The following is a 211,531-nucleotide window of genomic DNA, read 5'->3' on the forward strand; positions in this document are numbered from 1 at the left end:
GAGTTGTATGTAGACAGTGAATTTCTGTCTCATCCTTGCCCTGTAGTCACTCAGTTTCCCTTCCCAGAGGAACTGTTAAATTTTTTCCAGAGATATTCCATGCATGTATAAACAGATCCATTTGCTTTACCCTGAAAAGAAGTCAAACAGTAGAATAAATAAACTGTGATATATTCATGTATTAGAACACTAAACAGCATATATAATATACATACAACATATAAGTATACATACCATTGATGAATCACATAGACATTATTTTCAGTAAAAAAAAAAAAATTTGCATAAGAATGTATACTGCATGATCTTATTTATATGAAGTGTGAGAATGGGCAAAATTTGTCCATGGTGATAGAAGTCAGGAGAGCGATTACCCTTAGGGAGGCTTCTAGGGTGCTAGAAATGTTCTCTATCCTATCTGACGGTGTACACAGGTAGGTGCCCTTGTAAAACTTCATTAAGCTTTCCACTTAAGATTAGTACACTTCACGGAACATATGTCATATTTCAATAAAAAGTAAAAATAAAAACAAACAGGAAAAAAAAATAATGACTCTAATGTACAGCCAGGATTGAAAACCACTGTTTTGTAGCCTCCAGCCTCAAAACAGCATTTAACAAATAGGTCACACTCTGCTTTGTTGGTGGTATCTACCTTGTACCTCTTATTTCTCTGAAATCCTTTCAATTGACCCCACTGAAACTTGCCTTCTCATGTATTAATCCCCACTGGCCTGGGGGTTAGTGGGAAGGAGTGAATTAAATGCTGTAAATATCCAACTACTTCTCTAAACTTCTATTTTGAATGATAAGAATTTCTTATACAGTGATACCACTGGAAGAGATAGCTGAAAACCAAAATTTATCTGGATATTTTCCTCTCCTGTGATTATTTTCTAAACTGCAATATGGATGATGAGTTTCCTTTTAAATATTGTACAGTGAAGAGGTTTCTTAGCATCACTGGCTGAAAGTGCAATTGATCTTAAAATATCTGTTCCTGCCTTCAAATTATGCTCACAGCTATCTGACTAGGATGCAAATTTCATTCATAGCATTACAGCCCCAGCTCCGGCACATCATTGATAAAGTGCTGTATTTCAGGAGGGAACCAGCATGGTGCTGTTGTTCCCTGCCCAAAGCTGGCCAAGGCTTTTCTCTCTGATGCCAGCATCTGACGTGAAAACAAATGGTCACATTTTACCTTCAGATTGAAGATGCCCTTCCAGTTCCTGGAATGAACAGAAATCCTGTTCAAGATCGGGATTATGAAATTCTTAAAACCTCCAATATTTAAGGTTGGAATCGTTTTTTCAAGTAGTGGGCTTATCACACACCCTAGAAAATACCCTTTCCTTATTTCAGCAATATTTATAGCAGCTATTCTGTTTAAAGCACTGTGGTCAGAATACAAAAGTAAACACATTATGGTATAGACTAGGCACGGGTTAAAACACAAAAAAAGTAGTTCAGACAAAGTGCCCCGAGGGTTCAGATGTGGCTGGATCACTTCAGATTAGGAGGAAATTACCAGAAGCCCCTCTTGCCAGTCTCTGTCTCACGGTACATCTAAACAAAGAGCAGTCAGAGGGCAAAAGTAGCTGAAAAGCCATGCAAGCCCTATTCAACCTCTTGAAAAATGTCAAAGAGAATACACGAGATTGACTAGAGTAAATCCCGTGTCCCCTCCATTTCTATTTCCCACACTCTCTGACTCTAAGAGCCAAGCAAGCGAAAGGACAGAGAGTGAGAGAGGCCGTGCCAACACTGTGCTAATTACTCTTGTCCTATAGCAGATGGCTTATGTCATCCTCTACCATGAGACTGACATTATTGCACCTCCTTCTCCTCTGCCCATCAAAACAATTAAAAAAAATACTAATAACCAGCACTTGGATGATACTAATGATATGGTTAGTCTCAGTATTTTATCTTCATTTAATTTTCACAACCACTCTGTGAGGTAGATGTAACTCATGTCCATTTTATGGATGAAGAAACCAAACCACAGAGGAGCCAAGTAGCTTGGCCAGATTCACACGGCTGGTACGTGGGAAAGGCAGACCCTGAATCCGGACTCTGAGTTCATGCTCTTCAACCTCTAGATTAATAATCTAGAGGTTGAAGGGCATGGTTCTTCTCCTTGAGAAAGTCTCCCATGACCACAGGAGCTCACGCTTACAATCCATATTCAGTTAGTCTCAAAGTATTTCTTTATGTTAATCTCTTGCCTTAAACCAAAGCAATCCCGAGCAGGAAGAACAAAGCTGGAGGCATCCTATGCCCCGGTTTCAAAACATACTACAAAGCTATAGTAATCAAAACAGTATGGTACAGGCATAACAGCAGATATTTAGACCCCTGAAACAGAATAGGGAGCACAGAAATAAATCCATGCATATACAGTTGACTGATTTTTGACAAAGGTGCCAAGAATACACAATTGGGAAAGGATGATCTCTTCAACAAATGGTGTTGGGAAAACTGGATATCCACATAGAGAAGAATGAAACTGTACCCTTATCTTACACCATATGCAAAAGTCAACTCAAAATGGATTAAAGACCTAAACACAAGACCTAAAACTACTAGGAGAAAACATAGGGAAAAATCTTCTTGACATTAGTCTGGCCAATTATTTTTTTGGATATTATCCCAAAAGCAAAAGCAACAAAAGCAAAAATAGACAAATAGGAGTGCATCAAACTAAAAAGCTTCTACACAGCAAAGGAAATAATCAACAGAATGAAGAGAAAAGCTACGAAACGGGAGAAAATATTTGCAAACTGTACCTGCTGAGGAGTTAATATCCAAAATATATAAGGAACTCAACTCAAAGCAAGAAAATAGATAACCTGATTTAAAAATGGTTAAACGACCTGGATAGACATTTCTCAAAAGAAGACATGCAAATGGACAACAGGTACATGAAAACTACTCAACATAGCTAATCAACAGGGATATGCAAATTAAAATTATGAGATATCACCTCACACATGTTAGGATAGCTATTATCAACAAGGCAAAAGATAAGTATTGAGGATGTTGAGAAAAGGGAACCTTTGCGCACTTTTGGTAGGAATGTAAATTTGTACAGCCATTATGGAAAACAGTATGGAGGTTCCTCAAAAAGTTAAAAATAGAACTGCCATAGATTTGGCAATTTCACTTCTGGGTATATATCCAAAGGAAATGAAATCAGTATTTTGAAGAGATATCTGCACTTCCATTTTATTGCAGCATTATTCAGTATGCCAAGATATGGGAACAACCTACGTAACTATCAATGGAAGAATGGATAAAGAAAATGTTGTGTGTGTATATATATATGCTCTAATGTTATTCAGCCTTTAAAAAGAAGGAACTTTTGTTATTTGTGACAACGTGGATGAACCTGGTGGACATTATGCTAAGTGAAATAGGCCAGACACAGAAAGACAAATACTGTATGATGTCACTTATATGTAGAATCTAAAGAAGTCAAACTCTTAGAAGCAGAGTAGAATGGTGGTTTCCAGGGACTGAGGGGTGGAGAAAATGGGAAAATGTTGGTCAAAGGATAGAAAGTTTCAGATATGCAGGATGAATGAGTTATAGAAAGCTAAGGTACAGCATCACGACTATAGTTAACAATAGTGTATTGTATACTGGAAATTTGCTGAGAGTAGATTTTAATCATTCTTACCAAAAAAAAAAAAAAAAAGTAACTATGAGGTGATGGATATGTCAATTAGCTTGATTGTAGTAAACATTTCGAAATGTATACATATGTCAAAACATCATGTTGTAGACCTTAAATACATACAAGTTTTCATTTGTTAATTATGTTTCTATAAAGCTGGAAAGAAATATGAGTAACATGAATATGTTACCATTCATGTGTGTGCATGCCATCTCCACTTCTACATTATAAGCTATTGAGGACAGCCTATGATTTCCAGGGCCAATTAGAAATCCAGTATTGTCAGAGTGCCTGACCAGAGTTATGGACTCAATAAACATCTAATTCTCTTTTCCTGTATCCCACCCCTCCCAGTGTCTAGCACAGTGCTATATCCATACTTGATGCTTCAAAAATATAGCTTGAAGACAAAAAGGACACAAAATAAATTTATTTCAGAATTTTAGGCCTAAGCTCTATATATGATTTTCATCTCTCAGACTACACTTTGCATATTTTGTGCTGTAAAACAAATAATAATGGCAGGAAGGCTTACTACAGAACTTTCAGATGAATTACGGCAGACTAATAGCAATCTTGTCCTGAAATAACATCTGAGCTAATGCGTTAGTATGATTACCCTCAGCCTCTGAGTGAATTTAAATCATTTTTTTCCCCTCCTCTCTCTCTCAGTAAGAGCAATGATTAACCCGTTTGCGAAAGAATGGGAATGGAAAAATAAGACTCACAGGCACAGAATATGACTGATGGTCAGAGAGAGGGGCTAGCAATGCCCACAGAGGTCTGCCCTGGGCTCCCAGTTCCTTCCCCTAGCTCTGTCCCACTCCCCTCGCCACATGGTCTGTGTGCTTTGGGCTCTGTGTTCTGTCATGTGTAGTGGGAGCTGCTGGATTTCCTGCCCAGGCTCTGATGCTATAAATCATGGCTACTCAGGGCTGAGTGTGCTGTGTGCCAAGATCGGAATTGCCAGCATCCCGAATCCTGCAGACAAACTTCCGCTGTAGGCTTCTCCTTTGGATCTGAAAAGTGCCCTTGTGAAAAACAAGGTATTTAAGTACTGGGGGTGTCCAAAGTTTGCTAGGATGAAGTTGAAGCACTATTAAACCAGGAAAGCTGAACTTTAGATGATTTTGAGGTTACTTTTTAGGGCATTAGATGTGTGATTCAGCTTTACAGACATAGGGGTTCTATCTTAGGGGAACACTTCCAGAAGCTGAGCAAGAAGCACATAGACGCCCTCTTCTGCCTAAAATACTCCTCACATAATCAACTAAGTCAAAGCATTTTGGTGCAAGGATGGTGCCTTAGGGATTGTATGTATCCCTTCCTCTAGCACCCTCTGCCCTGGAGCCTAAACCCCAGGCCCAGCCTGACCCCTTTGTGTTCTGCACCAACTAAGAAGAACTAGATCAACCAACTACTAGCAATAGATAACATTTATGAAGCACTTACCAAAGCCAGGCACTGTTCTAGCACTTTGTATTCACTCATTTAATTCTCACAACAGCCCTAAATGTAGGATTTATATCCACCCCCAACCCTACCTCCCAAATTTATGGTTGAACAAATTGAGGCACAGAGAGGTATGGTAACTTGCTCAAGCTCACAGAGTAGGTTGGTGGTAGAGTTGGGATTCAAACATAGGCAAGTCCAGCCCTGGGGCCCACTCCTGAAACACTGTAATGTGGCTGTGCTGAGAAGGAATATTGAGTAGAGGTGGGGAGGATAAGGGGAGGAGACATGTAGAAGGAATGAGACTGCACAGTGAAGTAAAGATAGCCACAGATTCTTTGCCACTCTTCCCTTCAGGAGATGGAGTCCATCTGGGCTGCCCCATGACTTGCTTTGACCAATAGAATGTAGCAGAAGTGACATTGTGTAGGATACAGGCCTAAGTTTGGAAAGGTCCAGTAGTTTCTGCCTTTCTCCAGTTGGAAGCCAGATATAAGGAAGTCCAGATTATCCTGTTGTAGAGGCCACATGGAGGAGCCTGGAGGATGAGACATCTCTTGGATGGGGACCACATGGAGGAGCCTGGAGGTGCCCTAGCTGACAGCTCACAGCACCTAGTCATGTGAGAGAGGCCTTAAGGAACTTCCAGTGCAACTTCGCTGCCAGCCAAATGGAATCATGTGAGTGAACACAAGTGATACCAACAGAAGAACCACACGGTCAACTCACAGAATGGTGAGAAATAAGAAATCATTGTTTTAAGGCACTAAGTTTTAGGTTTGTTACACAGCAATAGTTAGCTGATGCAGATGGTCGTTGAATTACTTGACCTTAAAGTTCCTTCTTCCCATGAAAATTTGTGAATTGGTAAAGTGAGATAGGCAAATGTGGCTGGAGCAGAGTGCCTATGTAGGAAGAGTATGGTTAGGACTAGATGAGGAATTTGAACTTTGCTGGTAGGTTCTGAAGATGGAAGTGAAAGGAGGTGACATGAGAAGGTCGTTTTTTAGGGAGACTAACATAGTGGCAGCATATAGAACAGACGTGTGAACGTATAGAACACATGTGAAAAAGAAGCAGCCAGGGGGATGGGATAGCTGAGCCAAAAATATGCAGTTAAAAATTACTGAGCACCAAGTCACCAAATGCAGAACCAATCATTCAGTTTTTAAAGCACAGATGTTTTCTGCTTTAACTACAGACTCTATCGACTTCATTTTTTCCAACTCTAAATGTTCTTGCTTTTAGAAATCCATGGGAAAATATATGGTATGAGATTGAGAACCTGGGTTTTGTTTAACAAAAACTTGGTTTGAAGCCTATTCTCTGCCACCTTCTAGCTATGTGACTATGTCTTAGCTTTCTCATATGTAAAATGGGCATAGTGATACTTGCCTCACTTGGGTATTACAGAGATAAGAAAAGATGATGTCTGATTTTGGTTAATAGCTAAAATGCCTACATAATGCAAAGACTCTGATGACTGTGTCTCTTTCACAGAACAGTCCCTGTTGGGAGTGTCAGGTGGGTGGGTGGCTCTTCCTATCTCCATGTAGGAACTCTTGGTAAGAGCCATCTTCAACACATGCCTTCCAAGGTTATTCTGGGCATGACCTTTCCAACCAGGAGGGAGGGGGATGAGTATGGAGGGGCACATCTAGGAAGTTGTATGGTGCCGGCCCAGAAGTGACACATGCTTCTACTCACATTCCATTGGCAAGAACACAGGCACGTGGCTACCCAGGCTACAAGGAGGGCTGGCAACTCCCATCTACAATTCTATTCAATGGAAGAGAGAGGGGAGAGAGAGCTGGGTACTAGTTAACATGACCGAGCTACCCAACCAGCCTTACAATATCTACCACCAGACTGCACCCAGGACAATTAAGTCAGCATCTTTTGGGGTGCAGCCTGGGCATCAGGATTTTTATATCTCCTCAAGTGACTCTAATGTGCAACAAAGTCTGAGAACCACTGGCTTAAGCCACCACTGCTCGGGCTTGCTATTACTTGCAGCCAAAAGCATTTCTAAATTACAGGTTCTCTGGGGCTATGCTTCTCATCTTTGTGTGTACGCTAGACTCACCTGGGGAGCTTTAAAAAATTTCAGTGTCCAGACTGTACTCCAGATCAATCACATCAGAATTTCTGGGAGCAGGACTCAGGCACCAGTAGTGTTTAAAGCTCTCCAGGTGATTTCAACATGCAGGAAAGTTTGAGGACCACCACACTCAGAAGAGGAAAATTATTGGAGATATATCTTTGCACACTTCTCTGTTCTCATGGTTTAAGACCACACTTCTCAAGCTTCCATGAGCATAGGAGTCACTTGGAGTCCTTGTTAAAATGCAGACTCTGGGACTTCTCTGGTGGTGCAGTGGTTAAGAATCCGCCTGACAATGCAGGGGACACGGGTTCGAGCCCTGGTCTGGGAAGATCCCACATGCCGCGGAGCAACCAAGCCTGTGTGCCACAACTACTGAGCCTGCGCTCTAGAGCCTGCGAGCCACAACTACTGAGCCCATGTGCCACAACTACTGAAGCCCGTGCGCCTATAGCCCGTGCTCTGCAACAAGAGATGCCACCAGCCCCCGCTCACCACAACTAGAGAAAGCCTGTGTGCAGCAACGAAGACCCAACACAGCCAAAAATAAAAAGATAAATAAATAAATAATTTTATTTTAAAAAAAAATGCAGACTCTAATTCAGCAGGTTGGAGGTGGGGCCTGAGATTCTGTGTTTCTAACAAACTCCCAGGCAAGGCTGACCTACTGGTTCATGGACCGCACTTCAAGTAGCAAGGGGTAAAGCAACCATACTGAGTTCTGCAACACTACGTTACAATTTAGTAGTTCCATGGGTAAAGATTTTTGATAATCTATACTGATATACTTTCTTGTTCTTTCCTTCAAGGGAACCATCTCCCCATAAAAACACAACGAACACTTCCATATCTTAAACTTGCTAGAGGGCTGTTTCAAATTATGCCATGAGACATCCCCCAAAGAGGAATATTTAATTGCTATCCTCTTTTTGAGAAAAAATGATTTGACATTTTGTCCAAGGAAGTTAGAAAACTGTGGGAAAAGAAAGTTCGTGTCATCATTTTTTATTTTAAAATAAAGTTTCTCACTTTAATAAATTTATGTCTTTAAAGAAATAAGAAAGCACAGACAATAACTTTTGGAAGAAAATGTAGGAATGCTTTCTTTAAAAGGACACAAAATAAGTACAAACCACAAAGGAAATGGGTAAGTTTGACTGAACTGGAACTAAAACTTCTGTGCATCAAAGCCCATTAAAACTGTAAAAACACAAGCCATGTCCATTTCCTCTTCTCCCATTCTTTCTTGAACTTTATTCAGGCTTCCCCTACTCCTATTCTTCCAAACCGACGCTTACCAATGTCTGATAACCTGCCCTTTGAGGAACCCACTGTTCAATGCTTGGGCCTCAGCTAACTTGATTTTACTATTCTCAAGAAATTTTGTTCACTTGATCTACAGAATACATATCTCATTCTTTTTTAAATTAGCTTTTTAAAAGAGATAAATTAGGAGTTTGGGATTAACATATATACACTACTATATATAAAATAGATAAACAACTAGGACCTACTGTATAGCACAGGGAACCATATTCAATATCTTGTAATAACCTCTAATGGAAAAGAATCTGAAAAAGAATATATATCTACTAATATATATATAACGTATATATATAAACGCTTAAAGGCTTATAAATAAAACCCTAAGGCCCATTGTCCCATTCTTCACCTCTCCTGATTCCTGTTTCTCAGTGGCAACCACTTTTAACTCTTTAGCTCTTTCTTCCAATATTTAAGTGAATAATATTCTTAAATTGCTATTGTTTGATTTATCAATTTTAAATTGATCTTAAATTAATATTACCTCCTGACTTCCCAGCAGAATAGAGTAGACGAAAACTTGGCTCATGCCCCCGTCTCCCCTACACCAAATGCACACGCACAAGCACGTACACACGTGCATTTTCAATTCCCTAATTAAATCTGATCGAGTATATCTGATAACTGTCAATTCCATTTTCCCCTATGGAAAACAGCTTTCTCCCTGAGATTTCCATCTTCTCCCTTCACTGTTATCTTAGGAACTTCCTCTGCTTCTCTCCTGTGATGAATCTCCTTTTCCTGGGTTTCCTATTGTCCTCTTTCGTGGTTAACTCCCTTGCAGATTGTCCAATAGCTTCCTGACAAAGGGTGGAAGACAGGCAAATCTTTGAGGATTTATCTATCCTCAAATTTGATGCATAAATTAGCTAGAGGGAGAATTCCAGTTTGAAAATCATTTTCCTGAGACATGTTCAGGTACTGGTCCCTTGTCTTTTACTTCAGAATACTACTCTTCCTTCTCTTCCTGCTTCACTGACTTTTCCTTTTTTTTTTTTTTTCCAGTTTCTCTTCTTCCTAATGACCTCTAGTGTTGGCCTATCTCAGGGCTGAGTTTCTAGACATCTTTTCCTCTTTACCTTCACCCACTGCTTAGCTGATCTCAATCAGTTCCAAGGTGTTCAATACTATCACTATGTTGATGACTTGCATTCACTTCATTCCAATATTCACAAAAGTCTCAACCCATTAAATCATCAGTTCAAGACCAAAATCTCATCTAAATTTTATCAGCTCAGAAGTCCTATATCTCATCATCTAAATCATCTAAAGGGACGGGAGAGACTCTGGGACGATCATTCCTGGCACAAAATTCCTCTCCATGTAGACTGGTGAAACTAGAAAAGTTAACTGCTTCCAAAATCCAGTGGTGGGACAGGCATAGGGTAGTGGTTATAGACATTTACTACAAAAGGGACAAAACAGAAGGTAGAAAGGAATCACATGTCCTAAGCAATAATAAAATCCAGGAAAGCACATTCCATTAGCTTTCAAGTCCTGGGAATAATCATCTGTGGCTCAGCTTGGGCCTGTGGCTCTGGCCCTGGGGCCAAGATTATTACACCAGCCTACCTAAACTAGCACTCCTAGTCCCTTTCTGTCTTACCCTGCCTTCTCTTCCTTGGTAATACTTGTAACCACCTGACATACATATTTATTTGTTTATTGTCTGTCTTCTTCCTCCCTGAACTACCGCTCTTTTTTTTTTTTAACATCTTTATTGGAGTATAATTGCTTTACAATAATGTGTTACTTTCTGCTGTATAACAAAGTGAATCAGCTATACATATGCATATATCCCCATATCTCCTCCCTCTTGCGTCTCCCTCCCACCCTCCCTATCCCACCCCTCTAGGTGGTCACAAAGCACCGAGCTGATCTCCCTGTGCTATGGGGCTGCTTCCCACTAGCTATCTATTTTACATTTGGTAGTGTATATCTGTCCATGCCACTCTCTCACTTTGTCCCAGCTTACTGTTCCCCCTCCCCAGGTCCTCAAGTCCATTCCCTACGACTGTGTCTTTATTCCTGCCCTGTCCCTAGGTTCATCAGAACCTTTTTTTTTTTTCTTTAGATTCCGTATATGTGTGTTACAGTGTTTGTTTTTCTCTTTCTGACTTACTTCACTCTGTATGACAGACTGTAGGTCTATCCACCTCACTACAAATAACTCAATTTCGTTTCTTTTTATGGCTGAGTAATATTCCATTGTATATATGTGCCACATCTTCTTTATCCATTCATCTGTCGATGGACACTTAGGTTGCTTCCCTGTCCTGGCTATTGTAAATAGTGCTGCAGTGAACATTATGGTACATGACTCCTTTTGAATTATGGTTTTCTCAGGGTATATGCCCAGTAGTGGGATTGCTGGGTTGTATGGTAGTTCTATTTTTAGTTTTTTAAGGAACCTCCATACTGTTCTCCATAGTGGCTGTACCAGTTCACATTCCCACCAACAGTGCAAGAGGGTTCCCTTTTCTCCACACCCTCTCCAGCATTTATTGTTTGTAGATTTTTTGATGATGGCCATTCTGACCGATGTGAGGTGATACCTCATTGTAGTTTTGATTTGGATTTCTCTAATGATTAGTGATGTTGAGCATCCCTTCATGTGTTTGTTGGCAATCTGTATTTCTTCTTTGGAGAAATGTCTATCAGAATGGGAGAAAATATTTGCAAACGAAGCAACTGACAAAGGATTAATCTCCAAAATATACAAGCAGTTCATGCTGCTCAATATCAAAAAAACAAACAACCCAATCCAAAAGTGGGCAGAAGACCTAAATGGACATTTCTGCAAAGAAGATGAACTACCACTCTTAAAACATAAGCTCATTGCAGGCTGTGTTTTGTTTGCTACTCTATATTCAGTACCTGTGATAGTATCTGGTATATAGTAGGTACTCAATAAAGGCTTGTTGAATGAATAAATACATGAAAGAATGAATGATGGAAAAGAAATAGGAGATGAAAATTAGCTTTCTCTAGAGAACTCTTTGGCAATATCCAGTAAGTTTGAAGATGTACATACCTTTCATCCAGCAATGCACCTCTTAGGAATATATGTTAGAGAAACTCTTACACAAATGCCTAAGAACATATGTACAAGAATTATTATTGCTACCTTATTTTATAATAGTGAGAAATTGGAATCAACTGAATATCCACGAATATACTTATTGAGTGCTATTTATGTACTAGGTACCATCCCAAATATTGGTAATATAGTGACTGATATATCAAAAGTGGTTGCTGAAAAGTTAAGTTTAGGAATTAAGATTATTGACACCTCAAGAAGCTTACATTCTAATGGGAAGAGAGAGACAGTAAGCAAATAAGTGTATAATGTGGCAGGTGAGGTTAATGCTGTGAAGAAAAATAAAGGGTCAGATTGTGACTTGGGGCATTTATGTGATGCTTTTTGAATCTAACTGGTTAGCCATTGTACAGGTAGGAGATTTTATTGGGGAACTTAATTTAAGTCCAAAGAAATTCTCAGTTTCATTCAACATTTTCATTGATTGATTTATATAGTATACTAAAATGTAACATCTGTGAAATCCCTGGGGCTACTATGAGTGTGTTTCTTCTAATCGTCCTATCTGAGCATCGAACCCTTACTAAGTGAGGAGCTCTCCTTAACTTAGAGTCACATTGAGGAACACAGTTAATGATTCTGGTAGAACTGACCCAAAAGGGACTTTACCAAAGACAAGCAGAGTCTTTAGTATAATATTTAAGGGGTAAATTTCAAACAAATACAAAAGTCAAAGTAATATTACGTTGAGTACCTGCATATCCTTCTAGTTTCAGTAATTGTAATATTTTGCCATATTTTCTCTCTCACTTTCTCTCTCAGCCTCCCCCGCCCCACCCCACATACAAACACACATATATTTGTTGTAGCACTTGAAGATAAGTGCAGACATCATGATACTTAATGTTAAATACTTCAGCAGCATCTCCTAAGACTAAGGACATTTTTCTACCTAACCAAAACACCGTGATCATGTCTGAGAAATTATTACTAATTCTCTTATATCTTCTAATATCCTGTTCATATTCAAATTCCCCAGTTGTCCCCAGGATGTCTTTTATATCCATTTAAAAAATTGTGATCAAATCTAAGTTCATGCATTACTATATTTGGTCACTTTTAAGAGTAATCCACCTTAAGTGCGTATTGCTAAGTAAAATAAATCAATCTGAAAAGGCTACATACTGTATGATTCCAACTCTATGACATTCTGGAAAAGGCAAAACAATGGAGACAGTAAAAAGATCAGTGGTTGCCATGGGTTTAGGGAGTGGATGGAAGGATGAATAGGTGGAGCACAGAGGATTTTGGGGGGCAGTGAAACTATTCTGTATGATTCTGTAATGGTGGATACATGATATTATACACTTGTCAAAACCCATAGAATGTACAACACAAATATGAAAATAGTAAACCCTAATGTAAACTATAGCCTTTAGTTAATAATAATGTATTAGTATGGGTTCATCAATTGTAACAAATATAAAATTAATGTAAGATGTTAATAATAGGAGAAATTACAGGGATTGGAAGAGGGTATATGGGAATTCTGTGCTTTCTGTTCAAAATTTCTGCAAACCTAAAACTTCTCTATGAAATAAAGTATACTAAATTAAAAAAAGAATACTTCTGGGCTTCCCTGGTGGCGCAGTGGTTGAGAATCTGCCTGCCAATGCAGGGGACACGGGTTCGAGCCCTGGTCTGGGAGGATCCCACATGCCGCGGAGCAACTGGGCCCGTGAGCCACAACTACTGAGCCTGCGCGTCTGGAGCCTGTGCTCCGCAACAAGAGAGGCCGCGATAGTGAGAGGCCCGCGCACCGCGATGAAGAGTGGCCCCCGCTTGTCACAACTAGAGAAAGCCCTCGCACAGAAACAAAGACCCAACACAGCCATAAATAAATAAATTAAAAAAAAAAAAAGAATACTTCTGCTCTTTTTATTACTTTGACTTTTTGAAGAATCTGAGACTATTAATTACCTTATAGAGTATATTCTGAATTTGTCTTATAGTTTGCTCATGATGTTATTAACTTCCCTTTCTCCTCAATTCCCTGTGATCTAGACAAAGCGAGGTCTCAAGGCTTGATTGGATTCAGGTTAAACATTTTTGACAAGAATACTTCAGAGATGTTGTGAACTTCGTGTTGCATCATATCAGGAGAACATGCTGTCAGATTGCCACACTCTTACTGATGTTAAGTTTGATTACTTGGCTAAGGTAAGATCTGCCAAATGTCTCCCTTGTTAAAGGAATATCTTTTTTCTTTGCAATAAATACTCTGTCTGTACAATGATATTATCTAGTCTCTCAGCAACCTTTCACCTGATAGTTTTATCATCCATTGATTGTTCTTGCTTTAATCAAATATTACATTAGGAGTTGCAAAATGGTTAGTTTTCTAACTATCATTATATCAACACTTCTTATCCAGTATGTCTTCTTTCCTTTTTTCCTCTATCATAGTCATTTAGTGTGTTGCCATTAGTTACACCCATTATTATTTTTGATACTCTCATTGTTCTAAATTTAGCCAGTGGGAGCCCTCTGAGCCAGTTCCTAGAACCTTCTGACACAATCCCATTAGTTTTTGAGCGTTTCCTTACTTTCTGAAACAACAATATGTCAAGGCTCACCTTGTACTTTTCCTGCCTTAGACATAGGCTCAGGCATTTCCCCCAAAGAACCTTAGTTCTTTTTACTGGAGAGTGATTTTTTGTTGTTTTCTGGTTATAAAAGCACTCCATGCTTATTGTAGAAAAATAAGAAAATGAAAGAAAGTATAAAAAAAGAAAATGAAAACCACATATTACTCTACCATTTAGAACTAACCACTCTTAACATTTGTTGTACTTATTTCTATGGTTTTTAAAATATGTATCTAAAGTGGATATTTTAAATTTAAATTATGGCTTGATACTGTATATTTTGTAGTGTACTTTTTTTTTTAATCAACTATATGCATGTCATTAGATAGTCTTCAAAATCATGATTTTAATCTTTTTGTAACAGAAACTATGTCTTAAAGTGTTTGAATCTTTCCCAGGGCATCACACCTACCTATGGTGATAAAACTAAAACTATTCCACGGCTGTTAAGCTGCATCGTAAAGCTTCACTGAGGAATTAGGGCATTAGTTGAGTATGAAAAAAGTAATAATGCCGTGAAATGAAGACATCCCTTGAAAACAGAAATTTCCAAAAGACAATATATTCATGTGAGTTTTTCTCTACTAGTTACTGTGAGTGGATAAATTTCCTTGAATCTAGGTACTTTTCATGTCTTTAAGACGACCACCTGATAAATGAAACACCAAGGGATCTATTTTAAGTGCCCCCAAATTGGAATCAATTTTTTAAAAATATGATTGACCAACAAATAAAAAGAGATGACTCTTCTTCTACTTATTCCTTGTTATATGATGGTGGGAATGTTATTTAATTGCTTTGTGACTTAGTTTTCTCATCTATAGATTAATAGTAGTTCCTCCTACACAGCACTATTGTGGCAATTAAGTAATAATTAAAGTGTTTAGCACAGGATCTGGCATATAGTAAGTGCTCAATAAATGCCAACTCTTAGAATTATCACTGCAAGCTAGAATGGTGAATCGGACTTGAGCTAACATCAATGGAAGAGCAGGATTTAGGCTGATGGTGGTGCGATTAAGGGACATTCTGGGAGCAAGACAAAATGCTAGCACAAAATTCGGAACACACAAGTTCTATTCAGCGAAGCTGCCGAGCTGTTGAGTATTGCTGTGTGAAGATTAAACAAGCTTGCTCTCATGATAGCACTGTAGTGCAGGGGAAGCAGTTACCTTCCGTCCCTCTTCTTTGTCATACACATATCTGTCATTTATATTGACTTGGGTCAAAGCATTAGAGGTATTTTTAATAGGGAAAGAGTTGAAAACTTGTCATTGGAAAGTGGACAAAATGTTAGCCAAACCCATGCTCATGTGGATTTCAATAGTGTCTAAAGAGATTTTTACAGCTTTGAAGTCTTCTCAGCGTCTACCTGATTCCAAGTTTCCTCTACTCTTATTTCCTCTTTCACATCTCATAAGGGTCTTAGAGTTACCCTAACAGGTGACCCCTGGTCACCCTAACAGGGTTATAAAGAAGTCAGGCGCATGCATAGACCACTTCTAGCTGCATGACCAGAGGAAAATTACTTAATCCTCTGGGTCCTAAATTTCCTCATCTTTAGAACAGGAATTACAACAATAATACTTACTATATAAGGTCATTGTAAGAATGAAATGCAATGCCATATATGTAGCACCTAATACCATGCCAGCAATTCAAGTATGTAGAATAAACAACAAATAGCAGTATTTATATTTCTGATCATATATTGAAGATTAAACACCCTCCCAGTTTCAGCTTTCAGATCCTCCCTCGCATTGCATTTTTTTGAATCAAATTTGTAAGTTAGAATCTCTGTCAGATACATTGCCTTAAGTGTGAGGTAATTATATATTAGGAGTCTCCTATGTCTACTCCCACTCTAGTTATCCATGCAATGTATTCATTAATTTCACAAACGTGTATTGAGCACTTTATTGTGCTTCACTGTGCTGGATCCTGGGCATCCACAGAAGGGGCACATATCTGAGAAAAGGAGAAAGTATTCAAGTCCCCCGTGACGATGTCAGGGTTGAAAGTGGGAATACATGTCTGGAAATGCTGCTTATTAAGCAAGTGTCAAATTAGAATAAGTGAAAGATTTAAGCCCTTTAAGAAGACACATCTTGCAGAGAGCCTCAAAGGCAAGGTGGGCATTTGATAGCTTTATCTGGGACCACAGTCTCCAGACTATCTCACCACGAGTGGGAGGGACATGGCTATGTCCCTGAAATGTTTCCAGTTCCTTTTGGAAGGGTTTGTCGGGGCAAAGGTGAGAGACTCATGCAGTCGTCTCTGAGAGCATGACAGAATTAGAGGCTAGAGTCACCATCGTGTGTTTAAATTCTGGGTCCCGAAGCAATAGCTCTAGCTCACAGCTTCTAAAAATGTCCTTGGCTTAAAGTTTTGGCTCAGGGGTTGAGGCATTATACTGCAGAATGTTTCTGGAATAATTCAGTGACCTCAGACAGGCTACTCCAAGTCTCCCTAAACCACCTGCATTGTTCGACTATATTTAGCAATGAACATTTAAACAAAGAGAAGACAATTTATTGGATTAACAGGTGGGGGAGAGGAGGATATAGAAATGGTACCACTCGCCTGGCCTCCCTCACTCATCCAATAAACACACAGTTTTGAGTGCCTTTTGTGTGCCAGGCACTGTGCGAGGTATATTAACCTGGCAGGTTTCAAGGCATTCCTCTCCTTGGGATGAAATGACTCCGAGATCCAGAATTAATTGTTAGTATTAATTGTACCAACCACAGATCATTCGCAGGGGTCCCCATGTTTATGGTCCCAGAGGGGACTGGGAGAGGATTGGGGGATCAGGGAAATACCACCTGCAGCAGTCCCAGCTCCTATGAGGATCGAATCACTGTTCTCTCTTCCTCAAGTCTCAACAGAAGTGAGCACGTTATTTCTCATTGGCTCATTGTTCCCTAAAGCCCCACCAGTGAGAAGATAATCTATGATTATTGGCTCAATTTCTCTACCTTCGTTAGGGACACAAGTTTAATAAATCCGAGCATACTTCTGGCTAGGTCAGGTTGACCAGGATAAAATTAACATTTGCTTCAGGATACATTTTGATCTAAACCATTCTCTGTATCTAAACCTTTAAGATGGAAGAATAGCATCATATTCAACATTGGAAAAATGCTAAATACACAGGCTGATGCATTATCTACCTTTTCTTTTTCTTTTTTTTTTTTTTTAATTTATTTATTTTTGGCTGCGTTGGGTCTTTCTTGCTGCATGCGGGCTTTCTCTAGTTGTGACAAGCAGGGGCCACTCTTCATTGCAGTGCGCAGGCTTCTCATTGCGGTGGCTTCTCTTGTTGCAGAGCACAGGCTCTAGGCGCATGGGCTTCAGTAGTTGTGGCGCTTGGGCTCAGCAGTTGTGTCTCATGGGCTAAGAGCGCAGGCTCAATAGTTGTGGTGCACAGGCTTAGTTGCTCCACGGCATGTGGGATCTTCCCGGACCAGGGCTCGAACCCGTGTCCCCTGCATTGGCAGGCGAATTCTTAACCACTACGCCACCAGGGAAGTCCTATCTACCTTTTCTTATAAAAAACTTGCGTTAGATAATCACAAACAGAACTTTAAAAAGTACCCTCATTATCTGTAAAGGTGCTTTCAGGAGTAAGTAACAAAACCCCCAATTCAAACTGCATTAAAGAATAAAGAATTACACTGTGGCAGCACAGGAAGTGCAAGGGTCAGGCAGCCTTCAAGGCCGGTTGATTCAGCAGAGCAGCAATGTCTGTGAGGATCCAGGTTATTTTTGTCTCTTCACTCACCATCTTCTGTGTTGGCATCATCCTCAGGGGAGAGGCAAGGTGATTACAACAGTTCAGGTACAAAACCTGGACATAGCAATAGCAATATTCGCAAGAAGGAGAGAGAGACAGATCTTCTTGCTGCTGTATCATGGGAGCCTTTCCCCAGAAGCCCCAACAGATTTCAGCCCCCATGTCTCATTGGCTCCTTAACTCAACACTGGCAAGGGAAATGGGATTACACTTGGCCAACGAATGCCACCCCTGGAACTGGAGATGGAATCAGCATCACCTGGGGCGCCTAGCTGTGTGGAGGAAGGATGGATATCTGAACAAAGTTGGGGGTCTCTGAGTGAGAAAGTGGGAGAATGGATGCTGGGTAAGTTACATTTAGTTTCAGGAAACAGAAAACCTAACTTACAAGGGACTTAGGCCCAAAAATTATTTTTCTCTCATAACTTAAAGGACTGCATTTAGCTGGCTGCTGGCATTGATTCAGCAGCTTGGTGATGTCATGGATAGAAACTGGGTGATGCTCTTGACCTTTTCCTCCCCCATGTTTGTAATTTTTTGGCCCCAAGATGGCCACTCAAGTTCCATACATCAAGTCTGGATGCGATACAGGGAGAAAGTGGGAAAGGGTATGGGGTGTAAGAAGTACTGTGTCCTGGAATTTATGAAAAAGTAGATTTAATCACCCTGTCTTACAAGGGTCTACAATTTACACACGGAGACAAAACACACCTTAGGAACCACAACACAATGTCAGTACCAAGAGAAGGATGCAAACAGCTCTTCAGGAGAAACTGAATGGGCATCAGGGCTGCCTGCCCCACCCCCGACATCTGGTTGCCCCCGCCCACCGTGTCGCAGTCCTGATGTGTTACTGGCCTTGCTTCAGCTCCAGGCAAGCTTCCAGAAATCATGGCCTGCACACCTGAAGTGAGCAGATCTCTGTCTACTTGTCCTTTAAATGGACACTGCTTTTTCTATTGGGAAGACAGATAAATGTATCGGAGGCTCTTGGATGACAATATTGTCCTGGCAGGGGTCCAGGGTGGCTGGGAAGAGAGAGCATTTAATGGGTCTGGCAGCAGAGCAGTCGAGGTGTGGCTGAATGTAGCAGGGGACGAGGACCTCTTTGGCGATGACATTATCTGAGCTTGGGTGGGCTCTCAGCTCAAGTTTCAGATGGCCAGGCACCTCTTGCTGGCAGCCATCCAGTTGACAGATTACATTCTGAAACGATGAGGTAAGTTTGGAAGAAGGTTAAGAAAAGCAGTTATTCTTTAGTCAGTCACTTGGGTGTTGCCTGTCTCCCCATAACATCTTAAATTTGGGAAGCACAGGGAATCTATGTCTTGCTTGCCTTTATGCCATTACCCTAACCTCTGGCACATGTGGGCTTCCTCTTGCCTTTAGGAGCACACTCCAGGATCTTACAATGGCCTGATGTCACCACTACCCCCTCACCCTCCCCAAATTTCATCTTCTTCCCCATCTCCAGCCTCTCTTCCTGCCTTGCTTCCCCTTCATACACAGATTGGATAGAGGTTCTGACTCCTGAAGTGGCCCTTCAGGTCTTATTCTCCAGCCCTTTCCACAGCACCCAGCACTATGAACTCCAGCTGTCTCTCCCTTGGCTTCTGGAACTCACTCACTCCTGGGTTTGGTTCCTTGAGCGATTCTTCTCAGGCGACTCTTTAAATGTCTGTTTCCCTCCAAGCCCTGTCCAGGGCTCTCTGCTTTATTTCTTACTCTCCATGTCCTGCCTGGGTCCTTACAACTACAACCTCTGCTTCTGTCTCCAGCCCAGCTCTCTCTCCCAAACTCCACATATTATTATATAACTCCACCAGCCCAGCCCACAGGTACACTGAACTCAACGGGGCCAAGACTGGGGACAAACTCCAAATGGGATTCCTCTCTTTCTAAAGAACACCAGCATCTATAAGCCAGAAACCTGCAAGTCATCCTAGAATCCTCTGGGTATACATCTTATGTGACAGTCACCATTATTAATATGTTGCCATCTGAATATGTGACATACTTAACCCTTTCTTCAAACCTTCCGTCACAGTGTGTCATTGTTTGGTACCCCTCATGTGAAAGATGCCCTGCTGCCTCTTCCCCTCTAAGCCAGCCTGAATGAGTTGCCCTGCCTCTGGGACCCAACAGCACCAATAGCCCTCAGCCCCTTCTTCTACTGTAGAACTTATGAATAAATATTTTAATCATGTGTTTCCTTCTTCCTCGCCTATACTAGGCTGTGATTTCCTCCAGGATGACTCTGTCATTACAGTTTTGAAATCTCCAACAAACAGCATGCATAGGGCCTGGCACACAGTAGTTACAAAATCAGTGTTTGTTGCATGAATTAGTCAACAAAAGGCCGACAAAACTATAGTATAGTTTTATACTATAAAAGTTCATTGATACATTTTGGTCCACATAGAAAAGAAGAGAAAAAAGCCACTGACAGTCCAATCACCCAACTGACCTATAGTCACATTTGGGTATATTTTCTTATCTTTACTTCTATGGGTAAGATTTATTTTTACCTAAGTATAATCATACTGCACTTGTAATTTTGAATCCTGCTTTTCTACTACAAATATATATTTTTCATATTGTTAAATATTTTTTCCAGCTTTATTGAGATATAATTGACATATGACATTGTGTAAATTTAAGGTATACAACATGATGATTTAATATACATATGTATTGTGAAACGATTACCATGATAATAGTTAACACCTCTGTCCCCTTATAATTATCTTTTTGTGTGTGTGGTGAGAATATTTAAGATGCTCTTAGCAACTTCCAAGTGTACAATACAGTATTATTAACTAAAGTCACTTCCAAGTGTACAATACAGTATTATTAACTAAAGTCACTTCCAAGTGTACAATACAGTATTATTAACTAAAGTCTTTGTACATTATATCCCCAGAACTTACTCATCTTCTAACTGTAAGTTTGTACCCTTTGACCAACATCTCACCACTTCCCCTACTCCCCCAGCCCCTGGCAATCACCATTCTACTTTGTTTTTATGAGTTTGGCTCTTTCAGATTCTACATATAGATGAGAGCATAACGGTATTTGTCTTTCTCTGTCTGACTTATTTCACTATAATGCCCTCAAGATCCATCTATGTTGTTGCAAATGGCAGGATTTTTCTTTTTTATGGCTGAATAATATTCCATTATATATATATAGCATATTGTTTACTCTTTAATTTTATTAATAATTTTACTTATATATAGATTTTGCTGTCTATGTAGTCAATCCACTATTTTCCTTTATGATTTCTTCAACTGATTACAACCTTAGAAAGGGCTTTCCTATCCATAATTCAGACAAATATTTAGCCATCTTTCCTTCTAGGATTTTTATGTTTTGATGGACTGTTATGTCTAATGCTTTTATCCACTTAAATTTATTTTGGCATGTCATGTAAAATAAAGGTCTAACTTGATCTTTTTCTCCTCAGAGTTAAGCAGTTGGGTAAGCATAATTTTTAATAAGATTATATTTTGCATTGTATTGCATTTCAGGACAAGATGGCTAAAAGGAAGTCTGGATAATGTTTCTGATCAAATAAACCTCATCATGTAATTTGGAACATGAGTTAAGTGTATGACATTCCAGGAGGTAGGGGCAGGGTAGGGCCAAGTATGAGTTAGGTCTTGGAAACAAGGAAGACTCCCATTTCTGGGGGTATCTTTTAGACTGGTGCATGTGCAAATAGAAAAAGCAGGAATATGCTTATGGACCCCTTAACCCCAGGAGCATTCACATGCACAAAGGATTGGTTTAGTAATGCCTAGGTATGATGTTGCCACTTCCATTTCTATAGAAGTCTATGAATACAATAAGATGGGAGGAAGAGAAAGCAGATGGAGAAGGTATTATTTTTAATTTGCATCACTTCATACAAACCTCAGTCCTGACCCTGTGTTAAACAATGACTCATATCTCCACAAGTTGCCAAATATTTTAAAGACCATAGGAACACTATATAAGCTGAATGCAAATTGGTCTGCAGAAACCTAGGCTGCCGTCATTAATGTGTACAATTCATATATTTATTCAAAAGTCAGGGTGACTTTCCAATAAGAAAGGAATCACTCATGAAGCCATTTCCTCCACCACAGTGTGGATCAAGAGGGTCAGTACACATGATGGTGGTATGCCTTCAGTTTATAGATCCGGGTTTTGGTTAGAAACTCAAGTTCAGCACCTAGCACCAAGGGCCTCTGGTTGGTTTAGTAGGGCAAGGTAAGCTAATGTGCCCATGCACGGTAGTGGGAAATTTGGCTTGTGCCCCTTTTTGTCATCATAACAGAAAGACTTTATAATATCTACATTGTCATTTTGCAGAACTGAGTGCATCAGCAAAAAAGAGGGAGAGAGAAAGAAAATTTTGCAGCTGCACACACACACACACACACACACACACACACACACACATTTGGCTCAGCTTTACTGATGAGATCTTGGCTTAGAAATGAAACAATTTTGTCATTCACACAATTTAAAAGCAGACCCCAAACCATCATTAAATAAGCAGTTGTCACAGAAGCACAACAACTCCTTAAGTTACCCAGCCACAGCCTATATACCAGCTAGCCAGATTTTTCTCTAAAAAGGTGGTCAAATGTTCAAGTTGGAGCAAGGAAGGAGTGCAACTTCCTTGTCTTACATTTTGAGGTTTTCAACTTGGTTTTACAGTATTCTCTTTATCATTTACTAATTGTTAACTAATAACTATTTCTTAGCTCTCTTTCCCAGCCAGCTTCCAAATTCTTTGAGTGCAGAGGCTGCACTTTATTGTGTGGCTCACCAGTGTCTCGTGCATGAAGGATGCTCAGGGAATGTGGAAGATGGTCCTGGTGCTTCACCTACACCTTTTGGTACAATCCCAGACAAGAAAATACCTCTGGTACATCTAGCTCATGTTGTTTGATGGCCTTTAAGTGTGAACAAGACAAGCTTTAACCATAGTTAATATATGATGATGGCAAAAATAACTGGCGTCTGGCAAAAAATGAGTTAGCTACCTTATTATTCAAGAATGATGATCCAAGTTGTGGATTGTCTGGGCCTCTGGCTCTCCTCTCCTTTGTAAGGGGAAGTGAGGACAGAGGAATGAAGACTTTTCAGTCTGGGTGTAGATGCCAGTTGCTCATATCAGTCTGGTCAAACGCAGCTCCTGGAAGCCTTTTCTCTGTGTGTAGTAAATGACAATCAGGGGTTGGGGGAAGGGGTGATTGTTTCTTATACCATATTTGAAAGTCTTTACTCATGTTTTATTTCTAGGAATTAAAAATAAAAATTTGGTTCACTGGTAATTTAAAGAATTATATATTGTTAACTGTTTTGAAAGTTAGCTTTATCAAGGTATAATTAAAATAATCTAGTTTTTGAGCATGTCCATCACCTTAGAAAGTTTCCTCATGCCCATTTACAGGCATCACAGCTCCCAACTCTAGCCCTAGGCCACCACAGAGCTGTTTCTGTTTCTATAAATTTGCCTTTTCTAAACACTTCCTATAAATGGAATCAGACATACAATGTACAGTCTTCTGTGTCTGGCCTCTATCACTTAGAATAATGTTTTCGAGGTTCATCCATGTGGTAGCATGAATCAGTAGTTCTTTCATTTTAATTGTTGAATATTATTCCATTTTATGGATTTACCATATTTTGTTCATGAATATTTACCATAGTCACCAGTTGATGGATTTTTTAAGTTTCCAGTTTGGGTGGTTATGAATAATGCTCCTATGAACATTCCCATCTGTGTCTTTATGTGGACACATGTTTTCATTTCTCTTGTAAAGATTCCCAGGAGTGGATTGCTAGATTGTATGGCAAGTTTATGTTTAGCTTTTTAAGGAACTGCCAAACTGTTTTCCAAAGTGGCTGTATCATTTTACGTTCCAACCAGCAATGCATAAAAGTTTCAATTTCTCCACATCCATACTAACACATGGTATTGTCTGTCTTTTTGATTCTAGTCATTCTAGTGGGTTTGTAATTGTATCTCTTTCTGGCTTAAATTTGCATTACCCTTGTGACCAGTGAAGTTGAACATCTTTTCATGTTCTGATTTCCATTCATTCATCTTCTTTGATAAAATGTCTATTTAAATCTTTTGCCCATTAAAGAAATTGGATTATGTTCTTATCATTGAATTATAAGAGTTCTTTACATATTCTGGTTACAAGTCCTTTACAGATCTATGATTTGTAAATATTTTTTCCCAGTCCATAGCCTATCTTTTCATTTTCTAAATGGTGTCTTTTGAAGCACAAAAGTATTTAATTTTGATAAGGTCTAATTTAGCAATTTTTTTCTTTAAGTATCATACTTTTGACGTCAACCATTTTTATATTATGTTAAAATTAAAATTTTTGTATAAATATATTTAACATTATATTCAAAATATGTAATTTTATGTAAATATAATGTTTAACATTATTTTAAATATATGTTAAGAGGGAAATTAGTACCAAAGATTTCTCTGTTATCCCTCCTGACCTGCTTTGTATTTAGAATAGAAGCAACAACAGTACTCTGTTATAAATTAGTGTCAAGGTTTTTCAAAGCCACAATGAGAGATATTCACTGTTTATCACCCAGCCCTGGATCCCCAATCTGTCACCTGGGCCACAGTACCAATGCAAGAACACTTCCTAAACCCAGCTTGACTTAACTATAATAGTTGAGCAAACAAAACATACACTCTTCTGTTGCCTTGTGGATTTCCTGGACTGTGCTTCCTGTGTGTGTTTTTGTCATTTTGCTTCATTTTCTGCCCCCTGCCTCTGCCGGAGTTGTCACCATGTGAATTGGTTTCCCAAAGGCTTGCTGGGTTTGTTTCTTCCTTGTGCTAACAGGAGCTATGTGCCTGCCTTTTGTTGAGCGTTAAATACATGCTGGAAGCAAAAGTATCATTAATATAATGCTTTATGCTTCTGAGGCAGCTTTCTCATTAGTGTCTAGCATACTGAGCAAAGAAGTTAAGTTACAGAAATAAAGAGAAGTGTGGTATTGACAGTGCAAGCAGAGTCCCCTTTTCACATGGCAAGGCAGGAGGAAAAAAAGAAAAATAAAGAATTCTGAATACCAAATTCAAAACCCTTTACAGGAGGCATCTGGAAGAATTTACTCCTCGTCCTGAGTCAGCCATTAGTGGGCAGCAAGAGCTGATGAATGGGAGCTGGGATTGTGTATGAGAGAGCAGCAAAGAAAAGGGGGAGAGTCGGAGCCTGGAGAGAGTAAGAGGTGAAGCAGAGGGTCCAGAGCCAGCAGAGGAGGGGATGGTTGAAGGTGTATGGAAAGAACACCTTGTTAATCATGCTAAATGCCAGCAAAATGTGGCGATTTGTGTGGGAGGGTGGAGGCATTGACCTTGAACTGGAGTAGGAATGCATCATCCTCCGAGATGAAGGGATAAAAAGAAAATGGCTACAGATAAATGTGTCATTTGGGTGGAGTATACAATGGAAAGAGAGTGTGCCTGATGAAAGCAATTTTACTTGATGAAGTAGGAGATGAAGTCATCTGAAGCGTTCAAGTAGGGGCATTAGCACGTGAAATTTTGGGATTATCAGGTGAGGGAGATGGAGACTAGAGAGAACCAAGGTTAAGTTAAAAGATCAATGAATGAGGACAGTTAGGATAAGCCAGAGAACGAGAGGGCTATGTGGTTTTCTCCAGCCACACATGATGGCTGGTATTTAGGAGGAGCAGGAAAGTGGACTGACACACGTTTGAGGTTCCTTGGGGGGAGAAGGCTGACACAAGGATACAGAGGGAATATCCAGGTGGGAAGTATAGTTTGGATGATTAACCATATCTTCCAGGATGGGTAGGAGTGGTAGGGAGGCTAGAAGATGTTGATACCAGTGATTTCCAAACTTATCTGTACCTAGACTCACCTGAGGATCTCTTAGAAACTCCACAGCCCAAGCCACATTCCAGGTGAATTACACCACAATCCTGGGGCGTGGGATGCAAGCACAGACATCCATACTTTTTGAAGCTCCCCGAGGTAATTCTAACATGAAGATAATTTGGGAACCACTGGGCATATACGTTAGGACAGTGGTTCTCAAAGCGTGGTCCCCAAACCAGCAGCAGCAGCATCACCCTGGTACTTGTTAGAGATGCAGATTCCTAAGCCCTACCCCATACCCACCGAATCAGAAAATCTGGGGTTGGAGTTCAGCAGGCGGCGGCTTAACAAGTCTTCCAGGTGATTCTGATGCTTGTTAAAACTTAACAAATGCTGAATTAGCAGAAAAGGAAGGAATCTTGGTCTTGGTTGTCTCTTGAAGAGCAGGCATAGTGAGGGAGCGTGAAGGTCTGGTATCCTTTGATGTTAAACATTTCCAGACCATAGCTAGCTCAGCTCTGAGACTTGAAAAGTTCAAGGAACTAAACACTACTCTGTTGGATGGTCATCCACAGATAGATTTAAACACCTCAGAATTATGTCAGGATTTGGCATGGTGAGAAAACTTATGATCTACAACACACGTCTAGATCTTCACTGTTTATAGAGGATAGAAAATGGTAACCTCAAGTGGCATAAGCTTTGATGGGGTTTACGCAGGATGGAAAAGCAGCACCAGAGAGGCAGGTGAATCCTGACCCCAACCCCTGCCTCCTGTCTCAGGGTGTGTGGGAGAAACGGCAGCCTCCATTGGAGATGGAAGCAAGGAAATGCGCACCTTTGGGAGAAGGTAGGCTTCAATTGATGATGGTGGAAGAACGCTGTAGAGAAGAAAATATTGAAACACTTATTGTCTGAAATGGTGGCTTCAGAGGGCATGATGGAAACGGGTGAAGGGTTTGGAGAGAGGGACTGAGGGGGGAGGAGCAGAAGGGAGCATAAAGCTGCCAAAGGGAAATACAAGCTTGATGTTTGGGCATAAAAGGCTGGGGAGGAGGGCAGGTACCACTTGCCTTTGGGGCAGTGGCCATGGATCATTGGTATAAGCGTACTTGGGAGAAATGACTGGCTTTCTCAACATGAATTATTTGGTGCCTTTGTGGTTGATGGCCCCAGGCAGTCCTATCCCCATCTCTCGGGGAGCTCAGTCACCTCGTGGTGAAAGCCGCAGCCTTTCACAAGGCTGCTTTGTGTCAGGCGGAGCAGCCATAGGCCTCGGGAAGCCTCCTCAAGGTGGATGGGGGTAGAGGGGCCTGGTATGGGATGAGCTCTTTCACCTGGGCAACTTTCCCCCTCCCCAGAGCTCCGGATGTTCACCCCAGCAGGATGTGCCTGCCTGAAAATGGTTCCAGAGCCCAATTGTTATCATAAAGGAAAGCAGGACCAGGAGAACCTTGAAAACTTTTAGATAGTACTTATCCTGGCTCTGACTGATAAGTGAGGCAGGAGGAGAAAAGGAGGAAGGAATCAATCAAGGAGATGTTAACAAAAGCAGAAGAAAACAGGTCCTTTTTGCTGGGCTAAGTAGTTTGGCTTATGATTTCTGTGTGACTCACAGCCACACTGGGGATTCTGGAATGAATTATATCCAGGTATGAATCAGGCATCGTAACGGCCACAAGATGTAGCTTAGTTTACAGATCACTACAATTGCTTGGGCTGGTCCAAGGCTAAATTGTGAAGCTGGCGTAATTTGTTTCTGATTGTACTCCATTTGGGGGCCTTTTTTCCTTCTCTGGAAATCCTTCGCCCCAGATTTTTCTCTCCCTGTAGTCCTGTGCTCACCCTTCAGGAACATCCCCAGGGGCTCAGGGCTAGGGACAGCGTGGAGGTTCAGCCTCCTCCTTCTACCTAATGTTTTGTTTTGTTTTTTAAATTAATTAATTTATTTATTTTTGGCTGTGTTGGGTCTTCGTTTCTGTGTGAGGGCTTTCTCTGGTTGCGGCGAGTGGGGGCCACTCTTCATCGCGGTGCGCGGGCCTCTCACTATCGCGGCCTCTCCCGTTGCGGAGCACAGGCTCCAGAGGCGCAGGCTCAGTAGTTGTGGCTCACGGGCCTAGTCGCTCTGCCGCATGTGGGATCTTCCCAGACCAGGGCTCGAACCCGTGTCCCCTGCATTGGCAGGCAGATTCTCAACCACTGCGCCACCAGGGAAGCCCCTACCTAATGTTTTGATGGGCAGTCATTACAGACCCTCCCTCCCCAGAGACTCATAGCCCACTGTTGTGCTCCCCAAATATCCCTGTCTGGTTCTTGGGAATATCACAGTCCCCAGGCAATTCATTGGACACAGGACTAATACTCAAAATATGTAACGACTCACAGGGCAAAGGCACTGATTGATGAGTTGGAATAGACACCAGCTGTAAATACCTCAGTAAAGCAGCAAGGTACATGCTGGCCCCGGAGCTGCATCCTGCCCGCCCAGCCTCTCAGCCCTGCAGTGGCCTTGGCCTCTCCCGCCTCAGCTGTCCATCCCGTGTGTATATCCTGAGCTGGTCATTACCATCAACAATGACCCCTTCTCCTCTCTGACTCAATCATCCTCTGCCAACCTTTCAGCTTATCTCCCCTAATCCGAAAACAATTTAACTCCAGCAGCCCTTTGACACACCTACAAGCTGTTGATCCAACCATTGTTTCTCTATCCCTCCAACCCTCTAGTCCTCCCTCCCTCTTATCTAGCTCAGATTCCATAGCTCGTCATGGTTATTACTCCCTCACACTCTCATCCCCCTTGCCTCTCTCTTACTCCAGTGTACGGATGGGGCATCCTAGTTAAATCCAGCTCGTCACATGCTGCACACTCATGTTTGCATAGCCGCTGTTTCCTACCATCTTAAAAACAAAACCCTACCCTGATCCCACACCACCTTCTAGCCGCTGACCCATTCCTCTCCTCTCCTTTATAGTAAAATCCCTTGAAAGAGCTGTCTATCTTCACTGTCTCCAATCTCTCCTCCCATTCTCTGTTAAACTCACACCTCTCAGGATTTCCCCTCCACCATTCCAACAACTCTGCTCTCGTCAGGACCACCAGAGACATCCACTGTAAAATCCAGCGGTCAGTTCTCAGTGTTCATCTTACTGGATGGATAGGTAGCATTTCATAGCTGATCACTCCCTTCTTCTTGAAGCATTTTCTTCTTTTGACTTCCAGGATTTCACACTTTCCTGGTTTCCCTCCTCTGTCATGAGCCATTCCTTCTGAGTCCTTTGCTGGTTCTTTTTCATCTTACTGACTTCTAAATAGTGAGATACTTCAGGGCTCAGTGGTTGGATCTCTTCTCTTCTCCATCTACGCTCACTCCCTAACTGAGCTCATCTCTTCTCATGGCCTTAAATACCACTTTTGCCTCGATGATTTCCAATTTTATATTTCTAGCAAAGACCTCTCACCTGTATTCCACTCTCATATGCCAACTGCCTATTGGAAATCTCCACTTGATAGATAATAGGCATCTCATATTTAACATGTTCATAATGGAACTCCTGTTTTTACCTTCCAGTGGTTCCTCCTACAGATCTTCCAGCTCAGTAAATAGCAACTCTATCCTTCCAGTTACTCAAGACAGAAATCATAGAGCCATCTCTATGTCTTCCTTTCACTTTCAGACCCTACGTCTAATCCATCAGCAAACTTCAATATATATTTAGAAGCTAACCACTTCTCATCACTCCAGTTACTTCTACTATGGTACAAGCTGACAATGTTTCTTACCTGAATTATTGCAATAGCTTCTTAATTGGTTTCCCTGCTTTCATTTTTGCCCCTCCTCCAGTTGTTTCAATACAGCAGTGATTCTTTTCAAACATTAGATGGCAAAGCTCCCTTCTAAAAAACTTCCCCAAAGTATCCATTTCATTAAAAGCAAAAACTAAAAATTTTAATGCTGACAAGGCTCCACAACACCATCTGTTCCTCTGCCCCTTTTCTCCTCTGACCCGTGTCTTACTACTCTCCCCTATGTTCATGCCACGCGGTGACCTCCTTGCTAGTCCTCAAATGTGCCAGGCATGTTCTAGCCTCAAGGCCTTTGCACTTGCTATTTCCTCTGCCTGGAATGCTCTTCCTCTGCTTTGCTAGTTCCCCAACTCCAAAAATTGTTTCACTCCAGCAGTTTTAATGTCACATTCCCAGGAACCACTGTACTTAATATCTCAACTTACCCCCTCATCCTCTTTTCTGGCACTTCCCATCCCTCTTTGCTTTGAAATTTTTTTCCCCAGCACCTAATCACCATCCAACATACTGTATTTATTTCTTTATTTATTGCATGTGTTCCCCAATATAATACAATCTCCATGAGGAAAGGATAGGAATTGTTACCTGTTTAGATTGCTATGTTGTTCTTAGAACAGTCTCTAACACATATTATGTGCCTAAGAAATATTCTCTGAGTGAATGGATGAATATGGATGATAAGGACATCAAGGGCAGCCTTGATCGATAAAACATAGATTATCAGTATCAGAAACCACAATCCACAGGGAGAAGTATTGCAGTAAAAAGGTTCACAAAAGAGTAATATGTTGCATGAACAAATAATCCTAAGAGAAGGAAAGGAGAAACTAATTTCCTTCTAGCAGTCAGATACTACCTGGTGCTTTTTCCTTCTCACCTCATGGTCTGTAGGGAGGTGGACTTCAAACATTACCCTAAACTCAGATTTAACAAAATCTGGAGAAGCCTTAATATAATCGAATTACCTCATGGCCAAAGCCAACATAGTGCTACATACATAAGAAATCACAATCTAACATCCAAAAAGTAATTAATTTTTTTCTTCCAGTTTTGTTGAGATATAATTGACATACAACACTGTGTAAGGTGTACAGCACAATGGTTTGACATATGTGTACATTGCAAAATGATCACCACAATAAGATCAGTTAACATCCATCACCTCATATAGTTACAAAAAATTTTTTTTTCTTTGTGATGAGAACTTTTAGAATCTACTCTCTTAGTAACTTTCTAATATACCATACAGTGGTGTTAACTAGTCAGCATGTTGTACATTACATCCCCAGTATTTATTTATCTTTTTTTAAAATTAATTAATTAATTTATTTATATTATTTTTGGCTGTGTTGGGTGTTTGGTGCTGTGTGCGGGGTTTCTCTAGTTGCAGAGAGCCGGGGCTACTCTTTGTTGCGGTGCACGGGCTTCTCATTGTCGTGGCTTCCCTTGTTGCGGAGCACGGACTCTAGGCACGCAGGCTTCAGTAGCTGTGGCACGTGGGCTCAGTAGTTGTGGCTTGTGGGCTCTAGAGCGCAGGCTCAGTAGTTGTGGCACATGGGCTTAGCTGCTCCGCAGCATGTGGGATCTTCCCAGGCCAGGGCTCGAACCCGTGTCCCTTGCATTGGCAGGCAGATTCCTAACCACTGCGCCACCAGGGAAGCCCCTATTTATCTTATTACTGGCAGTTTGTCCTTTTTAACCACCTTCATACAATTCACCCTCCCCCCACCCCGCTTCTGGTAACCACAAATCTGTTCTCCATGTCTATGAGTTTGTTTTTTCTTAAGATTCCACGTATAAGTGAGATCATACAGTATTTGTCTTTCTCTGACATTTTACTTAGCATAATGTCCTCAAGATCTATTCATGTTGTACAAATGGCAAGATTTCCTTTTTCTGTGTGTGTGTGTGTGTGTGTGTGTATACACTGCATTTTCCTTATCCATTGATGGACACTTTGGTTGTTTCCATGTCTTGGCTATTATAAATAATGCTGCCATGAACTCAGGGGTGCAGATATCTCTTTGACATAGTGATTTAATTTCCTTTGGATATATACCCAGAAGTGGGATTGCTGGATCATATAATAGTTCTATTTTTAATTTTTTGAGGAACCTCCTTACTGTTTTCCATAATGGCTGCACCAATTTACATTTCCACCAACAGTGTACAAAAGCTCCCTTTCTCCACACCCTCAACACTTACTTTTGTCTTGCTGATAATAACCATCCTAACAGGTGTGCCGTAATAGCTCATTGTGGTTTTGATTTGCATTTCCCCGATGACAGTGATGTTCGGCACTGTTTCATGTACCTGTTGGCCATTTGAATATCTTCTTTGGAAAAAATCTATTCAGATTCTTTGTTTTTAAAATTGGATTGTTTGGTGTTTTGCTATGGAGTTGTATGAGTTTTTTAAAATATATTTTGGATATTAACCCCTTATCAGATATATGATTGCAAATATTTTCTCCCTTTCCATAGGTTGCCTTTTCATTTTGTTGATCATTTCTTTGGCTGTGCAGAAGCTTTTTAATTTGATGTAGTTCCACTTGTTTATTTTTTATTTGTTGCTTGTGATTAGGTGGCAAATTTAAAAATCATTGCTAAGACCAATGTGAAGGAGCTTACCCCCTATGTTTTCTTCCAGGAGTTTTATGGTTTCAGGTCTTATATTTAAGTTTTTAATATATTTTGAGTTAATTTTTGTGAATGGTGTAAGACAGGGGTCTAGTTTCATCCTTTTAAATGTGAGTGTCCAATTTTCAAGCACCATTTATTTATTTATTTTTTAACATCTTTATTGGAGTATAATTGCTTTACAATGGTGTGTTAGTTTCTGCTTTATAACAAAGTGAATCAGTTATACATATACATATGTTCCCATATCTCTTCCCTCTTGCATCTCTCTCCCTCCCACCCTCCCTATCCCACCCCTCTAGGTGGTCACAAAACACAGAGCTGATCTCCCTGTGCTATGCGGTTGCTTCCCACTAGCTATCTATTTTACGTTTGGTAGTGTATATATGTCCATGCCACTCTCTCACTTTGTCACATCTTACCCTTCCCCCTCCCCATATCCTCAAGTCCATTCTCTAGTAGGTCTGTGTCTTTATTCCCGTCTTGCCACTAGGTTCTTCATGACCTTTTTTTTTTTTCCCCTTAGATTCCATATATATGTGTTAGCATACTGTATTTGTTTTTCTCTTTCTGACTTACTTCACTCTGTATGACAGACTCTAACTCCATCCACCTCACTACAAATAACTCCATTTCGTTTCTTTTTATGGCTGAGTAATATTCCATTGTCCATCCACTGATGGACACTTAGGTTGCTTCCATGTCCTGGCTATTGTAATCAAGCACCATTTATTGAAGAGACTGCCTTTTCTTCACTGAGTATTCTTCATTCCCTTATCAAATATTAGGTGACCATTTAAGCATGGGTTTATTTCTGGGCTCTTGATTTTGTTCCATTGGTCTATGTATCTGGCTTTATGCTGGTACCATACTGTTTTGGTTACTATAGCTTTGTAATATAGTTTGAAATCAAGACGTGTGATGCCTCCAGCTTTGTTCCTCTTCCTGAGGCTTGCTTTGGCTATTTGGGGTCTTCTGTGGTTCTATATGAATTGTAGAACTGTTTCTCCAAAAAGTAATTTAAATCTTTTACTGAAGTCTCACAAAGAGATACCAAAGTGGAATACATTACACAACAGGTGGCATAATTCCTAAAGATTCTCTTCACTGTCAAAAGTATTATTTTCAAATTTAAATAAAAACACAATTCTTATAAAAATACATAGTGATTGTGGGTCAAAGTTTTTATTTTAACTCATTAAAATGATGATGAAGCCAGTTCAAGGATGATAAGAGAATATAATGTATATATAGTTAGTGAAAGCAAAAACGAATGTAAGAATAAGACTGTTAGTTAGATACAAAACTAATTTATTTACCATAGGGCAATAAACCATTATCTTTCAGGTTCTCTTTTCTACTTTCAGAAATAATTTGCATTTCTACAGGTCAAAAATTATTCTCTACAGGTGCCTTAGTCAGCTCAGGCTGCCGTAACAATATACCATAGACTAGGTAGCTTAAACAACAGAAGTTTATTCTCTCACAGTTCTGGAGTCCAAGCTCACCATGTCAGCATGGTTAGTTTCCGGTGTGAGATCTCTCTTCCTGGCCTGAGGATGCCCACTTTCTCCTTACGCCCTCACATGGCAGAGAGAGAGAAAGTGAACTCTCTGGTGTCTCTTCTTATAAAGACACTAATCCCATAATGAGGGCCCCACCCTCATGACCTCATCTAAATATAATAACCTCCCAAATGTTCCATCTCCAAATACGATCATATTGGAGGTTAGAGCTTCAACATATGAATTGGTGGGGTGGGGGGCGGGTGGTGAAGACAATTCATTCTGTAGCAGTAGGCAAAAATATTTGCCTTAGCAGTTTTCTGCAAAGTTTAAAGGCTACCCTTACAAAATTGTAAAATGTTCTAATAAATAATTGGAATTAGTAAGTCAAACAACTTTCCAGCCTTCTGAATTCAGATGACCCTTAGGAAGGCTTATTAGACAGGATCCTGGTATGACAAGGAAGGCATTTGCCTTTCAAGGTTTGGGAAATTTTTCTTAACATCACTCATTTACTTCTCTGTAGACCCACTCAAAGTTCAGATTTATGAGTTCTGAAGCTTACACAGTTTGAGGGGGGAGGGATGCTCTGTATGTAGAAGAATATAAAATGGGCATGTAAGTACAGTACTTGGGTCCCAGGGACTTAGGATGAGCCTTTGCTAATGAAAACTTCATGGAAAATCCATGTCTGGCGCTCTTCATAGCAATTTTCACAATTTCTCTCTAAATCTCTCTTTTCCTCTCCCTATCCCTGAAAATCATCATCTTTCACTGCTGCTTCTTTCCCCACTCAAAACTCTTCTCCAGCTCTTCTTGGCCCATGAATTTCTTCTAATGTCTTTCTAATATAAATCATTTTAACCTCTCCAGGTGTCTTCTAATTCTTGATACCTACTATCTCTATAGCAAGAGGCAGGAAGAGTCCTTAGAATCAAGAGTAGGGTAAGATTGTGAACATAAATACAGTAAGGTTTACTCCCTCAAAACCTACTTTTTAGGGAAAGGCCGCTGCTTCTTTCCACTACGGTGGAGATGACTGAGGAAGCTGAATGTGTACCTCCCTCAGGAATTTTTAGCAATAGTCGGGACGCCTTAAATCAAAAAAATGAAAACCATTATTTGTGGAATTTCAGGCAGAGGGGACAAGGTCTGTGATATTTGAGGGGCATAAAGAATGGCAATACTGATTTTTAGAAAAGCTCCCAGGAACACACATTCTACAGAATATCACTCACCTGTCACCATAACCAGTTCATCACAGCATTCTTCCTGCGTGCCCTCTGCTGGGATGATGAATGAAATTGCCATCACATCAGTACTGCCACTACTTCCCCGCCATTGTTTCCCTTTTTAATAATGATATTGGTGGCCGTGTGGGTAGTATGGGATACACTGTTTCAGTGGCTTACAGTAGCTGGCTTGAGTCCCACTCAACATGAGTGTCAGAATGCCTTTAAGACCCCCTCATCATGCAATACCAACTGAGTTAGAAACATGGCCTTGTTCTCTGGACTATTATTGGAAGAGATAAAAACAATTTTCAGATACAAAGATCTGTAGAATGCTGACTTCATTCAGAAAGTGTATTAAATAAATAACACACTGAGGCTTTTGGAGAAGGTAGAAGAAAGGTGTTTTAAGGGCTGACAGGAGAAAGGAAAGCAGGAATTACATCAGAGGATTCTTGTCTTTCTATTAGCTGGAAGGATGCAAATATGTACTTTTCTATATATAGAAAATCCCCCAGAGCCTGCCTGGCATCAGCATATAGATTTTGCACAACAGTGCAGGAGTGCCAGCAATGCAATGGTCTCCATCCCTGGGCTTGCCTGGCTTCTGCCTGCCCTGGGCTCCCTGCTGAGGTCACAGCCATGTGGAAGCCAGGCCTTCCCTGGTGACTGACAACAGAGCTTGTCAACCAGCTGGGTGACAAGAGTAAATTGCTGGGGAAAAGTGGCAGATGAAAGCCTGGCTTGGTGCTAATGTGACTCCCTCCAGAGGGTAGCAAGTCAGAAGAAAGCCTTCCCTGCCTTGTGCAGAAGGCTTTGTGCTCGTGTGCTGTGTAGATGCCAGTGCCGCTGGGTGGTGCATAAGGAAAAACACATGCTGCTCAACACTGATGTTGCTAAAGCCACTTTAATTTTCTGGGAGCATCCTTTTCATGGGAAAGAAGAAAAGCATAAGGGATGTCACCTAAGTGGGTTCTGGGAACACAACTAGGGCTGTAATGAATGCAGTTATTGGGTACATGGCCTGAAGTGTCCATTAATAGAATGCAAATGTTCTGGAAATAGATTTTCTTTTTCATTCCCTTTAGGGCATTCCATTTATTTCTGCTATGTCCAAAGAGAACCATTTTCCTGTATGCTCTGAGTATACAACCCTTTTATACAACTCTTTATTATATGCCTGGTTTAAAGATACCCTAAATGCCCATCCTGCTACTGTATATAAGCAGGGAAGGATACATTCCATGCTAAAAAGAGCTGGGAACTCTGATGGTCGGCAGGGTCTTCACCAAAGTAGTGGAATGCAAATTAACAGAAGGTCAACTCTGTAGAAGTTGTAGGCTTTCGCTCCTGGAATTATTAGCAAGACTCAGCTTTTTTTTTTTTTTTAATGCCCTCTCTGAGGAAGGAGCAAAAGAGACAAGAGAAAGCTTCTGGGCTAACCTGATGTTTATTAATGGCCCTGGGGCTCAGTTGAGGGGAAGAGTTAAGGCCGAGATTCAGTAATTACTTATGGGAAGCAGGAAGGAACACTGAACTAATATATCAGATAAGAGTTGTAAAGCCCCAGAAAATATGAAGTAAAGACTAGGCATTCAGGTTTTTTATTCTCTCCAAACCTAACTTCTGACCTCATTTCTTTTATCTTGAGAAGGAGGAAAATTACTTTTATATTCAGACCTCCGTATCTCCTGGCTCTCTTTATGTGTAATATTTCAGAGGGCCAGGGCTATATAGGTAAATGAGAGGGGTTTTTATGCTGTACTCTTCCCTGCCCACAGCTGTGGAGCGTCACCCACCACTGGTTTGAGATAGGAAGATTCAGGCATATCAACCCAGTCATCTTCCCCGGGCTCCATGCTTCCCTGCAAACACTTAAACAGAGGTACCTAAACAAAAACATTTTGGAGAATGGGCTGGGGTGGGGGGAACATTTTCGGGCAAACAAATAGGATCATCCACTCCTGCTCCTTACCTGCAACTTCCCAATAAGGGAAAGACCCAAATTTATGACGCTCCCAAAGTGTCTTCCTTTCAGAATTCGAAATAAATGTAAACACTTACCAAAGTAGAAAATCTTAGCTAGAATGCTGTATTTTTCTTTTTCCTACCACTTTGTAACTATTAGTCTTGCTGCTGATGGGTGCTTAAAGGAAGAATTAGTGTCCAGCCTTGAAATTTTCAGGATGAGATGCTGGACCGGGAAAATCATGTTAAAATAAATTTGATAGGTAAGTCGCCCAGGAACTTGGAAGGCTGTGCTGAGTCTGAGAGCATGCCACGTTGTTTTCAGCTTAACCTGACTCCAGACTTTCTTTATCTTTTATTATTTTATCATTAAGAGACTTCAAGTTCCTGTACTGTGTGTTGGCATCTTTCCACCAGTCATGTCCCCTATGACACCTATAAATGTGCCACGCAAAATCTGCCTTCAACACGAAGTCTGCCTTTAACAATAAGTCTACCTTCAACACTAAGTCTACCTTCATCAGTAGCTCCTTGAGCCTGTTCAGCGGCCCCTCCTTACTGGACACAGTCTCGGTTCCCCACTCTGGATGCAGCCCCTGGAGCTGCCCAGTTCCCAATCTCTTGAGGGACTTCTCCCCTCCGTGGATGCCCCTCTTCTGTCCTCCCCCTTCCACTTGTGTCCCAATCTCTTGAAACACTCTCTACATCTTTAGTTCCGCTCCTCAGCCTTGTTCCTGGGTTATCACATATTCCGTGCGTTTTCCTGGATAGAGCTGAACAGAGCTTTGGATCGAGTGAGTAGATGCAGAGAGAAGAAAGCCATGTTAGCCCTTCTGCCCCAGGTCAAGCATCCAGGAGAACAGTCTGATTTTTCACACCACTATAAATGACTGCCTTTTAGCAAAACTCCTATGCTTATAGCTAGAAGTGAGACCTCCCTTTCTTCTATAGAAGTTACATTATATAAACAAGTCCCTGAGGATTTTCCCATGTTACAGTATTTGGAGCCCCGAGACCAGGTTCAGTCACACACGTGTATAACTCCTAGAACATATCACCTCCCGCCGCAGCAAATGTAGATTAATTGGAGCCCTCATGTATCATTTTGTTTCCCCTAGAGGTCACAGACAGACTGGGAGGAGGGATCACAAATGTATAATATGAAACCAGTTTAAGAAGTAAGAAGATGGGTGGTTCTCTAGAGCAGTGGTCCCCAACCTTTTTGGCACCAGGGACCGGTTTTGTGGAAGACAATTTTTCCACAGACCGGGGATGGTTTCGGGATGATTCAAGCACATTACCTTTATTGTGCACTTTATTTCTATTATTATTACATTGTAATATATAATGAAAATAATTATACAACTCATTATAATGCAGAATGAGTGGGAGCCCTGAGCTTGTTGTCACTTGCCACTCACTGATAGGGCTTTGATGTGAGTCTGCAAGCAATTGATTTATTATGGTCTCTGTGCAGTCAAACCTCTCTGCTAATGATAATCTGTATTTACAGCCACTCCCCAGCGCTAGCATCACCGCCTCAGCTCCACCTCAGATCATCAGGCATTAGATTCTCATGAGGAGTGCACAACCTAGGTCCCTCACATGCGCAGTTCACAGTAGGGTTCACACTCCTATGAGAATCTAATGTCACTGCTGATCTGACAGGACGCGGAGCTCAGGCGGTAATGCGAGCGATGGGAGCGGCTGTAAATATGGATGAAGCTTCGCTCGCTCACCCGCCGCTCACCTCCTGCTGTGCGGCCCGGTTCCTAACAGGCCATAGACCGGTACCGGTCCGTGGCCCAGGGGTTGGGGACCCCTGCTTTAGAGGGTCACCACTGGTGGGCAAATCGACCAAACTCTACAAAATCGGAGATTTGCCATGGGACACAGTATGAGATGGGGGAAGCTCAAGAGAAAAGGAGGGAAGGACCAGGACAGCACCACAGGAGCCAAAATTGTAATTAAGTAGTGGTTCTTAAATGCCAGCGCATGAATCAGCTGCGGCAGGCCCCTCTCCAGATGGACTAAACTGGAATCAGTGGCAGTGGGCCCAGGAATCTATACTTTAAACTATTTCCCCAGGGAATTCTGACATTTGCCCAGGTCTGGGAACCCCATGTTAAGAGGCTCCACCAGGAAGGAGCCCCTCAAAGTTCTATACTAATTCATATAATTCTCACAAGTTTCCTATAAGGAAGGCACTATTATTAGCCCTATTTTACAGATGAGAACACTGAGGCACAGCTCAGTGGAGCCTGGATTTGAACCTGGGTATCTGGCTTCAGAGACCATGATAATATTTCAACGGAACTATTCAAAGGAAATACAAGGAGCAAGCAAAACATTAAGGCCCATGGAAGAAAAATAATAGGAAGAAGTGAGAGGCAAATGAGAAAATCATTCTATAGGAATAAGGAAATGATTGTGAAAAACAGACACACCTTCCAGCATGCAGAGCTAGGGACAAATTTGGTGAAATGCTTTTCTTCAGGGCAGTACAAGGACAACAGTGGTCTCAGTGACAGCCCCCAGATCATTCAAATTCTGTCATGAAAAAAAGAGATTATTTCTAGTAGACTATACATGAAATAGTGACAAATATATTTAAGAATGATGTTGAACATGAATTAACTCTTCACACATAGCACCCAGAAGGTCCCATCAAGGGAAACATGCTGATTTCTGAACATCCTGCTTAAGGAAGTTTTTATTCCACTGTATGTTATTTTCCCATTGCCTAAAAGCCCTCCTTTTTTGTCTAATCTATGATGTCATGCTTATTTGCCCTCTTCTGACCTAAACAGTAATGAAATTGAGGTCCTTGTAAAAAAAAAAAAAACTCTCCTCTTCAGAGCCAGGACACTAAAAGCTTATTAGGATATGAGACAGTTGTCTTGATAATATCTAGTCTAGACATAGGGGCTCACGAAAGAAGATACAATTACAGTTTTTAGTCTGGAGTTGAAGTCTTCAGGTTTTCTAAAAATCTGATTTTAATATGCGTTATTTTTGTAGAGATGGTAAGAGAGCAAACATCTTGCTCAGTCTTCACCAGAGCAGTTAATTGTGTTTCTTCTCTCTACATCCTCTAACGCTGTCAGAGTCAGTAACTGACCCTGTGATTGGCGGGCAGGTTTTTTTCTGGCAGCAACCCCTGGGGCACTGTGCACCTAAACAAAATGCTGAGAAGCCGGCCTCTCACCATCCCAGCACAGGAGTGGCGTTTCCTGAGTTCCCACCAGAAGAGTCATGGACCTGTTCAGGGTCCAAAATTAATTTAACAAGATGGCAGTTTGGCCTGTGTTGCCAGAGGGATGGCCCACGTGTGACCCTTTTTCACAGAGCACAGGTATTTGCCAGAATTGAAGACAGAAAAAAAAAGTCCTCTTCCTCTGGAGATCTCTGCTGCTAATCTTGGTGCCACTGAAGTAGCAAACTGAGATGTTACAGTAAAAGGCCCACCCATGTTATTATAAAGCAGAAGAGACCAACAACCCAAGTAAGTTATAATTAGCTGAACTATATCAGGTGCTGCTAATCAACACAATTCTTACCGCCAATCATAGGGAAGGTCTTCAGGGCAAAGAGAGAGAAGAGATGTTGCTTTTATATTAACGCAAACAAATAATTGTTGAATGGATAGATGAAGGCACATCCATCTACTCTGGTTGTTTACCCCTGAGAGTACTTGAGATTTCTCCTCACCTCCTCTTTCTTGCCCTTCTCTCCCTCTTATCTCCTCCCAGACGTTACTAGACACTTGACCATTTAGTGCTATGGAAACCACTCAAACGTGTTGTGTGTCTACTCTGCTCTAGCCTTCCACACTACCCCTTTTCAAAGCCTGCCCCGCATTGTCACAGGATGGTTTTACCAAAATTCTAACCTGATCATATCAGTCCTCTGACCAGACTCTTCTATGCTTCCTCCTTTTCCCAGAGTGGTTGAAATGTCATGGGTGTACTTCCCAAACCGACCCCAGCTCACTGCTGCAATCCACAGTGGGCTGCACCAGCACACCCCGGCCCTCTGCTCCCAGATACCAAACCCTCATGGCTCGGTCCCACCCTCACGCCTCTGAACAGGCGGGTACCTCAGCCTGAAAAGTCCCCTTTCTCTTACTCAGCCCTCAGCACCGTCTCCATTGCTCCATCTGTTTTAAAGACTCTCCTGGAAACCCAGGCAAAATAAATCCGACTCCTCCCTACGCTTCCTCTTCTCGGGTTCCCCCATCAGTGTTCCAACAGTGTTTACAAGGCTGTCCCAGCTACTCAACCAGTCTGAAGACACTCAAGTTGGTGAGGTACAAACATGGATCTGTTTTATCTTTCAGATGGCTTCTACCTACTTTGTTGCAGCTGGCTCTCCTTTCCTCTGGGCAGCAAGCTCCTTTAATGATACTTCATTCTATCCTATAATCCTTCAGTCACTTCTCCATCTCCCCTGGGCAGGCTGGACCAGGGCAGGGAACGCATCTGGTCTCTGACACAGTCCCCCTTTTACGTAAAGTATCAGAGTGAGGGGAAGCAGGAAAAGGTTCCCTTTGTCACTTAGCTTCAGTGGTGAGTTTGCAGGCAACTCCGTTGTTTCTCACAGCTGGTGGGTGGGAATCATTGTATAAAGAGTCAGTGTGGTCAGATGGAAGCCCAAAAATCCCACTGAAGAGGACTGAGTCCCCAGAAGGTACCCTAAGCATTGGCAGTTCCTTCCCAGGTGAATCAACAGCAACTTCCAGCTGACCCCGCTGTCCCCCCATCCCCTCTCCACTCCCCACCCCTAGAGGTATCACTCACGTCCCTCTGATGTCCATTCCTCTTTGTCTTTTGACACAGATTTGCTGAAACAATTGGGAGCTCTTGTGGGCTTTATTGTTAGAGAATTTCACCTCTTAGACCTATGGAAGCTACAATAAAATCTTGAAAAGGAAAATATGTGCTCTTGTGCTCAAGTTTAAAGTAAATATTCTGAAGGTCAGCTAATTTATTGTAGATCCTTTTTCAATTCTTTTTTTTCCTTTTTCTTTCTCTTTGCTCTCTTAGGGATCTGGCTACAGGCTACATTAGATAATCATATGGAGACAATTACTTTTTTAAATCTTGTAATTTTAAATCCTAAAAATCCGTATATCTTTAAATTACAATTAGAGAAATTAGGCCCAGCATTTCTCAAAGTATGCTCTGAAGAACCCAGAGATGTTCTGTGAAGACATGGCTCAGTGGTCAGATACATTTGGGAAACATCATATTCTCTAGAGCCCCCTCCTATTCTATTCTATATTCTATATTCTATTTATTTTCTCCAGAGTCACCATCAATATTGGCAAATCAAAAGCTCTGAGAAGTTCTGCAATAAATGAACCTGTTTAACATTATTGAACCTAAGATTTTGCAAAATTATTTGTGCTCTGAATTTCCTGCCCCAACTTTTTAACCTGTGTGACACCTATTGACCCAGTTTGGAACATACTGGCTTTTGTGATGAGGCAGAGTTGAATGCCAGAAAGAGTATTAAGAAATGGCAGTTGCCGGGCCTGGATCTGTCTGCTTTGTACCCCGGAGCCCCCTCGGTGTTACTTCTCTGGCATCTGTAAAACATGGCATGCTTCAGCTCATTGCAGCTCTAACCTTCCAAAAGATAGGCATTCAGAAATGATTTCATGCTTTTTTATGACTAAAAATAGAAAAAAAAAAAATGATTTCAATGATTCAGCTGCCGAAAACTAATACTAAAGCACCAGTAGCTCTCTGTGTGTGTTCAGCAAACCCATGAAAATTCTGCCTGATTAAGTTTTAAAAACCTTTATATGAAGCATTTGTCAAAAGCAGAAAAAAAATTTTTTTAAAAAAGAACAATAGATTAATTTTTAAACCATTTGAATCTAAGATATGATAAAAGTCAAGGAAATAAGTTATCAACAATTTTAGTTTTGTAAACAATTTTAGTTTTTGTATAAAATATATTTTATGTGTTTTTTAATATGCTAGTGCTCTTTATAGATATTAGTAAACACAGATAACACCCAGGCTATGAAAACCATAGAAATCTGGATTAATCAATTTTTGGAATGTGGTGTTATCAGCGTGTTACAAATTTAAAAAAAGAGAGAGAGAAAAAATAACTGTATTTTGTATTTCTCCAAAGTTATTAGATAGAAATAAAAATTAATCCAGCAAATATTATAAATTAGAGCATTTAGAATCTTAATTTTAAAATTATGAAACTATACAAATAAGAGTAGTTCTAAAAAATGTCCATGAAACCTGTTTTTTCTGTTTTGTTTTCAATCTAACTTAATTCTTCCACCCCAGTTAAATATTTCAGATTTCCTCGCAGTGGGATTCAGACTGATTACTGAAGGGTTCTAGCACCTGAGAATGGCATCTGTCTTCCTGTCACCGTGCCAACTCCTTGTGCGACAAATGAGGGATTTCCCCTTTTTTTTTTCCGGTCTTCCCTCCAATGAGGGAGAGACATGGCTCCTACCTCAGGAAGAGCACCATTTCTCATTACAATTGGTTCCTTTCCTCTACTTTGTGTGAGAGAAAGGCTTGAGATGAAATCCTTTGTCTTTTTAGATATGATTTTTGTTTTCTCACTATTCTTACTGACGTCTTTGTGTGGTGCAGTGGCTGGGATCCCATTGCATTTACATGGCAACCAGGAAATCAGTCATTCACAGTTGCCATGGTAACCAGAGGGGGGCAGGGAGCAGAAGTGCATTTGATCACAGTCGGCTGTGTCCCTTCCTGGAAGCCTACAGAATTTTTAGACAGAGGTCATTATGAACACAACAACAAAAAAATACTTTTTGGCATCAAGACAGCTGTGTCCTGGCATCACAAAACATCCTGTATAGGAGGGTGTGGGTGAGCGTGAGGCAGACATCACAAGTAGGCCAAGGACGTTGCCTTCTCCCCTCAGAGCTCAGGGTGCTGACCTGGTCTCCTAGTAAGTCTGTAGAGGGAGGTCTGTGAGCACCAGCTCCACACCGAATTGCCCAAGCTTCTCTTTAAAGCTTCAGGTCTGCAAAGTAAAAGCAGGTAACCAATGTTGTGCAGGACAGTGAGTATCTCGGTGTGGGTGGGAAACACAGCTCTGCTTTTATGGTAAAAGGAGCCCCAAACTGAGGAAGTGGGGCAGGAGGTGCTGTCCCAAGAAAAACGGAAGTGTCTGTTAAGTCGTTTCCTGCCACATCTGCTTCTGGAGCTGAAGGTCGTCATATTTCAAATTTTTAAAAAAAGTCATGTGAGGTTAACCAATAAGATTATCTTTTACAAGCATGATAATTAGAATCCTTAATCGATAGGCAGATTATGTTTTATAATAGACAACAGGGGCCCTGGAGTCCAGGAACAGACTTGGTTCCTATATTTATCTAGTCTGATCTTTGGGAGCCAGAAATGACCTATAACCAATCACATTTATAACTAAAGTTGAGAATGCACTACTTGATCTTAAAAGTCTTCTAAGGGCAATATCCTAATAGGCCAGGAGATAAGAATGTTACTCTATGAATGTAGATCCTTTTCTTTGCAAAGTGAGGAAAAAATCTCTCGTCTTCCTTTTTTTTTTAACAGCAGAATGTTACTGTTTTCCTCTTTTGAAGATGAAATGAGCAAACTCTTGATTTCCACCCCTCCTTCCTCCAAATTGCCCCTCCCCCACTACACACACACACACTCACACACACACACTCACACACACACTCACACTCTCACACTCACTCTCCCTTGTGTTCATCTCAATAAATAGCTCCAGCCTTCATCATTCACTTTAGAGTCTTCCTTACTCTTCCTTCTCCTACATTCAATTTAGCAGCAAATTCTTACAGGTCTGGTTTCAAAATATATCCTGAATTCAATCTCTTCTCACAACCTTTATTCATCATACCCAAGCCTTCTTATCTTTGTAAATTCTAAAAGAGTCTCCTGACTGGTCTCTGAGTTTCTATTATATCTACCTACATCCTGGTCTCATAATGCAAGTCAGATCATGCCACGCCCTTGTTCAGACCACTCCCCACCCACCCACAGCTGTACCTAACACTCAGAACACAACCGTGACCCACAGAATGCTGCCTGACATGGCCCATGACTGCCTCTCCCCTTCACTTTCCTGTTCATGCATTCTACTCTACCCATGCTGACCTCCTTGATGTTCTTTGAATACATCAAGCATTCCCTCATCCCAGGGTCTTTGCACTTGTGGGAATGTTCTTCCTGACATCACTTCCTTCAAGTCTCCAAATGTTGGCTCCTACAAGGAGGTCTTTGTATCAGCCCGAGTCTTGGTTGGAAATAGAAGACACACATTTCTTACAAGAATGAAGGGACTTGTTACAGAGGTGTGTGCACGGTTAAGGAAACCAACAGCAAGATTTGATGCCACGTCTAGGCTTGAAGGGGCAAAAGGAAGAAATAGCGTTGCAGGAGCGTTAAGAAAGCTGCAGTCCTGGAGACCCATGGGGCTGCCCAGAGGGAACTGTGGTGACTGCGGGGAGGAAACCAGGGCCAGAGCAGAAGGTGTAGGAATAAACACACTGACCTCACTTTTGGTGTGTTGGCCAAACACAGCTGGAAACCCGGGTCCAAGGCAGTTGAGTACTGTACACGTTCTCTATTGTTGCCTCACAAATTACCCCAAAACACAGCGGCTTGAAACAATAAACATTTATTATCTCTTACAGTTTCTGTGGGTCAGGAATTCGGAAGCAGCTTATCTTGATGTTTCCGGCCCCAGGTCTCACATGAGATAGCAGTCAAGATGTCAGTTTTTTGAAGGGGTGGAAGATTCATTTCCAAGGTGGCTCACTTAACATGGTTGGCAAGCTGTTGCTGGTTTTTGGTAGGAGGCCTAAAATCCTGCCCCCAGGTGGGCCTCCACAGGGCTACGTGAGTGTCCATACAACATGGTACCCGGCTTCCCCCCAGAGTGAGTGATCCAAGAGCCCAGGTGGAAGCTATGGGGCCTTTTATGAAACAGCCTTGGAAATCACACACTGTCACCTCGGCTGCATTCTATTAGTCATATAGATCCATCTAGGGGATGAGACCACACAAGCTGTGAATAGCAGGAGGCAAGAATAATTGGAGACCATCTTGGAGATACCATCAGGCCCAGAGCAAACCAAAGAGGGTGGAGAATTAATTGAAAAGAGTGGGCAAAAGGTGGAAATCAGGGAGTAACCAGTAGCCTTCCTGACCATCCTACTTAAAATATTGTATGCCACTCTGTTCCCCTTTATTTTTCTTCTCAAGACTTAATGCTACTTGACATAACAAGTATCTATTTGTTAACTATTTTATTTTTGATTCCCCTACCATCATATAAACTCCTTCAGATAAGAGACTTCAACTATTTTGTTTTCTGCTGGCACCTAATAGCTTCCAATAAATAATGGTGTAGCTGAATGTATAAATTATACCCAATTTTAGATAAAAAGTAAATGCTTTTAAAAGACCAATTCCAGTGACATCCCCACTTTTTTAAACTGAAAGTTTATTTTGCCCGCAAAAGAATACTACTACTCAGTGAGTTAGAATTTGCCTCTGGGAGTTTTACAAGCAACAGAGTTGCCTCTTGGTCTTTTCTTCCTCTTCATCTGGTGGTGGTGGTATTTTTCCCTTCATTTTAAGGTCAAGTTCTCATTTTTATCCTCTTAAAATAAAAGTAAGTTACATTGCCTCTTGTTTATTTGGCTCTCGGTTGAGTTCTGTTTTCAGAGGTCTTATTTATTTTTTATAAATTTATTTATTTAATTTATTTGGCTACGTTGGGTCTTTGTCGCTGTGCGTGGGCTTTCTCTAGTTGCGGTGAGCGAGGACTGCTCTTTGCTGCAGTGCACAGGCTTCTCACTACGGTGGCCTCTCTTGTTGCGGAGCATGGGCTCTAGGCATGCGGGCTTCAGTAGTTGTGGCACGCGGGCTCAGTAGTTGTGGCTCGCGGGTTGTAGAGCGCAGGCTCAGTAGTTGTGGCGCACGGGCTTAGTTGCTCCGCGGCATCTGGCATCTTCCCGGACCAGGGCTCAAACCCATGTCCCCTGCATTGGCAGGCGGATTCTTAACCACTGCACCACCAGGGAAGTCCCCAGAAGTCTTATTTAACAAAATGGCTCTCATGAGAAAAAGGAACCCTTCCCTCTTTATCTTCCCCCTTATTTCCCCTCTTCTGTTTTTTCCTAAAACATGCCAAGGGCACCTGTGGGGACTTCTGTGGCACCTGTGAGGCTAAAGAGATTGCTGACCTCTGGCTACTGAGGGTCAGAAGAGAACAGATTGCAAGCAGAGAACATTGCTCCTGGGCCCCACGTAGAGCCCACGTTCACCATGTTCTCCCCATTGACTGACCATGAGAACAAGAAGGCAGCCCCAGGAACATCTGTACCCAAATCTAGAGTGGCTGGAGGATGCCTTTTCTCCTCCAGCAGCCCTAGAGGGTGCGTCATTAACACCTTTCCAGATACGAAGTGGGAGAAACTGATCCCTTATGTTATGAAGCAGCTTCCCTCGGAGTGGAGGAGACAAGCTGGTTGTCAAAGTAGTGAGACGACATGACTTGATGCCACGTGTGCATACCTGTCATTCCACACAACATCTGCACAGAAGCGTTCATTGTAACTGCTTTTGGTAATGTGGTACACCTACACCATCCGTACCAGAACCAGCAGCTTTTATCTTTTGTTAATACTAACCTAATCCTGGCCGTCAGCTCAGTTGGTTAGAGTGTGGTGCTACTTCATAACCCTCATCATTTACATGTATTATAAATGTGAGTAATGAGTAATTCTTGTAAAGTTCATTCATTCATTTAACAAAGATTTAGTGAGTGCTTACTATGTATCAGGCACCATCAAGACCCTGGCTAATCAAGGTAAGCACACAGCTATCTTCCCAGAAATTTAGGGGTAGACAGGTGTTTTTATTTTCCCATCTGATGATTGTTGTAACTGGCGGGTCTTTGAAGAATTTCCCTAGACTATTATTCCAGAATAAAATGGGAGTCTGTCTTACTAACGATTAAGCAAATCCAGTCATTCTGAACACTTTAGTTTCTTCCTTGAAATCTTATTTTTCTCTAGTGGTGTCCTCTCAGTTATGGGCAAGTACAACTTTTTTCCCTCTTGACTGCATTATTTGAGGTTATTGCTGCCACCTTCTTCAGGTATAAAACCATTGATGTATGTAATCCTTACGTACGGATTCAGGTCATGTAGTTTCCCATGCTTATATCAGAGCACCAAGTGTTTTTAAAGGGATTTTTTTTTAAGTCATATTTATGCTGTCAGTTTTCAGCTAGTATAACTCTACTTTCTAGATGCAAAAATTTGGTGGTGGGGAGTTAGGAGGAACGTCTGTAAATATTTAATAGCAAACAAATGGCTTGGCTGTGGTCTGGGTGAATTTCAGTATTTTGAGCTGGGAAAGAATCAGTGACAATCACTGGTCTTGAGCAAGTAACCTACTCTTTTCATTTGAAAACAAAGCCATTAATGACAATGTATAACTAATGACAGACTTGCTTCCTAACGTGATACTGTAGGATGTAATTTTTTTTAATTATAAATAAATCTACAGCTGTTTGGCTTATAATCTTCCTCCTAAAATTAATCTCTGTACCTCACTTGAAATGCTTTTGGCTTTATTCATATATGCAACAAATATGTATTGCACACCTACTATATGCTGTGCACTGCACACTGTACCAGAGATACAGCATTGAGTAGGACATGACCTATCTGTTTTAGAATTCCACAGGTGGTAGAGGATGGAGAAAGGGAAACACACAAGGACAATACAGTGTGATAAGAGCTATAATCAGGATAAGCAATAGGTGATTTGTGGAGGAGCGGGGGTAACAACTAACCCAGCTATTTCCTTTTAGAAAACTGTACAAGTAAAAGTAGTAATTTGCTAAGAAATCTTATTTATTGACTACGTTTGCCAAATCAGTCATTTGAGATTTTCACATTTACTATACACCAGCAAATCTTCTCTGCTGAAATTACCCTGTGTAATCATACAAGTAATACTTAAAGAATGTTGAATAACTTCTTACAAAAGTAACTTGAATCATTTTTGTAACATTTCATGGGAAGTTATAGCAAATGTTTCACATTACTGAAAATGCACTTTCCAAGTTTACAGATTGTGAGGAGAGCCATCAACTGACAAACCTTCACAAGAGCTTTCTAAATATACTGGGCCTTCATTACCACCTAAGTAAATAACAGAGTTTGCCTCTCGGTTTAGTATTCTTACTTGGTTGGCATTTCAGGGTCTTTCCTGTTTCAGCATCAATAGCACATTTTCCTTCTCTTCTCATTTTCTGATTCCTAAAACATTTTGGGTCATATTTTAAGCAGTCTTGGTGGTTTGTTTGCTCCTTCTCTTAAAATTTTGTAAAATGTATGCTCTTGTATCTTCAAAGTGGTCAGTAGTACTCATAACTTTCTTCCACGGGACCTAATGGTTTAGATTCCCCTAAAGTTAACAAACATGTACTGAGCACACACAGCATACAGAGACCAGAGACACAGCCCTGCCCACATCCCAGCACTCAGTCTAGCTAGACTCCAGAGGACTTGGGAGTAGAGACAGATTCACCACCCAACACTCAACATCACAATTCCCTCCCCAGCTCCTATGGTTCTGTTTCTGAAATTCTATCACAGGAAAATCCAAAGCAAGAAACTTAAGACTTAACGAGAAAACTAGAGCTGGGGAGATCAAGGTCATAAGCAAACGTACGAATATTCTTTACAGTAGAGAAATCACCAAAGACATGATGACAGAAGGTCCCCAAACATCTTTTATTGCCCAGCCTTTTGCCACCTTATTTACCATCAAAATAGATCATCCTTTCTGGCACCGTATTTGGCAGAGAAAATCAAATCTTGCCTTTCTGCCTTGTCTGCAAATTACTGGAGTTATTACCATATAGCTTTTCTTTCAAGACACTTCAAAATGATTTACTCCTGTGATGTTAATCTCACTGATTCGCATCCTTTAATTCTGACATTCTTTTCCAAGGATTGTTTTTCCCAGGCTTTGCTTGTGTACAGTGTTCTCTAACCTCTGCCAAACTTCATTGCTGACTCCCTCTTCTTGATCTTGTTGCTTGTTTCCTGTTGTCCCTGCTTTTCTGTATGCATCTTCGGAGACTTTTTAGAGGGGACAAGTTGTATTTTGCAGAATTGCTCTTTGTTTTTATGGTAAGAATGCATTTGGTTTAAACTCTTTCATTACCCTAGTGGACAGTCCAGCCCTACCTTCCACTGGTGGAGGGTTTGAAACATTTTCTGGGAAGCCCAGAACTTCAGACATGAAGCAGGCAGTGTCCACTCAGGGAGTGTCTGGCCTTTGTCCCTACTTAAGCTGGCCAAACCCTCCCTGTGCACAGCTGTTTGGATCCACAGCCAGGCCTCTATGGCTCTTTCTTGCCTGTCTCCAGCTCTGATTTGACTGCCTTCCCCAGCTCCTGTGTGCGTCCTTTCTGTGTCCCTCCATACCCGGTGTCTCTTCGGCAAGACCTCCCGCTTCATGATTAGCCCTCCTCCAGCACCCCTTGGCTTCCATCTACCCTTTGTCTCTGAGCCCACACCCTCCCTCCTTCCCTTCCCATCAACTCTTGTATTTGTTAGGAAAGCAAATTTCTTGAACTCACTGATCGTTGGCAACCTCTCCAGGGCTTTATGTATGTAGTACAATCATATATACACTTGGGTTAACAACCCAAATGAGTTCAATCGTGGTGACAATACAGGCAATGTGAGGGAATAATCTGGGGAACTTCACACTATCCAGTTAGCCCCCTAGTTAGCCCTGCCCAGGGCAAAGGGAAAGGAGAACTCATGCTTCTCTGGAGGAAGAGGTGGCTGTGGCTTGGCAAACCCCTTGTCCTATTAACTTTTGTGCTGGGCTATGCAGCAGAGACTGACATTTCCCATTTGTGAGGGTCAGCGGCGCTCTCTCTCTCTCTCTCTCTCTCTCTCTCTCTCTCTCTCTCTCTCTCTCTCAAGAAAGATTAGTTCTACCCACCCTGACCCCTGACTCTCTTTAAACCAAATATGATTCAGTCTCCTTGGCTCCCTAACAGCTGGGGGTAGGCTCAGATGTCTCGGGGGGAGGGAATGATCGTGCTGACACAGAGATCAGATCATGACTATGCCTCTTTTTCAAAAGAAGTCTTTAGAGAGACTTCCATTCCTTTTAGTTGATCCAAGAAATGCCTGCAATTCTGGATTTTCTGTGATAAGATAACAGCTCAATGATTCATTTATTTATTCCTTTTTTTTAAATTTTAAATACGCTGAGAGGCTTTTCTTTTTCTTTTTTTTTTTTTTTAATTTATTTATTTTTGGCTGTGCTGGGTCTTTGTTTCTGTGCGAGGGCTTTCTCCAGTTGTGGCGAGCGGGGGCCACTCTTCATCGCGGTGCGCGGGCCCCTCACCATCGCGGCCTCTCTTGTTGCGGAGCACAGGCTCCAGACGCGCAGGCTCAGTAGCCGCGGCTCACGGGCCCAGCCCCTCCGCGGCACGCGGGATCCTCCCAGACCAGGGCTCGAACCCGCGTCCTCTGCACTGACGGGCAGACTCTCAAACACTGCGCCACCGGGGAAGCCCCCTTTTTTTTAAAATTTATTAAATTTATTTTATTTTTGGCTGCGTTGGGTCTTTGTTACTGCACAGGCTTTCTCTAGTTGCGGTGAGCGGGGGCTGCTCTTCGTTGCGTTGCGCGGGCTTTTCATTGCTGCGGCTTCTCTTGTTGCAGAGCACGGGCTCTAGGCATGTGGGCTTCAGTAGTTGTGGCACGTGGGCTTCAGTAGTCGTGGCACGCGGGCTCTAGAGCACAGGCTCAGTAGTTGTGGCACACAGGCTCAGTAGTTGTGGCTTGCAGGCTCTAGAGCGCAGCCTCGGTAGTTGTGGCGCATGGGCTTAGTTGCTCCGTGGCATGTGGGATCTTCCTGGACCAGGGCTCGAACCCATGTCCCCTGCATTGGCAGGTGGATTCTTAACCACTGTGCCACCAGGAAAGCCTCCATTTATTTATTCTTGATGACTATTTGGCATAACAATTAAGCAAGCCATTAAATGTATCATTCATGCATATGAGTGGACAGGATTTATTAATATACGAATTCACCTTCTTATTCTCATTTCACCATTCCTTCTCCAGCGCAGCCCACACATGCCCTCAAGGAGCTGCAGTGCTGGTTGGTTGCTGGCTCCTTCCGGAGACAATAGAATAAGGAAGGGGAGAGAGAGACCCATACTCCATACTGAGACGTGGGCGGAAAAGCAGGGAGGGCTTAGCCAGAGAAGGCAAGTCAATCAAAACAGTAAAGAAATAGCTGAGCAAAGCAAGGGGGGAGGACAGAGGGAGGAACAGTATTTAACAAGATTAGAGGAAGAGTCTGGGGATTTGGCATGAGAGGCTCTGGGACAGCTGTGAGGTGGCAAAAACCCGAGAATTCAGGAGGGAATGTGAAAAGGGTTTCTGCCTTATTAATTAGTCTCTGGCTTATAAATTAGTTTCTGGCTTATAAATTAATCTCTGGCTTATAAATTAGTGTCCTTTAAGTCTCCTTGCATCTGGAAATGCAAGTAAAGAATAGCTTTCTTTCCTTTTTTTTTTTTCTGTTTCTTTTAAAAATTTATTTTCTAAATAACTTTTTGTTGCCAGACTGTGCTTCTTTATAAGCAATTCAGTGCAGAAATGAAACCAGGAGTTGCCCCAGGATTGTTTAGGGTTACCTAGAGAACAAATATTCAGAATTTGGTATATATGTACCATGGCTTTCTGCAGATGATTTGAAAAAAAATAGAGGGATCATTGTTCCTTACCCCATGACCAACTTCCCATATCAGAAACTTCCTTTTTTTCCCTTCCCCAGGCACCCAAAGGAAGACAACAGCAGTTTTGGAATTTCTTTCAATGATGCTTTTTCATACACAAACTTCTGTTAAGCGCCTGCTATGTGACGAGTAAAGATGAATGGAACCTGGCCCTAGCCTTAAGGGCTGATACTGATGAGTGAGGTGGACATATTAACAACTTGTTGAAACACTGCAGTTAGTGCCTCTATGGAGACAGAGGCAAGGCACTGTGCACTCACGGGGCAAGGAAGACCCGCCTCTGTTTGCATGGTCAGGGGAGGTTTTTGAGAGAAGCTGAGTCTGAAGGGATAAGTGGGGGTCACCAGCAGAAAAATGGAGGAAAGAATAAGGGCGTTTCTGGCAAAAGGAAGAGCATATGCCAAGATGCAGAGGAGAAAAGAGCATGGCCCCAGGAGAAACCATGAAGGTGGATGTAGAACGGGTGGATGTAGGGTTGCAACAGGTTAGCTAAGAAGTTTAGAATGTAGGTGGATGGTGTTACAGAAGGCCTTGTATGCCATGCAAAGGAATTAAGACTTGTATCCTGCAAGCAATGAGGAAGGGAGATTCTGAAAAATTATAGCAGGGCAGTGACTTGCTCACCTCTTCATTTTAGAGATGGACTTCTAGTGGGCATGGCTTAGAAGAGAGACTGAGGTAGGAGGACAAAGTAGAAAGTATTACAGTCATCTAGGGAAAACCAAAGTATTGTTGGAATAAGACCATGGCCACAGTAATAGAGAGGAAGAGTTTGGTGGAAGAGAGAATTTCATGGCGGGTATGAAGGATGAGGAATCAGACATGGGGTAACAAAGACAGATGATTCTGATATCATTCTTATATTCCTGCTCTAGGCAACTGGTTTGTTGTATTCCTCACTCAATAAAATGGAGAATACAGAAAGGAGAACAAACTTTGGATAAGTCAATATGTATAATTTGGGGACTGTTGATATCAAAGAACTCCAAGGAACATCCAGCTAGAATGCTCAATAATGCAGGAGAGATAACAGACCAAAATCATGGCCTCCCTACTACCATCGACCTCCTCTGCCAGGTAGATGTAAGAAGTACAGGTATCAATGCCTACAAACAGGGCCACTGGTGACTGTTGAAGCATTTTACAGGCTTCTGTTTTATGTATAGGCTCATGTTTAGTTACTGATGGCATGAGTGGTTCATGGTGAGATGTAATTATATCTCCTAAGAAATGGACACTTAAAAAAAAAAAAGAACTGGACACTTTGTAGTCTCAGTATGCACACTTACCATGCTTGCCTTAAGAGCTCTGAACTGGATTAATCTTCTCTCTTGGCCAATCTACACATCCACGTTTTTCTTTTCTCTCCAGAAAAAGAAGCTATTAGAATCAGTTGAAAGCAATGAGGTTAATGACAAGAAGAGAAAGATCTTACAATCTAGCTTTTAGCTTTGAAGAGAGGTTGGTTGACACTTCCCAGCAATGGGCAGGTTAACCTACTGAGAGTTTTGTAAGGGCCAGAGATGGAAGAACAGATCAGAAGGCAGCAGGCCAAATTCCTAGAGATTTTAGTGTCTGAAAGAGATTTCCCTATGTAGACATAAAGATAAGTACCAGACACTCTCTGGTGGTTGAGGGAGAGAGAAGGGAGCGAGAGAGGATTTAAACAACAGAAAGGACCTGTTTGAATCCAGAGTTCATGCCAGAATCTGCCACTAGTTTAAAATTAACCAAAGATTTGTTTCCAAAATCTTTCCAACCATTCATAATTGTGCTTCTCATTTTTCTTAGACTTGATATCATATATATTTAAATTTTCATTTAAAAGCTTCCAGTAACCTTTGGCACCAAGATTCCTGATTTGGATTTAATCCATGTCTGATCTTCATTGGGTTGTAGGAGGTTGTGGGAATGTTATCCAATCCTCTTTCACGACTACCATTCTATTTACTGGTGGTTCAAAAGTAGTTCCTCATTTTAAATCTTGAATCAATCCACTTTGTAATTTTTGGATGTTAGTGAGTTAACATCAGGGTCCTTTTTTTTTTTAATTTATTTTATTTATTTTTGTCTGTGTTGGGTCTTCTTTGCTGCGCGTTGGCTTTCTCTAGTTGTGGCGAGCGAGGGCTGCTCTTGGTTATGGTGCACGGGCTTCTCATTGCGATGGCTTCTCTCGTTGCGGAGCACGGGCTCTAGGCGCGCGGGCTTCAGTAGTTGTGGCACGCGGGCTCAGTAGATGTGGCTCGTGGGCTCTAGAGCACAGACTCAGTAGTTGTGGCTCACGGGCTTAGTTGCTCCGCGGCATGTGGGATCTTCCCGGACCAGGGCTCGAACCCGTGTCCCCTGCATTGGCAGGCGGATTCTTAACCACTGCGCCACCAGGGAAGCCCACAGGGTCCTTTTTGATAAAAGATTTCTAGGAAGAAATAAGCAAACTCTGTTTATGGAACATCAAATCGAAACAAAGAGTATCCTGGGGATTGTCTCAGAACATTTCATAGAAATTAAATTCTGTACCTTCCAGGCTAATGTGATGTAGTCCTCAAGGTGGGTTAGGAAGGCTCACCTGGTGACTTTCCTGATGATAGAGTTATCCTGCATCCGCCCTAGATTTCCAACATTTCTTGTTAGTTTACTTGCTGGAGGGGTAGGGCAAGGCTGGATTAAAAAATAGAGCTGGAAATTAACTGTTGCCCAGGAAGATTAGCTTTCCAGGCACTGATTCTTGAGGAGAGGTTTCTTAATGGTGTTTGCCTGGTCACTAGAAGGATTCCCCCGAGCCCCACCCTTAGCCTGGGTTTAATCTGTAGCTTCTCCAAAGCACCCTGTGTTCATAGTGGGGAAGAATGACTCACAGGCTGAATAAATTCAGAGTCCCAAGAGCATTGAGGTTTAGTGGTGAATATCCTACTGTGGGGAATCGGGAAACCAAGTACTGGTCCTGGTTTGGCTGCTGACTGCCAAAGTCACTCACCGTCTCTGAGCGTCCACGTCCTCTAAAAATAATGGGAGCTGATATGTATTGAACGAATCCCATGTTTCAGGAATGATTATTATCCTTTTGTGCACCATTTCATTTAATCCTCAGATTTCTGCTATGGGCTATGACTATAATCACCTCCATTTTGCAGATGAGGAAATCGAGGCATGTAGAAGTTAATTTGCCCAAGTTCATAAATCAGTAATGACCGCTTGGACTCAAATACTGGTGGGCAGATTGGCCTGCAGTCTCTACCCTTATTCCTAACACTGCACCACCTCCTAAAGTGAAGGGAAAAGACAAGAGGATGACGAGGGTTCTTTTAGCCCTGCTAGTGTGGGGTGGAGGGGAAGAGGGCTCTGTTTCTGGGGTGAGAAGATCCAGTGTCCAGGTCTACCTTGTTCCTCCCCACCCCTGAGAACCTTTCAGGGAATATGTCTTCACTATTAGGCCACGGGTAGCATTGCAGGACTTGGTTTAGCTCCTATGCCCCACAAGAATACTTATCAGGGCCATTCTTTTCCGAGCACGTGGGTTAAGCGAGATCTCAGCGGTAGTGGAACCTTGGAGAAATGAAGCATCGGGAATGTTGGCCACAGAGAAAAATGCTGCAGCAAGAAGCTGCAAGCTCCCAGCTCGCTGCCTTGATAGGGACCACAGTAAATCAGGAGGTGCCATGGAGGCTGGTGCTGGATCGCAGGGGCAGAACCTGGCCAGGGGCTGTGGATCCCCCCACCCCCCCCAAAACAACAGCAGCAGCAGCAACAACAGACCAAGTTCAGGCTGAGAAAGCAGACTCTGTGCGGAAGGGGGCCGAGAGAATTGAGGGAATAAGGGGAAGGAAGGAACAGACGGCCCCAAAGGGTCTTGGAACAAAGGGGAAAAGGGGATTGTAGTCACATTGGTGTCGGTAGCCCAGGAGAAGAGGAAAGGGCTCCCGTGAGCCCTGAAATGGAAGGAGAGGGAAAGAAGTAAGCAGCTCACAGCTAGCAAGAGGAGGAAGTGGGAGATGCGCTGCTTCCTGTAGAAAGACCGATGACTGAAGACAAAGCTGGGTGGGGACTAGTCCCTGGGCTGCAGGAGCCGCTGCTACACATACACACAGCGGCTGCCGCGCCGTGGGCAGCTCCTACTACTGCGGGGCTGGGCTGGGCTGGGCTGGGCTGGGCTGGGCGGGCTGCGCCGGAGCTCGCCTGCACACAGCGGCTCGGAGGGAGGAGGAAAGCCACTCGTCTCAGACCAGCCTCGGGAGCCAAGGTAAAGGAAACACTTTTTGTGTTGCTCCTCGCTAAGTGAGAAAAATGACCCTCGCCTGCGGTTGTAAGGGCAGATTTCGAAGGGAAGAAAGACACATTGTTCCGGGGATGGGGGGAAATGGTCAGGATGGGTTGTGTTAGCAGGGCTTTTGAGAAGGACCAAATTCGTGACACCTTGATTTGAAAAAAATAATCCTCATTAGTGCTTAGCTTCGGTGACTCATCAGGAAAACACGCTAAATGTTAAGAAGCTGTTTGCATAGTTCTCTTGGGAGGAAGGCAGAGCCCAGTTGAAATCAATTGGGGCTGTGAAGCTGTGGGCTGATCATCTGAACGTTGCAGTCTTGTTTGAGGGGTGTAAAATGTTAATTGCATTATCTTTCTTACACATTGCACTGGGGTAGCTTCTATCTTGCAGCATAACGACTGTGATTTGGCTTTTTGTTTGTTTGTTTGTTTTGGGGGTTAAATCCTTTTGTACTCAGAATTTGCTAACAAAGGCTGGAATTGCATATGCGAGGGGCAGTATTTACCATTAAAAAAAAAAAAGGTGTCTTCCTCCCTCTGCTCTGTGCAGCTGCTTTCAGGATAACCTCAGAAACAGCTATCATTTACCAGTGGGTCTTATCCTAAAGTTGCATTCTTTCCCAAAAGAGTGTGGCGGGTTTAACTTGTCTAGAATCGGATACCAGTGTATATATGGATTTTATGTTTATATAGATTTTATTCATCTATAGGTCAAGGTGCATATTAGCCTCAGTGACGGACAACATGTAAAAGTGTTGCCAGGTTGTTTCCTTACCTGCATATGCTGTGGATGGACGAAATAGTGAAATCAGAACTTGATTTTTATTCTTTGATTTCCTTGAGCAGTGGGTCCTCTTATTAGAGTCTATGGCCATGGCTTGTTCATATTTGTGAATGATACATACAAGTGCAGTAAATAGGTCTAATGGATTAAAAATGAGATTGTGAGATTTCTTTGGCAGGATATGTAGGAGGGTTTAATATCCTAGCATAGCCTGATTTAAAAAATTAAGCTGTGTCTCCAACAGAAAATGCGGTTAAGCAATAAGTGATCGTTGATAAAAGGTTTTGTCTTGCATTTTTACAATGAAAGGAGATAATTTTCAAAAGAAAGAACTGCTTATAGCGGAGTAAAAATAATAAAAAGGTCATATTTAGACACTCATTCTTAAAGTGTAGGTTTTAAACACTAAATATGCCATGGAAAGTGTATATGCTTCCTCATTTATCATTATTCTCAATTGTGAAGAGCTCTAGTTTTTGTTTTTTTTTTTAATGTCACCTTATGAAATTGATTTGGCTTCTCAAAATTTGTGGAGTAGCAGCGCATTTTCAGAGATAAGAATCTTTAGGTACTAAAGAAAAAAAACGTCAAATTTTCTGAGCATACTTATGAAACTAAACCTGTGTGATGACTAAGAGGTGAAATAGTGCTGGTGTTGAAACCATGGAGCTCCCCTGGCAAATCCATTGAATTTAATCAAACCTGTGGGCAAAACAAGTCACGCCACATATTCCATGGTTCCAGTTCCCGTATGTCTCCTAGACATACGGGAACTGGAACGATATGTAAAGATCATCTTCCCAGAGGGGAGATCTAGGGTGCATCCTGGATCCCGAATGCCCCTAACTGGAGCTCTGTGATCAAGCTGCCTGTTATTAAATGAAATGGAAAGTTGGGAGTCCAGGCTGTATGAATGAGGATGGGGCTCACGCTCTGGCACTTACTCAGCTACGGGCTGGATTCACTAGATAATGCCAACACCCTGCTTTGTGTGAGGATGTGTAGACAATCTGCTTTACTCCTCACTGTGTGTTTCACAAAAGAGTCAGAAAATGAAACCTTGGCTCATAGGCACAGGGGAGTCCAGAGGCCCCCTGCTCTCTTTCAGAAAACATCGAACAAGAGATGCCTATTTTCTGCACAGCCCCAAACATTCCCTTAATTATTAAATTCCAGCTTGAAGCACAACATGAATGAATAATGGCAGATCAGTAACTACGATGGCAGGAGGTTTAGGAAGAAGATGAAAAAGCTCATGTCCTGTAAAATGGGACTATTTCCTCTTCTTCTGGCCAGATGGAATATTAAAAGACATACTACTTTTGTCCAGAGTGTTCGGAGGCTTTTGAGGGAGTCAACCAACACTGAAATTTTAATTGTGTGTGTGTGTGGTTTTTTTTCTGCCATATGGCCAACGGCAGAGTGGAAACACGACTCCTGGTTGGTCCTGGGCCTCATGGTGGGCTCGTAGTGAATGCATTTGGTTGACTGACTTTTTTAGCCTACTTCAGAAGGCAGGCTCAACTTTTAAGTATAAAAGCTCTATAGTCAAAGCACAAAGCCTCTTCAAAGACAACTGTGGGTAGCAGAAAACAGCATGGTGGAGTGAAAAGAATGCAGACTTCGAGAGTCAGGCAGATCTGCCTTTGAATCCTACCACTGGTTCTTGCTGGTACGTTATGAACCTTGCTTTCTTCACTGTAAAGAAGGGTTAATAGTATATAATCAGGGTATTTGTTGTTGTTTGTTTGTTTGTTGTGTTTTATTTGGTTTTTGCTTTTGTGTTTGATTTGTGAGTGCCTGCCTGGTACATAGTAGTTACTCAGATGTCACTTTTTCTTCTGCATCAGGAAAAGTTAGCATATTCTTGATCTTTGCCACTATCTCAAAGATTCAGGAGACATTTTTTTTTAATTGTAGTGAAATATATATAACATAAAATTTCCCATTTTAACTATTTGTAAGTGTGCCATTCTGTGGCATTAAGTATATTGACATTGTTGTGCAACTGTCACTACCATCCATCCCCAGAGCTTTTTCATCTTCTCAAACTGAAAATCTGTTCCCATTAAACAGGAACTCCCCATTTCCTCCTCCCCCCAAGCCCCTGGCACCACCATTCTACCTTCTGTCTATGACTACTCTAGGTACCTCATGTAAGTGGAATCATACAGTATTTGTCCTTTTGTGACTCGCTTATTTCACTTGCCAAAATGTCTTCAAGGTTAATCCATGTTACGGCATATGTTGGAATTTCCTTCCTTTTTTAGGCTGAATAATATTCCATTGTATATACATACTATAGTTTTTTATCCATTAATCTGTTGATGGACACTTGGGTCGCTTCCACGTTTTAGCTATTGTGAATAGATCATGGGTGTACAAATATCCCTGCTTTCACTTCTTTTGGGTTACCCAGAAGTTTAATTGCTGTATTAAATGGTAACTGTGTTTAATTTTTTGAAGAATGGCCATACTGTTTTCCATAGCCGCTACACCATTTTATATTCCCACAGCAGTACACGAGGGTCCCAATTTCTCCACATCCTCACCAACATTTGTTATTTCCTGGGGTTTTTTGTTTGTTTTTGACAGTAACTATCCCAGTGGGTGTGAATTGGTATCTCTTTGTGGTTTCAATTTGCATTTCCCTGAGGATTAGTGATGTTGAATGTCTTTTCACGTGCCTGTTGGCCGATTTGTATGTCTCCTTTAGAGAAATGTCTATTCAAGTCCTCTACCCATTTTTTAATTGGATTGTTTTCGAGGAGACGTTTTGAAATGGCGGCATCTCTTAACATAGTGTGTCAGAAAGATCATGATTATAATATTTGTATTCAGTCTCTTGCATACACCAGTATTATCCCTGCCCAAGTGAAATACATCTCTCAAAAGTAACTTTTAAACGCAAAAGGAGAAAGAAAATCTGCATAGATCCTGATAATTAGTGGTATTAAGAACCTGATAGTGTAAGTCAAACCCTAATTGTAGACCAGTGATCCTGCTGGTCAGGTGCAAGCCAGGCCCCCAGGAGGGGGCCATCACTTCAGTGTCTTTCTAGTCTCTACTCATTAGCTGCAGGGGAAAAAGTGCCCAATAGGTAGCAAGTTCAGAAAAAGGGAGGAGAAACTACACACTAAATTGTTCTCAAACTCTTTATAATGGAGAGGATTAACCTTGGAAAGGGGCTATAGTAGTTAAACAACAACAATAGATTCTGAGAGAAGTTTCTACTAATGCAATGTGATTCTAATCTAAATTTCACTTTTGAAAATAAGAATCCTGTGTTTCATTTTCCACCACAGATTTCACTTTCCATTCCAAAACCAGTGAGGCAGGGTATGGATGGGGCTGAAGCGGTCTGGGCAGAAAGATTAGGGAAGACTCTGTTGAACAGCAGTGATACCTGAGGTTTATGGTGTGGGTGCAGATGTTGACCTTGAATGGTTTGAAGAGCTCCTGAAAGACTGTATGTTAATTTTTTTGTAATGCACTCTGTGTGTGTACTAGGAGGTTGGATAATGACCTCCAACTTTTTAAAGTTTGCAAATCTGTTGATTCTGTGGTTACTGGGAGGACCCATGATTGGCTTTACCAGACCCAGGTGGGAGAGGGGAATTACAGAGCTGGGTTAAGACTTTGTCCCAGCCTATGACATCATAGAATTGCAGAGCTAAAAATGACCTGGGATAAAAACCTAGCCTGTATCAACCCCTCCATGACTGATAATAAAATAGGCCCAGAATTTGTTACCTTTCTAGAGCTGCACAGTTGACTAATACCTCACCTCCCAATTCAATTTCCATTTTACTTCCCTCCACAGTAGGGCAAATGGATAGAGAAAGTCATTATACTTTGTCACTTTAAAAATTGTTTGGAAGACCATATTCTTTTGTTTAAAAAGAAGAGGGTAATGTTTAAAGTTAATATGCTATGTTTCTGTGTTCAAATTTGTACAAATGTAAAGATGCCAATGTGGAATTGAGATTCAGATTTTCAGGTAAAAGCGTTAGGGATATATGTGGTTCCTTAAAACTCTTATGTTAAAGAAAATCAATTATATTTAATGGGAGTCGATGTTCAGACAATGTTCAGAATCTCTAGAGGACTTCCTTAAACATTAGAAAAGAGGGAGCTCAATTCTCAAACTCTAGAAATAACATGTTTCTTAGAAGTGAAGATATAAGACAGGGTCAGCCCTTTTATCTCTTGTTAAACAGTCAAGCTCTTAATGGAAAGACTTAGTAAAACCAGTCACTTGACACTTCCTCCCTATTTCTTTGGCCTTCCCTTGTCCCCCTGCCAGTCTGGTTGTCAGGGTCAGACCTTCCCATGATCTTCTGCCCCAGGCACCCGGCAGTAGAGCTGAAGGAGAAGTTCTGGAAACTGGAGTGATGGGCTCTACTCCAGATTCCTTGCAACATCAGCAGGGCCATTGCTGTTCTTAGGAAATCCTTTTTTGTTTATTTTAATTTCACTTTTTACTATACCCTCTTCATTTTCAATGAAAACCATTAAACCCAAGCCCCCACTCCCTTTATTCATTACAGGTGACCTCACCTCCTGTTATTTGGAGAAGGTATATATTATGGAATTCCTCGACCTCATTCTTTACCACCTCACAATTTCTCATGTCTTCATTCATTTTCTTCTCCTCCCTTCCTAGGTCAAATTAGCACAGCTTTTCTTTCAAGCCTGGACTTGGACTCTTATTTCCTTTTACTTTCTAGGGGACTATGTTCTGACAATAATTCTATCTCCTTCTTACACATTTGATTTCTTCTTTTTATTGGCCCTTTCCTCTTTGCCTGCAAACATGCTTAGTTTACACATATAAATTTAAACAAACCGGTTGCCAACAAAGCTTCCCCTTGACTTTGGTAACCTCTACTAACTTTGTTTTCTTCCTACCTGTAGCGGAGGAAAAATAGTTTTCCCTCCACCTTTCTCAGTTCTGAGAAGCCTGTAACAAAAGACAGATTGATAAGAGAAAAACAAATGGACATTTATTAACTTGTATACCTCATGTGTACATGGGAGATACCAGGGAAAAATGAGGAGCTCTCAGAAGAGGTTTAGAACTCAGGCTTAACTACCATCTTGAGCTAAAGACAAAATTGAGAAGGAGGAGTGGAGGAGGGCAGTTATGGGGAGGCGGCCAGGAAAAGTGTGGTAAATAAGAGTAAGATTTGATATACATATTTAAGTTGATTCCACTCCTTCTTTTCCTGGAACAGAGAGGGAGGCACCCTTACAAATCGAGATTTCCTTTATAATGTAAATTTCCCTTACAAAAATGTAACTTCTAGTATGTTTTCATAATTTCTCCAGTGTCTCCTGTTTCCCACGATAATCTGCCTGAAATAATCCTTATGCCAAAGAGGCATATTTTGGAGTGGCATATTCTGCCACCCTTCATGCCTCTCTGAAGGCTCCCAACTTCTCCATTAACTCCAAGTTCTGCTCCCCAAAATACGAGTGTTCTCAAGATTTGATTCTTCTGCCACTAAATTTCTCCCTCTTCCTTTATCAAACCCTTTTCTATGATTTCTGTCATTGTCACTGGGGTGGGGGACAGTTCCAAATCTGATTCTCCATCCTGATCTCTCACCTACTCTAAACTTGCACATCGAGCACCCTGCAAACTTGCCAGAACATCCAACCCACTGAAACTCGGACTCCAAATCAGTGCTTGCCATTGCCTTTCCCCACTCAAAACCAGCTCCTCACCTGGTTCCACGACTATTAATGACACCCCATTCTCTCAGTCCCTCAATTAGGAAAACCCAATTTCATTATTATCCTCACCAAACAACCAAGTTGGAGTCAGTTGCTCAGACCTTTGCATTGTCATTGGAAACATATCTTGACACCATCTAATCTTTCCCATGTTGATAGCCAGTGTCTTCGTTCTAGCCCTCCTGACCTCCAGCTGGGCTGATTTGTTGTTTGTGTTCTTGCCTCTCCCTGGAAGAACTTTCCTGCTTCTCCTTCCACACTTCACCCCTATAGTCTTGCTTCTCTGCATAGCCAAATTCCATTCATCCTGTAAGGCTCAGTTCAAATGCTGTCTCTTCCATGAAGTCTTCCTTGGTTTCTTCCTTTCCCAATAAAAAGCAATCTTTACTTCCCCTGAAGTCTTTTGTTCTTTCATCACAGCAATTAGTGCATTCTCGTGTGTATAATGGCAATCTGCTTTTTTTTTTTCTTTTGCAAGCTCTTTGAGGACAGCAGCCACACCCAGTTTCATCTTTGTCTTCCTTACAGCACACAAATACAGCTTGGGTTTTTGTTTAATTTCAGTTGTATTGAAGTGTAATTGGCAAATAAAATTATAAGATATTTAAAGCGTTCATCATGGTGATTGGATATACATATATACTGTGAAAGGATTCCTCCCATCTAGTTAATTAACACATACATCACCTCACATATATTTGTGGGATTTTTGTTTTTGCTTTTTTTGTTTGTTTGTTTGTTTTTGGTGAGAACATTTGGGTTCACAAATGCAGTTTGTTTATCATTCGTTTAATGAACTTTCTTGTGTCACTTATTTTTTTATGCAGAGTGGACTAGATATTCTAGGAGCTCATAAACTACTGGGAAAACAGACAAATACTGACAGAATTACAATACAGTCAGTCTGTCCACAAGTCTTAATGGAATGTCTGCAATGTGCCATGTGTCCTTCGAGGGGCCAGGGACACTTGGATGAACAAAACAGGCCAGTTCTTTGTTTTCTTGGAAATTACATTCTATTGGGAGAGACCTGGAAAACACATAAACCAGTGGTTTACAGATCTAGCTGCACATTAGAAATCACTGAGAGGTACTTTGAAAAAACACCTATGGCCCAGCCTCAACCCAGACTAATTAGATCAGAATCAGCCAGGATTGGACCCCATTGAGAGAAACAAATTACAATACAAGAAAATATCAGATAGTGATAAGTGCTGAGGTGGATTAAAATAGAAACAGATTGAATGATAGAGATTGTGTGTATGATGGTATGGTCATGGGTATTTTACCTTTGTTGGGTAATCCCTGAAGGCCTCTCTGAGATGATATTCACAACTCATGTGCCTTCCCTATTAGTAGTGAGGCAGACAGAGCTGCTGTGATTGGCTAATTCAAGTGTCCTGTGAGGCCATGGCGGAGCCCTGCGTCTCTGAAGAACATGGTCACCAGACTCCAGAAAAAAGGTCTAGCTCTATTAGCAAGGAAGAAGGGGTGAATGGTTATCGGGTGTTCAACAGAGTCTGCCACTATTATTGTTTCCATCCTATACATGAAGATATCAAGGCCCAAAAGGTTAAAAAAAACTATCAAGATCATACAACTTTGAGCTGAACAGTGTTTCCATGCATTCTCCTTTCAGAAAGACAAACATACACATATACACACAAATGAAAAGCTTGCCTTAGTTGATGGTGATGATCTAGGTAGACTGGAGAAAGAGTCCTGGAAAAAAATACAAAATGGCTCCTGTGAGACGAAGCAAAGAATCACCTTCTAAACAAATGATTCCAGAAGAAATTACATCAGGTCCTAGTAAGTAATAAGAATGGCATTTAATTTAGACAACTAGCCCTGCATTTCTGCATTGTAAAATACATATATATATAATTAAATTGAGTCTTCCTGACTCGTCATTTAAATCAATTTGATCTAAATAAAATCCACCCTGGGCCAAGAAATGAGCAAGAGAGGCCAAGGGTTCTGTGTATGATGTCTATCAGACTTAAAGGAAAACACTGTTTTCTCTAGAGAGGTATGCATTTTGTTGATTACAGCACATGTAAGAGAAGCAAGAATACTCTCTGAAATTTCTGATTATGAGTTATTTTGAAAATAGTTTTCCACTTTCCAACTGCAGAGGCAACATGCAGTTCTATTATTGTTGCATTGTCTTCATGGTTCCTACTTTTCATTCTGATATTTCATTTCAGAGACTACGTTTGTGAGGCAGCAGTAATGAAAAAAGGAAATTGCAGTGAAGCTGCCGTCATTACAGTGTTTTGACTGCTTGCCTCTAGGTGTATTTCTGTGCATTCTCATCGTAACAGATTAAGTGTTAATGGTAGGAATACCTTCTCTGTAATGAATGATCGAATGCTTCCTACTCTTACATTTGCATTTTTAAACAGGAAAGTAAAAGTTCATTTCTAAGCTTTGCCAACAGAGCTGTGTTTAAGAAGGGTATTTATCTGATCTGCACAGAACCATATGAGAAAAATTGTGAAAAAATTTACACAGAAAAAAAAATTAACAGTCATTTTAGTCTTTCTTTGGAGAATTGAATGGATCCTTTGCCATTATTTTTTAAACTTCATGAATGATGGTTGTGTTTAGAGAACATTACTGTATATAAGCATTAAAGTAATTTCGCTAACAGTTTTATTTTTTTTTTTCCATTGGGGGAAAAGAAAACTTGATATCAAACAGTCCCAAAATTTTCTTTTAATTAAACTAATAAAAAACTTAAGTTAAAAAAGAGTGAAAATTTCTAAACAAAAAAAAATTTGATTTTTTTATTATGTTTTAAAATAATCTGAAAATACTACAGTATAGAAAAATAATATTCTAAGGCTTAATACACAGGAGAGCATAGTAGTTAAAGAACATTGGTTTGGAATCAGAATGTCCTGGACAAGTTGCTTGAACTATCTGTGCCTCTGTTTCCTTATCTATAGATTGGGACATAATGACAATACCTACTTCACAAAATTGTCAGGGGAAAATTATATAATGTATGTAAAATGTTTATTTAACATAGTGCCTGACATATAGTAACTAACTATTCAGAATTGTAGCTATTATTAGTATAATTATTATTGTTACCACAAAGATGGAGTAGAGTATCTTTAGCTCTAGCCATGGGGTTCTTAGCCAGTTTTAGCAGAAATGATTATGGCCCAACATGAACCACAGGTGCTCAGAACTTGGAGTAAGGAATCACCTGAGGAAGCCTGCTTCCTAAGCATAGTCAGACGTCAGTGTTCTGACTTAGTTAAGTGCCAGTCTCAGGCTTGCACTATTTGTTCACCAATGCATGTGCTTAGGCATAAATATTTCTGGTTTTCCTTCCCAACTCATGATAGGCTTACAGGTCTCCGTCTGCTTTAGTTAGATGTAGCCATGTGTCTTGCATTGACCAGTGAAGTGAAAGCAGAAGTGATGTTTGTCACCTCTAGGAGGAAGCTTATAATGACCAGAATGTGAGCGCATTCCTTGGCAACTGACAGTGGTGAAAACACAGGAACAGTGGCTGAGCTCTTAAGCCTGGGTCTTAGAATAAAGACACACAGAGATGGTCTATCCACTGACCTGCAATGGACACATAATGAGAGTGAAAAATGAGTTTTTCTGTCTTAAAAGATTTGGGGGTTGTTTGTTTCCACAATATAACCTTAGCCTATCCTGACTAATAGGCTCTGGTTATCCCTTCAAACTCTAGAGAAAAAAATATTATTGGTAACAATACATAAAATATGTAGCAATTTGGAGTTAGTCATTTTTAAAAAAAATTTTTTTATTTTATTTATTTTTTTTATACATCAGATTCTTATTAGTCATCAATTTTATATACATCAGTTTATACATGTCAATCCCAATCGCGCAATTCATCACACCACCACCCCCACGCCCCCACCACTTTCCCCCCTTGGTATCCATATGTTTGTTCTCTACATCTGTGTCTCAATTTCCACCCTGCAAACCGGTTCATCTGTACCATTTTTCTAGGTTCCACATACATGCGTCACTATACGATATTTGTTTTTCTCTTTCTGACTTACTTCACTCTGTATGACAGTCTCTAGATCCATCCACATCTCAACAAATGACTCAATTTCATTCCTTTTTATGGCTGAGTAATATTCCATTGTATATATGTACCACATCTTCTTTATCCATTCATCTGTCGATGGGCATTTAGGTTGCTTCCATGACCTGGCTATTGTAAATAGTGCTGCAATGAACATTGGGGTGCATGTGTCTTTTTGAATTACGGTTTTCTCTGGGTATATGCCCAGTAGTGGGATGGCTGGATCATATGGTAATTCTATTTTTAGTTTTTTAAGGAACCTCCATATTGTTCTCCATAGTGGCTGTATCAATTTACATTCCCACCAACAGTGCAAGAGGGTTCCCTTTTCTCCACACCCTCTCCAGCATTTGTTGTTTGTAGATTTTCTGATGATGCCCATTCTGACTGGTGTGAGGTGATACCTCATAGTAGTTTTGATGTGCATTTCTCTAATAATTAGTGATGTTGTGCAGCTTTTCATGTGCTTCTTGGCCATCTGTATGTCTTCTTTGGAGAAATGTCTATTTAGGTCTTCTGCCCATTTTTGGATTGGGTTGTTTGTTTTTTTAATATTGAGCTGCATGAGCTGTTTACATATTTTGGAGATTAATCCTTTGTCCGTTGATTTGTTTGCAAATATTTTCTCCCATTCTGAGGGTTGTCTTTTCGTCTTGCTTATGGTTTCCTTTGCTGTGTAAAAGCTTTGAAGTTTCATTAGGTCCCATTTGTTTATTTTTGTTTTTATTTCCATTACTCTAGGAGGTCTAGAGTAGGTCTCTAATCCATTTTGAGTTTATTTTTGTGTATGGTGTTAGGGAGTGTTCTAATTTCATTCTTTTACATGTAGCTGTCCAGTTTTCCCAGCACCACTTATTGAAGAGACTGTCTTTTCTCCATTGTATATCCTTGCCTCCTTTGTCATAGATTAGTTGACCATAGGTGCATGGGATATCTCTGGGCTTTCTATCTTGTTCCATTGATCTACGTTTCTGTTTTTGTGCCAGTACCATATTGTCTTGATTACTGTAGCTTTGTAGTATAGTCTGAAGTCAGGGAGCCTGATTCCTCCAGCTACATTTTTTTCCCTTAAGACTGCTTTGGCTATTCGGGGTCTTTTGTGTCTCCATACAAATTTTAAGATTTTTTTGTTCTAGTTCTGTAAAAAATGCCATTGGTAATTTCATAGGGATTGCATTGAATCTGTAGATTGCTTTGGGTAGTATAGTCATTTTTGCAATATTGATTCTTCCAATCCAAAAACATGGTATATCTCTCCATCTGTTAGTATTATCTTTAATTTATTTCATCAGTGTCTTATAGTTTTCTGCATAGGTCTTTTGTCTCCCTAGGTAGGTTTATTCCTAGGTATTTTATTCTTTTTGTTGCAATGGTAAATGGGAGTGTTTCCATAATTTCTCTTTCAGATTTTTCATCATTGGTGTATAGGAATGCAAGAGATTTCTGTGCATTAATTTTGTATCCTGCTACTTTACCAAATTCATTGATTAGCTCTAGTAGTTTTCTGGTGGCATCTTTAGGATTCTCTATGTATAGTATCATGTCATCTGCAAACAGTGACAGTTTTACTTCTTCTTTTCCAATTTGTATTCCTTTTATTTCTTTTTCTTCTCTGATTGCTGTGGCTAGGACTTCCAAAACTATGTTGAATAATATTGGTGAGAGTGGACATCTTGTCTTGTTCCTGATCTTAGAGGAAATGCTTTCAGTTTTTCACCATTGAGAATGATGTTTGCTGTGGGTTTGTCATATATGGCCTTTATTATGTTGAGGGAGGTTTCCTCTATGCCCACTTTCTGGAGAGTTTTTATCATAAACGGGTGTTGAATTTTGTCAAAAGCTTTTTCTGCATCTATTGAGATGATCATATGGTTTTTATCCTTCAATTTGTTAATATGGCATATCACATTGATTGATTTGCATATATTGAAGAATCCTTGCATCCCTGGGATAAATCCCACTTGATTGTGGTATATGATCCTTTTAATGTGTTGTTGGATTCTGTTTGCTAATATTTTGTTGAGGATTTTTGCATCTATATTCATCAGTGATATTGGTCTGTAATTTTCTTTTTTTGTAGTATCTTTGGTTTTGATATCAGGGTGATGGTGGCCTCATAGAATGTGTTTGGGAGTGTTCCTTCCTCCGCAATTTTTTGGAAGAGTTTGAGAGGGATGGGTGTTAACTCTTCTCTAAATGTTTGATAGAATTCACCTGTGAAGCCATCTGGTCCTGGACTTTTGTTTGTTGGAAGATTTTTAATCACAGTCTCAATTTCATTACTTGTGATTGGTCTGTTCCTATTTTCTATTTCTTCCTGGTTCAGTCTTGGAAGGTTATACCTTTCTAAGAATTTGTCCATTTCTCCCAGGTTGTCCATTTTATTGGCATACAGTTGCTTGTAGTAGTCTCTTAAGATGCTTTGTATTTCTGCAGTGTCTGTTGTAACTTCTCCTTTTTCATTTCTAATTTTATTGATTTGAGTCCTCTCCCTCTTTTTTTTGATGAGTCTGGCTAATGGTTTTTCAATTTTGTTTATCTTCTCAAAGAACCAGCTTTTAGTTTTATTGATCTTTGCTATTGTTTTCTTTGTTTCTATTTCATTTATTTCTTCTTTGATCTTTATGATTTCTTTCCTTCTGGTAACTTTGTGTTTTGTTTGTTCTTCTTTCTGTAGTTCCTTTAGGTGTAAGGTTAGATTGTTTATTTGAGATTTTTCTTGTTTCCTGAGGTAGGCTTGTATACCAGTTTCCTCTTAGAACTGCTTTTGCTGCATCCCATAGGTTTTGGATCATCCTGTTTTCATTGTCATTTGTCTCTAGGTATTTTTTGATTTCCTCTTTGATTTCTTCAGTGATCTCTTGGTTGTTTAGTAATGTATTGTTTAGCCTCCATGTGTTTGTGTTTTTTACGTTTTTTTTCCCTGTAATTGATTTCTAATCTCATAGCGTTGTGGTCAGAAAAGATGCTTGATATGATTTCAATTTTCTTAAATTTACTAAGGCTTGATTTGTGAACCAAGATGTGATCTATCCTGGAGAATGTTCCATGCGCACTTGAGAAGAAAGTGTAATCTGCTGTTTTTGGATGGAATGTCCTATATGAATTAAATCTATCCAGTCTATAGTGTCATCTAAAGCTTCTGTTTCCTTATTTATTTTCATTTTGGATGATCTGTCCGTTGGTGTAAGTGAGGTGTTAAAGTCCCCCACTATTATTGTGTTACTGTCAATTTCCTGTTTTATAGGTGTTAGCAGTTGCCGTACGTATTGAGGTGCTCCTAAGTTGGGTGCATATATATTTATAATTATTATATCTTCTTCTTGGATTGATCCCTTTATCTTTATGTAGTGTCCTTCCTTGTCTCTTGTCACATTCTTTATTTTAAAGTCTATTTTATCTGATATGAGTATAGCTACTCCAGCTTTCTTTTGATTTCCATTTGCATGGAATATCTTTTTCCATCCCCTCACTTTCAGTCTGTATGTGTCCCTAGGTCTGAAGTGGGTCTCTTGTAGACAGCATATACATGGGTCTTGTTTTTGTATCCATTCAGGAAGCCTGGTTCTTTTGGTTGGAGCATTTAATCCATTCATGTTTAAGGTAATTATCGATATGTATGTTCCTATGACCATTTTCTTAATTGTTTTGGGTTTGTTTTTGTAGGTCCTTTTCTTCTCTTGTGTTTCCCACTTAGAGAAGTTCCTTTAGCATTTGTTGTAGAGCTGGTTTTATGGTCCTGAATTCTCTTAGTTTTTGCTTGTCTGTAAAGCTTTTGATTTCTCCATCGAATCTGAATGAGATCCTTGCCAGGTAGAGTAATCTTGGTTGTACATTCTTCATTTTCATCACTTTAAGTACATCATGCCACTCCCTTCTGGCTTGTAGAGTTTCTGCTGAGAAATCAGCTGTTAACCTTATGGGAGTTCCCTTGTATATTATTTGTTGTTTTTCCCTTGCTGCTTTCAATTATTTTTCTTTGTCTTTAATTTTTGCCAGTTTGATTACTATGTGTCTCGATGTGTTTCTCCTTGGGTTTATCCTGTATGGGACTCTCTGCGCTTCCTGGACTTGAGTGGCTACTTCCCATGTTAGGGAAGTTTTTGATTATAATCTCTTCAAATATTTTCTCTGGTCCTTTCCCTCTCCTTTCTCCTTCTGGGACCCCTATAATACGAATGTTGTTGCGTTTAATGTTGTCCCAGAGGTCTCTTAGGCTGTCTTCATTTCTTTTCATTCTTTTTTCTTTGTTCTGTTCCGCAGCAGTGAATTCCACCATTCTGTCTTCCAGGTCACTTATCCGTTCTTCTGCCTCAGTTATTCTGCTATTGATTCCTTCTAGTGTAGTTTTCATTGCAGTTATTGTATTGTTCATCTCTGTTTGTTTGTTCTTTAATTCTTCTAGGTCTTTGTTAAACATTTCTTGCATCTTCTCAATCTTTGCCTCCATTCTTTTTCCAAGGTCCTGGATCATCTTCACTATCATTATTCTGAATTCTTTTTCTGGAAGGTTGCCTATCTCCACTTCATTTAGTTGTTTTTCTGGGGTTTTATCTTGTTCCTTCATCTGGTACATAGCCCTCTGCCTTTTCATCTTGTCTATCTTTCTGTGAATGTGGTTTTTGTTCCACAGGCTGCAGGATTGTAGTTCTTCTTGCTTCTGCTGTCTGCCCTCAGCCCTGCTAGTGTTGGAGGGTCTCCTGCAGAGGCGGGGGGTGGCTGTGTCTCACCGTGAGGACAGGGACACTGGCAGCAGAAGTTCTGGGAAGTACTCCTTGGCATGAGCCCTCCCAGAGTCCTGGAGATAGTCATTTTTAATGAATTTTGTATGTGTGTGTGTCTGCTTATCATATGTTGTACCATAAGTAAACATCAGGGTACTAAGCATTTTAATTTATATAGATTTATATAAAATTTTTCATTTAAATTTCTTTTAAAATTGGGTTTATTTCCGTTTCATACAGAGGAAAATCAATATACCAAAATTACCAACATCTATTTTTTTTGGAGAGAGCTACCCATGATGCCCAAGTCAGGACTCTCAGTTCTAGGCCTGATGTGATCATTGGATCATGGTCCCTCTCACTAAAAGCTCATCCAGAATGGTGCCTTGTGACACAAAGGATCTTCTGAGAGAAGATGAGGGACTAAGCCATGCCCATGACCTTTGTCTCCAGTATGAAAATAGTCTTCCCTAAGTCCTATTACAATGTTCAGTTATAAACAGTGGTGCTTAGTACATAGAGGGTCTTAAATAATACATATTGATAAATAGATGGAAGTAGTCCACAGTTCTTCCCAATGTCTGGACTCTTTCATGTTTGCTTTTTAAAAATAAATCTCTTTATTTTAGATCTTAGTTTAAAAACATCTCGGCATTAAGACTTACATTTACCCTAGAATCAAGTTATATTGTTACGATCAGGCAGTGTTAAGGAAAAGAAAATGCATTTCTAATTAAAAAAAGGACTTACATTTATTCTTTTAAAACACTTTACATGTGATCGCCCATGTATGCACCGATGTAGGCTATTTTATTTGATAATTTTTACTGCTGATTTTATTTCACCTGATAATTTCATTTGGGTCCCTAAAACTACCTTATGAACTACCTTAATTATTTAAATTAGAAACAGATTAATTTTCTCCAGTGTACAAACTCAAATTAATTTCATTATTAACCCGAGTTTTAAATTGATTAATCTTGGAGTGTTTAAGGAACCAAGTGGGGTTTTTTCATCCTTAAGGAGATGGGCATATTGATTTGATGACTCTCTCGCCGTCACACCAGTTGTGCTACGAAGAGCAAGACATTTGCAAGAAAACTTTGGATAGATTTTATAAACCAGCCAGAAACCTGTGTGTCTGGGGCTTCTGGGGGAACAATCTGTGAGTCATTTTAAAAACAAACACACTCATAATCACGGTGCATGGTGTTACCATGGTAATTAGGCCTGTGGAGTTGGGTTGCTTATGTTCTTGTAAAGGGAAGAGGGGGAGAGAAACTGAGAATTCAGAGCGTTGACTATCAGCTTCAATTTGACTATCACAAGAGAGAGTGTAGGGTTTCTTGAGAACGTACTGGCACAGTTGTCCTGAGAGGGACGTGAAGAAACTCTGGCATCCTCCCTTTGTTACTGAATATAAGTTAGCCGTTTTAGTGTTGGGTGTTGTGATTCACAGGGGAGAAAAGGGCCATTTGGCATTCTCTCAAGAAGAAGGGGGGAAAATTGGTCCTTTATCTGCTGTATAATTACATATAAGTCTCTCAGATCTACCCGGTAAGTGTCTGGTGTGCAGGTGCACAGGGCTTTAGTGAGCCTCTAAAAGGTGCCAAAATGACACTGGCATAATATTATTACAGATTTAAACGCTCCTCAGTGCATTATTCTAATACAGTTAGAGACGGGTTTTAGTGAGGCCATTGTTTCAGATCTGATCCCCAAGTAGACCAGGCCCCTTTTCTCTATTTTATGGAGTAGATATGACTCCTTTATCTTAGACAGTCATCTTATAATATAGGCCCCTGGGTCACAGAGGAGACCAAGGAGGTTATGTGAGCTCTGCCAAATCTTTCATCACTCCAGGGGAAAGTAAAATCAACATGCGTGCTTCTTTTTCCCCCCATTTATTTTTATTTATTTTTTTTAATTTATTTTATTATTTTTTAAAATTAATTAATTTATTTATTTTTGGGTGTGTTGGGTCTTCGTTTCTGTGAGAGGGCTTTCCCTAGTTGCGGCGAGCGGGGGCCACTCTTCATCGCTGTGCGCGGGCCTCTCACTATCGCGGCCTCTCTTGATGCGGAGCACAGGCTCCAGACGCGCAGGCTCAGCAGCTGTGGCTCATGGGCTTAGTTGCTCCGCGGCATGTGGGATCCTCCCAGACCAGGGCTCGAACCCGTGTCCCCTGCATTGGCAGGCAGACTCCCAACCACTGTGCCACCAGGGAAGCCCTCCCCCATTTATTTATTTATTTATTTTTTGGCTGCGTTAGGTCTTCGTTGCTGCGCGCGGGCTTTCTCTAGTTGCGGTGAACGGGGGCTACTCTTCATTGCTGTGTGCAGGCCTCTCATTGCGGTGGCTTCTCTTGTGGTGGAGCATGGGCTTCAGTAGTTGTGGTGCGTGGGCTCAGCAGTTGTGGCTCGTGGGCTCTAGAGCACAGGCTCAGTAGCGTACGGGCTACTGTGGCATAGTGGCGTAGTAGCATACGGGCTTAGTTGCTCCACAGCATGTGGGATCTTCCTGGACCAGGGCTCAAACCTGTGTCCCCTGCATTGGCAGGCAGATTCTTAACCACTGTGCCACCAGGGAAATCCCAGCATACATGCTTTTTTGATGGACAGTCAACAAAGTGGGATTACTGAGGAGTGATTCATTATGATTCTGTACGGAGAACAAACAACACCCTTAAATTAAAGGTATGAGTTAGTGCACCTCCAAAACTGGTTTTTAAGAATGATTTAAGATTTACTTTAAGAAGCCTAGGTATCCTCTTAAATGGATAAGTATAATACATTGACTAGAGGTTTTTTTTAGAGTATTCCTCATGCAGATTTTATTTCTACAACTTTTCCTTATTAAAACTATTTTTCAAAAGCCTTGAAATAAAGTGCCGTGGAGTTTGATTAAAGGGTCATGCAAATGCAGGGAGTTTGTGGGTGATTTTGCCCTGGCATATGGTGTAAAAACTATTCCTCAAAACTGTGGATTTCATTTTTCCTCTCATATGTGGGAAGAAGGCACATGTTACCCAAACTTCATTCTATGCTGTCTTAATTTTTTAAAGATTAGTAAACAATGCTTAACTTAAACTTTTTTTCTGATGGTGAAAGTAATTCATGGTGATCATTGAAAATTTGGAAAATACTTAAAGTGTAAAAAAAAAATTAAGACTGACCCCTTCCATTAATTAGGTTTTTGGTTGAACCACATATAACAGAGACCTGATTTCACAGTGGCTTACAGAAGTTAGAAGTTATTTCTCTCTCACATAACAATCCAGAGGTGTGTGGTCCAGGGCTGGTAAGGTAACTCGCCTCCACAAGATCATCCAGGTATCCAGCCTCCTTCTATCATACTGTTACATCATTCCAAGTATATTTTCCTTGCCTTATGGTCTAAAGTGGCTTCCTACCATAAAGACCTCACTATAACCAGTAGGAAGGGAGAAAGTTGGAAAGGGGAGGGCATGACCCAGAAGTTGCACCCATCACTGCTGCAGCAATCCCCTTGACCTTTGTCACATGGCCACACACCTAGCAACAAGGGAGGCTGGGAAAAGCAGTTATTCTTGACATGTATGTGCCTAGCTTAGATTCTATCACAAGCATGGAAGAAGAGGAAAGCAGATACTGGGGCATATCTAGCAATTTCTGGTACTTCCATTTTCTATACAAAAGGGATAATACACTGTTAACATTTTGACATACCTTCTTCCAATCTTTTTTCTAGAAAAATATGTATCAGAAAGATATGTATAATATTTACTAGAAAATATTGTATGTGATATATTAGAATATTAAATATGAAAAATATGAAAATGCATTAGAAAAATGCATATATATAATATATAGATATTAGAAAATTAGCTGAGGTCATACTCTATATATAATTTTGTATTCTCTTTTCACATAACTTTATTCCGTGTGTATTTTTCCTCATCATTTAAATTTTTTGTATTTATTGTTTCCAAGTTCCATCGTGTGGAATTTTTCTGTTTTACTTAATAGGTTATGTTATTAATATTTAGGCTATTTCTAACACCTTGGTAATACTTCTTTGTCTATACTTTGCATTTTTTGGATCAAGTCAAGGAGTGACATCACCAAGACAATGGGTGAGAACATATTTGGGATCTTGATAAATATTGCCCAACTGCTTTCCAGAGAGATTGTGTTGATTTACGCTCTCCCAAGAATGTATGAGAGTGCTGGACTCAGAGCTCCCTTCAAGGCTTATTTTGCAAGTCCCACTAATCATTGTTATCCCTAGGGTTTATTCTCTGAAAATAGGTTGTTTTCTGCCCTTGGCTTGTTTTTGTTTCCTTTGCTGTCATTAATCATGAGATAATGGTTTTCTAATAATGTTGGCTCATTTAAAAACATATGGTCCCTTATAGTCATCTGGGAATATAATCAGTTGGGCTGAGATTTTAGCAAACGTGCCAGTCTTAAGCAATGGGAGATCTCTAGAGACACTGATGTTCATTTGGTCTCAGGGCCCAACGTGAATTTGATTTCCACTCTCAGTCATAATGCTCTAGATGCTAAGTAACTCTTAGTTCTGAGACACAGCAAAATATGAATGGTAAAGCATTCCCTGAGGCTTAGGCAGTTCCCTTTGAGCTGGCTGTTGGATATCTTTTCAGAAGTAAAGACAGGAACTTTCTTAGATATGAACCACACTTGCACTAGGCGGAATTGGGCCAACTCTGCTCAGCATCCTCAAATGTCATTAGTGGCTAAGGGTATAGGTGTTTCTACTTCTAAACAGCCTTCAGCTTTGGATGCTAATGATGTTTTTTAACCATTAACTTGTCCAATCTACCCTCTTAAAGGGTTAGATATACACAAATGGAGCCCCACCTCTGTCCCTAACACCTGGAGAAAGAGTGTATCTGGCACTTTGGTCCTGCTGGGAGCTAATCAAGTTAGGTCAGGAGGAAAGCTTGTTCTTATTCATCTCACCGGTACACAGTCTCTGTCACCAAGAACTGTGCTTGCCCTCGGTTCCCAAGCCGACTTGGTATTTTCATGTTTTCTTGCAGGTTAGGGAAGTTCACAAAGAAAGGGACTCCTATTTTCACAAATCTGTTTCTTCAAAGAAAAAGAGTTGACAAAATGTTTGTTTTTTGGCTCAGAAAGGTAAACCCGTGAGCCCCTCTGCCCTTTGAGCTATTCAGCCGTCACCACCAAACCCTATTTACGGAAACATTTATTTGCTTGTTCAGCTTTTATGTATCATGTTATTTCTCCTTTTTTTTTTAAAAAAAAAAACCAATACATTCTCCTCTGCTTTCTCAACAGCCAGATCTGCCAGTGAGCCTCAGGCTTTGGGAACTGAAGAGGTAAGAATTCTGAAATATTTTCTTCTAGGATCTTAAATCTAATCAGAACTTTAAGAGTTAAAGAAAAATCTTAAGCCTAGAGATGAAAGCATTTAACATGTGATGTTGTTTCAAAAAGAAACATTCATAGTCTTTAGCAATATTGACATGACTTTAGGATTTAAAGGATAAAACAATGGCTCTCCTTAATGATAGTTAAAAATCAGATTTCTCACTCAGATTTCACCCATTTTCTTCTAAAAACCTGAGTTTGGAAGTCTTTGAGGTCACTGCCTTAACAAAATGTGTCTCTATGGCACCGAACATGATTAATTGGTGGCAGCCATTGAGGATAGTGAAAGACAGATGTCAGAGTAGATTAGACCAGAGAAGTGTAAACCCTGTTCTTAACAGATTGGTTGTAGACATTATAAGGGCTTTTTCAGCAGCAACAACAGTCACAATAAAAGGTCAATTTAATACTGGTGGGGTTTCTTCTTGAAGAAACTGACTTGGCTTTTGAAACTGAGTAAAGCCATTTGAATCTAGCTGTAGACTTGAAAGGTCACCATATTGCTGAGACAGGTGATAATGTGTTTTCTCTCCCCAACCGAGATGCAGTTTCCTTTAGTCCTGATGTGGACTTCCCCCCATTTTATTTTACTTTATTTTATTTTATTTGTTTATTTATTTTTTGGCTGTGTTGGATCTTCGTTGCTGCGCATGAGCTTTCTCTAGTTGCGGCGAGCAGGGGCTACTCTTCATTGTGGTACGCGGGCTTCTCATTGTGGTGGCTTCTCTTGTTGTGGAGCACGGGCTCTAGGCACGTGGGCTTCAGTAGTTGTGGCACGAGGGCTCAGTAGTTGTGGTTCGCGGGTTCTAGAGCTCAGGCTCAGTGATTGTGGCGCATGGGCTTAGTTGCTCCACGGTGTGTGGGATCTTCCCAGACCAGGGCTCGAACCCATGTCCCCTGCATTGGCAGGCGGATTCTTAACCACTGCAACACCAGGGAAGTCCTTCCCCCCATTTTAATATTAACTTCATTCTGATAAATTTCAAGCATATACCAAATAGAGAGGATAATATAATGACCTTCTATATCCCTATCACTCAATTTTAACAATTATAACTCATGACCAGTATTGTTTCATTTATACCTCCACCCCTTCTCTTCTTTTCCCATTGGAGCGTTGGATTATATGATGATGGCTTGAATTTGGCTGTTGGATTTTTAATTGTTTATACAACTATTTAGTGGCTACAGCAAAATGCAAATAAAAAATAAAACCTGCTTTTAACCTAACTTACTTTGCAGAAGCTAGCCATTTAACCATGTACTCATTCAGCCAATATTTAGTATTTACTAGTATCAAAACCTTCTTAGGAGAAAAAGTAGAGAAAAACCAATGGAAGGGAGACCAGTAGACGTCTTGGATTTGCAAATGATGGGCTGGATACGGGAGAACTGATGAAATTGCTGATTGAAGATGAAGGAGAGGAGGATATTTAGAAAAACTCCCCAATTTCTCTTTTGGGAAATTCAGTGGGTGACGATAACTGGGCTACAGATACAGGAAGAGAGGAACAGACTCAAATCTGTAGAGTGGCCACATCCAGATGGATTTTTCCAATAGACTGCTCATGGATGGTACAGAGCAGTGATTCTCAGTCCTGGGTGCACATCAGAATCTCCAGGGAAGTGTTTGAAAGCACTGATATGTAAACCCTACCCAGACCACTTGAGTCAGAATCCCTTGGGGAGGGGTCTGAACCTCTGTGGTTTATAAGAGCTCCCCAGGTGATTACAATGTGTAGTCACAATTGAGAATCTCTGGTCTAGAGCTTAGTAGAAGGAAGGCCTGTGGGTGTGTGTGCTTTTAATGCCATGTATAGCTTTTGCGACCCCATAGTGAGGTTCTTTTGGAGTTAAGTACTTAATATCTTTCAGGTGAGGGCTAAGCCATCCCTACACTCTACCAAATATTATTAATAATGAAGGCTTTTAAAATAAGTTTTTCATGTTCTCTGTCTGATGTTGGTGTTGATTTCTTTCATACTAATCACTGTACTTAAATGTTTCAAATCAATCCAAGCAGAGTTTCTCAGTGCGGGTTGCTGACACGTTGAATGGGGCAATTCTTCCTTGTATTCTTTGGTATCCCTGTCCTTGGCTCACAAAAGGCCAGTGGCATCTTCCAGCCATCATGGTATCCAGAGTGCCCTAAGGAGACATTGAGAACTACTGTGTCATTACACACCTTTAAAGAGGTTGTTTGTCATTTTACTCTTACCTACAAGCATTTTTGTTTCATGCAAAATTACTGGTTTCAGTTATGCAAAGTAGTTCCTTATGTAAGTGGTCTCTGTGCTAAAAACACTAAAGAAAGAAACTAAACAAAATAGACATGTAGAAGGAAATATTGTTTTGCACTGTTGGAGGGATTTTGAGCATATTTGTTCTAGTACCAAATCTATTTTTTATGTCTGTACAGAGAAGCAGATTAAACACTAGGCAAGAAATGGTCAAATATTGAGATTTAAAGCAAAATACTGCTAAGGCATTATGCAAATTGAACAGCAGTGATGAAGGATGTATTCGTTTCTTGTTTGCTGCTGTAACAAATTGTAACAAACTTGGTGGATTAAAACAAATCCACCAAATACAGATATGTTATTTTACAGTTCTGCAAGTTAGGTTCTGTAGAGATCTCACTGGTCTAAACGCAAAGTATTGACAGAGCTGTGTTCCTTTCTGGAGGCTCTAGGGAAGAATTCTAGAGTCCCCTTTCCTCCATTTTCAAAGCCAACAGCCTTGCATCTCCGTATGTCTTTCCACCATATTCATTCCTCTGAACTGAGCCAGGAAATGTTCTTTGACTTTAAGGAGCCATGTGATAAGATTTGGCACGCCTAGATAATACAAGATACTCTCCCCATCCCAAGGTCCTTAATTTAATCATATCTTCAAAGTCCCTTTTTCCACATAAGTTTATATATTCACAGGTTCCAGGGATTAGGGCATGGACCTATTTGGGCGCTATTATTCTGCCTACTACAAAGTAAAAGAGATTAATTGTTCAGAAAGGTAGAAATGCCTCAGGTAGCAGAGAGAGGATTATCTTACATTTCATTGTATAGGGTTGAGAAGGTTTAGGGTTCCCAAGTTGATGAAGCAAGTTCTTGTCTTGACTCTGCAAAACCTGTTTGTAAATACAGGCACTGAAGGCTTTTAGTTTTCTTGGAGTATTTGGCATTGGATCAAGTGGACAGGTTGAAGTCCAATGTCTCCTTCCTTGGCCAGACTTTCTGGTACTATGGGTGTGGCCTCTGGAGAGCATGCTGCTTTTGGCATTTCTCCAACTCTGGAGAGTTTGCCTGCAGTGTGCAGGTTCCAAGGTCTTTGAATGGCACCAAAGAAATGTGAGATTTTTATTTTATGCTGTTATGTCTGCCTGTCACATTATGCTTTATTTATTAGGCTCTAACATGTGGAAGTTGGAGGGAAAAATAACATAATATTTTAGAACCTTACTGTAGTGGTATTTATTATAGCTAATTTCTAAGTATGGTTTAATTTCCACTATACATTAGGTAAGTCATCCCCACAAAGTAAGAAACCATTGCTCGCCTAGTGAATGAAATGGATCACTGGGTTATATTTTAAAAACCATCTCCAGGGTAGAATATAGCCAGAATTTTTTAAAAATTTATTTATATTTTATTATTTATTTTTGGCTGCGTCGGGTCTTCATTGCTGTGTGCGGGCTTTCTCTAGTTGCGGCGAGCAGGGGCTACTCTTCGTTGCGGTGCGCGGGCTTCTCATTGCGGTGGCTTCTCTTGTGGTGGAGCATGGGCTTTAGGCACACGGGCTTCAGTAGTTGTGGCTCACGGGCTTAGTTGCTCTGCGGCATGTGGGATCTTCCCAGACCAGGGCTTGAACCTGTGTCCCCTGCATTGGCAGGCAGGTTCTCAACCACTGTGCCACCAGGGAGGTCCCTAGCCAGAAATTTTTGATGGAGATTTTAAATGTTGCAGCTATTTTTGTAGCGAGTCCCCTTTTTATCCACTTCAAGACAGGTCAGCAATACAGATCTGAAGGCCAAACTTAGGGCTAGCTCTAGAGTAACAAAGCATCCTGATTTGTCCAAGACTGGGGGGTTACCTGGGACTTGGGAGCTTCAGTGCTAAAACTCCTGGAGTTCTGGGTAATTTGGGACAGTTGGGCGCCTAGATGTCTAAAAACAGCTCTAGTGGAAAGTGACTGTCATGCCGATGAATTGTGAAAATAGAAAATCTGATTGAATGAAATAATGACAGTAACCTCCAGGGTTTGGGCTGAGGATAAGGGTGACTCTAACTCTGGAAAAATCTGTATCCACATATACATGTTTGCCCGAAACCAACTCAGAAGAACCAGCAACATTTATAAAGTGTTATTAGATTCCATGGCCCACTCTTTTAATTCCCCAGTGTTACTGGCATCTCTGATGATCACAGCTTTAACAGCTTTCTTATTGAGGTGACCACAGAACCTCATTGAATCTTTTTCAGCATGTCAGCATGTATGGAAATTACAAGTTTGCCAAAGCAGCATGGTGCTCTCTTAGTTTGAATCCTGCCTCTTGTATAACAAAATTGAACTTTTCCCCCCCTAAGAGACAGCACAGAATGTTCAAGAATAGATAAGTATTAGGAAGACTATCTTGATGCCCAAGGGGAGGGGATTGGAGAGGATCATGTCTTGGAGTCTTATCCAGCTCTAAGAGGTTGGTGCTCTCTGACTCGCAGTGGTAGAGCATGAGCTACTTACCCTGATGTAAGTAAGTGGCTGCATCTGGGTGAAGATTCTTACTCAGCCCTTCCCCCATGCTTCCATAACGCTCTGCCCTGCCCTCACCCACAGCAAAGCCAGACTAGGAAAACAGGAATACAGAAGGAGCCTCATTTCTTACATTTCTGTGACCTTCATTTGGAGATTTTTATTCTCTAAGCCACTGGGACAAAGAGATTGTAAGTGTACTTGAAAGGGCAGTACCTTAGCTTCCCTAGAATAGGCTTTGACTTTTAGGAGCTGGCAATATATATATATATATATTTTTTTTAATGTTTGTTTACTATCTTCTAAACTGTTCTAGTTGGTAGGTACAAGGAATTCTCTTTCAATTCTTTTTTTTTCTTCTTCCAAAAAAAAGATTGAGTACTATCAGTCTTGGAGGTAAGATCTGGGTTTCTGATGAGGATAGGGCTTGGATAGATTGTGAGTTATTCTGATATTCTTGTCAATCCCTTTTTGGGGTTCCTTCCTTCTAGGACTCTCAATCCTGGTTTCATTTTGTTAAGACTAGCCTCCTTTCAGCTTTGAACCTCAGCTGTTTTTTTTTGTGAATCGAACAAGCTCCAGAAGAAATGAAAGGAGATGAAATCCTTTTGCTGTTGTTTAAACTCAGATTCTTTTACTCCTTTCCAAAGAGGAATTACAGAGTAAATGTAAATAGGAGATCCAAATGATCCAAGCTACTCTGGTGCAGGGTTTCTTTGGGGGTAATAGAAATGTCTTGGAACTAAATAGGGATGATGGCTACCTGACATCGTAAATGTACTAAATGCTGTTGAATTGTACACTTTAAAGTGGTTAATGATTAATTTCATGTTTTGTGAATTTTACCTCAAAAAAAAAATGTTGAACTTCAAGAGGAAAAAAAAAAAAGACTGTTTCTCCCTATCTTCAAATTCTGGAGGAAGTCTCATCCATTTTAATACACTCATGTTTTTAATTTCTAGACCAAAATTGTTGTTCATCCTGTCCCATTACTGGGAGAAGATATTTGGACTTAAAAGTGTCTGCCAGGCAGAACCAATCAGGAAATTTCATAGAGTTAAGACACTAGTTGTTAGTATTAAGATGCATAGTTTTTGTTACTGGATTATAAACTGGCCTATAATTTGCAAAGCTGATTGCAATAAAAAAATTTTTTTTAAGTTTAACAATTTAAAACACTGGACTTTTTTCCACCTCTCATGGGATAGAAGTTATGTCAACTAGGTTGGAAAGTTTTTTAATATCCTCTAGTAGCAGACTGCAATTGGGTATGACAAAACAGAAAGAGTCCAGTTGTGGTAACTTTAATGAAATGTGAGCATGGTAAAAAATTTCATATATAGAAATGTCTTTTATTAAAATATCTCCTTGGACATTCCCAAGGGCTACCACCTGATCAAAGTCTGACGGGCACTTATTTTAAGGGATGACTGCATAGGGTTTCACACATAATCTTTGGTTTAATGGTGAAACTTTAAGGTTTTTAATTACTTCCAGATTTAGAGACAACTTTTTTGGCCTTTTGCAGAGATGTAACTAGGCAACCAGTATAGCACTTAACTGGTGCACAGCATCCAAACTTCATAGCCATTGCATCATTTTTTAAATGCTGTTTAAATCTGTCTTTTAGCTTTGGCATATGCTGCCATATAATCTTTAATTTCTTAGAAAATATCGTGCAAAGCCCCAGCTGTAAGATAGAATGGTTCCTAGAACCCCAGCATGCTCTGTCTGATGTTAATCAATGTGCTTACAAGAACAGCGGTAATAGAGTCGAGAGGTAGCCAAATGTACTGTGTTTTATAATTGGACGTTAAGAAGGTAGGTTTCAGTTTTGGTGTGTGAAGGTGTAAGAGTTTGAAACCATATCCTCAGCAGGTGGTAATGAGCATTTCTCACAATGTGATTAATGGAAAATGTACATTCACAGAGATGAGAGGTGGCCTTTATTCTAGTGAAGTTGATTTTACTTTGCTGGATAGGTGGTAACTAGAAATACCTAGTTTGATTAATTAGCCAGAATGTATTGAAAGCTTTTTAAGTGTCAGACACTATTCTAGGTATATACTATATTCCTTTTCTGTGATAACTAAGCTTTTAATTTTTTAGTTAGTTTTTTTTAATTATGAAAGGAATGTATATGTGAGATTTTAAAAAATTCAAGTAGTAGACACAGGAATAAATGAGAAAGAGAAGTTTCTTTCCAAACATCAACTCCTAGCCCACTCCCTAGAGATAACCACTGTTAATAGTATCTTGTGTGCCCTCCAGAAATCTTCCATCTCCTGGTTAATCTGTATTGAAATGTGAGTATGATAAGTGCCATTAAACCGTCTGTTCGTAAATTTCTCTTCTGGACCAAATCTCTTCATTTTGAGACACCATTTGATGCTTTTTTTTGAAATGTGCTTTTTTAAAACTGAAAGAGTAAAAATGTCAGAACCAAAGTGATGCCAACAGAGGGCTGGTGGTAGGGAGGGTGACAACTGAAGACAGTTACTGTGAATTCTAGCCTCTGTAAGAGTTACATACAGAATGTAAGTAATAAACCTTAAGGTAGTTCTTCATCATTTTCAAAGTCATCTGGAGTACGTTATCTCCCTTTATCCTTTTGATGACCCTGTGACACAGAAATTGTTTACTTTATTTTACAAAGGAGGAAGCTGTGGTTCCCAGAGGTTAGGTAACTTGCCCATGAACACAGCTGACGAGTGACAGGATCGGGACAAGAATCAAGTCTTTTCCAAGTTTTAGCCTTGAACCAGACCACACTGGCAACCATGAGGAAGAGAGGGGCTCGGTAACACCATTGTGGTCCCTGTAGTGGGAGGCTGGAAGTGGAGGGGAGGCCTGCAGTCTGAAGATCCAGTTAGAAGTTATTCTGATTCTTCTCCTTGGGCAAGTTGTTTAATGTAGTCTGTATGCCCTCCTCACAGTTTCCTCACTGGCTATGTCTATTCCTGTTCTGTTTGTTTGGGTAGTACTGGCCAGAGGGATGGGGACTTGACTCAAGCTGGGGACGCCATAGTATTTCATCACCATACTACAGGAGTTGGTTTGAAGGGTGGGCATGCAACCCAGCAAGGGCCAATAGATTCTTTCTCTGGAATTTTCCAACTCAAGTGGAGGGAGGAGAGGTCGCATCCTTTCTAGTCTCAAGGTAGTAAGAATCATGTAAGGCCATGTTTCAGTCTGTTGAGAGAGTAAAGTCTGACGCACAAAGGGGGAACAAAAGAGAGAGAGAGACAGAGCAATAAAGGGAAGGAAAGAGATAGCCCAGTGAGAACTGGAGTCCATCAATCCAGTTGATGTGAGCTAATATATTCCCATTTTTTACCTAACCTAAGCCAAGTTGCTACTAAAGGAATCCTGTGTGATATCTTTGGGCCTTAGTTTCCTCATCTGTAAAATGAGGGTTTTAATGTTTTCCCTGAAGTACTGTATATCTGAACTACTGTAAAGATGAGTTGAGATTATGAATAGGAAAGTACTTTGTACATTGTAAAACGCTGTACAAATGCAAGATGGTATTATTCATTAATATGTTGCATTGAACTAGGAAAAGTTGAAAGAATGAAATTACCAATCATTTGGAAAATAGGAAGTGAGAGCTTTGTAAGAGCCATCTGGTATTGTGCCGAAGTAAATGAAAGCTGCCAGAGTTCCCAGATTTTCTTTGGGTATCCCCTTTCATATACTCTTAAGTTCTAATAGATACCCATCATAAATACCGGGATAGATCTTACCTCACTGGCTCAGGTTAATTCAATGAGTTCCTTTTTTCTACCTCCTGTCCTAATCTATGGTAAACATATACACAATAACACAAACCAAACAAAAATAAACACATCATATTAATATCTCAACATTTTAGCATTTTCACTTAAAAGAACTTTACAGATTTATAAATGACATTTTGGCATCATCAAAGAAAATCAACCTTAAAGTGGCTGTTCTATTTTTAGTACTTCATTTGGGAATGATATAGTTGAGGCGATTCTTGGGATGGGAGGTTAGTTATTTTGGGCTTAGATAGGATCAAAATCCATCTTTTACCTTAATGGACTTATATCTTTGATATATAAACTCTAAGTAACCAAAATCTACTTGAAATTACATCTTATGCATGACACAGGAAGCATCACTTCACTTCTACAGCATTTTTCACTATATATGATAATATCTCTCAGTGAGAGAAAACAGATGGCACAGAACAGAAATTTGTTCTCTTTCTTAGATTTGCCATTTAGGCAGTTTTTATTGTAGCAAACATATCTTTCTTCATATTTGATCATTAAAACCAAAAAAAAAAAGTGGTTTAAAGTCTCAATCTAAATAGAATATCATGTGCAAAAAGGTCAAAGTTACCACGGAAACATGATCTGTAAGCATAAAGAAACATGATATAACAACCTGAATGTCTTACATCTCTCACAGTTTAAAATCTGAGAAATATATCCACCACTTTCACTGTTCTTGCAAATCTAAACCTTTGCCTTACAAAATCACCGAGGCCGGAAGGTTGAATCAGTGCTGTTTGACCACCCCACTCCACATCTCACCTAGCCATTGTTTATCTTTGTCTGGGCTTGATATCAACCCCATGAATGTCAGTGTTTTTGTATAAATGGAGGACTTGGAATAAGTTCATTTTCTGGATAAGCATGCTCTTAACCCTCAGAAAATGTCAACTGTACTGAAAACAGTTGGCATCCTCAAATCAATTAATTTTAGGAGAGCTTAATAAAGAGAATATTTACAAGGACGTGAGCAGAGTATAGGGAAACTGCAAGGAGAGTGTACTTTTTCAGGGCTCCTTCACCACCCGTAGACAGGAAGGGATGAGGGCTGGGAGGAGAGAACCCTCCTGAGTGGAGCTGTGACCTCCAGGAAAGGGCTGTAGCCAGCTTATAATGACCCTGCAGGCAGGGATGTCAGGAAACAAATACCCTGAAATGCTTCTCCTCTTTCCTTCTATCTGCTTATGCTCCCCATTGACCATACCTAACTGGAAGACAACAAGGAAGCCTGCCTCTGAGTCTGTAGTTCAGTCTCCTAGGGTGTAGAGCCGGGTAGAACAGGATGGAGAATGGGTTTGGAGGGGCAAATGAAAGGTATCCGGCACAGTTAACCTTCATTGTGAAAGTCTTGCATGAAAGAAATAGTACCCCTTTCTCTCCCAAATCTAGCTGTCTTATCAAAAAAAAAAATTGTTTTAACCAATGTTCACTTTTTCATTAATTGTATTTAATCAAGTTCATGGTCCATATTCAAATGAACCCAAATGCGATTGGTAGCATTTGGAGAGCATTCCCTTGTTTGTGTGATGAAGCACGATCTGGAGGAGGTACAGAGGTGACGAAACCACCCTAGTGCTTGTCCTGCTCAGACTTAGATGGCAACCTCGACTTGAAGTTCAAGTTTAGGGGAAGGGGTGGTAAAAAGTAATTAGATACCTCAGAGCAACTCTGAATAGTCCACATTTGTGGGCCTCCCATAATCAAAGGAGTGACTGTTGTCCCAGAGAAGTGCATTGTCCACTTCTGGTGGGTTGAGTAGCCAGTTTTTGGTTTTGTCCAGCTTGCTTTTAATCTCAGACGAATTATTTTCACTCCTTTGATCTAGGGACCAGGATTACTTGCCTTGATCTAATCCAGATTAACTACTCTGATCCACTGAGAATGAATCAATCAACTGAATCGGATAAATCCCCATAATTAGAGAGGTATTTGTGGCAACATAAAATGATAGGCAAAAGAAAACAAACTTGGAATACCACCCTAAAGCATAAACTTCTGTGGACCAGAAAATTCCCTGACTTGGGAAATGCTGGGACTCAAGGATTCCAGAACAAAGAGTTGGGTCTATAACAGAAACAGTGAGAGGCAGTGTGGTGTAGTGAAAAGGGCATGGACTTTGAGATCTCAGCCTGGTACTGACTGTGACCATCTTGGCAAATTTCTGTGCTTTCTCAATCTCAAATTTCCTTGTGTGTAAAATGAGAGTAATTTAACTTGTTACAAAATTAATTGAAACCATATATGCAAAATAAAGGCAGTGTTTTCCACATATTCAAACACTTTTTTGGGGGAGGTATACTTACTTTTTAAAAAACAGAGTTTCTTTACAGCTCTATTGAGATATAATTGACATAAAATATAATGGACATACAATAAATGATATGTATATAAAGTTGATGAATATTGGCTGCATACATCCATGAAAGCATAGCCACAATCAAAATAATGAACAAACCCATCCAAAAGTTTCCTCATGCCCAATAACAATCTCTTCTTCCCCTTTCCCATCTTCAGGCAACCACTGATCTGCTTTCTGTCACTCTAGAAGAGTTTGCATGTTCTAGAGTTTTATGTAAATGCAGTTATATATTATGTATTCACTTTTTTTTTTAATTAATTAATTAATTAATTTATTTTTTGGTTGTGTTGGGTCTTCATTTCTGTGTGAGGGCTTTCTCTAGTTGTGGCAAGCGGGGGCCACTCTTCATCGCGGTGTGCGGGCCTCTCACCATCGTGGCCTCTCTTGTTGCGGAGCGCAGGCTCAGTAGTTGTGGCTCACGGGCCTAGTTGCTCTGCGGCATGTGGGATCTTCCCAGACCAGGGCTCGAACCCGTGTCCCCTGCATTAGCAGGCAGATTTTCAACCACTGCACCACCAGGGAAGCCCCCTATGTATTCACTTTTCTCTGGCCTCTTTTGCTCAGCAGAATTATATGGAGATGCATCCATGTTGTATGTATCAATATGTTATTCCTTTTATTACTGAGTAGTATTCTAGAATATTGGTATGCCACAATTTGTTTATCTGCTCACCTATTGAAGGAAATTACTCAATTATGTTTTAATTCTGTTTCCCTTCTTCTTCCCTCCCTAATAGTATAAGAAAAAAAATTTCTTATCCGTGTTATCACAGCTGATATTTCTAGTAACAATCTCTAGGAATAGCGTGGTTTACAAGAATGGGGTATAAATGCAGGTATCACAGTAATTGTCTCTTAGTCCAGGGCTTAGGTTGAGTTTCTGAGCTGAAGGCCAATTCCTTCTGCTTTCTAGACTTTCTTTTGTTCTTTATCATTAATTAGCAAGCCAAATGCCCATTGACTGACGAATGGATAAAATTATGGTATATCTATACAATGGAATATTATTTGCCATAAAAAGGAAGTACTGATTCAATACTACAATATAGATGAACCTTGAAAACATTATGCTAAGTGAAAGAAACCGGGCACAACAGGCTATGTGATATATGGTTCCATTTATTGAAATGTCCAGAACAGGAAAATCCATAGAAACAGAGAGTAGATTTATGGTTGCAGGAGCTGGGTGGAGTGGGGAGGGGAAAATGGGGAGTGACTGCTAAAAACTATGGATTTTCTTTTTGGGGTGATGAAAATGCTCTGGAATTCAATAATGGTGATGGATGCACAATTTTGAATTTTCTAAAAATCACTGAATTGTGTATACTTTAAAAGGGGAAAATTTTATGTGCATTATATTTCAATAAAGCTCATGTTTAAAAAAGCAATCTGTGCAACTTTGCTTAGGGAAAAGCATTCAAGAACAGCAATTAATTTAATTTCCCATTTTTCATTTGCTAAAGAGAAAACTTAGAGCTGTTTACCTCGTTGATTATGCTGCACCTGCATTTCCAGGTCATGAGCACAAAATGGAACTTTCTAGCATGAGGAAGTAAAAATGTCGCATCTGTAAATAAGTCATATTTGGGGAGGTAGTTTGGCATCATATTGTTTTGGTTTCCTTGAGACGATGAAGGGCCTGTAGCCACTTTGACTTTTTTGTCTTTTCCTTTCCTTTTAAAAATAACGTGCATTCAGATTGTCTAATCATCTTTCCTCTAGCCTTAGTTAACCAGATACAGGATATCCTGTCAGTAAAGCATCTTAGCTAAATCAGATTATTTACCAAACTCCTAACAACAGTAGACAGAACAGAGTGAGTAAAGTAGACGTCCAAGTATTCAAAATAATCCTTGGGAAAGGAAAGAAGCCAGTAGCTTAGAATTAGTAGTGATTCAATTAGAGGAACAACTTTGATTTCCAACAGCTGTGGAGGATGAGAGTAAGGACAGACTTCCTCCCTTTCTAATTGTCTTCCTTCACCTGGTGAAACACCGCCTTATATAGAAGGCTTTTAGCTGCTCCACTGCAGTGAATCAGGACCAACATTGTAATATCTGGAAACAGAGCTCCATCTGGTCTACTCCCAATAAATCAGTATTTCCTAGGTACTCAAGATTTGTAGCCGAGAAAAAGCATTTTTTCTCCCTGCTTTTGAAAATCTTACCAGCCAAGGTTTGAGTTTTGGTGTCATTTAGTTTAAATCATAAAGTGGATGAAAAGGATAACCCAGGGTGAAAGTAAAACCCATGTAACTCTACCCAGAAATGTTACCTTTGTTTTGTGCTGCAACTTAACAAATACAGTTTTCCCAAGGTGACTTGAAAAATTTTATGTCAGTGTGTGTGTTCATCTTGGATTTTTCTGTTATAGTCTCTCCGGCTTCTGGTACACTACAAAAAAATTGCATGGGAGAAATTTCCACTTTACCCTGGCCCTGGAAGAACATGGCTTCCAGGGTGGTTCCTTTGAGTATTACTCTAAAATATATCCATTCATTTATATATTAAGCACTTACAATGCAAAGCATACCTGCAAGATGGTTAAGTGACTTCTCCAGTACTAGGATAGGCTTTGTAGGCACGAGCAGGCATTGCCCTAGATTCTTCCTGTGTGTGCACACGTGTGCGTGAGTGAAACATACCATACATCCAAAGAATATATGCATGTATACACACATATACACATTAAAGACTGTTAGTAAAACAAACATACAGGGCTTCCCTGGTGGCGCAGTGCTTGAGAATCTGCCTGCCAATGCAGGGGACACGGGTTCGAGCCCTGGTCTGGGAAGATCCCACATGCCGCGGAGCGACTAGGCCCGTGAGCCACAGTTGCTGAGCCTGCGCGTCTGGAGCCTGTGCTCCGCAACAAGAGAGGCCACGATAGTGAGAGGCCCGCGCACAGCGATGAAGAGTGGCCCCCACTTGCCGCAACTAGAGAAAGCCCTCGCACAGCAACGAAGACCCAACACAGCCATAAATAAATAAATAATTTTAAAAAAAAAACAAACATACATACATTCCCTGTCTTTTTTCCCTGTAGCCTTATTGATGAGTACCACTTTTTTAAAATATTTATTTATTAATTTAAAAAAATTTTTTTAATTTTTGGCTGCGACGGGCCTTAGTTCAGGCACTCGGGATGTTCGTTGCAGCGCGCGGACTTCTCTCTAGTTGTGGCACGCTGGCTTTCTCTCTCTAGTAGAGGCGCACGGGCTTAGGTGCCCAGCAGCATGTGGAATCTTAGTTCCCCGACCAGGGATCGAACCTGCATCCCCTGCACTGGAAGGCAGGCGGATTCCTTACCACTGGACCACTGGACCACCGGGGAAGCCCCTTGATGAGTACCACTTTTAAAGACTCCTGTTTGCTTCTCCCAGACCCCTTCCTCCTTTCTGCCTCTTCCTAGAAAGCTGTCATCTGGACTTTTTATTTGTCATTTCCCTGCTTTTTCTTAAATTGTTTAGTGTCACCTCTTTTGGAAATGGAATCATACTTTATCATCTCTGGCTTAGATTTTTTACCCAACATTTTATTTTGAGATTATCTAGGTGGATGTGTACAGCTAAAGTTCACTCATTTTCACTGCTGTCTAGTATTAACTAGTACATCAGTATTCTTCTTCCTCTGTGTGAAATATACCATACTTTATCCATTCTACCCATTTGGAGCATTTGGGTTGCTTTGAGCCTTTTGCTCTCATGAAAATGCTGCACTCTGTACATGTGTCCTAGTCCTCATCCAGGAGTTTTTCTAGGACATATACTTTGGCATTCAGTTGCTAGGTCATAGAATATGCAATGCTCAACTTTATTAGGTAATGCCAAGTTGTTTGAAAGTGATGACATCAGTTTACTCTTCATTAACAGTGTAAAAGCGGTCCTCTTGCTCCAACTGTCAATACTGTCAATGTTCTCTGAATTTTTGTTTTTCCTAGTCTTACTGCAAATTCTGAAATTTGTTTTAGGTAACAAATAATCAGTTGGGTTTTTATTTTGAACCATCTTGTTGAAAGAGACAAGGAAATAAATTGGTTTGTGTTCACTACATTTGATAAAGTTAAATGGACCATTGCTATAGATTCTGCCCCTAGATATATTTTCAGGTAATAGCCAGCCTGAGAGTCTTGTTTCTTTTCTATTTTTTCTTTACATTTTTATTTATTAGATATGTTTAATTCGCAAAATTTTTAACAAGTAAAACAGTGCAAAGATGTATGAAGAAGTTGTTCATTTCTCCTTTCCTCCCTTACCACCCCCAGGCAGGTTACCAGTGTTAATGCTTGGGGTGTATCATTCTACATTTTTTTCATGCTCATAAATAGATAAAAATTTATGTTAGATTGTGATTTATGAGATTGCCATTTTATTAGATCAAAAAGAGTTGAATATCAGCAATTTTGTACAGTTCAATCACACATATCCTATCTTTGAGGATTTTTCAAATGTAAGCGTTCCCATGCAGCTATGTTTTCATGATAAATGTCACAGACATTCACCCAGCTCATAGGTGTGGCTCTAACTCACTCATGTTAATGATTGCATTGTGTTCACTCCACTGACCCCTGTGGAGAGAAATTAACATTATCTCCCTTGGTTGTGCTTGTGTTTCCCCTAACTAACCTCTCCTTATATACCAGTGCTTCACTCTGGTTGAATCCCAAAAGTGGGGAAGGGGAGGGGGCAAGGGGTTGAGTCAAAGGACACATGCATCTCAAATTTTAAAGTATGTTGCCAGATTCCTTTCCAAAAACGTACCAGTTCAGGCTTCCATTAGCAAGTGTGAGACTGCTTGTTTTCTATGTTGTAGTCATCATTGAGTGTTGTTACTCTACTGGGTGAAAAATGGTATATTCTATTTTCATTTATATTCCCTTGAATTTTGGTGAGGTTGAGCATATTTTCACATTTTATTGTTCTTTTGCATTTCTTTCTTTTTTCTTTTTTTTAATTAATTAATTAATTTATTTATTTTTGGCTGTGATGGGTCTTCGTTTCTGTGCGAGGGCTTTCTCTAGTTGCGGCGAGCGGGGGCCACTCTTCATCGCGGTGTGCGGGCCTCTCACTATCGCGGCCTCTCTTGTTGCGGACGGAGCACAGGCTCCAGACGCGCAGGCTCAGTAGTTGTGGCTCACGGGCCCAGTTGCTCTGTGGCATGTGGGATCTTCCCAGACCAGGGCTCGAATCTGTGTCTCCTGCATTGGCAGGCAGATTCTCAACCACTGCGCCACCAGGGAAGCCCTGCGTCTCTTCTGTGAATTGTTTTCATATCCTTTGCTCATGCCTCTTGAAGGTGATTTGACGCCTCAATTTGTAGGGAGCTCTTAGTTTGTTAGTGATAGTAATATTTTGTTTGTTCTACATGATGCAGTTATATATTTCCCAGTCTACTATTTGTCTTTGATTTTGTTTATATTCTCTTTTGCCATACAAAATTTTTTTTATATTGGGCTGGCCAAAAAGTTCATTCGGGTTTTTCCATAAGGTATGAACTTTTGGGCCAACCCAGTATTTAGTCACATATATCTATCTTTTCCTTTATGGTTTCTATCTTAGGAAGGCTTCATCTACCCAAGCCAGAATCCTTCTAACTCTTCTTCTAATACCTTGATTGATTTATTTTTAAAATACATATATTAAATTCATCTAGAATATATTTTGTATATGGTATGAGATATGAATGTAACTTTATGTTCTTTCAAATGTATAACCAGTTTGATGACACCATTTACTTTATCTATGAATTGAGATGCTGCCTTAGTCATATATTGTTCCACATATGCTTCTATCAATTTCTATGCCTTGTATTATATTTCCTGAGTCTATTTTCTATTCCTGTATCAATACCATACTATCTTGATTATAGTAGTTATAGTTTAGGTTTTAGTATATAGAAAAGCAACTGAGTCCCATTTTACTCTTCTTTTAAAATATTTCTTGGTGTTATATGGCATTTTTTCCCATATAAATTTTAGACTCATTTTGTTACAATCTAAAATCTCAGTGGAGATTCTGATTAAAACTGCATTAAAATTATATATTAATTTGGAAAGGATCAACTTTTTTTACATTCAGTTTTTTCCATCCAGGAAGTCTCTCTGTTCAAGTCTTGTTTTATATCTTTTAAAAACACTTTATAATGGTTTTCAAATAAATACTGAGCTTTCTTTTAAAATGTATTCCTCAGTATATAAGAGTTTTTGTTTTCTTTTGGAATTGGAAATTTGGTTAAATGGCTAGATAAAAGATAAATATAAATAGCTTTTCTTCTCTTAAGGGTGAAACTTGTTCTCAGGCTAAAATACAGAAGAGTCCCTAGGTCCCGTCCCCCGGGACAGATGTGATAAGCTGACTTAAAGACTGTTAAAGAAGAGCTTTGTGGGGCTTCCCTGGTGGTGCAGTGGTTAAGAGTCCGGCTGCCAATGCAGGGGACACGGGTTCGATCCCTGGCCCAGGAAGATCCCACATGCTGTGGAGCAACAAAGCCTGTGCACCACAACTACTGAGCCTGTGCTCTAGAGCCCACGAGCTACAGCTACTGAACCCGTGAGCCACAACTACTGAGCCCATGTGACACAACTACTGAAGCCCGCGCGCCTAGAGCCCGTGCTCTGCAACAAGAGAACCCATGACTATGGGAAGCCCGTGCACTGCAACGAAGAGTAGCCCCCGCTCGCTGCAGCTAGAGAAAGCCTGCACATAGCCACGAAGACCCAACACGGCCAAAAATAAAAAAGCTTTGTGCTACTTGACCTCATTCCAACTTTGCTAACGTGGGGCAGGCGAAGGCTGCGCTCTGAGCTTTGTGTCGTTAGGCATGTCATTTCTTCTCTTAGTTCTGGATTAGACATGACTTATTTAAAGGTGGGATCTTAGAAGAAACTAATTACTATATTTACATTTCAGTTTTCTCTGAAGCATAATTTTATCTGTTTGTACAGAGGCTTATTTGAAGATAAAACCTCAAGATATGAAATAGATGAGGAATATTACTTATTGGATAATGATTTATCATCCGTTTAAAAAATATCTACGGTACTCCGATATTTACTTTTAAAGACTAGAATTTACAAGTAGAAATATTTTTACCTCTTGGAATCCAATAGCCTAAGTAGCAGTGTAGACAGCCTTCTTCATATTAAACCCATTAAAATACCAATGAAAATGTCTCAGACAAACATCTTCAATAGCATAACCTCAATAATCAAAAAGCAAATCAAAGAAGAATTTTCAAAATAACCCAACTAAATTTTAAATGTTGCAATTCCAAAGAACAAAATTACAAAAGAACAATAAACTTTAAAATTGTCTGATACAGAACAGGCAAAAAGTCTCAGTCAGAGTTCAAAAAATATCTCAAATAGGGACTTCCCTGGTGGCACAGTGGTTAAGAATCCACCTGCCAATGCAGGGGACATGGGTTCGAGCCCTGGTCCGGGAAGATCCCACATGCTGCAGAGCAACTAAGCCCGTGCAACACAACTACTGAGCCTGCGCTCTAGAGCCTGCGAGGCACAACTACTGAAGCTCGCACGCCTAGAGCTCGTGCTCCGCAGCAAGAGAAGCCACCACAATGAGAAGCCCGCGCACTGCAATGAAGAGTAGCCCCCGCTCACCCCAACTAGAGAAAGCCCACGTGCAGCAACAAAGACCCAACACAGCCAAAAACAAATAAATAAGTAAATTAAAAAAAAAAAATTTGTAAAAGAAAAAAAGATGACTCAAATATACTCTAAATGATAAGAAAGAAGATATAAGGCCATGAAGCAAAAGCCATGCAGTGAAATTGCAATACCATAAATAAGGACATTTCTAGTAGTGAAGAGTTTACATTGATAACTGCTAAATAGTTAATTAGGGTAGTATGCTTATTAACTACTGAATGAAATCCAAAATTAGATGGCTTAAGTAAATGTGTATAAATAGTGGTGGATCAAAATGACTCATTTCTAGAAAATTGAGCATAGTATTTTAACTTAAAAATAATAGAGTAAGTACTTGAGCCAATAAAAGAAACAAATTTTGAAGAATCAACAATTTAAGGTAAAAGTGTTTTCAGAATTGATTAAAGACTTGGCCTATAAATGGAAATGAACACCCAGAGAAAGATATCAAGACATTTACTACTTATAACATCTTCAGTCTTTAGTGAGGAAGAAATTTTAAAACATCTGGAAAGAAAGTCCAGATAATACTCAAATAATGATTTCAGATGTAGCCACAATTGAGACCATGAACTCCCCAAGGAAATGAAACAACATCTGTAGCTCTTTTTAAGAAAAAAAAAAAATGATCCAGGCAAGATGTCATTCGTTTGGGAAAGCTTAAAGACAGATTTTCACATATCCCACCAACCCCAAATTGTCACTGACACTTTGGATCCAAAACAAGAACTTCTTCATATTGTGGCTGCCTTAACTCAAGATATGAGACTAAAAACATCAACTAGGAGGGGTCAATGCTTCTGACCATATCATCCTATTTCAGAATGGGATTGTGATCTAAAGTGTAAAAGGAGGAGAGGAAGGGAACTACTATTTAGGGAGCAACTGCTGTGTATCAAGTTCTTTACTATACATTGTTTCATTTAATCTTCAAAAATTCCTAGTGGTATGATCCCCTGGTTTCAGATGAAAAAACAGTCTCAGAGAAGTTAAGGAACTCGCTTTGGTAAATAATAGAGTTAAAATTTGAATTTATGTCTTTCTGAACCCCCAAGAAAAGTAGAAGTTTCAGAGTAACAGTCCAAAAACTAAGAATGAGATAAGATAGGGAAGAGCTGAAGCCAATAACTCATTTTTTTTTTTTACTCATATAAAAAAAGAAAAAGCCTAAGGATATGATGTTTATTATCATGGCTATAACTAGAAAACAACAGAAAAATGAATTTGATGATTGTCGTCATGGTTGTGTGTGTGTTGATTTAAGTGAAAATAGTTTTACTCAATGTTTTCTTCCAAACATATTTCAAAAGAAAGGAGAGAGGAGTATATATACAGTGTTTAATTAATACCAATGGCATGTATTAAACATAAATAAGAAAAAGCAAAAATAAGACGAAATAAGGAATGATAGATGATGGTCCAAATATAACAATCATAACAGATGTAAATTTAATTATGCCACATAAAACAGATGTACTTAAAACAAAAGGTCATATATTAAAATACAAGTCAGGACTATGATACATTAATTAAACAAATTATAAGGAAAGGGAGAGTAATAATATCTGAGAATATCACAACAAAATGGATAAAGGGGGAAACCGTTAGAAACAAACGGAACAAGCGAATAATGATAAAATGTACAAGTGGTGATATTAGAGCGAGGTTTCTCTTGGGGGGGCATCATTCCACGAGTGAAGGTTCACATCATAGGGTATATTCCAGGAGCTCTCAGGGCCAGGGAAAAGCTTTGGCCTTTTGAAATTTGGGAGTAAGTGTTGTATACCTCCTGGTTTACTAACACGGAGTAGAGTTGGACAATCCGGCCTTATCTGGAGTGGATATAGTTGAGTCAAACCATTCATTCACTTATAGTTAGGGAATGTGTAAGTTTCCTTGGCTTGATCGTCTTGGGGAGGAAAGAGACTTCCTGAGGTCATGCAGCTGATGGCTCCTATAGCTAACAAGAATGAGGATAGATGTGGCAGGGTTATGTCACTCACAACTCCAGGGGGAGTTGTGAGCATGAAGCTGTGATGTAAAAAGGATAATGTTAGAATTGAGAGGTATCAGTTGAGCAGGTTATACAGACGGAACCAAGTTTGCAATTGAATCAGAACTCTAGTGGTCACTTCAAGAAGGAGAGATGGATTGAGAAGTTTGATGAAAAATTTATTGGGTGGGGGAATCAGTGATCAAATTTGCTTTCCAGGGACAGAAGCCTGTCTGTAATATGGTCTGTATTTCCCTGAAGAGATTACCAAATAGTTTGGGGCCCTGCTCATCTTATCTGGTTTTGGGAGGGCAGGGAACTCCTTTGGTGAAAGGCTAGATGGATCTGACTGGGGCCAGGTAGACAACATGTCCTTGGCCCTGCCATGTTTGAGGCCAGGATCCCACAGGGTTATAACAGCTGCATGTCCTACAATGTATTGAAGGAATAATGTTTTAAAGGAAGACCATGGGAAATATCTGCATAATAGTAATAGTCTTTCCAAGTCCTGCCTTGAATGAGGTTGTTGGGAGGCAGGTCAGTATGAAAGGGGCTCAATCCTTTGACTGTGGATTTAACACTCTGAATGTTCTCTAGAAGGTTCTTGCTCTCAGGGTATTGTTTTCCATTTATTTTATTTTCCCTCCAAGGCCCTGGTTTCTCAAGTGAATTGTCTCTGAACTGTGGTTACCTATGTTAGAGACCACAGATTCTCGTTTATACATCTCAAATTCTGAAAAATTTGGAGTGGTATTATTCCAACCTTTGAGGCTAATATTATTGCTTACAAATGATTGTGAAATATTTAAATTATACAGGAAAGGACAGAGAATTTCTTTCTTTCTTAGTGGTTCTTTTGAATGACTTGCATGAACAATTTTAAGGGTAGAAAGAGCCCCTGCATTTAGGTTTTTCTGGATCTGATGTAGACGTGTGTTGGGGTAAGTATAGGAAGGAACACCACAGACCTGGCCAGGAATAAGGATTGTTCTCAGAGTTCTTTCCTTGCTTCCTCATTCCTGTTTAATAAAAGTGAAAAATACAAGAGAGTAACATGAAACAAAGCTGAAAAGATCACTCATTAAAAAAAGAAAGAGGGGACTACCCTGGCGGTCCAGTGGTTAGGACTCTGTGCTTCCACTGCAGGGGACATGGGTTCAATCCCTGGTCAGGGAACTAAGATCCCATATGCTGTGTGGCGTGGCCAAAAAACAAAGAAAGAAAGAAAGAAAAAACTGTGAAAATAATAGCTCTAACAAAAGCCCAATGGAACAAACAAAATAGCCACAAAGGACCAGGGAAAGTTCTTTGTATGAATTAAAAATAACAACAACCAAAAAATGGTAGGAGGTGCATTGAATACAAATGTTCATTTCATTGCAGAGTCCTTCAGCCCTGTAACTTTGCAGTCCCTGCCACCACAGGGAAGCACTTCCCAGACAAGTGTTGCTAGGGCCAAATCACTGTCCCTTGCTTTCTTTTCTTTTTATTTAAATTGAGATATAATTAATATATAACACACTAGTTTCACGTGTACAACATACAACATAATGATTCAATATGTGTATTTATTGCAAAATTGTCACCATGATAAGTCTAGTTTACATCCATCACCACACAGTTACAAATTTATTTTTCTTGGGATGAGAACTTTTAAGATCTACTCTTTAGCAATGTCAAATAGGGACTTCCCTGGTGGCGCAGGAATCTGCCTGCCAATGCAGGGGACACGGTTTCAAGCCCTGGTCCAGGAGGATCCCACATGCTGCGAAGCAACTAAGCCCGTGCGCCACAACGACTGAGCCTGCACTCTAGAGCCCACGAGCCACAACTACTGTGCCCACGTGCCACAACTACTGAAGCCCGCGCGCCTAGAGCCCGTGCTCCACAGCAAGAGAAGCCACCACAATAAGAAGCCCGGGCACCGCAACGAAGAGTAGCCCCTGCTCGCTGCAACTAGAGAAAGCCCGCGTGCAGCGGCAAAGACCCAATGCAGCCAAAAATGAATAAATAACTAAGTTAATTAATTTATTTATTTATAAAAAAAAGAAACTGTCAAATACACAATGCAGTATTGTTAACTGTAGTCACCATGCTATACATTACATCCCCAGGACTTATTTATCCTATAACTGGAAGTTTGTACCTTTTGACCATTTTCACCCATTTCACACAGCGTCCCCCCAACCCACTGCCTCTGGCAATCACCAGTCTGTTCCATCTATGAATTTGGTGGTGGTGGAGGGTTGTTTTGTTTTAAGATTCCACATATAAGCCAGAGCATATGGTATTTGTTATTTGTCTTCTCTGTCTGACTTGTTTCACTTATGCCCTTGGGGTCCATTCATGATGGCGTAAATAGCAAGATTTCCTTCTTCTTTATGGCTGAGTAATATTCCATTGTATACACGTGCTTGTGTGTGTGTGTGTGTATCACATTTTCTTTATCTCTTCATTGATGGTCATTTGGGTTGTTTGCACGTCTTTGCTATTGTAAGTAATGCTGCTATGACCATGGGGGTGCAGATATCTTTTCAAGTTGGTATTTTGTTTCCTTCAGGTAAATATCCACAGGTGGAATTGCTGGATCATATGTACTTCTCTTTTTAATTTTTTGAGGACCCTCCTCCTACCTTCTTTGGTAGTCCAGTATAACACTTAGACATTGTCAATTCTGCCTTCTAGGTTCTAGCCGCGATATCATGAGGATTTGGTGAAAATAAAATAGGTAGGGTGATCCAGACTACTAATTAAGAAAGACCTTAAGATTCTTCAGCAGCTGTGAGGAAAGATGGAAAAGAAAGAGGAGGAAGGTAGCTGTGATAAAATCTCCATCTCTGTCAGTGCCTTGTCAGCTTTTTGGAAACCTGTCTCTACTCTAGAATTGATCTTCAAGGACTAGGTTGTTTACGAAACTTTTCTCTGTCTTGTAGCATACTTCTGACCCTGACACCTGGCTGACAAATGAGTTTGCTTCTAGGCTCTTTGGGGGGAACTCACTGTTTTTCCCTCTCCCAGCACGTTTCTGCCCATCAGCTCTTGCTTGGCCTTGCCTCAGCCAAGGTCCAGCCATTCTCTGGCTGAACCCACAGGCTCTGAACCAGCCCCTTCCCTGGGGCTCGGGCCATGCTCAGCCCAGGCCTCAGCTGGAACTAAAGCAAGAATGGTACCAACAGCAAGGCAGAATTATTATGATTTATGACAAAATTAAGGGTAGAGAAAGGAAAATACACATCTTGGGGTTTTTTTGAGGTTTCTTGTTTTGAAATTGTGGTAAAATACACATAACATAAAATTTACCATCTTAACCATTTTTAAATGTACAGTTCAGTGATATTAAGCACATTCTCATTGTGCAATCATCACCACCATCCACCTCCAGAACTCTTTTCATCTTGCAAAACTGAAGCTCTGTACCCATTAAACAGTAATGTTCCATGCCTCCCTGCCCCCAGCCCCTGGCAACCACCATTCTACTTTCTTTCTCTATGAACTTCACTATCCTAGGTACCTCATATAAGAATTTATATACAGTGTATTTATATACAGTATTTGTCTTTTTGTGACTGCCTTATTTCACTTAGCATAATGTCCTCAAAGTTTATCCATGTTGTAGCATGTCAGAATTTCTTTTTAAGTCTGAATAATATTCCATTGTGTGTGTGTGTGTGTGTGTGTGTGTGTATCACAATTTGTTTATCCATTCATATACTGACGGACACTTGGTTTGCTTCCACCTCTTGGCTATTGTAAATAATGCTGATATCAGCATGGGTGTACAAATATCTCTTCAAGGCTCTACTTTCAATTCTTTTGGGTATATACTTAGAAGTGGGATTGTTCTATCATATGGTAGTTCTATTTTTAATTTTTTGTGAAACAGCCATACTGTTTTCCACAGCGGCTGTACCATTTTATATTCTCAGTAAAAGTACACAAGCAAAAGCAAATATTACTGACACTGAGCATCCTTTCATGTACTTGTTGACCATTTCTGTATCTTCTTTGGAGAAAGGTATATTAAGTCATTTGCCCATTTCTTAGTTGAGTTGTTAGTTATTATTGAGTTATAGGAGTTCTTTATGTATTCTGGATATTAACCCCTTATATGATTTACAAATGTCTTCTTCCATTTTAGGTGTTGCCTGTTTACTCTGTTGATTGTGTCCTTTGCTGCACAGAAGTTTTACATTTTGGTGTAATCCAATTTATCTATTTTTATTTTTGTTGGCAGTGGAAAATACATATTTTTTCTCTCAGATATACGGGAAGTTATAAAAATGCATTATTTACTTGAACACATAGAAACTTTCAACAAGAACAAAAAATTAGCAATTATATGTCATATTTTATGACCATAGTACAACTCACCCAAAACTATTTGTAGTAAAAATACTATGTATAAAATAATTAGGTCATAGACAGGCAATACAAAGGGAGAAATCTGTCACTTTCAGGATTGTTTTATTCTTTGTTTCTTTCTTCTGTGGAATAAAGAGAACAGTTAATCAGATAGGAAAGAGAAGGGGGCTACCATATTTGAGAGTAGGAAGAAGGGAAAAGGCAGTGACATTCTGGAGCATCTGCAAATTGGCAGGTGATTTGCATATGTTGTTTTATTAATTTCTTAGAGCAGACTTTGAGGGAGGCATTGCTGTTGCCATTTCATAGGCTAAGGCTCAGTATCTTGCCTAAAGCCACAGAGTTACTGAGCAGAAGAGCTGGAATGGGAACCCAAAGCCTGTTTTTTCCTAACCCATCACCAAGTGAACTAATACTTAACTAATAGTTAACCAAGTTAACACTTGCAGTTGAAATGTTGACAGGACACTTTATGGACTATCACAAAGTTATTTTAAAACTAATGGGTGAGAATTAATTGTCAAACTATCAAAGAAAAATAGTCAAGGATGATTTAAAATGTATTATAATGTCTCACAATTCAAAAGGGTGTGATATAGAATTAAAAATGGAAACATAGATTATTGAGACAGAAAAGACCTCAGGAACAAGGCTTCATATACGTAGGATTTACTATCAAATACTCTGAGTGTAAACAGTTATTGGGAAAAAGCAACTCATCATTTTATCAAGGCTGAGATTACTATAAATCCACATGTAGAAAAGGTAATAGACAGGGGTCTGACACTTGCCAGTAGAAGTTTCGTTTGACCAGGGCGGGGTGTGTGTGTGTGTGTGTGTGTGTGTGTGTGTGTGTGTGTGTGTGTGTGTGTGTGTGTGTGTGTCTGGATTTGAATGCTTCTATGTGGGACATCGGGGCTACAGTTTGCCAGAGACTCTACATTTCCTTATAATCCTCATCTTGTCAAAATTTCATTTTTGTCCCTGCCTGGCCGCTTTGCCATTTAGGCTTGTGATTTCTGATGTGTATTCATTCTAGGTGAGTGAGTCTCATAAAAATGAGCAGGCATCACAGTCACCTCAGGTCTTGTTAAAACACAGATGGCTGGGCACCACCCCAGAGTTTTTGCTTCAGCAAATCTGGGATGAGGCCCAAGAATTTGCATTTCTAACAAATTCCCAAATGAAGTAAAATCCCTGGACCTGAGATAAGTACATAAATTGAGAAACTTTTCTACTTTTAAAAGGAACTTTTATATTGAAGAGTAATTTGGATTTTATTGGATCTAGTGATTAAAAAATAATTGGGCCTTCATTTTCTATGGCTTTTTAAAAATTGCATCTTCCTGGTAATGTATTTTTATTACATTTTATAAAAGTATTGGTCCGCAGGGACTGGAAATCAAAAACAAACAAATGAACGAAAAACGTCTCCAGAACCACAGATAGTTTGAGAAGCACTGTCACCAGAGTTCTGACCAACTGGCATTTCCCTTGGTGGGATCACGTGGTCTGGGGTAGGCCACAGCTTGCAGGCCTAGAAACTCGATCTAGTTGACGAACCAGAGTTGATTGAAGTCACAACACAGATACACGCTGTCAGGTTCCACAAAGAACTGGAATCTAAAACCACATGCCAATGACAATTTATTAATTTACAGTGAAAAATGAAACTACAGTCTGGCTGGGTTACTCATGCTGGCCTGACCAGTGAGTCATTTCCCTGCCTGAGAAACCATCCTATAATAGGTTACTCAGTGAGCATGAAAATGGAAAGAAGGGAGCTCGATATATGGTTTGTATGTTAGTGGCATCAGGCTGGTTACCTACTGAAGACATAGGGATGTACCTGCCAAGTGGCCCACATTCCCTTGGGCAGTGCTTAGATGGGTGGACATTTACTTACGAAGCTTCCATTGCTGGTCCACTCATTTCCTCTTCCTAACTGACAGGTGATGAAATTAATTCAGTCGAGTCACTGCCGTCAGTCTAGTCAGATCTGTCTGGAAGTACGTAATTCTGTCTCTTTGATGATGTCTTTGCAAATCTCCATTGCAATCCATTAAGTTATGATTGTCAAAGTCAATTTTGAAAAAGTTAAAAACATGAGTCTCATCCAAATACATAGTGATCACATGTCAAAGATTTCATTAACTCATTAAAGGAAATAGCAAATGAAAAAATTAATTACAGAAGTATATATAGTCAATGAGAGAAAGAATGCTGAAATAATGTTACCAAGTTATATATGAAACTGGTTAATGTCCTATAGGGCAATAAAGAAATAACCTTTGGGGTTATTTTTTCAATCAACTAATTTGCATGTCTACCAGAAAAAAATCATTTGTAATTTATCAAGCTTCTACACATGAATGTCTAGCTTTACAGAGTCAGGCCCTAATCAATAGTGAGTCAAAAAACTGTCCTTCTCCTGCAGTGTCAGATGAAGCTGAATGTTAGACAGTGCTCTTGTGTGACATTGAAGGGTACGCAGTAATCATTCTGCCTTATTTCTGAGTTTTAGAAGATTTTTCTTAACAGACTTAATAGTTTTAGTCTCAGAGAGCAATCCTGTTTCCTTCTTTCCAGATTCTCTGGAAGAGGGTGAAGATCATCTAGGGGAGAACAGAGAGAAACTTCTCAGTCACTTAACTTTCACCGTTCTAAGTTCTTCCCAGCCAGAGGGACTTGGCCTTAAAGAGATTTGGACCTCTTGGTTGTCTGAATGCCAGAAAGAGGAACTCAGTATTCACAGTTGAATAAAAGTGATGGTGTAAATGTACCTCCTGGCATTTAAATGCTCTTGTCAGCTGACTTTGGGTTTGGTTCATTTGGGTTAGATAGTCAGCCAGTGCATGCAGAGTTCAAATGTGGAACATTTAAGGACGATTCCAATGTGTTCCTACATCCTGCCAAGTTGACCGTCTAGAGTATTTGGGAGCGTTTAGGATCTGTTATTTAAGCAGGTGTCAAATCTGCAGGAATTATATTTCTGAATAATAATTTCATGTAAAACATTTCTTATGGGGTAGCCAGGGCTAACCATCAGCTGGTACATTGTGGTAGAGCTGCATTGAGTGTTAAAATACTATAATGTTTTCATATCAGTAAAGAGAAATTATCTCTTGATTGAGATTATAAGGTATCTAATGATGTCACCCACCAGTGGCCATGGAGGTGGTAATGGACCTGGGAGGAGTGCCAGCTAGAGGCTGGTGGCTCCAGAAGCCACTGAGTGGTCTGGAAGGCAAAAGTGGAGGTGTGCACGGTGTCCTCCCTCTGGGCCAGGGCTGCCTAGAGTTGCAGGGGTGGCAGAGCTGGCACAGGCCCTCTGGGAGGCATTGGCGTCCTGGTCTGTGCCTGTTGTGAAGGGCCTGCGGTACGTTCAGCTGCAACAAAGATACCAGAGGTTGCGTGACTGTCAATATCATAGTGAAGTCATTGATGTGGTTCTTTTATGGTTTGAACAGGGGCATCACTTATCTAGGTGACAGCTACATCAACTTAAGATCACCACAACAATTTGTAAAGATCAACAATTGATTTGGAAATTTCTAGAATATTTTGGTGAATCATTTTCTCTATAGCATATCATTTATGAATGTTTTAGGATGTAGTTAATTCAGCAACTGAAAGGAATGTTAAATATGTTTTGGTTAAATATTTTTGAATTATTATGTTATGTATTAATATTTTATCTTGCCAGTTGTTAAATATTTTGAATGTGACTCATTTCTGGCTATTTAAAAATTAAAATTATTCAACTCAACCATCAAAACTAAGGAAAAAATTAATTGAGAGGATATTGGCATTATAATAGGTAAAGATTTATTGTCTGAATTTAAATAAGTAAAGTGTTTATTCAAAGCTTAAAAGATGACACAGCCTCCAATAGTCAGATGGCTGAATTTTAATAGGAAGTTTGTATAAAAGTAAAGACAGGCAGAGGGGAGGTTCCCCAAGGGCAGGGATAGTATCTGACATAAGCCTTGTGTCTGGTAGGGACTTGATAAATGTTAATTGACTAAGTGAATAACTGAATCAGTATATAAAAAAGCTCTTCATCCTCACCAGTGATTAAGTAAATACAAACTAAAACAATCATGAGATACAATTTCACAGCAATTAATTTAGCAAATTAAAGGAATAAAACCAATACGGAAGAACCATTGGGGAAACAGGAAAGCTTGTCACCACTTTCTGAAAGGACTTAGTTCATTTATAGTTACTAGTAATCAGGGATGCTCACTTTCTTCATGCATTTTAGGGAGCTATCCTCAGAAAACAATGTTTTTAAAAAAATGAAAACTTTTCTTTAAAAATGTTTATTGTAGAGCTGTTTGAAATAGCAAAACTTGGAAGCAATCAAAACGTCCTACAGCTCAGTGGAATGTTGTACACTTATTTGAAATGATACACGTGAATATTACATACAGAAGTTTAGAAGAAATGTTAACTAATATGCATATTCTGTTTGCAGCCGTGTTTAAAAACAAAACAACATCTATCGAATGAAAATTTGAGGGGCAGTGGAGAGCATCTAGATGGAAAGCTGTTGGGTTGTAATTTTTATTAAGCTGCTTTGCTAATGAATGAACAAGAAATTTTAAAGAAACATTTACCTCCCTTATAGATTGCTAATGTAGAAATCACTACAGATCGTTCTTAGCACATTAAAGTTTAGCCCCAAATTAATTTTCTCAAAACTGAAGATTGTTTTCTCTTTGCTCCTCACAGATTCACGACAGATAAATTCGAAAGGATGGTGTGTAATAACAGTGTTCAAAAGCAGTTTCATGGTACGCAGGAATATTTCTGTGAACGAAGTATACAGTTGTTCCTCTATTTGCAAATTCCATATTTGTGAATTGGCCTACTTACTAAAATTTATTTGTAACCCTCCAATCGAAACTCAACGGCACTTTCACAGTCATTCCCAGACATAAGCAGAGGAGGGAAAAATTTGAGTTGCTCACCGTGTATGTATGTTCCCAGCTTAGGCCAAACCAAAGCAACACTCTGCCTTTTTGTTTCAGCTCTCATACTTTAAACAAAGTGTTCTTTTCATGGTCTATTTAGTGCCAAGTTTTTCATATTATTGTGCCCTTTTTTTTGTTGGTGGTGATTATACTATTTAAAATGTTCCCCAAAGCATAGTGCTGACGTGCTGTCTGGCATTCCTAAGCGGAAGAAGTCTGTGATGTGCCTTATGGAGAAAATACATGTGTTAGATAAGCTTCCTTCAGTCATGAATTGTAGTGTTGTTGCCCCTGAGTTCAATGTTAATGAATCAACAATATATATTAGATAAGGCATCTTAATAAACAGAAACACACATAAAACAAGGTTATGTGTTGATCGATTGACCACTAGTTGTGACCAGAGGCTCCCAGGAACCTAACCCTATATTTCCCCTGGATGCAATGCTTCAGTGTTTGCTCATTTATTGTTTGTGGCAACTTAGAGAACACACTGCCATGAATAATAAGAATTGACTGTATGTGGTTCTAGTGGGAGCATAGACTTACATGTTCACATCTGGTCGGATATCATCAGTGATATTCAAAATCTTGGGCAAGATGGAAAAAGACATCTGTTTTTAGGTTATTGTAATTTTTACTCCCGCATGGCAGTGGGCACACACCTTTCCAGACCTCCATGGCTTTTAGTCATTTGTAGAGTTTTTCTTTTCTCTTTTTCTTTTTCTTTTCTTTTTTTTAAAAGGAGTTTAACACCACCAATGTTTATGCGGGTTTTTTTGTTTTGTTTTTTTTTTTGAATTTATTTATTTTTGGCTGTGTTGGGTCTTCGCTGCTGCGCACGGACTTTCTCTAGTTGTGGAGAGCGTGGGCTACTCTTTGTTGCGGTGCGCGGGCTTCTCATTGCGGTGGCCTCTCTTGCCGCGGAGCACAGGCTCTAGGGTGCGCGGGCTCCAGTAGTTGCAGCACACGGGCTCAGTAGTTGTGGCTCACGGGCTCTAGAGCGCAGGCTCAGTAGTTGTGGTGCACGGGCTTAGTTGCTCCATGGCATGTGAGATCCTCCCGGACCAGGGCTTGAACCCATGTCCCCTGAATTGGCAGGTGGATTCTCAACCACTGCGCCACCAGGGAAGCCCTGTAGAGTTTTTCTTATTCCCTTTTTTTCCCTCTAAGATCAACAAGAATATTTTTATTTGAGTAGCATAGAGCTGCACAATAAGTCCTAAGGAGATGGCAAGAACCTTAGAAGATGTATCCAATATTTTTCTTTATGTCCCCATGAGATCAGAAACTGACAACTACAACCAATTCTATGGTTGGGAAGAACTCAGATAGTGACAGGGTGGCTGTGACCTGACTCCTAATCAGATGGCCCATGCTGGATATAATAACGAAGACTCAAGAGCTCAGAGAACTGTGTTCTGTTCCCACCTCTATCTACTGTCTGGTCCACAGCTCTATTCCAGCAAGATCCATGTGGGTGCCTGGGCTGCCAGACTGCTGCAACTGCTCTGTGTACACCCCCCTTTCACTCTACTGTTAGGAGATAGAGGGGAATTAAAAAAAATCACTTTTAAAGAACAACCAAACAAATCTCAAGCCTTTTGACTCATGCCTGTTCCCAAATGATGCCCCAAATCCAGGCTCTAAAAGGTTCTACCTCTGCATCCATTGTGAGATTCAAATACGATTTTCAGGGCCATATTTGTGTCTTGGCAAGTTTTTGATCAGCTTTATTTCCTTAAAAAGTTATTCTTCAGAAGGCACTTTGTGCCCATTGATAATAGAAGACGTCTTCAAACAGTTTCTGCATCTGCCTGATTGCCCAGATAGCTGGGGACACACAGAACACCATGGTTTGGATAGACCTTGCCAGCAAATACATCTGCATCTATATGTTTTTCTTTTGCCATCTTATTTACTATCTTTCACTATAAATTCCTTGTTACATGAGTGTGAAGGGGTGCAAGGGTAGGCAGGCTGTGCTCTCGGTGATTTCTGGCACTCCATCATCCAGGGACTGGAAGTAGTTGGTCCAAAATAATTATTTACCTTTTGCTGTGGCCCCATCTTTAGGAAACTCTGGTATTGTTTTCTAGAGATTTGAGATTCAATAATATTTCATTTTAAAGAGTTTTCTTGGCAGAACAATTTTTAACTATTTTGAATTTTTACTAACACAGCTGTGGTTGTCATTTCTGGGTATTCACCATATAATTGAAAACAATAGTGGGTAGGTAGCTCTAAAATAAAAATGTTAGTTATCTGGGTTAAAATTGCAATCAAATTTTCACCCTGAATTCCTCATCTACATGGTCTAGCTGAGTTTTTCTGAACACACCTTTAGATTAAAAGTATAAAATAAAAATAAATTTAGAGAAATTGGATTCACTTAAATTACTTTTTCACTTTGAACCATAGACAAGCTCAGAAAGAATGGAAGCCGAACTTGCCATGGAAATGGGTCACCCATAACTACAGAGGGGGTGCCATCAAATACGACAGAGACCTGATACAGACACATTTTCCTTCACCCTTCTAAGCCAGTATACACAAAGGGATTATTGCTGTCACTGGTCCACTGAAGTTTCTAGAATCTTCCATATGAGGCAGAAGTTTCTACTCCCTGCCTTTCCTACACCTGGCCCTCAAAGGCCTTGCTCTGTTTCTTCTTTCCTCCTCTTTCCTTATTTTATGATTTCATACAAAATTTTTTTACCCAGTAGGAATCATGACATTATGATGGTTCATTTTATATACCATCCTTTATAATGAAACTGCTCTTCTTCTTTTCTAAAATGTGTATTCTGTAAATGTAAATTTATGCATGGAGCATGATTTGCTTCAATCAGTGTACCAGATTTTCACATTCAGGCAGTGGGTGAAACAATCAGAATGCAGTTACATTTCAGTGGAGAACAAGAATTTTTTTATCTCCCTGTAGCATTTCTAGAACAATGATTCTCAACATGTCAATTGGAAAAGTCTTCTTTTAAATAAAATTTTACAAATCTCAGTATATTATATAATAGAAGGTATACTTTCAATGTCCGTTAAGAAAGCTCTTAATTGAAGAGTGCTTTTAAATGAATTTGCATTTGATGTATCACACTGTCATCTACGTATATTTGTGAAAGCGGAAGAACACATATGTGTAGAATATATTTTACGTGCAGCCTGTTGGAGAACCCCTTGCAGGACTCCATGACTTTGTTACTAAGCCACACTAGAGGCACAGGCATGACAGTTCCTGGATTGTACTCAGGCTGGCGTCTACTGCCAAGTCTCCTTGGCCCAAACTGGCAGCGAATTGATGGTGCCTTGGGAGAGATTGGTTCCCCCTGAACATGCTGGCCATGCTTCCCAACCTCTCATTGATTTTTGAGGTGGTGGTTCATACACGTTTTTTTTCAGTTATGCAGAAATACACAATACAAGTGCAAACCATTTAAAAACAGAAAATAAAAGCCATTCCTAGAACAACTTAAACAGATGCTTATGACTGGATTAAAAACCATTGAAAATAAGGGTCTTGAGTGGAAACACACCAATAAAAGCAGAAAAGACTACAGCAGTGAAAGCTCATTTCCCTCACTGCACTGGACATTGAGCAGAATTAAACCCACGTATGAAAGGAGTTCATTTCTTTCATCAGAGACCCTCACTTAGAAGGAAATAATGGACGGCTCTTTCAGCTGTTCTGTCCTTTTCTCTGTGTTGGGAGTGTCCTCTTGTGACATTTCATTTGAATTACTGACTGAGTCAATAAAGTAATGGTTTGAAAAGGCAGAAATCTTTTTAAAAGCACAGGATTTTAACTTGAAGTTTTGAGACCAAGTCAGTTCCAGGCTCCGGTGACCTCTCTTGGATTCAGTCCCCCTCCCCTCATCATTGTGCAGACCTCCCAAGGACAGAGCAAAATGCCCGATACTGACTTTAGTTACCAGTCGTTACCAATTTGAGGTTGGTGCAAAGTGGGAACCAATGTGAGACTAAGTTTAGAGCATAACGATGGTAATTTAAAAGGCTATATGTGTAGATTGGGAAACAGGAACTAAAAATTACATAGTTGGTCAGGTCCTGTATTAGTTATCTAGGACTACATAACAAATTAACCCAAACACAGTGTCTTCAAACAACAAACGTTTATTGTCAAACAGTTTCTGTGAGTCATGCATCCGGGAGTGGCTTAGCTGTGTGTGTGTGGCTCAGGTGCTCTCAGGAAGCTACAATTAAGGTGTCAGCTGGGGCTATAGTCATCTGAGGCTTGACTGGACGGGAGCATCTGGTTCCAGGATCATTCATGTGGCTGTTGGCAGGAGGCCTCAGTTCCTCACCCCAGGGGCCTCTCTGTACAATTGCTCGTGCCATGGTTTCCCCTGGAGCAAGAGATCTGGGAGAAAGAAAGCCCAAGACTTAAGCTATAGTCTTTTAGAACCTGATTTTAGAAGTAACATATCATCATTTCTGCCACACTCTGTTGGTCTCACAAGGGTGTGAATACCAGGAGGCAGGAATTATTGCAGGCAGGTCCTCATGGAGGCCGGCTACCACAGGTCCAAATGACCAGCTTTTCTAGAAACCGTGATTGGATAGCTGCATTCTTTGTAAGTCTAAGGAAAGCTGCTTGATCAAGTTAATAATAATGATCTATCATGTTTTGAAAACAAATTTTATATCTAGGCTTAAAATGTAAACTTGATTTTTATTATAGTTAAGTAAAATACGGTTATAAAGCCTGTAAATAATAGATAACAGTGTACAATATAGAAGTTTAAAGTTTCATGTAAACTCCTTATAACCACAGTTAATAATATATATTTATATATCACTATAAAAACATATTCTAAAAACTACAGTTAACAATATATATTTATACAACACTCTAAACCACAGTTAATAGAATACATTTAAATATCACTATAAAAATTATTTAAACTTTTTTCGCTAAATAGTATATTGTAGATCTCTTTCAATGTCAGGATATAAATTCATTCTTTTTACTAGCTGCATAATATTCTATTGAATGATTGTACCAAATAGGATAACTGTATCAGGATTATCTAACCAGTTTCTACTGTCGGACAGTTAAGTTTTTCCCCATTTTTTGACAAAATAAGAATCGTGTTTGTACACATATCTTTGCATGCTGTTTGAGAATTCTTCAGGGTAAATTTTCAAAGTGAATTCTTGAGTAAAAAAGGTATGCGCATTAAAAATTTACTAGATATCACTGAGTTGTCTGCTAAAAATAGTGTACTTACACTCTTTCCAGTGGTGACAAAAGCACTGAAAACACCTGCCTTCTAATGTCAGCATTATTTCCCTTTGCTACAGCTTGCTGTGATTTTGAGGAAGGCATATGGTGTTGCACTTGGCAGAGAAACCTGACAAAAAGAAGGGGAGAAAAGGTCTGCGGTGAGATCAGGGCAACCATCAGGGAGAGTGAAAAGGAGCCCGTGAGTGGCTGGTCCCCAGGTAGCAGAAGCCCTTCTGCACATAGATCCAGAGCCCAAGTTTGGCTTCTCCGCTTTGAGTATGAACACTGGGGATGTGTATCCCTTAACGAGATAACTCTGATGTCTTCAGGTGTCTGTCCGTGCATCGGTGAGGGCGGTAATAGAATAGACGAGAAGATAAGGGGGTTGTAGAAAGCAGCTTCCCCAGTTCTCCCCGACAGCCTGGCACCATTCCTGCTGAAAACCTCACTGTTGCTTTGCCTGACACCTTGGACTCAAGATCCTTTCAACAGCACACAGACTGTCTGAGAAAAGTAATGTATTGATATCAGCCACTAATGTGTAAGCCGAGGTTAATATTTCACATTAGTTGAAGAGGCCATTCATTCACTCGTTCATGGGTTCATTCAACAAATACCGATTGGGTACCCACTGAGGGCCAGATGCTATCATAGGCCCTGGGTATATAATCGTGACCCAAAACAGGCATCAACATGGAGCCGTCAGTCTAGTGGAGGAGCTGGACGGTGAGCAAATAATCCCCAATATAGTTACAAACTGTAATTCCGTCTAGGAATGAGCCAGGACACTGGAAATCTAAAGGATGAGTTGAGGTCAGTAGGGGAGACTCTGCTAGGCAGAAAACAAAGCAACAAATAGCATGCTTGCAAAGGCTTTGAGGTGGGAAGGCGTTGGGCTGTTCTGAGAAACTGTAAAAAGCCAGTGTGGCCAGCAGAAGGCATAGTCAGGGGGATGAGGCTGGAGAAGGGGCCTGGGGCCAGGTCATACAGGGCCTACATATCTGGAAATGTTCGAAGGGGCAGATAGGGAGGGGAGGGGGGAGTGATGGACACTGGGCTGGAAGGGAGAGATGTCGGCTGGGTAAGAAGGCCCCAGCAGCTCCCTTGGCCACGTCTGTCCTTCCCCTCCTTGTCCCCCTGGGTTTCGTGGGCAGAGCACTCTCGGGTTGGGACCTGCTCTACATTTGGCACTCACTCTAGGGGTGGAGCAGCCTTGCCAGGGCCCACCTTCCTGCCCTCATGGACTTAAAAGTCCGTGCCCCACTTTGCCTTTCAGCCGCCTGGGAGGATTCCAACAAAAGTCCATCTCTGATTCTATTAATTGAATTACAGAGGAAAGGCCCTAGTGCATTCAGCAAACCTTAATCCAACTCCACGTTACCTTAGAACATTCCATGTTTTAAAAAGCCCAGTGCAGCGTGCCTCTAAAGCGGCACTTAATTGACATAATATGGGTCACCTGTCTGCATGGAATTAGCTGGCAGAGCTTCCAGAACAACCTACTTTCCCTCCCTTTGGCCTCTAGTTTTTGAACTTCTGAAATGCGTTGCTGCCGCTGAAGTCAGTTCTGAGTCATTATTTAACAAAGAGACTTAGGGTTGAGAGCTCCTAGCTTCAGGGTTGGTCCAGCGGTTGAGGGGTGAGAAGGGAATGTGGTCAGGCGCTTGGGAACTGGGCCAGGGGCCTGTCGGTGCTGCTTACCAAGCTGCTCAGCTTCAGCTTTTGCAAGCATGCAAAACAAAAAGTATCCTATGGCTTGGTGTGCTGCTTTCATGGTGTCATGCCTTTAATGTCAGGCTTTATAAAAACTGTGCATGGGTGTGTGTTTGGGATGGGGACAGTGAATGAGCAGATTCTGTTATGGGGCAGGGAAGGGAATGCTCCCCAGCCCTGGAGAATGGAATAGTCCCTGAGCATTACCTTGGTGTCCCTGTGTCCTGACCTGGGAAGCCACAGAGCTGAAAGGCTAAGGAAGTGGCCTGGGAAATCCACCATCTGAGCTCAGATCCTGGCACCACTGCTCAGGGTCCAAGCTCTTAACCGCTTTCCTACACTGCGTCTCAGCCATGTATAGATGTTAGCTTTCGTTATTATTGGTAGAGAGGGAAGAACGGATGGGGGAAATATGGCAGAAATGGCCAGGAGAGGAAGGTGAGAGTGCTGAATTCCCTGTACCTTGGGCAGGACTGTGAGCCTCTCTGCCCTCCACGCCCTCACCTCCTGCCCTTTTCACCCTCTACCCCCCAATCCCTTAATTCCAGTGAGTCAGACTAAATACAGAGTGTGACCTGAGAGTGTTACACCCTCACTGAAACCTCCTGAGCCCGCTTAGGTGAGGGAGAGACTGTCACTTCCTGCTGTTGCTACAGCTGCCCAGGTTAGTGAAGGCTGCCAAGGGTCTGTCCAGGGGTACCTGCAACCATGGCCAGGGCAGAGCCCCTCTTGTGGGTTGAGTCCTGTCCACTTTCATTACTGATGGGCTTCTTCAGACCAGAAGAAGTTCCCCTGGGGTGAAATTCTCAGAACAGAATTGTATGATTGACCAAATCTGACATTCTAGAGAAGAGTTATTCCCTGCAGGGTTACCAGCCTAGATTCTTTCTTCTAATATGTCAATAATTCTAATATAAGACCAAAGTCACCACACAGGGGAACATCATGTGAGCAGTCCTTTCTAAAATCCTTACTCCAGATATTATGCTGCAATCCGTATCTCCGTTGTCTGGCTTGGTTTTGTTTCATTTCCTTGAGGTGGGAGATTGCCTAGGAAAGGCTAAAATAAATATTTAGGTAAAACTGCTAAAGTTCATTAACTCTGCTGGGAGTTAGCTTAACCTGTAATCTTATAGTTTTGCTTTCAAAGGGATGCTACTGCTGAAATGTTCAGACATGGAGCCTACTGATGTCTGCTATCTAGTTTTGAACGGTGGGTGGGGACACAGAGAGAGCAGAAGTGACAGTTGTTAAATCCAGGTGGATGGTATATGGTTTTATTCTTTCAACTTTTCTGTATGTTTCCAATTTTTAAAAATAAGTTGGGGATATCATATGATATTGCTTATATGTGGAATCTTAAAAAAAAATGATACAAATGAACTTACACACAAAACAGAAATAGACTCACAGACATAGAAAACAAACTTATGGTTACCAAAGGGGAAAGGCGGGGAGGGATAAATAGGAGTTTGGGATTAACATATGGTATGCACACTACCATATATAAAATAGATAACGAACAAGGACCTGCTGTATAGCAAAGGGAACTATGCTCAATATTTTTAAATCATCTATAAGGGAAAAGAATCTGGAAAAAAAAGATATAACTGAATCACTCTGCTGTATACCTGAAACTAACACAAAATTGTAAAGCAACTATACTTCAATTTAAAAACAATAAGTTGGGGAAAAATAAACATATTTTAAAAAAATAAGGTTTATGGGGAAGAGTTAAAAAACACAGTTGCTATTGGTGGGGTCTGTACAATGGAAGGGTTGGTGGCCTTTTCTCCCATGTCATCATCCACAGGACTAGCAGAGACCTGGAGAGGTTGCGTGTGGCAGGGGCAACAGAAGGAAAAGGAGTGCTCCAGATAAAGAAATAAATCCCATGGCTGTTAATACTGCTTCAGAAATCTAAGTTACTGTGGGAGTGAAGTTTACAACCTTTAAGTTATATTTTTAACTCTAATGTTAAGATCAAGGTCCTCCCTATTTTCCCTTGAAACTGATCCAGCAACATCAATAAAAATGTTGCACATATATATGAAATATTTTTTCCTTGATGTGTTTTCATTTCATATATATGAAAAATAATGAAAAGAACCTCATTAAAAATTTATCTCTACATGGTGGGATTACAGATGCTTTTTATATTTTTCATATTACCTCTCTGAATTTTCCAGATTTTTTTCAAGTGACATATATTATTTTATAATCAGGAAAAAGTCAGTATTATACGAAAAATAAATGTCATACAGGTAGTATCTCTATGTAACTTGTTTTCTATACTTATCACTATTAACTACCACATTGAATGGGATGTATTTCTTTTATTTAGAAATTAAAGTGAGAAATTTCCAGAGAGTCTGCCCTATATCTTAACAGGAGTTAAAAAATAAACATTTGATGGCTTTCTTCATACTTTTAATATTATGAGTCTTGACCACCTTAATAATTTGCCCAATTTTGAGGAGTTTTTCACATTTACTGATTTTTAACAGTGCTTTGGCCAGTACCTCCACAATTTCACCCTTACTTTCTTTAAAACTCTTGAGCAAAAACATCTTGGCCTGGTAACTTCTCTAGATGGCAGTTAGTCTGGTCAAGAATGTTATGTGCATTGACCACTCTTTGACTTAATTGCTCAGACATTTCTCTTTCCCAAGATTATTTTCAGATCAGAATCTCCCCAGTGGTTTCCTCAATAAAGACCAATGCCAATAATTCATTTAGTTTCTTGACAAATATATTTTCATCCGTAGGCCCATATTATGTCTACAAATAACCAAATGATTTTTTTTTAATTTGCATGAATGAATTTTATAAAGGACTCACAAAATTCTTTCTGGCCTAATTTCAAATTTTTACCCAATTTGCCATATTTAGTAGGTCTATTTGAATGATGTTTAGGTAGGAATTTCCAAATACGTGCTTAATACTGGGAGTTACTGTATCGAGTATAAAGTTCAAGGTTTTTTGTTTGCTTGCTTGTTTGCTTTTTTATATACTTTTGCAGAAGGTACTTAAGTTGTGATCATCTTCTGTTTCTTGAGGCTGTAGTGGTTCCATTTTTGCTCTTCTTTGTGTCTGTCTCCACTTTTATTCCAGCTAGAGGCTGCCAGACATGGCAGCATCATTGCATAGGGGTCACTGGGCAACAAGAAATAGATATCAGACCAAGGTAAAATGGAAGAGGACTGCCATCTTGGGCAGGTTTGGTAGACCCAAAGTAACACTGACCACAGTGACCATAACTCCTGCTTAATCCTTTCTCCCTGAATCTTCTTGAAAAATCCTTCCTGCTAAGGGTGCAGAGTGAAGAAGAAATTAGAATAAATGGAAACTGTTTTGACAGGAAGTTTGGTAAATCATCTTGGGTGCTAAGCCCCATGTAACACTATTTGAGAGTAATGAGATGACCTCAGTTTTTGTCTAGTTAAAGCTTTAAAGAGACCATGTGCGTAATGTACTTCGGGTGCTTATCACTCATTCATTCATTCATTTGTAAGTGAAATACCTAACTGAAGGAGTTTAAGGGAGCTCCTTTGCAGCCATGATCTGGTGGGTCCAGTAACAGAGAGAGATGTTACTCTTGGCAGATGAAACTTGTTGGACAGATTCCCATGGGCTAGTTAGCTTGATCACACTTTATTTGAACAATGTGTTTCGTTTTTTTTTTAAAGTATAATACAGGTTCGAATTGGTCTTTAATATTGACCTGAGTCACTCACATATTCATAGTCTTGGAAGAAACCTGAAGATAATATGATTGGCAGCTCTTTCAATAAGAGAGGGGAAATGGAGAAAAGATACACATGGCTTCCTGTTGTGGCTTACTGCCTTGACCTCTGCCATCAAGAAGGGCCAAAGAGCCTGTCACTTCCTGATTTCCCCCTTGGGTTTAAATTCAGGGGCATTTCTTTCTACTTGTGAGTTTGCTTTGCTTTTACCTTGTCAGAAAACTATGTAACCCAAAGCATTCACCGTTGTGCCTCTGCTATTCAGAAACTTTGGCCATGTTTAGAGATTGAGTATATTAATCAGTTCAATTATCTGTTCCCTATGCTTCCTTTCATCTTTGTTCTTTTCTTAGAATAAGGGCATCATCCTTACAGGAAAAGAGCCCTATCAAGGCCATTAACTAGCTTATGGATAAGAATGGCAAATTTTGGTTGAGAAATTTATGTTTTATGTTAATGTGCCTTTGTTCCATTAATGAGAGAAAAGGAAGTGTTTGAGTGTAATAATTATGACTGATTTCTAATGTAATGTGTTTTGTTCCTTGTAAACTGTTACTGCCTCAAATAAAACGAAAAGAACAAAGTATAATTTTATAAATTAATTCATAAAAGACACCTAAGCTGCTCTCAGGATATGGGAGGATTTAGAGAAGCAGCAGGAAAACAAATTAAACTTGGGATAAATGGAAAATTAGGGTGAAATGGGTAAATATGACATATTAACAGCTGCCTGTTCTCTTCTGTAGTAGACTTGTCAGTATGTGGTGGGGCTCACACCACCCTTCACGCAAACCCCAATCCTTGCCAACACCTTCCCCCAGTCAGATTAAAGTGACCTTCTATTGAAAAAAAAAAACAACTTCTGCTATGAATGTTAGGCCCTTAAAATAATTTCTCCTGAACAGAAAAAAATGATGTTTTTCTAAACTGTTTTGTGACAAAATGCTATTTTAAAAAAAAGTAGCGTTGCTCTGAATTAGTTCTTTGAAAGGTGTACATACTTAGCATGGAATAATCATTTTTGCCTACATATGTAAATTAAAGGTCATGTGCTTAGAACTTTGGAAATAAATAGTATACTCTTTTCTCAGGTAGAAACACACTACAGAATACCACCTTTGGGCTTTTGCATTCTCCTGGGAGTGTGACAGTAGGTGACAAGTGACAACAATATTTATTGTAAGAATAACCTATAATTACTGTCATTTTTCAGAGAGGAAGGCATTAGAAATACAAAGGATACAGTGGGACTGTTATAAAAGTCAACCTCAAAGGTAAATTCCTTGAGAACAGGACCTCTTCTTGTTTCTTTGTTCCCTACTTTACAACATACTACATAGAGTAGGCACCAAATGAGTAAAGAATGATTGATTTAATTAACAAAATCAGGCATCGTTCTATCTACATAATCATTTTATTTCTGTATGAAAGTTCCTTGTGTTGAGTGGTAGCTGATAGTGTCTAACCAAGGGCTAATTTTAGATGGAAAACCATGTTTTAGATCTAGTGTTATTTTAGCCAGAAGAAAATACAGAGATTGAGTGGGTGCTGGAACATCTCCATTAATTGCCCCCTGAAGATATATGCAGTAGATGAGAATAGTGCACCGATGGCAGAACATGGTGGGAAAATTTGCACATTGGCTTCCCACAAGGACCTATTTTGTGCTGTTATTTCATATTTCAGTCTCTAGGATACCAATGTTATAACATCTTAAAGTACTTAAATTTCACCACCAAAATAATTCTGAAAAAAAAAAAAGAAATGGAAATTAATGAAATTAAACACATTCTCCTGGGAGAACAGAATTTGTAGCTGGTGCAGCATCAGCGGTGGTCGGTAAGAGGGGAGGAAGCCAGGAGCAGAAGAGTGCGACCCAGGGAGACCCAGCTGCCTGCAGTGTGGTGGGGGCAATGCAGGGTGCCTGGGATCACACTCGGGTTGGTGTAGGTATGCCAGGTGCCGTGTGATGGACAGAGGATGTCAGGTAGTGAATAGAGTCAGGGTTTCATCTGCCAGCTTCTATGCTACATTCTAATAGCATTTATTAAGATTCAGGAAGGAAGTTCTGGCCATCGGGGGTTGAGGCCTGGCAGAATGCCCAACTAAATGGGCAGGATGCAGGGAACATTACCTGGGTGCCCAGGTGTTCCCCAGTTCCCTGGCCATAAGGCTTAAGAAGCAAAATCTATTTCAGACCTTACCCATTGCTGGAGATCTGATTTTATATACACTGCTAGGTTTGTCCAGGGCTGCTTGGGTACCAGGTGGGCAGAGTCTGCCAAAAGTAAGGCAGATTTTTAAAATATCTATCCATCCCAACTTATACAAAGGTATTTTCTAAAAATCAAAAAGCAGCTGGTAGCTGGAAAGGAGGAGGGACGAGCTAGGGAAGACTTGGCCTAACGGACTTTCCCTAAACCTTTGGTAGTCCTTAGGCATGTGAGCGCAACTTCAGCTGACCCCTCTCCCTTTCAAAATGATATCACCTTTCTGAAATTTCTTCCATCCAAAGTGAAAACAGTCCTGGGACTTTCCTGGTGGCCCAGTGGTTAAGACTGCAGGGGGCACGGGTTTGATCCCTGGTAGGGGGACTAAGATCCCGCATGCCATGAGGCACGGTGAAAAGGAAAAAAAAAAAGTGAAACCGTCCCCAAATGCTCTGAAGTCAAAATACCAGCAGTAACAACACTTCCCAGCAAAACCCAGCCACTGTCAGGAAGAGTGACGGAGAAGGGGTGATTTTTCCATAGATGTACTTGCTAAGCCCCAGAAGGAAAACACAAGAAAATTGCATCCCATTTGTCAGACGGCAATGATGTGATTGGTTTCCTTCGTACTGCAGTCTCCTCTGGAATCTTCCTGCAGGATTCAACATCCTCTAGGGGGTTAGAGCCAGAAACTTAACCTGGTGCCGAGTTTATTAGAACCATGTCTTTTTATTACTTAATATCCGGCAAATGGTATAAATCCTGCACATACTGATGTCCTCTAATTAAAGGTAGCTAGGATTAATCAAGGGTGTTTTCTTGTTCCCTGAAAGTAAAAATCAGGCTTTAAAACAAAAATAAAAACCATACCATTGAGCTACTTAGCCATGTTTATTTCAATCACAAAAGTAAATCTGACTATTTATTTATTTATTTTTTAACATCTTTATTGGAGTATAATTGCAGATTTTTCAGTTTCACCTGTATGAGATGAGGCTATGGGTTGAATCTAAAATTTTAAAACATCTATCCATCCCAACTTACTGAAAGGTATTTTTTCTTAATTTTTAAAATTTTTTAAAATTAATTTTTATTGGAGTATAGTTGCTTTACAATGTTGTGTTAGTTTCTGCTGTATAACAAAGTGAATCAGCTATATGTATACATATATCCTTATATCCCCTCCCTCTTGCATCTCCCTCCCACCCTCCCTATCCCACCCTTCTAGGTGGTCACAAAGCACCGAGCTGATCTCCCTGTGTTATTCAGCGGCTTCCCACTAGCTATCTATTTTACATTTGGTAGCGTATGTATGTCCATGCCACTCTCTCACTTCGTCCCAGCTTCCCCTTCCCCCTCCCCGTGTCCTCAAGTCCATTCTCTACGTCTGCGTCTTTATTCCTGTCCTGCCCCTAGGTTCATCAGAATCATTTTTTTTTTTTTTAGATTCCATATATATGTGTTAGCATACGGTATATCTGTTTTTCTCTTTCTGACTTACTTCACTCTGTATGACAGACTCTAGGTCCATCCACCTCACTACAAATAACTCAATTTCGTTTCTTTTATGGCTGAGTAATATTCCATTGTATATATGTGCAACATCTTCTTTATCCATTCATCTGTCGATGGACACTTAGGTTGCTTCCATGTCCTGGCTATTGTAAATAGTGCTGCAATTAACATTGTGGTACAAATGCTGGAGAGAGAAAAGGGAACCCTCTTTGATCATTTATTAATCATCAGACATGCTATATTATATTAAAAACGAACAAACAAGCCCCACTTTTCTCTCCAGAAAAGGGAAAAAGACTGAAGCTACAGGGTAATGAACCAGAAGTGATGGGGGAAAACAGCGGGAGACAGTGGGATAGGAGCGATCCCCAAAGCTTATTTATTTGACAGCGTCAAAGGCAGCTGCCAAGGTTGAGACCTAATAAGATTTAGCCACGTCATCGAGATGTAGTCATGCACGTTGGTAAAGAGCTGCACTATCTCTGCACTGCACAGAGCAGTTTTTGGCCAGTTCTACTGCTTAATGGTTCCTATGTAGACATTAGTCCCAAGAGAGAGCACTTTTAAAAATACAAAGTTGGCTTTTATCTTCATTTTAAAAAGAGAGCAGATTTTTCAGTTTCAACTGGATGAGATAAGGCTAAGGGTTGAATCTAAATTTTTAAAATAACTAATCCCAACTTACTGAAAGGTATTTTTTTTTAATTTAAAAAAAATTTTTTAATTAATTTTTATTGGAGTATAGTTGCTTTACAATGTTGTGTTAGTTTCTACTGTACAGCAAATCAGAGGTATTTTCTAAAAATAAAAGAGCAACTCTTCATCTTCGGCAGGGTCACCATGAGAGAGCACTTCACCTTGTGTTTTGCAGGCTCTCTTTCCAATAATTTATGCTTTTCAAAATAAGTCAGTAAATAAATAAATGCACTAACATATATGGCACAAAAATAAGACAGCTTTTACTCGGATTCAGCTATAGAATAGAAACTAAAGCAGATTAGTTACTTAGGCACAAAATTAATGCTACTGGTTTGAATCTGTTTTCTTCATTTTGAGAGTGTTAAAAGACAAGGTGTTATTTTTTGGAGACATTTTTATATATCATCATTAAGAAAATAGAAGTTAGAAAACTTTTTATAATTCAGCTCGAGTAAAAGTTTTGTTAATTTAAATTCTATTAATTCCCAGTTTGTTTTGTTTCAGGTAGTGACTGGATTGACATTTAATTTTACTTAGCAAACCTCTTCTTTGTGGATAATAATGCAAGTGATTATAATGCAGTAATGTGTAAACAAGCTTGTAAGAGTAATGTTTAAAATATTAAAAGAATAATTTGTTTTTGAAGATCCTTAAGGTCCTTTGAAATAGCTCTTTACGTATAAAGAATGAACATACCAAACACAAATTATTTTATGTGGTCTTTTAGGCAGGTCTTCAGAGAAGTATCTAGCAGAAAACTCTGCTCACGTGCTTTAAGTTACCCTGGAACTTAAAAGTAATACAGCTGACCCTTGAACAATGCGGGTTAAAACTGCATGGGTCCACTTATAAGCAGATTTTTTTCGATAGTAAATAATACAGTACTACACAATCCGTAGTTGGTTGAATCCTCGGATTCGGAGCAGAGGATACCATGTATATGGAGGGGTGACTGTAAGTTATACTTGGATTTTTCAACTGTGAGGAGGGGTGGTGCCCCCACCCCCGAGCTGTTCAAGGGTCAGCTGTACATTTCCTCCCAATATATCCCATAATTTAGATGTTTTAGACTGGTTTTTCCTTCTACTTAGTTTGATAATTGAGGTTTAACAGTATAGCCAGCCCCACTGAGTGGGTTCCTGGACCCTGAATGAAAGGTAGTTTTGTAAGCCAACTAGGCTTCTGCTGCTTGAGACTTTGGCTGTTAGAACATGTTCTTCCCTGGTAATGGATATGGTCCATTGACTGTGTAAAGGTAATGGGCCCTGAAGCGTAGATGTCTATTAGGCAAAATATGGAGCAGCCTAATATTATCTTTTAACACTGTGTTGTTGAGTTTTTGATGTGAGTTCATTTAACAAATATTAATTGAGCACCTATTATGTACCAGATTCTAGATATTTATAGGCAAATAAAAAAGATATGGCCCCTGTCCTCATGGAGCTTACAGTCTAGCTGGGGAGACAGGAAGTAAACACACAACTATATATATATTTACAAATTATGATACAGAAGTATTCAGAAGGATAGGAACAGGTTTCCATGAGATACAATAGGAAGACTTCCTTTGGATAGAACTTATAAATGGAAGGGTCCAGGTGAACATTAGGGATTTTGAGCTCTTAGAATAGTCTCCATTGAATGGTTCTTAGTCTCTCCTTCCCTTTCATCCTTTTTAGACAGTGGAAGATAACAAGAATGCCCCAACCATGAATTTTTCCTGTGTTACTGCCAATATTGATCTTTCTTAACCAAGATATAATGAATTTACAGAGGCCTGATAAAGTGCAATCGTTGGGGTCATGGAAACATGGAAGGCAATGTGGAATCTTGAAAAGGGCACCGATCTCCTTAGGAAGACCTGAATTCTTCTAAGGGTCGCTGAGGGGGGTGGGGAGAGAAGAGCGCAATATTTACATATTTCATTAGGATTAGAATGATGTTGGTTCTGCTCTGGACTTTGCCAAGAACTTGCTGTATGTCCCAAGATGAGTCTTCTAACTTCATTGAATCTCATTCTTTCTTCTATAAAATGAGAGAATTGAAATGAGATAATTTCTGAGGTCCTTTTAGATCCAAAGTCCTGAAAGACTGTATGGTATAGTGATAAAAAGTACAGACTCTGAAACCAGATTGTAAGCTCTGTCACCTACTGGCTGCATGACCTAGAGTAAGCTTCTTAACTTCTCTGTGCATTCATTTCCAAAAATGTAAAATGGAGGATAATATTAGTACCCACCTCATAGTGTTGTGAGAATTCAATGAATTAAAGAACTTAAAACACTGCCTGCCTCATAGTAAGTACTTAAGTGTTACTATTATTAATATCCTCTGAAAGGAAGTTACCTCCTTAAAGGATGGGACTCCAATAGAGGCAGAATGCTCAAGCCACTGGAGTGAACATATAAACAGAACAGTGTGTAGGAACCAAGATTTACATTTCCACAATTCCTATCACACTTCCCTTTGTTTCAGCTTGGTTTAAAGGGGCAACTTCTTATTGCTGGAAGAGGAGCTACAACCATAGAATGCTCTATTGGATACCCACAGGGACTCTCCTCTCCCTTAGGACACAGGCAAGTAATTAAGCCTCTGGGTATGAGGTGTGTACAGGATATTAAACTAGTGCTTACTTCATAATGCTCTCACACCTGCAGCCAGGACCACAAAGCAGCAGAGATAAATGTCGTGACCAAGGTGCCGAGATGTGGATTCTCTTAAGGCAATGAGTTTTTGTTCTTTTTAAGCAACATAATGAGACCTCATAAATTAAACTTGGGAAGGAGTTTTCAAGTCATAAAAAAATTCATTAAAATATTATAAGCTTTAACTTCTGTCTATTGCAGAGACTCTGTTTTAATGAAGCTAATGAAGAATTGTAATAAGCAGCATCATTTTCTCTTCATTTCTTCATGCATCCAAATCTCTAAAACCCTGTCATTTTTTCTTTGTAGTAGTTTCCTTAGCACTTTCTTCATAAATGGTACTCCCTGGATTCAGCTGGTACCTGAATTTTTATTAAATGTTTAATTAATAAAGAATAAATTGAGACTTTACTATGTATCTTCTTCTTCTTCTTTTTTTTCCTGTGTGCTTGTGTGTATAATCATGTGACAGCCAAATAAGTCAAACTGTAAAACTCTAGCCTCTTCCTACATACTCCTTAGATTGGGGGATATCTGAAATAGTTTAGAAGATTATGCTTCTTTAGTAAAAGAGAGACAAACTAGGATAGTATGATGGGAAGAAAATTGTTTGTGAATCTTATAAAATATAAAATGTAGCTTTTTAGAGACTTCCGGGGAGGTCCAGTGGTTAAGATTGCATGCTTCCTCTGTAGGGGGCACAGGTTCCATCCCTGGTTGGGAACTAAGATCGCGCATGCCACGTGGTGCAGCAAGAAAAAAATATATATAGCTTTTTAGATAAAAAGAAAAGGAGAAAAAAGAGAAAAGAAATTAAGTCTACTTAGAGAAAACATAGTTCCCTGACATTTTTCTGGAGACCAGGGCACTAGGATTCCTTCTAAATGGTCCTTGCGTAGATTGATCCCCTTCTGGGGGAGAAGACCCCAAGTGGTTGTGAGAGCCAACACCTCTTAGCCCTGACCACACAGCCAGACCCCACTCCCAATCATCCACCAAACCCGGGACCCTTTACTGAGAAAAGTCTCTGCTGCTTCCCACTGCCCCTCTGTCGTCCCCAGTCGTGTAGCATCTCCTCCCCATCTTTGGTTTCTCCTCCCTCTGCAAAGACTGTTCAGAAGGACCTCAGTTTTTCCTAAAGAGTAAGAAACAAAAACGTCTTTATGTGGGAGTCTGCTTAAGAAATAACCGACTCCTGTTTATAAAGGCCCCTTTCATTCTGTTTGCTGGTCTGTGCTTCCTGAGCAGCCGCGGGTGGGACGGCTCAATGGAGCCCAGTCACAGGCTGCAACGGCTAATTTCCATCCAAGGCTGCGCGGGGGAGGAGAGGGGGAGGGGGAGGAAAGGGTGCGCGTGGCCCTGCAGACGCTCTCCCAGGTCACCCAGAGCCACCAGCTCTGCCTTTAAACAGACCAAAGCACATTTCCTGCGCAGGGGCGTCCTTTCTACCAAATAACTTTCTGTATGGTTTGCCATGTACAGGGTGGTTTTATTTTTCACAAAATGCCCTTACTTAAAAATAACAACTGAGCCGAGAAAATAATAGGCATTAAGTAGAAAATGGTTGGAACCTAAGGTTTCTTTCTGTGGCAGGCCTGCAAAGTGGTACCCTGGTAAGCCAGCCTGCGGCGTTTCCTGTTGCAACCATCAGGGTGGTGCCCACGGAGAGGCGGAGCTATTCTGAGAGTTCCCTCTCGGTCTCCGGTCTTAGGTTAGAATTACATAGAGGTCATCACACAGTCCGCACGTTGAATCGGAACTGTGGAGGTAAAGAGAGGGTCGGTTTAGTGATGCACAATTTTTTTTTGAAGCTGTGAAATCAAATGCTTAGTTTCACTTTTCCCCATACATATATGATACATATGTATACACATTTTCATTTTTCCATTCTGCATTGGTAAATATATATATTTTGTATATATATTTAAACTATGTAAATATATTTTATATTTTTATATAAATTTTATATATAAATATGCAAATATTTAAAATATATATTTATATATTATATATATATGATTTATATTTAAATGAAAAGACATTTGTATGTGGGACTCTAAATGAATTTCATAGCATCTTTATAAATGGAGAATGCACCATGTACCAGGAGTAATGTGGTAAAAGTTTCACTCTTTCTTATTTTTAAAAATTGTACGTTAAACATGGAATAGAATGCAAAATGGATATGGATTTAAGACAAAAATGGAATGTAACCCTTGCTTGTGGAAGGAAAGGCTCAGATTCCCTAGGGGCACAGATTTCCTCTCCTGTCTCAGCCTCAGCAGATATCCTGAGATACTGGGCAGCAAAAATCAGAAAGATTCTCTGATCAAAGATAGTTAAATCCCCCGCCCCTACCTTCATTCTGTAATTGTAAATTCAGTAGCCTTTTCAGGTCTCTCTTTTTAAAAGCATATGTCTCTTGATTTACGCTGTTGGTCCTTCACATCTTAGTTTTACTAAGTTGAATTACTTTAAACAGCTGGCTTTCTTTTCTGATTAGCTTCACAGACCAAATCAGAAGCCGTGAGTTCCTAACGTACGGTCACTTAACAATTTTGTGGCCTAGAGCAAATCAGTTCATTCACTTGAGCCCCAGTTTCCTAAATGAAAATAGGCATGATAGCACCTGCTTTGCCATCACAGAACAGCTATGGAGTCAAAATGACAGAATGTACATGGACGACCTCTAGTAAATGATAAAGTAAATATGTCATCTCTCTGAATAATTTTAGTTGAGATTATTAGTGGCACATTATCATGCTTAGTAATGCATTTTACTAATGTATTAGTCAACAGATGAAGAAGAATGGTGTCGGGAGAGGTAATTTTGCAATATTGGGTTGGCCAAAAAGTTCGTTCGGGTTTTTCCTGTAACAGGAAAAACCGGAACGAACATTTTGGCCCTCCCAGTAGTCATCTAGGAAGATCAGACCGACAGCGTTACTTCAGTGAAGGATTTCAGTATTTGAAAGTATCACAGGTCAGGGGAGAGAAGGAAGAGGAAAGAGGTGAGTAAATGCCAGTACGAAGTTCTGCTGTGTGGTTCAGCACAGGGAACTTGAGGTCAAAACAGCCCCTGATGACCCAAGTTGCTATAAAGGAAAAAGTCCATAGATGACATTTATCTTCAGTTGTTAGGCAACCCCCAAGACACAGACTGTGGAGTTCTAAGTATAGTATTTCTCAAAGCGAGGATCTGCCCAAAGTGCAAATATTTGAAGGTCAACGCTGGTCCCACTTAGCTTTCAAAATAAGCAATGCTCTTGTCTGGTGCAGCCTGTGTCTCCTCCCTGGTGGTCATCCTCCTCATAACAGCCAGCAGTTTCTAAGCATGTACTATGTATGGGGCACTATTCCAGCACTGTGCATACATGACTCATCTTATTTTAACCTCACAGCAACACGAAGAACTAGATACTTTGATATTCCCATTTTACAGTTGACAAAACTGAGGCCGAGTGTTTAAGAAACTTGACCAGTTCATATAGGGCAGAAGGTCCAACCGAAAGGCGGTAGTGTGACTACAGAACTGGATAGATTCTGTGTCTCCCTGTACTTCCTCCCAACCGATGGCATAGCCATTGCAGACCAAGTGCAGAAGACAGCAAGTGCTCGCAGTCTGCTCCTCTGAAAACCAGAGGACGTGCCCTTCTTGGGGGCCTGCTGCTCAAGTTCTCTTCTGCAAGACTTGACATTGAAGCCTTAAATATACTTGGAGAGGTGAGGACAGAGTAGAGCCAGAAAGGGAAAGCCTCCAAGGAAGCGACCAGTTGTGCTTCTGTTTTCAAAGTTGAATAAGGATTTGAGAAGAACAGAGATCTAAGGAATGAAAATGTCCATTTTTTAAAACATGATCTGTTAGTATTTAGTGAGCTCTCAAATCTGCTCTTGGCACTGGCTTGTTTTGCTGTCTTCCAAATCTTCTGAATTCCTCAGTTTGACATTATGTTTGCTTCTAACTCCCTGCTTCACCGAGGGCCATTTAAGTTTATTTAGAGAAAAGTCATGAAGAGCAAAGCAAAATAGTGGATTTTAGATCTTAACTTTTAACAATATCCCATCTCTTCCCTTCTAAACAAATCATAGAAATTATAGGCAAGAGTAGATCCTTATGTTAGGGAAACAACAGAGGGTTTATATCTGACTCTAGAATGAGCTTTGGACTAATTTGGGGGAGGGGGGTGCAGTGGGCAGAAATGTAGGCCAAAGTTTCATGTTCTAGCACATGACCGACCCAAAATGACCATTGACACAGGAGCATGGTGGCTCCAATGCTGCTCCCTGTCAGAGATATCTAATTTTTTGAAAGATTACTTTTGTTATCCTTCACCAACTATTATTTTTTTATTTTATTTTATTTTATTTTAACATCTTTATTGGAGTATAATTGCTTTACAATGGTGTGTTAACTATTATTTTTTTAGGTCAATAAAAAATAGACTAACATTTATAATAGTCTAGGTATTAAAGTCACCAAAAGACAGTAATCAGTTTGAGAAAACACTTGGATATAGGTGCCAGATGTTTATATTTCTCTATTTTCAGGCTCATTCATTTCACTCATGGCCCAATCAATAACTCAGTGTGTGGGCACCTTTCATAAGCTCTTCTCCAATCAGAAAGAGGCAGCCAGTTGGGGCAGATAACGACTGTCTGAATTGGGGCAGGGTGCCAAACGTACTTCAATGATTCCTTTTCTTGGTCTTTTAATGAAGAGAAGAGTCTTCCCTCCTGCCTGGGCTGTGCTAGCCTTCTCATTTTTTGTCCCCCCTGACCATTAGCGGTTCTATTTGGTAAGATAATTCTATCTGAGTGAATAGTCAGTCCAGCAACATGGGAAATAATTTTGTCTGAGATCAAATGTCTATTGCTTATCTGGAGCTGAGGTCATGTTGAATTATAATCACCACTCTTCTTTCCTCTGATCCCTTTTCCCAATTTAATAGCATTAAAATTCCTCATATTCAGATTTTCTTTTGTAAGTTAGGGTCTCTAGTTCAATTAAGACCCAGCTGCCATTGGATGAATAACAGCGAACAGTATCAGGCCTCTGAAGTCAGGCGGGTCGGATTCTTTGTGTCATTGGCTCAAATTGCATTTCCACGGGTTCGGTTTGTCTTGATCATGTATGTGGCCAAGGATCAAATATAAATTCATGTCCAAAGCTGGAGAAGACTGTTGGCATCTTTCTTTTCTGCTTCTGTTGTCAGCTTCTGTCACATACTTAAATTAAGTTCCTTGCCTTTCTTACTGTCACTTGGACCATTTCGTTTACCTTTAAGTATATGACTTGGACCAATCATATACTTCTGTACTGAGCATGCCCTCAAGTGCTTTGCATTTATTAGCTAGAGAAAAATTATTATTTTTTGTACTTCAATGTTTTATTATTCAAGATTAAATCATAATGTTCCTTACACAGGTATTACAAAACAAGTTTATATTAGTACTTATTTTGTTTCCAGGGGGACCCTTTATGTATCAGAGTCTCTTTTTTTTTTTCCCAGCTTTATTGAGATATAATTAGCATGTAACATTGTATAAGTTCAAGATGTGTGGTGCAATATATTTAGAAGTAATTACCACAGTAATGTTAGTTAACATATCCATTGCCTCACATACTTACCTTTTTTGTGTGTATGTATGCACTAAGAACATGTAAGTTCTGCTCTCTTAGCAACTTTCAAGTATATAATACAGTATTGTTAACTATAGAACTATATTCACCATGCTGTACATTAGATTCCCAGAACTTATTCATCTTGTAGCTGGACGTTTGTACCCTTTGACTGACATCTCCCCATATCCCTCACTCCCAACCCCTGGCAAACACCACCCACTACTTAGAAATTCTTACTTAACATATCACTATATTTCACAGTAGTACTGTAAACTCTAATTTTTTTTCTTTCTCTCTCTGGAAAAGAAATGGGTTAGGTACCCTTCCCAGGTGCTTCCGTTATACCCTGGGCTTTCTCCTATCTTAGCACACAAGACGCCATGTTGAAACTACCTATTTATGGGTCTGTTTTACCTATAGAGTGTGGGCTTCTTGGAAACTGGGGTTGCGTCTGGTTCTCTGTTCTACCCCTGGCTCCCGGTACCGCCTGACACGTTAAGTAGGCAAGCTCAAAATCTCTTGATTATACTGAGATTTGAAAGGAAAGTAGTGCCAGAAGGCTGGCAAGATTTCTGTTTAGTTGCCCAGTTACGTTAAATAAGGCCACCCAGATGTTGAGAAAGAATGATCTGTTACTTGAAGGAAGACAATGTTTTTGAAACTACGCCTTCCGGCGTTCTTAGCAAATAATGAACCGATCCCCTTGTGTAACTGGATTCATAAGGTTTTGTCATGACACCAAAACACTTCATGGAAATACCAAGTCTCCTCTGAAGTCCCTGCTGGGTGTTTGGCTTTTGCCAGCCTTTGTACCATCACAGTAAACAGTAGGAACTGAACCACAGTCTCATATAATTTATGTACTCTCTTTGTTCTTACCAGACCATAACTTTAGTCACTTTTACAGACTTTTATTTACAATAAGAAACATTTTACAAGCAAGTGGGATTACTGATGTTAGGGTTTTTTGGACCAAATCCCAGGAATTTCAAATGAATCTGTAATGCCAGAGTATTAATTAGACCTCTGTAAAATGAATTGGGCTCATTTGCCTAATCAGGGGTCACCTGAATGATGGCCCAGCAAGCGAACTGGCGTAGATACAGGGCTAGTTGTTGTTTCTTTTCCAGCTATTTGAAATAGCTGCTCTAATGGGGCCGTTGACCGCTTCTGTTCATCCCATTCCTGTCTACTCCCCGATGGTGGATGCAGCACACATCCGCAGGAACCATTTAACATTTGCCGAAGAAGTGAAAAGGTGTGAGGGTGCTAAGAATCCAGAGTCACTCACTAAGCAGCCTTTCAGGACACACAGGCTTTCTGAAAATGAGTATCCATAAACCACAGAATTCTCTAGGAGCTCTGGCAGAATTTGTTTCTCCAAGCAAGACAAAAGGTAAAGAAAGAATACACAGGCATTAGTCATAAATATAAGCCTTGTGTGTTACAGCTCAAAGTAATTGAGTGTGGGTGAGGTTAATGAACATCCACATGTTGCAACTAAAAGTACGTCTACCTCTCTTTTCTCTCAGTTTTGGTGTGATTTTCATGGAAATATTCCTTAGGATGAGAGAAGACCAAATCCCTTCATCTTTCTATGCTTGGTAGGGTGGAAAACACAAGGAAGAGATGAGGCTGGTTTTGAGAGATGAGGCTGGCAGTAGTAATTGAAGTAGGTTGCTCTGATGCCAGTTTGACAGATAAATGAAAGTCTTCATAGCAGATTTTCAGTGCCTCTGGAAAACTATTTGCTAGGATGATATTATCTGTTCTCTCCAGCCAGAAGTAAATGTGTCATCCTAGTTTTAAACTCGCCAGTAATGAAAGCATTTATCTCTAGAAATTCCAGAATATGTTTCTATACAGATGACTAATCACCACCCCTGTCTGTGAAGTGGCCCATTTATCTTAGCCTCAACCTGCATGACAGTGTAAATAACCCTCAGCCAAGCGAATAATGCTCTAACTGGGCATGAATCACTCTTCTGACTCTTCTGTGCGTACTTCCTTTGATGTGTTTGGTTAGCACACTGTACAAATACGGTCTGAACACTTTCATTCCTCTGCAGCAGAATCAGCTTTGCTTTATTTCAGGACCACAAACTGCTTGATCAGCCCTGTCCTGCCTGTTCCTTGGTGATGGGGGACACAGTAGCCATGAGCCTGACCCATCCATCACCACCATAAGCAAAATGTTCTGGACGTGAGCTCCATCCTTGGCCCTGCGTCATGGAAGAAACTAGTCATTTTCATAGGAAAGACCTAGTAAGAAAAGGGATTCTATTTTCTGGGGTTTTCTAGTGAAAGTACTAGTTCTCAGAGACATAAGAATTGGCTTGTAGTCACCATCTGTGACCTTCGTCAGGTCACCTGATCTCTTTATTTCTTCATCTGCAAATCTGGTTCTGGTTTGCCTCAGAGGTGTTTTCCTCAAAACAGTGGAAAATACAATATGAGTTCTTGAAGGTAAGCTTCCACTATTGTACTTATCATTCTATATTGATGTCCTAAAATTAAATGGAACAAATAAGCCTCAGGAATATCACCTAGAAGTTAGTATCAAATCCCCTAACCTTCAGGTAAGGGCAACGTTTAGAGTGTCCATCAGGAAACCTGCTTTAAAGCTAACGTCCTGTAATTTTTTTTTTAAGTTCCAAAATACCAAAGCTCTCAAAGCCCATCTATAAATGATCAGTAAAAGCAAACCCCCTTCTGGGAAATGACTTTTTGGACAAAGGTATTATAGGTGCCTCATTCATTCATTCATTCTACAAATAGTTATTTAAAGCCTGCTGTGAGCCAGGCACTGTTCTAGGCACCAGTGATTCAGCAATGATCAAAACAGATGAGTTCCCTGTGCTCAGGGAGCTTATATTTTAGTATGCAATACAAGCCATAGAAATAAATAAAGATAAAATATGTCAGATGGTGATAAGTGCTAAGAAAGACATGAAATTGGGTAAGGGGGATGAGAGGTGTAAGAAGGAGGGGTGATTTTTTAGACAGGAAGGCCAGGGAAGGCCTCTGATAAGTTGGTATTTGAGCAGACACCTGAATAAAGTGAGGAGGTGAACTATAAGAAGAGCATTCCAGAGGGGTCAGGAGGTGCAAAGGCCCTGGGACAGGAGTAGGCTCGCCATGTTCAAGAAACAGCAAGGAGACACTGTAGCTGTATGAGTGAAAAGATGAAAGATGAAATCAGAGAGATGCCCATGGAGCTTATTATTCAGCTCTTGTAGACCATGTAAAGGACTGAGCTTTTACTCTGAGTGAGGTGGGAAGCCATTGGAGAGTTACAGGCAGAGGACTGACATCATTCTGACATACCTTTTATTAACAAACACTCTGGTTGCTACATGAAGAGAAGACTGAAAGGAGTAAGGGCAAAATCAGGGAAGACAGGATGATATTGAAATGTTCAAGCAGGAAATAAAGGTGGCTAGGCCAGTATGGCAGAAGTGGAAGGGAGGAGAGAGGGGTGATTCTGGATATATTTTGAAGGAACAGTTCAGGGATTTGCTGGGAGATTGGAGGTCAGATGTGAAACAAAGAAGCAACAAGAATGTCCTCGAAGTTTTTAATCTGAGCAACCAGAAGAATGGAACTGCCATTGACTGCATGAGGAACACTGTGGGAGGAGCAGGTCTTGGGGGAGAAAAATTAAGAATTTGGTTTGGGACATATCAAGTCTGAGATGCCCATTCAAGTAGAGAGATTGAGTAGGTAGTTAAATATATGAGTCTGTAGTTCAGGAGCAAAACTAGTAATTGAGATATAGATTTGAGAGGTGTAAGCAAAACAATGATACTTACAGCCATGTGTCTGAATGAGATTAGCAGGGCAGGGTGGTGATGGCTATTGAATGTAAACATAGAAAGTGCAAACATACTGAGACCTGGGGATTGAGGAGATGAATAAAACCAAGAAGGGAGACTGAGATGGAACTGACAATAAAGTAAAATAAGAATCAAGAAAGACAGAAAATGGGACTTCCCTGGCAGTCCAGTGGTTAAGACTTAGCCTTCCAATGCAGGGGATGCGGGTTTGATCCCTGGTCTGGGAGCTAAGATCCCACATGCCTCGCAGCCAAAAAACCAAAAAAAACATAAAACAGAAGCAATATTGTAACAAATTCAAAAAAGACTTTAAAATTTAAAAAAAAAGAAAGAAAATAACAAGTGTTGGCAAGGAGATGGAGAAATTGAAACCCTTGTGCACTACACTGGTGGTGGGAATGTAAAATAGTACATCTGCTATGGAAAACAGTATGGAGAAGCAGCCGCATAGCACAGGGAGATCAGCTCTGTGCTTTGTGACCACCTAGAGGGGTGGGATAGGGAGGGTGGGAGGGAGGGAGATGCAAGAGGGAAGAGATATGGGGACATATGTGTATGTATAACTGATTCACTTTGTTATAAAGCAGAAACTAACATACCATTATAAAGCAATTATACTCCAATAAAGATGTTTTAAAATAAATAAAGAAAGAAAAATTAAAAAATAAAGTATTGTCCCTTAAAAAAAATTTTTTTAAATAGGATTAACATATGATCCAGCAATCCCACTTCTGGGCATATTGAAAGCAGGATCTTGAAGAGATATTTGTACTTCCATGTTCATAATGGCATTATTCACAATAGCCAAGAGGTGGAAGCAACCCACCTCTTCATCAGTGAAGATGAATGGATATTCATCTGTGTTCATCAAGTGTTCATCAGTGGATGAATGGATAAACAAAATGTGATATAAACATACAATGATATATTCCTTAGCCTTAAAACAGGCGGAAATCCCACCACATGCTGCAATATAGATGAACCTTGAGGACATTATGCTAAATGAAATAAGCCAGTCACAAAAAGACAAATACTGTATGATTTCACTTACATGGGGTGTCTAAAGTAGTCAAACTCATAGAAACAGAAAGTAAAATTGTGGTTGCCAAGGGGCAGTGGGCGGGGGAAATGAGTTGTTCAGTGGGCATAGAGTTGCAGTTTTGCAAGATGAAAAAGTTCTAGGGATCTGTTGTACAACAATGTGAATATAGTTAACACTACTAAACTGTACACTTAAAGATGGTTACAATGGTAGATTTTGTTATGTGCCTTTTACCACCATTCTGAATGAATCAATCAAGAAAGAAAGGGCAGCATCCCTGAAGTCAAATGAAGAAAGTGTTTAAGGAAAAGGAAGCAAAGCACTGTGTTAAACGTTGCTAGAAGGTTATAGTTGCTGAATAATGGCCCCCAAAGATATCAAGTCCTAACCCCTGGAATCTGCAAATATTACCTTATAAGGGTAAAGAGTCTTTGCAGATGTGATTAAGTTAAGGTTCTTGACATGAAGTCATCATCCTAGATTATCCTGGTGGATCCTAAATTCAATGATAAGTATCTTTACAAGAGAGAGGCAGAGGGAAGTGACTCACAGAAGAGGAGGAGGCATTGCGACCACAGAGGCAGACATTGGGGTGATTTGGCCACAAGTCAAGGAATGCCAGCAGCCACCAGAAGCTGAAAGAGTCAAGAAATGGATTCTTTCCTGGAAAGTCCAGGGTAAATCATGGCCCTGATTTCCACTTAGTGGCACTGATTTTGAACTTCTAGCTTCCAGAACTGGGAGAGAGTAAATTTCTGCTGTTTTAAGCCATGAAGTTGGTAGTAATTTGTTACAGCAACCATAGCAAACTAAGACCAAGGTCAAGTAAGATGAGGACTGAGAAATGCCCATTGGGCTTGGCAAACTGGGAGCTGGACCTGCTGGTGATCAAGACAAATGTAGTTTCTATAGAGTGGTGGGGGAAAGGCTATTTGGAGTGAGCACAGGAAGGAACTGCAGGAAAAATAGTATCTACAGAGAGGCCAGACAAGCTTTCCAGGCCATCTGTAAGGGAAAGCCGAGAAATGGGTTTCTTGCTGGGGAGGGCGTGCAGAGTCAAGGGACAGGTTTTGTTGTTGTTGTTTTTCTTAAGATGGGAGATATTTTAGCATGTTTGTATGCTGATGGGATTGTTCCAATAAACAGGAGAGGAAAATTGGTGATGCAGGAGAAAATGAGAAAAAAAGGGCAAGGATCAAGTCCTTTAATAGATAAGAAAATATGTGATCCCAGGCTGAAGTGAAGGGACTCCTCACCAAGACAGAGAAAACAACAGGGCACAAGCAGTTCATCATCACAAGAGAAGAGAAGGCAGAGTTTATGAGCATAGAAGTGCACATGCACATAGGTTGGTGGGATTGGTCATGGTAGAATATGGGCATTCTCTTCTGGATGCTGCTAACTTTTCAGTGAAATAAGAAGTAAGGTCACCAGCTAAGAATGACGATGGAGAGAGAGAAGAGGTATTAGAGGCTCAAGGAGAAAGGAGAAGGTGTGAAAAAAAGTCAGTGGAAGTTGACTAAGGAAATGTGGAAGAAAAGCTGGACAGCACTAAGGACCCACTTGAAGTTAATATCTGTGAATTTGTGCTTATGTGTTTACTCAACACTCTTAGCTGCTCAAGGGTAGATTGGGAGTTGGATTCAACCAGGGTTGGGGATTTTAGCAGCTGGTGTGATCGAGGGAGAAAGAGGCAGAGTTGCTGTTTGTTTAAAGGGAGTGGCCACGTGATGGACTGTGGGAGATAAGCCAGGTAAGGTGGCACATGAGGACATGGGGGTCTTGAGAGACAGTGAAAAGACAGCAGACTCAATGGATTGGTGTCCTGAATTCTTAGAATCAGGTTGCAGTGGGAGTAATCTGGAAAGACAGGAAATGAACATGAGAGCATGGGAAGCTTGAAACCCTTCTCTCAACCAGCTGTTGTCCACTTGGTCACAGGGCTTTTCTTCATATTTATCTACTTCCCTTGGACATTTAATTTTGGAATTTGGGCTGAAACTTAACTACATTGAGAGAGTCCCAGAGCTGTGGGATTTAATGATAGAGTGACAAGAGTGAAACTACATTATTATCTCTTGAGCAACAAGCAAAAAGAACTAGAAAGGAATCAAGCAGTCATCCACCTCAATCCTCTCATTTTACAGAAAAGGAAACTGAGGCCCAGAGGGGTGAAAGGACTTGTTTATGATTACTCAGCCAAGTTGAAACTCGAATCCAAACCTCCAGCCTCAGAACTGACAGCTCTCTTTAATACCCTCCACTGATTCTCACATTTTCTTCATGAACATCAGTTCAGTACCTTGGAGAGCCATGACTGACAGCTCATTAAGCGTCCTTGTGGCTCTGCTACCTCCATGCCCCTTTGTCTTTCCCTTCACATTTTCATCAAAAGACGCTGGAGAGGGTGTGGAGAACAGGGAACACTCTTGCACTGTTGGTGGGAATGTAAATTGATACAGCCTCTATGGAGAACAGTATGGAGGTTCCTTAAAAAACTAAAAATAGAACTACCATATGACCCAGCAATCCCACTACTGGGCATATACCCTGAGAAAACCATAATTCAGAAAGAGTCATGTACCAAAATATTCATTGCAGCTCTGTTTACAATAGCCAGGACATGGAAGCAACCTAGGTGTCCATCATCGGATGAATGGATAAAGAAGATGTGGCACATATATACAATGGAATATTACTCAGCCATAAAAAGAAATGAAATGGAGGTGTTTGTAATGAGGTGGATGGAGTTAGAGTCTGTCATACAGAGTGAAGTAAGTCAGAAAGAGAAAAACAAATACAGTATGCTAACACATATATATGGAATCTAAGGGAAAAAAAAAAAAAAAAAAGAGGTCATGAAGAACCTAGTGGCAAGATGGGAATAAAGACACAGACCTACTAGAGAATGGACTTGAGGATATGGGGAGGGGGAGGGGTGAGATGTGACAGGGTGAGAGAGTGTCATGGACATATATACACTACCAAATGTAAAATAGATAACTAGTGGGAAGCAGCCGCATAGCACAGGGAGATCAGCTCGGTGCTTTGTGACCACCTAGAGGGGTGGGATAGGGAGGGTGGGAGGGAGGGAGATGCAAGAGGGAAGAGATATGGCAACATATGTATATGTGTAACTGATTCACTTTGTTGTAAAGCAGAAGCTAGCACACCATTGTAAAGCAATTATACTTCAATAAAGATGTTTAAAAAAAAAAAAAAAAAAAAAAAAAAAAAGACGCCACACATTTACTAAAACGAGATAGCTTCTAAAAAATTCCTTGGAAATCTACACAATTATCTCTTTCTCCTTCCACATAACATTAAACCTATTTTATTAAAATGTAGAGATGTGCTTAGCAAATACTATTCACTCACTAATCAAGGAACCCTTGTAGTCACATTTGCTGGCTATTTACATTCTTTGCAAAAATAGTACAAAAAATAACTAAGGTGGAAAAATCAAGCCCAGTTCCTCTAGTCTAAATAACTTAAAATGTCACACTGCTGGGTAGTGATCACCATAGGGTATTGAGGGGTCAGGAGAGAGAGCAGGATATTATTTTTATTTCATTGACCCCTCCCACATTCTCCTAATAGGGTTTCTCTAATGGTGACCACGCATGGGAGGGTATGTGGGGTAGGTGGGGAATTTAGTAAGAAATCTGAACCTTAATAATGCTTCCAATTTAGGGGGTACCAAAATGTTAGAAATACTCAAGAAACAGTGAAAAGTGCATCTAACCAGGTATCTTAAAGCCAGATTTAAGTCCTTGATTCTGACACTGGGTTATAGCTACCTTTTCTAAGGCAATTCATTTAATCACTCTAGCCCTTAAGTTTTTTTTTGTTTGTTTTTGGTTTTTTCTAAACCTGTGAAGTCAGGGTCTTGGTTTAGAGGGTTTCAAATGTCTCATATTTAGCTTGTCTTTAAGAGTTAGTGGCACAAATTTGCAGAGGAGCCATTTTCTAACTTGCTCATTCCTAGAAAAATCCTCAACCCTAATGCTGAAGAGGCCTTCCTTTTTATGAGCCCCCAGGGGCTGCCAAAGCTGGACCAAACTTGTTAAATAAAACATAGGGCCACTCGGGTTCCACATGTTTATAGATATTTTCTTAACATGTGTCACCAATGATTAAAGTGTATAAATTCAGTGGTTATAAAACAGATTTCTGTTTTGGGTAGAGGGTTCTGCAAGGTAGCTTCTGGGTCCTGCTAAACTCTGAGATTTAATAATGCCATGAACTCCATGGTATATTAAGTAAGGCCAGTTAAGTTCACAGCCTTTCCTTTCTCAGAACTGCTCTTAGTACCTGGGGACTGGTCTCAAAAGTGTTCATTCTGAGGGCAGGCTAGAAAAGGAATAAAGTGAGTGGCCAAGGTAGTTAAATAGCTCCTAAAAATAGTATCTACAGTTGAAGTGGTTTCAGACCTATATATACACAATTGTCAAACCCTTTTATCAGCACATGAAAAAAAAGGGTGAATTTTAATGTGTATAAATTATACCTTGATAAATCTGACTTTAAAAAAAATAGTATCTATAAGATGACTGGTTCCCAAGTCAACATTTCAGACAGTTCCTTTCACCCTTTGGAGATAGCAAATAAATAGCTGTCCTGGGGAGAAGAGTCCCTTTCTTGATTCTACTCCCCTCCAGCCTCAGGGTATTTCTGAACCAGTGTGGGCAATAGTTGTCCGTCCTTCGTGACAAAGTAAAAGAAAACTTGTCCCTTTCTCTTTAATTTCTTACATTTTTCTTCTATTCACTCCATATAATCAAAGGGATATTGGTATGGCAATTTATTTTATGCACCTAGGGCAGGAGTTCTAAAAACAATATTGATTAAAAGAAGAAAAAATGACTCTGTACTATGTATCAGAGCTGTGTAATAGCCTTAAAAGACGTGATATAAAATTTGACACTTGAGTAATGGGGAAACATTAAAATAACTTCATTTTCTTAAGAATGTGGGGGACAGAGGGAAAGGATAAATCTTGCAGAATGGATAATGAGAAAACATCTCAGAAGGTCAGCATTTACGCAGGACCCAGCAAATGATTATGTATATTAGTTAATATTATCTTCCCAGCATGATATTACACACCAAAAATAAACACTTCAAGTGGGAGAAAGGCACTTGAAAATTACTGTGAAGGTGAACTTGGCTGTCTTTTGGGGGTAGGATTGTAGGAAATTTTTGTTTTCTGAATCTCTGTTTTTTTCAGCTTTCCAATAATGGCTATGTATTTCTTTTATAAGAAAAAAATACATTTAAAAAAGTGAATCGCTCCCTGCCGTCCCTGAAACTCAACTAATAAAAAGGAGATGAGCCCTTCTGGTTTATGTTCTCAGGGCTGTGGGATTCTGTCTGAGATGAGTGGTCACAGATTGGTCAAGGGGCCAGTGCTACAAAGGAGTGCTCAGTATCTGACTGATGTTTACGCCTTCAAACTGCATTTGTGTGTAACTTTGCACCTGGGAAAAGTTATTGATGATTTAGATGTTGCCCAAAACAACCAAAAAAGGGTGAGAAGGAAGGACGTGCACCGGTCTCAAGCTTCTTTTTTGGCCCAAGAATGTGGGGATACTTGAAGATCAGATGAGATATAGCTAAGAGTCTGGGAGGCGCCCTTTCAGGGAACATGCTTTGTAAGCCCATTCGCTACCAAACGAAAGCCAGTGTAAGCAATCTGTATCCAGGAGCATCTGTTTGGTGGGGCTGTGGTGAGGGGCATGGATGATGCTGTGTGCCAGGTACTCATCCTCAAAGCAGCAAACATTTACTGAGGATCTAGGGGGTGCTGGGGGTGCTATGGAGGACTTTCATTCTTTTAACAGTTATTTGTTGAGTGCCTACTATGAACACGACAGACGAGGTCTTTGCTCTGAGCTTATATCTAGAGGAGGAGAGAGGCTGATCATCAGTAAATTAATTGCGATAATTCCAGATTATTATAATACATTGAAGAAAATAAACAGGGTGATGTGCAGGAGAATGACAGGGGCTGGACAGGGGTCCTTTAGATAGTGTGATCAAGAGGAGACTTGGTGTTTGAATATAGGCCAGAAGGAGAAAGTAACAGCTATGGGTCGCACCACCCGGGGGCCTTGCAGCATTGCAAACAGGGGAGACAGCAAGTACGAGGGCCCCTTGATGAAACCTAGCTGAGTCTGTTTAACCAGTAAAGACAGATAGATTTAGAGCAATTTTTGGAGCTAGAATAGCAGGTTTAATAAATATTTATGAGAACAATGGCTGGATAAAATAAAGATAATTAATAACACCAGTCAGCACGCTGTACTTTCTAAAGCCAGAGAAATGGCTTGCATTATTATAGCACAGGCTTGTAGGCTGGTGTGGCCTTGAGGGGCTGAGGAGGGTACTGTAGTCGCCGAGGAACATTCCTTGGCAGAAAAGAGGCTTGAGCTGGGCTATACAATATAGATGTGTGTGAGGGACGAGAGAGATGGCAAAGCCGTGGCTGCTGAGGGATGAACTGTGTTTGGAGAACAGAGAACAGGCTGATTTGGCTGACGATTAGGGCTGGTGATGTGGAGCAGGCAGTGGAGATTTTGATGGAAATTGTTGCTATGTGTGCACGGATGCCTGCTGGCTTTGCATACAGGAAATTAAATCAGCCTGAGGCGGAGGCAGAAGCCCATCGGCCTCAGATACTAGGCTTGCAAGTTTAATTCTGTGACCACAGAAAACCTTTCAAGCACTATACGTGGATGTGAGCCTTTCCCTCCAGAAGATCCCAATGAAACAAAGTGCCGTCCTAGAATTATTGAGGTGGCCCACAGCATGCTCACATCCGCCCAGTGGCTGGTTTCCTTAGAAACTTACTATGTGTAACAAGTGCACATGCTTCTGGGCCACACACACTAAACGTTCAATAAATCCTTGTTAACTAATTTTGTATCACAGTTGATTTTCAAAAAATCAAATCTCTTTAAGGTTGTCAACACAAATTGGAAATTTCAAAATTGGATGTAAAGATGGGTAAAGATTACCCATCCTCCCCCTCCAAAAAAAAAGGTTCCCCCACTCTTTGGATTGTTTATTGAGTTCTTGCTTATTATTAAGGTCTTGATTAATAGTCACAGTTAGTCACGATTGTAGATTTTCCCCTTTGCTTTTCTTTAGTCCCTGATTCCCTTTCCATGTTCCTTCCAGGTCGCAGTGCTTAGTAGTTGCTCAATAAATGGTGGTGGTCATTCTCTCTATTCATGCCTGCTCCTTCTATAGCACTCCAGAATTTACAAAACACTGTCACAAATGTTAGACACACAGGTGCAGCCTGGGCGTTGTTATCCCCACTCGACAGCTGAGCCACTGAGTCCCAGAACGATCCAATGATTTCCCCGCTGTAAACAGCTGGGAGTATCAGCCCGGACGAGAATCCAGGTCTTCTCCTAGCACCTGTTTTTCCACTTTTGTACTCTCTCTCAGTTGCATCACTGGGAATATCCCCAGACAACACAGTGATTAAAAACTAACCTGAATGGAGGAGGTCCGATTCTTATTGGGGGGACTGTATTGGGGAGCTCAGCCAAGGGACTTCTGGTGTTACCATTTTGTAAACCTAAGGAGCCATCTGAGCAGTGGCGAGGCAGCTCGGGCAGGTGAGTCTTCCTGGACTCCAGGGGCTGCCTAAGGCTTCAGATCCACCAAGGATTTAGGATTAAAGCTGTGTTTTTTTTTTAAAGAAATTAATTAACCGATAGGTAATTTCCTACAGAGAGGCAGAGGGCTGCTGCCTGTCAGATCTGCCTTGCCTCTTGTTGTGGAGTATTAGACATCAGTAGGTTCACAGAGCCATTTCTGTGGAAACAGGCTCATTATTTTTCTTTTGTTGGAACCCTACTGATTTGTGGTCTGGGCTTCCATACTGAAAAAAAAGAAAAGAAAAGAAAACCCAACATATGCCATATAAAATAATAATCTGGTTTCCTTGGAGTGAACAAAGCCCATCTAACATCTAAAAATGCCAGCTCCCATTTGTAGACACAAGCCATTTCCTTGTCCAAGGCTCAGATAAGAACTAAAAGCTTACATGTCATTTCTTAAGCTGCAACATGGCCTATTCACTCCTGTGGCCTTTTACAAAATCCGTGAAATCCATGACTTAGAATCAACATTTTTCCAGGATTATGTGTTTGTCAAGGTTTTTAAAAGCGGCTAACCGATGATCCTCCTTCCAAGAGGAAGCTGTATCTGTGGAGATATGTTGTTTTGAAAACAACGGTTTGCTGGAAAGCGGAGAGCTGTCATTTTAATGAATGGTTTCTGGCAGCAAGTGAGACAGGGAAGCTTGCTGTGTCTTACCCTCCACCTACACAGCCTAGACGGCTCCCATGCTGATTTGAGGAAGTCAGACATCATCTTGTCTTTCTCCCATTTGGTAAGTGGCACCATCCCAGCAAACCACATGGAAATAGTACAGAATGGATTGATTGCTCCCTTGGTTCATTCTGTTCCCTCTTGGCCCCAGAGCACTTTTGGTTGGTACAGCTTCTACATCAGCCCTCGTTCGCCTTAGCTCTCCCTGTAGCTACACAGACAGTAAAAATTGCTATTATGTTTGTGAAAATGGCCAACCTATACCATAGTCTCCAGGCTAGGATCAGTCTGCTGCCTCTAAAAACATGAATTGAGATGGGCTAAAGGAAAAAATCTTTCCCTGGGGACCTTGCTTTAGAAACAGCCTTCTCGCTCACGTTCTGACTTAATCTAAGTCTCCTCCAACCAGGGATGCAGTGCTTACTTCCCTAGAATTGTTGTGAGGATTAAATAAGATAATTCTTTAAAGTGCTTGGCCCAGTTCCTGACACACGGCAAGCCCTTGATTTATAAGCTAATATTGATTTTGAGTCTGAGTTCCTGGTCCTCTGCTGAAAGAACAGAGCTTTAGGCCTGGAAAATCGAGTTCTGGGAAATGGAAAACACTCAAAGATGTGGAGGGGAGACAGGAGGAGGGGAAAGTCACTTGGAAGGCTCCTGTTTGGTTTTGTTTACAAATTCGTCACCTTAGCCAGCATGGTGGTGGTGTCTGACTGTCTGCATCCTCTCCGCCCGTGAGCTCCCTGAGGCTCCCTGGGGAGGATACCTTCCCGTGCCTCCTTCCCTGCTCCCCTCCCTCTTCCTATGCTCACCAGTGCCTCCTGGACTCCGGGATCATTCCACAGCCTCCATCCTATGCAAGCCCTTCCGTTCCTAAGCCTATGTGCATATACCCTACCCTACACCCTGCCTATTCCCCCAACTTGCTCTCCATCTCTCCATTTTATTCCCATCTCTCCATTTTATTCTCCATCTCTAACCTCTACACTGCTCCTCAAAAATGAGCAAAGGCAAGTGAGGAAACCATGACATTGTGACACCCAAAAGAAATCTTTGTGACGTCTCCAGTTGTTGAAACACGTGATTGGGAAAAAAGTGAGCGAGCAAGATGAATTCCACTCCTGATGCCCTGGGCCTTGAAAGTGTTGAGGGAAAAGCAACGAGCTTCACAAATAAATCCCTTATGGATTTTAAATGTCCCTAGTGGCTGGAGAACCAAAAGGAAATTCATGTTTGCTGAGGAGTAGAGATTGCAATGTGCTATTTTGGTATTTTCAAGTCAAAATGGCCAACTGGTATTAGAGGATAATGCCTGACAAAAAACAACCCTGAAAGCTGGCAGGCTATTTTACAATTCCTATTTGATTCACAGTGCAGCCACTGTTCATACATTTACTAGTGTTCTGACTCTGAAAGCCCGTCACAGGAAAGGATATTAAATGTCCTCCCTATATAGAATCTAATCCATTTGATGATGATGTACTTACTTGTTGCAGAATAAATTACAGTAGGGATCAAAAAATAAGTGGCAGAATGACCAAGCTCAAACTTGGGTTGTGTGTCTGAACAGTTAACAAAGACATTTTTCCAGGTGACTAATTGTAGAAACTCTGAAGAATTCGAAATTGGAATAGTTTGGAATTAGTCCTCTAATTTAAAAGCAACTACTAACCAATCACCTATGCTAGGGCTAACTGACAAATGAGAATAATAAAGATATCATCAAGTGACTGGGAGACTATAAACCTCTAATTTGTTTTCTAGACCTAGAAATTGTTTGTTTTACTGCCAATGTAATCCTAACCTGGAAATATACAAAACAAATAAATCAAACCCCCTCAGCACCTACTGCAAATATCAAAATGTAGTTCAGAGAAACACACAGTTGTAATTAAAATGAAAGGCCATAGGGAAGTTTGCCTGGATCCACACTTTAAAAACACCATTAAAGTATGAAAAGAATGGAATCCTCCACAATTAACCTACAGTCTCTAAGGCAAAGATCCCTCAATCAAAACACTTCTTTATCTTTGTGCCACAGAAATAAGGGGTGGTGTGTTGATTCCCAACACTAAATGACAAGAAAATGTATGGTTTCTTAACAGAAAAGTTCCTCCTGAAAGAAATTAAAATACCGGATGTATTTTTAGAAAAAGAAAACTCATCTGATGGTTATAACAGGCGTGTCCCTCATTTTGGGGGATGGGGAACAAGTCTCATCAGTTGAAAAGAATAAATTGTCTTCTGTTATTATTCATGGGTTGGGAATTCAGGTGGGATAATTAGGACATTCTTCCATCAATCTCTAACACACAAGCTCTGTAATTATTCTAGGGGTTTTTGTTGTTTGTAATTTTTTTTTCCTCACTGGCAGATATAACTCAGCATAATCTCATTCCACCAGCGCATTGCAAGAAAGAGACTGTGCTCTTTTTTGAAATGAACATGGACTAAACATCCATAAAGCGTAATAATGCTAATGAGAATTATGAGCACTTACCACTTATTCATCACTGGAAAGGTAATAGGGATCATAAGACATAAGTATAAAAGCCCAGTGAGTTGAACCTTTTCTTTTTTTTTTGAAAATATTTATTTATTTATGGCTGTGTTGGGTCTTCGTTTCTGTGCGAGGGCTTTCTCCAGTTGCGGCGAGCGGGGGCCACTCTTCATCGCGGTGGGCGGGCCTCTCACTATCGCGGCCTCTCCTATTGCGCAGCACAGGCTCCAGACGCGCAAGCTCAGCAGCTGTGGCTCACGGGCCCGGTTGCTCGGCGGCATGTGGGATCTTCCCAGACCAGGGCTCGAACCCGTGTCCCCTGCATTGGCAGGCAGATTCTCAACCACTGCGCCACCAGGGAAGCCCCTGAACCTTTTCTTATGGAGTATTTTCTTTGAGCAGATTTTTCATTCACGGCTCTATGGCTATTTTTTCAGTGTCCTTTCTCATGGAGGGTACTGTGGACCTTTTGAGCAGCATGATTCATTGTTGCCTGGCATTCTGCAGGGCATTAGAGTTCCTGCCTCTGCTCGCTAAATGTCAGTGGCCCCCTAGTTATTGTCATAACCCAGTCCACCCCCGCACATTTCCAAATGGCTCCTACTGGGTGATATCTCCCCTGGCTGAGAACTACTGCCGGTGGTTCTAGTGTGGGGCTTGGAGAATAAATTGAACCCCATTTGGAATTTCCAGAGAGTAGACTTCAGAATTTTAAAATGAGATATTGGCTGTAGGATTCTGAAAGAATTAATCTGCAGCATTATAGCTCCTGATTCAAATTCAGAGATGTAGAACCACTCATAGTCTGTGCCATAACTTGGTTGCCAGTCTGGGCCACTGCAAAGGTAAACTCCAGTGCATCACAAAGCAGGCTAAAGACTAGGCTGATGGGGTGAGGGGGAGTGGTGTCCAGAAATTAATCACCCTTTCTTATTAACTAAAAGGGTTTTTTTTTTGTTTGTTTATTTTTAAGAGGGTTGTATCTGTATGTGTGTGTATTTTAAAGCTTTGTCTACATGATCTTTTTAGGAGAATTTTACTTTTTCTTTTAGCTATTTCAGTTGTCAGTGTATTTAAACCATTTCCTTCCCTCTTAGAAAAATAATTTCAGCCCAATTTGGGTTACATGTAAAATGAAACAGAAACATTAGCAAAGACTATCTGTGCTTGCCTGTTGAAACAGCCTGTGCATCTAACAGGATTCTGTCAACACTTTATCTTGGCCCCATTATGTTCACAAGGTACAATGCCCTCTCCTCAACAACACTTCTCATTGCATGCAATTACTCTCAACTCAGGCAACTCAGGTAGGGGTGGAAGGCAAAAGGTTTCCTCTTCCCCATTAAGAATCAGTGGTGTAGCATTTCTATGCACTAATGGTAAACAAGCTGGAAAGGAAATTAAGAACACAATTCCATTTCCGATATCATGAAAAAGAATAAAATACTTGGGAATTAACTAAGGAGGTAAAAGACTTGTACAATAAAAACTTCAAAACATTGCTGAAAGAAATTTAAGAAGACATAAATAAATAGAAAGACATCCCATGTTCATAGATTGGAAGAATTAATATTGTTAAAATATCAGTATTACTCAAAGCAATCTACAGATTCAATGTAATCTGTATTAAAATTCCAGCAATAATTTTTGCAGAAATAGAAAAATCCATCCTAAAATTTGTGTGGAAGGTCAAGGGCCCTGAATAGCCAAAAAGAATCTTGAAAAAGAACAAGTTGAAGGACTCGCACTTCATAATTTCAAAACTCACTACAAAGCTACAGTAATAAAAAAATTATGATACAGGCATAATGAGAGACATAGAACAATGGAATAGAGAGCCCAGAAATAAACCCTCGCATATATAGTCAAATGATTTTCAACAACAGTGATGAGACCATTCAATAGAGAATGAACAATCTTTTCAACAAATGGTACTGGGAAAACTAGATATCCACATGAAATAATAATAATAATAATAATAATAATAATAATAATAATAATAGAGTTGGACCCTTACCTCGCACCATACAAAAAATTAACTCAAAATGGATCAAGACATAAACATAAGAGCTAAAACTCTAAAACTCTTGGAAGAAAATGTAAGGGAGGAAAACTTTTTGCTATAATTACCTCCATTTCTAATAAAGATAACCACAATAAGACTAACTTGTTCACAAATTAAGTCTAATTTCAATAAACTTGGCCTGATTATTTAGTGATTAACCACAGAGACTCTTTCAAAGTTTTCTTTGCTGGAACTTTTTATAAGAAATCTCAGATTAAACTCTTAAAAGCCTCTCTAGGCTAGGAAGCGAAGCAGAGAATTTGCTGTCAGACTTTGCTTGCAGTACCTATAGATTTGGATGCATTTTTCTCTTTTTGAAATCAGCAAAATGTGCTAAGGTTCCCAGACCTGCCAGGAGGTGACGTTCCTTACTCACCTGGTAAGGCTGCCAGGAACCCTGTAAACAGGGTTGGCTGATTTTTCCAAGGCACTTTATTGGCTCCATAAAGTCAGCTTTAGTTCCTTAAAGCTTTCTGGTCATATTTGAGTCTATGTATGTCTCTCTCAAATACGACATTCCAGTCAAAGCCTTGGACCAATGTTTCCAATTGTGTCCTGTTACAAGGAAAACAGATTCTTATTGAACTTATGCAAATAATTATGTTACCATGAAAATAAGAATACTCACTGAGAGTTTCTTAATTCCTGAGGGACAAAGTAGGGAGAAAAAGTAAATGTTTCATCTTTGTCCACAGAGGTATACTTTACCAAATTGCTCTAAGTCATGGGTAGCTTAAGATAAAAGGGGAAAATTTTTCCTTAAATCTGGAAAAACAAAACATTAAAGAACCAGCAGTGTTTCAAATGAAAAGTCATAAAAATTATAATCATCCTCTTCAGTTCATTCAGTTCCATGTATAATAATTAATTCTCGTTGATCTTGGTCTTTTGTTAGCAGTTTTGTGAATCCAGTTTTCCTTAGAGTTCTATAAATCCTTACCCAGTTCAGTGGTATGATCTAAAAGTTATCAGAAGTCTGTATTCCACAGTACTTCTCAGAGTCCTTTCCATGAATTTCTCCGAAGATGAAACACATTTGCAAAAGTCATCAAAGTAAAACAATAAGTATAAATGACAAAAGACTTTAAAATGTCCAGGGTTAAATATCTAATGAAAGCTCATTACAATGCTATTAACAAGGAAATTTGGTTATTTCTGTGACATACATTCTAAGATAATAACTAGTGATAACATTATACCTGGACATATCAGACTTCTAGGAATTTCATATAATTTCTGGAACACTTATATACCTATACAAATATAACATAAAGCAAGCTTGTATTAACTTATAATTTGACAATGCTTCCCATGTAATTTAACATATCAAATAAGCCTAATTAGTTAAACATCTCCCTTTTTTTTAATAAGTAGAGAGAACAAATCTTTTGAGATGTTCCAGGGAACCTCTGGAAAATCCCAAGTTACTTCCAGATCAAAAGACTTCATTTAGAATTTGATTTGGGGAAGTTTGTCAAAAATATCAAAGGGTTTGGATACTTGACTAAATAGGATCACAGATAATTATGAAACAATAATTATTTAATTAAAATGATAAAAGATTTTAAAGGCAAATACAGAAGGTTACATAGTTTTAAGCAAAACTTAGCTCTTATTATTAAGACTCAGTTAGGTAATCAAAGACCTGATAAAGACGACATGAAGCACAGAAAATTATTTTAGTAAAACATAAAATCTTTGCTTCCTAGGCAGATTACTTACAAGGTAAAGAAAAACCTTTCACAATCTCTTATAAGGAGCAGACCAAGAGTTCAATAAAACTTGCTCTTTTAAGCAGAAAAACTTTAGTTTTACATAAGCACACTGTTGATATTAAAGCTTATTTTTATTTTTTTATTTTATTTTATTTTTTAATTTTTATTTATTTATTTATTTATGGCTGTGTTGGGTCTTCGTTTCTGTGCAAGGGCTTTCTCTAGTTGTGGCAAGTGGGGGCCACTCTTCATTGCGGTGCATGGGCCTCTCACTATCGCGGCCTCTCTTGTTGCGGAGCACAGGCTCCAGATGCGCAGGCTCAGTAATTGTGGCTCACGGGCCTAGTTGCTCCACAGCATGTGGGATCTTCCCAGACCAGGGCTCGAACCCGTGTCGCCTGCATTGGCAGGCAGATTCTCAACCACTGCGCCACCAGGGAAGCCCCTAAAGCTTATTTTTAAACCCTTATATTAACAATTCATTTTAGCCAGCTCCATTACCCAAGGTAAAATTCTCTCTTTCTCTCTCACTTCCCAACTTTCTATTTTCATTTAGTTTGTCCTTCGTTTCTCTTTTTCCCATTGTGAAATAACCAGCCTTACTTTAAGATAAAGTTACCTTCATTTCCCTTAAGAAAAATGCATCTTCATGCCTCATACCTTTTTTAACCCTAAACACAACCTACTTTTCTTGCACAGAAATGTTTTTCTTATTATTTTTAGTAGTTCAAATTGCATTTATTAATTAGAATTTTTAATTTGTAGAAACCTTAATTTCTAGTAAAAACCAAGAAGTAAGCAGTTGTGAATTGTACATTATACCAGCATTCTTTGATTGGCAAATTTATGAATACATTTTATAATTTCTAAAAACATATGTTTCTTTGTATTGTAACCTTTCAGTGTGGTACATAATATTTACTAATATACCCAAATATCTTTAGTTTCTCTGTAATCAGAAACCAAAAGTGGATAAACCCATGTTCAATAATTAATGTTTCTGTGTCTTATCTTATTTGGAAATTATCTAGATATTCCATAAATTTCTATCATTTAATTTAACTTAGCAAAACTCTAAGGGTATAAGTTACCAAAGGGAGTTGGGAAACTATTTAAGTATACATCATAAAACATAATTATTATTGAAAAGTTCACTTAAAAATTTTTATCCCACTTACATTTATTTAATTCACTTGTTCCCAACAGTCATATCTAGATCACTCATGAAAATTTCGTAAGACATCGAAGTGGCCAGCCATCATTTTAAGTTATTTTTCTTGTTTACAAATTTTGCAACAGAGATAACATGAGCTTACTTGACTAGTAAACCCAGGTAGAATAAAAGTTGCATGTCTGCATTATATTTAATGCTGATAACTCTGAAGACATGTCTATTTTAATTAAACCAATGAACTTAAACTAGCATTTATTTAGCAAAGGGTATCCCACATCACACGAACTTGAAAAACATTTGAGTTAGTTTCTATGTTTCTGAGTTTTAGGAATGCTTAATTCATAAGAGCTTAAGTTTAAGCCAGTTAAATAGAGCTCATTTACAAAATGATTTTGGCAATACCATACAGAGGTAGAAAAATATCACATATACATAACATAGATTTATAGACATATGTAAACATACAGACAGACACAGAGACTTTATAGCTTTTGTTCTAAAACTTTAGCCATGAATCAGGTACAATAAAATAACACTCACTAGTTTATAAATAACAGTTGAATTCAAATTATATCTCTGTAGGATAGAACAAGTCAAGCTTACTCTCTTAAATGGCTAAAGCTTTTTATTAATGTTTGTGCAGGAGACTTTTAAGATTTGTGTCTGTCCTTGACAAGTAATCTTATGAACGCTGTGGACTAGATTTAGGCAAGTGAGTTTATAGTAGTTTGTATTTTTAAAAGCCTCCCCCCTCCTTTTTTTATCTTGTGTCTCAGGCAATTGTGAGCAGTGTTCTATTTACCTCTTGAGCTGTTTGCTTTATAAATACATGATAAGATTTACATCTTCAAGGGACAGGGAAAGAATGTAGGAATTTGGGAGTATATCTATTATCAGAAGTCTAAGGTAATTACTATTTAATTTTTTCCTTCTTTTTCTTAAGTCAGGACAATTGTACTTCCAATGTCTTGATTTTTTAATAATATCTGCAAATACCTGAAGGCAAATGGGAAAGGGTCTGAGTGGACTTTGAGCTGCTCTCAGAGCTATGCTTTTGTTTTACTGAAGATTCAAGTTGCAAATCAAGTATTGTTGATTATAATTCCTTTTTTTCTCCTGCAATCTATCTTCAAAGAATTGGGTAGCTGCTTCCATCATAATGCTTAGAGGTTGATTAGTCCACCCAGGCACACTATTTTGAATTTGCCTTTTTAAATTGAGGAGAAAATTTCATATTAAGGAGGAAATTAAAAGATTTCTATATTCGGGAGCTTCAGGGCTTAATTCAGTATGCCTTTGAAAAGTCTGTACAAAGCATTTTGTAAAGGCCTTTGGATGTTCTCCTTTTTCCGAGTGTACAATTTAACCTTAGACCAATTCACCTTGGGTGGGAAAGCCTCTACCTTTGCATATAATATATAATATTTAATATATAATATAAATGTAATATTTGCTAAACATCAGCCTCCAGCTGATCCATTTCCTGACCATTTTATAGGAGGGCCTGGGAGAAATTCTGGTCATCTGTTTCCTCAGTGAGAAGGGTTGTAAATGGCCAATAATCTTTTTTTTTTTTTTAATATTTAATTAATTAATTAATTAATTATTTATGGCTGTGTTGGGTCTTCGTTTCTATGCAAGGGCTCTCTCCAGTTGTGGCAAGTGGGGGCCACTCTTCATCGCGGTGCGCGGGCCTCTCACTGTCACGGCCTCTCTTGTTGCGGAGCACAGGCTCCAGACGCGCAGGCTCAGCAATTGTGGCTCACGGGCCCAGCTGCTCCGCGGCACGTGGGATCCTCCCAGACCAGGGCTCGAACCCGTGTCCCCTGCATTAGCAGGCAGATTCTCAACCACTGCGCCACCAGGGAAGCCCCCCAATAATCTTTTTAATATGTCTTTAAATTTGGTAGGATCTTCTGAAAGTGGAGGTAAAGGGCTTTGTAATTTAAAAGATCTGTTGCTTTCCAGGGGATATGAATTCTTTGTGGTGTTGGGTGGAGGGGTCCAGGATACATCTACAAAGGACATTGTATAGAAAGACCTGAAGCTGGCAGAGCCTGATTATGGAGCCCTGGAAAGTAGGAGGAGTTGTAAGGAATAGCAAAGAAAGCCTTACTCTCCATCCTGGGTGCGTCTGTTGAATTTACTTCCCGGCTTTCAGCATTTGCATGAGTAACCTGTATACTTGAGACCTAGAGATCAGAGTGCTCTCTATAAATCTTCTAGGGAAAGGGAAGTTAAAACAGGCAGCTAGGTGTTTAAGGGGAAGGTGGAGGAGTTTGGGGAGCTAAGGGAATTTACTGAGGAGATGGGGCCAGAGTTTTTAAAGGGGGAATTTATGTTGGATGTGGTCTTTAATTTTTTTTCTAAGTCTAATGTCTGTTCTTTAATCTTGTTAAGAGGGCCCCTAAGGCTAGACATTATATTCCTTTGTGTTCTCTTTCTAATTTGGTCTTTCCATAGGTACCAGTAAGACAGTCGTTTAGAATGAGAGCGCTCTTAAAAAATCTCTTTCTTTCAAATATTGCCAGTTCAAAGGATCCTTTGGCCATTGATGAGTAGGAACTTACATTAATCTCAATAGCGACTCAAACCAGTAAGTCTTTTTACAGTTTAACCATGGATGCAAGAGGCATCCCAAAAGACAGTACAAAAGACATAGTCCTCAGAAGATCCAGAAACTTCATTCCAGATTTAGCCTAAGAAAGCAAAGACCGTTGTTGTCATAGGTAGTAAGAACGGTATAGTGCAAGCAGTGTCTCTGGTCTCTCACAAGAGCATGAGGCCACTCTAGTCACAGACCTACTAATCTATGACACCAGGCAGGCATTAATAGAATGAGACTTTTCCAGCACTAGCAAGACAACAAAGGCTGAGATGACAAAGGCCCCTTATGACAAACTTCCCTGAAAGCTGGCACAGTTGGACAAAGAGAACATTGCTTGTGACTTCATGTCTTGGAATCCAGTCTATTCAACTGGCCACCAAGTGCAAGCTATTACTTGCATTCTCTGGCTAGCAGAAACCAGAGAATATTCTTACTGGTCATAGAGTTATGCTTTCAGGACATAGAACAAGATGAAAGGAAAACTTCACCCAGTTTTTACATGAGAGGACCCAGAGCAAAGTTTGTCTAAATAGATGCCAGTCTGATGAGAACCGTGAACTCACCAGTGTGTGAAGCCAGATCAGACAACAGGCTTCTAGAACCTATGCCTGTGTTCTGCCCTATGGTTTTTCTCCTTATGAGAAATGACACAAAAGGCAGAGAAAAAGGAAAACAATGACCATCTCTGGGAGAAAAGGAATAAATAGAAAACAAGAGTACTCACAACAAATCTTTACAAGTCGCCATACCCAAGGAACTAATTCATAAAAATATTTTCTCCTACTAATCTGAATTTAGAAAAAGAAAAGGATTCTTACCATTCTCACTTCTACGAGACCTTGCAGGCAGAGATCTGGGAGACTGATTTGGTACGAATTCTTTCCTTCTGCCAGCACCTACCAGAGATCCCAGGGTCTCTCAGCTGCCGCAGCCCGAGAACGAACGGTGTCCAGGCCAGGCAGAGCCCTACTTTTGGCACCAAAACTGGAGAGGAGCAAAACTTTCCCCTTCTTCCATTCTTGATTCTTTGGCTGGTCTAATAATTAAATTGACATAAGATTAACAGTTGGCTGGTCTAATAATTAAATTGACGTAAGATTAACAGGAGAAAAACAAATTTAATTTTGTACATATACATGAGCCCATAAAGAAATGAGACTCAAAGAAGTGACCAAAGCAGGCAGCTTTTATACCTTTTAGACAGGGAAACAACACGTTTGTGAAGAATCAACAAGACGAATGGATTTGGGCTTGGGATAGCAAATTACTGAAGAAGTAACAGGTTTGTTGATACAGCCTTCTCGGCCCTGAATTTCCTGTCTCTGGCAATAAGGATGCCTTCTACCTTCCTGGTAGAGGGAGGGTGCCTTCACACAGGAGATTTATTTCCTGCTTTCAGGGGGACAAAGAGAGTGAGAGTATTCTTCTTGCACTGGCTGTTTTCTTAACTAACTTCAATTCAAAATAACCAGCATGCCATAGTGACATATTTTGGGGTGGCATATTCTTTTCACCTTCAAAAAAATGGAGCATAACATTCACAACTTTAGATTTGGCAGTGATTTCCCGGCTCTAACACCAAAGGCATAGGCAACAAAAGAAAAAAAATAGAAAAATTGGACTTCATGAAAATTAAAAACTTTTGTGCATCAAAGTACACTATCAACAGAGTGAATAGGCAATCCATGGAATGGGAGAAAATATTTGTAAACCATATATCTGATTAGAGATTGGTATCCAGAATATATAGAAAATTCCTAAAACTCAACAACAACAAACCTGATTTTAAAATGGGCAAAAGGCTTGAATAGACATTTCTTCAAAAAAAGATATCCAAATGGCCAATGAACACACGAAAAGGTGCTCAACATCACTACTCATTTGGGAAATGCAAATCAAACTACAATGAGGTACCACCTCACACCCATTAGGATGGCTACTATTAAAAAAAAAGAAAAAAAAAGAATGTGTTCATGAGGATGAGGAGAAACTGGAACCCTTGTGCACTTTTAGTGATAATGTAAAATGGTACAGCTACTACCGAAAACAGTATTGCTGTCCCTCAAAAAATTAAAAATAGACTTACCCTATATGATCCAACAACTCCATTTCTGGGTATATACTCAAAAGAACTGAAAGCAGAGTCTTGAAGAGATATGTGTACTCCCATATTCACAGCAGCATTACTCACCGTAGTTAAAACGTGGAAGCATCCCAAGTGTCTGTCAACAGATGAATTGATAAAATATGGTATATACATAGAATGTAATACTATTCAGCCTTAAAAAGGAAGGAAATTCTGACACATGCTACAACATGAATGAACCTTGAGGACATTATGCTAAGTGAAACAGGACAGTCATGTAAAGACAAATACTGTATGATTCCACTTCTATGAGGTACCTAGAGTAATCAGAATCATAGAGACGGAAAGTAGAATGGTGGTTTCCCAGGCTGGGGGAGAAAGGAATGGGTGTTATTGTTTAATGGGTACAGAGTTTCAGATTTGTAAGATGAAAAGAGGTGTGTGTGTATGTGTGTGTGTGTGTGTGTGTGTGAGTGAGTGTGTGTGATGCACTGTCCAAATGCTTCAAGCTTAGAAGATAAGCTAACTTTTTCTTATTTACCATAGTCACTTTTTAGGAAAATACATACTTCAGTAGGGCTCCAGGACCCAATTCCAGCGTGTGGAGAGGGGCAGTTCCCTTCACACCAATAAACAATCCTCTGACACCAGTTGAGTGTCCTACAATTTAACTTAATTCTTTAATTCTGACATTGCCTACCCAGGGATAGCATCAGGTTCCACAGGTTAAGGGTTGATCTTACAAGACTGCAGTCTCCTCCCCCTACCCACAAACACAATTCAGGCCCCCCATTGCAAGCCCAGGTTGTTACCTGTACTTCTGACTGACTGGCTATGAATCAGAGATTCCCAGGACCTCTTCCTTGGTTTTGATTAATTTACTATTACAGAACTCAGAGAAACATTTTACATACTAGGTTACCAGTTTATTATAAAGGAATGTAACTCAGGAACAGCCAGATGGAAGAGATGCAAAGGGCAAGGTATAGGGAAAGGGTGCAGAGCTCCCATACCCTCTCTAGGTGGGCCACTTTTCCAGCATCTCCACGCATTCACCAACCTGGAAGCTCTCCAAACCCTGTCCTTTTGGGTTTTTATGGAGCCTTCTTTACATAGTCATGATTAATTAAATCATTGGCCACTGGCAATTGATTCAACCTTCAGCCCTTTTTCCCTTCCAGGAGGTTGGGGTTGGGGGTGAGTTCTGAAAGTTCCAACCCTCTAATCACATGGTTGGTTCTCCTGGCAAACAGCTCCCCCATCCTCAGGTTGCCTAAGGGCTTTCCAAAAGTCACCTCATTAACATAACAAAAGACCTTTATTGGTCTTACCACAGGAGATTCCAAGGGTTTTAGGAGCTCTGCGCCAAGAATAGGTCAAAGACCAAATATATATTTCTTATAAATCTCAATATCACATACTTCTTTGGAACACTGGTCTAGGACTCTACAGTTCTTTCAGTTTTCAGGAGGGGGATTTCTTCATTGCTTTTACGGGAAAGCAGCCGGATGTGAACAAGAGGAAAATGCACTAAGTGATTCTGAAAGTGGCCCTAGATTTTGTTGGGTCATATGGTAAAAGAAAAACATACAGGATCTTCCTAAAGCTAGAAGCACAAACCAAAGCCTTTGTCTACTTTTTTTTCTTAAGTCCATTTAGGTTTTATGTGTTCTCTCCCCAGCATTTCTAAACTTACGTCCTTCCCCATCCCTCTTCTTTCCCACCTCAACATCCCACCTTTCCACTTTCCTTCTCTACCTGCACAGAGGTCTCCTTCCATCGTAGGTAGAATAAAGGCCCCCAAAGATGTCCATGTCCCCATACCTGGAATCTGCAGATTGTTATGTTACATGGCAAAGGGAATTAAGGTTGCAAATGGAATTAAGGTTGCTAATCAGTTGACCTAAAGATACAGAGATTATCCTGTATTATCAGAGTGGACCCAGTGTGGTTACAATGGTTCTTAAAAGTGGACGAAGGAGGCAGAGGAGAGTCAGAGAGAGAGGTGACTACCAAAGAAGAGTGATGTAGAGTGAGAAGGAGTCAACTCACCTTTGTTGGTTTTGAAAATGAAGAAAAAAGCCAAGAGCCAAGGAATGCTGGCAACCTTTAGAAGCTATGTAAGGAAAGGAAACATTTTCCTTTAGACCTCCAGAAGGAATGAAGCCCTGCCAATATCTTGACTTTAGCCCAGTGAGATCTATTTCAGACTTCTAACCTCCAGAACTGTTACGATACATTTATATTCTTTAAGCTACTAAATTTGTAGTAAGGTGTTACAGCAGCAATAGAAAACTCATACACTTTCCATCTCAGCCTCCTCAGGACAGCTACAGCTTTTTCCAGGGAACATTAACAGGCATTAGGACATAGACTTTCCTGGATACTCAAATAAAAATAATGGGTCATTTAATCAGTTAATGGCAGATCTGTGAGCCAACAGTAGAGAAACCCTTAATAATAGTCGTGTAAACAAGATAGGTGCTTATTTCTCTTCACATAGATGGCAGCCAGTTCACAGCTGGCATGGTGGCTCTACAGTATCAGTAAGGACCCAGATCCTTCCTGCTCCTCCTGGAGTGTAGCCCAGACGTTTAAGATGGAGCTCTGTGGTCAATATGACTACCTTCTAGGCCAGTAACAGGAGGAAGGGGAAGCAAAGGGCACATCCCTTCCCTTCAAGACACTTCTGCTTATGTCTCATTGGCCAAAACTTAGTCATATCACCACACCAAGCTGCAAGGGAGCCTGGGAATGCATCTTTCAGCAAAATGTCCCCAACTAAAATTCAGGGTTCTTGTGGTCTCTGTTAAAAAGAAAAAAAAAAAATTGTTATCACTAATGAAGAAGAGGAAAAGGGGTATTGGAAGCAAGCAGTGGTCTCTGCCACAAGTTACTATATTATCTGGTTTAGATTCAAGGGCAGAAGAATAGCTGACCAGACTCTCAGAGCTCCCTCAGGCCCAATGAGGATTTGGAAATTCTGTGATAGTCTGTATTCTAGTGTGATAAATTCTAGTTTGGAGGAAACATGAACTTTACAGAGCAGTGTCCAGGGGCCTGTAGACCATGGCTCCTTCCGTTTTGGATCACTGGAAGAGTTAGGTTACTCTACTGGGTAAGTCAATACTCCATCTTGGCCCTGTGAAGTTTTGCAAGGCTGGTAGATGTCCGTTTGATTTGGGGGCACATAATTTCCCTGTGGGGCTAAGATGATTAGGTCCCTAACCATGCTGATGAAATCGCAGTTGTTGTTAAAGCCTCCTTTTTTTTGTTTGTTTTTGCATGCAAGATCCTTCCCTTGATCTTCAAGCATTTGAAAGTAGAGTTCAGAGATCTTTGTGGCTTCAAAATTCTTTCAGTCTTCCTTCCCATTTTATTGTCTCCAAACCCTTTGAAAATAAATTGAGGGAACAGTTTACTATCCTCCAATTTATACTATAAATGTTGTTGGGCTGGCTTTTGCAGTATTCTTTATAAAATAACACTATCCATGAAGGGACCTCTTTGTTTACAGAGAGTTAAATGTCAAGAAATAAGAACCAAAGAAGATAATTTATAGACTTTTGCTTTTTTGGTAATTAAAATAAAAATTGTTTCTTGATTTTCATGGATATGTAAAAACCTATGTACTGAACTTATTATGGGTTATTTTTCTTTCTGTAGGTTTTCTATGTGTCCTCTTTCCTTTTTGAGATAGTAGCCTGATCCTACTTTATCCCTAGATAAAAATATTCCCCAAAGCTAGTAGAAGTCACGGTTTTTAATATAATATCTTCAGAACAAGATATGACTGGTGGTGACTGAAGCAGTGTTTAATGTTTCTCATTTCTTGGGTCGTGCACTCTAGTTAAATTGCAGCTCTCAGACATTCCTTCACTATTGGGTGTCAGTGACCTCAAGGGGCAAATTTACATTGACGGTCCTGCAATAGTATATGGCACCTTGACATGGAGCAAGACCTGATGAGAATGTGGGGGAAGTGGGCACTGAAAATAAATAGGGTACTTTCTGAGATGAACAACAAGAATAAAGTGAGATGGTGGGTCAAGAAATAATTAGAAGAGAAATGAAATTGGGATAGGACTTGAAGGGATTGGGGGACAAGGATGGGAGTGGGTCTGGTAGAGCCAGAAACAAAGATACCATCTCACCATCTACATAGGTACAGAACTCCACTCTCTAAACATTTATGTTCCATTCCATATTCATAAAAGTATTAAGTCTGTTGTACTTAATTTAGAACACCACTGGTCTACTCATCGATGCAAGTAACAATTTAGACATAGCAACACCTACCCCTTGACATTATAGATTGTTCCTGAAGAATCATGAGTAAAGTAATTGGTTGTGAATCAAGCCATATTTCAAATAGACTGGAGAGAAAGGACCATTTAAAACGGTGCTGGATAAACAACACAAAAAAGCCACAAGTCCTATTGCAGTGTCTCTGCAGTATAATAGACTGAGGTGCTTACGGTTAACCAGAGAGTCAGCATTTGAGCCCATCAAGAGAACATGGTAAACATAGTGTTTTTAGTCCTTAGGGATTATATAATTTACCATTCCTGCCTCTGCTCACCTTTCATTCCTCATCCTCTGAGGCCACTTAACACAGTATCTAACAATAGCAGTATCCAATAAATAACAACAGTAATTATGCATACTGTCACCCTTACCATTTTGAACTTATTTCATAAATTGACATAAATTTAATAACTTGCTTTCTTAATGTGGCAACATATCTTATCTGATTTGATGAACATTCTTCTTTTTTTTTCCCCCAAAGAAGGATGGAAGGGCAGAGGTAGGGAGTTGGAAAAGCAAACCTCATCTTCTGGCCTGCCTGCCACTCAGACTCAGTGCTGGATTGGGGATGTAGATGGCTGGAGGAGCCTGGCCTGACTATAGCCATTTTTGAGGGATCCCCCAGTTATGATGAATCTGCACATTTGGCAGCTGGAGAATTCTCTGATGCATTTTTCCTCCTTGTTTTCTTTCCCAGTGTGTCTGAAAAACCCACCCAGCATTCCAATGGCCAGCAACAACACCGCCAGCATAGCTCAAGCCAGGAAACTGGTAGAACAGCTGAAGATGGAAGCCAACATCGATAGGATAAAGGTGAGGATGGCGTAACCCACACAGCTCAGCTAGCCTTGATTGTCAGGAGCATGACTTGCAGCCATGTGTCATTTGGCTACTTTTCTATGGAGAGTGATGAAACCAGTGATGGTGGAAGAGAAACTTAATGGTTAGGCAAAAGTTCATTTTTCTAGTGTGTCTTTGCCTCCTCTGGATTTCTCCAGAATAAAATGATAGTATAAATTAAAACTGGTTCTCCATGTGGACGTCAAAACAAAACTTAGGCTCATGGCTGAATTCTAGTCAAGGGATTTGGAAAACCCATGAAACGTAGAAATCCACCAGTTCACTTCTCTGACCTTGTAAAGACCCCCTTCTCACTTGGGTTTAATTTTTTCTGTCCTTCCTTATGTCGGTTCTAATTTTTAGTGTCTATCTTCATGTCTAATCCTTCGATCCACCACTGCATGTTATTTTTTTTCTTCTTTATACCTTACTGGATTTTTTTCTTCAGAACGCAAAAACCACACGTGGTCTCCCTGAGAAGTCAAACAGCATAGAGGTTTCATGGAACTTAATATTCCACTTCTTTCTTTCTCTCACTCCCCAGATCAAACCTGACAGCTTTGTCTTAAGTTGGACCTAACATATTAAGCCAGGACTTTAAATCCAAACCTTTTGTTGGCAGATTTTCAATGTAAATTAACCCACACAGATAGCTACTGCAGGGTAGTAAAGTAAATTTATGTCAACTATCAAAGCTTCACTTTCCCAGAAGACCTGAGCATTTTATGAAATGGAACTCAGCAACATTTTACTAAAATTAGAACATTCTTTCAGATGCCTTTTTTAAACTGGAAGATTTGTCCATACCTGACTTAGCAATCTGAACAATCCAGCCATCCTTTGGAAGGTGCTTCTAAAACAAGGATCAATAAATTATGGCTCATGAGCCAAGTCCAGCCCACTGACTGTTTTTCTCAATAAAGCTTTATTAGAACACAGCCCCACCCATTCGTTTACATACTGTCTGTGGCTACTTTCACACTACAGCAGCAGGGTAGAGTAGTTGCAGCAGAGACCCTGTGGCCCACAAAGCCTAAAATTTTTTCTCTCTGGCCTTTTAGAGAAAAACTTTGCTGACCACTGGTGTATAGCAGTGGTTCTCAGCCCAGCTGTATATTCATATCACCCAGGGAATTTTATAAAAGGACCAATTCTAAGACCACACTGTAGACCAATTAAATTAGAATCTATTAGGGTATGATTCAGGCAGCAGTATTTCTTTTAATTATCAGTTAATTTCAATGTATAGTTATGGTTGGGAACCATGGTCCTATAGGAAGGGGTTTGCTCCTTTTAACTCCCATCAGGTCTGGGCTAGAGCATGAAGGGAGAGCTGGTCTTCCTCCATAAGTAAACTGAGCAAATTTCCATCTATCCTGAATCTCCTTTGTAAAATTCATGTCCTGGTAATGGACCACAAAATGTAAACAGCTTCTTCTTTCTTGCAATAGCTTTAATTCTTTATTTATGAATATGATAAAGGGTCTTCACCATCTGTCTTGTGCCTTTTTTACCTTCCTCTTCTCCTTTTTTGCCTCTTCTTTTTTATTTCCTTTCTTAAAAAAAGTATAATATGGCAAGTGCGCACAGTACCTGCTGAGAGGAGTGAGGTGGCCCAAAGATTGTGGCACCAAAAAGAGTCATTCGGTTCTTTTTTTTTGGTTCTGTCCATGGACCTTCTGGAAAATGCCACCTTGCCTTTTGGCATGGCCCAACGAAGAAAAAAGTGTTTGAAAAGCACTATTGTGGTTGGCATTTTCTGTTACTACTCAGCATCCCCAGGCCCACATCCTGAAGGAGGGTGTGATGGCGTTGGTGGCGATGAAAAGCTGACAGTGGGAAGAACAGGACAAAAACCAACCTTTTCAGCCATACGTCAGACCTTCATCGCCTCTCACCTGAATTACTGATTGAAAGGCGCTCTTAGCTGATCTTTGCAATCCCGTCTCAACCCCATCTCCATCCCTGCCTTCGTTTACCCTCCATGTGGCCAAAGACAACTTTCTACAAGAAAACCTCATTAGTTTCCTCTCTTACTGAAGATCTTTTCTTGATTCCCATCACCTGGAAAATGAAATTCAAACTCTATAGCAAAGCATACAACGTCCTTCTGACCCCTGCCCCACTTTTCAGCTTCATCCCCTTCCTCTCACCCACCTGCTATATTGAACCATTTTTAATTCCCTTGATGACAATTTCAAATGCCTTTAACATTCACTCTCCTCCTCTCTACATTTCTGCTTTACCAACTCCAGTGACTCCTTGAAGACTCAATCATTATATCCTTTAAGACACTTTCCCAAACCTTCATCATTAGGTTGGATTTTTGCTATTTTTCAGTTATTCATTTATTCCTTTATCCAATAAATATTTTATTGAGAGCTTTCTAAATTGCCAGGCCTTGTTAGATCTCTATATCTCTATAGAGATACAGAGCTAGATGAAAAAGAAGACATGATTCTTGCTCTCAAGGATCTCCTAGTCTGGTAAGAGGTTACCAACAAAAATGAACAAGACCTATTATTAACACAAATAAGATATCCAAAAAGCATAATTACCAAATATCATGAGAAAGAAGTCAACACCACACCCTGATTCCCTTTGAATACTGCTTCTGAAGAGACCAAATAAATCACTATCTGTTTTAGAGCGACAAAGCGTTAGCCTAATGAGCTGAACAATGAGTGACTGCCTTCTTACATGATCGTCACTTTCATATCTCTGAATTCCTCTTGACGTCATTAGACCTGAAATTGTTGGAAATGCAGTGGCAGCCTGTATCTCAGCATCTGTTCTGCACATCAGAGCCAGGCAGGCATGCTGTGGTGAAGTGTCAGATTATTTTTAGTTTAGCTCTTGGGTAAAACTGCAACTGTGTTGACACTGTTGGCAGCTAGCTGGTTTAGGGCTTGGTTATCTGCCTTTTGGAGTCCCTTCCAGGCTTCTGAGTGGTCAGGCTTCTCCACCTACTTTCGGTACATGATCCCGTCAGCAAGAAGGGGCTTCCCTCTGAAGATCTCAAGTTTCTGATTTTCCAATTAGAGTAGTGACCTCTTCAAGCTATAAAGGTGGCAGTGGCTTTACGTCCATCTGGCAGAGCCTAGTACAGCTGAGGCAACAAGGAACAAGGAAAAGGAGGGCCTTCCCTGGTAGTCCAGTGGGTAAGACTCTGTGCTCCCAATGCAGGGGGCCCAGGGTCTATCCCTGGTTGGGGAACTAGGTCCTGCATGCATGCTGCAACTAAGAGTCCACATGCCACAACTAAGAAGTCCGCATCTAAAGATCCCATGTGCCATAAGTAAGACTCGGTGCAGCCAAAATAAATAAATAAATAATTTAAAAAAAAAAAAGGAACAAGGAAAAGGGGACACAGCTGACACTGGAGCTGTCAAGGGTCCCTTAAGCAGGGGGTGGCCTTATCCCTCCTGTGGCCTCCAGAATAATCTGGAGAGGCCCTACCTTGAGAGGGTCTGAATAGCATATTCTTTTTTTTTTTTTTTTCCACACACACACACTGTATTTTATTTTTACAAGAGATAAATAGACTGACACCAAGCATTGTACATGGATGACCACAACAAAAGCAACAATGATTGCAATTACCAAACATGAAACACACTCGCATATTCATTTTTAAACCTTCTTGTTTCCTATCCCTTTGCATCACAGATCCTGAGAGATTTGGGCTAATGAACCCATTATCTGTTCATAAGCCTCAGGCATATATAAATGATACTCCCAGCCTCTCTGTGTTTCTTTGTTAGCATTTTCATTCAAGGAGAGAAAGGAAAGAGAAACCAAAGAAAGCTGGGAAGGGCTCTGGGGAAAGAGGCAGAGAGAGGTTGTGGAAACTGTGACACTCAGATGTACAAAACAACAAGATACACGGCTGTTGAGCAAAGGCCAGTGAAAGAAAGCTTGTCCTGAGAGCGCAAGTCGAGAGAGCATGTGTAAAAGCAAAGGACAGTAGGACTTCAGTTAAATCTATTTATTCATCACTATATTAGGACTCTGGGTTTCTAATAATAGAAACCTAACCCAAGCTGACTTAAGCAGAAAGAAGGGATCGATTATAAAAGATACAGGGCGTCTCAGAATCTAAGAGCAGAAATGTAGCTGATCAAGCAGAGGGAGTGAGAGCTGCAAGGCCAGCGGGAACTGCAAGTGCTCTGTGATATCCCTCTGTTTCTCCCTGTATATCTGCCTCTTTCTTTTCCTGGGAGGAATACATTTCTCAGCTGCCTGTTCCATATGGCAGACACAAGGTGGCTGCCCATGGCTCTGAGGATCACATGTCATACTTTCAGCTCCATGAAGAAAGAGATAGATTCATGTCATCTCTTTTAGTCTCACTCCCATATTCCTAGAATGGTATATTTGTTCTACCAAGGATGAGCCGTGCAGCTTCAATCAACTGATGCTAGAATTGAACCACGTTGCACAAAAATAGCTCCTAGGAACTAACCCACCCATATGGTTGGGAAGGGGACAGATAGTTAAGGAGGGGTGAGAATCATTGTAAGCTAGAAGGATGCCCTTTAACAGAGGGTGTTGTTGACATCATGAATAATGTAGATGTAAGTGCAAAAGAAAGCCAAGGCCAGGAGCCTGGGTGAAATGATTGCTTCTTATCTAGTTGGATGCTCTTTAAATTGCACATAAAAATGTCAAACTTATTTCTCATTTCTCCCAAATGGTTCCAATAGACCTTTCCAACTGGCTCTTCTCACTATCTCAAGAATATGCTATGCAGATTCCCATCTCTCTGGTTATTCTGGATCCCTCACTGAGAACACCCTTCCTCTTATTCTTTTCCTATGTCCTATAGACCTAATGTTTGTGTCCCTCCCAAAATTCATATGTTAAAATCCTAACACCCAATGTAATAGTATTTGGAGGTGGGGCCTTTGGGAAGTGATTAGGTCATGAAGGCAGAGCCCTCAGGAATGGAATTAGTGCCCTTATAAAGACTCAGAGAACTCCCTTGCCCCTTCTACCATGTGAGGTTATAGCAAGAACACAGGCATCTATGAACCAGGAAGCAAGACCCTCAACAGACACTAAATCTGCTGGCATCTTGATCTTAGACTTTACATCCTCCAGAACTATGAGAAATCAATTTCTGTTGTTTACAATCCACCCATTTTTGGTATTTTATTACAGCAGCCCAACTAGACTAGGGCATTATCCAAATCTTACTCCTCTCTTACAGGTCAGCTTAAATCCCTGCTTGCTCATGAATCTCCTTTTCCATTCTGATCCTACTTACTAGTCAATTTACTAAATAATTTTACCTTCATCAGATAATTTTTCAAACTAGACTACACAGTCCTCAGTGTCAAAGACCTTGTTGTCTACTTCTTGGTGATGAGATATGCAGGCAGTCAGAAAACATTTTTGTTAGTGGATAGCTTTAAGTTCATGGACTAAGAGTGTCATATAACAAGACATTAGGAACTATATTTTGCATGACATTTCCAATTACATTTATAGTTTGGGAAATTCCAAGCATGATGTCACTGGCCAAATAAAACTCATTGTAACAGGAGAAAATTCAGTGAAATACCAAAAAGAAGGGCATATTTGATCATTTTAAGACAGGTAAATTGTTTCATGTCAAATGTATGATTTTAAGTAGCCAACATATATAATATACCTTCTTTCAAAAACAGTTCAACATAAAAAGAACAGACTGATTTTCATAACTGACAAATATGTGTAATTATGGAACCAAATATAAATGTTTCTAATAAGTAAATCATCCGTCTGACAATTGACTCATAATACATTGGAACTGAACTTCAGGGAAAGCTGTAGTGAGAAACAAGCCAGGTAGACATCATGCTTCATTCTAGAGAGTGGACAAACATCTTAGGTTTGGGACTTTTCAAATACTTTTCCAGCATTTGAATTGTAGGTTTTAACATCTCTTCTCTAAAATGCTTGCATTCAACTTATTAGGAACAGTAAGATTCAACCTTCCTTATAGGCCAATTGAGAGTATTTTCAGGGTTAATAAAATAGGTATAGTATGTCTAGGACTTATAGAGGAAAAGGCTGTGTTCAAAGATATCCAGTCCTAATTCATTTGATTTGCTGAAAGTGGAGCAAAAAATTTAATTTGAACCCAGGCATACATTAATAATTGAGCATAAAACTTCATTTTTATGAGGGTTGATATAATTTTTAAAATTCAGTAGATATTTGTTAAGCACCAAGTATATTCTTAGCCTTGTGCATTATACCTAGGAGCTAGAGAAGCAGTACTGTTAAACCTTGATAATTCAAAATCCCTAGGAAATGTAGTTTTCTGAATAGCCTAGTTTTCAGGCCAGATGAAGTTCTCCCTTCTTGAAAAATATAACTATTTTGGATGATAATTTTGAATGTCTTTTCTTAATTTATTGAGATTTATCAATTAAATATCATGTACTTTTCTTGATGCTTGTTTTGAAAATTAATTCTTCTATTTCCTTTTTTTAAAAAATCCTATTGATGTGTATCATCAGTTTAATATCTCCTTGGAGGAACAGGGAGGGCAAGATAATTTAGAATATTCACTTTATTTTACAAATTTAAAATAGTAGATATTTATCCATACAATTATACTTTCTCTGTATCACAATCAAAGTTTTATCCTGGGTGCTTTTCACAATCATAGTGGAGAGATCCTTTAGGCTCACCTTTGGCCACCAGCAGTGATGCAGGCACCTGGTGACGTGGGACATCATGGTGATATGGTGCTTTCCATTTCTGGCATTCCTAATCTTGCTGACCATTCTACCTGTTGTATTTTCAGTATAACTCCAAGGCATAGCAAAGAATACAGATGTTTCTTCTGCATTTACTAAGGATCAAACTAGATGTTTTAATTTTCCCTTACTTGAATTACATATTAATGATTCAAAGAAAAATAAAGACTTTAAAGTAGCCAGCAGCTTTTGACCTGAGTAAAAAGATCTTTCTAGACAAATATCAGGTCAATCTCTCCTAGTGTGAAAATCTTATGATCTCTTCCCAGAGGTGTGGCAGTTTCTTTTGCCTTCAGCTATCTTGCCAGGCTTGTGACAGGCAGTGTTCGATGTTCACAATAACTTCTCATTCTAAGCCTCCATCCCAACGTGATCTTTCAAGTCCTTTTAAGCATCAATTTAAAGTTGTCAACCCTTGATGGCTCCATTAGTGCAGGCAACTCAACGGAAGGAGTGATTGAATGACTGATACCCTTAACACACAGGCAACTTCCCACGTGCACAGGCAGTGACGACCTATCAGTGCTTGTTGGCCTGGTGGCTTGCAAGCATTTTGCAACATTAATTTTAAGATGTGTTTCAATTGCAGGATGTGATAAAGACGGAGCTGTAGACTTACTCACCATTTAAATTCCTGGGTCTGGTTTTTATACTTACTGGCAACTGCTTCTTCTTAAAGCTGTCAGGGCATTTGCCTAGAATGGGTTCCTATTTTTTCAGAGCCTAAAATCACAATCTGGTGGCTTTTACTGGGACTGTCTAGAGTCCCCCTCCCCTTACTCCCTGGTTCTCAGCCCCAGTCTAGTTTGGTGAGGTTGCTGGGTAGCTGGGTTTCAGCAGTTGTCAATCCAGGGAGATCCTTGCTCTTATCAAAAGTAAATCCCTTCACTGCACATCAGATCTCATCTCCCTCATCAGGAACGCGCTCCAGCAGTTCACTGCCCATTCTGAATCACCAGTTTTGGTTCTCTATTTCATCCTTTCCAACAACATTCAAACATAGTGTTATTTCTCCATCTTAAATAAAACTTAAATTTCTTCTCTTGAACCCCCCATTTCCTCCTCCAGCAACTGCCTCATTTGTTTGCTCTGCTTTGCAACGTAACTTCTTGAGAAAGTTGTCCATATTCACTGTTTCTAATATCTCTTTTCCCTTTCTTTAGAAAAAATATTTTTACTCTGGAAATAACCTTGAAGGTACAGAAGAGTTTCAAATACATGGCAAAGAATTTTGTTTTTCCCTGAACCATTTGAGAAAAGTTGTCAACAGGTGCCCTATCACCTCTGGATACTTTAATATTTCCTACAAGTAAAAACATTCTTCTACATAATCATAATATAATCATCATGCATAATTAACATTGATACATCACTACCTTCTATTCCTCAGACCCCATTTAAGTATTGCAAATCATCCCCATAATGTCCCTTTGAGCAAAAGAACCCAGTTCAGAATCATGGGTTGCATTTAGCTGTCCTGTCAGGCACAGTTCCGTAGACTTCCTTGACTCTTATGACCTTGACATTTTTTAAGATTATAGGCCATTATTTTATAGAATGTCACTCAATTTAGGTTTGTCTGCTGTTTCTTTATGATTTAATTAAAATAACAAACCATTAATAGCAGAGAACTGATGGGGTGTCCATCTCACTGCATTCTATCAGTGGCACATGATTTCAAATTGTCACTGGTGATATTAACCTTAATTACTTGATTAAGGTGGTGTCTTCCAGGTTCCTCCATGTAAAGGTATTCTTTTTTCCTTTGTAGTTAATAAATATTTGTAGTTTGAGGGAAGGATCTTGAGGCTATATAACTATCCCATTCCTCATCAAACATTGTATTTTTTAAAATTTATTATGCACTTGTGGTTTCCTCTTTTATTGAATGATTTATAATCTGATACTGTCATCATTCATTTTTTTATGTTTAAATTGGCACAGGCTAAATCATTGGCTACTGTGTCCTTTGAAATGTCTCCCTCATTCTTTGAGTACTTCCTTAGTTTTTGGCACAAAAAGATTCTCTAGGGTCCTCTTGTTATTTCCCTGGCCCAGCCCTGGAATCATTCTTTTCTCCAAGAGCACTAGTTCCCTTGAGAATGGTATTTAGAAGTCAAGATCTCGATGCTAAGTGTGCTCATTGCTGAAGAGTTGCTGCTCCTGGGTCCTCTCAGTGGACAGAGCTAGAGAATTCACACATGCATGCACACAAGGGCATGTGTGTGCACACACACACACACCTTTACATCTATATTTCTTTATCTGTACATATGTGTATATGTAACCATGAGTTCACATCGACACCACCGGGTCCTATCCTACACCACAGGGTTCATTCCAGCTTTCTACTTTCCATATTTGTAACTCCCCTCACTGTTGGTGAGAAACCTGACTCCCCTTATCCTTATTTGATCAACTCCCATGTATGGAACCAAGCTCCCACTCCATAACCTCTCTCCCTGATGCAGATGCCTTCACATCCCACTTGGGCTCCCATACGCCTCACCAGGCTGCCCCCTGCACAGATGCTCTCCTCACATTGCTCCAGCTCTGACATCCCACCACGGGCCCCTGACCTACTGTGGAAACTATAGTACCTTGCTTGGTCCTACCCTAAGCCTTTAAGATTGAATTGTTCATAAAGAAGAAGGAGAAGGAGGCCCCATTTGCTCTACACCCATTTCACTCCACCATTCCACTGAAGCTTCTCTCATCAAGGTCACCAATGACTTCAAATTGCTAAATCTAGTAGTCAGTTCTCAGTTTTCATCTTACTTGACCTATTGACATGGTTGATGATTCCTTATGCCTTGAAGCACTTTCTTCATTTGGCTCTCAGTACTCCCCACTGTCACAAGCTACTCCTTTTAAATTTCCTTTGCTGTTCCTCTTAGGCTCCCCAACTTCTTACATTGAAGTTGTTCCAGGGTTCAATCCTTGTTCCTCTCTTTTCTATCTAAATGTACTCCTTTGGTGATCTTGCTCATTCCCAAGGCTTTATGTACCATCTGTATGGCCTCAAGTCCCAAATTTATGTCTCTAGTCTAAATCTTGCTTCTAACTCCAGCATTGTATATCTCATTAACAGATGTTTCAATTTCAACCTTTCTAAAACTGAATTCCCAGTCTTCCTCCCCAAATCTTCTCTCCCTGCAGCTGAAATGATGGCAACTCCATCTTTCCATTAGATCAGTCCAAAAACTTAGAGTTATCCTTAGTTCTTATTTTTTTATTCACACACTATCTCTAATCCATCATAAAATCCTGTGATTCTAGTTTCAAATGCTGTTTATCCAGAATTATACTTCTCATCACCACCTCTGCTGCTATTTCTCTGTTCTGAACCACTGTCACCTCTCACTTAGATTACAGCAATAGTCTCCAGGAATCTCCGCTTCTACCCTTACTCCCATAGAGTCCTATTCTCAACATAGCATCCAGAATGCTTCTTTAAAATACATCAATGGCTCCCCATTTCTCTTACCATAAACTTTATAAGTTTTTACTCAAAGATTGATTACCTTCTCAATTAAGCCTAACTATTGCAACCTGTCTTCCATGCCCCCCCACCCGTATATACACTCTTAATCCCTTTTACCCTTCTCTACTTTTCATTTTCTTATAAAACTTACTACTATCTAACATCCTCTATAGCTATTTATTATGTTTCATTTTCTTCTCTCCATCCTCCTACTCAAATACTATATAAGCAATTTGATTACACTGTGCATTGGTGTAGTTTGATTCATATTTTTTCATTTGGATTTTGTTGAGTTACTTAAACCTGTGGGTTTGTAGTTTTTATCAAATTTGGAAATTTTTGGTTATTATGTCTTCAAATATTTTTTCTTTCCTCTCCTCCACACACCATCTTTCTCCTCTCCTCAGAGACTCCAATTATATGTGTATTAGGCCACTTGAAGTTGTCTCCTAGCTCAGTGTGTTCTGGGGTTTTTTTGCGGGGGGTTGTTTTTTGTATTTGGGGTTTTTTTAAATTGTTGTTTTCAGTCTGTTTTCTCTCTGTGCTTCACTTTGGAGAGTTCCCATTATTGTCTTCAAGTTCACTAATCTTTTCTTCTGAAATGTCTAATCAGGTGCTAATTCCATTCAGTGTGTTTTTTATCTCTAGAAATTTGATTTGGGTCTTTTTAATATCTTCCATGTCTCTTTTAATCCTGTTTTGCTTTCCTTATTTTCTTTATTATATAGAAAATATTTACAATAGCTGTTTTAACAGCATCCTTATCTATTAATTTTATCATCTATGTCAGTTCTGGGTCTTTTTCTCCTCATTATGAGATTAATCAATTTGGATTAATTTTTCTCCTCATTATGGGATAGATTTATTCCCCCTACTTACCTGTATGTCTGGATTTTTTTTTTTATTGGATTCCAGACATTGTGAATTTTATTTTGTGGCATATTGAAATTTCTTGTTTCTTTAAATATTTGGGGGTTTTGTTCTGTGGTCCAATTAAGTTACTTGGAAACATTTTGATCTATTCAAGGCTTACTTTTAAACTTTGATAGGTGGGTCCACAACAGCCTTTAACCAAGGCCTACTTGGCACCACTACTGAACATACCCTCTTTAAGACTCTACTTAATCCCCTATGTGTTATGAGATCTATGTACTCTAGCCAGTAGAAACACAAACTATTCCAGCCCTGTGTGATCACCAGGGATTGTTTCACTTGATCCTTTCTGAAATTCTTTGCACAGCCTCAAGCAGTTTTCTCCCACATATGTGCTGATCAGTAATTAGCTAAAGACTCAAAAGGAATCCTCTGGAGGCCTCCAGATTGCTCTCTCACTCTCTCTCTCTCTCTCTCTTTGTTTGTGTATGTGTGTAGCTCTTTCTTCTCTGTCACTCTCTCCTCAACTCAAGGAGGTTCATGAAATCTGTTTGGGTAGCCCCTCCCTGTGCTGTGGCCTAGAAACCATTTTCAAGCAGTGCTGCTGAAACATTCTTGGGGCTTTTCTTGCCTCCCTTCTCTCAGGGATCACTGTCCTCTGCTGCCTGTTCTCTACTATTTAAAAAACATTTGTTCACATATTTTTTTTCCAGTTTTTAAGTTAAAGCAGGAGGGTTTAATTGGTTGCTGTTCCTCCATCATCATCAGAATTGGAAGTCTAGAATACTGCATAAGTTCCACAAGGACAGGAAGCTTTGTTTATTTTGTTCCCTGATTATGCCAATCCCCCAGAACTGTGACTGGCAATTAGGTACTCAGTAAATATTAGATGAATGGAGTATTTGTTGATTAAGATTGTATTTGAGAACTTCTTCAGCAATTATTTGAGTGTTTCCTATGTGCCGGCACTGATGACACAGTTGTGAATAAAATAGATATGATCGCTGCCTTCATACAGCAGAATGCCAAAAGGGAAACATCAAACATCAAATAAACAAACAATGGTTGTAATTATAAATTGTAATAAATGTTTTTCTGTGAAGGAAAAGAATGGAGTGCTCTGAAAGAGCCTAATGAGGAAAGTCATTATTGGATGAGGTAGTCAGTAAAGACTCTGCAAAGAATGGTATTTCACCCCTGAAGGAAGAGAAGGAGCCAGCCTGGTGAGGAGATGGGGTGAAGACCATTCCAGGGAATTGTATATATGAAGCTCTGAGGCAGAAAAGAACTTGGAGCTTTCACGAACTTAGAGAGAGGAGACCTGTGTGGGAGGAAAAAAATGCTACAACATGAAATTGGAGAGATGGCAGGCCCAAAGTAAGCAGGACCCACAGGCTGTTTTTATGATGTCTTGGCTTTCCACAAAGTACAATGGGAAGCTCTTGAAAGTTTTAAATAGGGGAGTTATATGAGCCAATTTATATTTTAAAAATATCCTTCTAGCTGTAGTGTGGAGAGTACTACTCCTGGCACAATTGTAAAAGTAGAGAAGTTATTTACAACTGAGATTCTTAAAATCTTTTGTGCCCCTAGACCTGTTTGGCTGTCTGCCAAAGCATATGGTCTCCTTCTCAGAATAATGTTTTTAAATTACAAAGGAAACTAATTATATTAAAATATAGTTTATCAGAAAACATTTGTGGTACAGCTAAATATATATACTTCTTTATTAACTGATTATATAGGATGTAATAGTGGGTCTATACTTATAAAGCAAAAGAACATAAATAAATGTTGAGATATCTGCAGTAACTGTAATGTGATGGAAAATATCTGATTTTTACTGGTGACTAAGTCACAGAAACTGTTAATGCTAATTGTGTTGTCTACATCTATAATGGAAAGAAATGTTAGATTTCCATTTCAGATTAGTGAAAATAAAGATGTAATTTTTTTTTAATCATTGAACTTAACAGACCACACCCTGCATTCTATTCATGGATCCTGTCTTAGTCCATTTGAGCTACTATAACAGAATGCCATACACTAGGTGGCTTATGAACAACAGATATTTATTTCTCGCAGTTCTGAGACTAGAAGTCCAAGATCAAGGTGTCAGTAGATGTGGTGTCTAGTAAAGGCTTGCTTCCTGATTTGTAGAAGGCTACCTTCTCTCTGTGACCTCACATGGTTAAAGGGGCAAGGGAGCTCTCCAGGGTCTCTTTTATAAGAGCACTAATTCCATTCGTGAGGGCTCTACTCTCATGACCTAGTCACCCCACAAAGGCCCCAACTCCAAACACCATCACACTGGGGATTAGATTTCAACATATGAATTGGGGGTGGGGGGGGTGGACACAAACATTCAGTCTATAAAAGATCCCTTGGAATTTTTTATTTAAGAGGTTATTTCAGTAATTGTGGGAAAAGAAGATGGAGGCTTGGACCAGGGTAGTTGCAAGAGTGGTGACAATAAGGGGACAAATTTGAGATATTTTTCTGGGAGCATCCCTATACAGTCTGCATGTACTCAGTGGCTTTGGTAGGAGAGCTGGATTTGACATGAACACAAGTCCTGTCTTTCCTCAGGGTGTGCTGGCAGCTATCACCTTGGTAGGAGGTGGGGCTGGAGGTGGAGAGGCTAGGGCCAGAGCCAGGTGCGAGCCGGGGCTTCCTGTCTGCTCAGTGGCTGTTACTGCCCTAATGGGGGTGCGGGCAGGTCCCAAGTTGCTGGAGCAGAAGCTCTGAGGGTCAGGTTTGAGCTGGCTCTGTTCCCTTTAAGTGTGAACTCTCCCCTCTCCCAGCACCAGCACCCTTGGGAGCAGTGCTGGAGCAAGAGGGGCCCACTTGGGCTCTCAGCTTCTGACAGGGTACAAGCTGCAGTGGTCCAGCCACAGAGTTCCAGGCTGCTTCTGATGCACTGCCTGTGTGAGTGCCAGTAATGGCTGCCCCCACCCTGCTCACACAGTGCCTCAGGTCTGAGCCACTTCTGTGTCTCTTAGCTGAGTTCTTTCTGTCATGGCAGCCCTCACTCCAGTGTGGAGCTACGACATGAAGTAAGCAGGGCTGGAGCGTTCACTCCTCAAGCTGGAGAGCACCGGGCAGTCATGGGAAACCAGTCAGCCACCCAGGCAGTTTCAGTCAGCCCTCTCCACTCTGCCTCAGGAGAAATCAAGCACGTATGTGCATTCCTCACAAGTAGACAGAGTCCGGCCTTCCCACAGCCCTTGTGTTAGTCCCCCCAGCCCTCCAATCAGCCAAGGGGGCTTGTCTTCCCTGTGCCAGACCCCAGGACTGGAGCCTACAATAGGTAGCTCAAACCATTCACTCCCCAGGGAGGATCTCTACCCCTATAATCTCCCTTTTCTTCTGAGTTCCCTTCCTGGGCCACAGGTCCTGACCTGATTGCTTCTCTTCCCTTCCTACCCAATTCCGTGTAGATCTTTCTTTCAGCCTTGGTTGTACAGGAGTTTTCTGCCAGTTTCCAGTTAGTTTTCAGTGAGAATTGTTCCACATTTAGATTTTTTTTGTTGTATTTGTGGGGGGAGGTAAGTTCCAGGTCCTCCTACTCTGCCATCTTGATCACCTCCCAAATTTGAGATATTTTTGTAGGAAGAATCAACAGGATGGAAAAGGGAGAGATTACCTAAAGTTACTGGTGAAATCTTCATGGAGGAACTAGGCCTAGGAATGTGAAACATAAAAGAATCTGTATGCACAATATTAGCAGGGATAGTTAGAAAGCAAGAAGATTTGCCAGGCAGACTATTGCTGTGACTCACTGAAAAGTAAGGAACAAGGATGAAGCTATGGGTTCGAAAGAAAGAGCATTCATAAAGACCAAGTCAAGAACACTGAGACTCATGACTCAGGTACTCACGAGCTGTGAGAACGAGGGCAAATGTTTACCTAATGAAGCCTCAACTTCACATATTAAAAATGAGGATAATAATAATAGCTTGTGACCCATAATGTTGTTGTAAGGATTAAATAAAATACTGTATGTAAAGTGGTTAGCACAGTTCTGACATGTAGCAAGGGCAGATAAATATTAGCAATTGTTCTAATTACTGCTAGGATTCTGACATTGTATTGGACCGTCACCCACAGGAGATTGCAATCTAGTTGAGGAAACATGATAAAACACATGGTATATTTTTAGAAGGAAATTGTTCAGAGTCAAGTGTTCAAATACAAGATATGAGCAACTCTAAGCTATTAAATTTTGCCCAGTGTAGTACTTTCTGTACCATAAAAAGATTTTGACAGTTCCTGCCACATATTTGTATGTGAGCATTGCAGATGAGTAGGGATACTGTTGGATCTCTTGTTAACAAGTAAGTTTTACATGTTAACAATTGTCCAGTCTCTGCTGCTTGCAGCTAAGCTCCCATTTGGCATAATAATGACTACAGCTCAGACAATTAAAAAAACAAAACAAAACCAAAAAAAGGTAATTGAGATTCTGAAAGTCTGTTCTTTGCTTTCATTTAAAGGAGCTAAGACAAGAACAGGCTGTTTCCTTTCGTTCTGTCATAATAGCATTTCATAAAGATGCACAAAGAATTTCAATCAACCTTTGGAACTACCCCTGCATTTGAGTAGTTTGTATGTAGATGGCTGTGGCTTAATGGCAGAACATTAACGTTCAAGTTCTTCTTCTGCTGTGTACTTTGCTATATGACACTGAACCACTCATGCAATGTACTGAGCCTAAATTTTTCATCTATAAAAGGAGGGAAATAGTTCCTACCTCAGGATTATTTTGTAGATCAATAAAGAAAACTTAATGTCTGGAACAAAATAGAAATACAATAAAAATATTTTTATAAGCAATGTAATACCTATTGAAGGGTGAGAATTTAAGTCAAAACTTGTAACAAGAGACAAAGTCATTATATAATGATAACTAGGTCAATTTATTAAAAGGATACAATAATCATAAATATATACACACCCAAAATCAGAGTACCTATTTAGCAAATATTAACCATTAGTACCATTAAGCAAATATTAACAGACCTAAAGGGGGAAATAGACAATACAATCATAGCTGGGAACTTTAATACCTCACTTTCAACAATGGATAGATCATCCAGACAGAAAATCAATAAGGAAATGTTGAACTTGAACTATACTTTAGACCAAGTTAACCTAGCAAACATATACAGAACATCGCATCCAACAGCCACAGAATATACATTGTTCTTAATTGCACATGGAACATTCTCTAGGATAGGTCAAATGACAGGTCATAAAACAAGTCTTGGCAAATTTAAGAAGCTTGAAATCATACCAAGAATCTTTTCCAATCACAGTTGTATGAAACTAGAAATCAGTAACAGGAGTAAAACTGAAAAGTTCATCAATATGCAGAAGTTAAACAACACACTTGTGAACAACCAGCAATGGATCAAAGAAGAAATATAAAAAAAAATTTTTTTTAAATCTTGAAACAAACAAAAAGAGGAAACAAAACATACCAAAATGTATGGGATGCAGCAAAAGCAGTTCTAAGAGGGAAGTTTATAGTGATAAACACCTACATTAAGAAAAAACTAAAAATGATTTCAAATAAACAACCTAACTGTATACCTCAAGGAACTAGAAAAAAATAACTTAAGCACAAAATTACCAGAAGGAAGCAAACACAAAGAGCAGAAATAAATGAAATAGAGACCAGAAAAACAACAGAAAAAATCAGCAAATATAAGGTCTGTGTTTTTTGAAAAGATGGAACAAAATTGACAAACCTTTAGCTAGACTAAGAAAAAAAGAAAAGACTCAAATAAGTAAAACTGGAAATGAAAGAAGAGACATTACAACTGATATCACAGAAATACAAAGGATCCTGAGACTACTTATGAACAATCACATGCAACAAATTGGATAACCTAAAAGACATGGATAAGTTTTTAGAAATACATAACCTACCAAGACTGAATCATTAAGAAATAGAAAATCTGGGAACTTCCCTGGTGGCACAGTGGTTAAGAATCCGCCTGCTAATGCAGGAGACATGGGTTCAAGCCCTGGTCCGGGAAGATCCCACATGCCGCGGAGCAACTAATCCCGTGCGCCACAACTGCTGAGCCTGCGCTCTAGAGCCCGCGAGCCACAACTATTGAAGCCCGCGTGCCTTGAGCCCATGCTCTGCAACAAAGAGAAGCCACCACAGTGAGAAGTCCGTGCACCACAGTGAAGAGTAGCTCCCACTCTCCGCAACTAGAGGAAGCCCACGCACAGCAACGAAGACCCAACGCAGCCAAAAATAAAAAATAAATAAATAACTAAAATTATTACAAAAAAAGAGAAAGAAATAGAAAATCTGAACGGACCAATTACTAGTAAGGAGATTGAATCTGCAATCAAAAATTTCCCAATAAAGAAAATCTCAGGACCAGATGGCTTTCCTGGTGAATTCTACCAAACATTTAAAAAATTAATGCCAGTTCTTCTCAAATTCTTCCAAAAAATTGAAGAGTAGGGAACACTTCTAAACTATTTCACAGGCCAGCATTACCCTGATACCAAAGCCAGATAAGGACATTACAAGAAAAGAAAACTATAAACCAATATCCCTGATGAATATGAATGCTAAAATTCTCAACAAAATATTAGCAAACCGAATTCAACAGCACATTAAAAGGATCATATACCACAAACGAGTGGGATTTATTCCTGTGATACGAGGGTGGTGCAATGTATGCATGTCAATAAATGTGATACATCACATTAATAGAATGAAAGATAAAAATCATATGATCATCTCATTTAGATGCAGAAAGAAAATTTAACAAAATACAACACCCTTTCATGATAAAAAACTCTCAACAAATTGGGTATAGAAGGAATCTACCTCAACATAATAAAGTCCATATATATCAAGCCCACAGCTGACATTGTACTCAGTGGTAAAAGATTAAAAGCTTTTCCTGTAAGATCAGAAACAAGACAAGGTTACCCACTCTCATGACTCTATTCAACATAGTACTGGAAGTCCTAGCCAGAACAATCAGGGAAGAAAAAATAAAAGATATTTAAATAGAAACAAAAAAAGTAAAATTGTCTCTGTTTGTAGATGATGATCTTATATAGAGAAAATCCTAAAAATTTCACCAAAAAACAAAAAAAAAACCTGTTAGAGCTAATCAATGAACTCAGTAAAGTAGCTGGATAAAAAATCAACATACAAAAATCAATTGTGTTTCTGTACACTAACAATGAAATAACTGAAAAAGAAATAAAGAAAATCCCATTCACAATAGCTTCAAAAATAAAATACTTAGGAATAAATTTACTCAAGGAGTTGAAAGATCTGTACACTAAAAATTATAAGACTCTGATGAAAGAAATTAAGATATAAATAAATGGAAAGATATCCTGTGTTCATGGGTCAGAAGAATTAATATTTATTTTTTAATTTTTGAATTTTATTTTATTTATTTTTTTTATACAGCAGGTTCTTATTAGTCATCAATTTTATACACATCAGTGTATACATGTCAATCCCAATCGCCCAATTCATCACACCACCACCCCCACCCCCCCATGGCTTTCCCCCTTTGGTGTCCATACGTTTGTTCTCTACATCTGTAAAATGTCCATACTACCCAAAGCCATCTATAGATTCAATGTAATCTCTATCAAAATTCCAATGGAATTTTTCACAGAAATAAAAAAATAAATCATAAAATTCATATGGAACCACAAAAGACTCCAAATAGCCAAAGCAATTCTGAGAAAGAGGAACAAAGCTGGAGGCATTACACTCCCTGACTTCAAACTATATTACAAAGCTATAGTAATAAAAACAGTATGGCATAAAAAATAGACACATGAAACAATGAAACAGAATCAAGAACCCAGAAATAAACCCTAGCATATACCTTCAACTAATATTTGACAAAGGAGCTAGAGTGCTTGATGGGAAAATGATAGTCTCTTCAATAAGTGGTGTTGGGAAAAATGGATAATCACATGCAGCAAAGAGAAACTGGACCACTGCCTTATCCTACTCACAAAAGTTAACTCAAAATGGATCAAAGACTTCAAGATAAGATCTAAAACTGTAAAACTCCTAGAAGAAAACATAGAGGGTAAGCTCCTTGACATTGATCTTGGCAGTGATTTCTTGGATATGACACCAAAAGCACATGCAAGAAAAGCAAAAATAAATAAGTGCAACTACATGAAACTAAAAAGCTTCCACACATTAAAAGAAAGAGTCAACAAAGTGAAAAAGCAACCTATGGAATGGGAGAAAAATGTCAAACCTTGTATCTGATAAGGGTTAATGTAAAGAATTCATACAACTTAATAGCAAACAAACAATCTGAATTAAAAATGGGCAGAGGAACTGAATAGACATTATTCCAAAGAAGATATAAATGTCCAACAAGTGTGAAATGATGCTCAATACCACTAATCAGGGAAACACAAATTAAAACCACAATGAGATATCACTTTACACTTGTTAGAATGTCTATTACCAAAAAAGATGAGCAATAACAAGTGTTCGCAAGGATGTGGAGAAAAGGGAACCCTTGTGTACTATTGATGGGAACATAAATTGGTACAGCCACTATGGAAAACAGTACAGAGGTTCCTCAAAAAATTAAGAATAGAACTATCATAGGATCTAGCAATCCTACTTCTGAGATATATATATATTTGATAAGTATGTATATCCAATCAAGATCTCAAAGAGGTATCTGCACTTGCATATTCATGGCAGCACTATTCACAATAGCCAAGACATGGAAACAACCTAAGTCCATCTGCGGATGAATGAAGAAAGAAGATGTATTATTTACAGTGGAGTATTATTCAGCCATGAGAAAGAAGGATATTCTGCCATTTGGGTAGACTCGAAGGGCATTATGTTAGTGAGACACGTCAGAGGAAGATGAATACTGTCACTTATATGTGGAATCTAAAAAACCTGAACTCAGAGAAACAGAGTAGAATGGTGGTTGTCAGGGGCTGGGGGTGGTGAGGGATATGGGGAGATGTCAGTCAAAGGATACAAACTTCCAGTTATAAGAAGAATAAGTTCTGGGGAGCTAATGTACAATGTGGTGACTGTAGTTAACAATACTGAATTACATACTTGAAGTTGCTAAGAAAGTAACTCTTAAATGTTCTCACCACAATTAAAGAAAAAGGTAATTATGTGAGGTGTTAGGGGTGTTAACTAACCATACTGTGGTAATCATTTCACAATATAGAAGTGTATCAAATGATTACACTGTATACCTTAAACTCACACAACATTATATGTGAATTATATCTCAGTGGAGCTGGAAAAAAGATAAATAAAAAATGATTTACAATTTAAGAATTGTGAGACTGACTTTTACACAAATATGCTATACTGGGTTGAAGAGCATCCCCTAAAATTGATGCCCACCTAGAACCTTAGAATGAGATCTTATTTGGAAGTAGGGTGTTTGTAGATGTAATCAAGCTAAGTTAAGGTCATACTGGATTAGGGTGGGCCTAATCTGATGACTGGTGGGTAGGATATTTGGACATAGGCAAAGAGTACAACGCCATGTGAGGACAGAGACACACAGGAGAGAATACCATGTGAAGGTGGAGGCAGAAAGTGGAATGATGCATCTACAAGCCAAGGTACACCAAGTGCCAGCGACCACCAGACACTGATTGAGAAGCATGGAACAGATGCTTCTCCATCAGAGCCTCCAGTAGGGACCAACCCTGCCAACACTTTGATCTCAACCTTCTAGCCTCTAGCACTGACTGAGGGAATAAATTACTGTTATTTTAAGCCACCTAGATTGGGTTTTGTTTAGCCAGAAAGAGGAAACTAACACACATATCAGTACCTATACCTCTTTATATCAGTCAGCATAGACTCGGTTTTGTTGCAGTAACAAAAGTCTCTCTCCTCCGATTCTTAGAGGCTACAATAGCAAAGATACACTTTTCATTCTTCTTCTCACCCACATGTCATCACAGATAGCTGCCACTCTGCACCATGTTACCTTCAAGCAACCTCTACCTGGAATATTGCCTCTATCTGGTCTGAGAAAAACGGAACATAGAGTCCAAACATTCAAAGATTTATGGGATTAGAAGATGAAATTGATTCTCATTTCCAACCTGTAAACTATAATATTGAAAAGCCTTTAAGTGACAAAGTTCTAATCAACTCAAACATGGGACAAGAAACAAATCAAGAGTATGGCCGCCATGTTTTACTAAAACCTCTGAATCAATTAAGGTGGTTTACAGTAAATTATTTCAGTTAGACAAAATGGCAGAGGCAAACTATGCATTGGTTCTTGAAGCTTCTGCCCGAAAGTGACTCACATCACGTCTACTCATGTCTCATTGGCCAGAGCAAGTCTGATGCCATTGTATGGGTATGTATAACCCACGTATAGGAGGGGCAGTGACTCTTTTCAGAAATACTACAATCTCTCCACTCTTACAGAGGATTATCCTTTCAGTAGTCACTTTGAGAGGCTATTTTAGTAGCACAGTGATGTGGAAAATGTTTGGAGTGATTTCCAGAGCAAGCGTATGAGGTCCCATAAGAAATTGACTCTTGACTTTATGGTTGTTGACCCCCAGTGGCATTCCCCAGATGGATCATCATCCACCTAGTCCCCAGATGTGGTTACAAATAACTTTTAGTTTACTTCCCCAAATTAAATCCCCTCTCAAGTAGTGGAAATTTGCCACTGTCAAAGCTGATCAGAGGAAGGTACTGCAGAAGACTACCAGCAAGGAGCTACAGAAGTGTCGTGAGAAGTGTTATGAAACAACAGCATCACTGAGATCACTGACCAGCCTCCCAGTGGGACTCCCTAAAGGGTGCAATGCTTGATTGAAGTAATATAGATAATGTGTAATAAATTATAACATACTAATATATTATCATACATAATATATATAAAATATAAAAATGCATAACGTATAAGGTTATGTGTGTATGTATAAGTATATAATATCTCTGATATGTTTGTTAAAAAAGGAAATCAACATGGCTTTAGGCATCCCTAGCACAATTTCTGAAGCAGAGAGACACAACTACAGAATGATAGTGATGGCCAGCCTATGTGGAAATCTTCCTATGTTCCAGGCACTAAATGATTTATGTGAATTACCTCACTTAATCCTTGCAGCCAGGGCTGGGACTAGGACGAGGGAAGCAACCTACCTGGGGCACAGAATTTAAGGAGACACCCACTCTCAGGGCTGGACAAATACAAGGTTGATATTTGCATGACCCTGAACACCTCCTTCAGTGTTGTACCCTCAGAGCCTCACCTCACCCTAATCCCGGACCTGCTTGTAACAATCCTGTAAGGTCAAGATCATCAGCTCCTTTCTTCGCAGATGAGGAAACAGAGGCTTATGGGGGATGAGTATCTTGCTTCACTTGAACCCAGGCAGTTTGGACACCCAGGCCTGAGCCTTGACTCGTTGCGCCTGCATCAATGCCTTCGTCGACGCCCCATCTCAAGTTTTGGTTGTTTTTGTCGTCTTTTCCAGGTGTCCAAGGCAGCTGCAGACTTGATGGCCTACTGTGAAGCTCATGCCAAGGAAGATCCCCTCCTGACGCCTGTTCCGGCTTCAGAGAACCCATTTAGGGAGAAGAAGTTTTTCTGTGCTATCCTTTAAGTCTTCAAGAGGAGCCTGAGGAGCCTTGGGGCTCCAGGGACACTGATGTAGAGTTTTTAGCAAAGTGGGCGCCTCTCTAGTCCACAGCATTTAAAGAGAGGGAGGAGAACCATCCTGGAGACTCCAGGCTATGCATGTTTAAAGAACTGGTCCCCTTTATGAGAATGAGAGCTGATCCACACCCCGAGTTAAGAGATCTGATGTCTGCAGAATTGCCTGGAGGAGGGGAGTATGTAAAGATAAAATCGGTGTCATTTCTTTCCTGCTATTCCTCCCAAACCTTATGTTTCTGCTTCATATTTAAAAAATAAAACAGACAGCTGTACTGAGCTCAGATATGTATGACCTTCTTGGAATGAATATTGCCTTTAGAATACCCTTTGACGAGCTGAGTCGTCCAGTGTAGGCGCGGTTCGGTTTAATGGAGTTGATGTTTCGTCTTTGTGCCTTTCTTTTTCTTTTTCCCTTCTCCCCTACCCCTCCTTCCACCCGTCCCCATTAGAGTAGTAAAGAGATAAGGCTGGATTTGTCTGTAAGATTGAACTCAAAGGATGAGCATCCAAAGGGTTTAAGGAGATGTTCCCCGTGGTTTATCCTCATGGTAATAACAAAAACAAAAAAAAATGCCGGTTGTCTGTATTCTTTTATCACTGTTCCTAACATTTGTACATGATAGCTTTGATTCTGCAAGTAAAAGTAAATCATGTGTTGTGACTGGTGCTTTCATATATTTGTGACAATTTTTGAGTAATACTGCATGAAAATGTCCCCATGTTACATCCATTCAGTTTTACTATAAAGTAAAGAAAAAGTTTTACTATAAAGTTTAGAAAAAGAACGAAAGAGAAAGGCAGCTGGGAGGAAAAACTCAGTATCTTGAAAATTGAGATTACTTCAGAGCCTTAGCCATGCCTAAAATACCTCCTTAGTTAACAGTGGCGTCAACACCTCTTCAACATATTTTCCAGAATCCAAAGCATTTTGGTTTGATCCAGGACCCAGGGCAGCACAGGGAGCGCCAAGCGACAGAGGCAAGGATTCACCCTGAGTTGGGAAGTGCTTTTATCGAAGAGTCAGAGCAAATTCCCTTTTTCCCTGAATCACAGAAATTGTAGATTGAAAGAAGCCTTTCTGTGCTGTTCTTAACAAGAAAAAATGTGGCCCTTGTTTGTTTAAGTATCAGGAGAAATAAACCCACAACTCCAGACCAGACCCACTCTCAGAATCTGGCTGCTCACGGGCTAGGGAGAAGGGGGCAGCTGCTGCCCCCAGCAGCTCCACCAGAAAGGGTTCTGGCTCTTTTTGCCCCTGAAATGACCTTTGTTTTTTACCCACCAAAATTTTCAATAGAATCTTTTCTTTGTTTTTGTTCTCTGCTTTGTTTGTTAGAGTTTTATTTACAAACTTCCTTGCAGCTTGAGCTCTCTCTTCCCAAGAAATGATATTGAAAGTGATTTTTCTTTGTGGCTCCAGCCTCCACCAGTAATGGGAGGTCTGGAAGTCTGTCTCACTTTTTTCTCAGTCATTCCTAGGCAGGTGTGGGCTCTCTTACAATTCCTTGTTTGCTTTGAAATCCCGAAAGACCATTTCTGAATTAATTTTATTCTCTTTCCATTCTCTTCCTCCCACTAAAAAAAAAAAGATAGAAAGGAAGGAAAAAAAGAAGATAAAAAGATGTAATATGCCAAGGACAGATCTTGAAACAGACTTGATAAACATTCTCCTTAGCTCCTTGTATGGGCATGATGGTAAAAGGATAAATACATCCAATTAAAACTCATGCCTGGGGAGGGGGAAGAGAATATTAAGACATTGTGAAATGTATGAATGCACTCCTATAACCAGATACTTCTGTTCAAACCTTGGGATTTTGCTACAGTCAGTGGGACACTGAAGAAGATTTAGAGGGGAAAAACCCTGGCAGAGTATTAAACTACAGTATTGTACCATTGGCTTAGTAATACTGTGGAATCAGCTAAAACCCAACCACATTTTAAAAATGTGCAGAAATATGAATTGAATATGTGGCCACATAAAAACAACTGTGAATAAAGCACTCTTTGGTGGTGATTAAGGCGTCATTATAAGACCCTGATGCTTTTCATAATCCATACCATTTACTTTTCTCAGAAGGACTCTATATTTTCATGTAAAGCTAGGTCTTTGGAGCAATTAAAATGGAATTAAAACTTTTAGGAATACAGCTCTGGTAATTAAAAGTTAAGGAAGTTCCAAACTGCATGTGACCTTGTTTATCAAAGGAGAAAGAAGGCAGAAAATACACAGCCCATCTGCAATTAAATTTAAGAAAAATGTTTGACTTTTTCATAATTTCATGTGCTACAGAAGGGAATTATAATCCCAGAGTTTTTCTATGAGTTTTGATTTATTGGTATTTTTACTTGTTAAGGGGGAAATAATCTTTTGATTACTTATGCCTCTAAAGAGTTTTAATTCTTTTAGAAATTTAACAATCATTTTCACCAGCATAATTTTATCTTAAGGGGTAACTAATAGGAAAACTTAGCTTAATTATTCAAGGCCCTAATTTACATATATAATATATTGGGTAGTAATGAAAATCTGCCATGGAATTCTTTAAACAGTAATAATAACGCTCATATTTAGAATGCAAACTCTATTAAGAAAAAAACCAATCTTGCCTCATCCTCCATATTAAACCTTTTTTCTTTTTTTTTTCTTTCCATTTTAAACCAAGTGCTATTTAAGTCAGAGCGTGTGAATAAGTACTTTGAACTGAGGCTAATTTTGCTAATAATGTTTGAAAGAGATTGCTCACCAAGGAAAAGTTTTAAACCATTTCTCCATGTACTCATATTTACAAAAGGAATTTTGAGAAGCATGCTGTCTTAAGGGATTTTTGTACTTTTTTTTTTTTAATATTTGCTTCTAGCTGCTCCTGGCAATGGTGAATTGTTACATATACATTAATGTTTTCCCAGCCCTAGAATTGTTCACATTTTTCCTATATAAGATCTATGGAGTGTATCTTTCAAAGAGAGAGAAATACAGAAATGTTAAAGCAGAAAAACCTGAATGTGATGTGTACATTTTCATCCCCCATGGACAATGTATTTGTTTTAATAAATGGAATTTTCAGATTCATTTCATATGCAGTCGATTTTATTGTGAAAGCCCATGGACCACCTTGCCCATCGATTCTATGGTTAATTTGAGAAGGATGATGACACATAACAAGATGGATGAGGAAATAGGAATTCATGAATTTTCTTTAGGGATTTGTTAATAGAGGCACCTAAGGAGGGAGAAACTCACATGAGGCTCTTTAAAAGCCTTTCTCCCTGGGTACAGTGCCTGGGGACAAAGAAAGGTGATGGGGAAGAGTCCAGGCTCTGGCAGGCTGGACCGTGAAGATACGTGAGATGCATTTACACTTGAACATGTTACGGGTATGCCACATGGGGATTTCTCCCTTACAAAAAAAAAAAAAAATTGAACAGAAAACATGCTGTTCTCCATAAGCTGCTAGTGATTTAAAAGGAGTACTAGAGAAGATAAAGGCTTAGAACTCTAGATTCACAGCTTCTTGGAGATTTCTTAGTCAAGGTACCCTTCTGTATGTCCTTCAAATTATGCCAGTGAGTAACAGAGCCTGTTAGTAAGAAGGAGATGCTGGATCTCTCAGGATTCATGCCTGCGACAAAAGCATCTTTAAACTTCCAGTGAAGGGGCCACTTGGAGTTTGTGCATTTGTCCACTTACATCATTGTTTCTCAGACTGTGATCCCTGGATCACCTGTTTCAGAATCACCTGGAATGCCGATGTAAAAGGCAGACACTGGGCCCCCAACTAACTCAGAATTGCTAGCAATGGTGCTTAAGACCGTGCACTCCGTTGCATGCTATTGAGGACCACTAATTTAAGTACTTACGACAGCTGGCTTTTCATCACGCCTCACGAAAGGCACAAACTAATTGTCAACATGCTGGCTCTTATTCCCACAGCTGCAGGAAGTGGCTGCCCTGGAGTGAACACGTGACCCGCGACTGAGAATCTCGGCAGCTCCCAGACGTGAGACGCAGAGAGGAGGAAGCTGGTGGGTTTTAACTCTGCTCCTGTTCTGTTGTGCCCCCGGGGGAGGATTGCTTCCAGCTCTGGTTCTTTAATAAGCTGCTCACATTTTACACAGCACAATGACGTGGGAATTGGAGCTGGGTCAGCTCCAATCCACAAATTGCAAATAATTTGCCAAGGGAAATCCCTTTCCCTTCGGTTCTGCCCCAAATCTACATTCTCTTCTATTTAGAACCAGGAGACTCAGGCAGAATTTATTTTTAATGAAGAGGGTCACGGGCTCCCGGGCCTTCCTCAGTAAGAACTCCTACTGCTTCTCCATGTCCGTAATAAAAGAAGCCCAGAGGCGGGGTGTACCTCCACACCAGGGTGACAGAAAGATGGTGCCTGGTGACCTCAGTTCATACTGTAGGCACGCAAGAGCCCAGCCAGCATGAGCTGGAGAACAGGAACAAGGCCCCAGAGTTCCATGTGACCTTGGCCAAGTCCTTTAACCTCTCCATGCTATAAAATGGGGACAGTGTACCTGATTCACTTGCCTCACACAGTTGTCTAAGCCAAATGAAAGAGAGCAGATAAAGGGCATCGTGAAGGAAGAGGTGACAAAGAATCACTAGACCCTGCTTGCACAACTTTCGAAGAGAGGAAAAGTCTAGATCATTCCTTCTTGCCTTTTGACTCACTGCCTTTTCTCTCTACCCCAGGGTTCTGTGGGTCAGACCCTCAATGCCTCATGTCCACCCACTGGTATAGCCACTCTCTCATCTCCTCCCACTCTAAATCATCCCACTTACCCCTGAGCATTCATTAATCAGGAGTCCTCTGCATGCAAGTGGCAGAAATCTAGCTGAAACTGGCTAATAACCGAAGAGCTCAGAAACAGATCCCAATTCAGCCTCAGCTGGTTCCAGGTGCTCAGATGATGTCATCAGATGTCGCTCTCATTTCTTTGGCTCTACTTTCTTTTGTGCTGGTTTAATTCTCAGACAGACTCTTCCCCTGCAGCATCAGGATGGTGTCTGCAGCTCCAGGCTTACATCCCCCCAGTTTAGCCATCACAGAAGAAAGATAATGGCAGCTCCAGCAAAAGTCCCTGGCTGTATCCCCAAAACACTTCCTAAGACTCTTATTGGCTGGATCTGGTTCATATGCCCACCCGTCCCTGAACCTGGGCATAGAGATCACTCTGCCACACAGACAGAACAGTGGTTCCAAGGAAACTGAAGTACTTGTACTAGAGGATCAGTATTGAAGAGATCAGAGATTGAAGGTTAAAGGCAAAAGTACTTGTACTAGTACTTGTACAAAAGTACTTGTACAAAAGTACTTGTACTAGAGGATCAGTATTGAAGAGATCAGAGATTGAAGGTTAAAGGCAAAAATAACTGGTGCCAACCACATCTTGCCTGACTCATTGATATAACTCAGACCTCCCCACATGCAGCCACCCAGAGTAATCTGGCTCACGGAGCTCTTATCAACCCATCAGGTCCACACGCAGCTGCCTGGCTGGCAAGGCCCTGGGGAGTCAAATCCACCCGACTATTCCTACTTTGTTTTCTAAACTCTCCTCTGATTCATCCTGTCTCCTGTAAATGTAAGATCTTCAACCCTACCTCCATGCCTTTGCCTATGATGTTACCCCCTCAGGAATGCCATTACTCAGCTCCTCAAGTAAACAAATCTCGCTGGGTTTCAAGCCAAGTCTGAATTCCATGCTGTCTGTGAATGACTTCAGGGAATACTCATCTCTTTCCTCGCTCAACTGCTGTTGCCCTTGTCATCGGCACAAAAAATCTAGTATTTGACTGAGTCTGAGGCATTGTGCTAAGGTAGACACCATGGGCCCTGCCTTTGTGGAGCTCCTGGTTTAGTGGAGGAAGTATGCAAGTAAACAGTAATTATCAGTCACGGAGAGAAGTTCTAGGACACAGGAAGCCGAGGAGAGGAGGGCAGAGGTGGATCGCCAGCCAGAGGAGGTGACGTTGGAGTTAATGGCTTCTTATATGAGAATCTTGTCTCCCAGGGTAAACTGTCATTTTCTAGGGAGCAGAGAACACCAGCTGAGCAGGACTCTCTTTAATCCTACTCGGTGTGTAGCACAGCACTTGAGGACACAGGATGTACTCAGCAATGATCATTGATGCATTGAGCACAGGGCAAATGCCTGCAGAGAAATGGGACAAGGAAGAGGCATAACTATAAAAGCCGTCTTGTGAGCCTGAGAATGAAGCTCCACCCCCAACTGCCCCCCACCCCCGATGGTCAGCAGTCGGCTCTGTGCACAGAGTGATGGACCAAGTCGCAGGGTGCCTGTGGCCTCCCCTCTCTAACTGGTGCCAGCTCCATGTCCCCACGACTTCATTCTCTTTAGCTAGCAGCCCCTTGGTCTAGAAGATACCACCACTTTCCAACCTGGAAGTGAGATTTGGGGGCCCCTGTGGGCCCAGGGGCCAGAGGAAACACTGCTAACTGCATTGCCTTAATTTTAGCCGCAGGGAGGGGTCCATTCCGCTCTCCACTGAGAACACTTTCTCTAATTGCCCTCCACTGTGTCTACATGTGGCTTTTTTAAAAAACTGAAGTATAGTTGATTTACAATGTTGTGTTAGTTTCAAGTGTAGAGCAAAGTGATTTGGTTATACATACACATATATATATATATATATATATATATATATATATTCTTTTTCAGTTTCTTTTCCATTGTAGGTTATTACAAGATACTGAGTATGGTTCCCTGTGACACACAGTAGGTCCTTGTTGTTTCCATGTGGCTTTTTAAATTTAGATTCAAATTAACTAGTATTGAATAAAATTAAAACTTCAGTTCCTCTGCCACGCTAACCATAGTTCAAGTGTCCAGTAGCCATGTGCAGCTAGTGACTAGTGTATTGGACGGCAGAGACATAGGGCATTCCCATCATTCAGGAAGTTCTATTGGCAAGTGCTGCTCCAGAGCAATGGTTAGCAACTTTTTTCCACCCCACACAACTGACAGAATATGCCTTCTCCTTGTACCCAAATTCTGACAACACACACACACATACACACACAAAGGGAGAAAGTAAAAATACGGTAATAATCCACAATAATCATAACAACTGGCCATAGGTCATGGTAAATCATGGTATGAAAGAGATAGGCTGTAGATTATGATCATTCCTCGGGTCCTGTAAACCATAAACTTACCCCTGTCTCTCTCATTCAAGAAAGTGCAGTGATAATAATCATGATGATGATGATGATAATAATAACAGCAGCAGCAGCAACAGTAAAGTGAACACTTATTAAGCACTTAACTATGTGCCAAACATGATGCTAAACATTGCATAGACGTCATTGCATTTAATTCTCACAATAAGTCTATGACATGGATATTACTGCTCTCGCGTAGCAAACATCTGTGTTGCCTCATGTCACATCTGGTGACCCACTTGTGATTTCAGCCATAGCTGCAGCGGAGACTCATTCTTGCCCAGAGGGGGTAGGGGGGGAGGGGAGAATGAATACCCTCAGGGACAATCCTCAACCAATGAGGGATGAGGCGCCCACCTTGCAGAGGCTAATTTATGGGTACATTTTGTAGGATTTCTCGGATGGTCTCTGGCAGGTCTGAGTCTTAATTGACCAGAGTAGAAACCAGCCCACTAACACATCATATTGGTTTTTTCCTCCTTATCTGTTTTATTTTCTTTCTTCCTACATTTCTGCTTTCTGAGATCACTCTCACCACCAGCCCCAATGAATTACCTGCATCCAAGTCCTTGATTCAGGCTCTGCATTAGGGGACTCAAACGAATTCACCCCCATTTTATAGACGAGGAATTTGAAACTTAGAACGGCTGACATTTCCCCAAGTTCCCACTGCTATTAAGCGGGAGATCGAGGACATGAACCTAAATCTGCCTTGATTCCAAAAACTTAACTCCCAATTTCTATCTTATAATATAAATTAGAATGCAAGTGCATCAGAGGGAGGTGATTAAAAAAATTCTGAATCTGCTCTTATCTATAGAATAAGCAGATTGTTTGTAAACGTCAAGCCTCTGAATCACTTCTCTGGAATGAAGAAATCAGTGAATTCTTTCTTGTCAATACTTAGCTTCTCTTCACTGTAGTCATTTGGTACCTAGAAAGTATTCACCTGGCACAGAAAATATACCCTGGTATCGAGAAGCCTGCGCAAGGAAAACCAAGAAGGGTGATTTTAACAGGGAAGGTCGGAGTGTTTCTTTTCCTTCAGGACTTTCGGGAGGGGAAAATCCCTTCCCTTTCTAGCAACTGCTCCCCTGTGATCTCAGAGCCCAGTAACCCTCCAAGGGTCAGAAGCAGGGTCTGAGTGGCAGTGGAGGCTTCCAGGGGTTTCACTGGAGAAAAGGGTCAGGGAAGAAGCCCAGGAAAAAGGCTCTTGCAAATGTAGCTTCAAGGTCTCACCCAGTCCATCTTTGGGAAAGGATGAGAATGGTGCTCATTTCCTTCCCCCACCCCCAACCCATTTCCTGTCCCTACTCCAAGAATATGCAGTATCCCACTTAAGCTCGGAACGCAGAATCCCAGCACAGATCAACAGATGTTGCTGCACTGGCATCGCACGCACACGGGAGGAAAAGCTTACTGCTCCAGAACGCCTGCAAAAGCAAACTGGCACCCTAAGAAAGGGATCAGCATGAGGTACTGGTACATCCCATCACCAAAAAAATCACACTCCCACCTGCAGGGTATCTCCATTTACTTTACAACAGCGGGTCTCAAAGAGCGTTCTGGGAACTCGTAAGGGTCCCTGAGATCCTTTCAGGGGATCTGCTAGGTCAAAATTATTTTTATCATAATACTAGGATGTTGCCTCTTCTACTTTCATTCATGAGTGTAGAGTGGAGATTTGAGAGGCTACAATGATATCGATGTCACAACAGATTGAATGCAAACACACATGAGAATTCAGCAGTCTTCTATTAAGCTGATCACTAAAAAGATTTGCAAAATTGTAAAACAAAGCCACTCTTCTCATTATATACATTTTTTGTTTTCGACAACATAGTTATGTATGTTAACGTGTAATGGGTTTGTTATTGTTATTTTCCATAAATTAATAGATGCATATGTTAAGAAAAATTTTCAGTTTTAATTCCTAATATGGTAAATAGAATAGATACAATCCACCTAAACCAAAGTCTTCATAATTCAAGGAGGTTATCAATAATTTTTAAAAGTGAAAAGGAGTCCTTAGACCATAAAGTTTGAGAAATGCTGCCTTATCAATAGTTTTCTAGTCCAACCCCTTCTTTGGCAGGTGGGAAAATTTAAGCGTCATTTAAAATCATGCAGCTATCTTGTGGCAGAGTCGTGAGTAGAATTTGAGGAGAGAAGATGATTTGATTCAAAAGGGGGAGATAGAAGTGTTTTAGGTTGTCCCCTTGGATGCTGTTCAAATGTCTTCTAGGAAAACATTCCTGAATTCAATTTCACAATTAAACAGCCTGTTAGGAGATAATTTTCCATCAAAAAAAAAAAAAAAAAGGAGAATCATGACTCACACAGGTGTAAAATAAACACATGTCAAAGATTTGATTTAACTCATTGTTGATAAGGAAACAAGGCAAGTGTTACAATAGGTACAAAGCAAAAGTCAAACAGCAGAGACATTTACAGATCAGGAATACTGAAGTGGATTTGCAGATGGATGTAAAACTAGCCTCTTTCACAAAGAGGGAGAGAAGCGAATTGAACCTTCACTAGACAGAGCGTAGTTGCTTGTCTAACCAAGAGCTATTTCCCATTGCTATCAGTTATCTACAACTCACAGAGTCATACAATAACTCAAAGGCAAGGAAAGGGACAGAGCCCCCAGGAACCAGAACTGAATAACTCAGAGGAGCGTACTTTCCACTAAAGCACAGGTTTTTCCCTACAACGGAGATCCCCTTGGATGCCAAGCACTGAGCTAAACAGAGTAAGAAAAAGATGAACTTGATGTGTACCCTGCTCTCAAAAGGCTCTTACAATCCATTTCACACCAGAAAAAGTAGTTGTGGTGACCCTTGAGAATCATGTGTTTTTAATAACTTCTGAATTTTCAACAGCTCTTTGCTCAGTAATAGACATAGTAGGACCTCAAAGAGATGTTTGGTTCCTTCATCTTTCTTGGAGGCTGACTATTTCTAGATGGTCCCAGGGAGAAAAATTTACAAGGATATTCTCTCAAAGAGATATAGAAATTACAGATGGAGTTAAAAGTTTGTGTCGAGAGATGGCTTAAAGTGGGAGTTGGCAAACCGCAGTCCATGGGATAAACCCGGCTGGGTTTTGTATGGCCTATAAGCTAAAAATAATTTTTGTATTTTTAAATGGTTGAAAAAAAACAAAAGAAAAATTGTGACCTGTGAATATTATATAAAATCCAAATTTCAGGGTCCCTAAATTAGGTTTCATTAGAATACAGCCACACCGACTCATTTTGTATTTTCTGTACCAGCTTTTGAGCTACAACAGCAGATTTGAGAAGTTGTGACAGAAACTATATGGCCTACAAAAGTGAAAATGCCTATTAGTACCAGAAAAAGTTTGCCAACTCTTGGCTTAGAGTGACTTTCTGCTTGAATATTGAGAATAATTTCTCAGGAACCCAGAGTAAGCAGTTCCGAAGGACTTCAGCGTGGCATGACCTAAATGTGGCAGGTTTCAGAAGTACTTGGGAGGAAATCCTGTTATTGCAGGAATCTTTAAGAAGGCAAAACCCTACTGGAGGCTTCAAATTCTCATCTGAGTACCACTTTGGGTAGGTTCTTCTGCTGGGTTTCCCACCTTTGGCACCTCTATCACTCCGTGGCTGTTCTGGTTTATGTCCTGAGGAAGCTCTGCTTGCATTCACCATTAATTACAATAATTAAAATTAAGTGATGCCTCCGGTGTGTGAATTTTCCAGTCCCTGACAGGAAGAAGCTTCCAAAGAATTCTTCTTTCTCAAGAGCACCCTCTGCTGGTCAGTTCTCAGAAGGCACCTTATCATCACGTTTACAGCTGCAGGTGGGTTTTGATGCCAGGAAGAAGCCAGAGGCGGGTTTTGATCTAGAGACAAAAGCATTTTGGTTACTGTCTCCATGCCTGGCCAAGTTTTTCACAGTACATGGGCATTAGCATCTGAAGATATAGAACTTATTCATCGTTGAACTTGGTGAGGGAACAAAACTCGCGTTGAATGCAAACTAACAATCCCCTAGTTAGGCAGGAGAGTACACACAGCCTTGTTGAATGAATGCTGACTTTCAAACCACCCGTTACTATGGCAAAGCTGTGTTCATTGTTTGCCACCCTAAGGAAGGCTGATAGCGTCTTGATAAGGGAAGGGCAAGGTCTGATTTATTAAGACTTTGAGGTCTGGTTTAAGGCAGATCAGAGAGGCCTGATTAGGACTGAGAGAGGATTGTGGTATAACAGGTTAGGATTGGCGGATACAACAGGGTAAGGTGAGTTGAGGAATGCAAACTGTCTACTGATGACTTGAGACCTGCCAGAAATTTCTACAATGAAACAAAGATTTGCAACCTGCTTTTCCAAGGTAAGAGTCTCTGGACTAGTCAAGTTATGCTAATTAAAGTGACATAATGTAGACAGGAAGCTGTGGAGGTTAGGAGAGACGCTAGTTCGGGTTCTAGGTTCTGTCGACTGAAAAAAAATGCATAACCTAAAAGTTGAGAATGTTTTATTTGGTGGACAAAACTGAGGACTTAAGCCCGGGACGCAGCCTCTCAGATAGCTCTGAGGGACCGCTCCAAAGAGGTCAGGGAGAAGCCAAGATAATTTTTGCAACAAAGACCAGGAAGTTGGAACTTCAAAAGATTACTGTTAATATAAAAACAACCAGATATCTCAAGTTAATGAATTTAGCACTTTTCTATGTATGGGAACATGTGAGAGTCTGGGCTCATTGAAATCATTCCTTTGATATGCACCTTAGCTATGTAGGGCCACTATCCTGTTCTTTCCCATCGTGAGTCCCCTCAGGGATCACTTTTGGGGCGGCTGTATTGGCTTGATGGCTGCAACATCCTTCATTTACTGATATGGCAGGTAGCATTTTTCATTCAAACTTCTTAAGATGGTCAGTGTTGTCTAAGAGGTCTAGTGTGGATGGGAGGTGGGCATGCTTGCTTAGTGCCCTGGTGACTTCAGACAAAATGTTGGGCCTGCTCTGGACTTCCAGATTTGTTTGGGGTGAATGGAACTATGTTAATAACTCTTTGTGTTTGGATGTGGGCACTCTGCAGCTATAGGGGAGCTGGTGAAAGAAACCAGACTATGTCACCCCAAGATATGCCTCTGACATAAAAATTATTTTGAGCTGAAGACAATTAAGAAGCAGCAAACCCAGGAAAAGCTCTCCCTGTTTTTGGCTAAAGGCAGGAAATAAATTCTCCTTTTACTGGAGATAGACTCTTATCAACCCAGAGATGGCACCAGAGGAATCTATAAACAAACCTTGTTAAACTAAAACTTATCCTTGTTAAGGAAGATAAGGGTTAAGGAAGATAAGGACTACCTTGGCCTAGTTGAACCATCCCTAGCCCAAACTCCTTTGTCTTGTCAATTCTTCACAAATGTATTGTTTCTTTGTCTAAGAAATATAAAATCTTCCTGCTCTGGTCACTTCTTTGAGTCTTCATTCTCTTGTGAGGAATCTCACGTACATGTAAAAAAATTTTTTAAATTCATATGCTTTTCTCCTGTTAATCTGCCTTTGTCAGTTTAATTTTTAGACCCATTCAGGGACCCTAAGAGGGTCAAGGAAAGCTTTCTCCTTCCCAGCACCTGTCAGGAAGAGGGTTGATCTCTGTAAGCTGCTGAGTGCTGGTTTCACAGGAGTATATGCATTGGGCCCTGAGGGGGACAGGGTGAGTGAGAGACCACCCCAGCCTCCTCTGCAGAAGCCCTGCCCTCACTGAAGAGATCCTGATGGTGCCGAGGACAGGGCCCAGGCTTGGCTGGATGCAGGGAAAAGTCAAGGAACCTGCACAGGGTTGACATGAGAGCCGGGGTTCCAGGGATGGTGGGAAAGGAGAGGCTTCGGGAAGGTCTCCCAGACCGGGAGGCCAGAAAGCTCCCAGCATGTCCAGTGTGCTTTGGGATCAAGGCAGGAAAAGAAGTCTGGGGCCGGGTGCTTGAGGGCCTTATTTGCAAAGGTGTTGAACTTGATCCTGGAGGTGGTACGGAGCCCCTGAAAAAGCTTTAGCAGCAAAGTGCTAAATGTGCTAATGATTTTTACTTGTTATTTAGAATTCCACTCCAACCCGGAAGCTGTAATAACAATAACAGAGTGAGGGCCTTCACTAAGAAAGTGGCTTCAGGATGGAGAGGAGGAAAGATTCAGGATGAAGAGGTAGAATCACCATGCCTTGAAGACCCCTTAAATGTGGGAGTGAGGAAGAGAGAAGGTTTTCTAGCTTGGATGATACAGTAGACTTTGGTTCCATAAGCTGAGATGGGAAATGCAAGAGAACAGGTGGATTCATCACAGACAGTGCCCCTTTGGTATAAGGACTATTTTGGGCTGATTGTTTTTTAAAACAGCAGACAGCAGATAGGCTCTGAAAGTAGAGTACAAGTTACCCTTTCGTATGGGAAATTTATATTTATAAAGGGACTCTCCATTTGTAAGGGTGTCTCCCTCTCTGTACCAGGAAGAGAAGGGTGACCCTAAATCACAAGACACTCTTATCCATGGAGAAGGCAGGGACTTAAATCTGCGTAACAAACCACCGTGCTTTTCCTGGTCATTGCCCCCATGACTGGCCTTCCCCACACCGGTTTTTTGTTTTTAGCGAAGATGGTATTTCAGCCTGAATTCTAAGCCACCTCTTGGAGAGTTACTCATTTTTTCCTGGGTGTCTCCCATATACGTATACACAAGGTATACCTGTGAATAAACTTGTTTGTGTTTCTCTCATTAATCAATCTCTTTTGTAACAGGGCCCCAGCTGAGAATTTAGAAGGCTAGAGGGAAGAGGTTTTCTCCTTCCCCACAAAGGTGATATGTTCAGCTTTGCAGTTGCTGGCTATGAGGTACAGAGGATGGGGCTAGCCTGGGAAATGCAGACTTAGAGCTTCTCTGAGAGGTGGGGATTGGACAGACAGGTTTAGGCTTCACAGCTGAAGCTACAAAATAGCTGAAGTCAGCAAAGAAGAGAGTGCAAGTGGAGAACAGAAGTGAAAAAACCCTGAAGGAAACAGTGGTACCTCTGCTGTAGTGTCAGGAGCTGAGCAAAGCCAGATCCTTACAAGGTCCTATGCTTCTCCCTCCAGGGACGGAGGCTCTTGTGAAAGGACAAGAAAGTGTCTTAGAGCATCTGTGGACATCTAGGGGCCTCCTGCCACCTGCCCAGTGGTGAGAAGGCCATCAACCACATGGAGGACCAAGCTGGGTCAAAGAGGAACAAGGACTCCCGCATCTCACAGGACAGAACGAGGAGGACAGAGAAGGTAATTAGTTTTTATGGAACAGAGGATTTGACCTATTTCTTCCTCTGAAGTTGATCAACTCAATGCTTGAAAGGTTGGGAAACAATAGAAGTGGGAAGGAAATTGTACCAAAAGGAGCTGCCTCTGTGGGGATCCAGCTCTGTGAGCTGCAGGAAAAGCAGGTGTGCGCTCTCATGGTTGTTCCAGTCTCAGTGGTTGAACAAGGACAGATGAATAGCCCTGAAGGAGGCAGGGCTGAGCCAAGGCTTAGGAAAGGGTCTGAGTTAGGGACTCCTGTGTAGAAGCGGTCAGCTCATGAGAGCCAAGAAAGGTCTCCAACAGCTGTTCTCAATCTTGAGCACATCACCTGGAGGGCTTGTCAAAACACAGATTGCTAGCCTCACCCTCAGAGACTCGGATTCAGTAGGTCTGGGGTGGGGCTGGAGAATGTGCATTTCTAATGAGTTCCCAGGGGACGCTGACACTACTGGTCCAGGATCACTCTTTGAGAACCACTGATCTATGAGATCCCCAAAGCGTAGTGTGCCTACCTTTACCCAAGATGATGCTACCAGTTGTGTATATATTTTCGTGTGTATTTAAAAAATACTACATGCCTATAAAATTCATGATTTTAAGAATATTCTGGTTTAGAACAAGGCTAAAAGTGAGTCAAATTTAAATAAAAATACTTAGCCAAAAAAGTAGTGTAGGTAAAATGAGAATACAGGGTAAATCAGAAAGTGGTATGCAAATGACTAATATTTAGTAAATATGAACATCAAAAGGAAGTGACCATACATTTATACTTACTATGTAGTTAAGGGTCAGGGTGGATGTTCAAACATTAACAAATAGAAAGGCATGGACACTGCACAGTCAGAGCAGACATGGTCAAAAGCAGTCAGTTCTGCCGTAGAAGGGAATGCAGATAAATATCAACCCAGTCAGGGCAGTTGATTGGGTCTCTGTTTTATAGATGAGAGAACTGAAGTTGTAAGAAGTTGTTTCCCAAGATCACAGTCAAATTAGGAGCAAAGCTACAACCAGAACATATAGAACATTGCAGAGGTAAGAACAGCAGAATGTGCCCAGGATATTCACATGCAAAGCTGGACCTATTCCTCTGTTAACGCTGTTCCTTCCACACAACCTCCACCCCCAGAAATAGAGGGGCTTCTTCCTTCGTGCCATGGCCCTACACTGGGCCCTCCTTCCTCTCCTATGGATGACCCAGGCCCTCCACAGGGGTCACTGGCCCATGGGTACATATGTATATACAAGTCCTGCCTATAAGTCATTTTGATTGTTTACACTTGTTCAACAAATATTTCTAGAGCACTGCTGGAGCCAGGACACTGTGCTAGATGCAGGAGACAAAACAATGAAACACAAACCCTACCCTCAAGGAGCTCACAGCCACTGATGGCAGCAGACTAGAAATGATTGCACGGAGTCATGATGCGCTGAGGGAAGTTGCACACCACCAGGTGGAAAGAGGGTGGTCCAAGGCACCCCAAAGGTGGTGACCTGACCTGGGTCCTGAAGGCCAGGAGGACTTCCCCAAGTAGAGGGAGGATACGAGGCTATTCCAGGCTGAGAAGAGAGCAAGTGCAGAGGGGCAGAGAAGAGAGGTCATGGTGCACTGCGGAACCAACATTGGTTCAGTGTGGTTCAAGCACTGAGTGTGGGAGGGCATGATAGGAAAATAGCACAAAGTGTGCTATGTGCCAGGCACTGCTGCAAGCGCTGTGTATACACACACACACACACACACACACACACACTCTTTGCATATCAATTCATATATACACATACATGCACAAATGAATTAATATACATGTATACATATTATTAACATATGCACATATCATACACATATATGCAATATATGTGCATTATATGTTGGTACATATAAATTCATATACACGTGTATATGTGTATCATATATGTAATATGTTGATGAATAAAGATAATTTTAATCTTCACAGCCTACCAGGTAAGTACTATTACTATTCCCATTTAAAGGACAGGAAACTGGGACTTCCCTGATGGCGCAGTGGTTAAGAACCCGCCTGCCAATGCAGGGGACACGGGTTCCAGCCCTGGTCCGGGAAGATCCCACATGCCGCGGAGCAACTCAGCCCGTGCGCCACAACTAGTGAGCATGCACTCTAGAGCCTGCGAGCTACAGCTACTGAGCCCTTGTGCCACAACTACTGAAGCCCGTGTGCCTAGAGACTGTGCTCTGCAACAGGAGAAGCCACTGCAATGAGAAGCCCATGCACCACAACAAAGAGTAGACCTTGCTCACTGCAATTAGAGAAAGCCCGCGCACAGCAACAAAGACCCAACACAGCCAAAAATAAATAAATAAATTTAAATTAGTTAATTAATGATTAAAAAAAGATAGGAGACTGAGGCACAGAAAGCTTTAATAATTTTCCCAGGGAAAATTATTAGTAAGTGGAAAAAATATTAGTAGTAAAATTATTAGTACTATTCCAAGGAAAATTATTAGTAAGTGGCGCAGCTGGGATCCCTGAACTCAGGCCATCAGATTATAAAACTTGAACTCTTACCCACTAGACTATACAGGACCAGTAGAATGAGGGTGGGAAGGAATGTAGACAGGCTTCGGACATATAGGGCCTCAGACCCCATGCTGAATGGATGGGACTTTAAGACTGCCAGCTTGAAGGGTTTTAAGCGGAGGAGAGACAGGATTCATTTATTCAGTCAGTCAGTCAATACATAATTATTAAGTGCCTACAGCATTCCGGGTACCATATACCAGACCCTGGCAATAGAGCAGCTAACAAGGTAGAAACGATCCATACAGTCAGGGGGCTTATCTGCTAGCAGTGGGAACAGTCATAAAAAGAAAAAGTCCACAATTAATTAACTTCTGACCATGGTGGTAAGTAAACAGAATAGCAGGTCAGTTGGATGAAAGTGTGGGGCCAGGGGCCCAGCCTGTTCCAGGGAGTTAGCGGCAGCTTTCCGGAGTAAGGGAAATGCCATCTTAGGGCTGCGTAGGCAGGAACTGGGCAAAGGGAAATGGCGGGGAAAGGTGAGAGGGAGTTCCAGGCTGGGCCTTGTCATGGTCAACTGGATCTGGAGCACAGAATCAGAGATTGGGGAATACGAAAGGAAAAGGAAGAGAGAGTGGGCTTTATTTTTGGAAACATTGAGTTTGAGGTGTCAAGAGGGATGGAAATGTCCAGTGGGCATTGGGTACAAAGATTGGATACAAGGATCTGGGCTTCAGGAGAGAGGCCAGACCTGAGGGTATAGACCTGACAGTCGGCAGACATGGCAATTCGAACCCTAAGAATGAATGAGATTGTCAGGGAATGTTTGAATAGAGAGAGAAAATGGCTGCAAATGGTTCCCAAGGTAGAATAGGAGGCAAATATCTGAACTCTTTGGGGCAGAAAGGAGGGGAAATCAGCCATAAACCATCAGAAGTGGGTCTTCCTACCACCAACCTCAACCCCCATCCCAGGCCTCATACTCACAAACAGCCTTACATACAGACTTTGAGCTAAATTTCCACGTGAGGCTACATATGCAGTCTTCTTATCTGTGAGAGAGAGAGAGAGAGAGAGAGAGTGTGTGTGTGTGTGTGTGTGTGTGCGCGCGCGCGTGCGCGCATGTGCAAGAAGTTAATTTGCTGTACATTAAACATTTAATGTAAACCACAATTTTTACAAGGTTTGGTGGTCCTTGATTTTAAAAACATACCTAAAACCTCAAAAACTAGAAGTAGTCTGACCTCCCTCAGCTTCAAAGAGGCCCTGAAAGGGCAGGCAGGGTTTTCCACATCCTCGCTATCCCTCCCAAGCTGCCTGGTTCCTTCATTATTCCAGCTCTCCAGGGTGTTCTTTTCCAAGAACAGTCTCTCTGAGGCTGGATGAACTCCTGCCAGCAGCCCCCTTAGTAATGTCCCTTTTGGATTTCTCAGTCCTCTGGAGTCCCTCCCCCGCCCCTTTTTTTAAGCTGGAAAGAGAATCAGGAATGACCAAATCTTGGGTGAACGTGAACCAAGGTCAAAGAACATGTGGATTCTAATTCCAGGGCCTTTTCATGTGCTTCCTCAAGGTGCCTGAGCCTTCATTCAAATTCAGTAAGACATTCAGATTGTCAAATTTCATTTGGCAATAATAAATAGACCTGTGGTTTTCTTCTGTTAATAAGATTTTTCTGTGATGCTCTATAATAGAGATCTCAAGTTTTAAGGCTATATTTTTGAGAATTCTTGAGAATGAAACTAAGAGCCTGAGTTTTGTTCCCACCTCTGCCACTAACGCTATGTGAGCAACCCAGTGGCATCTTTGTTTTTTTGTTGTCGTCTTTTGTTTTTTAATTAATTTATTTTATTTTATTTATTTTTGGCTGCATTGGGTCTTTGTTGCTGCACGCGGGCTTTCTCTAGTTGCGGTGAGCGGGGGCTACTCTTCGTTGTGGTGTGCGGGCTTCTCATTGCGGTGGCTTCTCTTGCTGCGGAGCACGGACTCTAGGTGCATGGGCTCAGTAGTTGTGGCTCGCAGGCTCTAGAGCGCAGGCTCAGTAGTTGTGACGCATGGGTTTAGTTGCTTCACGGCATGTGGGATCTTCCCGGACCAGGGATCAAACCCATGTCCCCTGCTTTGGCAGGCAGATTTTTAACCACTGAGCCACCAGAGAAGTCCTGGTATCTTTATTTTTTTAACTGAAGTATCAAATCAGCAAGTATGTGTTGACATCTTACTAGATACAAGGCTCTGTGTTAGTACCATGGGAAAGAAAGTCCTCAAGCTCAGGAAGTGGAATATCAGGCGAGGGTATAATGACACCAGTACACCATGATCATAATACAATGCCCAAAGGATGACAGTCAATCTGTGTTCCATGGGGGCTCAAAGAGCAGGAAAGATGCCTCCTAGCAGAGGTGGCATTTGAAAGGACCTTGAAAGATCAGGAGATCTTGAGAAGATGAGCATGGTACTGAAGGCCAGGGAAGGCAGGGAGGGTGGACAGCAATGGGCACAGCATTCAAGGTGGAGGAACAGCGTAAGCAAAGGCACAGAAGCAGAGAAATCTGGGAGTTGTTCAGGGCTGTGCTTACAACTGCTACTGATCCACAATGAGTTAAGTAGAGAAGCTGAGAGTAAGTATTTAAAAAATTTATATAGTAATTTGAAGGAGTAATTTTCTTTTTTTTTTTTATAAATTTATTTATTTATTTTTGGCTGTGTTGGGTCTTTGTTGCTGTGCACGGGGCTTTCTCTAGTTCCGGTGAGCAGGGGCTACTCTTCCTTGCGGTGCGTGGGCTTCTCATTGTGGTGGCTGCTCTCTCGTTGTGGAGCACAGGCTCTAGGCGCGCGGGCTCAGTAGTTGTGGCTCACGGGCTCTACAGCACAGGCTCAGTAGTTGTGGTGCACGGTCTTAGTTGCTCCGCGGCATGTGGGATCTTCCCGGACCAGGGATCGAACCTGTGTCCCCTGCATTGGCAGGCGGATTCTCAACCACTGCAACACCAGGGAAGCTGAAGGAGTAATTTTCTGTTCAAAGTAATACTTTTTTAAAAATTGAGCTTGTGTTTATGTCCTTTTATTTCATTTTTCATTTACTGTTAAACTCTTTTGTTTTTTACTATTGCAATCAATTGGAAATTTTTAAATTGGTCCTTCACCACGAATAGTTTAAGAAGTACTGGGGTTCAGGGAATGTCAAGTCTCTAGCTCCATAAGTGTCGAATGTGAAGCAGAACTGGAAAAAGGAAGCTTGAAGTGGTATTTTGAGGCATATTGCAGGGGATGGCTTTTTAAAGGTGATATAAGTCTATTGGTGGGCTCAGAGAAGGCAAGGAGACAGGAAAGGATGGGAGGAGGATCTGAAACATGTGAAATCTTCTGACTTCTAAGTGTTGGATCTAATTTTAATTTTTTAGTAGTTCAGATGAAACAAAACATATCTGAGGACCACGTGTGGGCCACTGGTTTGCGGTCTGACATAGGCAGATGGGGCTGAGTTACTCAGTTAAACAGGCAACAGCAGAGGATCAGCGCTGCAGTCCCCCGGGTCCCAGAGGCCATGGAAGTGGAGTTCTGTCACTTAGATGGTGCAAGAGCAGTGAGATGTTCCAGAACAACTGAGGGCAGTACAGCACAGAGAACCTAGAGACTTGGCTGTGGGCATGAAGGGGGCCAGCAGTGACTTGTGCACCAACAACCAAAGACTGGGCAGAAATGAGAACATCCTGAGGTAGCGGGGTGGAGGAGGTGGTCTGTGAGGACACTGATCCAACACCCACTCCTTGGCGTTTCTGAATGTCCCCCAAATTCAGGCATAACCCTTGGAAACGAGATCATAATGGACTCATCATATCGTAAGTTGACTGTGATTGAGCTTCTACCACAAGTGGAAAGGAGGTTCAAGCAGAAATTCGGTTCACATTTGGGAACTGTTTTATTTCACTTTCTCCAGCAATGCTTGGATTGGACAGGCTGGCAGGTACTTTATTTCCCATGAGCGCTATCAGAGGCCCATTGTCAGAAGCAGATCTGTACTTTAAAAAAAAAAACAAACAAATTCCAGGGCTTCCCTGGTGGCGCAGTGGTTAAGAATCCACCTGCCAATGCAGGGGACACAGGTTCGGGCCCTGGTCCAGGAAGATCCCACATGCCACGGAGCATCTAAGCCCGTGTGCCACAACTACTGAGCCGGCGCTCTAGAGCCCGTGCTCCGCAACAAGAGAAGCCACCGCAATGAGAAGCCCTCGCACCGCAACCAAGAGTAGCCCCCGCTCGCCGCAACTGGAGAAAGCCCGCACACAGCGACGAAGACCCAACGGAGCCAAAAATAAATAAATAAAATTTATAAAAACAAACAAACAAACAAAAATTCCAAATACTTCCTGACCGTGAGGAAAGAGTGTGAAAAAGGCAGCACTTTTAAAGACACACACTCTGCTGAACTCTGAAGACTAAGGCTGCCAGAAAGTTGGGTTCATTGGGGGAAATAGCTCAAACTCTCATTAACAATCTAAATTATTTATTCCTGCATAGTCATTAGTGGGACCAGTGAGGTCAGGTCTCAGGTTCCAACACCACCGTTGGGGAGATTTCGTGGTGACAGCTGGAGAGGAAAGGATGAGAGAGAATGCCGGTCCCCGAGGCTAACACCCGCGCCCAGCATGGGATGTTAGGCACCGAACATGGAATTCCCAGGAGGCTGCTGCCGCTGCTCTCATTGGCCAAAGCTCAGTAAGAATGACGCAGCAAACATGAAAAATAAAGAGAAACAAAGTGTTCAAGTGGGGATGAGAGTGAAGAGCAAAATTTTTCCTCTTTATTATTAAACCCCAATGTCGTAGCACATTTACCATATTTTCCAGGGAGCTTTTTAAAAGAAAAAGCTTTTCCTGAGCCGAGGAGAGGAATTGGGGCCTGCATCTCGCTGGAAAATAGGAAAATCTGTTTGAATGAAGAGTCAAAATGGGAGAGCTGAGAAATACGTCTTGACTGACAGGGGCTGTATTTCTCCTTTTCTATCCAATGTGCTCTTGCTCATTAGAATGTATTTTACTATAATGGAAAAATTATCCAAATGGCTCTCCAGCTCTTCCAGCAACGCTGAGTGATAAACAGGAGGTATGAGGGTGAATAGTTTATAGGGATGACGCTCCATCATCCCTAAACATGGCTGAAAAGAGGGGAAAGGGTAATTTGCAATAGCTAATCCCCTCTCATATACATGAAAATACACCAGACAGCCTGCTCTGAAATTCGCCCCCTGCTCCCTAACCACTGCAGCAGCCTCCTGACTGGCCTCCCAGTTTCTTATGCTTTACCAGCTACATTCTGTTCTCCACCCACCCAGCAGCCAGGAGGATCATAAAGCCCAAGTCGCAGCTTGTCACCCTCTGTTTAATACCATCCATGGCTTTCTTTTGCACTTAGAAGAAAACCCAGATTTCTTGGCCTCCGAGGCCCTGCTGACCTGTGTCAAAGATAAACAAAGTCAGATGCTAGCTAAAGTGGTAAGGACAGATTTTAATCAGCAATGCATTTTGCAACAAGAAAGAGTCCACCATGAACGGAACTCAACCTGAATTTGCCAAGGAAGTGCAAGATTACAAAGCGCTAGTCAGTAGAAGTGCAATTAGACTAGCTGTGTCTGCTGGCTGGCCACTATGGAAGTTAGGATACTATCTTCCAATAGAGACTGAGAGACAGAGGCCTTATCCTCAGGTCATGGCCAGAACAGACAGCAAATTTTTTGACAGCCTTGAGTTTTCTTAGGTAGGTACTTTAAGCAGGGGGTGGGGGGGCGGGGCTAGGGTTATCTTAGGGATGTGGCCTTGAGCTGTTAGAAAATATGTTAGTGTTTGTTCAAGTCTTTATAGATCAAGCTTAAGACCTAGTCGAGGCGAGGGCTCCGAGGAGCGTGGCTGAAGTTAGGCTGAGAAGAGAATCTTTATCACCTGTCCTTTCCCTACCATCACTCCCTCCCCACTTAAGACAAACATACCCACCACCCACCTTGCTCATGCCCTCCTCCACCCTGCTCTGTCTTCGGTTCCACAGTATCATGTCCTTCCTGCCAAAGGGGTTTTTGGCTCATGCTATTTTATCTGCCTTTTTTCTCATTTGGACATCCAGTAATAGCTCATATTTTATGACTCAGCCCGAAGGTCACCACCTTCAAGAGGCCTCTTCTGACTACCCTGTCTAAATCAGAGACCTTTCTGTTTGTCTCTATCTCCTTTGCCTTGTTGCTGTTTTCTGTCTCCCTGTTGGGCTATAAGTTCCATGAAGATAAAGGTCAGATCTGTCTTTATCATCAGTATATCTCAAGTATCTAGCATGGTACAGAACAGATGCTTAATAAATATCTGCTGAATGAATGAATGAATGAATGCTCTCCACCCTCACCCAGGTCTGACTTCCTCCTAGATTGACCCACTGTGAGTTACTTGGGGTTTACATGTCATTTGAGCACAGAATAGTTCTGTGAGACTTTGAAGTACAAGGTAGAGAATCTTGTGTTCCTGCATCAAAATAAAATTTTACATAAAATGTCCTCGTATCTGAGAGCCAGTGTAGGATTAGGGCAAGTCTGGAGGAGTTCCCCATCTCCTCCCTTCTTTACAGCCTGCAGGCTGAGCTCCAGTGCTGTGGTTTGCAGAGAGGAACCCTGGGAAGTCTGGCTCCAACGTGAAGCCTGCATTTGGAGCCCACTTGTCAGGACAATGCCCTTTACAAGATGATCAAAGGGCCTTTGAGAAACCTGACTTCCCAACACTATAGGGACCCCTGTAGTGGCAGCCCCTGCCCAACTCCTAGTATCCTGGAGAGAGACCAGTTCTCAGAAATTTGAAAAAAGGAGGATTTAGCCAGTACTATGCTTAGTGAAATAAGTCAGACAGAGAAAGACAAATACTGTATGATATCACTTAGATGTGGAATCTAAAAAAATAAAACAAACTAGTGAATATAACAAAACAGAAACAGACTCATAGGGAACAAACCAGTGGTTACCAGGGGGGAGAGGGAAGAAGGGAAAGGCAAGATAGGGGTAGGGGATTAAAAGGTACAAACTACTATGTATAAAATAAATAAGCTACAAGGATATAGTGTACATCATAGGGAATATAGCCTATATTAAATAATAACTATAAATGGAGTATAATCTTTAAAAATTGTGAATCACTATGTTGTACATCTGAAACATACAATATTGTAGTTCAACTACACCTCAATAAAATCATAATAATTAAATATATTAGAAAAAAGGGAAATGACTAAGCCTTTGTGGGTGATTCAGAGAGTTAGCAAATCTACCTGAGGGTTCACTGGGGTGTCGAGGAGAGGAAAGAGGGAATAACAGTATCCACAGGAGATCTGGAAAGCAGATTATTTAAATTTATATGTTAATATATGAGATCATAAGCTCTGCCTTATTCATTACCTGCTTTCAAGCATTCAGATTTGGCTCTTCTATAATGTTTAGGGGAAGCTTCGTCAAAATTCTGTCACGCAAATGTTGATCTCCATTGCCCTGCTCCCAACGCTGCCTCTCCAAACCCTGCCTCTCCAAACCCTTTCCTCACTGCCTTTTGGGACGTGACATATTCCTGGTTTTCTTTCTCCTTCCAACCATTTTTCTCATGAAAGTCACTTTTCCGTGACTTTTCCTCTTACTCCCGCTTAACTATGAATACCGGGTTTTCCTAGGATGCAGTCACCAGCACCCTCTTTTCTTTCTGTGGTTTCTCAGGGAGCCTATCCTCATGGTTCAACTACAGCTTTATGCTGACGGCTCCTCAGCTGACATCTCTAGCCTGGACCACTCACTCAAGCTCACTCCTGAATCTCAGGAGTGTTCACGGGTGTAAGCGACGAAACATCATAATTCTCCCTCTACCCTCTGAGTTCTTGGCTGAAACCCCTGTAACAACAACAACAACAAAAACAGATTAACCAGAGAAAACCAATCCAGTTATTAACACGTGCAGCACGTAACATGCAGGAGAACCTAAACCAAAAGTAACTCAAAATGGCAGCTTAGAATTCCAGCTTACAGAGCATTTTCGACAGAGAACAGTACATTTGTAGAGAAATAACAGGACAGAGCAGTTTTAGTCTTCCAAGGGCGGCCAACTAAGGAGGGAAGATAAATACGTGGGAGGAAACTAATGGAGTAAGGTTTGTTTGCAGATTTCTCTGTTGCATCTCTGGGCTGATGAGAGTCTATCTCTAGTAAAAGGAGAATTTATAACCTGCCTTTAGGCAAAAAAAGGGGAGCTTTTTCTGGGTTTGCTGCTTCTCAATTGCCTTCAGCTCAAAATAATTTTTATGTCAAAGAGGTACACCTATTTTGCGGTGACATATTCTGGTTTCCTTCACATTTACATCAACCATCACCTCAAACTCAGTAGGTCCTGAACTTGATTGCTCATGTTCCCCAGCTGGGTCATTTGTACCAGTGCTCCTGTTTCTATGCCTGCATCCACCATTCTTCAGTTCTCTGATGTGTGACATTCCCGAGGTCACCTTTAAGCCATCCCCGGCTTATCCCATGCTGAGTCCCACCAGCTCTGGATTGTTTCTTTTAACTCTCTCTGGCCTCTGTCCTCATGTTAAGACTATTTCAATCATAAGTGACAAAACCCTAACCCAACCTGGATCAAGCACCCAAGGGAATTTATGGGCTCACATATCTGAAAAGCAAGACATTTACAGGAATTGTCTTTTTCTACCTCTTGGCTCTGTTTTCTTTGTGTTGCTTTCATTGTCAGGCAAGCTTTTCTCCTGAGTATCAAGTATGGAAGGTGAAAGCTTCATGCTCCCTGTATAGGACTAAGGAAATTCCTATTCATTCCTATTCCATTTCTACCATTAAAATTGAGCTTCACTGGCCTGCTTTTTGATTTTAATGTTAAATCATGAAATTCCAGAGCCTGACCTAAAAAAAAAAAAAAAAAAAAAAAAAGCGCAAGTCTTCATAATTAACAGAAGAGTCTCAGAAAGAGATGAAGGAGATGTTCTCTCCCAAGGAAGAATAAAGACCTCTCTGCATTTACAACTTGTTAAAAAAGATCTGATCTAATGGGGCATTAAATTGATAGCATTCATTAGAATATCCAACTTGTCCTTCTATGCGATAGAGACTTCTGTAGATATACCTATGTGTTACCAACTTGTTCTGTTCATTGTCTTCGGAAGAATAATTTGAAAAAAGGAGTCTAGTAAAAACTGCTAAGACTTTAAAAACATGTTGCAAGTTGTGAAAATAACCTTCAAAGAGCAACCTGTATCTCTGATTTGTTGTCTGACTTGATAATGCGTTGGCCTGGTAATAATGTTGACATTGCCACCTCTGCATTTCTGAAACCATATGAACTCTTGCAAATATTCTAGGCTCTATGAGCCATGTGTCTCTGTCATAACCATCCAGCTCTACGCTTATAGCACCAGAGCAGCCAGTAAGCAAATGGGTGTGGCTGTGTTCCAATACCACTTTATTTAGGGACACAAAATTTGAATTTCATATAATTGTCATGTGTCATGAAATATTCTTCTTTTGATTTTTCAATTATTTAAAAATATGTAAACCTTCCCTATCTCTCGTTTGCACTGAGTACTCTACTAGAACTGTCTTCCCCCATTTATTCTAACTCCCTTACCTCCTTACATCTCTACATTTACCTTCTCAATGAGGCCTAACCTGACCATCCTGTTGAAAACTGCAAGCTGCATCGTTTCCCAGTGCCCCCACTGTCCCCACCTCCCCTCCTATTCCTCTTATCTTATGACTTTCCCATAGGACTTACTGCCTTCTAAAATATGAAATAATTTACTTATTTATAATTATATTGCTCATCTTCCCTTGCCAGATGGCAAGCTCTCCAAGGGCAGAGGTTTCTGTGTAAAAGTTCACAGGTGCATCCAAAATACCTAGAAGACTGCCTGGCACACAGACAATATTGAACAACTTTGTTGAA

At 40.4% G+C, this 211,531-nt stretch overlaps 1 protein-coding gene across 2 annotated transcripts; it reads left to right on the forward strand.

Moving 5' to 3' along the window:
- Positions 1 to 57,078: 57,078 nt before the first annotated feature.
- GNG2 (G protein subunit gamma 2) lies at positions 57,079 to 187,628 on the forward strand. 2 transcript variants are annotated; one of them, XM_061182549.1, is made up of 4 exons: positions 57,079 to 57,168; positions 77,832 to 77,872; positions 161,620 to 161,735; positions 184,398 to 187,628. In XM_061182549.1, the coding sequence occupies exons 3-4, from the start codon at positions 161,649 to 161,651 to the stop codon at positions 184,524 to 184,526; spliced, it is 216 nt and encodes a 71-aa protein (XP_061038532.1). In that variant the 5' UTR covers positions 57,079 to 57,168; positions 77,832 to 77,872; positions 161,620 to 161,648; the 3' UTR covers positions 184,527 to 187,628. The 2 variants fall into 2 exon arrangements, with proteins under 2 accessions (XP_061038532.1, XP_061038533.1); XM_061182550.1 differs by lacking the exon at positions 77,832 to 77,872 and having other exon boundaries at positions 57,084 to 57,168.
- Positions 187,629 to 211,531: the final 23,903 nt, after the last annotated feature.

Source organism: Eubalaena glacialis, chromosome 2 (assembly GCF_028564815.1).
Source record: "Eubalaena glacialis isolate mEubGla1 chromosome 2, mEubGla1.1.hap2.+ XY, whole genome shotgun sequence".
NCBI classification, from domain to species: Eukaryota; Metazoa; Chordata; class Mammalia; order Artiodactyla; family Balaenidae; genus Eubalaena; species Eubalaena glacialis.

Bases quoted from the DNA above. Each gene is read 5' to 3' on its own strand.
- GNG2 (XM_061182549.1), top strand. From the start codon at position 161,649: ATGGCCAGCAACAACACCGCCAGCATAGCTCAAGCCAGGAAACTGGTA. The intron at 161,736-184,397 runs GTGAGGATGGCG...CGTCTTTTCCAG, and splicing joins CCAACATCGATAGGATAAAG to GTGTCCAAGGCAGCTGCAGA.